This window comes from Ochotona curzoniae, unplaced genomic scaffold (genome assembly GCF_017591425.1).
Source record: "Ochotona curzoniae isolate NIBS_2020 unplaced genomic scaffold, NIBS_Ocur_1.0 contig_1482, whole genome shotgun sequence".
NCBI classification, from domain to species: Eukaryota; Metazoa; Chordata; class Mammalia; order Lagomorpha; family Ochotonidae; genus Ochotona; species Ochotona curzoniae.
Genome location: NW_024465100.1, coordinates 8,314,642 through 8,602,999, shown reverse-complemented (window position 1 = coordinate 8,602,999; position 288,358 = coordinate 8,314,642). Strand labels below are relative to the sequence as shown.

Below are 288,358 nucleotides of genomic sequence, written 5' to 3'. Positions count from 1 at the left end.
GCTGTCAATTCTCTTTGGACTGAAGAGTCTTTTTCTGCACAGTTCAGAGATGCTCATTTCACTGCCCTGAAATTCAGCTCTAATATTTTTCAGTTGCCACAGGTAGCAAATTTGTGGCTGATTATTATGTTACGTGTGCGTGTGTGTGTGGCACTATTTGGAACCAAATGGAATAATTAACTTGCATGCTTATTGACCACTCTCATTTAAAAAAAAATGAGATGGAGCACATTTTTCTGCCAAAAAATGCCTGCAGGCTCCTTATCTCCAGTGTCCATGTGGTTCTGTCATTGTGTGCACAGTCAGGTTGTGTCTGTGTGTCTTAAAGGACAACAGGTTGCTTGGGGCTAGCACCCTTCCTAGCATACCTTGTGACCAAGAAAGTGATCTATTAGGCCTCCGTTATCCTCAGATCAATAGTCCATTCGTTGCCGTCCCTACCATGTCCGTTTGTGCTCCTGTGGCACCCATCAAAAGAACAGAAACACTTGAGACAATTGCCATTTAGTTCGTGACCCAGGTAAATACCTGTGTGTTCTGTGGGGAATGGTATTTCAAAGTGTTGACTGCTGAGCTTTGAGTAAAAGGCGATTATGTTTCCTGAGAATTTTGTGTGATTGCTATATATCCCTTGCCTTCTGAAATGGCTCTTTGTATAACTTAGGGTACAGAATTTCACTTGAAAACTTCTCAAGTATTCCTACATGTGAATGGGCTTCAAAACTACTCATGCAAAATGTGTATTATAAAAAAATTGATTTCAAACACTTTTTACTAAAACTTATTTCCTATTTCTGTTTTTCATGAAATTTTGAAATATCCTTGTAAACATCAAAACCACTGACACAATGAACTGTAGTGAAATCTTAGCACATTTTTGGTAATGTTAATAGTCTTTGATAGTGTATAGTAGATTAGTTGAGACAAGTGGGCTTGAGGAAATCATAAAAGACACATGTCATTTACCAAGTACATTTGCTTCCAAGGATTAAGAGGAGGTCAAGAAAATATAGACCTTATCAGTTTATTTCGGATCAATTGGGATTTGGAACGGTTTTCTAAATGTCACGAACAACTGTTCTTGTGTCCTTCCATCATTCCTATGATAAAACTTGTAGTATCTACTGCCCATTATTTTTCTGCCATTCTCTGTTTAGATTAAGGTAATGTTTATGAATTCAGATTCTTTTACTTTTGTTTTAAACCACAACTTAATAGATACTGGTAAGTTTGAAGAATTCCAAGCCTGAAAACACGTGCTTAAAATTTTAGTAACTTTCTAAAGATGTGTTTATTTCTTATCGGGAAGGTAGGTCTATTGAAAGAAGTAGTGACAGAAAGATCCTCCATCTTGGCTCACTCCATCTTGGCTCACTCCCCAAATGGCCACATGGGCCAAACTGAACCAATCTTCAGCCAGGAACCAGGAGTCTTGAATCTCTTCTGCATCTCCCACATGGATGCACGGTCCCAAAGCTTTGGGCCATTTTTTATTGCTTTCCTGGCCATAAGCAGGTGACTGAATGGGAAATGGACCAGCTAGGACATGAATCCGTGCCCATAAGGGATGCTGGCATTTGCAGTTGGAACATGAGCCAGTAGAGCTCCTGTGCTGGCCTTCATAGTTTTCTTTAAAAGATTTGTTTGTTTATTTGAAGGAGATTTTTCATTGGCTTGTTCACTCCGGCAAGACCTTCATTATGAACTCTCATGTGGGTGATGGGAGCTCAAGTGTGTGTGCCATCCTCAGCTGCTTTTTCCAGGTCATGAGCAAGGAGCTAAGAAAAAAGTGGCACATACTGAACACGAATGAGCCTCTATGTAGAATGGTGGTGTCACAAGTGGTGATTTCACCCACTGTACCACACAGCAAGCCCCCAAACGTCATATTTCTATAATGCAACTAAATTTGCATGAAACTCAAGAAATCAATACACATAGGCAACTTCTACATCTGTGTGGAAAGAAATTATTAGACCATTTAGAGCAGTAACACATCATTTATATTAGAGATTTCTCTGTTGTGCCCTTCCTTGTTATTATCATACGGTCTTTCACGTTGGGGAGAAGTCTGTGGAACTGAATGCTGCCGATTATTCCAGAAGTGAGTCACATTATCACTTAACACTTCTTTGTTAGCAGAAATCACATGATACTTCTTAATTTCATCACTATGAGAAGCATAGAGGAAGACCAGGCATTGTCCATTATTAGTGATGTTGATCATATTCAGTACTGATTTATTGCAGTTCCTGAAAATTCCTTTGAATTATGAGATGTCATACATGATGTGTGTGTGGGTAGCACTTGAGCAAGGAATGTAAGGAATGGTTTTCATGAGAAACAAGAAGCGTTTTCCTGCTAGTCATCGAGGCACCCTTTTGTCTAGGCTTCCTCAGACCTTGCTGTTCATGGATTTGATGGAGCAGGCTTTACCTTGATGAAGGTCACTGTGCAGTCAACCTTTACAGATGGGATTATAGCGAGCTTTTAAGTGGCAGCTGTGGCCAACCTGTGGTTTTGACAAACCCTGCAGAAGAATGGCCTTTGTCCAGGTTTGATGAGAGTTCATTACAGTACGTGTGGCTAACAGTTTCCTGGGTTGGAAAGTGGGTTATATGATTTTCAAAAGAAGGAAATATTAGGATCAGTACCATCTTGTCCTTTTTCTGATAGGATCTGTAAAGAAAAGAGTACACTTTTAATATAAAGTTTCATTAACTTCTTAAATGAGGCAGAAAATTTGGAGCCAACCGGTGTTTTTATTGAAAGTTTTTATCTTTTATTGGGCCTCTGATGGATGCAGAACAGGGACTGTTTTACCAGTAGGTGGAACAGTACCCTAACAGTGTGACAACATTATTCATATTTGTATAGAAGGATGATGGTGAAGGAGCTCACTTGTTTAGCTTCTGTTACAATGAATAATCAGGCTTTCTGGGGTGAGTGGAAGGCAGTGAAAGTGTAACCTGTGACACCATTGTCACAAAATGGGCTAATGCATCTCATTATGTTGGCATCACAAAATGTATCAGCTGGTTTCAAGGCTCAGTTGGCTGTGGCTTCCAGTTTCCTGCTGATGTGTGCCCTTGGAGGCAGCAGGGGATGGCTTGTGTATGTGGGTTTTTACCCTGATTTGAGTACCTGACTTCTAGTTTGGCCTGATCGAGCTCTGGCTGTTGGTTTGGCACGTGGGAAAGTAGACCAGCAAATGGGAGATAACTATTTGTCTTTGGCTCTCTCCCCATCAAATAATAAAACAATTTAAAAAACAATACCATTTCTAATAAAAGATGAATTAGTAATATGTAGCTACCTAGTAGGCCATTCTACCTTTTCTATTTAATTTCCAATTTTGTCTTCATGTTATGAATTAAAATGAAAAGACGAGTGACTACACAGTACAAATATATACCTTGGTGTCTTTAAATTAAAAGTTCAAAAATATTTTATTTGAAAGGTAGAAGAGGAGATAAACAGATATCTCCAGTGGTTCATTCCCCAATGCCAACAAGGGTTGGGACTGCGCCAGGCTGATTCCAGGAGCAAGGAGTTCAGGCGAGATCTCCCTTGAACATTCAGCATTCACTTGCTGACTCCTATGTTGCATATTGGCAGGAGATTAGAAGTCGAGTTAAGACTTGAACCAAGGACTCGCTTAATGGGATGCTGTATCACATGCCTGTCCCAAAAGTGAGTTATTAAATGTTATCACCCACCAAGTCAGGAAATAGAAATTTGCAAACATCCCTAGAAGCTTCTCTGTAAACATCACCTTAATCATCTCTCTCTGAAGAAATAATTGTCAGTAGTTAGTTCCTTCCATTTCATTGTTTTATCATCCAGCTAAGCAACTAGAGGCACTATAATTAAATTTTCCTGTTGATCCTTGATATGTCCTGAAAGTCTCTTTAAGTCAAGAGGTATCCACTACAGTTAATTTTTTTTTGCAATACAGGTTACCTGAATTCTGATTGCATAGCATGCAGCTAGCTCCACAGTATGCCTTTTGTTGATTGTGTCCCCTGTGGTACAGTTCACCATTCTTCTGTCTTTGTATTTTTGGAAAACTGGCAGCTGGCTTGAGAGACTTAATCAGACAGCATTGATGCCCTTGCAGGCTTCTAAGAGAGATGTGCTTTATTATAAGGCTGAACAAAAAGTTTGGTCATCCGTCACTTCTGATAGGAACAGCCAATTCATTATGGATTGCCAAGTGGAAATAACCCAATTATGCCATTGTTTTTTTACTTATTACTTGTAATAATTTTGTGAAGAGATGATTCCTAGTTTATTATTTGGTTACTCGGCTATACAGTTCATGTAGGCAAGGCAATATATGTATTTGAGGACACTGTTACTTATCTAGTTCGCAAGTTTACTGTTGATTGTTGTCTTCAGATGGTAGCCAAGAAATTTCATTCTTGCATTATTATGAATTTCTGAATTTAAATGTACTTGGATGGATGTGATCTTCTATAATGCTTAAATTTTAAAGCTCAATTAAAAAAAATCTCTGACCAGTCAAAACTCTAAATTTACTTCTGAATACTTTGACGTAATTGTAATCATCTTGCTAACTATCGAATGTGTCTGGTGTTCTACACTCATCTGTAGTCTACTCCATCCATTTCTCCAAAACAAAACAAAAAAATCTTGTTTTTTGGAGCCTGGGCATGTTCATGATTAACTGTGTGGTCTTTTATAGCCAAAATAGAGGTACTTTTGTCTCCTGAACGGATGTATTAATTTGTACTGTCAAATTTCATATCGAAATAAAAGCATTTTAAGTGGCCCTGGTATATGTGAGATTTATCAGAAGTTTTAGTGATTTTTTTTTTTGGCATGGAAAATACCATCTTGTAACTATATCAGCCATCATGTTTATGTTGAAAATGTTTCTGATCATAGTATGTCATTGGCTTAATACTATGGCAAACCCATTTTTTTCACAGTTTACGTTTGGCTCTCGTTTGGCTAACGGTGATCAAATCTGCTATAATTTACTGTCTTCAGAGTCCCGTATCCATACAGTTCTGCACTTAATTTTTAGCATGATATTTTAGTCTGATTTCAACTACTTCCTCTTCGTGTGTGTCAGTTGTAAGAACTCCCTCAGAAGTTGTCACATGACTACTTTTATGTAACTGTGTATTGTATATAGCTAAAGATTTCTAAACATATATATTTTTAAAACATAGTAAATATTATACAATCTATCATCATTTTGCTGAAATAATACCACGCAGCTCAGAAGTGACTGAAATGCTTAATTGCACTTTGGGGTACTACTCTTAGAAGAGGCGTTTGAGGATGAATCAGGAAAGTTACAGTCTGTAACATTTGCTTGTGGAGAGACTCTTGGAGGCTGGACCTACTCTGTAGAACTTCCCCCCAACACGAGGCTACTTAAAGAAGTGGATAGGGAAATGGTTTTAAAATATACTTATATTGGTGGAAAAGTTTTTCAGAGACTGGTATAATGTTTTTAAAAGGTGTATTTATTTGAAAGATGACAGAGTTACATGGAAAAAGGAGAAAGAGATCTGCTGGGCTCGTTAGCAGGAATTAGATAGGAAGTAGACCAGCTAGGACTTGAATCAGCATCCTTGCAGGATGTTGGCTTTGCAGGATGCACTTAACCTAGTTTATCACAATCCTGGCACCTGTAGTCTTCCTAATGCACATTACCTATGAGCTGTTTTGACAACCCCTCATGTGACCAGAGAATAAAATGCCCCAGCTTGGCAGCTGCATAGGGGTCAGCGATGGGGGAGAAAGGGAGGCTGCAGTGGATCTGGGGGGCGCAGTGTTTGCTCATGAAAACTTAGGTTGCTTTGTAGTTTGCAGGGCTCTGATGGACTGCAATGCTTGGGCCAACATAGCTGACTCTGACAACTACTCTAACATTTCAGAGGATCAAGTTCTGTTTTCCCCAAATGAATGTCGTTACTCTATTCAGATGCTTTTGTACATGAATGAATGGTTCACTCATTCTCTTCACCCTCTGATCTGCACTTAAAGTCTTGCACAAGCTTTATCACTAATCAGAGTCAGGAGATGAAATTGATTATTGGATCACAGCCACTTACAAATTAGAGCTTATTTAGAATATATTTGAGTATTTTTCCAATGAAGGAGACTCACTAGATTTAACAATAGAGGTAACAACTAACATAGCCAGTCGGTAGAGGTGGGGCACTCAGAGTGCCCACTTCTTTCAGTCTCTTCATCTCTGCAGTGCTCCTAGCTCTGTCCTCCTGTATGTGTCAGCATTATTGCTAAGTTGGATTCAGATGGCATTTGTAATTCCAAGTCTGACAACCAGAGTTTGAACAAATGTCTTTTCTTCGAGGGGGCAGTTGGCCTTAAACTTGGCTGGATCCAGACCAGTTTGGAGTCAGTCTCCCAAACTGCATGGCTGTTACGTACTGAGAGGTTGAGGCTGAGATGGATGCTGGGTAGCAAAGCCACAGTACATAAATTGTGCCCTAAGCCTCATTTGTGTATACATATTCATTTGTTTCAGTGTAGTATGTGAGTAAATAATATTCAGTTATAGTTGGAATAAGAGAAATGTCATTCAAAGCAACACAAAAACCCTCAGATGGGTCACTAAAGTGTTTGAGGTGATTTCTCTGATTGGTATGAACATTTCACTGAGTATTAATTACAGGATAATCTGTTACCCCCACTTTCTACTTCTGCACGAGTTCAGTGAAAATCAACTTAATGATGAAATTAGAGCATTTCCAGTTATCTTCCTGTGGTTTTCTCTTATAAACCCTCTACTCAAGGTCAAATGTCCTGGGCTCTGGAAATGCTTCCACTTTAACCACACACTTTCTGCCTCTTTCCGGATCTCCACATTTTTTTCTGTTGCTTAAAACCTAACTCAGGTGACACCTTTCTACAGGCCCTTGGTGACCACCTTTATCTGAGGGTCTCCCCACTCTCCTGCTTCCGAAGGTCTTGAAGGATTATTTTCTTTTGAGTTGACTAGTCCAATCATTTGTTGCCTTATGAAGATTCCTCCACTTTATGTCTTTTGAGTTGCTAATAACATCTTTTAGTATCGATTATGACCTTCTTGAAGGTAGAGAGCCTTGATATGTTAATGAGCCCCATGAAAATTATCTACTTTTCATGTCAACATCTTGGAAAGGGAAGTATAAAGAGTCTTTCATTCTGGGCATAAAAATAGCTCACACTTATTAAGCATTTGAAATATGCCCAACACAGTAACAGATGCTTGGCAGGCACTATCTCATTTCTTCCTCACATATATGTATTAGTTGAGATAAAAATCTATCTCAAAGGAGTTGAAGCATGAAAGGAGGGAGTGCACTAAGAATGCTAGGAAACAGTCTGAGATACCAGGGTACCAAGGTGTCCATTTTCCATTCTGTTTTCCATCTCTTGCATTCTGTTTCATTGACTATATTATGAGGAAGCATCTTTCACAGTGGGCATCTCTGGTTTTGAATTGTTCTCAATAAAGAGAGAGAGAGATGATTGAAGTATTGATGGGATGGGGAAAAGGAGGGGAGTCTAACCTGGCTTCCCAGAACTGATATTTATTGTTCAGGCCTGAGAAGTCATCCTGTACAATGGGAGGGACATGGGGACAAACCTGACTGAACCATCAAATCTGGAAATCGGGTGATTCGAATTTTCAGTGAGATGCTGAGGAGGCAATGACTGCAAACACTATTTGTAGTATACAGGGAAGACATGGATTTTTGAAAGAGATTGAGTAACATGTCCAAGATTACCTAAAATGGAAGGTTCAACCCACCATCAACGTCAGGGCTGATGCTTTATCAACAAGCTTGCTTTACTGTGGAGCCTTTGCTAAACTGTGTTTTGACTATCCATGCTCAAATTATTCCACTGTATAAACCATACTTCATTGATTTTCAGGTGCTTTCTTCTGATAATCCAGGTCTCCTCTTTGTTTTATAATCTCAAATCCCCCACCCAAATCAGGAATTGGAGCATCATGTAAAATTTCTATGTGTCAGGTGAGCACATGGATGTTTTGTCCATGGCTGTGATTGAGATGCTGTGTTTTCTTACCCTGGTTTTTGCATTTGAATACTTCCATAGCTCCTGTGGCTATAAAAACACCGCACTCTGCAAAACCTTCCCCAGGTTATATGTTAGTATGGGGAAGAAAAGTTCATTGGTCAAGGAAGTCACCCTCCATTGCCTGAGAGGGGTGACTCAGTAGAATGAGGAGACTCGGAGGGGTCTTGTGAACTAGTGTAAGAGTTTTCAGTAGAAGAGCACTCTCCCCACGTGGGGAGAGTAAACCAGGAACCACTGAGCTCTGGATGCTGCTGAGCTTGATTGTTGGAGCTCAGGAGATGAAAGAGCAAGGATTCTCTTATCTGTGGTTTCTTCCAAATATCCAGGGCTGCCCTGCTCTTGCTTGGGCCTGCCAACGTGCCCTGTTCTTCAGGTTCTTCTGGCCTCCTCCGTACTCAGGAGAGACCACCCACTGTCACCTTGCAGCCCCAAGTTTTCCCATTATTCTCTTTCCAGACCCTAATTTCAGGTGTCTGAGATGAGTTTTGTATAATTTTTATTTTTCTGTATTTTAGGTGTTTTGTTTTTAATCTTTATGTTGAGACATAGCCCTGTTTTATAAGTAATACTCCTTCCTGGGCCTTCTGGAATGCATTCCTCATTTTGCATCTTTGTCTGCTAATGACTCCTCCAACTTTGAAGTAGTTAGATCACAGCTTCTTCATTAGTAGGCTTTAATGACTTTGTTTTCTACACAACATCTAACAAAGTTTGTTGCATATATTGCTCAACAATATATTTAATTTCACTTAGAACTCGGATGAGTTGTGACCATTTTGTCTGTGACTCTAATCTTTGAATCAGAAATGTTCTCTTATTTATGAAAGGGAGATCACAATTCTGCCATTACTGTGTACTTTTAGCTTGCGCTGAAGAACCTCAGAATGAAATAGTGATTACAAGTGTAACGTATGTTATTACATGGATCCCACTGTCTTCATCCATTCAGTCTTTGATATATCAGCTGAGGGGTTAATTTGGATTTAGTTTTTGTTTTTGGAATATAGAATTTGGTGGATTTTTTTTCCCTCCAATCAAGGATAATGGCTGTGTGTTTCCAAAAGCATTAAAATACTAAGTGATGTCTTATGCAAACTAGATGTCAGTTAATTTTAATGATCTTGTAGTTTCCATTTGATCCATGGGAGTACCAAGGCTGGTAGTGGGAACAGTAAGTGGCCTGTTAGTGGTGCAAAATGGAGTAATGAATTGTCCTATTAAGAGTTTGTATCCTACATAGAAGAAATTTTCTCTGTTCATCTATTGATTTTTTTTTCCACTGGAAACTTCTAACTTTACTTTTAGTCATGAACATCAACAGAGGAGCATATATGCTTTACTTTTTAATGTGAAAAACCACAAACGCTCTTCTAAATTATCAGGGGGATTTATTTAGTAAGCTAGTGAAAAATGTTACGAACTTGCATCAGCTGTTCTGGTTTCAACTGCCACTTTGGGTCTTTAACTCCCTTTTCCTTTGCCCATCCCTCCTCCAGCAGGCAAAGAAAGCAACAGAAATTGCTTCTGCTTTAGAAATGCCTCTGAGAGAAATGCCCTAAGTGTGCTGGGGATTTGGAATAGAAAGCCAGAAACAGAAAAAGAGAAGGGTACCAGCTCTGTTGACAAGAGTGTTTCAGAGGCACGTGGTAAAAGCACAACTTTGTCCTTGGGAATGCAGATTCTACAAGCTTCCTCTCCTGCACTAAAGTTCAGGAATGTAGGCGTCCTAACCCTGGTTAGGCCAAAGAGTTAGACACAAGCTTGTGTTTTCCACTCCAAAACAGACACTTCTCCTTCGGAGTGTTGACCACCATCATTCCGTCTTTTCTTTTGCTGTGCCACCAATGGGTACAAGGCATCAGATTTCTTTCTTTGTATGTGTTGCTCAGTGATGCTTTATCAGATGGCCAGGACACATGGGGCTAGAACAGCAGAACATCTGAACTGTTGCTTTGGTGCCCAGCACTAGCACGTTCACCCTGTGCTGGCAACAGGTCAAGGAAACCATGTCAGCTTGTGAAGGAGTTATCTGGAGTAAATATAATACATGCTCTTGACAGAGAGGTCAGTGGTTAAAAGCTGAGTTTTCCAACCAGTGGCATTAGGTACTCATTGATGTTTTGGTGATATCTGGGTAGAAGCAATTGAGATATTTAGTCAAAGTAGGATCTATTCTTAAAAAAAAAAAAAACTTATGATAGATTCACAGATCAGTGTGTTTGTGTAATCCCAGATAAGAATAATACTGGGATACATTTCAGAGAAATGAGTGAAAATGAGGAAAAATGTAATGGACTTAAGCCCAAGTAAATGAAACTATTACTTAATTATGGTATCTGACTATGAATATAAATGGAAGATGAGCAAAATTTCCCCCGCACCTTGGGTTTTGATTACAGAAGATTTCCTGACTAAAACAGGAAGTCTGTCACTCAGAGATACATGCTACAAGCTCTATCCTTCACAAAATGAAGGAACAGAGAGTATTTTTGGAATTGAGTGCAATCTCTTGTACACATTCAAGTGTTTTTATATCTAAAGCAAATAAAATCATACAATGTGGATTTATGCCCATATTCTTCAGATGTATTATTCTGGTAGCCTACATAGTGGGGAAATTTCACTGACACTCAGTGGAAATGAACATGTTAACTCTTTAAATTTCATGTTTGTGTTCTCTTCTGGGTTGGCAGCAGCAATCATGTCTGTGATTGAGTGATTGATTTGTTACCCATTATTACAGTTGGCAGGTGGGTAAGCAGAAATCCCAGCATCCTGGTTGAAGTCCAATGTAGATGAGGGATGATATTCCATCTGCCATGTACTTATTTTGCCTTCCTTAAGGAAATGAAACCTAACTGCATTCTAAAGCATACTACTGACACACTTTAATATGAAAAGTTAACATTTTATTTCCTGTGTAACTCAGTGTCAACAGACCTTTCCTTTAGCTTGCTCTGTCACTGGCTGACTTGTGATTTATGAAAGTTAACTTCGTATCTATACATTTATTTTCTGTGAAAGATTAATTCAAACTTGAGCAATAGTTAAGGTGAACACTCATGTAGATCATTGTTTTCTGCTTCCACTCTTAATAGAATATCTATTATTCCTGGTTGACCTCATGATACATAGAATTAATAGGAGGTCTTCAGATTCCTAATCATTTTAATGTGTTAGCAGACATAACTTGCTCCTATCTTCAAAATCAGTCTGTTCTAAACTAGCATTAATCAAATTATTAAAGGCTTGGAGTTTGAAATCAGAAGCAGTATTTTTGTTTTAATCATTACTGTTCATTTTCAACTGACTAATCCTGACTCCTCATATTTTTAGAGAATATATAAGATGTGGTGCATAGTTTTCCGTGTGTGTGTGGGGGGGGTTGGCTGTTAGAGTATATCACTTAACTACATCTGTTCTGATGTTTAACACCTTCATTTGTCAGTGGACTAGGTTTGCAGAAACATTGATTAGGATTTGACCCAACTTCACAGCAGGAAGCAGCAACAAACATTTATGGTGCAATATATCTACCTGACCACTTAAAAGCTGTCCAAGGGCCATGCAAAGGCACAATAAATGAGTGAAAATTGAATTATTCCTTGAAAATTCAGGCTAAAGGAAGCAGAAAATGAATAGTAATGAAGGAAAAACAGAAGAATACATTGCTTTTTAAAGCCTTAACTCAAGAATGCATTACATGTAAATGGTCAAAATACAGCAAGAAGTGTATCTGAAGATGTCAAATTCCTGTCTTTAACAATCTAATGGATGTCATCCTGTCCCTTGACCTGAGATGCTGTAGCCCGAGAAGCCTTTTAGGTGTTCATGGACATCCCAAGGAAGTTGTCACCACTGGCCGATGGACTTGCTATTACATCCCTACTTGGAAATCTGTTTCTGTCTTGTTCATCTACTGCATGTGCATCTGCTCTAATGTCACTTTATCGGGTAGATTATCTCTTGAGCCTGCTATCTGTAGTAGCATCCCTCTCATGGCCTGAATATAGTTCACTTCTCTCAGCAGCAGCAGATTTGGTGCTTTTAAGAATTCCATGTCTTCCATCTGAACCTTAAAAATCCCACCCCACTTTTTCTTTTCTCTAAGTTCTGGATTTGGAGTGTTTTATTTGAAAAAAAAAAAGACTGATTAAATTTTTTCTGCCACCTAATCTACTTCTGTGTAGAATGTTAAGATGTTAAGGGTTCAGAAATAGTGAGTATACTGTATTTTGTCATGCTCAATTATTGCAGCTATTTAAAAAAAACAGTTAAGATTTCTGTGACTCAAAACTCTTTCTTCCTATACCATGCCTCTTCTTGAGAATGACTTAGTGTTAATTCTCTTCTAGGCTTCTTAACCAGTCTGTGGTATGGAAGAGGACCCTTAGAAATTTTGGACAAGCCTCCCTGCATGTGGCAGGTATGTCTTTGGTCTGTCTTCAAGAAAGGTAACTTCCTTTATTCTTCTGTAAGCCAACCAAAATCGTCTTAGAATCCTGCATTTAGTCATCTGAAATGATATCGGAAGTATGGAGGTACTATGGTTGTGCAGAACTAGGTTATTGTGGAGTGACTCATCCATCAGGTTTTCAGCTGCCATGCCTTCGTTAGTCCTATCTTCCCGTTTCTTCTAAGTCTGGTACTTGTGTACCTCTGCTGAGGGAACAGCTTGATTTGTCAGTTTGTCTCCAAGGAATTACCTACTGCCTTCTGCTTTTATTTATTTATTTCATTTATGAGTCTGAGAGAGAGCAAGAGAGCAAGTGAGTGAGAAAATGCAAGTTCTCTCCATCTGCTGACTGGCTCTCCTTAAATGCCTGCAGTGGCTAAGGTTGGAACAGGCCTAAGCTGAAATCTCAAGCTGGGTGTTGTGCAAGGTTGAGGCAATCCAACTATTTAAGCCATCAAATGCTGCCTCTCAACATCTGCATATGCAAGGAGCAAAACAGCAGCCAGAGCAGAGGATTGAACTCAGCCACTCCAATACAGGATGCAGGCATCTGAACCAGCTTTTTAACCCGTTGGCTAGCACCTTGCTGTCCTCCTCTTAGCTTCTTCCAGATAAATATTTGAAGGAAGAGGTGGTTGTGAGGTGTTGTTAAAGCTGTCAGCTCCTGGCATTGCTGCTGGGAAAAAACATGATGTTCATTTGAAGGCTCTTGTGCCATCTGCGTTAGCACTAAGTCCTTCATAATGTCCATCACATTCAACTGGCTGGGTGGGTGTACCACTGAATCATATTAAGGCATAGACTCCAGCCAGGTGAAGAGTCCTTTTACCAGCGCCTTTGTTTCTCCTCCCAACACGGACAGGGTTTTCTCTGTAATAGTGTATGAAAAAGCACATCTCAGGAAATCAACCAAAGCACCATTTAGTTTTTGTCTCCTATTGTTTTTTTTTTTTTTAGTGAATTGGAGAAAGATGGTGGGCATTTTTTCCCCCAGGATGAAATTTCAGTCTTAGGTAGACACTATACTTACAGATTTAATCTTAGAATTCAAAACATATGCCTTCTGGACTCTTCAGAAATGAATGTGCCTAGTATCACACAATAATCATAGCTTCAACATTATTTGACTTAACCTGTTCCCCAGCAAGGGTTATTTTGGAGTTGAAGTGCTGAAGGAAAGAAGTTTGTCATTTTCTTTTTAACTATTGCTTCCTACCACCTTAGTTAGTCATTACCACTGACCCCTTAAAGGGGATAGGAAGGTAAAAGTAGTTCAACTTAGGATGCTTTTTCATTTGAACTGGTGTTATAGCAAGTTATTCTGTTTTCTGGCCCTGGCAGATGGTTAAATGTGACCCTCAGTTGACTTTGTTCACACCTTCGTTAGGTCATGTGGCATCAACTCTTTTGGGTAGATTTCTGCATCCGCCTTGCATTCCTTACTCACGTCCTGATTTATAGTCGTCCATTCCCCTTGGACTCCATTTGTTGTCTCGTAGATACTCCTGGTGGTCTTTCCCTGGAGAGGGGGTAGGTTTTAGGCAGCTGCTGTCCCTGCATCTTGTGAATTTCTGTGGGCAGGAGAGGCTGCAGGTACTTCTGTTCCAGGGCTGCTCCCATCTCAGCTCTTGACTAGTCTGTCCCCAGCATGGCAGTCAGTCTGCAGTTGATTGATTCTCCCAAACCCCAGTAGGTGCATCCATGGCCTGCAAAGTATGTCTGTAAAACTTCGGGGAAAAGTTGCCTTCTCTACTCCATGCTCAAAGAGGTAGGAGGTGGTATAGAGCTGCAGCTCTAGTCAAAAATTTCCTGAAGTTTCTTTTCTCCATTCTTTTCATTCTTTGACTCTTACTGTTGTAGAGCTGCCCAACTAATTCTCCTTGGGTTGACAAATCTAGATTTTCGATCCAATATATCACTTCAAAATTTTGTACTTGCTTAATGATGCTGTTTGAATTCAATTTTGCAATTGAACATCTACCAAGTGCACTCATACTGAACACAGTGGAGCCAGTAAGCGTGTAACTGTCTCACCCATATTGTTCCTGGATCCACTGAGGTCACACCTTGCTTAGCTACCTTCATTTCCGCTCAGAGGGGTCTGTATCTTTTCTTGAGTTCACACATAGAAAGATTTATCTAGCTCTGTTTTATTTTTTCTGCATCAGATTCATTCTAGTTTCCTAGAAGACATTAGGCTGTTGAAATTCTAAGCCCAATAATCAACACCCACCCACCCCCCTGTACTCCATGCTTAGGCCTTGACAGCTGTTCTCTAATGCTGTGTGGGCACAGTACTGCTGTTGGATTGTGAAGAAAGACGCAAACTTCATTCATGAAAATATTTACAAATGAGGTCACATTGTGAGGAACGGAGCTTAAGGTGATGGGAGGTGGCACACCTCAGCCACTGACAATAAGGTTCAAAGGCGTTTCCTCATATTAAGGTCACATGGACACTTAAATGCCAGTGTAGAGAGTCTGCCGTGTCTGTGACTGCAAAGCTTGGACTCTACTTCATCTCAGATAGCCATGGCATGTGGATTTGCACAGCAGGGAGGATGGCTTCCACGTGGGATTCAGCCATCAGATGGCCTCACATCTGCAGAGGGCCTATCCGCCATGTTCTTGAGCTTGGCTATGTGTGATCTCAAGGTATAGATTATGCCAGGATTCCAATAGTTATTCAGCTGCTAAAATTGTGTCAGTTTAAGTTTGGTGTTATTCTTGTGGGCTGTGGTTTGCCTTTTTGTTGCTGTTGACCTATATTTATGTCTAATTATGCTCTCTTCTTGTGTGTGTGTGGTCTCTGTCATCCAGGGCATATTGAAACAGTGTACAATAACACAACATATTTAAATCAAGCAAAACAAGAAGGATAAACTGTTTTCTCTAAAGTTCCTGTAGGCTTTTGCTGGATAATGATAATGATAGCTTAACCAAAAAAGGGTAGAATATTTTGAACTTCAGCGGGGATTATACTTAGTAGAATTATCAGATTGTTACGGATATTTTCCTTTTAAAAACAATTCATTGTGCATCCTAGGTGGGAGATAGGAATTATAGTAGTGATTCAGAAATGCGGCTGTAAGCAGATGAACATAATTTGAGTCTGGTACTATTTGTCATTGGTTTATTGTCAATGGTAAGAAATGTTATTCCTTTCAGTTACAGTGTTAAATATAAACCTGTGGAAATGTCTATTATAAGATTTTTCTTGTCGTAACTGTAATACATGCTCACTTGCTGAGAAATATGTGTCTTCAGAAGTATTTAAGAAAAATGTTTTAATGGAGCTGTACTAAGGATATTTATTTAGACAGCCATATATAGGAATCAAAACATAATTTCAGTAAAATAGCCTGCTGGCCACATAAATAAGTCTGGCACAGGTGTGTAGGCTTTGAGAGAATTGAGTAGCATCATCTAATGAAAATTAGAGTCAGCCTGAAAGAGATAATGCACTATAAAATCTCCCATTAATAGGCAACTAGAGCTACTAAAAAATATTTTAAAATGAGAGTTAAAAAATTGCTATCAGGACCAATAACCAAAAGCAACAGAATGGACCTTTGCCTTTACCATCATGAACTACATAATGTTTGATCCAACAGTGGAGTGCGTGCTTCGCTGTGGACCTATCTCCTGATGACATCATACCATCACAGCAGCCTAGCTCCACATGTTACCTGTGTGTTCCCGGTGATGCTCATGCTAAACACACCAACCGCATTGCTAGTTCTGGAAGAGTGGAGCATGTAACAATTACCTGTAGTGTATCATACTTTGTAATGAAAATAAGCAGCTGTATTACTGGGTTGGGTATTGGGTTATGTGCCTTTCCAACGCTATTTTAGAATGTGCTGCTGCTGCTTACTAAAAATAAAAGTTTTCTGTGAAGCAATGCAGTGTTTTGCCAGCTGTACCCTCGGAAGCCTGTTTACCCTGGGTACACATCCTATCAAGAAACCGCATCTGTTGACTGGCCTATGCCATCCATGCTGTGCTGTTGCTGTGATGGCAGTGCCCCTGAGGACCCATTTCTGAGAATGTGTCCTCAAGCTCCAGTGACCTGTCACCGTGCATCTCCGTCTTGATTTGTTCATTCCACGGAGGGTTACTAAACACGCCATTAGTGCAGGCCCTTGGATATTGAGATGATAGGGGCAAGGCTGCTGTCCTGAAGATTTTATCAGTGGGAACAGTCAGCCAGTGACCCCTTCTAGTGGGGGATAAAGGTGATTCTGGGGGAGATTGACCAAAGAGGTTACCCGGACTTTGTTGTTAGCTCGGGGAGCGCTTGGAGAGGTGAACTGGAAGAGAAACTTGAGAAGGCCAGTAGGCAGGAAAGAGAGAATGTATTTCAGAGGAAAGAATATTTGCTAAAGTGTGGTAGGCTGGAAACTACACAAACTGTAAATAAAGCAGCGAGTGTAGAACAAAAGAGGACGAGATGGGAGAGCTGGGTAGGCATGAGGTCTTGGGTGCATTTGCACCAGTTATCCAGCTGGCAAGAGTGTCAAGTAGTTACAGGATATGTTTAGAATTTGGTGTTAAAAAATTAATCTTCAGCAATAGAATTGAATGGATAGCTTCAAAGTTAACAACAAACGCTAGGACATGGTAAGAAGCCACAGATGCCAGGAAGCTTGTATCAAGTTCAAATAAACGAAGTATATATGGGCCTTTGTATACTAAGAGGGATTCTAAAATACGGTCTCATGGTCATCTGCTTTCATAGGTTTTGCAAACATACAAACAAGTTGGGATTTTTTTTTCCTGTTTCTGTAGCTTTTGTGTACTCATATTGATTTTTTTTTTAAATTTACAATTATACGTTGCTTTTCTGTGCCTCCAAATTGTATGAATTTTCAGCTCATCAAATGTAAATCTAGCCAAAAGGTAATATTGTCATAATCCAGACGAGACTTGACAAGGTGTTAAAACAGGCTAGAAGATGTAGAGAAGAAAGGATTCAAAGAACTCTGTTGGTGTGACAGAACAAACAGTGACAGGATTTCTCACTTCTAGTACCTGGGGAAAGGGAGGCTTGCTAACAGGATTTAAAAAAAAACATAATCACTATTGTGAGTAACATTTTGTTGAACGCATCTGTGTGCTCTTATTCTATGATTTTACCGAAGTGTATTTACTGTGTCAGAGTGAATCAACTGTTAATGTATTTTGTTATCCTTGGCCAAATTGTTTTTTGCAGATAAATTGTGTCATTTAATATCGCTGTGGTTAATGGAGAAGTGTATTTGCTTGTCCATGCTCCCGTTAGGTTGGGCATTAAGATTTCAGTATTTTGCCACTAAATTATTGGATAAAAGTGGTACCTCCTTTTCCCTTTGCTCTGAAGTGTTACAAAAATCACACCTTATCCTGTGCTCTCCAGACATCTATTTCCAGGGGGAGGTTATTTTTGTCGTTTTTCTGGTTGTGATTTAGGAAGCATTAAGAGGTGGTTGTAAATCTTTTGTGTAAGCAGGTATGCATACCTGCATGCTTGCCATAAAAGCTAGAAATGGGTGTGGCTGAAACAACTTTGCAGATTCAATTGTTTTCAACCAGGTGTTAAACGCTAGGTGAGCTGGACTACAAGATAGTGTGGGCCGGGCACAGTAGCCTGGCAGCTGAAGACCTCCCTTCTGTGTGCTGGGATCCCATATGGATGACAGTTTGTGTCCCAGCAGCCCCACTTCCCATCCAGCTCCCTGTTTATTGCCTGGGAAAGCAATCAAGGGCAGCCCAGAGCCCTGGGACCCTGCACCTGCTTGGGAGACCTGGAAGAGGCTCTGGACTCCTGGGTTTGGATTGGTGTAGCTCTGGCCATTGTGGCCACTTGGGGAGTGAATCAGTGGATGGAAGATCATCTGCTCTGTCTCTCCTCTTCTCTGTATATTTGACTTTCCAATAAAAATTTTAAAAATAGCAAATCTTAAAAATAGTGTAGGCTTCCTTGGCAGGGAAGCTGCCACATGAACTCTTAAAGAAAGAAAAATGGTTGGCACAAATGTTTTGGCATAGTTCAGAGTATAGGAACAATTTAGTAGATTTTAAGACAGTAAGTCGACTAATAAAGATGAAGTTTGGGGGTGGTGGTCTTAACTGGAGGTTCAAAGTTAATGTCTCTGTCATCCACTTGTGTTTGTTAAATATTTTTCTTATTTCAGAGAAGGTGAGCTTGATTTGAATGACAGGTCGTGCTATGCTGACCTATGTTTCAGACAGTAATGGTTTTAAAATTAAATATGCTGATGGACTGATCCATGCAGGCTAGCTCCCAACCACTGATTTAGTCTCTAAATCCCTGTTCTAGATTGAACCCAGGAGCTAGGAACCCTGTCCAGATCTTCTACTTTGTGCCATGGCCCCCGTCACCTTAGCCGTCTCCTGCTACCTTCCCAGCAGGCATACCAGTTGAAAATTGGAATTAGTTTCTCTGGGACTTGAACCCAAGCATTCCTGCATGGAGTACTAGCATCATTGTTGCCAGATCTGAAGCGCACCCCTACTCAGTGACATGCTGACATCATTTGCCCATGAAGCCTTGTACAAATGTTTTATTTGGTCTTATGTTTCTGTTCAGTTTTATGCATTACTTGAACCTACTTGGATATTTATCATTTGCAAAAGTATCCAACAAAATATGTGTGCATGTGTAGGGGATCGGTGATTTTATTCTGCATTGCTCATGGAATTTGGGATCTATCCGAATAGTAGCACTATTATATTGAAGTGTTTTGCTTGTTTTGAGAAACCCATCCCAGAAGTGAAACAGAAAGTTGTTTACCAGGTCTAAACCTATGCTGTTGCTAAATGTTTTGGAAACTGATTGATTATTCCCAGTCTCTGTTGATGCAGTTGATTCTGTTCGTTAACTGCTGTTTGTGTTACCCTTTGAGAGTTTGAGCTTTCACTTTCTTTTGCTGTTGCTTGGCTCTTTTCCTGAAAGTGTTAATTCTTCCCTGACTTTACTCACAAATTTGATGCTTTGAAATAGATTGCATGATTCATATTTCATGTGCTACTGGTTTTTATGGCAAGGTCACTCCATTCCTATGGTTTCAAGAAAGGAAAAAAAAGGAAGAAAAACAGAAGTGAAAAATAATGGAAAATTTAAAATAAGTTAGCTAGCTGACTCACTTGAGAGATTGTCTATTTGGCAGTTTACACTGCAGTTGGATTCCTAAATCTAAGATCGATTTTTCTGTTAAATCCTTAATGAATACATTGAGATGCCTATTAAAACGTAAAGTTTTGCTATACTCAAGAATATACCAGATCACGGATAGGATTTCATAAAACTAATGGTTACTTTGAAAGTTTAGTGATACAGTGGGTTAAACCACTTTGTCTTCCTTGTCCCAGGGTGCTGGTTCAAGTCCTGGCTCCTCCACTTCTGATGCAGCTTCTTAATAGAACATCTTGGTAGGCAGTGGATAATGATTTGGATCCTCGGGTTCCTTCCACCCAGGTGGGAGACCTGATTGGGTTTCTGGCACCTGGCTGTTGCAGACCTTGGAGCAGTCTTAGAATGTATGTAAAATCCCTCCTCTATTGAGGAAAGGTAGGAAGAGGCTAACAGGTGTGTACTGGGTACCACCGAGCTATGCTTGGCCACGACTCTAGTTACATAATAGGAATGTGAGTGATGGGCCCACCTTGAAGTCTTGGCCTGTGCTCCCCAGGCCAAGGTGGGTGTCAGGGGGTTCAGGAGGCTTGCGGGCAGGGACTTAGAGGGAGGATGTAGGGGGACTGATTCTAGAAAGGAATGGAAGGAAGGGTAAAGGGGTTCAGAGGAAGGCAAGGGAAGAGACAGCTTCCTGCTCTAGGCTGGATCAATGCAGAGATAGTGCATGAAGCAGAGTGGCAGGGAAGAGATGAGGGTTGAGGGGGAGACAGAGGGCATGAGGGGCGTGCTGCTGCGTCTCAGCTTGGGGATCAGCGAGATGAGGACGTCACCTCAGGGACACCAACAAGCCTTGGGGATGAGAAAGGTATGTGGAAGCTTGGTCTTTTCACAGCCTAACAAAGTGGAACATGACTGTGTCTATGAGTCACCTAGCGTTTTAAGCTTGGAGTCGGAAGCTTCTACCAGGTCTATGACACGTATACAGAGGCCCAAGCACTTGAGCTGTCCTATGCTAGTTTCCCAAGCTGTAATCAAAGAATTGGATTGCAAGTGGGACAGCCAGGACTTGAACCGGCATCCATACAGGATACCTGTGCTGCAGGCAGAGGCTTAGCCTTGTGTGCCATGACTTTGGAGACTCCCCTGCCGCCTCCCCCTGCATCTGCTTCTGAGCCTGACTCATTGGGCTTAGCATCCTCTCTGGTTCCAGATATTTCCTTGGAAGTATCAGGATTTCTTTCCTTTTATGACTTAGGGATATTCCATGTGTGCCTGTGTCACACAGTGTCTTTAGTCCTTAGTTGCTGGACGTCACGGTTGATTCCATTTATTTGCTATTGAGAATGGGGCTGCTGTGAACATGGGAGTGCAGGTATCTGAGTTGCTGACTTCATTTGCTTTGGATATATTCCAAGAAGTGTGATCGTTGTGGTGTGCTGCACGTTGATTTTAGGGTATTTTTTTGAGGATTTTGCTTGCTTTTTTTTTTTTATAATTATTGTGCTTACATGTATTCATCCGGTTGTGTGGTAGCTGCTTACACCTTAGCCAGCATTTAAGTCATTAGACTAGAATGAGATAACTCTTGGGGGTGGCACATATTTTCAGTTTCCTGACTACTAGGGATTCTAAACATTTTTTCATGTGTCTAATGGACATTTTATTTTTTACTGAAAAATATTCACATATTTTGCCATTTCTTAAGTTATTTGTTTTATTGGTTTTTAAAGCTCATTACAAATTCAAAATATCAATCCTTTAACAGAAGCATAGCTTGCACATGTTTTCCAGTTTGTACGTTGTCACTTTGTTGTTTCCTTCGCAGAAATATCTTAATCCCATTTGTGTATTTTTGCCTTTTTAGCTTATTCTTTGGAGATGTGTTGCAATGTTCCCCCCACATTTTTTCCTTAGGGTTTTTTGTTTGTTTTGTTTTGTTTCTTTTGATAGTTTTAGGTCTGAAGTTTAGCTATTTTGAGCTGATTTTTGTGTAGGATGGAAGACTGTAGTCATGTCCCAAACTTGTGCATGTGAAAAATCTCCTTTTCCCAACACCATACATTGAAGAGACTGTCCTTTCTCAAGGGAATGTTTATAGCATGTTTGTCAAAGACTAGTTGGTTATAGATGGGCGGATTAGTTTCTGGGGTATGTTATATTGGTCCATGTGTGTATTTGTATTCCACTATCATGTTGTTTTTGTTACAGTAGCTTGTAGTATATATCTTGGTGTCTGGTATTGTGCTCTGTCTGGCTTTGTTGCTTAAGAGTACTATGGTTATTTTGGGTCTATTGTGTTTTCTATTTTAAATTTAAGGTTTTTTTCCCCTAGTTCTGTGAGGAATGTCCTTACACTTTTACATCACACTTGTAACTTGCTTTGAGTAGGATAGATTTTTGATGATATTTTTTTCAGTCCTCGAACATGGACTTTACGTGTGTGTCCTGCTATTTTTCTAATTAATAGTTTGTAAATTTTTTGTGAAGTTATTTCATACAGTTTGATTAAGTTTGTCCCGGAACTTTGGAAATGTCTGTAGGTCATGTAAATGGGATTACTCTTTTGAATTCTTTTCCAAGCCTGATCACCATTACCATATAAGACTAATGTTGACTTTTGAATAGTGATGTTTATATCCTATAACTTTGCTGAGTTCTCTTACCAGTTTCAGAAGTCTCCTGTTGAAGCATCTTGGTTTCGTTATATTAAAAATTGTGTCATCTGCAGACAGGGCTAAATTGACTTCCTGGCTGGCAATTTATACCTCACTAATTTTTTTCATTGCTTGCTCATCTCAGGCTAAAACTTTCAGAAGTGTATCAGATCAGTTTGTGTGAGTGGGTGCTTTTATCAGGTTCCGGAATTGGCAGGAAATGCTTTCAGCTTTTCCACATTAGATAGTATGTTGGCTGTGGTTTTGTCATATATTGCCTTTATTTGTTAAAGTATACTTTTTCTACAACTAGGTGTGAATAATTATTTTTAACAATGAGTGTGTTGTATTGTATCAAATGCTTTGAATGTTACTGAGATCTTGGTTATATCCTGGTTTGTGATGTGTAGATGTTGAGCCATGCCTGCATTCCTGGGATAAGTTCTACTTGGTCAGGGTAGATGGCCATTTTGATTTGTTGTTAATATTTTTTGAGAATTTCTTACAACTATGCTCATTAGGGATATTGATCTTTAGTTCTCTCTCTTTTTTTTTTTTTTGTACCTTTGTCTGAGTTTGGAGTGATGGTGATATCATCGAATGAACTTGAAAAAGATTTCTCCCTTTCAATTGTTTGAAATAGCTTGAGAAGAATTGGTGTTACTCCTTTCTTAAAAGTACAGTGAAGCTGTTTCATCCTGGACTTTTTTATTGCCAGACTGTGCACTACTGATTTCTTGTTCTGTGGTTATTGATTTCTGGGTTTTCTATGTTATGCCAAAATTTTGGTTAAATCCTGTAAGTTTTGAATTCCATCCATTTCATTCAAATTTTCCCATTTGTCAAGATACAGATACGTGCTGGTAGTATTCTCTGTGTTTCTGTGATAATAGTTGTAATACCTCCTTTTACATCTCTGGTTTATACTTCTCTCTCTACGTTTAGTTCTTCCGCGTGGGTGGCAGGGGTCCAGGCACTTTGGCCATCTTTGTTTGTTTGTTTCTCAGGCACAGTAGCAGGACCCAAGACTTGAACTGGCCCAGACAGGATGCTGACACAACGCCGGCTCCTAGTGTCTATTGATCTTTCTATCTTTGCATAAGTCTGAGTAATTGTTTATCAATTGTCTCTACCTTTAAAAAAAAACTTGATCAGATTTTTGTATTTTAAAATTTCTATTCTCTGTTTTAAATTCTTATATTTTCTTTAATTCTATTAATTTGGTTTGGTTACTGGTTTTCTTTTTTTAGATTGCTGAGACGCATTGTTAGCTTATTCATTTGATATTTTGGTATCAAATGCCTAATCAAAATACTGCTACATTAACTCTAGTCAAGATCATGCTACACGGCTTTTGCTTTATCTGATAAATTTTTGCTATGTTGCATTTTGGTTTTCCTAAGTTTCAAAGAATTTGTTGATTTCCCTTTTGATTTCTTCCATGACCCACTATTCATTCAAGAGCATGTTGTTCAGCCTCCATGTGTTTGTATAATTTCTGGAGTTTCTTATGTTAATTTTCAGCCTCATTCCGTTGTGGTCAGAGAAAAAAAAAACACAAGATATGAGTGCAGTCTTTTTGAATTGGTTGAGACTTGCTTTAATACCTAGTATATGGCCTGTCGTCATGCAATGATGAAAAGAATGTGTTTTCTGCAGCTGTGGGTTGGAATGTTTTTTAGATGGCTATTATGTCCATTTGCCTATAGTATAGATTAGTTCTGCTATTTCTTTTTTTTATCTATTGATGTGTCCATTGATGAAAGTGGTATGGTTAAGTCCCTCAGTTTTATTGTATTTGAGCTTTTTGACTCCATTTAGATCCACTAGTATTTGTTACATTAAACTGAGTGCCCTGACCAGTTGCACTCCCTCTGTCTTGAGATAAAAATTCCATTAATTGATATTTATGCTTATTTTGTGCATGTTATTCACAATGTGCCCCATTTATAATTTTAAAAAGCATGGCCACTCAAACTGAGAAAGATGATAGGATTTTTTGCCAAAGCTGACACTGAGCCACAGAATCATTCTCACTCCTGAGCCCTCTTCCTGCCTCAGTGACCAGAGGGAAGCTCCAAGACATACGTGGCTACTCACCTGTCTTTGTGACCATTTAGGACCAGTTTCCTCCACTTCTACCTCTCTTCTGTTGCGTTCTCTTTAGGGTGGCATTAAGGACTTGGTTATTTTGGAAGGATGTCCACTGAAGAGGAAGTTAAACTGGGAAGGTAGCAGCTAAAATAGGGTTGGATGTGTTTGTTTTTCAAGGCATTTCACTGTACTGTGAAGCTGCTGCTAACAGATCAGTTGGCCAGTTCATGGGAGCATTGTGCCAGGCAGGTGTGGAGCCAAAGGCTGTGTTGTCCTATGAACATGTCCTTCAGCACCAGCACCTCCAGCTAGCAGGTGGAGGGAAACTAGGTTTGATATCTACAGAGCTTGAAGCTGCACTATGCATATCTTTTCCAACTGTTACCCAGATGACATTATCAGCAGAAGAGTAGGGCTGCATCAGTGCCTCGTCAAAACAGTAGTTTTCTCCTGTTAGGAATTTAATGATTAATCCACTTTATACTGTTGCTGGTGCAGTGCGCATGCGTGCACACACACGTTTCTCTTAGAATGTATACTACACAACTAGAATTTTTCAAAATGCTCATACTTTTAGAGCATAAATCTGTAGCAGTAACTTAGTTATATATCATTATGTGTCTGTGTGAAGTTATCATTTTAAAGGAAGAGAGACAAAGTGAAGTAGGAAAAAGAGACAATGCAACTCATCTATGTGCTGATACATTCCCCAAGTGCCCAAAGCAGTCAGGGCTGGACCAGACCAAACCCAGGAACTTAGCATTTAGTCTAGGTACCCCACTTGGCTGGCAGAGATCCAAGTAGCTGAGCCATTACCCGAGGTTTCCAAGGGTCTGACCTGTTACCTGCTGCTCACAGGGTGTACGTTACCAAGGAGCTAAAATTGCTAACAGAAGCTGAGGCCTGAACCAGGCACTACAAAAATAAGACTCAACAACCCAACCATGACGGTAAATTCTTGGCCTGCCAGTTTCCTGAATTGTATTTCTGAACAGTTAAAAACAAATGTGATTGAATATACTAGATTAAATCACTTTTTACTGTGTATAAGAAATGAAGAGACAAAGAGTATGTAACCAACAACAATAGGAGGAGAAGTGTTAGAGACGTGATCAGGGAGCTTACTAATACAAATAGTGCTTACTCTACTGGACTTTGTGATATCTGCAAGATTTCTCAACACTTGAAAACTTGCTGATAAATATTCACTGCCATGTCAAATATGTATTAGAACTTATATTCTCTTTCTCAAATTATACAAACTTTGTGATCCCATAAAGTATGTATCCACAGCATAAACATGCAATAAATGAATTAGACAACGTGAGGGTAAAGGTCACCTTCAGCATGATGCAGGGTGTGTTGTGCACTCATCACTCAAGTTCGTAGTTGTGAGAAGTTTGTCACCATTCCATGATGACCAGTCTCTCCACGGGTATTACATTGTATCTACCCGTCTTAGCAAAGAAGCATTTCAGCATCCTCACTGTCCTGAGGTGATAAAAGGAATCGTGCTATTGGACATTTTCTGATGGGTGGGAAAACCATCAAAAACCTTTTTTTCATTTTGCCAGATATTTTAAAAAGTACTTATTTGAGAGAGGGTGAGCCAGAATTCTATTATCTGCTATTTCACTCTTTGAATAACCAACATAGCCAAGTGTGGGACAGGCCAACGCTGGGAATGAAAAGCTTCTTCCAGCTCTCTACCTGGTGGCAGAAGGCTTAAGAACTAGACTGTCATCAGCTGCATCAGCAGGAAGTTGGATCAGAAGCAGAGTAGTTGGGAATATTTGCTTTATTTACATTAGTCACATTTTCTTTATTGACGAGTAAAGAAGAAAAAGGGAAGAAAGAAAACAGATAAGGAAAAAAAAGGAAAGAAAAAGGTAGAAAGTAAGCAACTGAGAAGACTTTTTTGATCCTATCCGAACATGACATTAGACGGGTTAGGTGCCTCAGATTTTAGTGAGTGTTGGGAATGCAGTCAGTCCAATAAGGTAATACAGTACTGTTATCTGTAGGTATAAGTCATTCTGCATAGTACATTTCAAACAAAAATGCTTGTATGGAAATGCAGCATCTTGTCTGGGTGGGCAAATTTTATGATATCTTTGTAACAATCACCATAAAGATACTTGACTCTGAGCATCTCTGTGCTCCTGTATCTTCGGGTTGTTCCTGAAGACTTGGGTTCCCTCACACACACACACACACACACACACACACACACACACACACACACACACGCTTCTCAAAGCATCTGTTTTGGACCCCTCCCATGGACCTGAGATCACAAAGATATATCCAGGGGTGTCTGGCCCTGCATGGTGCCTGTGACCCTCCTGAGGGTGTTGATAGATGGCTTTCCACAGTGTCAGCTAGAGGAAAGTTGCATGTGGGTGCATGAGCCAGTGGTAGCTTGGACTGTGCTGGCATCCATGGGGTTAACGTGCCTTGCCAGCGTGAACAATGGAAACCGGGCAGCCCTAAATGAAATGAGCTGAATATTTCATTCGGCCACTCAGCTGCCTGCTCCAATTGCCTCCTTTACTAAAATAAGAGCTTAATCTAAAGTGACAACAACATCAGTTTCTGTGTGCTCCAGTCACACTGAACATGACTTCCTTAACATAAACACTATTTACATGGACCGTCTGGATATAGCAGGGAATCAGGAGCGTGCCCAGCTAAGACACAGGGTACAATGAAGGATGTGGAGCAGGCAGCTGAGAATTAACATCAGCAAATGAAAGCCTGACCCTCAGAGGGCATGTCCCTGATACGTTTTAAAATGAGAGAGCATTGCACTAGTAACCTCAGCCTTTGTAAAGACTATGCCATTTAAAATAAAATAGCACCTTTTCAGTTTAGACACTTAACCAAATGCATTATGTCTGACCCATTTTCCAACTTGGGTGACACAAGAGGATGGATCCCTAGCTGCAATTATTAGAATCTTTCAAACAATTGCAACCAATAACCTCCCTCCACAGACTCCTTCTCATAGCAGCATGCAGTTCCTCGAGATAAAGGGGCACTGCATTCTGGGAGGGCAGGCCACGCAGAGTTGTCTGGGAACAGGGAGAGGAGAGCTGCCCCTTGAACTGCTGCCAGCAGCTGTACCCTGGAAACCCTGGGTTGAAAGTGGTTTTCCGCGGCAGAGTTTTGGAGATTGAAAACATGCATGACAAGGCACTGGACCGTCTGGGCCCACAAACCCACCCAGGTTACTTTGCTGAGGCACCATAGAGCAGGTATAGAGACAGTTGTCCATCTTGATGATATGTTACTGATGATTTATTTCAATGAAAATGATAGCATATTAATTATGAAAATGGTAGCAGCACCTCTGGGGATTTTCAGGATCACAGTATGTGGACATGTTTGAGTAGTATTAGCATTATTGCCTGTTGATGGAATTCTGTGATTTTTATTATTATAATTTTTTTTACAGTTTCATTGGTATGAGTTCTTCCCTCCCCCTATTGTTGCCGAGTTAACACAGCAGTATAGTCCCTTAGTAACAGTTACAGGATTAACTTTCTGCTCTTCAAGTGTAGATGATTATATTTTTTAAATGACTTTTACCTTTGAGCATCTCTGGATTGAACCTTTTAGAAGTCATATATTAGGGCCCAGCATGGTAGCCTAGTGGCTAAAGTCCTCACCTTGCATGTGCTGAGACTCCATACGGGTGCCGGTTTGTGTCCTGGCTGCTCCATTTCCGTTCTAGCTCCCTGTTTGTACCCTGAGAAAGCAGTCATGGAAGGCCCTGGGAACCCTGCACCCACTTGGCAGAACTGGAAGAAGCTTCCTGGCTTTGGATTGGCTCAGTTCCAGCCATTGAGGCTACTTGGGGAATGAACCAGCAGATGGAAAATCTTTGTCTCTCCTTCTCCATGAGCTGATTTTCCATTAAAAGTAAATAAATCTTAAAAAAAAAAAGATATACATCAGACACTGATTGTGGCATCTGAGTTGATAAAGTGGTAGTTATTGTGTATATCCTGAGCTATGTTCCCTACCCTTGTCCTCCAGCCTCTTACCCCAATGTATTCCTCTCTGATTTGGCTTAACCTGTCTGGGCTCCATCTCTGGAGCTGAGAGGGAGATGATTCCACTTGGAGAGCATGGCTTTCCAGCACTGGCCGGGAGTGGGTCCTGTTGGAAGGGAGAAGTGGGGAATGGTGGCTGCAGGCTGTCAGCCAGTGGCCTCTTGAGAATATAGCCAAAACACAAATGTCTGTGTGGTTCCCTGTTTCATCCAAGTGGAGGAGAGCTGGTCTCACACTCTTTGCCGCACAGATGGTCAGCCTCCCCAAAGACTTGATGCTTTGTGAAGTTGTGGATTTGTGCACTGCCCAGCCCTCTCTTGGTATCTGTGAAGCCTTGTGTTCACATGCCATGAAAGGGTTCTATCATTTTAAGAGTGTTGGTTTGCTATAGTATTTGGTTTTTTCCTGAGCAAACTATAATGTGTGATAGGGAAAAATGGGAGAATCATCAGTATCTAGCTGGCCTTGGCAGAGGATTCATTAATCAACAGTCATTTATTGAGTCTATGAGATCATCAAACATATGTTAGGGGAGTGAAAAAAAAATGTCTCATGCCTCCTGAAGCCCACCATCTAGTGAAAAGTTTTATCATTATTTGAAAACAAGCAAAAAAGGACAAGTATAGAAAACCAGTGTGGTAATTTAGAACATAAAAATATCAAGATCTTTTTGTTGATACAATGCCCTAAGACTAAGCTTTCTTTTTTTTTAAGATTTATTTTATTTTTATTGGAAAAGTGGATATACAGAGAGGAGAGACAGAGAGGAAGATCTTCTGTCCGATGATTCACTCCCCAAGTGACCACGATGGCCAGTGCTAAGCCGATCCAAAGCCAGGAGCCAGGAGCTTCCTCTGGATTTCTAATGCAGGTGCAGGGTCCCAAAGATTTGGACCACTCTCTACTGCTTTTCCAGGCTACAAGCAGGGAGCTGGATGGGAAGCAGGGCCACCAAGATTAAAAGCAACACCCATATGGGATCCCAGTGCTGGCATGGTGGTATCTTTAGCTACTAGTCTAATGCACCAGACTCGGGACTAAGTTTTAATCTTCATTTTTATTTAAGGAACATGTGATCAAGAGGACACAGGATTAGAAACCCTTACACTCATCACTCACCACTACCTCTTAAGTGCTTTGAAAGGTCACAAGAAAAGGGAATTAACAGATAAATGTATTTTGATGTGAAAAGACTTTTAATCCCAAACATAACCGTTTTATAATACATGTCTCGTATGAACTTTCTGACTACCTCTTACAGTTGTGGTGGGCTTTCAAAAGTGTTAAAGGTGTTTGCATAATCTGGCGGATACACAGTGTATACACACTGATTATAGAACTTGGTGTCTTCACGTGCTTCAGTGACAGTAACCACACTTGCCTGCTGACCCTCTTCAGATAGTAAAGACGGCCATCACCTGCTCTACTAGCAGCCAGGAAGTCATCATGTCTCATCTGGAAACAGCAGTGCTACTAGATGTGGTGAGGAGACTGTACACGGCAGCCTGGGAGGAAACTTCTGTGCTGATGACTGAAATCAGTAGGGTTTGCATAAGCTCTCAGTGCCTGATGCTTCTCAGTCCTGTGTCTTGGCTTCATTCAGTTACTGTAAGGTTCGTGATTGGTTTTTTTCCCCTTGTCAGATGAGGACAAGTTTTCTTCTCTTGAGATGTCCCTGTGGCTTTGGAAGTTTGGAAGCTTGGGGCATCCCTGTGGCTTTGGAAGCTTTCTTCTCTTTGGGATGTCCCTGTGGCTTTTTGGAAGAAAGGCTAGCATGACACAGAGGCAGGGTTTCTGTTACGATTGTTCTAAGTTTCACTTTGGAGAATTTGAGAATTCTGAAGAGAAAAACATCAGAAAGTGGACTTGTGCAATTGACCGAGTCTCTTCTATTCTCTTTCAGTTGCCTTTCCCCTAATTAATTAGCAGTATGGTCAGGTCTTAGTTCTGAAAACTATTGTGTATCCTTAAAGCACTCATAATTTTGTGTTTTTTACCGAAGGCTGAAGAATATTCTACCTGTCTTATATTCATGTAGGTTCTTATTAAGCATTCCCTGTAAAATTAATCCTACAAATCTTTTTCCATTATTTTTATTTTAATTTTTTGGAGAAGGATCTGTTGTGATTGGTTGTACTTTCTTCCCCCTTGTTTGAAGTCAGGGGTCAGCTTCTCTTATGCTAAAATGGATTATAGTTTTGTGTCCTAATTTCTTTAAGGATATAAAGTTTTTTCAATATTATAAGATTTCCACATTGGACGCTTGTTTTCATGAGAAGGAACATGTCTTAAAGCATTTTTTAAAAAAATTATGTATCTTTACAAGTTTTCTGCTTAATCACTTAATGTTTTATGGTAGGTTTCATATAGCACTTCGCTTACATTAATAATCAACTTGATTTATATTATGATTCAAATATCTAGTTGTTTGGGGAGAGGTTGGGTGGGTGGTGGATTCAGTCGAGGTTACCCTAAAGCTGTTTATCTGCTAAGCCCTCAAAAATTGCTAATATTATCTCTGATCTGGTCTGTTTGTAATTGTGTCCCATTGGCAAGACCACAACCCAAAAAGTCAGCATGGTGATTCTGCAGCAGCTGTTGCTGCAGAAGGTAAATGCCGTGCAGATATTGATGAGCTTGCTAATTTGTTTAGTAGACAGAATTCAGCGTGGGGAACAGGGTTTGTCTGCTAGCTGTCATCATCCATCAGCCCCAGGCTGCCCCAGGCAGTGGGTTTGCTTTTTGCCAGCTTCTCATTTTGCTTTATTTCTCCTTAGTCTCAATTTGCTTGATTCATTTATTCTAATTGGGACAGTAGTGGTTGAGATAGAAAAGAATAACATGCGTGCCCCACACTGGGGCTCGAAGGCTGTCCCGTGCTGCTCTGCTTTGATAATAGAGAATTCAGACTGGACTTGTAGGTCTGCTGATTGATACAGTTCTTTTCCCCATATTGCTCCCCTTTTCCCAGATATAGGAAGGAAAAAAGAGAATGTGGAAACAGTGGTCTCACTTACTTTCCTCCAGCCCTTGATCCTTTGCACCCTAATCAACTATGTTGAAATTGTCAAAAATAAAATTTTAAAAAGTTAAAAAAATACCTGTATGGGGGGAACATTAGGGAGATGAATTTGCAGATAAAGGCAGCGTCCTTGAACTCTGATCTTAAGTGTGGTGGGAGGCTGGTTTTCAGTGTGGAAGTGACATTCTCAGATGCACATTGACTTAAGCTGCTATGTACAGAAGGGACTGTGTGGCAAAAAGAGTGGAGGCAGGCAGGTTGGTACAAAGACTTCTGAAGGGTAAGTGGTTTTGTTTACAGTGACTACATTGGAGTCACATGGTATGTAGTTCATTTTATATATATATATACACACACACATATATATGTAGTATATATGTGTATATGTATATTGTGTTGCTGTAGCTGATGGTTAGAATGGGAGAGATGAGGAAAGGAAAACAATCAGGGTTGATTCCAAGGAATTGTGCATTCAAATCTTCAAGACAATATTTTTCCTAATTCATACATACTAGAGAAAGATATGAGGTTGTCTTGGACGATCCATTAATTAAACCTGAAGTAACTGATTGAGGAGAAGTGTTGGAAGACTGAAAGTGTTACCCTACTTTTTAAATCATTAGCATTTTGATGAATTTAATAAAATCTTGGATTGTTTCTTTCTAGACCACTTTTGAACACTTAGGAAAAAAGCTGTACTCATTGGAAGCCCGTATGTGTTCTCAGTTCTAATCACATGATACACCTTTTTAAGAGGGCTAGTCTATTATCCAATTATACTATGGTTTGTAAAAGGTGGTTTTGTGATGTGAAATTATGTTGAATTAGTAAAGGGATCGATTGGTTTGATATCATGTTGACATGGACTGAAAGCTGGAGAAACATACCTAAAGGACGTAGATGAATATACAGCTATCAGCTTAAAGAGATCTGTAGGCATGTATCACCCTTTCTGTTCATTGGGCTATTCTCTTTATTGTTTTTGTTAGAAACGTAGATGAAAGAAAACATGTCAAGAAAACCAATGCTTTGCCCAGATTTGAAAATCAGGTCCTTGGTATTTTAATCTGTTTTCTTTGGTGCTTAGGAAGTTTATTTTCAATATAAGTCAACAATTGAACATAATAGCCAAAATAAGAAGTAGTTGTCATCATTTATATCATTAACAGGAGATTGTGTTCATAATTAGTGAGAGAATCACACAGTGAAATGTGTACTGATCAGCTCACCTTTGTTCTTAGTGGATACAATGATCTGAATGATGTTGACAATTTGATGTCTAAATACAGAGAGATAGAGTACAAATAATCCAGAAACCCTAGTTCATGTGGAGAGGAGTTATTGAGCCTGAACTAAGGGAAATTTGAAAAGGATTCCAAAGCAATTCTTCAAAAATATGAAATGGGATTGGCCTTTCTATCACTTTGGATATGGCAAGAAGCAGGTGATGAATTTCAGTGAAAAGATGAGAATTTAACAAGGGAAATAGTTACAGGGCATGGGGCTCAAAAATCACAGCAAGGTCTCACATGGCATTCACTACGATTGTCATAATGTTAACAGCGATTATATGGAAAAACCGGAACCCTTGTGTATTCACTGGATATGGAGAATGGGCAGTTGTTGGGAAAAACCTTAATGGAAGCTGCTCAGAAGGTTTAGCCTTATTAGTTACCATATAATGAATCAACTGCATTTTCAGGAAAGTACCTAAGACAAAACATACATTCACACAGAGGCATCCACACAATGGTCATAGGATAATTATTCCTAAGAGCCAAAAATGAAAACTTACGTGTTGGGTTATGAGTGGATAAATGAAGTGTATCCATGCAATTGAATATTTGAAAATAAAAGGTAATAATGCTAACTGAAAGGAACCATGCACCTAAGGATACATTGTGTATGGTTCCATTTCTTTGAAATGGACATCTCGACAGCCGAATCTATAGAAGCAGAAAATAGATTAGTGGCTGCCTGAGAATGAGAGGTAGGCAAGAAATGGGAGTGACTGGTAATCAGTGAATGTGGGATTTTCTTGTAGGGTGCTGAAAATGTTCCAGAATTGATTGTGGTAATGGTTCATCAAAACTGTGAGCATATTAAAAGCCATGGAATGGTGTACTTTAAATGGATGCATTGTACATGAATTACATCTTACTGAGGTTGTTGTAAGGAAAATGCCCCAATGAGAATGGGTAAAGTTCTCTGTATTGTGTTAGCAATAGCTGGAAAATTTTACTCTTATGGATCCTGCAGGGGTGAGATTGGGGGGCTATGTGAGGTGCCCCATCTGAAGAGACACCACCAGATTGACAGTTATCTATACAGAAGGTGCTACAGGCGTGCAGATCGTAACATTGCCCTTTCCTACTTGATGACTGCCCACTGACACTTCTCATTTTCAAAGCCCAGATAGAAGCCTGGAGCTTCCTTAGTATGATTTGTAGGCATTAAAATCGTAGGGTACAGTACTGGACAAGGATGGAGCAAATCGAAGTGGAAAGACACTAGTATTGCTTTAGAACTGAGGCCAACAGAGGAAATTGGATATATAACTTCTAAATGAGGTGAATTTTGTGTTTTGAGAAGTAAGATTTGACAGAACCTGAGATTATGTTAGTGAAATTATGTAAAGAATTGCAGTTTTAAGTGAAGGATTGCACTGATGACCACTGAAGGTTTTTCTATCTCTAAACACTGATTTCTTTGCACCAATAGCATTTTCTCATGGCCAACAGTGATCTTGGAAGTTCAAGCCCCGCCCCCAGGCCCCCCATTCCCCTGCTTCCGCCAGTAGGAAATAAAGTAGATGCAGTTTGCTGAGAGTGAGAAAGCAAAGGGAGAACTGAGTCTGTCCTAATTGAGTAGGTAAGTTGGGCTGTGCTGTAGCAAGATACCATCTGGGGAGAGAAGGGCAGAGGAAATTCAGATTGTCATAGAGATGTAGGATTTGGAGAAACACAAGTTGTGCACTTAGTAAAACGATGATATATATTAACTCTAGTTTAAAATGACAGCCAAAAGATGGAATTTTCTGATAATTTTCTAAGAAGATCATCACCAGCCTTCATGACATGGTGAATGTTGTCAGAGCTGTATGTCTCTCTCTTTGTTGTGCTTCACCACAACTCCTGTTGCTGGAGGTTATGCTGATGGGGGATTATGCATCCCCCCAGGGAGCCTGCACCTTACTGTGTACTGAGTGGTGATCTTTCTGAAACTCCTCAGTCCTTTACAGAGACAAGTTCTACAGGGGTGGGTGGAGAGGAGTGCAAAGTTAATCAGGTCCAGGTTAATGTAGAGGCTGCATTCAGGCTGCATTCAAACACCATGTTTTACAGGATAGTTAGGTTGAAGACTTCAGAATTTTTGATGATTTCCATGGTTTTCTAAAATTAGTACTTCTACTTTGTGCCATGTTTTCATCTTACTACATTAAATATATAGCAGTACAATCATTTACATGGTCTTGTGCCAAAATACAGAAATGAAGATGCTCATTTGCAAATGTGGACAATATCCAAAGAAATTGCTAATGGGCCTTGCCAATGTAAATGGATGTAGGATTTGAAAGAAATAGTAGACTGTGGAATAAACTTTTATTTCTGGACATTCAGATATATCTCAAATACTTGGCTGAAGATTTCTTGGCTTTCTAGAAAGTATCTAATTTTCTTCCTTGATTTTTAAAAAGTAAATTTTACTATTAAATATTCTAACCCTACTAGTTTATTAAAGATTTTTACTTCTGCAGGAATGATTTTAATTTTTACTAGCTTGGAGCTCAGATAATAAATAGATCATCAGTTCATTTTATGGATGTCGTTTCCCTGGGTTAGGACATTACACAAATCTGTCGTTCAGCTCTGCCATCCCTCAGTTAAATCACCGGTACACAGGGGTACATATAGCTTTGTCAACTGTTGAAATTCCATATATATTTTTTTAAAGATTTATTTTTTATTATTTTTTCATTGGAAAGGCGGATATACAGAGAGGAGAGACAGAGAGGAAGATCTTCCGTCTGATGATTCACTCCCCAAGTGAGCGCAACGGGCCGATACTATGCCAATCCGAAGCCAGGAGCCTCTTCTGGGTTTCCCATACGGGTGCAGGGTCCCAAAGCTTTCCCGGGTCCTCGACTGCTTTCCCGGGCCACAGGCAGGGAGCTGGAAGGGAAGCGGGGCTGCCGGGATTAGAACCGGCGCCCATATGGGATCCCGGGCGTGCGAGGCGAGGACCTTTAACCACTTGCGCCACGGCGCCGGGCCCGAAATTCCATATATTTATGGTGGTGTTGTATTGTTCGGTAGTGCTTTCTGGTTTTACAGTAAAGGAGAAGAAATTTATTTACCAAATTTCTTCTTCCTGAGACAGCTAGTCTTAGTTTAAGAAATCTTTATAAATGATTGAATTAGTGATTAAATGATTTAATAGTTCAATACAGACAATATAAAATACACAGCCTAGATAATACAATCACAATAGTTAAACAATGGTAAAGCACATGGGAGAAGTATAATGATGTCAATGCTGATTGGTAGTGGTGATAATGATGGTGATGATACGTTTATTGGGCATGAAGTCCTCGATGATTAAATTCTGTGCAATCATCTTAAAGTTAGGTAATTTAGTAGAAAACTTTAGAAGATTGTATGTAAGCATAGCATGAGATCTCAGCAGAGCCTCGGAAGCTAGAGTAAGTTTCCTTGCTGTTCCTAGGAATGTGTGACAAATGTTGCCAGGGGTGGTGCTGTGCCCTCTTCCTTGGGATCAGCTAAGCTCTGCTGTGTGTCAAGTCATACCACCGAAGCGAGGCTCTGACTTCAGTATTCCTTGTGTGCATGAATTCAACTCCCTGAGATTTATCTGGATATGATGAGTTGAATGATAAACAAAAGGCCGTGTAAAGATCTCTGTACATTTTAAAAAACCATCATCAAAGACATTATGCCTCTTTTAAATACATACTAGTTTGACAACAATAACATGTAGTGGTCAGAACCTGGAAATCCGACTTCAGGAATGAGACCCTCAAACTGGTACACTTTGGCTTGAAGCCAGGCTTCCCTGGCTTGAAGGCCGTTCTTTTGCATGGAAGTAAAACCTTTTTGCTAACTATTTGGCTTATGCTCTTTTCATCATTTCCAACATCTCCAGTCTGGCCAGATCACCATCATTTCTCCTTGTGACTGTAGATTCTTAACTGGACTCCTTCCAACTTTGCTCCTTGGATCATTTTACATGTGGCAGCCAGGTGAGCCTTTGCTGTGTAAAGCAGATGAGTCAGATGTCTTCTGTCCTGGGCCTTGCTGTGGCTTCCTACTGCATGGAAAACTCATTGTTACCCTTAAAGGGCAGAGTCAACCCTCACCCCCTCTCCTCTCTTATTTCATCTTCCACTTGCCACCCGACTCTCCTTATACCCTCTGTACCATCCATACTGCCCCTTGCTCCTTCTCTTACATAAAAGGCATCATCTTTCATGGGGCCACCACTGTCCTGCCTGCCTGGTTCCCTGTCTTATGCTCTATGCTTTTCTCTAAAACCACACAACTCCTTTTAACACTTTGTCCAGGTGTCGCCTCAAATGGGACCTTGGCAGTGAGGTCTTCCCCTTGCCTTAAGGGGTGGTGGTTGTAGCACTGCCGATTGTTGCTTTCTTGAGTCACTTGCATCAGTTTCTTGACGGTGTGACTTTGTAGGCACTGGGTGGTGGCTCAAGTGCTTGGGCCCCTGTCACCCATGTGAGAGACCTGAATGGAATTTGATATTCCTTTCGTCCCCCTTGCTCAGCTGTGACTATTGAAAGCTTTTGGGGGAGTAAACTACTGGATCATGGAAACTGCTTCTCCCTCTCTCCTCCTTTCCTTTCCTTTTCCTCATTTCAAGTGGAAATACAAAAATTCATCTGGCCATTCGTTAAACACTTAACATCTTCCGTTGTTTGTGCTATTAATATTTCCCTAACACAGTGTATATTTGTTTATCTTGGGATTTTTTTTCCTCCTGAGCATATTAGCTGCATGAGAACAAAAAGTTCTATGTGGTTTGTTCCTCTGCCCCTAGAGCCCAGGATAAGTCCAGGCAAGTGGAGGCGTTAAAGAAATACTGGTGGACTAAATGAGGAATCGGAGGCAGATCTTGATTGATGTTGTATCTAGAGCCACAGAAAGCATACCCTTAGTGCATTGTTTTCTTCTTGAATTTCATATAGGTAACTTTAGAGTTAGAGTCAAAATTTTTTTTGAGTCGAATTAGTATCTGTTTTTAGTATTCATCCATATTTCCCTGAACTATTTATGTGCTATGCTACAGTTATCATATTAATTAATCACACGTGTTTGGAACTTCAATATCCACTTTCTATTGAATGCCAGGCTATGTTCCCATCCCTGTATGAAACCCTTAAGAGCCATGATCTCGCTTTATGTTAAAAGACACTCTTAATTTAGTTAGCAAGACAGAACACAGCAAATAATCCATGTACAGGGGTGTTTGCAAACAAAAAAGAGGAATATTTAAGAAGGAATTGATAGGCCTGATTAAGATGTTTTTTTCTCCTTTGGGAAAGGCATAACTTTTTCTCGTCCACTTGCCATAAAGGAATATATCTGACTTGATATTTAAAAAATAATTTTTCTTAGGACCTGATTAGTCCCTACCATCACACATTAACAGCTATTGAAGTGAGATGAATATGTGTGCACTGCACTTTCAACCACACAGGCACACTGACACCTTGTTTCTCTGGGCCTCCCTGTGTAACTGTCTATCAAAATTGTGGTGACAATCTGTTACTATTAAAAGCATTTACCTATATTTGCTTCCCTTTTATGCAGCACAGGGTCTTGTGGGTTTGTTAGTTGGTTGCTTCTTTGGAGTTTTGGTTTGTCAAGGAGGAAAGCCACGGGTGGGAATGCACCAGGGTTGGACTGCCCCTTTGCTGTTTACAGATGAATGGGCATTTCTGTTTTCCCCAAGATGCTCTCGCTGAAGGTGCAAGCCCCTTGCATTGTGCTTCACACTTGGGGTGGTTCCTCAAGTGAATGTCACACTGTGGCAAATTCTGTAGACTTCATTTCCGGTTGCATACTGCCCTTGAGATGTCCACCTCACAAAGTTGTATTTCATGTTTTGCTCGAAAAATCAGGTATTCCTCTTCATAAGTTGTTGCATGTAACTGAATCAATGTAGAAATAAAGGCCCAGTTGTACTTTCCACGTTAGTCTTGTCATTTAGATGAAGCAAGACTGATAAACCATGCTATAAGAGATCTAGTATCATCATCATCATCTTAACCTTAGCCATCCAGTTCTTTGTTGTTCCTTGGTTTACTCGCTTATGCACTCGACCTTTCTTTTAAAAATATATCAAAAGTTGGCACAGCTAAAAGTCCTTGTCCTTGAAAAATAAAAAGGAACACAGGCCTCTGGGGGGTGGAGTTTATCTGTGGACTCTATGAGCTTAGATGCACACTAATTTACTAGTGCTGGAACCAAATGGGTTGAAAAATCCTTGTTTTCCCACCAGATGGGTTATTTTAAAATATCACAAAACTTCTGAGGTTATTTACATTACAAATGTGCTTCTTCACACACATCAAGAATTGAGTACCATGTTTTGACAGTAACTCCTTTATGAAATTATATGTTGCGCAAGTAGAGTAAGATTCAAGTCACTCTCAAGGGAGCAGGCTTATGAATCTGGATGAGGTCACACCTCTTTAAAGATGCAGTTTGATAATCCGACATCAAAACAAAGGAATTCTGTTAATCCTCTCACAAAAGTGCAAATTGCTAATCAGATCCCTGGGCTGGCCTGGCAGCTTGGTAAACAATGAGCTTGGCAGAAGAGCCAGTTTGGGCGGATAGATAGCTGAGAAGCTTGGGATACCAACTTTGCCCCTCTGTTAGCCCAGTTGGGCCTGTTGTTTCGAAACAATCACATGTGTCAATGGAGGTGGTTCTTGCAGTCATTGTGTTCCTAGGCTTTTCTCCTTGCATGTTAATGATGATGCAAATCAATCTTTCTGAATTTCATTTTACTTCACTGGTGTATAGGCTACTGGGCCCCCGTACTCTTTTCACTTGGATGCATATGTCTTTTGAATCTTCATTACACATTCCTCTACATACCCAAAGGGTTTACCCTCTTTCCCAGAAATTGTGTGCTATTTCGTAAAAGGACAACTAAGGCCTAACTCAATTGTTTCAAAGAAAAAAAATGATTCTCCCTTGTGGAGAGTGTAATAACTAGGATAATTTTTGGTTTTTATTTTGTTTGGTTTTTGGGTAACAGTAAAACCCAACTTAAGGTAGCATAACAAAGAAATTTGGAATTATTTGGATAAAAGAGTATAAGGAAGCCAAATAAGGGAGAAGGGGGTAGAGGGCAGGTAGATGGGCTCTGTCAGGGCCTGATCCTTTCTCTTGTCACCACGGCATTTTGAATATTAGCTGTTTTCTTGGTTGCCACAAACGAGACTTTCCCCATGTGGGAGAAATTGCCCCCATTGGTGGCAGCCTGGGAGTTTTGTGGCTCATTGCTTTCTTCATTCTGTGTAACTAAAAAATGTCTGGGAAGGATGTTGATTGGCCCAGCCTAGATCACGTGCTTACTCTGGACCAATAAGGTGTAGAGATCACTAGGTATGACTGGTTCCATGTCGCCTGCAGACTTAGTGTGACACGTAACCACTCTAAGCAACTGTGAAGCCTGAAGAAAGCCTGAACTGTTAAGCAAGTATGTTGCTTGTAGAATTCTTTTACACACTCAACCATCCAACACCACCATTCAATTCATATTCCATTTGGCTTTATTGGCGGTTTTTGATGTTTCTCACACATGACCGAGATTTAGGCTGAAAGTGAGGAGTTCAAGTACTTTATTTAAAACAGGGTCTTACTGAGAGTTTGTTACTTAGAATACTTCTAACCAATTCCTGGTCTTCTGTTAGGAGAGCTTTTGTATCCTTTTGGATCATGGTATTTTCAGAGGCAAGGAAAGTTGTGATTTTGATAAGAGAGCCATGTTCCCATAGATGGCAATTCTGTATGGTTTTCTATACTACCATGGGAGCTGAGGTTAGCATACTGGTTTGCTGTCAGTTGAATGATGTGAAACCTGACAGGGCTACATCTATGAGAGGTGAGCTATAGTAAGTTGTAGAGTTTCTGGACAGAGCAGGGCCTGATGGGGACACATTCCCCACAGCCCGAGCGCTCTGAAGAAGAGTGCTGTCTTTTTAAAAGCAACGGGGGGTGAGGATGGAGGGAGTGCTCACAGCGGTAAGTATAACACAGCTGTGCTCTGTTTATGCTTCGGCTACAATAAAAAAGCTATAAAATGTGAGATGTCATAGCTCCACTTTGCTTTATTTATACTATTTCCTCTGAGCTCTGTCACACTGCACATTCATCTGCTAAGTTGCAGCAAGAATGGAGATTAAAATATCACAGCTCAAAATAGGAGTCAAGCGGAAGAAGATTCATCATAGCCCTATTAAAAATATGTAAATATGGGAATGAAGTCATTTTAAAGCTATACAACACTCCTCCATGATGAGTTAAGATCCCTTCAGCGAAGGCTGAGCTATGCCAAGGACAGAGCTGGGGGACTTGTTCTCTCTTACTTACACCCATGTAAATCCTTTTAAGATTAAAGATTGTTTGAATTGTAAATTATGTATATTTTTCTCTAATCTCGTAGTACTTAAAAATGGCAAGATATCTGATGCAAAACAAGAGATTTAGGGAATTAAAGATTATGTATTGTTCACTTGGCTGAGGTTGTACAGTTTGTGAAATCTCCTTTTTTGATGTCAGTCATTAATAAGATCTGTGAAACCTCAAGAAGTATCCACAGATAGGAAAGTTTCAAGAAGGAAAGTGAAACCCAGTTCTGATTTGGCTTTTCAGAACCCATGCATGATGGTCAAGTTGGGACTTCATAACTTCGGTGTCAAACCTGCCTAGTGAAATTATTACTTTCCTCCATTTCTGCCCCAAATTCATTTAACTGTGTGGTCTATGTACTATGTTGAGGATCCTAAGAAGTGGACATTTTAGATGGAAGTCACATTATAAAAGGCTTGTTTATAGTGTTTGTGATAATCTCTTCACCAAGCTTCTGAGTGGCTGTTGAGCTTTTGACCTCCTTGTTTCACAAATGTGCGGTTGCTATTATACCAATAATAAAGACCAACACTCATTAGATGCTTACTGGGAACTAGGACTGGTCCTAAGTGTTTGAGTGTTAAAATACTTTAATTCTCACAATGATATGCAGTAGGTGCTATTATTTCTTGTATTTGACAGATGTGGAAACTGATTTGTAAGATCTCAAAGCTCTGCCAAATGTGAGCATGAATTTAAACCCAGTAGTCCACTGTTATGGCCTGCAGTGAACTGCTGTCTCTGAGAGTAGTGGGACAGTGGTGAAAGGAGAGTTGGGTTCCAGACACAGCCTGGTGTCATTCTCAGGAAATCAAAGTTCCTGCCTTTGAGACAGGAAGGAGGTGTGATTACACTCTTTCCAGTGAACTTGGCTTACATTCTTTCTTCACTGACTTGTAAAAATACACATCTCGATCAATAACGTTTTTCTGGTTTTCAATATAATTTTGAGAAATGGTGATTCTTTAATATATCTAACATATTCAGTCTAAAATTTATTTTCTGTGTAATTTTCACTATGTTTTAAGCTGGATATTTGAATACAATTAGTTAAGGGACCACAACCAGCGAACAAAATTTTTAGCTGTGTGACTTTGACACACTTCTAATCTGTAAAATGGGCTAAAAAATAGCACTTCTACTGTAGAATTATTGTGAGAATTAAACCAGATCAAATACAAAATGCACTTAGCACAATGCCTGCTCATAGCAGCTCCTCTAAATAGTAATGCTGGCTGTTGTAATTACAACTGGTCACTGAAATCTCATTTAGTATCTTTGTCTCTGATCTCTGCTACCAATTTTATTTTGGGCAAATCAACTTAATCTGTTTTGTGCCTGTGCTCAGGAACTTGAAATATTAACCTATTGTGCTTTAGTCAGCTCTTCTTACTATAAAGAGGTACTGGAGGTGGATTAACTTTGTGAAATTTATTTTAGTTCATGGTTCTAGAGGTATGAGGAATGGAGGCCTGCACTCCTGATGGCCTTTTTGCTGGCAGAGTTCACAGGAGATGCACCCAAGATCCTGGGAGTGTGTGTATGTCTTTGATAGTGATACTCATTCATATTCTCTGTCTCTATCTTGTAAAGCTTCAATCGTGGGTTCCGCTGTAACATCCCAATTCAATCTAACCACTCCCCAGAGGCCAAGCCTCTAAAGTCCATAACTGAATTTTTCTCCTCTCTTAGTACCATGAACACAAGACTTCAGGGACAAAACTGATGTGTGCATGTGGGGGATAGAATGGAACTTGGACAGTGTGCTAGACCATCCCATTGAGTTGCATAAAACACCCTGAAGAATCAAGTGACTTGTCCAGGAAGACTCAGCTGAAGCACAGTGATGAAGTGCACAACACTTACTAAAGTTGGCAGTATGCACTGCTTCTGGGTTGGGTTGAAACTGGAAAAGTTCTTGGGGTTTCTGAAAGGAAATAGAACACAAATTTAAGGGTTGAAATAGGCAAATTTCCTGAGTACCTCAGATTTATTGCAGTTAACAGATTTAAGAGTATGGGTCTTCTTGGCCAACTTCACAAAAGGACATTGGGAAATATGCTTCAGGTTGAAAGGGAAGGCCAGTGGTCATGTCTCTGAATGACTCACGGGAAATTGATGCACTTGGTTGCTTTTATATATTGCATAAGAAAATATGGTATTTTCAGTGGTAAAGGGAGAAGAGCAAATGCAAAAATGCACAGTGAGTAAAAATATTTCAGCAAGTGACATAATTGTTAGAGGTGGCAACTGCTTTGATTGTAAAGAAGCTAATAATTCAATATTCATTTGGTCATGGATTAATAATCTATACACATAATCAAAATATCACTTGGTGCTATAGAAATATAGCATCATGATTTGTCAATCAAAAATTTAAAAACATTTGTTGTACTAATACAGTCTGTAGGTCAATCTATTTGCTTGTTGCAGTCTGCGTATGTTGAAGGAAGAGGAAAAATATCTTGAAATTCACCAATTTTATATAAAGTATTAAGTTTTCAGCACCAAAAAATTGCACACTTTAATACAGTTATGTTTAGAGAGAAATCTCAAATTTTCAGTCTAGAAAACTACACAATGACTAATATTTTATTCCCTTTGTATTTTAGGAGTAACTTTGTTTCATATTCTACATAATTAGGGTTATCTACATGTGTGTAAGGAAGTGATAGGAGTGTTCTGTAATAGACAAAGTATTAAATAATCATTATAACATTTTATGTTCATCATTTTTTCTTTGAGACCTTGAGGGGTTTCTGTTAATCAAAGCATAGTCACATAAGAGAACACAATATTGTTCTCACTGTGACTTTGGGTTGGCTTTGATATTTACAAAGCCATATACATCTTACTTTATTTGGAACCACAGTATTGCAGTTCTCAATGCCTGAAGTGTAGAAAGCTGTACTAAATATTATTCTAAGCATTTGGGTGAAAAAAGGGTGTTTGATGAGGCAGAAGAGCTGCCGGAGTCCTGAGGTCCTTGTGAGAATTCTCCAGTGGCTGCTTCCCAGGTTGCCTGCCTGCTGGAGATAGTCTGTCTGCTTTGGGCCTGACCACCAAGCAGCGCATCTAGAAGAGAGGAAGTACCGTCACTGTGGGCCTCTCCCCAGTGTGTTTCATAGACTCTCTTTCCTACCCTCCCAGGCTGGTTCCTACTCCAAGCTCAGAATATTCTTGTATGGCTGTGAATGTAACCTGCACAAGATGAGTGCTCTGCAACTTACAGTGGGTTATGTCCCAATAAGCATACTGTAAATTGGGCATCACAGTTGAAAAGGCATTTAACATACCTAGCTTGCTCAAGTGTCCTAGCTCTCTTAAACATATTCAGAACAATAGCCCATCTAGTTAGCATGATAACTGGGTTAGGAAACACTTTTTCTGCCAACATTCACAGGTCATATGGAAATATTAACTTAAAATATAACCTGGTGTAGATTTATTGAATTTCAAGTCCCACCTTTAGTTGCCTTGACAGGGTCAAGCCAGATGATTTCATGCACCCCAGTGGGCCTGTTGACTGCGTCTTCCCTACCCTTGATTGAATATAAAGTCTATTTTATATTCAAGTGTTGAGAAGACCATGTAGTGTTTTATGTATCAAGCAAAGTGAAGAATCAAGTACTTACATTACTTTGCTTTAGCATCATAAGAGTGGGAAAATGATAACCCCGTGACAAATCGGGGTACATCTGGATGCCTTCCACAGCAGGGATTAAGTCCAGGCATAGTTGTGTGAAGACAAGATATTATCACTTATTGACTATTGGATTTAGTGTTATACATCCTTTATGAATTTTGTCTGTAATCTCATGGACTGCACATACAGTCCCACATAATTTTTTTAAAGATATATTTTTATTGCAAAGTTACATTTTCAGAGAAAAAAGTACAGAGAGAAAGAGATCTATCTGCTGGTTCACTCCTCAAGTGGCCACAATGGCCAGGGCTGAGCCGATTGGAAGCTAAGAGCCATTTGCTTCTTCCTGGTCTCCCATGCAGGTACAGGGTCCCAAGGCTTTGGGCCATCTTCTACTGCTTTCCCATGCCACAAGCAGGGAGCTGGATGTGAAGTGGGGCTGCCAGAAACTAAAGGGCACCCATATGGGATCCCAGTGCATGCACGGTGAAGACTTTAGCCACTAGGCTATCAGCAGTGAGTCATAAATCAGCGTTAATGATGGAGATATCAAAGGTGTTTACTAATCTATTCAATTAGTCTAAAATACTCCAGTCCCACATAATTTTGATACAGTCTGATCACTTATGATCAAGTATAGATTCATGTGGGAACATAAAGAAGGGTACCTAATTTTCTTGGAAGTTAAAAAGCAGGTGCCTCCTAGAGAAATACAAGCCTTGAAAGTGAATCGTGTTCTTCACGCTGAACAAGAAGTTAGTATGTGTGTATGTGTGAGAGAATACATATAAAGAATTACTGACTCATTTGAAAAAGTTACAGTGAGAAGGATAGATTGAGGTCTCTATCATGGTTCATTCTCTAGATGGCCACAACCATGAGAGCTGGGCTAGGCTGAAGCCAAGAAGTTCATCCAGACCTCCCATGTGGGTGGCAGGGGCTCAGGCACAAGCCATCTTGTGCTGCCTTCTCCAGGCTGTTTGCGGGCAGCACAATGGAAAGTGGAGCCGCCGGACTTGAACTGGTTACCCAGTTGGAATGATTGCTTTGCAGATGGGAGCATTACCCACAGTGCCAGCTCCAGCAAATATGTTTTTAAAGGAGTAAAGTTCAGTCAAGAGCCTGGCTTTACATTTTTCATCATTGTTTTCCTATTGGCATATTGCATATACTTAAAAACAGTATGTGGATGACTCGATATTACAGGTTATGGAAATTGGTCATTTTTGAGCAAGAACATAATAAGATTTACTTCTTATAAAAATATGGTAATAGTGTGGTAAATGAATAAAAAGGGAATGAGATAATGAGCAATTGAGGCAACATATTTAAACTCCTGGTAGTTTTTTTCTTTCAATGATTCCTTACCTCACACCAGATATATAAAATCATGTGTTCTCAGAATGTATGGCAGCTGCCTGAGTTTCCTCAAAAAGGAGCAATCAGTTTGACCTTTTTAAGAAATAGGAATAGTTGAAAGCAGTGCATTGTATATTTAATAGTTGCTAAGTCAGTGTTGGCTGGAAGATAGTTTTCCGGATGATCTACTGATAAGGCAGTAAATGCAACTCAGTACTTTGTTCTGTGTATACCTCATTCGAAGTGAATTAACTTTATTAGGCATGATCATCTATGATCCATGTGATTAGTGAAACAGAGCCCAAATGCACTCGGTTTCAGAGCGAAAATGCGATCAATGAAAGACTCACAGAATCCTGGATTCCATTAGAGCAGATAATGACAAACTTAGTGACCAAAAACACTGTCCAGGTTTGTAGTTCTCTAGGTGAGGAGCACAGTATGGCCTCGTCATGGCCAGGCTGGGTTCTCTGCTCAAGATATCACAAGACTGAAACCAAGCAGTGCCCAACTTGAGTTCTCGTCCATAGGCCACTGGTCCCTCTGTGTTTCCCTCTGTCCTCTGTGTGTATGTGTGGAACATCGCCAACTAGAGGGCTCTCCGGAGCCTTTGGCATCGCATACTGTCCATGTGGCCGATTTTTAACTTTCACTTTCTCCTGGGTATTACTGCTGGATTTATACCTTTAATCTCTAATCAGATCTAGCAGCAAAACTTAAACCGAAATGCTCCGAGCTTCTGTCATAAATAATATCATTTTGTCAGTGGCCAAAACCTTCAGTTAAAGATACATATGGGGCATTTTTGATTTCCAAAACAGTACCTCCTATCAGCTAATATTAAATATCCATCTCTCTCTGGAGAAGGAGTATTCTTCACCATTCTGCAGGGTTGGAGGGGAAAAGGCAACGGATACAAACAATAGTTACCACTTGTTAACAATAGACTGTTTTAGGAAGTACTGGGGCATGATCAGAGTAACACTGTTATCTCTATTTTACAGCTGGATTTAGTGAAATAGTTACTTCTTCAAGACCATGATGGGACCAGGGCTTATATCTGTCATCATTTCTTCAAAGGACACAATCTCCAATATTGCAGTTATTGACTCTAGCCAAAAAAAAAATGTAAAATATAATTAAATGTAGGTTGAGAAAGCAGTTATTCCTGGGAACGGAGTTATTGGACTGAGTTGCCATTCAGGTTCTTACAAATGATTGCTGCTATGTCAATGATGTAGGGTACAGAAGAAGCATATGTAGAAAACCTGTTTCATCAAATTCTGCCTTCCTGATGGTTTCTAGGTAATCCTCTATCATTTCATTGAATTCAGGCACATTTATGGGGTGTCTGTTACATTCCAGGTGCTGCACTGTCTGCTGGTGGTCCAAAGATGATGAAAACTTTGATCCTGCCTGCAAGAAGTTAGCAGTCTGCTGGGGTATGTAAAACGCTTCTCTTACTTCTAAGAATATGTCTGTGTTAAGAAGAAAATATCTGAGAAATATTATACGCACAGATTTGGTAGGCTTTTGGTCTTTTTTTTGTTGTGTTTTGGATTGGATGAGCTATAAAATTGCTAAAGAGATTGAGTAACTTGGAGATTGTTATATAATCAGGTCAAATGGTTACACTCTTAGTTGCAAAGTCTTGGTAAAACCTCAAGTAAGATAATAAATTTTTTTTTAAGCTACATAGAAAAAAACAACCTCCAAGACTTGGGTATATTTCCTATATTTGTGAGTATTAGAAGGATAAAGGAGAATTGCAGTGACACTAAAACTCATCACACATCATAACAGTGTGTATTTCTGCTCCATACATGCAACAGTAGTCTGTTTTTGATTGGTTAATTCTGTCATAGTTACTCTCCTTACCCTTCTGCTTCATCAGTTTCTTCATTTGAGTGGGATCTCTATTTGGATAACATAGACCTCCTTTCCTAGGCTAATGTTAATTTTTGGTTTATACACACGTGCACACGAGCACCCACACACACTATATTTGATTCATGATGAAAATTATGGATTGTACTTTGACAGCAAACCATGTAGTATGCAAAGAATAGTCCTGCAGAAGTAAATACAAAAAATGGAGTAATATAAATCAGAAATGTTACATTCCAGTGATGTATTATGTATTTTATAGTTTAAAATAGGGGAATAGAATTACCAACTGAAATGGAAATGTGAGTCAAACTGAGGTCCATTTGTTCAGGATGATGCTGTGTAATGACAGCTTCCCTGGACGTGTTTAATAGGTGTGTTGATAAACTTTGTATATCAAGCATTGTAACTGCTGAGAGTGCAGTTCCAGTCATTTTAACATGTGAACAAAGCAAGAAATGATGTGTCTCCTTTCTTGGCAATATGATTTTAATTTTTAAAAAGCATTTAGTTTCATAAACTGCATTCATCATCTTTGCCTAGACAAATACTGAGGCAATTTTTTGAATGAACTTCCTGGGTCCCTTAAGGAATTATGGATACACTATAAATTTACAAATGAAAGGTCATTCATCAGAGTTATAAATGTGAGTGGTTCCCTTGTTGATTCCCATGTAAACTTACACTGGCTTAATCTCTGCTGTTTTTTTTTTTTTGTGAATAGTTCTACAGAAGAATATAGATATTGTTGTATTTACATAGTGTCATAATATTGGCAAAGTGGTGAGAACAACATGCAATATTTTTTGAGTAGCATGGCGTTTCTTTGAATTACTGCTGGCAGTGAATCATAAATCAGCCTTAATGATGGAGATATCAAAGGTGTTTATTAATCTATTCAATTAATCTGAAATACTCTTGGCATTTATAGAGCCAGTTCAGAGGATGTGGCAGGTATTCTAAACCCCAGTAGTTAACTTTTAGGGGCCCATAATTATGTCGGTTAAGTCAGGATGGAATGGAGAACAGAATACTTGAAAGTAATGTTCCATTCATCTATGATGAAAGTATTTGTTTGCACCTACACATTTTCTTATGTGTCTAAACCAAATTTCAATTTGTTTGATTAATGATACTTCCAGCACAGCTCTTTATGATGCTTCAGTTTAATCCACCTGTGTTTCTTTCCCCTCTTTGGTCTTCCTTCTCTCCTTCTTCCTTTTATCATCTCTCTGCCTCAATTTCTTTCAACTGGAAAATAATCTCATGGTATAACCATTGACTGAGGCGATTGGAGAATTGATAGTATTGCTCTGTACCAAATTAAGAAATGGCACATGGGAATGATTTTGGTGCTATGTGATGACATGAAAGATAGGATGGACAGAAGGCAAGGGTACAGAGAGCAGGGATTGATACAAAACCAGAAAGATCAGAGAAAGGGCCATTTAAACTGAAGACTCGATCAGTAACATGACCGAATGCATACGTGTGCTCACAGTGGAAATTAAGTGGAATGTATAGGCATAGCCTCATTTCACGTTGTAATAATGTAAACAAGACTTGATTTTTATGCCCTGGCTTGCACTAATAAAGCTTCAGTCTTTGCATCTGCTATTAGCAAGATGGAAGCAGTAGCATTGTTTCAAATATAAAATCCTCTCAGACTTCAAATGAAGTCGTTTCTCTAAAGCCTGGTCATCTGTGTTGACTCACTTTCAGTGAATGCCTGGGCCTATATTGGAGCACAAGGATTAACAACTCAATCATGTTTCCCATTGATGAGACATTGGGATTGCATTCTAAGTGGAAGTGTCCATGTGGGGCACTGACAGGGGCTTCATAGGTCTGAGCTACACAGTGAATAGAATGGCTTGCAGTCAGAGAAATCTCAATGAGTACATACAATTCATTCTGTCTACATAAGTGGATTTTGCATCCACAGATTCAGCCAAAAATATTTGAAGGGACAGAATATGGCCAAGGAATACAGATGATGGTTAGGAAGCCCTAGCCTCATGTTGGAGTGCCCGGGTTCAGCACCCAGTTCCAGCTCCTGACTGCAGCTTCCTGCTGCAGCAGACCCCAGGAGGCAGTGGCAGTGGCTGAAGCAGTTGCATCCATGCCACTTAGGTGGCTGACTTAAGAGTCCTTGCTTCCTGCTTTGGTGTTGTCCTACTTGAGCCCTTTCTGATATTTGATAAGTGAACCAATGGATTGGAGTTCTCTTAGTGTCTGTCTCTGCCTTTCAAGCAAATAGATAAATTTTCAAATACTAAGATTTTTTTTAAAAAGCCCACATTGTTCAAAAATAAAATGTGAACTTGCCACCTACTTGAATATGCCAAAGGTACTAGAGTTGAGTGATTTGTAGACACTGAATCACATATTCTGAGCTACCTTGAGTGGAATTAGAGTATGTGGAAGGGTGTGTGTAGGTTCCAACCACCTGCTATGCCATTTCATATGCGTGTAGGCATCTGCCTTTTGGTATCTGTGAAGCGTTCCTAATCTATTCCTTCCCTGATACTAAGGGATGACTACATGCAAGAAGTTGTGCATATAATTCTAGAAGCTGACAGATTTCCCAACATTCCTTGGGTCTGAGTTAAGAAACTCAACATTGATTGACATCGAATCAATGCTCTCAGGAACAAACAAAAGGAACCTCTTACATCCATATCCAACCTTGGTGATATGTTGTTACTGGGATTGTTTCTAGAATAAGGGAAAAAATGTAGTATGTAACTCATAACAAGTGATAATGTCAAGTTAAGAATAAAAACAAGGTAGATGCTCTAGTTTGCTACAATAGAAATAAGTGCTTCATCCAGTGGTTTGTATTTCTTCCTATTCTGTTTAGAAAGAAGAGGCAAAAATCTTTTACTCAAGATTAAAAACATCATACAACCCAAATTAGAATTCAACTGTTACTGCTGTGGTAGCCTGTGTCTAGATGCAGCTTAAAATCCTTGATTTAAGTCTGTTTATTGGGATTAATCAAGTTTATAAAGTAGGGGTTTTTGTTTTGAAAAATTTCTCTTTTATCTGAAAAATAGATTTTTACAGAGAAAGAATGAGAGATGGAAAGGTTTCCATCTGATTGTTATTCCCCAGATGGTTGCAATGGCCAATGCTAAACTGCTCTGAAGCCAGGAGCCAGCACCTTATTTCTGGGTCTCCCGTGGTGGTGCAGAGGCCAAAGGACTTGTGACATTCCCCACTGCTTTCCTAGGTCATAAGCAGGGGGTTGGATTGTAAGTGGAGTAATTGGACATGAAGCAGCACCCATACGGGATGTCAGAGCTAGCAGGGGGAGGATTAACCTGATGAGCCACAACATAGCTGGCTCATGAAGGTAGTTTTTAAATGAAGGTATTTTTTAGATTAAAGGAGCTCAATTTTTTGTTTGTTCCTAGCCATCTTTTATTTTGGAATATGTTGGTGAAATCACTTAATACTTCTAACAGGAAATTAGGAGGAAGGATTAAGTAAGTCATAGGGTACTATGAGAAGTACTTTTCAAAAAAATGTATTAATTTTATTTGTATTGGAAAGTCAGATATACAGAGGGGAGGAGAATCAGGGAGAAAGATCTTCTGTCCACTGGTTCACTCCCCAGGTAGCCGCAATGACTAAAACTGAGGTGACCCGAAGCCAGGAGCCTGGAACCTGTTTTGGTCTCCCATGCGGATGCAGGGTCCAAAGGCTTTGGGCCGTCCTGGTGCATGCAAGGCAAGGTCCTTAGCTGCTAGGCTACCTTGCTAAGCCAGAGGAGTACTTTTTAAAATGCCAACATAGTGATTGTGTTTTGGTTACTGTTGTGTTTTGATTGTGTTTTGGTTACTGTTTGGAAGAAAGTAACTTTCTAACAAGGTATAAACCAGACTAGCTGACCTCAAGATGGGGGCTTACTAAGTCACTTCATGCAAATTCCACAGTTACTGACAAGAGAAATGAGTTAGTTTGGGGTCTCAAGTTGCTCGCCTAAGCACAAGAAATGTTTTTATCTTTAGGTTTATCAACATATCGATGAGACTGGGAAAGCATTTATGTATATCAAATGTTTAAAAAGAATAAGCATGTTAAATCAACTAAGGTGCATGGTGTCTCTTATAAGCAAGATTTCTCTGACTTTAATGCCATTCCTTCTGAATATATGTGTATATATATATGTATGTATATATATATGTATAAACAAAAGTCTTCAGTTTATAACTCAGAGTTGTCGATGCTCCTTCACTTACTGTGTTTAGTGGTGAAGAAGTGTATCATTTTTCTCCTCCCTAGTGAATGCTAGAGCTGTTGGGGATGTGTGAATCATGGTGCATCTGACTTTTCAGTGTAACACTTTGCTAAGAAACAAAGTAAAACTCCTCTCAAACTTTTTCAACAGTTTTTGCTTTCAGCAAAGAAGTTCCTGGCTCTCTGGACATTCTGTGTCTGATTTTTGTTCGGTTTTTTTTTTTTTTCCAAGACTTCAGCCTATCTTTGCGCAGTGTTTGTTATCTGTGACTTAGGAAACAGCAGGCAGGTTATTCATTGGAAACAAGCTTACAAATTGTCTTGCTCTGCGTTCTACCTGATGTTCACATTCTTTATTAATGCTACCTCACACACAGAGGGGCTTGCTTCCATGAGACTGACAGTTTTCAAGAGTGTTTAAAAGAAGAAGTTTACTCTGATACATAATGAAAGTTTTATACTATTCATCCATTTTGGCCAAAACAAATCAATAGATAATTTTAAGACTTGGGTGTTAGGCAGGGAGAAAATGTCACTCCTGCAATTCTTTCTGAAGTCAGAAAATAGAAGACAAAATTCTGTAAGAGAAATCCAAACCACCTTTTTCTACATGACGTCCAACTCAGCTGTGAGTTTCAGATAAGAGTAAATGCTTGTACAGATGTGGATTGTCAAAACATCCCCTACTATTAATTGTAAGAGCTTTATAGGGAGATGGAAAGAACTTAATCCAGGGCCCCACAGCATACATCTCCAAAGACAGCTGCCTTTCTGAATAAGTCAGGAGCTAAGTGTGTGTGTGTGTGTGTGTGTGTGTGTGTGTGTGTGTGACAGAGAGAGTGCACATTTGTAGTTGTTTCTCTTCAGCACTCTTGATAGTTCTGGTCATCATTTGAGATTTCCACTTAACTAGGAGTCAGAGAGGCAAAGTGTGAACGTAACTAATCTCCCTCAGCTTTGTAAAGAGTGCTGGTACATGGAAATACATCAGACAACTGGACAGAGAGGGCCAAAAGCTTTTCTGTTTGTTTGTTTTAACCTCATTCTTTACTGAGAAGGAAATAAAGGAAAGCTTGAGGTTGGCGACGATTTTGGGTTCTTGCCACATTCCTGGCTTGCCTTCTGGACATCTCTCGACTTCAGAGAAGGTTAATATTTTCCAGAGATGTTCCATAGGTATTCTAAATCATACTATGGACACCTGCTCCTATATATGGCTGTGTTGTTCACCTAGGATGAATCTGAGTGGATATTTTTTCCCTGTGTGCTTCCCTTTAAAAACTTCATTAATCTCAGTGTGCAGAATTTAGGGAGAAAGTTGTGTTTTGCCAGTTGACACTGTTTAATGTAAAAGATTTATGAATATTTCTTATGTATACACAATAGGCACTTTATAAATTGGATTGTTCTAGGAGTAACCTGATACATAAATGTTATTGCTATAAATTCTACGGTTGGCCATATATTCTGTATCGTGTAACCAGTTGACTTATAAGTGCTGACTATTCCAACCTGTTCGCTCTCCTCAATATTGTAAATGGTGACTTAGGTAAGCCTGAGATATACACAGAGGCACTCAAACTGCAAAAGAACAGGACACGCTGGCACCTCTCCAGTGTGGGTTCTGGCTGTGTTCCAGGGGTAATGGCAGAAAGAGGAGAAGGTAGAAGGGCAAACCACTTGTAGCCAAAGATGGCTGTGAGTTACTCTTCTTGGTCTGGTCTAGTCAAAATTCACATGGGAAAGGATGGGGAGAGACGCCACTCTGCACAGGAGAGGATCAGTAATAAAACCAGATGACTGAAATACAGTCACTGAGCGTCCCGCACCTGCCTCTACATATGCTGTGTTGTTCACCTAGAGTTAATTGAGGTTAATACATTCCTGTATGTTTTCCTTCAAAAATATCAATCAGTGTGTAAAATGTCTGATGGGAAAATTGTGTTTAAGACTGCATAGTTTAAACAACATTAAATAAAGGTAAAAGTGATAACATTTCTGTAATTATAAATTATTTTAATGTCAATAAGTACCTGATTTATTAAGTGTGAAATAGAAGTAATTTTTTTTTCCTCACATTTTTGTACCCGAAAAACTGCAAGACTGGATTTAAGCAAATCCCTTGATGCTGTTTGCGAATCAATGTATTTTTTTTAATGCTATTATATTACTAGTGCTCATTTTTAACCTTGGTATCTTACCTCACTATGGTTTTCCTTCTGAGAGTCTAAAGAAATTTAAAGCAAAAAAAAAAAAAAACCCTCAGAGTAATGGGTCATTTTCTATTCTGGCCACTGTTAAATACCAGCTCTGTTAAATACTCATCTAAAACATTGAGTTAGAGGGGGAATTACAAACACTAATACTAACATTGCAATTTTCCTTGTAATGAATATGCAACTGCACATCCAAGTTCTTACTAATTTCTTGCTAACTGTGCTGTGAACTCCTTACCTGAGCACACAGTCAGAACTTTACAACTGATTTGAACTGTAGTATATGCCCTAACTTATGGCAAGAAGAATAGGGATGTGATGAATTCTAATGTGTTCAGGATGTCTCTTCGGATTAAGGATTTGCAGTCCATTTTATACAGTAAGTGTTTAAATTCATCCCCTGGCCCTGTACCCTTGTAAGTATCAGCTCCTGTATCATTATCAGTGGACCCAGTTACTCACAAGTTCTATCTGAATCAGCTGCTGTGGTGACTGAAAAATACAAAATCAGTAATTCTAAAACCTAGAGGTTCCTAGCCACCAAAGAAGTGATTCTCAGCAGGAAATCCCCAAGTGAAAAGATTGTGGGACTGAAACCATTTTTTGTGTGTGTATTACATGTATGTGTGTGTGTATGTATGTGAGAGACTTGTAATAACAAGCAGGATTTATTTGGCCCTTGCTTTAAAGGAACTGTCCCAATGGGCTCCTTTGTCACTTCTGTCATTTTCTTTTAATTGTCATGCTTTCTGGAGTGATGGTGGTAGATGCGTGGGGAAGAATATACATATGCATGTGTCTCTCTATTTGTAGGCACTTGAGTCAAAACAACCTATTTGCCTAGCTGACTTAGCTGCATAGTTGATATACCCACCCACTAGCACTCTCCCTAGAGGGAGCGGGGCAGAGAGAGCAAGTGGAAGCAACAATGCCGACAGCAAAGTTTTAAGAAGTTCACTCACATTGTGGAAGGGAGATTTCTCCCTTTTCTTCCCATCTCCGCACCGTCTACAGTAGCTTTGGACCTGTGGATTAGAAGAAAGCTCATTTCTGTATTTTTGCTGCTATGCATTCAGGTAAGCCTGGATTGAAATCTCAGATTACTATAGCAGACCAGACAATGGGAAAACAGGTAGTCATAGAAGGCATTTCAAATCTCAGTTCAGTTATCCTGTGGGATTTTAATTAAGTGCTGGTGACAAAAATGGTTACTCTTACTGGTGGCTACATGCAAAGATTTCTATGCATAGTTTCTTCACCGCACTTGTTTTCCATGAACTTTGTGAAGACCATTTGTACTCATGGATCTCCAAATATTTTGTATGAAATAAATGTAATTCCATTTTTCTGCAAATTTTGCAAAGTACCCTGGTGGCTGTACGTGTACATGTGTAAATACAAATGTACACACTGTTCACTGGATAGTTCTTACAGCACCTATAGTCCTCTTTGTGCCAGGTATTGTTTTTGGACTTTGCATATCACATATAATCCAAGCCTCTTGGGTTCCCCCATGCAGGAGGTATTGTTATATTCATCTTGCAGCTCAGAGAATTAACACAGAGAAATTTAATCAGTGGTTGTGCCACAAAGGTTAGTTTAAGGTGGAGCCAGGGAGAGTGGCTGACCCTTGGGCTAAAACACAAGCTTTATTGGATTGGTTTGTAGCAAATAGTCAATGCTTCATATTTGAAAAGGATTCAGGAGGAGCAGGACTATATCATTTACCGGGAATTAAAATTAGGCTTAATTTCCTTCTGGAACCTGTCCATCTTTCTCTTGGGCTCTATTGTGTCCAAGGGTGAACATATTTGAGACAGCTAGCCAACCTGGAGTAGAACTGTCTACGGTATAGAAGGGAAAGAGGCTGTGTTGGTTAATGTCAGACTCTGATCTGAGTTCTTGCTTTCACCATAACCACAGTAAGCAGGTGAGTTAATGAACCATAGGTGCTTGGTGTATCATCAGCATCTTTCATGTTTGTCATCCTGGGTAGCGACCATCAGGAAGGACACAGTGCCCTCTATGAATATGTATTTAGTACAAGCTATGGCAGTGTATTCTTCAGAAGAGCACTCAATCATTTTGATTTTTTTAAATGCACAAAAAACGATCGGTTAGGGATTTCAAGGCTAAAGTGGATGCCGGTATTAGTGATCTAGTAAATTTGTCTATGAATTCCATGAGTGTAGCCAAGACTGGGCCATGCTGCCCAAGATGCGTAGGTGCAATTTTTAGGAAAGCTTACTTAAGAGCCCTCTTGTGTGATGAACCACTTGTCTCTCAGAATGACTCTAGTCACTAATTTCCAAACTCTGAATATGTAAAATAAAGTACTCACCCAAAAAACCTAGGAGGTGGCTAGTTCAGAACATTTGTTTAAACTAATAATAGCTTTAGCTTTTTCAGTTCCAGCTCCCCTTTTCCTATCAATTTGCCTTGCTAATGAGCCCCTACTGACTCCTGTTCAGTTACCCAGTGGCCACAATCCCTCTTTGGGATTTTTAGTATCATCGGAGCAGGCCATGCCAGTTCACATAAAGAACTTTCCTAATGAGAGTAAATCATAAATCCCATTCAGGCAAAAAGGGCGACTACAACAATGAAATTTAACTCAAACTTGGCAAAATCACATCTCACAGCACAGAATTCCTTAGCATTTTGAAATTTGGTCTTCACCGCTATTTTTCTCTGCCTGAAACATGTGTTCCAGTTCTATTTATGTAAGGGAATAGTGACATCCTGTGTGTAGCTAGACTAATTGCCTCTGTAATTAACCTATTTGAGGAGGAAGTTAGACAGAAATAAAATATCAGTGCTGAAAAAGGCAATTTTGTCTTAAAGCAAACCTCTAACTTTCCCAAAAAGCCTCTGTTAAACAAGAGGTTCTATCACCTTCTCTTCTGATTTTTTTTTTGCATCATTTCTCATTCCTCCTTCTCTATCCCATTCATGTGCCCCCACCCCTTTTTATTATTGTCTAGACAATTCTGCTAGTCCTCTTGGTTTCTTTCCTACAACTCTTTTTTTCTATTGTAAGTTAAAATGTCGTAAGAATGGGCATCGTTTTTAAAACTTGGGCTAGGAAATTATGCAAGTGTGGCAAAAAGAGAAAGCTATTTTGTTTATATATATATTTTTTCCTTCAAGTGTAGAATGTGGCTAGAATTTCCCCTGAACTTGGGCTCTTTGAGGCTAAGGGGGAAAAAGTGTTTTCTTTCCTATTCCTCAAAATTGTGTATTGTGTTGATATGTAAAGCAACGATGAGGGTGTGCAGGAACAGGTTTCTCTTCACTGCTTAAAATTGCCAGCTGCTGCAGGAAGATGTGGCTGCAGTAGAAAAAAATGGCGTAGCCAGGCTGTTTCATATCTCACTCCAGAAATGTGGCAAAGAAGGAGTAAGAGTGGGTTTTTAAATCCCTCTTCTCTTCCTATTTTCCCAAAATACCCCCTTTGTAGCCTTAAAAAAATGTTGGGAAGACACTTGAGAGAGTAGTTGGTGAATATGGAATAAAATTGATAATTGTCAATCTGTATTGTGTCCTGATCTGCACGATTCAGGTCCCAAGGATCCCAGCTTTGCAATTCCTGCTCAATCTCATAATCAAAATGGTATGTTGAATCCAGTAGTTTAAGACTTGTTTTGCCTGAGATCGCCAAAGTCACAATATAAGTGATATACTTTTGAAAGTAAGCAAGTTTGGATCTTGCATTTAAAGTGATCTGAAGCAATACTAGGAAGGAAAAACCTAGGCACTGTATTTGAATGTCACACATGGAATACTTGGAAAAATATAACTGCTTTAGGAATTTGGACTGTAGTAGATTTCAGTTCTTCCACTTTTGGGGTAAACTTTCTAGGCTTCAGTTTCTATATCTGAAGTAAGCATGAAAATCTGTCCTTTAAAAGACAATTGTAAGACTTAAACACATAATACTGTGCATTGTGCCAGTAAATAAATGCTTAACTAAGAATAGCATTTCAGATCATTAAAAAGCAGAATCCTTTAGATTCCGGTTGCGGTGTTTAGTCTCATCTGCTTAAAGTGTCCTTTGAATGAGTTTAATGATTCATTGTTGCCTTTTATTAAAGGATTGATTTATTTATTTGAAAGTCAGAGACAGAGGCAAGGACACAGACAGATGTTCCATCTGCTGATTCATTCCGCAGGGATGGGCCAGACCAGGGCTAGGAGCTTAACCTGGTCTCCCAGTGGGTGTCAGGGGACCTAAACAACTGTGCCATCTTTTCCTCACAGTTTCCAGTGGCCAGCAGGGAGCTGGACCAGAAATGAAGCAACTGGAACCCAAACCAATGCCTTATGATACCAGCTTGATCTACTATGCTGCAATGCTGGCTCTGCTTTCGTTGTTTCAGAATCTTTACTGACTATCCATTTTTGGTAGTAATTTATGTGAACACAAATTGATTTGCCATTTTTGGAAGACAGAGATATTTTTTTTTCTTTTTGACATCTAAGAAAGCATTATTCCTTGGTGGATAATATACATTTATCCTGGATAGAAAGTAACAATGAGGCGAGAGAATCACTGATCAGAATTGTCCTGCTAATCACCTTTGTGATATTTTAGTGATCATTGGGTTACAAAAAGCCTCCTGAATAAATATAGCCATTCGATATATATATAATATAATATATGTTATATTTAATATACATCATATTATATATTATATATATATATAATATATAATAATATAGATAATTTGTGTGTGTGATGGTGGCAATTCAGTATATCCAAAATGACTGAGGGGGACCAGCAATTTTTGCACTGATCTCCCATCTGTTTTATTATTACTGAACTACCTTTGGTGAGGTAGATAACCACATGAATAAGAAACACAAAAGATCATCTTCTGGAGATCACATTCAAGAGCTACTTCTGACGTGAAGAAAATTCACTCATCCATTGAACAAATGTTCAATGGGTGCTTGTTGTGTGTCACACACTGTGTCTGTCTTGAAAATATGGTAACGAACAATGTAGAAAAGGCACAAATTTCAAAGCCTGACAGAGAAGGTACACAGCACACGAGTCATTACAATAAAATGTGTAAGTCTTAAAATAGAGGAAATTTGGTCTTTTAGCCAACTTGAGTTGTGCCTTTTTCAGCTGGGGTGGGAGTAGGAGTATTCGTGCTTTCTTTGTGCTTCCATAGCATTTTCTTGGGCCTTTTATTTGAAAACTTCTACTTTACATTCTCATTCCTTGTGACTGTGCCTTACCCTCCTGATAATAAATTGCTTAGTAGGTAGGCAGGATACACAGGAAATTCCACTTAGCATCTTTCACACTTTAACACCAGTGCCCCGCATCTCATGGGCACCGAGTAGATGCTGCTGAAAGCTGATGACAAGGCTGACGTCCTAAAGCTCGCTTCTGTTGTGTGTAAAATTGTTGAATATTTCGCTTTCAAATGTCTACCTCATGTTATTGATTCATAACTAATTACAAGTTGCTGTTTCACCTTTCCCCCTCTGCTTTGTCAGATGTAATCCACAGCATACTTGTCTAAGAGAAGTCATTACTTATAAGGCAGAATTTGCCATACAAAAGTCTGAATTAAGTTGCCAAGTCCAAGTTCAAGGGAACTTCTGAAATTTCACAGAAAATCATTTTGAAGGATTAATTTGGTGTGAAAAGGTTTTTAAATCCATAGGTTGTTTTTCTGTAATAATCATTTCTGTGGGCTTTTTGAAGACCATGGCAGGAAAGGACTAAGCATGTATTATTTTGTGGTGTGGCACAGTTGGAGAGATTATGATCAACTTTTTTTCCCTCTCACTGCAGCTGTCAAGAAAATCAGTGTTTAGGTTAGTTAACATCTTTATAAAGAAGTCAAAATTCTCTGTGGTTTATGGGAAAGACTTGCTGTTTCGAAGCAGTGCTTTTTTCATTCACTTGCAATTGCTAAAGTCAAAGCATGCAGAAACTCTCAAACGTGCAGAATTGAATTCTGACAGGTTTTTTAAACAGGAAAATAATCGATGTTGACACAGACATCCAAAATTCATTGCTTAAGAAAATTCAGTTTTAAAAACGGGAAAGGACGGACTCCCATGGAAAGGAGCGCCTGCGTGTTGTACGGGTACCAGGGAGGCACAGTGGGCTGGAGAGCGGGCCTGGTGCTGGCTGCGAGCTGGGCTGTAATTTAGTGGGCTGACAGGAGGAGTGAAGTATCTCCTCAATATCTGTGTTTGGCAGAAGAGATGAATGCATACATCAGGAAACAATGTTTAAGTGTTTTATTTCCTTATTTCAGCCTGTCAAACTGTCAGTGTGGTTAATGGCCACCGAGAGAGAGAGAGAGAGAGAGAGAGAGAGAGAGAGAGAGAGAGAGAGAGAGAGGAGGAGGAGGCACAGAGAGGTGCTAAGGAATGTGAAAAGAAAGAAATCAGGAAAGCGTTTGCGTGTTTCAGACAGACAAAAGCTGCACACCATATCCATCTCTCTGCAAAGCCAGGTGTGCGGCTTGCCTGCCTGTGCTTGCTCAGGCCACCTTTTCCTGACTCCAGGTCCTTGATCCTGGCTTCCCCTCACTTGGTTCTCACATTGCTTCCACTGGTGAGCAGCACTGAAGGGGCTCTTTTCTCTTATTTAGGTAATATACCAAGTTTACTACCTTATTTGACTTGTTTAGGAAATCTTAATGCTACCTCATTAATGATGTTCTTTCTTGTACATAAAATATCTCTTTTGTTAATCACTTTGAATGTTTTGCGGTCAACTAAGAATAAACTGGGCTGGACTTGACCATTTACATTTTAAATTTGTTGTGAACACTCAAACTGAAATACCTAAATCAGACCTTTTAATTTTAGGACTACCGAACTTAAAATTTGCGCGTGCACGCGCGCGCACACACACACATACACACAAACATCCAAGCACAGAGATGTGATTTTTTTTTTCTAACAGGGAAATCTTTATATTTGCTCTTTCGTACTAAAGATTTTTGTTCCACAGAAGCAGGAAAGCCTCCTTTTGCTCACCTGTATGTCAATTCAGAATTTAAAAGTCCTTAAATTCTTACTGGTGATTTTATACACAGCACTGCATTTCACTTGGCTTGGCCATGAAAAATTTTAATAAAGAGGTTTCAGTATTTGAGTCATGTAAAATATTGTAAGGAAAGGAGGTATGGGCTGTTCGAGACAGTGAGTACAGCATGTGAGTACATCCAGTGGCCTGGATGAGTGTCCACTAAGATAGCCTGGCCTGGTCACCTGCAGGTGACATAAGTGATCCGACCAGCTAGAGATCTACTATGCTTGCGTTGGAAGCAGAAGTGCTCTTGTTATCAATGCATCCTGGCTGCCTGCCCACTTCACTGATGGCTGAATCTTGAGGGCACTGGGCACCTCTTGGAAACACGGGGTTTTCAACAGTGAGTCATTTGTTCGACCCTTTCTGCCACTGCACTATTGCATCTTTATTTCAGAAGTGGAAGTTCAGAAATTTTAAACCCTATAGTGAATGTGAAAAAACAGATTCATATATATATTTTTTTACATGTCAGCCCTGTGTACCTGGGAGTTCTTGATAAGTGGATTCTAACAACTACAGAGTTGAGATATTAGAAAAATAAGCTTGTGATTGTACTTAATGGGTACAGACTCTGCCCATTGCCAAATATCTGAGACAACATGGTTTAACAAGTATGTCACAGCGTTTAGACGGTGTTCAGTAAACATTAGTTTGTGGGTCCTCAGGAGGTCTATATGTTAGAGCCTTGTCCCCAAGGTGGCACTATTGAGAAGGTGTTGAACCTCCAGGAAGTGGAGCCTAGTGGGAGGTCCTTGAACCATAAGGGACATGATCTTGCAAGGTAGTTCTTTGGGACTCCATGGTATTTCTCAAGAGAAGATCCTTGACAAAAGCCTCAGTTTGGCTCTCTGTCTGCTGTCTGCTTCCTGGCATATCATGTGACCTCTCCTTCACACCTTTTGCCCCATCTGCCACAGAGCCTTCACAAGAGCCTGCATCATTGCCATTTGGATATTCATCCTCCAGAACTGTGGGGCTGAATTCAAGTTTCTTCCTTCTCATCAGTAGTTTGTTTCAAGCATTTCATTATAGCAATAACACAGGTATTCTGAGTAATTCAGAAACAGTTAGTCTATGAAAGATGTGCAGTGTTCCTTGGCAATAATGTGCTATTTCATAGATGGGAATTGAACATCTGTGCATTTTGGTATTCCTGGGGTAGGTGGGGTCCTGTAATCAGCTCTGCCCTACTACCGTGGATACTGAGGATGGAGGAATGAGTTTTAATTTTTTGTATGAGTTAATAAAAATGAGTAAATATAAGTTATGTAATATTCTATGTCCTTCTCAACATTTTGGCCTGTGTGAAAAACTATCATATTTTTAAAGATTCATTTTTTTAAAATTGGAAAATCAGAATTACAGAGGAGGTGAGACAGAGAAAGATCTTCTGTCTTCTGATTCACTCCCCAAGTGGCCACATAGGCCTTAGCTGAGCCAATCTGAAGCCAGGAGCCTGGATCCTCTTCGGGTCTCCCATGCAGATGCAGGGTCCCAAGGCTTTTGGTTGTCCTCTTCTGCTTCCCCAGGCCACAGCAGGGAGCAGAATGGGAAATGGAGCAGGCAGGATACCAATCGGTGCTCATATGGGATCCTAGCTCTGCAAGGTGAGGGCTTTAGCCACTAGACTACCGCACCAGGCCCTGTTGTCATTTTTCTGTGGCAAACCATGATAACCCTTCAGCCTGACCCCATTTTGCATTTGTAGACTCAACAACATCTTGAACTCTCTTTGTACTCTTGTAAGATGAAACAGGAGTGTGAAAGCCCTTGCTGGAGGCCTCTCTCTGTTGGGGTCTGCAGGTCTATGCAACAAGCTCCTCCAAGGTTTCTTCTACAAATTCATTGCTAATTAATTGTTGTTTGAAATGGAGAACATAGATATGTGTCCCATTTATTAGTTTACTCCCCCAAACTGGCAGTAACTAGTCTTGAGCCAGACCCAAACCAAGAGCCACACCTTATTCCAGGCTCTTGACATGGGTGGCAGGGACCCACCTGCACTGGCTCAGGGTACATATTATTGGGAACCTGGAATCAGAATTGGAACCAGGACTCAAACCCAAGCACTTGAATAGGAGATGTTGACATCCCAGGCAGCATGGTAACTATTGTATCAAATATCCATGCCTCGCTTTCCAGGGTTTCTCCATGGGAAAATGAGTTTGTGTTATGTGTACTTCTCTGCACAAGTAAAGGGAATGCTCTACTGAGATTGTACAAGTTTCAGAATTGACCCGATTGTTGCCTTGACCCAACCTGTTGTTATAGGGTGGCACTGATCTGTAGTGGGTAACCGTACGGCCCAGACCCCCTGGGCCCAGATTGTGATTCCATTATTTGTTGAGAAACAGTTTGTATTTCTTTTTTCGCCACACAATCAGTATAAAATCTTTTCCAAGAATTTTCAGTAGTGAGATGAAAATAACTCTTTTTTTTTCCCCCCATTATGGACAGGAAGAATCCACAACATGAATAGTAGGTTAGCAGCATAGTTTGAATTTACAGTGGTGAAATGCCTGGCCACTCACTGCTGTCCTAAGCTAATGAAATCTCATACAGCCAGAGGGAATCGGGAAGGAACTATGTGTCACACTCCTTAGCTTCCCAGACACTTAAACAATTTCATTCGACAAGCAGCTCTTTCACACCAACATCTTTCACAGTGCCTTCAGAATCTTTTTGCAAAGTTGAAAGAGCTGTAATTTTAATGTAACTATTACATTCAAGACATTAATGACCTGGATCACTGAAAATAACCATGGTAACAGGTGAGAAATCAAAGATAGTTAATTTAATTGCCACAGAAAAGAAAATAAGTGCAAATAATCTATAATTCTTCATTTCCAATATGTACATTTTATTTTCTTACTGCATTAATTATCCAATGGTTAGACAGAAATTATCTAGTTGCTGCTCTGTGACTCCCTGTTGTATTCATGTAATGGTTTTCCCTCTAATAACTAATCATTATAATTTTTTACCTCAGCAGTTTAGGCTGCTGTGAACTGGGTAACATGTTCATTCAGTTGACATTAGCAATTTTTAATAACAATAAAACTGATATTCTAAGTACAGTGGAAAGGAATTAAGCCAGTCTTTCAGCCTTGATGCCTAGAGGCCCACTCTAGTTCATTGTCTCTCAAGAAACTGCGAATTATCTGATACTGAGAAAGGTTCCTTTCAATCTCTTAACTCTTTTTGCTAGAAGTTGCTGGAATATTCCATAGAAGCCTGCTTGGAAGTGAGGAGCAATTTGCAGAGTCCCAACCAGGGACATGTTCAGAGCCATTGTAGGGGGAGTTTCAGTATTTTGTGTGTGTCTGCTGTCAGTCAGTTCTTGAGAATGGAATGTACAGGAACAGAAGTACAGGTGATACAGCAGGCAGTTGTAAGTAGTGAGCAAGCTTGTGTAGAATTTTAATGTAGTCCAAACATTATACATCACAGTAGATAAGTAGTATTTAACTTGCCAGACTGGGTGGACTAATCTTGTATGGTGACAATGTAGGGATAATTAGTTATAGAATTGACAGTAATAGCTACCATTTATTGAATAATCTCTCTGTCTCAAGTTCAGTCATTTAATGCTCACACAGACATTACCACCCTGTAAGTGGATTCTTTCATCTTTTTATTTTTCATATAAAGAAAGTAAGATTGAAATAGCAAACTAAAGGTCACATGAGCATGTATATAAGACGACACATCTTAATCATGGCCGGACACTAGTAGGCTCTAAGGTTTCTCTTAAAAAAAAAAAAAGATTGATTGGCTGATGTAATTTGAAAGGAAGAGGAAAAGAGACATCTTCCATCTGCTGTTTCACTCCTCAAGTGGCAGCAGGGGCTAGATCAGGCTGAGGGCAGGAGCCTAGGATGCCAGTTAGATTTTTCATGTGGATGGCAGGAACCCAAGCATTTGAGCCTCTTCTGCTCTCCCAGGCTCATGAGCAGGGAGCTGGATCACAAGTGGAACAGCCATAACTCAAACCGTGGCTCGTGTGGGATGCTGGCTTCGTTGCCGACAGCCTTCTTCTCTGTACCACGTGCTGGCTCCAAGTTTGAAAGTTTCTGTGAAGAAATATGAAAGAGCTTTTTCAACTCCAACACTTTCATAGCCAGTGTTTTGTGATTAGGATGTTAAATTTTCATTCTTTCCTTATTATACTTAAGACACCAAAAACCATTTCAGAAAGAATTTTGAATTCTTTTCTTTGTGGGACAGTTTTGTCTGCAAAACTTAAGTATCGGCAATGATGTGGAGAAATTGGGACCCTGTGTGTTGACTGTGTGTTCGCAGGAGCGTGCAATGGTGTTCTGGTGTAGACAAACTGTAGCAGTCCTTTAAAAAGTCAGACATGGTTTTCCATAAAACCCTGCCATCCCAGCCATGTGTGTAGAAGAATCCAAAACAGGATTGCAAAGGCATATTTGTATGCTCATGTCTATAATAGCATGACAGTAGTCAAAAGGTAGTGGGAACCCATGCGTCTGTCAGCTGGTGGAGAATGGAGAATAACTGAATCGAACAGAGTATTATTGAGCTTTGAAAAGGAAAGTAACACCTGCTGCAACATGAGTGAATCTTGTGAACATTATGCTAAATGAAATAAGCCAGTCACAAAAGTGGAACAGGCAGCCAAGTTCCACTTGTGCAAGGTACCCAAAGTGGTCAAATACCCGAATTAGAAAGAGTGGTTGTTGCCAGGAGCATCTCGGAGGAGTAGAGAAGGAAACTTTACTATGAATGTAGTTTCGTTTTTAAGATGAAAAAGTTTGGGAGATGGTTGCATAATAATCCAAATGCATTATTTTTTGCTTTTAAGAGGGAGATCCATAACCATATGTCTTGATCTCCATTATAGATATATCTATATATCTGGTCCATATAGATCTCCATATATATCTATATAGAGATATATTGGTCTCAATATATAAAGATATCTCTCAGTATAGAGATATCTTTATATATGTATGAAAGTGTATATATACATATAGATATCTCAATATAGATATCTTTATATATGTATATATCTCCATGTGTATATATGTCTATATATATGTAGTTATCCATGTATCTGTACATATGAATGTATATACAGAGAGGGTATGTGAGCACTGTCACCCACTGGCTGACTCCCCAAATGCATGCTGGTGTTGAACAAGACCAAAGCTGGAAGCTGAGAATTCATTGAAGTTCTCCCAAGTGTGAGGTAGAGACTCAACTCCATGAGCCATCACTGCTACCTCCCAGGGGCTGCATAATCAGGAAACAGGAATCCACAGCAGAGTTGGAACTTGAACCCCGCATTCTAATGCAAGACCTGGCCATTTTAACTGCTGGTTTAAACATCTGTCCAGTACTCTGTTTAAAACTAGGAAAATTGTATTCTGTGTATTCTACCATGTGAAAAAAATTTTTGAAAGGAGATATGGAAGGCTACCTACTAAGCAGCAGCTGTAGGGAGAGGAACATATGGTTACAAATGCTGTTGAGCAAGACATGGAGCCAGTTGTTGGAGACACTACGATGTATCCAGGACCTCGGAGCTCTTTGGAGTTCTTGGAGACACAAAAGATAGATCTCTTTAGGCAGAAGAATGCACAAATAGAAATTCAGTATTTGCAAAAGAGCTGAGAATGTCTGCCTGGAATAGAGCTTAGTTGTAGTGGCAGTGGCAGCAGCACAGTATCAGGTGAGGTGTGGTAGGGTGATGTGAGAAGGACCAGTACACAGGTGAGGTTTGAGGACTGCCTTCTCATCATCACATCTTGGCTTTGTCTCTGAGAGGTCTTTGTTTTGTAGGAGATGCAAACAGTTTTGCTTCAGAGCTGGTCGTCAGTACACATACTACCCTCGTGATTCAGGTATCTCTTAGTGTGCAAGGACTCACTTGCCAAAGCTGTATGGGTGGGCAGTTGGCCTAGTGCTCAGGACTCTGTTTATAAGTTACCTGTGTCCTGAGTCATGTCCTAGTTCTCTGCCAGTACACAGACTGAGAAAGAGCAGTGATAGCTCAAATAATTGGATTCTTCCCATCCACATGGGAGAGCTGCGTTGGGTACCCTGTTGATTCTGGTTTTAGCTTCTGGCCAGGGGTTTAGGGAGAACATTGGCTTAAGCAAGCTCTCTTCCTTTCTCTCTTCTGCACCCTCTTTCTCGACCTCTTAGATACAGTAGATGAAATCCTAAAGTTCTTTTAAAAACCAAAAATGATTCCAAAGTAGCATCTTCTGATTTTTCTTTATTAACTATGTTATCTGTAAAATCGCTGTGTCTTCGTAGCTGCCTGCTGGTAAACCAGCTGTCTTAAGCTCTGTATACATTCTATCCTTCCAAGCATCTCTGGAAGTTTTCCGGGGCTAGGTCAGTACATCAATTCTTGCTGTAGTCATTGCTTGGACTCTGGAGAGCCTGGTTTAAGCAATTAGTATTACTAACCTGACTGAACACTGTGGAGCACTGCACTTAGCTGTGTCAATTCATGACAAATAGTTTAATCCTCTAGTCACACCCTGGAGTTGTTAAGGTACAGAACTTAAAAATTTATCAAAGAAGCAGCTGTCATTCTTTGGATATATTTTCCTAAGTAGATTCTTAAGAGCAAAGCTTGGTAAACTTCAAATGTATTTTTGATGTTAAATCTTTTTTACACATTGATTTCCATAAGTGGGAAAAGCATTATTTTAAGTATTGATAACACTGAGTTCCGGAAACTTGTACAGCAGGGTGTCTCACAGTGTCTCTGGGGCATTGGTTCCAGAGTTCCCTGGGAATGCCAAAAGACTCTGGTTGCTCAATTTTCTGTGCTTCAAACAAGGGTATTCTTTCCTATAACATGTGTGTATCTTGTATACAATAAACCATCTCTAGATCTCTTAACAATATGTAGTAAAGTGTAAGTGTTATGAAGATGGTTGTTTGTCATGATTGAGGAATAATTGACAGAGAAGAAGTATATATGTATTCAGTACGGATGCATGTTTTTTTCCTGAATGTATTCAATCTGTGGGTTGTTGAATCTACAGATAAAGAGCTTTGGGATGCAGAGGGCTGACTGTACTTGAAAATTGCCAAGAGTACACTTTACCTATTCTCACTGCAAAAAGTGACAAATAGGTGAGATAATGCATATCGTTAAGTTGATTTAGCCATTTCCCAGGATGCAGATATATCGAAACATAAACACCATAAATACAATTGCTACTTGTCAGTTTTAAAAATGAAAGAAGGCACTCTCGAATAGTAAGTATTAATAACATTAAAAGATAAATATATTTATCAAAATTAATACATTGATGCTGTTCATATACTTCTGCACCATGCTTTCTTCTATTTCATAATTATCTGGAAACTATATCCTACTTTGGAATATTGTTCCCTTCCCCTCAAAGGTTCAGCATGGCAAAGCAGTTCTCAAAGGCTTTTCTGACCACCTTCACCCATGTCTCACATGACATTTGTCTCAGAACATCAGTATCGTGCACACATCCTGGGAAAATTGCTGACCATGCATGAGTGATGCTCATTTGCTCACTTTTTAGTTTTCCATAATGGGATTTCAGTGTGGAGAATGGGAAGTTTGACTTTGAAGGAAAGCAGGAATATAGTCATAATGGAAAGACATGTCACTTGAAACTTAGACATGGGCAAAGTCTAAGTGTGTTTGGACCAGACAATCAAACACTGTGACAAGGTAGTATGAGTGATTTATGGACCTGAGAGAGAAAGACCCCTTTCCGGGCTGCCTTGTTTATACTCAAGTGGAACAGGAGGAATAGACGTGCATGCTTGACGAGTGGTAGAACAAATGTGCAGCTGTTGTGAACAAGGCACCTGTCAGCTCATAGTGCTCATGTGCCATTTGTTCTCCTCCTGGTAATGCTACGAATGCCTTCAGTGAAGTAGGGATAAACCTTAACATTTATCCAAGGATCCCCCAGATTTGTAAATATTTCCAAAAAATGTTAGGGGAGAAATAGTGTTTTTAAATGTTTAGGCCCTAGGTTGAGTGGTTAAGTGCAGTAATCATGTAATAATTCTTTGAGAATTACCAGTGCTAATTTATGACTTTTTCATTTGGAAATTGAATATTTGTGGTCTTGTCAAACCTACTTCTGATCATGAAGCATCTGATCAATAATAAGTAGCTGTTAAAGAATATGAAGACCTTGACCCTGTTCTCAATGAGCTTTTAAGTTTGGAAGACCCGAGTGAAGCATGGAACAGTGGAACAAGACTTTTATTTGGTTGGGAAGGGTTTGGAGAAGGGGGGTAGCTGTGCCACAGAAAATTGGCAGACAGAGGGTCAAGTGCACTGACGTCACGGGAAGCAGCAGGTGATCCTTCAAGTAACCGAGTCCCTGCCTTCCCCACTGTCGGTCTTGGTTGAGTTCTCACATCCTGGCTCTGGCCTGGCTCCGACCTGGCTCTAGCTTAGCTCAACACAAGCCTTGGTTTGGGAGAGTGAACTAGTGGATGGGGGAACTCTCTTAAAAATAAGCTAGAACCTGCTTTTCTATACCTGCATGTCAGCTGGAGTGGTCAAGAAAGCAAAGCCCATGTTTGTTCAGTGAAGGGAATAGAATAATGGGGAACTTGTTCAGATGGAGATGACCAACAACAGGAAGTTACTGATGCAGATGGAAAAATAGAGAGAGGGGTAGCAGGGTAACCCAACCCAGGAAGGTGGTGGGAACTAGAGCCAAAGTAATAGCTGCCCTCAGGGGAAGGTGTGCTGCCGTGGGTGTCATGGGCCCAAGCGGAAGCAGTTAGTGGTGAAGATGCCTCCCATAACAGGGAGATGGCTTCTCTCCTTTAACCCTCAGTGATCCTCTCTGCCCCAGAGTTTCTTTTCTGTAGTTTCATTTACCCATCATCAACCATACTCTGAAGGTGCTGAAGGGAAAATTTCAGAAAGACAATTCAGAAGTTTTCAATAGTTTTATCGTGTAGTGTTGTAATCTTTTTTTTGTTTGTTTTTATTCATTGAGGCTGGTTTCTTATTTACTTAATATATAAATCAAAGCTGATTTATATATTAAATTCAAAGTCGATTTATATATTAAATCAACATGTATAAGAAATAATAAAGCATATTTATAAATCATTACTATTTGTGGTTTCAGGACCCACTGAGAGTCTTAAAATGTGGGCCCAAGGATGAGGAAGTCTGAATATACTTGATTTTGATAGTTTTTCTCGTAAGAAAATTTGATTGGGAGAGGGCATTGTGCCAGGGTGAGTTAGACTGCCATATGAGATGGAGTGGCTGCTTATACCATGCTGCTGACCCACCTCTCTGCCAGTATTCCTGAGAGACTGCCTAGCTGATAGCATAACCTGAAGAAACATTGCCTAGGACACTGTGTGGGATCTCTGTGTCCATGTCAGAGAGCTTGCTTCAAGCCTTGACTGCTGCACTTGCACTCCAGCTTCCTGCAGGATGCACTTCCACTCCAGCTTCCTGCACATGCACATGCTCAGATCCAGCGCCTGATGACTTGAGTACTTGAGTTCCTGCCACCATGGGAAACGTATTTGTAATTCTGGGCTGTTGGCTTCAACTCTCACTTTGTGGGCATTTAGGGCTGGAACCAGTTGGCAGAGGACCTTTATCTATCTTATTTGAAATAACACAAAAATAGATGAACAAATAAAACTTTAAACATTTTCAAAGAGCCAAAAGATAGCTTGCAGGCATATCTCTGAGTAACTTTTTAAAAAGGCTGGTTATAAAAGTAGGGAATCAGTAGTGTTTGTTTTAATAATTTACTCATGCATGTGCTCTAGCTTAATTTATCAGACTGAAGCATGATTACAAGTACTTGCTTATGATCTTTACTAATTACCTGAAATGCAAAGACCTGTGACATTTTCATAAGACTCTGGCTATTGCTTGTGTAGTTGGGCCTAAGAGCCAAAACATGCTGAAGCTTGTGTTTGGTTGCCCAAATGGTTTTTGTTGTTAAAAACACTGAGTACACTAAGCTTATGCATCTAATCAGTGGACCTGTCGACTCCTTCCCCACCCCCAGATTGTCACTGCACTGGGGATGTGCAGGTGGAGAAAAATGAGCTCACAGAAACCCCTTCTGACAATGACACTTCCCTTGCCGTGCTCAGTCTGAGTGTGTGACTCTGTATTAAAAGGTGTGCTCTTGATAGAGTCTTTTTTGAGGTCCTGGATCAAAGGGCTCAGCTTTTCAGTGAGACCTTTAAGCAGCATTAGCCTTTCCCTCAAAAGAAAATGGCTAAAAAGAGTGCTGTACTCAATTGAACTGCACAGAGAATCCATTGGTGAGCAATGAAGCGGAAAGGAGGTGCTGGCTGAACGCTCCATTGTATGGATCAGATGAGCCCATTTAGTCTACTGCTTCGCACCAGATTCAGAAACTGGTTCACCAGCTCTCACTCCTAGATATTTAAATGGCAGTGTTTACCAGACCTAGTGAGAAACCAATAAATGAAAAATTGCAGGTGGATTAGACGTGTCGACCTAGTGCTTATCTGGGATTTTCACTCCCTGGGGAGTGAGTTGGGTGCCAATACTCTGATAGAATGTTGTCATGCTAAGTAGGGCTTAATTTCTTTGGTTGGTTCTAATGGAGGATCTGAGCTGATGTTAAGATACCTATTCTATTAATGCACTATCTTTCAAAGCACATTACTCGGGGATGAAGGCAAAGTAACTGACATGATTGGAAAAATGAACCCATGATGAAGCCGTGTGTGCTGTGTAAGGTTTCGTTGTCCAGAGAAGGAATCGTCTGTACAAGCTGCTTGTGGAAGAGGCCTCTTGGGAATAGCTCTGAGAAGAGATGAGTGGGATGGGACACAGGCCCATGGCACCCAGCAAAACTCTTCTGCCAGGAAACCCCTTCAGCCTATCCCTTAAGAGAGGCGATAGGTGTGGCTTCTGGCCAACAGACACAGGCTACTGGCCACACTGGGGAGCACCTCTCCTTGGGTGAGGCAGCTCCTTTCAGCTGAGGTCATAAGCAGAGAGCTGGATAGGAAGTGAAGCATCCAGGACATGAACAAGTGCCCTTATGGGATGCCAGCATTTATAAGCAAAAGATTAGCATGCTACCCCACTGCACTAAACCCAGATTTTTAACATTTTCAAACATTGTATACATTCATTAAAGATTGCAAATAACTTACAGAACATAATTGAGATATCAAAGGAAACTAGCAATATAGTAAAATATTTATACTAATTATAAAAACTTTAATGTGTGTTCCTTAGATATAGGCTTTAATAAGAGTGTCAGAAATGCAGAGAGCTTCAACCGAATAAGTTTTGTGTTCCTTACTTTGCTATTACAAAAACCGGGAAAAAGATCTTTCATAGCCTTTTAATAAATGATCAAATGCTTTATTTCTTCAGTTTCATATTTAAAAGTAATATGGAGTGACTCTCAGTCTAGTTGGCAACTCATCTTTCTATAGGGAAATTTTTGTTTGGTCACATATGTCAAGGAAGTTCTTACATAATTTCTTAGTATCAAATAATTTTGCATATGCATGTACTTCACAACTTTGTAGCCACAAAGGTGGTTATTTTGGTATTATAAACCCTTGAACTATGGGCTGGGTTTTGTGGTGCAGCGGGAAAAGCTGTTGCTTGAGATGGCCAACTCTCACCTGTCAGTGTGCGCTTCATCCTGTCTGTTTGGCTTCTCAGACCTTGTGTAATAATGTGTTGCCTCAAAAGAGGCATCACAAAAGTCCCATTCTTTTAAACTTCAAAGATTCTTGTGGATGCACATCGCCAGCACATGCAAGGCGAGAGGACTTTAGCCACTAGGCTACCACACTGGGCCCACTGCTCCATGTCTGATGCAGCTCCCTGAGAAGGCCTGGTAAGGCAGCAGAAGGTATTAGTTGGGAGCTGCTTAGAAAGTGGAGCAGCTGGGACAAACTAGTATCCCTATGAATGCAGTGTCACGGGTGACAGTTTGATTTGCTATACCATAGTGCCAGCTCCTCTTTCAAGTTTTCCTGTAACAAAAAATGTTGTGTTCCATCTTGGATGATTACAGCTGTTCTTACAAGTTGTATGTTTCCCTTTATACACCTCAGAGTCTTTATTATTATAATAAAACAGAGGATTTATGGTCATAATAGAGAGGCTTTTACTTAAAAAGTTGATGAGAGAGAGAAAGGGAGAGAGAGAGGGAAAGAGGGAGGGAGAGAGAAGAAAAGGGAGGGAGAGACTGAAGAGAGAGCAGAGAAAAGAGAAGAGACGAGAGAGAGAGAGAGACTTTCTGACCTGCTAGGCACACTCCCCAGAAGCTTGTGGTAGCCAGGACTGAATCGGGACAAAGTAGAAGCCAGAAACTTAATCCAGGTATCCCATGTGGGTGGCAGAGCCAACGACTTGCTGCCTGGGCTGTTGTCAGCTGCTTCCAAGACACATTAGCAGGGACCTCACCAGAGTGGAGGTGGGATGGGGTACCGGGTGCCCTGACATAGATACAGTCTTACCTAGTGAGAAGTGGCATAACTTGCAGCTCTACAAAGCCTGCCCCCTTGCAATTTTGTGAATAAATTACATTTAAATAGTGAAAGAACGTTAACTCAAAAATCAGAGTTGTTTTACAGAGTGAAAACTGCTGTTTATAATCAGCTGGCAAAATTTGAGCTTTGAAAAGAAACAACCGGTGTGTAGTCTGAGCTGGTTGTTTCTGAAGCCTGAGATTGGTTACCAGTTTTCCTACATTGTATGTAAATATATTGAATCAGTTTTAAACAACAGATTATGTTCAGTTATCAGTCATGTTGAAAAATCAAGTAATGCCTCATTGAAAATAGTAGAAGTCCTAGTAATAGTTAACAGACTTGACTATTGATGAAGGAGGTTCATTATATCCTTACGCTTGTTCCCCTGTGGGATGTGATCTGTGCTTAGGGAAAGACAAGCAATGAGGTCATTAATCACTTGTCCTGCAGTGGCCCTGTGATGGAGTGCTCACTCCTTAGGTATGGTAGATGTCTCCTTGCCCACAGCTTACATTTCTGTGGTCGCAGTTGAGATTTTGCCAAGGGACCTGGCCCCTGAGAACAAGCTGCAGAACATCTCATGCGCCACAGAATCCTAGTCGAGTTGGGCTTCTACAAGCTTCAGGTTCACAGGCAGAGGGTTCCCTTAACCCCTTGAGGTAGGGAAGGAAAGTCCTTTCTGTGCATTTCTTCAATGCCAGAATACTGGTTTTAGTTGTACCCAGACACTGTGCTTGGGCCTATGTGTAAAAAATTTCCTGTGCTGGGAGCAGGTGTTTAGCCTGCTGCTCCTTCCCTGCCTGCATCTCAGGGTCTAGGTTTCATTCCTGGCTTCAGCTCCTAGCTCCACCTGGGAAGAGATGGTAACAGTCCCGGTCATTGGGTTGCTGTCTCCCATGTGTTAGATCTGGATTGCTTCCCTGGCTCTTGACTGGGATGTGGCCAAGCCTGAGTTCATGCAGGCATTTCAGGAGTGAATCAGGGGATGGGTGAGCTCCCTTGTGTTCTTGTTAATTTCCTCTCTTTCCTCTCTTCCTCCATTCTGCCCATCCCTATCTTTGCTTCTGATGTGTGTATGCACATATACACATATATATTCATACACACATACACATGCACACATATGTGTATGAGCATGTATATATACATGTATGCATGTAGATGTATACACACATGCATATGTAAAGAAAATCTGCATCATGTTCCTCAGCTTTGGAGTGTGTCTAGTGTCATGCTGAACTTTGATTTTAAGAATTATGCCCATACACTTTTTGACACTAAATTTATGATGTATAGCATGTTACTACCAAGAAAAGTATAATACCATGGATATATTTCCATAGAATCCAGTGACATGAAAAATATACTTTTAGGGGCTGGTGTGGTGGCATGACCAGCTAATCTTCGTTCTGCTAGCATTGGCATCCCATGTGGGAAGAACCTCTCTGCTCTGAATGTAAGACAGCCCTGTTTTATTGATATGAAAGTAAAGGTTCTAAGGTATATGAAAGTTCCTGGCTCCTACCTCTTGCCTTTGTGGCTATTTGAGGAATGAACCAATGAATGGAATGTCTTTGTCTCTCCTCCGCTATGTAAAATTTTGCCTTTTGAATAAAAATAAAAATTTTCAAAAAGAAATGAACAAACAATACTTTAAAAAATAAGACTTTTAAGCAACATAGAAGGACATGCCAGTATAGAGGTTGGACTCTTCAAAAGAGATGTGAGAAACCTTAAGCACTAAATGTTTCAATTTCTGGTAATTGAAAGTAAGATTTATTAGAATATTATTTATTCATTATTTTCAGCATATTTTTGTAGTACTACGCAAACATTTGTACAGTTTGCAGTACACTGTGAAAAGAAAATGACCTTGAAATTATAGTTTGATTTTATAGAACAAGTAAAGGAAGCTTTCAGGACAAATAGTTGTCATAAGGTAATAGATAAAACATTTTTAAATAGTTTCTGCGCTGATGGGAATAACAAAGGTCATTTCCATCTCCTACAGTTCTTGAGATTTTTCTGCTGTTGCTTTACAATTGATTTGATTTGAGCCTTTGCCATATCCTGACAAGGGTTAACTGATTTTCCTTGCTAACCACGTTTTGTGTATATTTGAGTAACAGCTCTACTATGGGGAGATATGTAGAGGTAGCGAAATATCAAACTGAGCTTTTGCTCTCTGTGGATAATAAAAATTACCCACTTTCTCACAGATGTCAGTTCTGGCAGATTTCCATAGAAAATTTGGATTGAATGTCAACTACCCAAATTATTTTAGTGTCTGCTGAAGTGTGTGCTTGGCAGGGATTTCAGTAGGAAAATAGGAAGTGGGTTTGAAAACATTAATAATATCTGAATACAACTCCTTAAGCTGATTGTTCCGTAGATGAACCAAAGCATTCGTTGTCCCTGCACACCAGAGCCCTCCAAAAAGTCCAGGTGGATGTATTGTTAATGTTTCAAATATAGAAGCACTCCGGAGAGCTTGTTGTGGAATCAGGGTTTGTTCTCAGGGTAGATCTCTGCCTTCTGCCTGAGTAGCCTAGGTTGGCTGACAACTAGACATTGTGTGAACGGCGCACATACTGTGCAGGCTGTGATGCCGAGACTTCATTAATTGTGCCTCGTTTTTAGCAAAATATATTGGATCAGCAGTGTTGGGTTTTGGGGGTTGAATTTTGGAGTTCTCGTTCGGACCCTGACACTCGCAAGCCTCTCTTTTGGGCCTCTGGTTTCATCATCTCTGTATCTTGATGTCTTTCAGTATATCTTAATAAGTATATCTTAAGATATACTTTTAGTATATCTTAATGGACTGATGAGAAAGGTGAGGTTACAGGGAGGAAGGAAGACAGAAAAGGGGAGGGAGAGAAACATGAATCTTTGATTCACTGCTTTACTCTCCATATGCTCACAAACCCAGGGCTGAGCCCATGCTGTCAGGAACTTGGGACTTCTCAAATGGGTGGCAGGAATCTAAATACTTAAGCTATCATCTGGTGCCTTCCCAGGTACATGAGAAAAAAGCAAAAGAGCTAGCACTCCATGTCAGGCACTTACTGTGTGGTAGGAAGATTCCAGTGACAATGGAACCTACCCCATCATAACATGCACGTTTATGATCCTTCTTGAGGAGGAAAAAGTGTAAGGGCAACATGATGGCACGGTTCATTGAGTTTCCACAGACATGCCAGCATCCCATCTGAATGCCAATTTGAGTCCTGACTACTCCACTTGCAGTCTGACTTCCTGCTAGTGCACCTGGGAAAATAAAAGCAGATTGTTCAAGTGCTTGTACTGTAATCCACATAGGGGACCTCAAAGATGCTCCTGACTCCTGACTTGGTCCTGGCCCAGCAGCCATCAGAGGAGTGAACTAGTGAGGGGAAGATCTCTCTCTCCCTCTATATGTAACGCTTTCCTTATTTTTAGAAATAAGGAAATACTGTGAAAACTCAGTCCTAAATGTATATAGGTTCATGCCCTTTAGAATAAACAAAGCTCCTTTGCTTAAAGAAGGAAATACAACTGTTACATCAAAAAACAAAATTAGTTTCAACCAGTTACACAATGTTGAGTGATTCACATAGTCATTACATGAATTAAAAAATTATGTGATTTTGTCTGTTGTTACTTATCATAACTACCAATCATTCCTTTTCCCAGTACTGTGCTACTGTAAAATGTATTCATTTGATAAATGTTGAGTGTGACACTGTGCAAAATAGCAGATAGCAAACAGAAAGCGAATGTAAGAAGCCCTCTTCGTGAAATGTGTACTCTAATAGGAGACAATCTGAGTCATTTATGCTAAGTTGGAGTCAGAGGCAGGAAGGCCGATTGGGCGCTCCAGAGACACGTGTGTGTGTGTGTGTGTGTGTGTGTGTGTCCCCATTTGAGGGAGGAGCATTCAGAGAAGAACTCATAACAAAGGCAAAGCCCAGAATAGGAAATGTATTAGACAGTGTGAGGCTTGGTGTATTAGTGCACTGGGCCTTGCAATCATGCCCACATTCAGAGCTGACCAGTGTCACAGTCCAGTTAGGGCTATTAGAAGCAAATAAGCAAGCACACTCAAGGTAAGAGTTGTGAGGATTTGTTAAAGGCACAGGAAGCCCTCAAGGAGGAGCTCTCAGTTCTCGAAGAGCACTTCAAAAAAGATAATTTTATGTTAGTGTAAAACTTTACCAAATAAAAGTTGGTTCTTAGGAAGTTTTAACAAGCAACACCACCTGTAGAGTGGATAGCACTATTACACTTACATTGAACACTCCCTGCTTGAACCCTAAGGACAAGGCTGTGAAGATGGTTTCTCTGCCCAGTTGAGAGGATGGCTCCTCCGTCTCACCCTGGAACTCTGCTTTACTCATGATGGGATTTGTGTTAGTTTTGCACAGTAGAGAGTGTCCTTTTTTGTGTCGAGTCTGAAGCATATGTTCTCCACTGTTGTGGGAAGGCGTGCTTTCCTTCCTCTCTAGGCACAGAACAGCTCCTTGCTGCACTTGTTTATCGGCTAGATATGCTCATAGGTGGCCAGATTTCTTGGTGAGTGGATGTGTTTGGATTTTTGTTGGCAGTTTCATTGTTTTCTAATTCCAGCTTGGTTGTGGATCCTGCCATTGTATTCTTCCTGTTTTTTGGAGAATCTTCCCTCGTTGCTTTCCTTAAGCAACTGAGATGTCTGTGAAATTGCATTTCCGACAAAGATTTGCTAAAAATTTGTTAGGCATTGGAATCTGCCATAAATAAATAAGAATAGATTATACTTACATCTTATAGCTGCGTAGATTGTTGGTAATTTTCAAAATTTTCATTCCAAATAAAAGGCTACTTTGTTGTCCCCATCATCAGCAAACTTGCTGTGTCTTTCAAGGTAAAAACATTCAATAAGTTGGATTTGTGTTAGCCATTGTTTGTACATAATAATTTCTTTTATTTAGTGGCTGAGATGTTTTTCTCTGGCTGAATGTTTTCCCCCAGTGATTTTGTAATCTTTATCAAAGGTTAGTCTCTAAGAATTTGGCTAAGAAAAATGATACTAGCTCTTCTTTGAAATTTTTCTTCTGCTTCTCCTATCTAAAATGTAAGTGAACTTTCCCTCCTCGCATCAACCACTTCCCCTGACCAGTTTAAGAACAGCATGGGAGGCAAATCTGCTTTTTTTTTTACTTCCTAATACTAAGAACCATTTCTGATCATTAGCTTCTTACATACTTTGTACTAGTTCAAGGAGCCATTTGCATTCTTTCCAATATTCTAAGCTGTTACATGCATTCTAAAATTGATCACAATTAGAAACGTTATGTTTCATTTCCTTGAGAATGTTTGAAGTGGGCCTGGTGCAGTAACCTACTGGCTAAAGTCTTTGGCTTGCATGTGCTCAGAATCCCTTATTGGTGCCAGTTCGTATCTTGGCTGCTCCACTTCCCTTCCAGCTCCCTGCTTGTGACCTGGGAAAGCACTGAAGGATGGCCAAAGCCTTGGAACCCTATATGCACAAAGGAGAGCTGGAAGAAACTCCAGCTGTTGTGTTGTGTCCAGTAGGGGAGTGAACCAACGGATGGAAGTTCTTTCTGTCTCTCCTTATCTTTGTAAATTTGACTTTCCAATAAAGATAAATCTTTTTTAAAGTAACATTTAAGGATAACACAGATTTTTAATTGTTGGAAACATTTTTCTTCAAATATCAAATTATGAAACAGCAGCCACTTTTTTTTTTTTTTTGCATTTGGCCTTAAAGAAGTAGCACTGTAAAGCTGCAGAAATGGTTCTAGAGTGTATGTACAAGAAAATTTTAATAATTTCTGCCTGGGATTTAGAACCATATACAGAGAAACATTCACTGATATCATATATACACACACAATTATAAATACCTTGGTATAATATGTTTACCTTCTCATCCTATTCTACCACCCTTCCTTAACTGTTTAGAAGATGCATGCCATAATTTATGAGTGCCTTTTGGAAAAATGCTCTGGAGAAATAAACTCTAGGTAGAGATCTATAATTATAAAGAGGTGTTGACTTACAACAAGGCATCATAATCATTTGCAGGGCTAATAAAAGATTAACAATTTGAGCAATGTAGTTTTTGAGCATGTAAGTGTGATGTGTGGTCTGTGACTCTTCGTTGTTAGTGAATCTTCAAAAGACAATTGCTGCTGGACGAGGCATGACACTTCAAGAGGCACTGATGAAGTCAACCAAACAGAGCGTTGGAAATGTGTAGTTGGTTTCAGTGGAGGAGAGGACTTGGTCTTGAATTTGCTTGAATCTCTGGAGGTGATAATGACTAGAATGCATGGTAGAAATAACTTGTAAATTTTACGACGGAAGTCTCTTTCCATCATTGCTTCTTCCCCTTTTATGCACACCTGAGCCATCCTGTTGTGACAGGGTTTGGCTTCCTCCTCTAGCAAAACTTGACTTAGCATGGCAGAATGGCATTTACAAGGATTTGTTAGTTTGTAACGTGTTCTAAAAAATTCTACTTCTAACTTGGAATCCGGAACATGACACAAAGGAAATGTAAGACAGTTGAGTAAAATCTGAGAAACGTCAGCTCCGTGAATCACCAGTGCAACACTGAGACTTTACACACGAGGAAAGAAAAATCCTCATCAGCCTCGAAGAGCAGTGTGTTAGGAGACAGAAGAAGACATTAGTCAGTTGGAGCGTCACCCCCACCTTCCATATATACCTTGCCCCCCAAATGCTTTTATTTCTCTTGCTTCCTGCCATCATACCTGCTTACATGTCATTCACTGGCAGTAGTTGGCAGCATAGATTTGAGGACCTTCTTAAGTTCTTGCATTTTCTAATTGCCCGTTCCAAATGGGGAGGGAAAAGGGTAATGTTGGCTTAGGCCTCTAAAGTCAAGGAGTGTAAGTATACTAAATCAAGTACTTAAGTATACTTTCCTAATAATGATCCAATGTGGAGAAATGATCATTTATATACCTAACATTGCATTTAATCAGTGTAGCCGAGGTTAACCACCTTGTGTTTTGCATCTTATGAATGGGATTCCTAAAATGCCATAATCAAGCAGGCAGCTAATAAACCACCCTAGAAATTGAATGATGAATTTGATCTCACTGCTGTTTAGTTGACAGATGGGAATCAAACAGACATAAACTCTGTACTTCCAATTTATTGCCGGGAAGGGAGATTGTGTGCCCAAAATGCCATAAGACAGGTTGTTCTTCCAGCATTTATAGTCTGGTGGGAAGGAAAAAAATAAAGCCCCAATAGTGTTTCAAAAGAGACAGTTTTAAGCTATTTTCAACACAGTATATCAGACTTCCAAGGTGGATGAGAGTGAGAGCATCTCAGGGCCAGCTTCTGAACCCTTTGATGCCCATTCACGTGACATTCCCCTCTCATTTCTGTTTTTAATACAAGGTTCAATTAGGTAGCAACCCTTCAGCCACTCTCACAAGTGCTCAGTGAGTGTTCTCCCCACAAAGCACCCCTAAAAACGCTACTAAATGTTAGTTATCTATGTGTGTTGATTGTTCTAACATACAAGCTAGATGATTCACCCCCCCACCCAAATTATTTGTTCAAACACATTGAGTCAATACTGTAAAACTGAATCTCTGGTGTGTTATGAATATGAGATGAGCTTGTGATGTTCATGGACTGAAAATAAAAATGAAAACCAGTGTGAGGTTTATTTTCCACATTCGCTGTTTATATATTTTTTGGACTTTTAGGTGCAAACTTTAAAATTATGCATGTGAAAAAAATTGTGATATTCAGTGTTTGGAAAGATACCAATATTTTATGTGTCTCTTTAGTTGCAATTATTTAATGTTTAATCATCCACTTCCATGCAAATATAATTAGTAAGTACTCTGTCAGTGTGATTACCCACTTGAGAGTTCTGTTCAGATATATATTGAAGAAACAATATCTTGAACACATGAAATTATATTAACTAATGAAGAAATTTATTAGTTCATCTACACTACTACTGACTTTCATTTATAAAAGTTAAATAATGAATTTGTGGGCAAAATTTGAAATTTTGAAATTTCCTTTATTTGAAGGATACAGAGAGATATAGAGATAAACATAGAATGTTCTTGCTCTGGCTCATTCACTTTTGCAGATACCTGCAATCCTTGGGGATGGGCCAAGCCAGTCAGGAGCCTGAAATTCAACCTAGATCTTTGATGTGGGTGAGCAGGGACTGTTATCTGCTGCCTTACAGGAATGTACATTACTAGGAGTTGGGAGCAGAGCTGGGACTCGAACCCATGCACTTAAGTGTGGATTGCAATATCCCAAATAGCATCCTAGCTGTTTCAGCAAATGCCTTTAGGCTCAGCAGCCTATGACACTCTAACTACAGCATTAACCCTAACCTAACCAGCTCACAGGAACAGACTTGCAAATAAGCTCAGGGAAAGAATGTGAATATCAACATTGAGAGATGAAGACGTAAAACTCACATACTATAGGTGACATTCTTAGAAAATTTGGCATCTGGAAAGTGCTGTATAAGGTTGGACCTATAAATTCATGAATCTGTTTAGTTGTACAATGGATGTTCATTAAGCACCCTCAGAGCATACTCTTATTTGTGTAAAAGGAGAATTAGATCAGATGTTATTATTCAGTTTTTTTTTTTAAGCTAAAGCTAAAAACAAAGAAACCAGACTTTGTTCTAAAGAACAGGGAGAGTTTTTCCTAAAGGACAGAAATAATAGAAGAAGTTTGGTGAAGGAGAACAGTTTAGTAGGAAATCATGGAAGTATAAATGGTGAGATGGCATTAACCAGGATTCAGTGAAGCAAAAATAAGACCTGTGCAAAGGAAAAAAAAAGTCAGCAGAGAAAATTCACATTGAAAATACTCTCTTGGGACTACTCAAAGGACACATTTTTGAAAAAAATTATTTTTATTTGGAAGGCAAATTTTCAGAGAGGGGAGATAGAAAGATTTCCCATCTGTTGATGCACTCTACAAATGGCCAAAGTGGCCAATGCCGAGCCATTCTGAAGCCCAGAGCTAGAAGCTGGAAGCTGCTTCTGCATATCCCACATGGGTACAAGAGCACAATGACCTTTGTTAACTTCTGTTTCTTGCCCAGGCCATAAGTAGGGATGCTGGTGCTTGCAGGCGGAGGATTAGACCCTTGAATCACCACCTCCACCCCCCAAAGGGGACATTTTTATAAAGCAGTTTCTAACATGATCATATGATGACTGAAGCAGATTAGATGCCTGCCAATGAAAGTAATGGTTTTTCCTTGATTTTTACATACCTTTGCTGAATAGTTCCTGTGTATTTATGTGCTTCTGTTGGATCAAGTGTGATAGACACTGAGAAGACACAGTGAATACACAAAGCCCATCCTTAAGAAGTTTGGGAGTTTAATAGGGGTCTATGCAATGAGCACAGGAACCATGAAGGCAGTGAAAAGATGAGTATGTACAGCCCATTTGAGATCCTCCATGAGATAGAATAAAGTTTGCAGAAATGGAACCAAACATGGCAGCCATCAGCTAAGGGGTCGTATTTGGTAAGAGTTTGAAGGATGATTTTTTTCCAAAAAGCATGAAACTGTGTGTCACAGCACTAACGTGACAGTGCAGGATGGTAACTGGGGGTTGATATATGGAATCCACTTACTCCCTTTTTGAATACTCTACTGTAGAACTGGAGAAAGAGGAGAGAAAAATGATTTTTACACATACTTAGAAGGCAAAATCAATAGGACAAATAAGGAGCAAAGTTTAAAATGACTCTGAACTTCCTGGCTGGGGCAGTAGAGAATTCATGGCAATCGAGTTACTAGATTTGGAAATAAGCAGTTTATGACTTTATTGATAGAGGAGTGGTTGAGCCATTTCAGGGTAGAGTGGAGGATGCCAGGAAGATCATGAATAATACTGGCTGGAATTGGAGTGTGTGTAGACCAGAGAGTAAGGTCACTCAATCAAAAGGCAGAAGATGAATAAGCCAGGGAAAGGTGAAAGGAAAAGCTGTTCCTGAGGGAATGGGTTAGCAGATGATGGAGGCAAATGGAGGATTTGGTATCTCTGAAGGTTCATGCGTAGTGCCATTCTTAGGGGGTTTGCATTTTTTGTTTGTTTTTAGTAACAGTAAGCTGCATCTTGGTAATGTGTACCATAACAAACTTCTAATTTATATGATGTACCATAGACTGTGAAATCCACAATCGTACAAAACATTTTCAGTATAATGAATTTCATTTTACAGAGCAGGGAACTGAGGCATTGAAATGTGGGTCTGTGGAGAAGGCATGTGGTTTAGCATAATCTACTAGGCTTAGACTGAATTTACAGCAGTTCAATAAGGCAGAGTAACAGAGGTCTAAGTAAGAGAAAAGCTGCTCTGTTTCTTAAGTCATGGGTTTAGTCTGGAACTAACAGGGCACTCTGTGGTTTCAGTGAGATTCCATTTCAGAGCCTAGCTTGAGGACTAAGGTGGCTGTTGGGGATCCAACTGTCTCCAGCAGTGTAGATATCAAGAAAAATGAAGTAGATGAAACAGCTATGTCTCATGTCTTTTAGTTAATACCACAATCCCAGAAATGACATGTACCTCTTTTAGTTACATCTTTAAAACTTGATGGTATGGCTTTATCTACCTCTAAAGATGATTGAAATGTTTGTGTGCTAAACATTTGGAATATGGAGAATAGCAAAATCTGGGGGGAGGGCAACCAATCTAGTTTCTAGATGAAGTGTGTTAACAAAGAGTCAGGAAGTAATGAATTATGACAAAGGAAAGAAGTGAAAATGGGAAGTGGCCAATGGGTAGAAGGAAGGCGGAGGTGGAGAGCTTCAAGGCCTGAGTGATTGGGGCAATGCTGGGGGAGGTATTGTCAGCATTCTTGAATGAAAGAACTTAGCAACTACAGAAATAGCAAAAAAAGGAAAATGTAGCAGAAGAAGTTGCCCTTGGAGTGGAAAAAATGCTTGTCGTGTTTTCGTTGAGATAGGGGTAGATGAAGAGAAGCTGCATAGTTAAGGATTGAGAATGAGAATCGAAGTGACCAGACCAAGGACGTTTTGATGATGATGGTTCAAATTTACATGTTGTGGTGGTGGTCTCAACATTTAGAAAACTATTTATTATATGTGGTATAGAGATTATCTTGTGTCATTTTGAAGAAGCAATGCCGAGTGAGGTTTATGTCTGCAATACGCAAGAGCTACTTTGTTGAAAATTCTGAGACTTCAAAATAAGGTTTCAGGTAACTGAATCTTTTTATCAATTGCAAACCATATTGATGAAATCAGAGTATTATGAGAAAATCTTAATAATATCTTAAAAAGACACTGGGCGTGTTTTCTGAAGGATACCCTGGGTCCTACAGAACGTGTTACTAGCATGTACTAATGTAACAGATGTGAGCTCTTTCTCCAACTTATTGGGAATCGGAATTCCTACAAGGTGCATTGTAGTTCTATCATGTAGAGAACTGACTTCATCCTGGAAGTTCGGACTGTATGATGTTTCTCTTCTTCCTTAGCATTACAAACTGTGAGATGCCGACCCCTGGGGGAGAGGTTACTATGGTTTAGAAAACCAACAGTTGTGGTTTTTTGTTGTTGTTGTTGGCTTTCCATGGTTTTCATTGTGTTGTAGGACCAAATTATCTCACACTACCACCAGCTTCTTGACTTCAGCTTTAAAGGGAATTTTACAAATGAAGACCCTATTTTATTTTGCCTTAGGAATAAAATAAAACCAAAACCATCCTGCCTAATAAGGGCTACTTCTTAAAAACAAGCCAGTGTTGTTAGCTTCAAGAGTTTACCTTCTCTCAAAGTGCCTTTGGAAATGACATGTGGAATTTAAACTTGACTGGCACATCCCTTTTCATTGTTCCCTTGTCCTGTATATGTTAAGAGACCATGAAGTTTCTGTATTTCTACACACTAATTCGTAGTTGTGAATTTTTAGCTTCTTTCCTTACTTAGGGAGTAGAAGAAAGGATTTTGATGAGTGAGTCGAAAGATCACTGGAAATTTTGCCTAATGTTATGGGAAATTGGCAGTGTTTGAAAAAGTGCCCTTGTGGCAGATGATTCAGATAAATTGTACCAATGTCAAGTCGGCTGTGAAATGTCAGAAACAGGCCAATGAGTGTTTGCTTTTTATTAGGTGAGGTTTCTGATGGCTTGCAAATGGCTCTGGACCCTTAGCCAGGAGGTAACACTGAGTGTCAAGACAGACGCTCCCTCTACCTGTTCTCATTCCCCTGCCCCCTGCTTACTCTTGTTCCACAGCAGAAGATGTGACTCAGCATTGAAAAACTCCTATCGAGAGTATTCAGCTTCCTGGTACTTTGTTCACATGTTAAGACTTTGGCGATTTTTTCTTCTCTATTTGCAAACCAAGAGAACAGCACAGGCAGCACAGGTAACTGTTGCCAGTACAGCTACACCTGCAGAGGCTATGGAGTTTGCAAGGTACCTTCCCCATTGTCTGATCACCGGTGGGCCCCTGGTGATGTGAAAGCGAAACCCAGTGCTGAAGGCCTTAGCTTTGAAGGCAGGTTCAAACAGGAAAGACACACGCCTCCGTTTTCTGAAGGCTGAGTTAGTTGAACAGATATTTGGCACTTTCAAGATTTCTGCGAGGCACTTGAAGTTGTAACTTTCATTTGTGCCCAAGGCCTTCAGAATAAAGGGGACTTCATGCTGGAGAGGTCCCACAAGGCTGGTTTTTATCTGAACTGCTTTCCCCTTTAGAGTTGAAACTAGAGGAAATTAAATAAGTTTTTGGAGTGATTTGCTAAATGGTAATTATTTTACAAAAGAAACTTTCTGATTGTATTTTTTTGTTAATTGTGATTCTGGTGATTATGTTGAGGGATAGTGGGGAATTATGCTGGCCATACTTGCACATGTAGTCATTGAAGCTGGTGACATAAGGCACATATTTTTTACCTGAAAATGTGAATTTTGATATTCAAAACAACCTTTTTGAAATGCTAAACTAATCTTTTCTTAAAATATAAGCACATAGAATTGAATGAAAATTCTGGATTTTTTTTTCTTTAGTGAATTAAACTGTTTATTTGCTTTTTCTCATTTTTAAAACTCAACAACTAAGATCTGTTAATTTTCAAAGTTCAGTAGCTGTGCATGAGGAGGAATGTCAACAATATCCCTGGTCTTGTGTACTCATTTTATAGCTGCAATTTGAAAGAGTAGTGTAGAAGATGAGATAAAGATATGAAGAGGAAAGAGAAATGTCCATTTGGGTAAATGGACAATTTACAACATGCAATGTCACGGATATTCTGTTGTGTTAAAGCTTTATGCTAAAGTGTTTCATTAACACAGTAATTAATCCACTAATTAATACATTCATAATGAACAGTTATGGAATATTTTGAACTAGCAAATGTGCGGAACACTAAGGATGCAGGAATGATTCAGCCACAGTTTAGAGCTCCTGGAGGGGGTGCAGTTACCTAGCTTTTCAACACAAACAAATGCCAAGTACCAGTGGCATTCTGGACTCTACTTTGAAGGTGCCATAATAGACAAGGAGATAAATTCCTGGCCTTCAAGGTGGATGGCAGATACTTGGCATAAGAAAGTTGGAAACAATCACTGGGAACACATGAGAGAGTCGGAAAGCCCAGGTGACCAGTGCAGAGTATATAAAAGAGTGAATAATAGGACATGAAATCAAGCAACAATTGATGTGTGGACTATTTAGACAGACACACTGGAAGAACCCTTGCTTTGACCCTAAATGAGATGGGAAAGCTTTGAATGAGTTTTGAGTAGAGAAAATGAAAAAATTGTAGAAGGATCATTCTGGTTGCCTTGTGTAGGTTGTGGTCAAGAAATGGAGACTGGGAGACTGTTGCAGTTGACCAGATGGGGAACTGTGGTAGATCTCATTAGGGTGGTAGAAGTGCAAGTGGTTAGAAATGCACAAAACTGTAAGCCTTTCTGAATGATTTCATCATTAGCATGTTTTGACCTGCTGGATGTGCAACATGAAAGAAAAAGAGGGCTCACAGGTAACTTGAAGATTTTGGCCTGAGGAACTGAAAAACATGCAATGTCATGTACTCTTTAGAGAAAGATGAGTAGATATGAAGATGAAAATAGATCAGTCTTGAACCTAATAAATCTATAAATTCTATTCAGAATGCAAGTTTGAATATCAGAGTATGGGGCTTGCATGTGTACATGTGTGTCTAGGCTAAAATGAGAGAAGAGAAGAGATTAGACTTCTAAATACACGACTAAGTGCTGAAGTGCGAAGACATGCAATGAGCTGTGTGGTTAAGCAGGAAATCTACTGAGTGCATGGCTCATGGATTCATCATCAAGGTCAAGACCCAAGCCAAGTCCTATGAGAAACCAAGGACAGAGCAGCGGTTTCTGTTTCGGAGAAATTGGGCAACTTCAGGGGAGGCGATGTTTGTAGGAGACAAGATGAGCAAAGGTTTGTTATGCTCAGAATCCAGGATCGTCTGAGCATCACATGCCCACACTTCAAGAAGGTAAAATGCCCAGTGGACCCATGACTTTTTAGTGCTCCTACTGTTTGCTTCAGGAATTCTGTGTAGGGTCTGCACCATGTTGTTCTAAGCATGCAGCAGAAGGTTCTTTAAAAAGCAGCGGCATACAACAGGGACAGGCAGAAATAAAGGGAAATGCCAAAGTCAGCTTGAGAGGAGTTGAAATGTTATGCCAAGAGGAGAACCGCTGGAGGTGTAGGAAAGGAAAAGTGGCATCACACGGTGCTGGAATGCAGTGGGCGTGCAAGCTGTGTGACCTTTAAGAATATTACAAGAGTTCTTAAGTTGACAGAAAGACATCTATACATACACATACATATGTGCATGTGTTCATATGAGGATAGTAAAAGAGATTCAGCTTTTCACAATTTGATAATAGTTTTAATGATGGATGCGATAATTGAAACACTGTGTTGGGAAAAAAAAATCAATGGTATAAATGGTTTTTCTGTTTCAACAGATTTGTGTTCAAGTAAAGACCTGTATAAGATAGCTGATGAATATTCACTTACATGAGGTGTTTTCTGAGCAGCTACAATGCACCAGGTGCTTTTGTAGGGGGCCTACCTCTAAAGGTGAGGATGGTAGCACAGCCTTCAGCTTGGCTGGACACACTCTAGGGAAATATGAGCATGAGTAAACAAACGAACAATAAACCGTATAAAGCAGAGCAGGTGAACACATCAGTGGGAGAAGGGCAGGCTGGCTTCTCTTTCAAATAGTGTTTGGGGAAGGTGCTAGGAAACTTGGTTGAGACCTGCAGAGTTCCATGAGGGGCCCTTTCTCTGATGGGAACCAGTTTAGTCTCTGAACTGAAGGTCGTCAAACGTAAAAGAAATCTCAATAACCTTCAGTTTCACCATTTCTACTAGTGTCCTGACTTTAAAATCATCCCAGTTAATTCATATTAAAAAGGATAAAATTGTTCCCTAGTCAGAGTTGGCTGCACTATATGTATGTTGTTGAAGCATGTTTTGTTAGCCAAAACAGGAAATGTATTTGGGTAATGCCATGTTTAATTCTACTCCTAATATATCCCACATGCAAGCTTTGATTCTTTCTTTCCAAAACAAGTTCAACAGACTTGGCACAGGGGAGGTGTTGGTGGGGAATGAAGTAATGGCTCTTCCTTACAAATGACCTGATACTACTGTGAAAAATGACATATTCATAAGGGCATGCTCAAAAAATAGGAGAGCTTCACCTGGGCCAGTTTGAGATTCTTCCCTATGTCTTCTATGTCATTCTTCCACTCAGGTGTGAGGCACCACTATAGGGAGAATTTTACAGCCTGTCTTTGGTTGAGACGAGTTGGAGCATGTCCAGGGAACCATACCGCCGAGGGGACAAGCAGGAGACGGTCCATCACCGTGACCTGGCCCTCTGGTTTACTCGGCTTCCCCAGTGCCCTATGTAAGTGTCTTGTGCTCTGAGCTTCATGTCCGATGAATATTTTATGAAAGCCACAATGGAGTCTGCATTCTTCAATCTGTTTTAAAACATGGAAGTATATATTTTTAAGAGTTAAAAGAGGAGCATGGGAACTGGAGCATGGAACTGGACACAATTGGGCTTTGTGTGGATTGAATTCACCATTGCCAGTGTTAAAACTATTCCTCATTTTCCCAGTGGCTTTCTGCATCTAGTAATTTCTCCCTCCCCATAACTGTCCATCCCTGGTTTCTCCCTCAAAGTGGATTTAGTTTTACACATCTTGAATCTTATCACAAGGCATGTGGAGCAGTGTGGAGTAATGTTATATATGGGTTCATCTGTAATGAGTTCACATGTGTAAAACAAAGGAGAGGTTGAATTGAGGAAGTTGATTTAAATATTTTCAAAATATTTCTTTCACAGTGCTAATACTCTCAAGAAATCTTTTAAATATTTATGATGATGTAAGCTTCTACTGTGAAGTTGATGCTTCTTCTTGGAATGATGACATAGTTGAGGTAGAAACCCACAAATGATAATAAATGACTTTTGTAGCATTCACATCTTACGAAGTGCTTCTATAGACATTTTAAATGAGTGGTCTGTTACCCAAAAATACTGTTATTGATGATTTTTACACTGATGAAATGTAAATTTAGACCAATTGAAATTACCTCTTTTAAATCCTTTAAGGAGAAAGGTAGGGTATAAATTTAGTCAGTTGAAACCGCTGATGAACAATGAAGCCATTTTTAAGCAGTGTAAATGGGCTTTAAATATCGTCCATTGGAAATGATGGGAAATGATCACATGGCCTTTACAAACATCTCACCCTTAAGCTCAATGGTTCAAGTTAACATACAGGACTTGCGTTGTGGCACAACACTGCCTGCAACAGTGTCCCTGGTGTCCTGTTTTCGCACTAGTTCTGGTCCCTTCTGCTTGACTTCCACTCCAACTGCCTGCTAATGCGTCTAGAGAAAGCAACAGCAGATGCTGACCCAGATGCTTGGGACACTACCACCCACCCCCACGGGAGTCCTGGATGGAATTCCAGGCTCTTGGCTTTGGCTTGGCTCAACCCTGACCATTATGGCTATATTTGGGGAGTTAACCAGAAGATGGAATCAATCATTCTTTCTAACTCTGCCTTTCAGATAAATAACAAATTTTTGTCTTCAAAGAGTTAGCTTATAGCATTTGACATAGCTTTTCAAATCTAGCCATCAGGTAGGGGAAATGATGCAGCAGATTATAAATACCTGCTTTGACAAGCATATCAAAAGATTCTATCACTCCTGCTGAGGCAAGCTGATAGGACATGTTCAGAACTTGGGTTTCTCCAAGTCATTTCTTGTAAGGGTAAGCGTCTGGAATAAGTTTCACCTGATTTGTGTTCCTTTTTCTAATAAGTTTCTTTATGACTTAATTTCCACTTTTTCTGTTACTTTGTAAACTGGAATTTTGTGGGTTTTTTGAGCTTTTAGACTATTTTTATACCAGATGAAAGGAAGAGCAGGAAAGTTTCTAAATCTACTGAAGTGAAAAATTATAGGTGGTGGTGTTAAATTTTGACTTAATTTATGACTTTTTCATGACTATCCATAACTGACTTTATAAAAGATTTTGCCCCCTCCCCTCATGCACATGTGTATTTAGAAGCTAGAAGAGAGTATTTTTAATTTTTAAGTTTGTATTTGAAAGAGCTTGAAAGGGATGGACAGAGAGAGAATGAGATCTTGCATCTGCTGATTCACTCCCCAAATGGCAGCAGTGACTGGGAGTGGGTCCGATGGAAGCCATGAGCTTTATAGAGGTCTCCTGTGTTGGGTAGATGGGACCAGGCACTTGGGCCATCTTCCATTGCTTCCATAGGCTCACTGGCAGGGAGCTGAATTGCAAGTGGAGTAGCTGGGACTCAAACCAGCGCCCATATGGGATACCAGCAGCTGCAGACTATTTTAATATGCCGCACCACAGAAGATAGTTATATTTACACCAAGCTAAATATTATATAATGTTTACGTGTTCAGGACACCATATGGAGCATCATACATATGTATACTTCCTGTGTGTATCAAAGTGAGAAGGTCAAGTGTCGACATTTGGCCTCAAATTCAGGTGCCATGTAAGACACTGGTGTCCCATGTCAGATTCTCTGGCCCAGCTTCACTCTTAATTCCAACTTTGTGCCTTGCAGAGCTTGAGGGGCAGAGGTGGTAGATGAAGTAGGTTAACACTGCTGGGCACATGAGAGACCTGGTTTCACGTCCAAGCTCATGCCCTCAGACCTTGGGGCAGCTCTGGCCTCTGTGAACATTTAGGGAGTGAACCAACAGATGCAAGTTGTCTGTATGTCTCCAATAGAAACAAAATTTCAAGGTATTTTTAAAAGGGGAAAAACGTTGACTATCATGTAAATTAAAATGTTAAAACGAATGAATTCTGTTCACTTGTAAAGAAAATTATTTTTCTAAGAAAACATGTATTTTAAATAAGAATTTAACTGGTTTTGAGGAAAATCAGCTTTGAAACCTAATGTGTAATCAAGTGAGGAAAATGGAGAATACTAATAATAACATGTTTTTTCAGCAAACTACATTTCTGTGGAAAGTGTTTGTAATATTTATTAACATACAGAATTAGTCTTAACCTGCTAGAAAGAAGAAAAAATGCAACACCTTTCAAAGATGCAAATTGACAATTAACAAAACAATGGAGTTCTAGGCCTTCCCTTGCCAGAGGTGCAAATTGATAATCAGGCTGTACCGCAAAGCTGCTTGTTTTTATTTAAAAGTTATCTTGAGATGAAGGCTCCCCAAGGAAGAAGAAAATAAGAAAATGACCATTTTTGTTAAGTAGACTTGCAGTCTACCATGATGTCAACATTTTACTTCTCTCTGGTTTATGTTAGAAAAATCCCGGCCCAAAGAGAGGTCAGGAATGTGTGAGCTCTCTTTCTCTGTAGACTCCACAGCATTGCTTTTCCTGTTGATTGTTGATTCGATTCACGGCTGTGGCCTTTACTTTTAAGGTCTTACCTGGTATGGAACCTGGAAACCTACAGAATCTATTAGTACTTAACTGTGTCCTTGAGGACGCACACCGTGCTCTGTGTGAGCTTCTGCTGTGGTGTGTTTGTTTACAGAGAACAGGGCCTGCTTTGGGGGTTCTGGTCTGTGGGAACCCCCTGGCAGTAAACAGGTTGAAAGGAGAAAAAGCAAATTTATACACTGGCAGGTCAGTACTTAGTGAGTCAAGAGGATGCAGCAATTTGTAGACTGTATTTGTGCTTGTAGAGCACAGGGAGCTGGGTCTACACATGTCAAGAGCAGGTAAATGGCTTTTCAGGGAGAAAAATGGGTCTGAAGAAGGCCTGAAAAACGGACTCTAGTAAGGAAGTTCTCCGAGCCCTAAGTATATTATAGTGTCTTCACTCTCTTCCTGCACACTGAGAGTTTAATCTTCTTTGGTCAGGGGGACTTTGGTAGGAGTGTTGAGGGCAACTGTGTTGGTTTGTGGGACTTAAAGACTCTTCTCAGAAAAGCCTGTGTCTCCCTGAAGTATGAGAACAGGGGAGAAAGAGAACAGCTGGAGGGATCTTAGTTCTGAGGCAACATCCTAGCCCTGCCTGGTTGCTTCAGTTCCACATGCTCATGGCGCTGCAGATTAGCACACACTCTGACATTGAAAAGACCTGTCCATTACAGCTCCAGGAGAAATGGAAACCATAGAGGACCTGTTTCTAATTGAGGCAGGTTTGCTGCCCTGTGAGGATAATGACCTCCTTCTACAAAGGAGACAAGAGGTGGGACTCAAACCTCCCTCACCCATGTCTTGTTTTGTAATGAGGGTAGGGAAAGCTGATGCAAAAGGAAGCGGAGTACACCTATTTCATCTTACTTTGGAGGCAAAGAAAAGTTGCTACTCGCTATTGGAGGCTTGCTGCACTGGCCGTGTGCCAGGTAGCAGCATTCTGCTGGAAGGTGGGGTTTTGGTTCTGGCCTTGACTGGGGTCGTCTAAAGCTTCTGATGGGCTTGCTCTGCACTTAGTAACTAAGTGCTTGAGTTAACTGTCCTGTCAATTCAAGGATCAGAAAAGGTATAACCAGACATTGATGGTTGGAAGTTGTCGTTACAACATAAGGCAGGGAAGTAAACACATGACAGGTAAATGGAATAAACCATTAATACTCTACACAAATTGTAGATGATTGCCCAGCATTTTCACCCCTCAAGCAAGCCTTTGTGTTTTTTTCCTCCCACCTGTACTGAGATCTGTGTCCATTAAATGAGAAATCAAAAGTGAGTGACAACTAGTAAGGTTGGATTAAATGTGAGTGATTCTAGAATCATGATTAATGTCAAACTTTCACACATACATATCTCTATTTAAGAATTTGGGATTTCCAAAAGACCTCAGGATGTCCTCTTAGAGGCTTTTCAACTGGTCCATGGTATATTTTCAGGATGGAGCTGGAAGCAAACAAAAATGAAATTCAGATGGAGGAGAAGGAATAAAGTTAAGTAAGGGTTGAAGGAATGTTACCCATTCCTTCACTTCCACTGTTATTACTGTGTATTTCCAAGACATCACCCATGCTCATCTGAATGTGCAAGTGCACCACATACTCCAAAACTACTTCATGTAAATTGTTCGGAACATTTTCTTCTTCTGGACAAACACATGACTGTATTGATACCTGTCTGTGAAGACAAACATAAGTATTTTGTTTCCCTTGTAAGTACATGTAACCATGACTCACTGACCTGGGAACGGGAGGCTCAGCATGAGCTAATTGACATCCACGGCTTCTGCAGGTGGCACTGCTGGATTTTTCTAAGAGGCAGGTGTGATGTCTGTGTCTGCAGAAGCTTCTGAACACGAGTGATCCCCCAGGAGTGCTGTCATCGCAGAATCAAGATGGAAGTGGAACATGATATTGTCTGTTGCTGCCACCCTTTCCCAGTCTTCAGGTCTTGGGACTGTGAGCGTTGGTCTTTGGACAGAGGGAACAGAATACACTTTGTGGAGGTTACTCAGGCTGTCTAGTGTCTCTGACTAGGTTCTCTCCTCAAATGGTTACTGTTCTGACATATGCTTATATGTAGGATGAGGCATGGAAGGATGGCTTCATCTTTGTTCCCGTTCCCACCTGGAGTTTGTCTGCTTGTGACTCTGGCCCTGCTTTCAGAGGCCCCTGCAGTTTTCCGAGGACTTCTCCTGTAGGTCCAGCTCAGCATCCTTCATGCTTGAATGGGTTTTCTTTGTGGTAGTTATCTATGTGCAGCATATGTGTCTTCTCAGTAAGCAGAGCCTGAAAATGACAATTTTCTTATGGTGATGGGGAATTCTAAGAAAATCTTCTTCTGTGATCTGGGCCAGGGCTCTGCTTGCTGCCCTGATGTGGAATGACCTGCCTCTCTAGATGCCAGTTTTTGCATGATCTCGGACCATGCTTCAATGGCAGGATCATAGATTAAGGGTTATTGCCCATTTGTCCTTGTGGAATCACTTTGCTGCTGGCGTTCTGGAATCCCTGCAGTAAGCTTCAACTGCCAAGCAGAATAAGGTCTTGCTTATCTCTATGATCTGAACTGGTGAAGCAGGCATTGCACAATCTGCACTTAGCTCTCCCAGCTCCTCCAAGGTGAACAATCAATGCCAACTTTCTCCACCCTCCCAAACTCCTGCCAGCCCTGAATTCCAGCTTCAGGAGAATTTTTGATGGGTGTGGAAGTTAGGCTGATGGTGCCTTAAGCAGAGCGCGGTACTCAACTTGCACCTGCCGAAACCTGTTTTAAGCAGATCAGATCTACACTTTGTGATTTTTAAATTTCCTTGGGCAAAACCCATGCTTCTCTAAGTAAGACTCCTGTGGAATTTCTGTTTGTCATCTTCTATTTTTAAGAAATTTGGAGTCTGCAATGGAGCTCTTAAAAATGAGTTTCATTGTCTCTTTCCCTTCTGAAATCCTCTTAGGCATCACAACTCTTCAGTCACATTGAATGAGGCTTCCTCCTCCTGCTCAACTAAGCATCCTTTATCTGTTTACAGGATTTAAAACTGAACTCAATTTCATCACAAGTCACTGATATTTCAGAAATGATACAGGAGCCCTCATCTCTGTATACCAAGTGTCCTACAGCATCGTTGTCACTGTCAGAAAACATATTGGGGTCCAGTTCTGAAGAGTGACATCTCTCTTTGCTACACTCATGCATATTCAAGGGCTTTTATAAATCCCCTAAGAGGTTTCCATGCATCCTGTCGATAAACATCAGAACACAATCTCATGTGTCTGAGAAACATCACTTTCTTTATTTTCTGCTATTTAACATAATTATTGACATAATTATCTTATAATAGCCTAATTAGTTATAACAACATAATTATTGACTCTCAGGCCACAATTCTTCCAGACTGGTGGAAAAAAAAATCTAACATCAGTCTATCATTCTGGGTCGTAGGAATTCATCGTCTTCATTTGATCATCAAAATTCTTCCGGCATCTTCTGAGACATTGACTGGGAGGTAGAGTTATTCACTTGCCTTTGTGTTGTGGTTCAAGATTGCCTGGGGAACAAAAGTCAGCAAAAGAGATGTCTGGACTGGGAAGAAAGGAGTAGAATGAACCAGTCTGGTGAGGATTGAATTGGAGAACAAGGTGTTTGTCTCCAACAGTAGATGGAGGAGGGAACATGGCCAAAGAAGGAAGTCTGTAACACATCAGGGCCATGAAATAATCGCTCCTTTCTACCCTCCTGTGATCACATGACTGCTAAATCGGTCATAGTTTGGTGCTCAGTTCCTCTTCTGCCTCACAAATGTACTCCTAGATTGTGTCTTCCTTCACTCAGGAAATGTTGGTATGTCCTCCTTGCTTCAGTTAGTGCAATCTATTTGGGTTGCATTCATGAGCCTGGATGATCAAATGCCCTCTCCCACATCAGTTTCACTCTCGGCTCCTCACACTGACACCGCCTTCAGATTTCTGAGAGGATCTTGTGCTGCCCCGCTTGCATCTCTTCCTCTGTTCGTGCTCTCCCTTTCAGGTGAAATGGGCTTCACTTCAGAATCTTGCCATCCAGAACTTTATCTTTGCTTTTACCTAATTATTTTTATTATTATTTCTCTCCTTGGAGAGAACTTCTGAATGCAGTCTAGTCTTTTTAAAGGCATGTGTTCAATTCTGGCATACAAGTACATCTGATAAATGCCAGAGACACAGATACCTGGTATATTAGGGTTGGGACCAACTGGAGAGTTCCATTATTCAGCTGTTTCAACATTGTGTGATAGTGGAACATGCCATTAATGGTACACCTTACTTTTCAAAACAATTGACAGGATTTTATGAGTTTGAGTTTACTGATTATCACAGGGAGCTTTTAAAATGCTTGTCCTCAGAAACTCTACGTCATGTAAATCCCTTGGATAATTCTCTGTGTGAGTGTCACTTGGACTTACTGTGTGCTTATAACAAACAGGACAGAGCAGAGGAGGTGTCCTTCATCTAATATAGTCTTACTGGGCAGTGCCGGAAACCCAAACCTTTAATACAAGTCTTAAGAGATACATGCTTCAAGTTTCTTAAACGATGGGAATTATGTCTGAAATACCTTTATTAAAGTACTTGTAACCCAATGTAAGCTTTCTTATGTGAAGTACAGTATATTTAAGGGAGAGCTAGGTTTAATATGACCTTTTTGTTTATTTTAGATATTGTACTGTGTAACTGGATTTCTCACCTTCAGTGAATAAGAAGATTCTAGGGGAAGGCTAGGCATTTGGCACAGTTGTTGAGATGCCACTTGGTCTGCCTTCATCACACATTAGAGCACAGGCATTGAGATCCTGGTTCTCCTTACCTCAGTGTTTCGCGAATTTATACACAGGCATGGTGGTCAGTTGGTTTACTGTCACCTGCATAGCAGGCTAGCATCGAGTTCCTGATTCCTGGTTTCAGCCTTGCCCAGACTGTGAGTAGGGGCATTTCGGGACTGAACCAGCGTATAGAAAAATCTCTTTCTCTACCTCTTTTTCTCTCCCTCCTACACTCCCTCCCTCCCATTTACAAATAAAATGAAAATAAATACAAAATAAGATGACTCCTTCAGATACCTCATAAGTTTTACTTGAAATTATCTTGTATAATTATTGCAGTGTTTTATATTTTGGGGCAGAATAAATGATTGTCTTAAGGAACATGAGTTTTAGTGATTTTATTTCTCATGGCATTTCTTAAGGAAACACTTGTGGTTGTGTTTGTTGCTTTTGGAAAATGCCTCTAAAATCTTTTAGGGTAATATTTTTAAAAATTGTGTGTGACTATAAGACTTGCCAGACAATAAAGAGCTTTATCACTTTCTTTCTTTAGAGTGTATTTTCGTCATGCTCATGGTTTCTTGTGGCCTTTCTCTAATCTTCCAGAGACTCCAAATGGCCTTTTCCATTAGCCTTGGCTTTGGCATGTCTGCTTCCTAGTGACTCGGTGTACTATCATAGCTGGTGCCGTTTCTGAGTATGTATTGTTTTTGGAAAATGAGTGTTTTGTTGTTGCTTCCCCATAACTAGCATGAAATCAGCAATTTTATTTTCCCTACTCTGAGGGCTGTTGTGATCAGCTGTCCCTTTGTAATGGCTTTTGATGTGTCCCATTGTGGCTCATTGGACCCTGTCCCTAGTTAATCACTTCCTTTAGGAGACTGATTTTGGACAATAATGATTATAACCTCTTTTCATTTCCAGTGTGAGAATCCTTGGCTGTTCGTTTTTCTTTTTCTTTTTTTTTTTTTTTTTCTGATAGGCTCTCACTTAAACACCCAGCCACATTATATAACTTAGCTGGGTTAACACTGTCTCTTTTCTGATTACCCTCAAAGAATTTTCTTCATTAAACCCATGGCCTGGATATTAAAAGTAAGTCATATATGGTCTATCTCCTGATATGTTATTTATGTTTCCCCTCTGCTTTGTATCAGAACAAGTGAATCTCCTAGAAAACATTGTCTAAATCCAGAGTTAGTCTCTCTAGTACAAGTTAGAGAAGTCCTTGTATGAATCTATCACCTGTGGGCGTTTGCAGGTAGATTTTAGTAGTTAAAGAAATGAGAATAGTTCAATAAATCTGAAATGATGCTCAATTCATGTGAACACACATGCTATTTTTTCATGTTTTTTAAATTAGCAGTACTCTATACAGACTGCATAGGAGTGTGTGTATCTGTCACAGGAATTAAGAAATCACACGTATTTCTCTTTTGCAAAATATTATTTGAAAAGCAGAGTTACAGAGAGGAAAAGAAAGGGAGATCTTACATCCACTGGGTCACTCCCCAAATGGTTGCAATGGCTGAAGTGGGCCAGGCCAAAGCTAGGAGCTGGGACTTTCATCCACATTGTCCCTTTGGGTGTTGGGACCCAATGTCTTGGCTATCTTCCCTTGCTTTTCCAGGTGCATTAGTAGGGAGCGGGGTTGAAACTGGAATAGTAGTTGGCACCCATATAGGATGTCAGAGTTGTAGTTGGCAGCTTAACTTCCACACCACAGCACCAGCCCCAAGAATGCAAACCTAATGCTGTAGGTTTATATCTTTCAGAGATATTTTATGACACCACTGATTCTTCTTGCATGTGGATGGAACCATGCTAAAAATAAAAAGGGAACTTTTTACTCAGATACACTTTAAATTTTCACTTTTTTTGGCTGCAGGAATAAAGATAAACCTAGGAAAAAAATATCTGTTGTGCTAAAATATCTATTATGCTTGAGTGATTGAGTTTATAAATATGTTATGGATGTATATTTCTATATAAGTATGGAAAATCATGTGCATATAATTCAGAGGAAAAATTACTATTGCTTCTTGTGTTACCACAACTAAACCAGTTGGTGTATTTTGCCCGAAGAAAAGCTTTGAGGAAAGCATTTTCCATGTGTTAAAATTAGCTTTAATCAGAGTCGTTTTCTCCCTGTTTATCTGCATGGCTCAGCAACCTCCTTCGGCCAAAGACAGGAAAATGTGTCTTTCTCTGTCCCCTGCGCAGGAATGGTTACCTGTGCTCATTCACCTTGATACAAAAGACTAGAGGAGTGGTCACTTCAAAGGCAGGTGGCTTTGGATCAGAACTGAAGAGGGTTGGGTGCTCGAAGGAGGAACAGAAGAATTCGGATAGTTTATCTTTTTGTTGTAACTATTTTATTAGCTAGCTCTTTGTTCCAGTTGTGCTGGAAACTTCCTGCAGTTCTTTGGCCCTTGCTCTTTGACTCAAATGTGGAAATATGGAATGTGTATAATTCATGATTGTTATTATTATATATCATAAGGCATATCCATCATTGTAATAGATACATCCACGGCTCTCATTAGATACATTCAAAGATGGATGCTTCCCATGAATAATTCAGACCTTGAAGACAAGGCATTTGAGGCAACTTTTTAGGCAGCTGTCAGAGTGTCTCAGTCCAACTTGGAGTAGGTCTGAGAGAATGAAATTGCCTCCTGAAGTGAAATTTTCCTTTCAGGAACTAATATTGACATTAGAGTGTGAGGATCAACAGTTACTTCATGCAGGCAGTTAGGGGCACACTGGAAAGCGGGGCTTGTAGCCTTCTTGGCCGTGCTCCTCCCGTGTGGCAGAAGGTGATGGCAGCTGAGACAACCTCAGGGTTCTGGTAAGAGCCCAGAGGCCCTGCCCTTCATTTTACTCCAAGGATTTCAGAATGGCCGTGGTAAAAAGAAGACATGTTCTGCTGTGCTGGATCTTTAGAACGATGCGAGCCAATAGTCTTGAGAGATGCAGATTGAATTTCTGGGCACACATACACAAAGTATACCCAAAGACCAAATGGGTTAGCCAGAAGTAATCTTAAATGCATTTCTGGTCCCTCATAGCCATCAAATCCTAACACTACATTTGTACAACTTGTGGGGATATGTAGACTATGTGTTGTAACCCCATACCCTGAGACTGGGGGCTACATGAATAGGCAAATCCAGAGGATGCAAAGTATGAAAGTTAAAGATTATAGTTCTGGAAAAACTATTGCTGGATGGCTTCCTGGAAGAAAGAAGTTGTGGGGAGAGTATAACAGAAGGACCAAAACGATTCTTGGTTCACAGACAGAAATGCATAATGTTCTATGATCTTCACGGCAATTTCACTGGTCTATTTCACCGCGTAGTGGGTGTGTTGCTTACTGAATATTGGTCTTGTTGCAAGGATAATGTCCTAGTGGAGTCCAAAATAGCTCACACATCTCTTTTCTGTTTAGTAATAAATTGCCACTAACCATCAGGTAAAAGTTCATTTTGCAAGATTCCAGATGGTGCTGTTAACACCATTTTTAAGGCTTCCTGTAGCTAGCTAACGCATATAGTTAATGCAGCCGTATCTGAATTCCAGCACACTTTAATTCTTGCATGTTGGATTTCCCTTCTATTTTCTTTCCTCAAGTTTTTCCCACTCCAGCATGTTTTCCTATTTGTTTTGAACCCAGAAGTTACCTCTGGCAGAGAATTTTGTTCTCGGGATTCTATCACTCTCCAAAGATAAGAGCATTGTCATTTATAAACAGTGCCTTGAGAATAAGTTTGTGTTGGTTGAGGATAATAGTGTGTTAAGTTTGTTCTCCGATACTCCCTAAATTTCATCATCATATTTGTTTCTTGTGCATTTCTTAAGGAAAAGTTTGAGGTTTCGCTTGTTTCTTTCTGGAAAATGATTCTAGAGAGTCTTATTTTTCTTTGAGAATGTCTTGGGAACATGGAGGATTGTTATGCCCACTGTATTCTTCAGCAGATTAAATACCCCATGGGGAATAGGAAAGGTGGTCATAAAATCAAGGGTAGGCAAAGGAGAGGAGTGTTAGAGGAGGTAAACTTTGGCAACTGAAAATAAGCTTTCGTTTGATGCTACACCTTGGAAGCACAAAGTCGGCATGGTAGGAAATAATGACATCCACTAGGGAAAAATTAGTATTCTTTCTCTGAAATTAATTTATTAAATGAATTCATGTCCATGAGCCAGTGGGGAAGTCGTATCAGAGAATCAAAAGTACTGCTGCATAAGCTGTCTAGTGTTTGTTTACTTTGAAATTATACAAGTATAGGCTCTTCTCTCTGGAGAGTTTGAGATGCTGTGCAGAAAATTTAACATCTTTTAAACAATAGACAGCAAGTTGTAAAATGTGAACCCCTGCCTGGCTAGGTTATCATCTCTAAGGCTTTTTAATATACCCAGATATAAGCACTTGCAGTTAAAGAGAGAAAATACTTAAAATATGAGATTTTCACCTGGCTGGATACCAAATATGAGAGAGTCTTTGTAAACACCTTCATTCTTGCAGACTGTGGTCTATTTTTTCCTACTTGCTCTGACATTTGAAGTTAGGGTTTTAAGAAACACTAGCATGTTTGGTGTAAATTACTAAATACTCTTGTATATTCCAGGGAAATTGAGAGTGAAAGCTACCCAGGGCCGTCCCTGAAATGCGACTTACACCAGGAGCAGTGGGGAGAAAGTCTCAGACCGACTCATCTAACAACAAAGTTGACAGTGCTGCTGTCTGCTTCAGGCAGTTGATCTGAGTTCAAAGGTTTTACCCTGTAAAATGGAGAAAAGACAACTCAGTTGTCCATAACTATAAGTTATTCTCTGAATCTGGTGAACTGCTACATGCTACACACAGAAATTTTCTTGATGAAATAACAGCTCAGTGACCGTTCATTGTCGTTTTTTCTAACAATAAAATTTTGTATTTGGGGCTGCTGTGGTGGCATAGCAAGCTAGTCCTCTGCCCAAGGGACCAGCATTCCATATGGGCTCTGGGTTGAGTCCTGGAATCTTGGCTTCTGATCCAACTCCCTGTTTTGGGCCTAGGTAAGCAGAAGAGGAGGGCTCTGGTCCTTGGACCACTGCACCAGTGAAGGAGATCCAGAAGATACTTGAGCTTCTGACTCTGAATCAGATCAGCTCCAACTGTTGTAGCCAGTTAGGGAACGAACCAGTGGATGGAAGGTCTTTCTCTCTGCCTATGCTGTGGTCTGCCTTTCATATAAAAATAAATCTGTAAGAAAATTTTGTATACTATTACATGTATCATGAATCAGGGATTTACGTATTTACTCCTAACATTTATTTTAAAAATTAAAATTAAGCCCCTAGCATGGTAGCCTAGCTGCTGAAGTCCTCGCCTTGTACACACTGGGATCCCATGTGGGTACCACTTCGTGTCCCAGGAGCCCTGCTTCCCATCCAGCTCCCTGATGCTGGCCTGGGAAAGCAGAAGATGTACAGAAGCCTTGGGACCCTGCACTCCTGAGGGAGACCTGGAAGAGGCTCCTGGCTCCGGATTGGCTCAGCTCCAGCCATTGCGGTCACTTGGGCAGTGAATCAGTGGACAAAGGATCTTCCTTTCTGCCTCATCTCCTCTCTGCAGATCTGCCTTTCCAATAAAAATAAATAAATATTAAAAGATTAAAGTTAAAAAGAGCATAAAATAAAGTGCAAATCTGTTTGCATTTTATTGTAATTTATTGCTCTTTGCTTTTCATTTCTTATGTTTTAAGAGTAAGAACTTTGGGGTTAGAATTATGGTTTCACTTCTACCCATCTGTGTGAACTAGAGCAAGTGAATGAATCCAAGCATCTCTCTCATAGATTTTTTCAAGATACTAGAAATAATATGTTACACATGACAACTGTTCAATTAGAATTGTTAACTAGTGTTGCTATTAATGCTAGTGCAGAATAGTTCAATATAAACTTATCAGATACTTCATCGCTGTGTTACTTCTTTGGAATAAAGTATCTTGAAACTGTTTCCTGGATGTTAAGAACACACATTTCAAAAGGTTAGAAACAGGGATCTGATCATGTTCTGTGATATCTTTCAGAATTCAATAAGTTTATCTTAAAATTACCTCTACTTGAAGGATGAGCATATATGATCATATTTGAAAAGGAAATTATTACTTAGAAAAAAGGGTGTTTATTTTGGTGGGGGGGGGCAGTTCATGACTTCAATAAACACTGTAGGTGTGTTAAACATCTGTAGTGGACAGTCTGTATGAAAGTGATCCTTTGAAACGAGTAGTGAGGCTGAGGCCAGTGGGGCGGCTGCCGGCTAAGACAGTGCTGTGATCCTTCTGGGATAAACTCTCTCCTTCTTGTGAGCAGGTCTTTGGCGGTTACGAGGCAGCAGTAGGTACAGCGTGCCCTGGCACAACCCTTTTCCTTGGGAGAATGTTGTGAGCAGTCACGCTGAGTTCCAGAGCCACAGTGTGTTTCTACCATGCAGTAGTTTCTGAAGTTCCTGACCTGACCGGCAGCTCTGGAAATGCTGCTGGAATACAAAAGGCAGTCTTAAAAGGCAGCAGCCCTCCCTGCTTGAGCCACTGGCCTGCTGCGGGGGCTGTGTTCATTGTTTGAAGCTGTTCTGCATGTTAGCAATATTTATAGGCATGTGTTGGGATTCTACCCAGTTGGGCTAATTGATGGAGCCAGTAGGCCGCTTGTAGTAGTAAATGAAATTCCATTTCTAGATGCCCACGTTGTAGTGTTGGGCTGCTTTGTACCTCATGAGATGTTGATGATGAGAACAGTTTGTTTTCTTGGGCAAAAGAGAAAAGAGCTTTTTGAGTTACTCTGGAAGATGAAGCTTAGCATTGATTATTTGGAATAATAAAACAAAAAACAGTGATCCCAAAACCTGAACTGCTTTCCTTTGTGATATATATCATGTTAAATGAGCCTTGCTGGTAATGAGTATCAGTAACTTTCAAGATTTTAACAGAATTATAGGTTGGATTCACATTTTAATTACAAGGGAGAAACTAAAACAAATGAATAAGGAAGCATTTAATGTATATTTTTGTGTCTCCAAAGTTAAAACTGTAGACCATTGTGTATAGCTGCCTTTATGTCTTTGACTGTTGAACATAAAAAACCACTAATGCAGTTAACTGGCAGTTGGGGTGATGAATGTATTAAGGATTAAGAGAGTATCATGTGTGAGTGTGTCCCTGTGTCTGTGTAGGAATATATGCAGTGGGTGGAAGTTCAGGTAGCAGAAATTACACCATCTAAGAAGAAAATGTGAACCCTTGTCTGACTACCCTTTGCTCTTTTTCAAGAACAGAATGAGTGGTACTTACAGATTGGGCTTCTCAGTGTTGTGAACTTTTGACATCTTAGTTGGGGAGTGGAGTAGCCTACATTGGAGGTACAGAGAGGGATGCTGAGTGGCGTTAGTGCCCTGCCCATAGTCCTTGGTGGCGGAGGAAGTCAGGTTATCACAACTCAAAATGAGAAAGCCACAAATACTGCTTCTGAAATCTCCCAAAGGGGATTTTGTTTTTACTTATTCATAAGTTTTTTTTTAATCAAATTAAAAACCAGATAACGCTTACAACTGAAAACTTTATACAACGTGAAAGGAGAAACAAGGGTGTAAGAAGTTTGATCACTGGTCTTAGGATCTGGTTCATTTAAACTGTGGCTACGTCTTTTCAGAATATGATTGGTAAACAAGAAAGTGACTGCAACAAAAGAAATTAAGTGACAACATGAGTGTGTTTTGTATAGAAGTGTGTGTGTGTGTGTGTATAACTGAATTGCACATTTATACACATGTTTTTTAGAAATTTGAGAATTCCCATCCGCTGGTTCACTCGTCAGATGCCTGTAACAGCTGGGGCTGAGCCTTGGCCAAGATGAGAGCTGGAACTGGGTTGACATTTCCTGTGTGTGTGTGGCAGGGGCTTGGTGATTTGAACCATCGCTGCTGTCCCCAGGGATCTGCAGGTACAGGAAGCTGGAGCCAAGAGCAGGTGCCGGGTCTTTTTAACCCAAGCACTGTGATCCAGGAGTCAGTTATCGTACCACTATACCACATGCTGGGCACTGTATGTTGGATATCTTTTATCTGTTCACATATTGGTGGACATTTGGACGTTTCCAGTTTTAGACTATTCAAAATAAAGCTGTTGTGAGCATCTGTGTGCAAGTGTTTGCATGGACATGTGCTTCATTTCTCTATGGTAAATACCTACGAGGAAATGGTTGAATCATAAGGGAAATGTATGTTTTACTTCTTAAATGCTGCCAAACATTTCCAAGGGAATTGTACTATTTCATATCCCTGCCAGTAGCAGATAAAACTCCTGTTCATCTCCATCCTCATTCTGTGTGTGTATTTAATTTTTGCATCTCTATAGAAATATATACATATGAGAATGCAGAAATGAAAGCACATTTTCCCATAAACACTCAGACGTGAATGTTTACAAACTGCTTTGTTTTGAGTAACCTAAAGCCAGAAACAACTGAATGTTCGCAAGCATACACAGGCTGTGGTATATCCATACCACGGAATGCTACTCGGCCACATAAAGGAATGAACTATGATAATGTACAATTGGATGAATTATTAAAACCAGGATGATTGGAAGAAGCTAGATGATAAAAGATTATGCGCTCTGTGTTTCTGTATGATTGAATTTATAAAATTCTAGGACATGCAAATAGATCTATTCGCACCAGACATGGAGCTGTGAATACTTCTGGAAGGCCTGGCTATTTTTGGAGTTGAAAAGGCCCACAAAGGAGTGTGAAGGAAATTACTGATGTGGTAGATACATTCACTTCCTGGATTTGGTCGGTTTACCTGTTTGTAACTAGGAAGGGTCTTCAGAAATTCATGGAAAACATTTGTTACAAAAAATCAATGCATGGATTTTAACTTTTTGGGGGGTATAAAAGAAAATTCTCTTTTGATTCCACTTTATCATGAACTTCTGAAATAGCCTGATTTCTCTGTATTAGACCTTTGTGGGAGATTTATTCTTGCTAACGTCAAGTCATAGAAACCCCAGGAAGCCTCGTGGTTCTACGTACTGCAGTGCAGTAGTGAAAACCCATAATTCTCTTTTGTGCGTATCAACAAGATACCGTATTTCCACAAGCAGGGAATGCCATAGGAAATGCAGTGTCAGGCCAGCAAGACCAGCAGAAACACATCCTTTGATGTGTCCTTAACTGTGGCCTGCTTTAGTCCTGTCAGGTCTGAGCAAATGTGTCTGCAAGAAGCAAACTTCTCTTTGCAGGGAAGCATGTTTGCCTTCAGTAAGATGTAGCTACTGAGCTACACTAAACCACCCACACCTAATGGTAAAAATGAGCTGTTGTTTCTCTTAGCTTCTTGCTTGGAGCACTAAGTAGTATAGAACAGTTGAACACTGTTGATTCCTGTGGCTTCGGATGCCTCCATGTCACCTCCCAGCTGCTGGAGACAGGGAATGTGTTCCTCAGAACCAGTGAGGCCTTCTGGGTGCGGTTCAGGGGTAATTAGGAGGTAGCTACCTCTGAGCCCCCAAGTGGGAATGAAAAACTAACAAACTTCCTTACTGTTTTTCCATGCATCTTCAAAGAAGTATCCCATTTGGGATTGGAAGGGGTTGGGAGTGCAGGGAAGAGGAGAGGAAAGGAGAAGAGAGGAAGTGGGTTTTTCTTGGTGCTCTTCCCGCGAAAAGCTGTTCTGAATGTTTAGGAAGGAAATCACGTGGGTTCCTCATGGAGCAGCTGTAAATAGAGGCAGAGTGACAGATGTGCTGCAGGTGTGGAGAGGTCCCAGCCCTGGAGGTGTGAGCATAAGTATGTGAGAAGACCAACAGATGGGTACATCTGATCAGATTCTGTGTTTCTGATGCTTTCACAACAACCACAGCTTTTAGATCTTAGGTTTTCAGAGGGATTAACGTCATTTGTCAGAATGGTGTTATAAATGGGACCTTCACGTGTTTTGATTCTCATGTTGTGTATTGTTGTGGCATGGTGATTGATCTCAGTGGACACAACAACAGTTCAAAGAGCTGAACTAGATACCTATACTTGATGTCATTTGAGGAAGAGATGGTTAGGGAATTTAAGTTGATTCTGACAGTAAGTTTTAATGAACGGAATTCAACTTGCAATGCTAATACGGTGGTGGAATCACTGTCCCTGTTTTAAAGTACTAGGATGAATCAATGAAATTGCACAGTCCTGCCAACCTTGAGCTTGGAGTGGAGAAACCCACCTTCTGGATCATTCCTGCTACTCTCTGCTTGATCTGGGACATTTCCTTTTCTACAGGTTTTTATATATATATAAACTAGGCAGAAATAGTTTTTGCTTTGTCCTTGATGTGTTGATATCATTCTCTCTGTGTATGTTCAGATGCATTTGTACATGATGCTAAAGGTTAATGCTTTCAGAGACCAAGATACTGGGAGAGAAAGAGGAAGGAGCTTGTCATCTGCTGGCTGTCTTCTAAATGCCCACAGTGATTGGGACTGGATCGGGCTGAAGCAGGGAACCAGAAACTCCATCCAGGTCCTAGGAATCCAGGAGCAGTTAGGAGGAAGCTGGAGTTAGAAACTGGAGCTAGTTGTCAAACTCGGGCGCTGCCATTCTTGTTTCCATTAAATTCTCCCTGTGACATTGGGGCCAACACAAAGAATCTGGGATTTTCTGTCTTTAAAGGGGATATCCCAGTCATGTCAGATCTCACAGAGCTAGTTCGTTCCCCCCAAACAGGCCATGTTTTACATTAATTGTTTCTGGTTTTGTGTATACTGATCTTAGGTTGATTTATGCCTTTGTCATCTGAATAGGGATTCTTTGAGTCATTAGTATACTTCATGGGTGATTCAGAATATTTAAAAAGTCCCAATCCAAGTTTTACTAATGCAATTACAGATGATTTCTCAGAGTAATTAATCCTCAAGTATTAGTTTCCTTCTTAGTGGAATTCTGGTAGATGTCTAGTTTACTCCTGCCCCAAGTAATCTCTCTCTCAAAGAAAAATTTCTTTTTGAAAGAGAGGGTGACAGGAAGGGAGAGACAAAGAGATTGTCCATCTGCTGGCTTGCTGTGCAAATGCAGACTGCAGCTGGCATCCTGGGACTGCATTTGTGTCTCCCACATGAGTGGCACAGACTCAAGTATTTGAACTGTCATCTAGTGCCCTCCCAGGGTATTAGCAGGAGCCAGATAAAAAACAGAGCAGCTGGGAGTGGAATCATTGCTCCAGGATGGGATTTTGATAACACAGGAAGTGGCTCAAAGCTGCACCATAGACTGGCCCCCAATGGCTCAATTTGGTGAGAGTGAATGCTATTGATAATATTGATGTCACTGGTAATGACCCTGGGTTATCAATGGTGTTGGGGCCATTCTCCATTACTCACTTGTGGCTCTGATGAGAACCAGAGATGACAGCATTTGAAATGCATCAGCTGTTGACATCTTTTTTTTTCTCTCCTTTGTTTTAAAAGCCATTTCCATCTCTCATTAGGATCTCTTGGTCACTCTATCATAGTGCCTTACCCACGGCAAGCCCCTTGCAAAGGTTTGTGAGATACATTCACAGTAGTTGCTTTGTGTAGCCATATGTTACTGCTTAACGTTCCTCCTCTACAGCATGAGGCACTGGAGGGCAGGGACCAAGGCAAATTCATCTGTTTTCCCCAGCAAATATTGTAGTCCCATTTGTGTAATGACAAAAAGTACATGTGGTGTAGAGGTGGTGATATTTTTTGTCTTAAAAAATCCAGAGTCTAGTCAATCAGGAGTGATGTTGCAATTGCTTGCTCTGTTAGCAAATACCCTTCCTTTCCACTTGTAAGTGCTGTCTCCCAGAGTAGTAAGTCTTTATTAGAAACTAAACAAACGTACAATATTGGTAACTTAGAAAACATTATAACTGGATGCAATTCTTTTTTTTTTTATTGGGCATGATTTCCTTGAATTTCTTTCTTCTGTTTTCTGTTGCTATATGCAGACTTTATGTGAATAAGATGAACATTAGCAGATTTATCTACATCTCTTCATTTCTATTCTACAGCAATAGCTCCTTAGAGTAATATCTGAAGTTATAGTAATTTTCCTCATATCAGAGAGTTTCTAACTATGTTAATGGAAGTTAGACTGGTTGCTGAGACATTCGTGAGAACTACCTATCCTGTAACATTTAAACAATTTATTTGATCTCTCTTTAGCTTACCTGCTCATGCCTTAGGAACATTGATGTTGACCTCGCTGGAACTTTATCTAAAATCTTGATAAGTCCTTCAATAAAATCCAACAGAAAATAGCATTTAAATGTCCAAATGATTTGTTAACCCTTGGATACCTTGATGTGTGCTACTCTCATTTTAGCAAAGATATTCTTATGATTCCCCATTCATGTATTATTTCTTTGACAGCCCAATGTCTAATGATGTCATGCTTTAAAAAGGGAATAATAACAGTATAAAAAGTAAATGATATGTGGATATTTCATGAAGTTCATGGAAAATGGAATTGAAAGGCAGGTTTAAGGAGTGAACATTTAGCTCAGAGGATTGGTTCCCCACATCTCAGAGTGCTTAAGTTCAGTGCAGAACTCTTGTTCCAGCTTCCTTCCAGTGCAGACCTTCGAAGGTAAGCTGCAAAGGCTTATGTGATTGGTCACTGTTACCCACATGGGAAAACCTGGCTTGGGATTCCAGCTGTTGGTCTGTCCCTAGTCTAGCTGGAAGCTCTCTGTGTCTGCTTCTCAAAAATAAGTTTATATTTTGGTACAGAAAAAAATTTTCAAATCTCTGTACCGCTAAGTTTTTCACCATGTAGAAGAGGTGAAGTACCTAATTCTAAAGAGGACAGTGGCCTCAAGCTTGGAGCGGTGGCCTAGTGGTTAAAGTCTTTGCTGTGAATATGCCAAGATCCCATATGGGTGCGGTTCTAATCCCAGCAGCCCTCCTTCCCATCCAATTCTCTGCCTGTGGCCTGGGAAAGCAGTTGAGGACAGCCCAAAACCTTGGTACTGTACACCCACATGGGAGACCTGGAAGAAGCTCCTGGCTTTGGATGGGCTCAGCTCCGGCCATTGCGGTCAGCTGGAAGATCTTTCTGTCTCTGCTCTGTATATCTGACTTTGCAATAAAAATAAATAAATATTAAAAAAAGACAACAGTGGCCTCATCTTCAGGAAGCATCCATCAGAAAGACCCGTCAGAATCACTGTGCAGTGAATTGATTGGTTTAATCAAACTCTCAGAGAGCAACTACAACTTTGAGGAGTCTTTGAATTCCCAAGTCATTACTCAGATGCTTCTATGTCTGAGGACTAAATAAGGAAGGAACCGCACAAAAGATATGAGACATTGTTAGGACTCAGTTATCTCGCTACCCTGGGATCAAGACTTTTCTTTGGCTTATATGAGGGGGTCTGTATTGCATGGATTGTAAAAATTTCTTGCACCACAGTTACCCTTTAATTCCAATTTTCCATGTACTTTTTGAAGTGTCCTCATCTTAAGACTGCCAAAGTGCAGAGGTGAGCCAGAGTTAAGAATCCTGGTTTAAACAAAGCACGTAACAAGGTGAGGGCAAAGAATAACAACTTTCTCTGTGAAGTGGTTATTATTCATGTTGATAATGCTTATTGAGTCACCGAACATGTGAAGTGACAACCACGATCAACTTTAGATGTTGGCTGTGCATTGTGAAGTTGGTGAGGTATGCCATACATCATGGAAAAGTCAAAGGTTCCTCTTTTACTCTAAAATTTCCCTTTCCATTTCATATTATTAAAATGTGTGATTCTGATTTCCCCACTTGCATTGCTTCATTTTTAACATTTTTATAAGCAAAGTATTATAACCACCATGACGAATTATTTTATGATCCATTTATCACAGTAATGATGACCTCTGTCAGTTGAAACACTGCTTGACATATCATCCCACACCAAAGATTAAGGCAGAGGGCACCGTGTGGAATTAGTGTGTACCTAAGAGCTGATAGCTTTATGCCAAACCAGTCATTAGCACCCAGAAAGTGTTACACTCTGAAAGCATTATTATGTTTATGTAACAAAAGTCAGAGACAAAAACAGATGGTTTACATAAAAATGCTGCTAATCCGGGGCTTTTCAACCTTATCACTATTTACATTGTGCATTGGATCCTTCTGTGTGGTGGACAGTGGCTCCATGCATTTAGATGCTGGCATCTCCCACGGGATGCCAGCGGCCTGTTGCCCTCCATTCATCATGATAAAAAATGTCTCCCAGTGTTGCCAAGTGGCTTACAGGGAGCAAAAAGTTTGCCCTCAGTTGCTGTACTAACCTAATCTGAAAAGTGGAAACAATATTCTATCAATAAATGAGATGATGAGTACAGAGCATTCCTGGATCATGATGAACATTTCCAGCTCCAGAAAAGACATGGCTGCTTCCAGAATTGGAAGGATTTCAAAGTGACCTCTTTGCCAGTTCTTGAAGTCCTGCCTTTGATCTGTTACAGCACAGTAGCCAGAAAAGAAGACTTGACCCGAATCCTTGCCTTTGTTTTCTACTGCTGGTAGCTTTAGTGTTTTGGGGTCAAGTCATCCATCTCTGGAAATTTTCTTAGCAAGGGAGGAAGCATACCCTATCATATGAAGCATCGATAAATTGCTGAGAATCAAATCATATCGGATGACTTCAGTGAAAATGCCTTGAAAAGCCTGATGACCTCTCTAATAGAATGGGAAAAAATAATTTGGTTGAAGAGTTTGCTGAAGGGGAACCCTGGGGCATTGCAGAGGAGGATTTCAGAAGCACTGTTTGTGAAGATGCCCTTTAGCCCTGCATGGCTGGCTTTGCTGCGTTCTTCCTTGTTGCCATGTGCTGAGTGGCTGTGACAGAAGGCACAGTTGAAGGAGTGGTGGAAAGGCTTAGGTGACAGCAGCAAGGAAGCGGCACTCAGTGTTCAAAAAGCGTAAGTACTTTCTCCAGACTTCCTGTGTTTCTAAGGAGGGTCCATAGATGGAGTAAATGGAGAATCTGAAGAAGAGAAAAAGTATTGCAAATTTATTAGAAATGAGTATCACTGTTCTAAATCATCGTATCTGACTCACTTGATGATGTCCTGTGTGTCTTCTCTGAACTAAAAATACTTTGAGTTTTTCTTGGCTTTCCCTCTAGTCAAATGAACATTCGTTCCCTTGCTAGTGCTATCATCTTCTTAATAATATAAAATTACAGCAAGCTCTTTCCTCGTCTTGAAATTTATTGCTATTCTTCTTTGCCTGAGATGGAATGAAAAAAATACACTGCAGCTTTGAGGGAAGGAATAACTTCCTCTCTGAGTCCCATGGTCCTTGAAAGCGACATGATGCAGTAGCCTGTTGAGTGTGGCGAGGCTGTTCGCAGACCTCACACAGATGGTCCTGCATGCTCTGATCTGCCTTGCCTCGGGATGTTCTGTACTTGATTCTCCAGATGATTTTCCAGAGGCTCAGGGGCTGTTTTCCCAGATCACAAAAAATAGTTGGTAGCACAGCCAGGAAGTGTACCATTCTGTCTGATTCTAGAACTCTTGCTTAAAAACAATAAACCTTTGCTTTTGCTGTCTGAGCCAATTCAATTGCAAGACAACTCATTAACAAATCACTTTTTCGTCATCGTGCTGTAATCTCTTGGCTTGGTGTATTTTGTGCTGCTGTGACAGAATGTCTGAGCCTTGGGGACAACTTTATGATGCAGCAGGGTCAGCTGGCGTTTGCAATGGCAGCATCCCTCATCACAGTGCTAGTTCACATCCCTGATACTCTGCTTCTGATACAGCTTCATGCTACTGTGCATGGGGAGGCGAAGGAAGATGGTCCAGGTGTTTGGGACCCTGCCTTCCAGGAGGAAGATCCTGCTGGAGTTGCTGGTTCATGGATTCAGCCTGATCCAGAACTGACCATTTTGGCCACTTGAGTAATTAGCTGATGAGTGATCCATCTCTCTCTCTCTCTTTGCCTTTCAAGTAACTAAATGAATTTTTAAAAAATGCGCAAGACTGAGTAAATTGTAGGGAACTGAAATGTATTTGTTAGTTCTAGAGGCTGAGAGGCACAAAATAAGGCACCCACCATTTCAGCCTCTGGGTGCTGTACCTGCCAGATAGGGGAAGTGTTGAGCCCCCACCTGGAAGAAGGTGGAAGGGCAGGAGGGCTGCACTATCTGCCAAGTCCTGGCCTGCGTCTGTCCTAAGGCCTGTCTACTCACACCCATGGACTGGGGAAGACATGTCTCACATCTAAATGTTGCTGGATAACACTCAGATCTTGGCATCTTTGTTCCCATAATCCTACCATGAAAAATGAACAACATCGCTCTTCCATCTAAAGCATAATTGGATGTGTCTGGTCTTTGTCTTCCAGGTTGCCTGATTGTACTTATTGACCAACTCCTCATGTTCTTCAGTTTACCTCCTGTAACAGAAATGCCACATCCACTAGGTTCCTGTCTGTTGAATGCCCATGCAGTTCATGATGGAAGTCACTTCTAGAACCAGGGTTTGAAGTGTGTTGTTACCACTGGGTGTTTTGTTTTAGCTTTGAGTACATTCTCTGTTATGAACTGTAGTCTTTTTTTTTTCCTTACAACTCATTCTTTTCTTGTGAGCATTGCTTGTGAAAGTTATAAAGTCCTATGAGCTCTCCTTCCAGGAAGTCTGTCTTCAATCTTTCATATTTAAGTAGGGTAAAGTTACATCATATGGATTTAAGTCCATAATTTGTCCTTATATCTTTTGTATTTTAAAATTTGCTCACTGATCATATTTCTAGTTTGACAAGGCTCTCTTCATCTAGCTATGTGATTACATAATTATTGCAGTGTTTAGAATAAGATAAAATCATAAATATTTTTATCCTTTCCAATTAATTATTAAGCACATGTCTGTTTCAGGAAATTTAATATATATATTTGATTCATCATCCCATAATTTTTCAAAATGTAATTTTCTAAGAGCCAATGAACATCATTCATTTTTATGATATGTGTGTTTATTCACATCAGAGGGTCATTTTGTTAGAAAGACACATGCCTACATGTTACGCTTGTTGTATCAAAGATGCAGACCTGGCTAGCTAGTCTCAGCCACCTACCACAGGGAAATGTGTGGTTCTATTGTGTTGAGTATCTCCAAAATATAGGCTTGGCATATTTCTGTGATGTTAGGCATGGAGGTAGAATTTTTGAGAGCGATAGGTGTTTGTTGGCCCACAGATTGAGTCAGTAGTAGAAAGGGCAGAGAACATTGAGTAGGAACAGACTCACTGTTGCTTTGTTAATATGTTGCACATGCAAACACTGTGGATAGGCCTGGTGCAATAGTCCAGTAGCTAAATATTCACCTTGCACACACCAGGATCCCATATGGGCACCAGTTCATGCCCCAACTGCTGCATTTCCCATCCAGCTCCCTGCTTGTGGCATGGGAAAGCAGTTGAGGATGGCTTAAAGCCTTGGGACCTTGCACCCATGTGGGAGAGCCAGAAGAGGCTCCTGGCTTCTGACTCTGGATGAGCTCAGCTCCAGCCACTTCACTTGGGGAGTGAACCACCAGATGGAAGATGTTTCTCTCATCCTTCTCTCTGTAAAACCCGCTTTTCCGATACAAATAGATCTTTGTTTAAGAAAACTGTGGATGTTGCCTGTGGGGAGCCATATTTAGGGCATAACTGATATCAGAGCCACATCCTGCACTTCATATTGTTGAAAGAGCCTCATGGTTGACCTAGTTCAATGAGGCTATGAAATATGGGATACATAATGGTTCTGCCAACAAGTGATATCACTTGAAACAAATAAACAGCATATGATCAAGGTGTGAGCAGGAAGACTGAAATCACTCTACTTAATGCATATTTATCTTTAAAGTAAACACATGAGAGGGCGGGGAAGCATGGGTGCGAAGAGAGACAAGGAGAGGAGACACAACGAAAGGGAGAGGAGACTATGGAGAGAAGCAGGAGAGATGTCCCGCTTATGACTCATTCCCCATATTTCCACAAAAGCCAGGAACTCACCTTCCATGTGTGGCAGGTGGTCTTAGTTTTTGGAGCTGCCACCTGCTGCCCCCATGGTGAGTTTGCAGAAAGCTAGAATGGAGGCATAGAGAAGCTGAGATTTGAACAAAGTGCTCTCTTAGGGGATGTGTGCATCCCAAGAAGTGACTTCACCTGCAGCAGTGCGATGCCAGGTCCCAATCTCATTGTTTTAAAGATGCATGGAAGGTTGCCCAGAAGTTCCTTCCACCAGGGGAAACTGAGGCTACTAACATGAATGGGCAGAAGCCAAGAACACGTGGTGCAGCCGAGTAGAGACTGCTGCCAGTGACCCTTGACAGTGGAAGGAGGGGGATTTTCAAACAACAGAAGGTTCGTGGTTGTTGAGCTTTGGAGATGGTTGATGACAATTTGCTTTCCTAGTCTATTTCTATGTTTCTGAGTGTTAGTTTTTTCAAGATACACTTTAAAAAAAAAATAAATGGAAGAGGCACAGCCAATCTGCCTTGCCTGCAGACACCCACCTTACTACTTCCTCCCATCTAGCCCCTGACTTTGAAAGCTTTATTGGATCTGTTTCTTGCAGTGCGACTCAACTCGAAGCTGACTGCTAGAGGAGTTTGCCAAACAAAGCAGGGGGTAGGCAAAGAAGGGCTGGCAGACCCTAAGCCCCAGTTATTGAGGCACTAATTCAACAGCCATGCCTCCAAGGCCCTTCTTTCTCGGACTTTATGAGTATCTCCTTTAATTTTGATGCTGTAGGAGTAGGGCTGAGGATGTGCAGTATGATTTTTGACCCCACCTCTGACTATGAAATTCACATTAGGCTTTTGGAGGCTACGACAACCTTGAACACATTTCCTGTGCGCTGCCGTTATTTACAGATTTCATGCAAACACCACTTGGGCTGCAATATTCATGGCTTCAGTTTGAAATCCTTGCATTGTAATGGGAATTGTACCAGGAATGATGATAATGTTGGTGTGTTAGGTAGTAACGATTTGTGACGTACCATTTATGTCATATGAAAAATAATACTCAAATTTATACACCAACCAGCTTACATGCACTACATATTTATTCAAATTAATGTGTGAGATGGCTGTTAGATCTAAATCTGTGTGTGCTGGTCTTAAACCAGGAAGTGAGTTCTGAAGTAATCTCTGAAGAAGGTAGTGTGTTGGTATCAGCCACTAACTGCCCTGTAGGTAAACTGCCCTCTCTCTGATGGACATCATATATTGTTGTGTATGTGTATATTTTCTGAATGCCGGCACATGCCTGGCGAGGACTTTAGCCACTAGGCTACTGCACTGGGCCCAGGCTGGAACTATTTTGGTTCTTGGTCCCTGTATCAAGGTTGTAAGCATCTTTCCTAAACTGTCTCCTGACTCTGAGCAAGACAGATCATGTACTGACTTTAGATTTCCAGGTTTGCCTGTTGGTTTTTAGGCCAATAATATGTATTTATTTTTATAAGTCTGTGGTTAAGGCTTGTTAATTCTTTGTGTAATAGTAAAACCTTTAATTATTTTCAGATCAAAATGGGGATCAGAAAGTGTTTTTCTGGCTTCCAATGATTATTAAGAGCATGGCATGTTCTCTGAGTATGTGCATTCGTAACTAAGGAACACTCATGCCCACATGTAAATTGGTATATGTACATTTTATAGAAGTGAAAGTATTTTAATAACTTGATCAAAGAAATGCACCTAAACCCTAGATTTAAATTTTTTAAATGCAGTTTGACTTATTTATGACTCTGCTAAGCCTCTATGTGTTTAGGAAGACATTGTTCTTTTTTTTTTTTTACAATGATGTCAACATGGAGGGTTTTAAGGAGTTGATGGCCGTTTGAAACGCAGTGATGCTTGCTGGTGCAGACAACAGATGTGGGCAAGGCTGAGATGAATCTCTACCTTAAATGATAACCTCAGCTTCTTTGTGTTTCTGTGCTATGAAGTGGAAGCAGCAAACGCTGAGCCAGGTTAGAGTGAGTTTTGTAAAGATAAAATGAATCTGAGAGCCTGGGGCAGTGCTCAGTAAATAGATGGTGAAATCTGTTTTAATTTTCATTTTTCATGATAAAGTTAAGGGATTTCTCCTTACCCCCTTTCTATTCTCCTCCCTCTTCTCCCTATAGTGACAAAGAAACCTTACACACATTCTAACTTTTGTCGTATGTTAATCATTTGCTTTTGTGTAATTAGGTAACTTGTTTTCCTGTCTCTAGATTTTAATGTCTTCACCACTCTTCATCACTTGCTTGTGAACACTCTGTGTAGCTCTGTGACTACACATTTCTGGAGATACTTTTTTTTTTACTTCTTACTTATATGAGGTGACCTCAGAAAAGTCAAAAAATGGAATTAGGGGCTGGTGTTGGTACCAGCTTAAGCCACTGCCTGGATTACTGGCATTCCATATGGACACCAGGTCAAGCCCCAGCTATTGCACTTCTGATTTAGCTCCCTTATAAATGTGCCTGGGAGACAACAGAGGATGGCTCAAATTCTTGTGTCCTTGCCAGTCATGTAGGAGACCTACAAGAAGCACTTGGCTTCAGCCTGCCCCAACCCTGGCTGTGTGGCCATTTGGACATTGGAGAACATTGTGACCCTAGAAGGTCAGCGAGCACAGGATTACAATTGATTGGATAGTGTTTGTATGATAAGCGGATGGATACCTTTTGTATAACTAATTGTATATGACTTGTAATGAGAGCAGTTGAGTGGAATGAGAACACTTGGTGGAATATACAAAACAAAAGGCGTTCCAAACAAAAGTATAGAAACAGTTGATTGGTTTTGTTGATAAGCCCAGTAGTTCTTCCCTTTTCTATATGATCCTCAGTGTATAAAGTCTGGTGCCACTAATAAACTTTGGCTATTGACCATCATTCAGTAGTCCACGCGTGTTATTGTCAGCTCCGTGTATCAAGTCCATTGCTCTGGGACAGCAGCAAACCAGAACTCTTTCCCTCTCTCTGTAGCTTTATTTCAAACAAAATCTTTAAATCTATGCAGTTTTTCCATAATACATTTTTCTTCTAAGTTCCAAGTTACCTTGTGGTGTGTCGTCCACATTTTTTGCACCCAGATGAGCTTATCTTTTAATTCTGTTTGCATGGATTTTGGGGGAATTTCCTGGTATATTTTCCACTGAACCTTTTTGTGCCTGTTCTTCAGGACCACCTACTTCCTGAGGGTGTCATTCAAAACCATAGCAGGTTGCAGTTCAGTTGAGAGCTGGTTATGTGTCTGGCTTTCCTCCTGATATTAAAATGCCCTTAATCTCTGACATAGACAGTTGGCCATCTATGTGGGGGTCGACCCTGCAGTCCCGTTGGGGGGAGCCCACTTTCTTCCTTGCCGCTGTCCTGAGATCATCTGTGTGTGTATGTGTTTACTCAACATGGTGTATTTTCTACTGTCTCCATCTGGCATCTGCTTCAATGCCATCCTTGTTGGCTGTTCCGTGTCAAGAGTACTTTAGCCTTTTCATTAGGAAAGAGAAAGAAATGCAATCATATAAAAAGGAAAACCGTTGCACCTTCCCCCTTCCACCTTCCTTCTGTCTCCTTGTTGCCCAGCAAGTTTCTTGCCATTTACCTTTGCATTTGCATGGCTTATTGATTGGTGATTTTAAAATTGTTTATTGTGCTCTTTTGTTTCTCTGTTCAAGAGCTAAAACAAAAGCTACCAGGCCCTGTGAGGTACACATTTGCATGCGGTGAGCGTTGCCCGAGGAAAAAGTAATTGCTAATGCATATTTATGTGGCACAAATTTGCCATTTGTTTATGCATAAAATTATCAATAGTGCAGGGCGGCCCAGCCGTAGAAAATGGTGACCTTTTTAGCTTAATAAATAGAAATCAGCTGTTATTGTGAAGAGATCAGCCATTTATTCTGTGTTGAGGGACATTGCCGGGAAAATGCAGATTGGGGCTGGCAATATCATTAAATGGAAGGCCAATGACCCTTTCGGTAGAGTCTATTATACTTTATCTAATAGGGGATAAATGACTCTGGCAAATGGAATAGAGAACAACAGTTTTTTTTTTTTGGTGGTTGTTGTTGTTGTTGTTTTATGGCTATATGAATTTTAAGCCAGTGAAACTAAACAGGAAATCTCAGGCTGACCTGTTGCTAGAATTCTTTCAAAGTATTTGACTTGATGGTGCTTTTCTTTCTTCATTTTTTTTCTTCTTTCCAGCCATTTAATTTAGAAGGAGGGTCCCCAAACCCCCGCCCTCTTCACATCGTGGCAACTTAAATCTTTCTCACTTGCATAGTCACTAAAATGTACTGGGGAAAATGTTGTAGTCAAATGGAAAAAAAAATAATTCTAAAGGCTGGTTTTCTTATTTCTCATCCTCTGACTGTAAGTCAGTGATAAGATTGCAGGAGTAAAGTCCTGCTTTGGTATTTCATGTGTTCTCTGTCTCTCCTCTCTATTGCTACATACTTTTCATTGAAGGTACCCAGGAATGGTAGAGTTGGCTGTGTCTTAAAATAGCGAAGATACAAGAAGATACTCCTGAAAGTTACAATGTATGATGAATTAACATGATTTATTTTTAACTAACCATAATACTTCCCAAGGGACAAGAGTGATTTTTGGAGTAAGCACATTGCTCTTTTGGATAGGGAGAGGTTTTGCACATCTCTGACTTTGTTATACACATGTTTTCTCAATATGCTTGAAAAAAAAGGCCAACAGTGGCTTGCTTTGCTTGTTTCCTTGTTGTCACTGGTAAAGGAAAAGACCTCCATCTCCCCAAACTGCACATCTATCCTGTTTTTGGTGGCTTGATCTCACACAGTGTTGATTTGGCTAAGATCTCTTTGTGTGTTGGTGAGCACTTCTGCCTCTTAGGATTTTGGGATTCAGTCTTACCAGTCATTATAAAACTGCACCACAAAGTGAAGGTTGAAGTTGAGTGTGTGTGTGTTTTTCCCCCAGCGTTGTCATGTAATGTTTTGTACACTGAAAACTTTCCGTAGTGAGAGTGCGTTTAGGAGTGAGAGCCTGAACCAGATCCATCCTCCCAGTAGACGTGTGTCCCTGGCTACCTACCTGCTCCTTCCTGATTGGTGGCTTTCACAGGAGCTCCTGACAGCACGTTGAAAGTTTGCACAGTGGCAATGTGGCTGCACTTCAGTGTGACAGTGTGTTCTGCACTGCAGCATGTCACCAGGGTGAAAGAGTGACCTTTTGTTGGCAGAAGTTGGTCTGCTGTCCCTTCTGAAAGTAGAGGGTGTAAGCAGGATTCAGACACAAGGATACAGGAGTCCACCAAATGAATATATTTTTATGTCATTTATAAGGTATTGATTTTAAGTCCATTAGATTCACAGTCCCTAGTGGCAGAAAAAAACTGATTTAATGCAGAGGTTGGGATTGCAGAAGGAAGAGCAGTGATTAACCCCTTTTTCCTCCACTGTCTGCCTGTGTCATAAAATGTCCTCTAGGACCCTGGGGACAAGGGAAGGGACTTGTCATCTGTCTTCCCTGCAGTTTCCACGGAGCCCGAAAAGAAAATTCAGCTTCGTGACTACCATGCTTTTCTGAATGGGATAGAACACGTCACACAGCGATGAGGGGCATTTTTCAGATAGTTTTAGGAGAAGGTGGCTTATAGGTTGGTGAATTCATTTTACTTTCATGAAGCCCGGAGTCCTCTCAATGTAAGATGTTGTTTGGAAATCACGGGATAAGAATTTCTTCGCCCCATCCCCATCCTGGTGTCGTATCAGTTGTATCATTTCTTAGGCAAGTTTGAAATACTGTGTTTTCTATCCTGTGAATACACAGAAAATTACTGATGGATAGAAGCCTCTTTCACTGCTATGTAATTAAATTGGGGGCAGACCACTCAAAATAATTTCAGTCAATTTCTACATGACGAATGCTATGACCACTTGAGAGGTATTCCCTTTTAGGCTGCTTTTGCAGTTACCTCTTCATTGTGTTATCAGAAAAAACAAAAGCTCTACTGTGGGTAGGGAAGGTTTAAAATTCAAATTATCTTTCTGATCTTGTGCATGGGTATGTTACATTTGACAAATATACCAGTTGGAATATGATTATTCAGCATTTGAACAAACATAAAGATGATGGCATCAACAAGATTTTTTTAGAATTTCATGTTTTAATTTGGTTTTTTCAGGATCTGTAAGCAAAATATAAAAATACAGGCTCCCTCTTGTGGGTAAAATGATCACCTGTGAATTTTTGTGTCAACTAGATACTTGACTGACATTTCTGTTTCATTTTGAAATACTTTCAACTGTGCTAATCTCTTCACAATTAATCACATGTGACATTTCACCGAGCTGATAAAAAGTTAAAGTTATATATTATTTTCATGAAACTGCTGATGAAAGTAGGTAATACCTAATTGTGTACAGCCTGCCATTTTACGCTATCATTCAAATGTCTTACATTCAGAGTTATTGGTGGTAGCTTTTCTCACCTTGGGAGGATTTTCAATAGAATGATTAGTGAGCTAAAATAATGTGGACTCTTTGTCTCCATTGTGAGTTTTCAAATTCTGTACTTACTAACCAAGGTTCTAATACTAGGAAGAAATAGTCTTTCCATAGCAGCAATACTCTGAGAAGAGGTAGTATGGTAGTTTGATTAAAAAGGATTAAAAAGGAAGAGATCCATTCCTAGTTTGCTACGAAAATCCTGCTGATAAGTTAAAAGAATAATGAAGAAGCAGCCATCTTGCATATTATTCTAAAACTTTCTTTTTCAGTACTCTACTCTTACAAGCTTAAGACTTATATCTCTGGCACTTCAAGTATATTTGTGAGATCCCTTATAATCGGTGATAATACTTTGGTATAGTAATCAAAGATAATGTGAACTTGGCTATCTAAGTTGAATAACCAGTGATATGATACAAATGAACACTGAAACATTACTCAGGTCTCTGTAAATTAAACCAATGGAGAGACTTAACAAGAAATGAATTTGTGGCTCTCTTTACAAGTTCTGTCCTTCACTAGTGTGATGGTAGAGGATTTTCATGATTGTTCTGCCTGGGGTATTAGCTAACAAAGCCAGAAGTTGATTTGCTCATGATAGTGGATTTCTGAACGTGAGTGAGGCAGTACAATAGGAAAGCTAACTGGCTGCAAGTGAGGACGAGGGTTGGCTGGACACGTACTGAGTCATTGCTGTGAGTCCTTGGCATCCGTGTCTGAATGGGCTCAATAAAGAAATCCAAGAGGACAGCTTCACCTGTCTTGTAATTCATAGTCAGACACAAAAACTGCTTTTAAGCAGCTTGAGATATTTATATGTAAACTAAGTGAACAACTTCTCGTGTTAACATAGATGTTCATAATAGAATATGTGTATGTCTTTTGATTAATTCTGATAGTTTAATAATAACCAGACAATCCCTCTTCTGCTATAAACTAGATTCTTTTATGTAAATTGACAGGTAAGTTTCACCTTTTTAAAAATAAAACTTACAAATGTCCTAGTTCTGTGTTGCTATACTTACTGAATAAAACAATACATTATGAATTGTTCACTTCTATTTTTTTCCAGGTTCTCTCTTGCTGATGACACGATTCCAGTTTGAGTCTGCATGTAAGATTCCGAAAGCTGAACTGAGTATTTGGGCAGGGTACTCATTAAAAAGAAGGTATGTTCATAAAACTCATTACACATGCCTTTTTGAAAAATTGATTACTGTATTTACTATTTCATAAAAATGGAAATTTATATGCCTTATTTTCAATTTATACACAGAAATATATAAAACAAGCATATAAAAGTATAGTACAGTCTGGCAACTGGCTCTAATTATAATTGTCAGACTCACGGTGAAGGTAGTGTACTTAAACTGGTGGAACATAGTGACATTTCTATTCATTTTCTTACTGAGATACACTTTTCTTGAAGTTTCAAAAATCTTCTTATCTCCACTATAACATGGTATCCCAAAAATGCGTTGCCGTTTTTGTTGTTGCTGTGGAAGAAATACTTTGAGTCACAGTGGGTCACCCATTGTAGAAAAATTTTCATAGGGTATTAAATATTCCAGAGTAGGTTTCTATAGACACATAGAAAATGCACTTTTGCCGAGGCCAAACAAATAATTTGCAATGTCGGTAGAAAAATTTCATGATCATCTGTCCATGTGCATGTTTAGGATATGCTTGTTTGTCTTTTCAAATAAGTTGTACTCTTGGGAATGAGAACTGAAAGTTTGACCATAGACCTAGAGTTGAAAATCCTTTTATAATTTATAATCCCAAATCTCATGGGAGTAAAAAGGAAGAGATTCATTCCTAGTAAGTTTGCTATGAAAATCCTGTTGATAGCTAAAAAAAAAAAAAAAAGTAAAGAAGCGGTCATCTTGCTTATTGTCCCAAAACTTACTTTCTCAGTATTCTGTTACGACTTTGAGACTTATATCTCTGGCACTTTAGGTATATTTATGGGATCCTTTATAATCTATGATAATTGCTACTTTCCTTAAAAGTTGTCAAAATCCTAAATAATGACATAACACTATTTATACATAAAGCTTCATGTTGTCACTGACAAATGAAACAGTATGAATAAGGCATAATAAATAATGGATTTTTATGTTAACATAAGTGGAATGAATCAGAAATGAATTATTACAAAACTGAAACTTCCATACTTCACAAGTAAAGACACCAGTATGAATGAAATTTTAAGGCAGCTGACAAGCTGGACTACTTCTAATAAATAGGACAACATCAAATATGAGGACTATATAAGAATAAACTGATGTCCTGATTTACAAAGTAACAGGATATTAAAGTATATAGTTCTAATAGAAAAGCTAGTAAAAGGAACTGTGAAGTTATGCCTTATACTATTTGCTTAGTAAAAAAGTAATTTGCCATGATAATATTGTGACAGGAACATGGGGATATGGACACTTTGAGTAATGCTGGGAACTGGTTATATTTGTTCAACGTTCCGGGAAGTGTTTTGTACGTTTCTTTAAAAAAAACCTTAAACATGTTCAAAGTATTCTAGGCATCATTTCCACTGTACTAATTTGGAAGCTGTTTGGTTATGAAGAATCTAAAATAGCAGATTCAAAAAAGATACAGTTCAGTACTTTTAAGTGAATCGTACATGTGTAGTTGAGAACTGGTCAAATGTTTATGCAAGGGTCAGTTTCCTAGGACTTGGATCTGCATAGGTGACATTCACCTACCATTGTGGAATATTCAGAATTGGTTTTCTAGCATCGGGAAGGAAACAGTGCAAACAGAAAACATCTCACACACAATTGTTTCACACAAATGTCCACCCCTCATCCCCTTAGATTGTTGGTGAGAAAACCATCATAAGACTATGCCACTCTTCAACAGGAGCTAGCAAATACAGTCACTATTCTGGAAAATAAACTTTGGGGAATTCTTATACTGAAAGAGTAAGAAAATGGATATGATATCCCAATCAGCTGTAACTTACTGTTGGCTGCAAAGTTAACTTGAAGTAGCAAGGCAGACAAACTTCATTTAAGCATTTGAGTATAGTAATGTGATAGGGTAGTATGTAGACCATAAACCAATTTAAAAAAAATTAAGGTTATCCAAAATTATTCATGGAGCAGTGTTAAAAGAACCCAGCCAGAATCTAAATGAAAGATACAGTGTATTTTCTAGTCCATGTGTACATGCATATATAGCTACATACCTATGTATACATTTATGTGCATATGGTGAATACATATGTATATATAAATGCAAAGTATGGTTGGTTTTGAAACATGGACTCATGAGAAGTTTGTTTTCTTTATGGTCTGTAATTTTTTATAGTAAGTTTGATTTTACATTAGAATTTGAGAAATAACTGGATAGGATTTGACCAGATGTATGTAAGTTGCTTAGTACTTCTTTGTGTTAAAACTTTGTTAAGTCTCTTCAAGGGGACACGATAACCCTGCATCTCTCATTCCCATTTATTTGGCCTGAAGTTGGCTAGGAACTAGCCTTCCTTCTTGGAAGTTCCACACAGCCATCCAGAAAGCCTGAGTGTGTTGTGCCTGCCTGCCTATTCTGGATGCTCATAGTTTTAGGTGCTGTGCTGCCTTGGGACCAGAGAATCCTGGGCTGACTTCTGCTACACATGCTTATCTCAAAAGTGAAATTCTAAGCTTTCCTTACTTGTGTATCATGAAAGATTAGTGTCACAGTTACAGATCTGACATGTTCTTCCCTTTTTAACAGCATTATAATACCTTAGAATAGGGGAGTGAGAATGTAACTTTAAGCTACATAGCAAAGTGAAAAAAAAATCAACATTAGGAAACTATCAAATTCTTTGTAGAATTTTTACAGTGAAAGCAATTTCCTTCAAACTTTAACTCTCTTTGTGTTGGTGGTGGGGCGAGGGGCAGGGAGGGTGTGTGTATTAGGAGTAAGGTTTTGGAGACAGACTCCTTAGGTTGGGCTCCTGACTATATGGGACTTGCATGGGTCTACTGTTGGATTTGTCTCCTAACCTGTTTGCCTCAGTTTCCTTCACATGTAAGAGACAAATGACAATAGAAAACAAATACTACATGAACACTGTGACAACTAGTGTTTATCCATCATCTACTGTTTATCCATCATTAAGGAACATATAGCCCAAACCTTTACTGAAGATTTCTTTCTTTATACTGCGATTTTCACTTCAATAGGAAGACAGAATAACTTAAAGTATGAATGCTTCTAGTAACATAATCTCAAAATACTGGAGGGAAGATGGGACAGAACTTCCAAGGAAAATGAAAGTAACAATGATACTGACTTACTTCTCTTAGTCTTGACTACAATAAAATAGATCAGTGACAATTTCTGTGAAGGTTGGATTAAGGAAGTTGATGTCAGGGCCAGTGCTTGGGGTAGTAGTAAAGACTTCCTTTGGAGTGCGTGGGTTTGAATCCTGGGTGTGTTCCTAATTTGAACATTCTGGGAGGCAACAGGTGATGACCTTGAATGTTTAGTCCTCTGTCACTCACTGGGAGACCTTGATTAAGGGCCTATTCTTGGCTTCAACTTGGCCCAGCTCTGGCTTTTGGGGGCATTTGGGGAGTGAACCTTAAATGTGAGATTTTCTTCTCATTTTTCTCTCTTTCTGTGTCTCTTCCTTTGAAATAGGCAAAATGAATACAAACAGTACATTTAATTTCAGGTACATTTGTAGACCCCTGTAACTGCCATAAAGTTCGTATCATTTTTATGCAATATGACTATGTGTAAGAATTGTCTGTATTCTAAGTTAATATGCAAGTTTTAATAGGTTAAACTATTTTGGGGGAATTGAGATTATAATGCAATGAAATTAAGCTACAAATGAAAAACAAAAAATAGAGCTAGAAATAAAATTTCATGGTTGAAAAAGAAATAACACCCATTAGGAATATTTTTAGGCTAATGAGAATTCTACATATAGCAACTGTAAAGTGCCTATAAGAAATACTTGCTGGAAAACCTATATAACATAAGTGTTTTGGAAAACAAAGTATAAAAATTTACAGGCCAGGAATTAATCTCTAAAAACATTATTAAAAGAATATAAAATAGACTCAAACAGAAGGAAAACATTAAGATTAGGAAGAAAATTAATCCAGTTGGGAAGGAGATACAGTAGGAGGAGAAAGATTAGCAGAAATTGATTATTGGAAAAGCTCAGTGAAGTTTTAAAAATCTCTCATGAAATTGAGTAAAAAGGCAGGCAAAATTGGGGCATCACTGGTATCGGGATTGAAAAGACGCCTCAACACAGTAAATGTACAGATATTAAACCACTAGTAAGGAGTACCATGTCTAAGCCCATATGAATAAATGTGAAGAGCTGATGCACAGGAAAATTCCTAGAAAAATGTTTTTTTCCTGGTAAAATGTGCTGGAAAAAACATAGAGAACATGAATATTTATGCAACTGTAAAGGAAATTAACTCCAGTATGCCAGCTCCAGATGACCTCACTGGCCAATTCAAGGAAGAATCAGTCTAACCTCACACAATAAAAAAAGAAAAATAGAAACAGTAACAATTCACGCCTCATGGTGCAATAATGATTTAATCTTGAAACAGAGCTGACAAGAATATGAAAAAGTACATAGATCTACTTCCTTTGCGATAATCAATGAAAAATTTGTGCACCAAATATTAGTGAATGAAATTCTAAAGTTGATAAGCAGAATCATTTTTCCTGATCACTAATTAATTCCTCCTGTAGCTATTCCTAGAGTACTTTGAGAAAAAAAAATGTATTTTTGTAGTAAACCAAAACATAGTATCATTTTAATAAATGCTGAGAAATCAGTGAAATCCATCTATTTCTGGTTTTCAGAAGTTATTAGAAAACTAAAAACAGGGAGAAACTTCTTTTATGTGATAGCAAAAGTAAAATGGTAAAAGCTATTTTCTGTGTTTCATAGCAAGAGAAAGATACAGACTATCACTCTTGAGCTTCTTCCTAGACGTCATAGTCAGTGCTGCAAAGCAATAGAAAGACATGAAGTTATTAGGATTGCAGGAAACAATCAGCTGTCATTAGTAGCAGTTGATTTAACAGGTTAGCAAGGATTAAGGCTTATGACAAAATACACACAAATCCACTGTTTCTGTATATTGATGTCAGTTTTCATTCAGTCTTCACTATTTAGAGATGTGCAATATCTCTGAGGAAAATTGTGACTTTGTTATGTCGTAATTTCAAAGGCTGAAAAGTAGATATACCATGTATTGACTGAAAAATTCAGTGTTGTAAATATCTCCCTTACAGTTTTATTAGTAAGTACAATACCGTTATAATCATCACTCTAAGTACTCGCTTTGTCTTTCTTGTTATTTGGTTAGGGGTATGTGTGTTTATGAAATGTGACAAGCTTATTCTGAAGTGCTTAAGGCAAAGAGAGTTAAGACATTCTTTATCTAAAGAAGTATATGAGATGACAGGCCCTACCTATTGTATAAAAAACTATTAATTCAGAAAGTGTAGTGGTACTGACTACTGATGAGAGAAATAGAGCTCAGATTTTCTTGCAAATAAGGACCTCCTTTTTAAATAATCAGCAGGACCTCAAAGTAATAGAGAAAGAATAAACTTTCTAATACTTAGGCGTTGTGAACATTGATGATTCATGTTAAAAAAAAAAGCAATTTGATCTCTACTTCATAACATACGTAAACATAGATGTTTTACTTTGCCAATAAGAGGCAAAATAATAAATCTCATGTGAGAGATTCTCAGAGTGAGACGAAGACGTGAGACTGGAGAAGGATTACTTGAGCAAAAACTAAACATACCCTAACAGCAGAAGCAAGTGTGCACATATACTGCGTTTCAGACAGCATCGAGAATAGAGTGAAACAATGGGACATGGAGTGGTAGAATAAATTTGTAGAAAGTGTTGACAAAGTTGGTGTCCAGAACTGATTTTTGAAAAGCTACATACCAATTTCAAAACGAACACAATCCAGTAAGGAAAAATGCGCAAAAGAAGAGCTCAAATGGTCAATAATATATATCTTAAACTCCTACATTATTAAAAAAAAGAAAGTGCTTAATCTCAGGTCTGGGAAACACAAATTCAATTTGTGATGAGATCTGACTGCTGATGGTACAGAATGGGGGAACAAGAAATATCTAGCAGTTCACAGTGTTGCCAAGGTAATACAGCCACAGCAGTATTCTCACGATCCTTGTAAACACACATTGGAACAGCCACTCTGGGACACACCACCTTGTGAATTCAAAAGTTACAGCACCTACCCCAGGCATTCTGATGAGCATCCTGGAGAAGTCTGCGTGCTGTGTGTAATCTGGAGACCTAGACAAGAGGGTTCACAACAAAGCTGGATGCCATTCAACTGTCATTCATAAGATGTGATAACTTATGTCATCCAAAACACAGAAACTCACGGAACAGCCCTCCTATGAAATAGGAAGTGATCCAAACGGATGTGTCTTATGTCTAATTAATATTAACTGGAAAAAGAATCAAGACCCATCAGATTATATCCAGCATGATTCTGGGAAAATGAAATTACAGTGTTCAGGAATGCATTGTGCAGAGTGAACGTGTAGAGAAAAGCCGGGAAATGCTACTATGAGAGCTGGCAGTGCCAGTCTCCAGGAATGAGAAAAGAGGTTGCTAGGTGGGCGAGTTTGGGCCAGGAGGCATTTCTGGACCAAGACAGTTAGCACTTACTGTGTGGTGTTCTATGAGCATGTGCCTTTTTTCTCAACTCATTAAAATGTACATGTTCTTCACATATATTTGATAGTGGATAAATGTTAAAAGTAAGTAGTCATGTTAGATTTTATTTTTATCCTGGTAAAAATATTGCTTTTTCTAGAGGCAGAAACAGCTAACAAATTCTGTAAACTGATAACATCCTTCAAAAGTAGATAGAAAAAAATTGAAGATGCTGGTAAAGAGTTTCCCACTTTAGAAATAAAGAATCGGAAGAGGTAGTGAAATTAGCATTTAGTCTTTTCAGTAGCAGTTTTCTAAGTACTTCAAGCATTGCCATTAGATTGAATAAAAGTAAAATGTTTGAAGAACTATCAAATTATGGGTCTTTTATATAAATTTAAATACTGCTGCATGTTAAAGCATCATGGTCAATCAACTGATAGTACTCAGAGCAAACTTAAACATTAGGTTATGTATTGCATTGACCAAAACAAAAAAAAATGAGAAAGATGACTTAGGATACATTCAAGATTTTTATGTAAGTCAACTAAGGATAGTGCTTAGTTACACTGTCAGTGTTGGGTTTTTGTTTTTCCTTATCTCCTCCTGAGTTAACATTCTTTCAAAATGTCACTGCATTTACAGCTATTTGCTTTACCCATTTAGCCTGTTAATAATTTGTGATCCTAAGTGGTGGTTATTTGTACACGCCTTTTGCTCTCCTTTCTCTTTTACTTGCAAATAAGCAAGCTCTTTGCTTCACCTATTTATCAAATCTCATCACTTTTTTCCCCTTCAGTCACCATAATCTAGGAACTAAAATGTTTTATTGCTTGAAAAGGGAAAATAATCCCAATATACTGTAAATTGTCAAGTGAGTTGCGTATAATTAAAGATTATCCAGCAATATACAATTTTTAAGGCATTTATCCCGACAGGGTTCAGTGGCCTTGGAGAACGAGCCACTTTGTTGACAAATCTATCAGCTAAATTGTGCAACATTAATGAGAACTCTGAACAGCACATGCTTACATTTTAATGTGGGTGGCAGTTAAAAAAATACTACCAAAACAAAATATGGAATATGATTGAAATCTATTTTTAAAAGGTCTGCCACCTGTAGATAAAATGTGCATTACTCTGAACACATAATAATTAACAAGATTGAAAGACTTTGGCCAAATCCAATGACCTTCTGAAATCAAAACGTTGGATATGTAAACACAGCACACTCTGTTTCTCTCTCTGTCTCTCTGTCTGTCTGTCTCTCTCTCTCTCTCTCTCTCTCTCTCTCTCACACACACCCCCAAGGGAAAAGGAAGTCCCAGTTTCCAGCTGTATCAATGCAGACTGCTCATGCTACTGCAAAACAGTATTGTTGTTCTACTTTACAACTCCAGTCTCATCTTTCTTTTAGTATGTGGTAGAATTGATGCCTGAAAATTGATTCTTTGAATTCAAATCGTTGTTTTTTAGTAGTTCATTATGTAATTATTTGTCTTTTTGAATGGAATAAAACTTTTTTTCTGTTATATTTCTCATTCTCTTTGAGAACCTACAGGAAAGAACATGTACTATGTTGTGCACTGCTCATGTGTAGGACTCTTTTTGCAATGTACCTTTTTTAAAAAAAAAATTATTTATTTTTATTACAAAGTCAGATATACAGAGAGGAGGAGAGACTGAGAGGAAGCTCTTCCGTCCAATGATTCACTCCCCAAGTGACTGCAATGGCTGGTGCTGCGCTGATCTGAAGCCAGGAGCCACGAACTTTCTCCAGGTCTCCCACGTGGGTGCAGGGTCCCAAGATTTTGGGCCATCCTCAAATGCTTTCCCAGGCCAGAAGCAGGGAGCTGGATGGGAAGTGGAGCTGGTGCCCATATGGGATCTTGGCGTGTTCATGGTAAGGATTTTAGCCGCTAGGCCACTGCACTGGGCCCTGCAATGTACTTTTAGCTGAGACTGAATCAAAAGAGTAGAATGATAAACACCAGTAAAAACACCATGTAAAGCTTGCTAAAAGAATATTTGAAGGTGGTATCACCATACCTTTATGGGTTTTTGCCCCTCGGTGCAAAATTACTTATTTAAATGACAGCTTCTATTTGTGTGTCTTCTTTTCCAACATTCAGGTTGGACTAGGTTAACAAAAATGTATTAAGCTTGTTTCTGGCACTGTAGCCCACTGGCTAACGTCCTCTTCTTGAACATGCTGGGATCCCATATGGGCACTGGTTCTAATCTCGGCAGCCCCACTTCCCATCCAGCTCCCTGCTTGTGGTCTGGGAAAGCAGTCAAGGATGGCCCAAAGCCTTGGGACCCTGCACCTGTGTGGGAGGCTTAGAAGAGGCTCCATGCTCCTGCCTTCAGATTGGCGCAGCACTGGCTGCTGCAGCCACTTGGGAAATGATTCAATGGACACAGGATCTTCCTCTCTTTCTCTATATATCTGACTTTCCAATAAAAATAAATCTTTAAAAAATTTATTGGGCATATTTCAAGGGTACATATACATATATTAATGCATATATTAATTCATTAGGAGAGTGTTCTTAGCACAGTTTGAGTTGTAGAGTTCATGTTGAAATATATACCAAGTAACTGCACACAGAGACACCACATGATTTTGGTCCTGGTACTGGATGCTGCTATGTGCATAGTCAATGCCAGTATAGTTGAAATGAGCTGGAACTGGAGCAGGCTGGGCCAAGCCAGGTTGTAGCATCCTGGTGGTAGATGCTGAGGTGAAGGGAGCAATGACAGTCTGGGCTGCAGCTCCTACCAGCACAGGTTAAGACCCAGAATGGGAAGCTCCCCTGCTGGGCTACTGCTCCTGCTGGTGAGCATAAGAGTTGGGACTTGGGGCAGACCACACTGGGCAGGGCTGCAACAGCCATTAGCCTGCATGTGAGCTGGGTTGGGGGAGAACCAGGCTGTGGTTAAGGGAATATATCTAATGGTGCATGTATGAACCAGAGTCAGTACAGGCTGGTTGGGATTTCCTGCAGCATTAGCTGGCAATTTCTGGGACTAGGGACTGTCAGACTAGACTGTAGAACCGCCTGGAAAGGGCAAGTTCCAATGCTGGGAGGGGGCCCAGCAGGGAAACTGTGGCCACTTCTCTAATGGCTGCTACTCCCACTGATGAGCATGAGAACTATGACTGAGGGGCGCACCTGGCTAGATAGGCAGTGGCACCTACTGGCACGGGTGTGGGATGGATAGTGGGATTGGTTGAGTTGAACTATGCTTTAGTGCCCATCGATACATGCAAGAGCTGAATGGGATGTGGGAAAGACTGGACCAATCTGCTGCACGTATTAGCATGCACAGGAATCAGGGCTGACCTGGTGAGGGGTATTGAGCTTCACTCTGACAAGGCTGTAGTTTCTGCTGGTGTACCAGAGTGTGTGGTGGCCATGGTTGGCCTGGGCTAAAGCATCCATTGTTTGAATATGAGATGGGGCTGGGAACAGAACTAACCAAACACCAGTGTGTGTGTAGGGTGATATGGGTGATGGACTGAACTGGACACCACACTGGCTGGCACACACAGGATTCAGGTTGGGTCACCACTGGTGGGTTTTCTTTGGGGGACTCCCTCAAATAGATTACTGAACTCAGAACTCCACCAATGGTGAAAATCCCAGGATCTGTGGTCTGACTGTGGAGTGCATGTATAAGAGCTAGGTCTGCTCAGTTTGAGGTCCGTGTGGTACACGGCATGCCCACAGGCTCATGGGAAATATGGCAGCCAGTTCACTGAGGTCTGCAGAGGACATCTAGTACCATGGAGTACAGAACCAATTGAACAACTCTCCTGGACAAGTATCTAGGTGAATTGAAACTAAAGTGGACTGTGTCAGCCAGTGGACCCTGGAAGGATTTCCTCAACCTTGGAGCGATGAATCAGTAGCATCTCGGATCTTTCAAAACAACTTAAGCAGTATCCTTGGATTATCCTCCACACTGGGGACCCTGGAATGATGTCAGGTGGTATTACCCCATCCCTGGGTACTGTAATGGCTGGGTTGCTGGGAGTGACCATTTTTCCTTCTCTCCACTTTCCCCAGATACCAGAAGAAAAAAGGAGATTAGTCTACTTTCCCCCATTCCTTGCCCCCCCCACCCTAATTGGTGGTCCACATGGGCAAGCATCCCTCTCAACTATGTAGACATCATCAAAAATAAAATGAATTTATTATTGAAACATATGCACCTTTGGTGCTTTTAAGCATCAAATATATTAGTTCTTACATAGTTTTTCTACTGACAATATTTTCTATTTATACATGCGTTATACCCATATATACTTCTTTGTTGTATTTTTTTAATTGGAACAAACAATAGCATTGTCAGGTGTATGCCACAGTGGTGATGTCGCTACTTTGGAACCTGCATGCCATAGCAGAGCCTGCCTGGAGATCTGGTCGGTCTCATCCTCATCTGGCCTCCCAGTAATGCACAGGCTGGGAGGCTGAAGATAATGGCTTATGACCTTAGGTCTATCCACACAGAGATCTGGGTTGAGGTCCAGGTTCCTGATATTAGGATTTGTTGGTTCTGTCTATTGCAGACATTTGAGAAGAGAACCATTATATGGTGGACCTTTCTTTGCTTCTCTGCCTTTCCAATAGAATAAAAATTAAAATGGAAAAACTACAACAATTTATTTTAAAATTTTTCAGTATATTTGAACTGAAGCAGGAGAATATGCTATAATTTTGCCAACAAGTATGTCCAGGATTTGCTTAAAACTCCCAGGGCCAAGTCCAGTGGCAGTCTGCTTGTGAAGCCAGCCCTTTTTCCAGGGGGCGCCAGCTTTTGCCTTCATTTGAATTCCATTGGGTCCCTCTGCTATGGCGCATCATACTGCAGAACTGTAGCCCATGTGGAAAAATAAGTCTGGATCTTCTCTCAAGCCCAGTAAATGTCGTTTCCTTTATGATAGTCTCCTTCTGTGAGCCATCAAGTTAGATTCTTTTCCTTCTGGAGTTGCTGTGCTCACCTTCTAAAAAATGTAGCAGTTATCTCACTGATATGAACATAACCTACATTCATAAATTCACAGTTGAATGCATTTAAAGTTACTTATCTCTCTCCTTTTTGTGTGTTGACCAAGTACTTCAACTGAAAAAGTAACTATTACGTGAAATGTTGAAAAGATAAAGCAGCTTATGAAACTGAAGCGTATTATTGTTAACAGGAATTCACTTAAATTCAGTGTAAACGTGTATTTTAAGTTCTCTTAAATCATTATTGAACACACCTCAGTGACTTCTTACAACAATTTCTAATTATGATATTTTTCTATTTTTCCTCATCTGTATTGATATAAGCATTTCTAGAAATATTTTAAATAGTAATAAGAATTGTGTTTGGCTAAAAAAATGCTTAAAGGAAAATTTTATGTTATCTAGTTGTAGGATGGACCACCACAGTAATTTAAGATATCTCAGTATGTTTGGTAACTTTGAGAAAGATCAGACCCTAAATAAGCAAATATAAAAATATCTGAGGAATGCTACTGAAATACAGAGAAGTAGAGTATGCTGGATAGATATGAAAGCTAAAAGCCAATATTAACTTTTTGAAAACCTTTGTAATCTTCGTCCTTTCCTCTCTGCCAAGTAAGATTATGATTATTTGAAAGAAATCCCCCGTCAGCATACCCAAACTACCTTAAACATCTGGCCTTAAAGTATCTGTTAGGTAGAAATAATCTTGCAGTTATTTCTGGAGTGAAAAAGTCTTTGGAATCACATCATTTACCTGGAAGTTACTTTCTAATCTGATAACTGTTTAGAATTATGATCTACATGTTCGAGAGGAATTAGGCTGCATCACCACTAGAAGCACAAGTGTGCAGGAATGTGAGGACCAGGGATGAAACCTGATTAAAGATTCTGTTGAGGAAGTTCTAGTTTGAATCACAAGGTCTATAAAAGGAGAAATATTACATAATCATCAGCCCAGGTATTTGAGTTGAAAATACAGGAGATTTGCTCTGTTTTGTTGATTCTGATTGTGTGCTTCAGTTCTTCCTGAATGTGCAGAATGGATGGAAACAATGTTTAACACACCCTGTACTGATTCTTCTTCTTAAGTTAATGTGCTCCAAGTATATTGATGGTAACCTCATTTTAGATATGACCACTACCTCTGTGGCCCGGGGTTTCATCACAAGTTTTGTCAAGAATTTTATGGTAAAGAGAAAGGCAGAGGTAGTAGCAAAATAATATGAAAAGCTTGTGTGATAGAATTAGTGTGTCAAGTGCAATGCTGGTTCTTGAAAGAAAACAGTAAAGTTAAATAGGATTCTTTCCTTCAAAAGATACATGTTTGGGGCTGGAGGTGAAGGGTATGTAAGTCCCTACAGTGAGAGGCACAGTGTGAAGTCTAATGGCTCACTTTGAGTATTTTACATTTTTACTGAGACTGGCAATTGTGTCAAGATGGGGAATGCTGGCAGCTTGTTTTCACCTTCTTGGGTACATATTGGGCCACGGAGAGTGCCTCAATTGTACTGCTGTTGGAGAAATCAATCTCCCATGTCTTATCCCACACTATCTATAAGAAACTCAGGGAAACAAGCAATATTTAGGGCAGATAATTCAAGATAATCAAATTTTGACATGTGCTGTAATGTACCTCTTAACCATGGCAAGACAATGTGAACTTGAGTGTCTGCTCATGACAAGGTAGTGCTTTGGAGACCTGTGTGTGAGTTTGTGTTCTCGTCCCTTCACAGAGGGTGCTGCAAGAAAGTATCAGAAGACTCATTGTCCCAATGAAAATTGTATTGTTAAAATGTTTAGTGGAACCCACAGTGTAGCATATCTTGGGAACCATGAGGAGAAATTTCTAACTCCTCTCACCAGTTTTGATTCTGCTCCTGTGCTGATACGCTGTTTTTATCTAATAATACCTAGGAATTTAACAACTAATCCTTATCTTTTTTTTTCTTTACTGAAATGCTTAGAGTCAAATTTAACAGCTCCATGATAAAAGGATATAAACATTTGTGGAAGAGATTTACTGTTACGTTCTTTCATTTTATTTCTCTTTCTGCTGTCTCAGGTAATTGCTCTTTTCTGCTGTTGGTCATTTATCATACAAAAAGTAAGTTTCATGTGTGAGGATATGGGGAAGGGCAAGGCTGTGGCTTTGAAATGAAAATCCAGAAAGACATCGCTGAACCAGTGGCCTCTGGATTGGTCCTTGACTGCTAGCGGAAAGAAGGGTGCGAAGACCCCATGAACAAAGATAGAAGGAATGGAGGAAAAAAAAACAGTTCAATTTAGCTAAAAAAAAAAAAAAAAGCTGAGTCAGTAGTGACAACATACATCAGTAAATCACAGGTCATTGAATCCGACTTGAGGATCTTGTGCATACAGTTATCTCATTGGAAAATAGTAAGATGCCATTGTTTGTTCTGTCCCATGAGGGATGTGTCAGTAATCATGGTAGTGTCTGCTACAGTGTCCACAGGGATTTTTGTGGTGTGTCTGTTGGGGGGAGTGGATTTTAGAACTCCAAAGATAAAATGTAATGTAAATTCTCCAGTAGAAGTAATGAAAATGTTTTTAATCTTCAGAGTAGGGATGGTAAAATCAAGCAGTATGGATTGAGTGAATGATACTTCGCTGTAGAATTCTTGTTGGCTCATGTCCATGAAAGTTAAAGTTTTATGGCTGACCCTATCAGCTAACTTCTCTAGAAAAATTTCAATCACATCTATTTGGGCACAACAAAGGGTAACTACTGAAAATGTCAAGTGAGTTTTAAAAGCACGTTCTTGCTTTAGATACATGGCAGTGTTTTTTCCTGGAAAATTTAGTAACTCCTCTTGCAGTAATCTTAATGGCAAGGATATAGTGAACATAATTTTTATACCATTAGATATTGACTAAAGTGTACTAGTCAGGAATAGGTTTATTGTAATAGTGATTATAGCTAACAGTTACTGATTGCCCATTAAATGCTAGGCATTTTTTGAGTGCTTTCCATGGGTTAATTCTTTTTGCCATTTTAACAATCCTGCACTAGGATATTGAGTTACAGGAGGGTCAAGCAATTTAACACAGGTCACTAAGTAACCAGATTTTGAATCCCGTACAACTTAGTAACACACTGTACTCCTGAGTCACCAGTGATCCATCATGCTCTTCCTCACTCAGCTCCATGACTTCTCACAGAATCAATGAAAAGCACTCCGTTCACATGTCCTGCCTCTTGTGCCTCGTAGCCTCTCTAATCAATGCAGCAGTTATCCAGTTGCTCTCTACCTCCTATCCCCCATCAAGTCGTCACCTAAACCCCCATTTCTTCAGCCACACACTGTGTCAGCAAGGTTGGCCCTACCAACCTATGCCTCCCATTAGGTTTACTTCTTTATACAACTCTTGGCGCCTGTAATTGTGTTTGGAATGTTTGGGATTTTTTTTTTTATCACTTCTTTTAATCATCATTTCTTTAACTCATCTTTGTCAAATTCAATAACAAATTTCCAGATGATTCTGCTTTGAAGATCACACAAAATGAAGTTACCCTTCCCTTGCTTAAAACTTTACTTTTTTGGGCTTATACAATCTAACATAGGGAAGATAAGACCAGACAGTATTTAGAGCAGTTCAATATTCTATCTGTAGGAATTTTTTTAAATACTCTTATGTATAGGTCGCTACCTGACATGAAAGTTTTTTAAAAATTTTTTTCCATCGTAGATATTCAATAGTCAACAAGCCAGCTTGATTCATTGTTGGATATCTTTACGCTTTTAGAGAAATTCTTTTAAAAAGTCAATATTTTTCTGCTTGTATCTGTCATTGGTCTTAACTGTTTCGTTTAATCTATGTCATTGATTGTGTTTCACTGGTACTTTGTAGTATGTTAATTATATCATTCCCACTCCTGTCTTCAATAAATCGGAAGGCCCCTTTTACTCAGGACTCACACTTTGTCCTTTTCTGTCGTTATCAGTACCTAGCATACTTGTCAACACAGACTATTTGTGCAATAAATAAGGATAAACAAGATACTGAACTATATTAAAATGTCTATTTATATATTGATATTTATGTATGTATGGTTTCTAATTTCAACCTAATAATATATACAATAATAATTGTACCCAAGGAAAGCAGGAGTGCTCTATAACATGGTCAAGACTCATTCTCTCTCTTCTCACACCCAATACGCCAGTGCTAACTTCCTGAGATTTCAGTTTTAAATCATACTTTCTTGACAAAAATTTTGGAAATGATCTGTTTTACTCTGTAAAAACTACCACCAGAAAAGAAATCTAGATGCCCCACCTATTTAATTAGAGTCAAAATTGGATGGTGACATAATTCCTGGAGAGAAGACTAGAAAGTAGTCAGGGTGGGCTTTGGGGTCTGCCTGTCGTCCTGCCCTTGTTCTGCTGTGCCACCTAGCACAACTTTTTCTTGCTCCATTTTCCGTTATCCTAAAATGGAGGTAATAGCACCTATTTCATAGATATTTGAGCAGTGAATGAATTAATGTGTATAAAGTACACAGCACACATCTAGACTTCAGTAAATGTTATTATTGCTTGAAAGCACTCAGCTAGTATCTGAAAGTCTTCTAGTTAAGGTAATGTAGAAAACAGCTCTGATGATTCCTAGTGATGAAATTTAGTTTGTTTTCCACAACTCCACGGACTTGAGTCTTCTTCATGACGAATGCCTGTGGTTTTTCTTTCCAACAAATCAGCTGGATTAAGAAGCTTAACTGTGAGTGGTTTTAACAAATGACAAGTACCTTTTTAATATTAGCATTAACAGTGTTATTAGGAAATGGCTAAATAGACCTCATTCTTGACTGACTTGTAGCTGCTTGAGAACTTAAAGGTACTGATGGATTTAATGCTTTTGATGGATTTTAGTTGGAGAAGCCAGGAATGATAGCAGTAAGAAAACGTAGAATATTTCACACCTTTTGCAGTTCTTTGTATGTCATGCCATCTTGAATGAAAAGAATATAATTCACATTTAGAATTGTTGTTCAAATCTCTATCCATCTAGTGCCCATTTTCCATTTAATTAGCTAAAAATTGGTCAAATTCAGGGAGTCTTCAGAGGCCATGAGCAAAATACTAAATATGTTTGTATTTCTCAATATGGGTTTTTAAAAATAATATATTCAGGACCAGCACTTAAACAATTAAAGCACTTTCTGCTGTCTCTTAACTGAGAAGCTACAAAAAGAGTAAATAAAAACTGGATCATTAACCCTATTTTCTAAGCCATTTTGTAATTTAATGAAAAGATAATCTGAAAAAAAAACCCTTGTGCATATGCATATAACAAAGCATTTCAATTTTGAAATCTATGTATTTTATTCCTAACATACATTTCCTGTGCAGTACCCTTGTCTGTCACATGTATGCAAATATCTGTGACATAGGAAAATAACACTTCAGAACCATTTTTATTCTCCAACAACACAAAGTATAAGAGCTTATATGAGAATAGTTAAAATAATGCAATAATGCTAATTTGGTAATTTTGTTTTTCTTAAGTTCTTTTCCCTGTTTTTTGGACTGATGAATACTTGTTTTCTGTAGGGAAAAATATATAAAATGTGGATATCTGATGATGACTTTATGTACCTGTGGTAGCCTCATCCCTTCTATTCAAGCTTCCAAGGGTTAACAGAAGTGCCCCATTGTACTCTTGATGGTTCTCTCTTCAGAAAGCCCAGTGGGCACTTTCCAGGGATTCTAAACAATGAGCTCAGTGAGGCTGTTCTGTCTAATTACTCAAAGACAGGGATGCTAAAGAGGAATTAATGACAGTTGACAAGTGCAATTAATAATTATAGCGAAGCCGGGAGTCATGTAGCAGGCAGATGACAATATCATGGTAACCGTACGTGGCAGCTTTCATTGGCTGGTGCTGCCTGTGTGTTTAAAGTGAGAGGCTTTGTATACAACAGGCCACACTTCACACTGACAGGGTAAAAACTATAATGCTGCAACTCTAATGGATAGTCCGTTTCCTCTTCTACCTTGCTTGCCTGCCGGTCTGTCTTTTACCACCTCCACCATCCCTCACCCCTAATCTCCTCCTTTCTTTCAGCTGTGCCAATTTGGTGAAAGAAATGTAGTGTAACTTAAAGCAAAACTTAACAGGAAAGCGTTACAGTTAGCTTTCCCTATCAGCTGGTGACAAAGCTACTTAAAATTCCTGTTGGACAACTGGAAGGAGAAGGGGCCAGAAAAAGGCTGCCGCTGAAAGTGGGATTTCCATATCAAAGGGCAAGTCTTTGGCTCTGAATGGTAATTAAAGTACCCCGATTTCATCTCCCCGGTCAAGTCATAAAGGAGGGAAAAATTAGAGGGAAGAATTTTCAGTCCCTTTAGACTGCGGAAAGGGAAGCTGTAAATTAAATAAAGTTGAGCTACAAGATGTCTAATACTTCAATCTTTGCATCTAATAGAATCTATGATAGATCACCAGTGTTTATTCAATTCTCACTTTAATTTTCCCCTGATTATGAAGGATATAATGTCTGCTTACATTTCACAGGGCACACATCTCATACTTCCCAAGTTTGTAAAGGATATCAGTTTTCATTGCACTGCTTTGGAAGCATCGTCATTGGAGAAGGATTTACACACTTAGAGCAAAATGGACCTTTTGCAAGAAATAGTTTAAGTAACCATGAAACACTGCCTTGTTCAATTGTAACTAGGCAAGACTACTTCAGAAAGTTCATGGAGAAATGGAATGAAATGATAGGACACCTTTTCCTAGAGCTTTTCAGATGATACACCTAGATAAAAACGTGGCAAATATTTGACTTCTGTTTGCTGTAATAGGGATTTTCTTTCATTGATTGTGAGAACTTCTGTTACTGTGTTTTCTCTACCAGCTCCATTTTCTAACTCATTGCATTCTGAAATAACTATCTTAAATACAAGTAGGGGAATTAAAAGTAGTTTGAAATTCATCAAGTACAAATTCACTTAAGTTCTGGGAATGAAAGACAGTCTTTTTCTCTTTTTTATTTTTTACTTGATAAGATGTTCAACTTGGACCTACCTCTCCATTCTCTCCCCTCACAATAAGAGGGGAGAAGCCAAACTCTGTTGTGTTTAATTATATTCTACCTATCTAGCTTCTTTACTTCTCATCCATCATTTATAGTTTCTCAGGCATTTTTTATAGGCCACTTACATCTTCTACCTTCAAAGTAGACATAAGATGATTTATATAATCATAGATTATATAGTACACAAAACTTTGCTAAAGTCAAAGCCATGCCAATATTACACTGAATTTCAGCCTATCTTCTCAAATTATGTTGGGTTCAATATTTCTAATAAGTGGGAAACTGCTTTCCTAAAGAGTTGGTCTATGCAGTCTCAGGAGGAAATATTGTCCCCTTAGGAAGTCCTAAAGGCCTGTTCTTTATGAGGCAAGAGAGACAGATGTGAAGTATATCTGCTGTGATAAAGGTAGGGGACACTTAGGGAAAAAGATTCATCAGGGAAAATAATGCTGAAAAGCATGGAGACACACTGATGTAGACTTACATCCATTCTTGATTTAATGAAACATGATAAATAGGTAAGGACAGACAGCAGTCATTTTGCCTTGCTATCTGTTCTTGTTAATTTATTATTGAAGTCTGTGCCATATACATATACCATACCTAAGGACCCAAGTGAGTAGAGCAGGAAAGAACATTCAGAAATAACTAAGGAGTTACAGCACATGGACACTAATCCAAGTTCTTAAATGACAGGAAGGGGGTATCAACTGGAAGCCAGAATGGTGCCAAATGGTACAAAATGCAAATCCTTTTTAGTGCCAGCATGACACCAAAGAAGGAAGTTCCATACTTGATCCTGTGTGATAAGTGGCAGTCAAGATGTAAGCACACTAAAAATATCACATAAAAATTACCTTTAGGTTATGTGTATTAAGTTGTACATGAAAAGAAATTAATTTTGTGTTTAGACAGGGATCCAGATCCTTAATATCATGCATTAAGAGGGAGCTGGAATCAGGAAGCAGAGCGGAATCGTAACATGGAACGCCTAAGTAAATGGGAAGCAAGCTTCCTAACTGGTGATTTATCTGTAAACTTTCACTTGTAAACATGCACTGCATCCCTTGTATGTGGCTCATTCTATCAGAACATAGGAAATCAATTACTGCTTTTAAGGTGTTTATGATGGGAGTTTCTTACTCCTTTTATAAAAGTAACTGGGTCCCTGCTTTCCATCTTGGCTTTAAAGGCAGTGTTAAACAACAGTGACTTGTGGGGACTTTCAGAGATGAGTAAGATTTCTTGGTATCTTTCCTATCATATCTAGTTCTGGGCTTTCTGGGTAAGTCTTCATTTGTGGATTCTGTGTCAATTTTAGTAATCAGTGAAAAAAGAGTTGGATTCTCTTGAAATTATTTGCAATGTTATAGACTAGAGAAGTAGGAAAAAGATGTGCCTATCTTTTTCTGAAAGTCTCCATGAGGTGCTAAACAGGAAGTCTAATGTTACAAAGAAAAAAAGTTTGTAGGTGATCTGCCTAGTGGTGAGACCCTTGCGTCTTGTCTTTGGGCTTTCTCTTTGTTCTGACCAGTTCCCTTTTTCTTCTTTGTCTGGCTTCTCTTATCTCACTGTCTCCCAGTGTATCTCTCTTGTTTCCCAGCTCAAGTGCATCATTTTCTGCCATTGTGCTTAAAAAACTTGGCTGCAGGGGCTCTGAAATGAATAAAAATGCAATCTGCACTGTGCCCATTGTGTGCTCTCATTTGTTTTTGCTGTATCGATTTATCAGCAGAGGGAAATTACTTGCTGGAAGAGAGGATGCCAGTCAGAATGACATTTATTTCATAGTACAAGGAGGCTCTCCAGCGTGTTTCCATGTAACCCAGATATTGGAGCTGTAAAAGGGCTTGTAACAAGGTTTAGTGCTATGATTAGATCGTGTGGAGCACCTTGCTTTCATAACAACAGGCACTCGGCAGGAGTTAGGGCCTCAGGTTATGGTCAACCCTTCCTCTTTTTTTTTTTTTCAGCATAGATTCAGAATTCAGCAATTCTCTGCTACCTGAACAGTGTCTATTCCAAAAACCAAATCTTGCAGTCTTATAAGAATAAAAGAGATATATTTTTAGATGCCTTAAGCTTTCATGACATCAAATTAAATGCAAAAATAGATGAAACATTTGTCTATTAATCCCTTTAACTTTTTATTTGGCTCCTCCCCTGCCCTTTTGGGCAAAATTGTTCCATTTTAATTCACCAAAGCAAATCTTTTCATTCAGTGATTGTAAGTTACTTGTGCTCAAGGCTACCAATTACCTGTGAAACAAAACACATTCTTTATGTAAAAAATGAAGGCAAGTGTGGTAAATTGCAACAGCAACTGGTTTTGGCTTACATGTTAGAGGTAAAATTTCATAGGTGTTTACTGTTATTCTCATATGCCTGGCATTAAGGAAATGAACTTGTTTCTTTACTATTGTAATTTTCCATAGTGTTGATATGGTTGGAGGATTTGTCAGAGCTGTTTGTTTTTTTCTGGCATAGTGGAGGCTGAGTATTTCCAAGGGACTGAGCTGGTTTTATAAAATGATATAGGCTGAGTCCTCTCACATTCCCTTCCTTCCTCACTGTGGAGATTTTTTCATTTGGTCATATCAAAAAAAGGTAAAAAGAAAACAAAGAAAAACAAAACAAAAACCCCCCACTGAAACTGGCATAATTAAAAATGAACAGCAAACATTTGCAAATTTTTTAAAATCTCAACTTTCTGAAAGCAATACCTACGTGAAATGGGGTTGTATGCTGAAGTGTTTTGCGACTGTAATAGAACCTGGTCTCATACTAGTTTCTTTATTTGAATATCTGACCATCTTAATACAGTAAGTGGAGGGATGTCTTAAAGAGGACCAGAAATTTCACTCCTAGTGCATAGAATATGATGCATAGAATGCCAGCTCATCAGGGACAAGGCCATGTGTGGCAGCTCTTTTATTAGATGTAGAGCATGTTTAATTGTTGAAATTCATAGAGGTCATATAACACTGGAACAGGAATCCCAACACTCATCCAACACAAGGGTTATGCTCACACTTGTTTTAGCGGATATTTTCATTACAGTTTTATGTGACATGAGCTCCCTCAGAAATGAAGACTTAAAGACCCAGGGAAAACTGTATTTTCATCCTTTGCTTGGATGGAGATTACGCCACTGCCTCAAAAGCAGACATCCCATGTGAATGCAGGTTTGCGTCCTGGCTACTCCACTCTAGATCCTGCTCCTTTCTGCTAACCCTGGAAAAGCTGGAGAAGTCACAAGTATTTGAGGCTGTGCTATCGGTGAGATAGACCTGAATGAAAGCTCCTGGAAGATGTCCTAGGGGTGGTTATCTTCTGCTGGCTGGTGTTGAATTACCCACTGCGAGTGAATACAGGACACACAGCATGGAACTGCACCCCAAGCACCACAAGTGCCCTCACCCAGTCCTACCATAGCCGGCACACCCCATCCGGATCTGGAAGGTAGAGAAGGCCACCAGCCAGCTGGCAGATCAAGTTCCCGCTGGCAGACCCTGTGCTGTGGAGCCAATCCCTCTACACCACCACGGGGCCCCTGCTCTATCTGCTCCAATAAACGCAGAGGACCACTCCTGTCCCACGCCTCCCGAAGATCAAATCAAAGGTGTTTGATCTCAGCGTAATTAAGGGCCTACAAGGAACCCAGCGAGGCCTGTCTGTTAGCTTATACTTGACCTCTTTGTACAGCATTCGTTTCATTTCTTTTTGGAGTAAAACTCCTCAGAACAAGTTTCTGAAAATGAAGAAAAATAACTGATTTATCATTGATTTTATGGTGAAGATCTAATTTCTATCAACAGATCTTAGGGAAGGGGCTTGTTTTCCCTGAAAGACAGAGCTGGGGAGACTGCTTCACTGGCCTCCCTGTCTAGTTAAAGTAGTTGGCATGGCAAGGACCACACTTTCTGAGCCCAAGAGAAAGGGAGAGTTTTATGCTGTTGTAAGTCTTCGGTGATATTCTGGGATAAAATTGTTCAACCTCAGCGTGTTGTCACAAGCCAGGCAAATGTCACCTTTGATCACTTTCAGATATTTGGAACATTGCACACTTTGAATTTGGGGTGTTCAACCTCTACCATGTTTACAGGAATGATAAAAAAAAAATGTGTTCCTTAATCTAGAAGTAGTACAGTATGTTTAATCAATCTTAGTAGAAGGAAGTATCTGTATTTCTTCCAGTTGACTTTCTTAGCCTGTTGCTATTACCCAAATGATGCACTTTTTAAGTCTCTATGTAGAACAATTCAGTCATTGATGCCAGAATATTAGTCTTGGATGTTATTTCGTACTGTAACATCTGAATGTTAAGTTTAACTACAAAAGACTCTCAGAAATTATAGTACATATGGCCCTGAGTTTGATTTTTCACATTCTTGATGGAAAAGACCTTCAGCATGAGCTGCAGTGCAATGCTCAGGATGTGGAACTGCCTCCATTAAGGGCCTTTAATTAGAGTTGTTGGAAGTGCCCACGGGAAAGATGGGATATCTAAATTAAATGTATTAGCCCTAGGAGTATATCCTTTGAATTAGAGGTCTATTTGGATATCTTCCATGATACTTTTTACTGAAATTACCTTGTACCTTTGAGTGAGTTGACACCTTAAATTACTAAGCATAATATTTTAAAAGCTAGATAAAATTGGAGTTGTGAAAAACCCCAATTGTCCATGTTATTCTTTGTTGAGATTTTTTTTTTTTTTGGATTTCCAAGATGCTTCAGAACTTCAAAGAAAAATGCTGCTGCCTTTGGATTTTTAACAAAATCCTACAATGGCTGAACCTTTCAGCAAATCTGTCAGCTTCTCTGTTCCTAGGACAACTGCAGTGTCATTTTCTACTCCTGCTGGTATTAATGGAATAGCAACCTTTTGACATGTTTAGACTGTGTCTCAAAAGTCTTTCTCTCACTGGGGTAATAAAGGTTAGAATTCACTAGCTGCAAGTGATTTGTGTTCTGGCTAAAATCCCTTCTGTAAGACCTGGTTGGAATAGGTAGACATAAATTCTGCCATGTGTTTGTATGGTAGACAAATAACAGAATGTTCTGCATGAATAGATTATACTGGGGGCACATTTATACCTTCTGAATTTATATTCCCTTTTTAATTGAGACTGAGGAAAACTTAACCATGACAAACTTTCATCTCATTGTAGTTGTAGCAATTCTGTTCTATTGTACTTAATCAGAATGGTTTTGGGAACTAGGTGGTTGAGGTAGATTTCTAAGTCTCATGTCTTTCTGATTTAAGTATTTTTGCCTAACTCTCCTAAATCTGACACACTGAATTTAAAAGCAGTGTGTGGAATGATCAGAGATACACTTACCCAATTGCAGGGTTTTTGTGGGATCTGAATTTTGTAATGCCTATTTCTTCCTTCTGTGAGAAATCAGTCTGAAAGAGGATAAATGCATAAGCACAAAACATAAGTCTCTACAAGGACAAAGGTACGCTGCAAGTGCAGGGGGAATGAATCATCTTTGAATATGGGTGCATTGGCATTATTTTCTACGGGCAATATGGCGAGGTGAAATGCCTTGCCTGCAATCTTGATCTTGATATCAGTGCGGTGGTCTCCAGCTGTAGTGGCTCATTACTGGCTGCTCAGTGGCATGTTGGCCTGGGATCTCACCCTCCTCTTCAGGATGCCACGTGATTGTAAAGCAACGTATGTGAACTTGCCTGGATGACAGCTGTCAACTGTAAATGGCCATATGTAATGATGAGTAAAGTTGTTGTCAACTGTCAATAGGCCATATGTAATGATGAGTACAGTTACAGGCTGTTGTCTGATTAGAGGAAAGATTGGAAGAAAGAAGGGGGAGGGGAGGACACCACCCAAACCTTCCCCTGAAAGATCTGAAGCAGGTATGATATTTTGGAAGAGCAGCTTGTGGTATACATCATAAGATTTGTATTTCTTCTCTGACTCAATTTCTCTCTAAATGAATCAGTGCCACTCATCAATGCTGTCTGTCTGAGGGCTGGAGACTCACCTACCTTCATAATCAAAGGCATGATCCAGTGGTTTCATCGGGGGACATGGAAAAAAAAAAAGAAATGTGGGCACTAGGGCAAATAGAAAGTTTCCTCCTTTAGCCAACACAGGGAATGCCCAACATTTAGCCAGTTAATGTAAATGGACAAGTGTGAACTGGCTGTTTCAAAACAAGTAATTTTGTCAGTCCAAAGAACTGACCAGTGGCCTAGAGGTGATGGACTCAAACAACAATGCTGCCATTTCTCTGGCATATTTTTTGCGGAGGGGCCATGTTTTAACCACTGGTTCCACCCATGGTCGTGATTGTGTGATTTCTTAACCTTCCTCTGGGTGTCACCTTCTTGCAGTCATTTTAACAAGAAGATTTTATCCAGTCTGTCCTTTAAGATGATCACACGTTCACTGAGGAACACGTATCCGTCACAAACAGAAACAATCAAGCCTGGCAAAGGTAGGAAGACGCGCTACTCAGAGAGGAGAGAAAGAAATTAACAAAAAACTGCAGTCCAAAGATGGAGTGAGGATGAGAATGTGGACATAACAGGAAATCTAAAGAGGACATGGAAAAGAAAGGAACTTTCTGTTCCATTTTCCCAAATGCCACAAAGCTCTCGATTCCAATGTTTTTTGCACACTAGCTCCCTGAAACCTGTAGCCTCTTCATTTCACAAATATTAGTTCTCTGAACTCGGTGGTTCAGAGCAGCCACTTTAAGAATTTTATCTCCAAAGGCAAATTGCCAAGTATTATTGTGTAAACTCGATGCTTCGTGTAAATTCTGTACTTCTTCTCTTCTGAGGGAGGATTGACACAATTCCTTCTCAATCATATAGTTTCTGACAAGTTAGTGAAACTTCATCTTGAATAATAAGCTTCAGAAACTCTTCATCGAGACCTGAAACTCTAAGACAACAGTATGAGAAATGGTTTTAGAAAAAAAAAAATGTCTCTAGAGTAAAAAAGGATCCCACAGGACCTCCACGTTGCTGGGAACTTAATGGAGACTCAGGATTCAAGCCAGCCTTGGTTCTATGCAGAATTCCGCCATGTTGTCATGGAAGAGTCCCATGCTTTGCTGACCCAGGCTATTCGTCCTGGTCCTCTATGGCCCTGGGTTCTCTGCTGGCCCTTAACTTTTGCAAACGTCTCTCTCTGATCAACACACCCTTGTGCTAAGTGAACTCTTCAACATAGAACAGACTTCGTTATGAACATACCGTAGTAGTCCAGATATATTCTTCGTTATCCGCTATGCTCCTGTGCTCTGTGCAACCAGACCTGTCTCATCCTGGAGCTGTTCTCTTTTTTGCAGTTTGTTTTGGTGAATGCTTATTTTCCTTGTGAAACTATCAGGTGATGCTGTCCCAGGCCTTTTTTTTTTTTTTTTTTTTTTTTTCACTGCACTTGGTCGCCCTACTTCACAGTACTGTGCAGGACACATAGGATGCACTTGTCAGTTTTCTATAGGAATGAGTATCACTTTTATGACATCTCCAAAAAAAATCATTCTTATCATTGAGAACTTATACTTGTTTTTCTCTTAAGCCAGCTGGCTTTTGTTGGCTATTATATTTTTCATGTGATCTTTATGCAATACTGTATTTATTTCTTCTTTGAAAGTGCTAAATAGAAACCTTGCTTTTTTTTTCTCCTCTTGGTATTTTTGCATGACTATTTTGTTTATCCCATCTCCTTTATCATCTACCTCCTGTCCTTTTGTATTCCTCTATGAGAAGTCCCAAAGCTTTTTGAAAGTGTTTGGAGCATGCATTAATAAATAAATGAAGCCAGTCAGCCCCAGGCAGGGGTTGAACTACTTCATCCTTGGGTAAACATGGCTCAAGAAGAATTTAATGATTCTTCTTAATTTGTGGGAAACATTAAAAATTTTCTTTTGCTTTGCACCTGTACGCTCATTCTCTTCCAAGAATATTTAAGCTTTAAGCACTTTCCAATCATTACTTGACTAGCTGCCAATAAGCCAGTGTTTATAATATGGAGGAACTGAGGCAAAAGAGCCAAAATTTCAGAATTAAAAAAAAAAAGTTGAGAACATGAGAATGTATTTCTGGCTCTTACTCTCTCACAGTTTCACTTCAGGTGGTATGATGCTAGATTGATAATTATTGGTATGGAATTATTATTTTAATCTCCCAAAAAGTTTTTCTGTTGTTTGAAATATTAAGTTTCAGATGATTGATAGGACCATCATGAAATATTTTACTTCAGACACTCTTTGATAAAACATCAGATTTGAGAAAATCAGTAAGAAGGATAATAGGCAGCAAATTAAAATAAACATTTTTCAAATTGTCAATGTAATGGGATGCCTAAGTAGTCATTTTTTTGGTAAGATGGTATTATTAAAGTTTAAGGTTTAACACAATCAAAAGAAACATTTTAAATATGAATTTATCAACAGTGTCCTGTTGAAGGCATAGATTTTGTGGCTAAAGGTTGAAGTCGGTCCAGCTCCATAAGGGACACTGATGCTAGCCGTCGGCACTGGCGTTTAGTAGAGGAGATCATAAAAATAGAAGTGCTTGATAAATACACAGTTCTACATTGGAACCATTCGCTATTTTCTGTAAGTGGAAGCTTTCACATGTAAAATAAATGTTTTCTCCTTTCTCTCACTAATGCATTTTACTTGTTTTTTATTTTTAAATTAAATGTGATTTCTTTGCTTGCAGAGATCACCCCTTTAGCTGCTACTTATTCTGTGCGTGTCTTATTTCTGTCATTTATGTGAATATCTAGCCACATAGTTCTGTTGTTGCTGGTTGGGTTTTCACTTATGTTGCAGTTCAACCACGTTTCACATAAATTAGCTCTAGACATGGGCCACCGAAAGGACACGTGTGTTCATGTCCGTGCTCAAAGTCATTTCCCTACACATTCATGTTGATTAAGATCCAGACCTGGATTTAAAAGACGACAATAAAAACATGATTGAAGAGAGACTATGTTCCCTTCTGCTATGGTACTGCTTACATGACTGCAGTGGCCAGAGCCAGAGCTGGGAGCCTGCGATCCTGTCCGGTTCTCCCACATGGGTGGCAGCACATTAATTGCTTGAACCATCCCTACCACCTCCCAAGGTCTGAGTTAACCAAAAACTGAAGCCTTGTGTGGAAACCAAGTAACCTGCTGTGGGATGTGAGATCTTAGCACTTGGGGAGTTCAGACTTTGCTAGACCTAGCATGTCACCATGATTGCCTACCTATGAAGGACATGTAAGCTGACTTTATAGTTAACTGCTCTAGCTTTATCTCAGGCAGCCCAGGTTGTCCAGAGAAATCATTTTTTGTTTTCTACTTTCTCTATTAATTAATGTATTAATGCATTCACAAATGTTTATTGAAGTGCTGTTTTTTTTTTTTTTTATTTTTTTGGTCCAGGAGCCATGCTATGTTTTTGGGTTGCAGTGGTAATGAGAAAGCAAAAGAAAAGGTCTCCTGAAATATAAATCATTTCCTTAGCCATTGTTACAGCTCACAATCTAATGAAAAGTTGGTATTAAGTAAAAAAAAAAAAAAAAACATAGGAAGCGGTGTAAGATTACAATTACAATAGATGCTTTAGAAGAATAACCAGGTATGAGTCCACTCAAAGGAGAATTTGATCTAATTTAGGACAGCATTCCCTGAGACATGAATCAGATGCACCTAGGTCAATGATATATGGTGGTGTTAATGCTAAGAGCTCACTTTTACTGATCGATCACTTACTATTCCAAGGCACTGACAGATGTCAACTAATCCTTCTCAGTGTGCTGGGAGGAAGGTGCAATAGAGCCCGGTCCCTGTTTACAAAGCAGATGGGTACTGAGAAGCTTCCTGTCTTAGGGATCTGCTCAAGTATCCAGTACCTAATCTTTGTCAGACCTGCAGTGTGGGAAGGAATGTTCTGCACATTTCAGCCAGGCTTTGGCCCTGGGTGATCAGAAGGAAGACAATTACAAGAGGGAGCTGCACTGGAGTCCATGGGTATTTCCCTGTCCATATTCCATGACCTGGTACGTGTCTTAGTCCAGGGCAGGGAAGCCATCTTTATTCAAGGTGTGAGAGATCACTTCTGCAGCTCCCTGGATCTCTCACTGTCAGACCTGTTCTAAATATACTTTGTGGAGAATCACATAATCTCCAGTCTCAAGAAGTTCATGTACTGGAGCTTTCTACTGCCGTTCCACCTCTTATCTCTCACCTCCAACTTGTCCCTTCTTCTCTTAGTATGGAAATGAATGATTTGGTAGAAAACTGACAATCTTTATTCCAGTTTGCCTGCCTTCAGAATTTAAATCTTTCTAACATAACAGGTGGTTATTTTGATTAGTTTGCTGATTGATAAATGAATTCATTTGAACTCAGAAATCATGAAAGCATTATGTAAAAGAGACAGATCATCTCTGGAATCATCATCATTTATCTTTGGCTATAGGTTGTGCACATCTTGAACTGCATTCGTTAATAGACTGCCATGATAGTGGGTATCACAACTCAGAGGGTCATACAAGTGCCTGTATTTCAAAAATAGAGATTAGGTTTAGTTAGGTGGATATTTTAAGTATAATGAGGTAGATGAAACTTGATTAAATTGTTCCTGGGACCTTACTCTAGGGACTGTATTAAGGAGCTTTTTGTATATAGTTATACTGTCATAAAAATAACAGATGTGATTTTAAAAGTACATAATAACCATATGTAGAGTTAATGAATGAAAAATCCTATTGCTCTTTTGATAAGTGGTTATGACTAAATCATTCTGTAATACTGCTATTCAATGAGGCAGCTCAGAATATTCAGAATGACTTTAATTATAACTCAGCAATACATAAAGAGTAATGTTTATATGGATTGGTTATATGAAAAACACCCACCATTTTTTAAAATGAAAAAAAAAGATGTAACAAATACAGAACATGTTAAAAATGCAGTTTATATTTGAAATAACAATTAAGTGTTAATTCTTTTTCTCCGAATCCTGAAGATGATTATTACAGAATGTTTCCCACTTTTAATAATTTACAGTTAAATACAAGACAGAACATAATATTATTACTCAAGGCTGGAGTATTACTTCTTTCCAATATTCAGAAAAGTACATTTTTTTACAGAAAACAAACTCCACTAAATGAAGAAAGTATTAGACTATTCATAAGCTGTAATTAGAGAAAGGTAGCTGTGAAGGCCATTCCTACTGTTTCCAATAAATCTTGGCTTTACCTGTATCATGTATGTGTTGCAATAGTAGGTGAGCTGGAATTCCAGGCTCACAGGGCTATGCATAGCTGTTTTGCAAAGTTGATTGTTTTTTTTTATCATGAAAATAGAACAATATATGTGTATTTTTTTGAAGACTCAGAGGGATTACAGAGCAAAGAGCAGGAGCCTGCATTGCTACTTGCCTGGACATAACCACGCTAACAGTTTTACATTCTTTGCTGTGTAAGATGACACCCCCGCATCCACTTGAAATGTTGTCATATTCTTAAATCTCTATTAATGGGCATGAAATTTGTTTCCCAGTTGGCTGTGGAAAATGATGCTTCGAATGAATGTTTTTATGTATGCACACGTAAGTGGTTATTTATAATAGATACATCACTAGGAATAAAATTGCTGAACTGAAAATTATACACATTTAAAATTCTCACACCTATTCACAAATCACCTTTAGAAACAGTGAGAGCTTGCAGTTTTGCTAACTATATATGAGGCTTTTCCTCCACTGTCCACACTGTGGGTTTGGATCTACTATTAAAATTACTCCACTTGGGTGGCTAAAAAGTGAACTTTCATTGCAGTTTTTATTTGGCATATTTTGATTATTCATGTGTCTGTGTCTAGATTAGGATGTTTTAAGAAGAAGAAACAAGTTCACTGGGAATAAAAATCGGGTTGCTATAGAAAGTTTAAAAATAGGCCTTCCATAGTAATTACTTCTGGTATCCCAATGTTTTCAAAATACTCTCATGTTTTGTAAGAATGTTTTCCATGTCATGACACAAACATAGAAATGCTTGTTTTTAGTGGGGAATGAGCAGAACCGTAGCAAAACCTTCTTTATAATGAAGTTATTTAATTCCTTTCAGGCAAGAAATTAGTTTCATCAAGAAAATTGATTTAATTTAGAAGAGATGCAACATTTATATCCATAACCAGGTTAAACATTTTTCTCCATTCCAATGCCAGAAAATAGCTTCTAACCAGTATATACTTCCAAATGAATTAGTTCAGTTTAAGGTTTTCAAATTTTATTAATACTCCTTCCATCTTTAAGACATTTATTTTTTCTGTACAATTCCTTGAGATTACGCACATAACTTTACATAGTAGATGACAATATTTTTGATGGCCAGCAGGCTAGCTTAAATAATAAGTTGAAGTCTTAACAATAACAAGTCATTTTGGTTTATGGAACTGCATCATGATCATTGATTACAGCAAACCCTTCCTCTCTTCTTGGTTTTACTTGTATATTCGAATAGCTCAATTAATCTAAAATGAAACTATATACAGTAAGGGAACGTATATCATCTTCAATACCTTTTATATCCCATGCATTTTAGTGGTTGATTCATTTTTATGAATCATCCAGTACTTACTGTATTTTAGAAACGTAAGTTGAAGGGGAACCCAGAATATCGATATCCCACAAATGGCAACCTTCGTGTTTGCCAGAGCTACATACTTGTAGATCTTTGTACAGTTTTGAATGGCAGCCTAATGACCTGAATATTCTGTTGAGACTTACAGCAAAGTAAGCATCTCCACATCTGTTTCAGCAGTACCTAAGGCGGGTCATCTGACTGCTGCACTCTAGAAGCAAAGCTTGGGCCTGCTTAGTACATGGTGGATACGGCCACACTGGAAACAGAGGGTGGTTTTTGTTTTACCTCATTCCTGTCTGGTAGCCCTAGCTTGGCTGGAATGAACCCTCAGCCTACATCCTGGCCAGGAAGAGCCAAAGAGATCTGAATTTTTCTGTTGGGTTCTTCTTTTTTTTTTTTTTTTTTTTTTTTTTTTTACTTAGGAAATAGTAGTTTGTTTTAACTTTTGGTTGAAAAAATTTTAAATCATACAGTAGAAACACAAAAGTTTTGCAATCAAATATGGTAAAATGCTTCATATCTTTAAAAGCTAAGTACATCAGAGTATTGGAATTGTGTTAACTATAGATTCATTTTAACTAACAGGAAAATATCTGGTGGTTTTAGATATGTTGATATATTCTGGCATCCCACTTTATTTTTAATTGCAAAATTATACTTTATAAATAAAAGAAATCTTGAGTAAGAACCATAAACTCTATTCAATTTTCAGACATGATTGGGTATTCTCTACTTCTGTAGGTTTTTAAAAACCCAGGGAGGGAGATGCAGAGTGAGTTTAATACTTCCATTACTTTGTAGCATCATCTATAGACCATTGCACTTAAACAAGATTCCTGTCATTGAAAGGAGTTTCAGTAACCTAAGCTCAGTGAGTACTTGAGTTACACATTGTTTTAGAATCATGTCATTAAGGAAAAGCTGTAGAGAAATCAGTTTCTCCCATTGGCATATTATTTTTTGCGGGAAAATAGAATGAACATTATCAAAAGCAACTGCATATCCCTTAGATATTGTCCAATAGTAACACTCACATTGTGGAATCACATTATTTTAGAGTGAAGTCTCCCCCTGTTGCCACCCTGAGTGACAATTTGTCAGTGAAATTCAGCTGCCGTTCATGCGACACGTCGTTAGATATTAGTTTGGGACAAGAATGAAGTTTGGCTCACACTGATTTTATTGAAAAGGGACGTGGGTGACTGACTTACAACTCAAATAGGAATTTTGCTAGTGAAACAGGAATGTGTAAGTTAAAGTTGGAATCCCTAGACATGCTTAAGGATTTCATTTTGTCTGAAATCTTGACTTTTGACTTCAAGATAAAGCATGGCTGAACCACCTCCACTGCATCTTTGTGCAGAAACGTGGTCATTTTCTGGAGAAATGTGGTTTTACAGGCTACGTTATAACCTGACAGTGACCTTGCAGCATCCACACTGAGAAACAGACACTGGCTGGGGACAATGTTACAGAAAACAGAAGAGTGAAATCCTGTCTTGGAGCCCACACTCAGCACCCATGGTGTGCCATGAAGTAAGCCGACTCTTGGACTATCATTCGAATTTTAACTGTGGATATGTGATGGGGCGATGGCTTACAAATGAAATTACAAGACACTTTGAACTTAGTGAGTTTAAGAGACATTTTGAGATTAATACAACAACTACTTGGTAGCTTTTATTTCGGAAAAGGGATCGCCAGGCAGTAAATAGGACCTCAGTGCCTGTCACATTTAAGAATCTCTTTATGTAGCGTCATAACTTTATGTATATAAAAACATACATACATTTTGCTAAAATTATCATAAGATCTTGTATCTGGAGCTGTGTATTCCCTGTGTGAGCATGTAGTTTTATTCCTTAAGCACGAGACAGCAGCTCGAAGCAGAATGGTCAGGTTAAATCTCCTTTTCAAATAAAAATGAAGCAACGGTATGAAAACACACAGCAGAAACAGCTTCAGACCACAGACTGCTTCTCACCTGAGACGGGTCTTCGTGGGAAACTGTTGTCCTGTCCTTAACAACTGCATTGCACTTGCTCTTCAGAGTGTATACTGGTAAATTAGACATTTCCAAAGGCTTGTTCAGTGTGAAGTTTTTCAGGTGATTTCAGTTTAATGCACCCAGATAATTGTAGCTGCAGGGCTCAGTTAGGCTGGAAAGAGCTAATCCTGACAGTGTTACCTGGTCACGTGTTGTGCTGATGGGAGACGCCTCTGCCTCTAATGGCCTCTCCCCCATGCTGCTGCTTCCTAGTTTCAGAAGTCCTATAAAAATGAGGCACACCAGGCCAAGATGAAGTCTGGGGGAGAAAAAAAAATTCAGAATATGCAGTTTGGGGCAATAATGTAAAACCTTAATTCTTTTGCCAAAGATAAAATTGGATACTTCTGTGGCAGGAGGCTCTATTTCACTCCTTATCCTCTCCAAGAAAATTTGTAGTGAGTCTGATCAGCATGTCTTCTTTTCAGCTTCAACTAGCTACTGCCAAAGTATCCATCCCTCAGCATTTATAAATTGTTTGATCAATTACTGCAGTTTTTATCTGATAGCATTCTCCCTTCCAGCATGGTACAGTAATCCATTTTTTATGCCACCCCAAACCTCATTGGAACAGCTAATATTGTAAGCTAATATTGTAAGACAATATTAACTAACACTCAGGTTTGGATTCTGAAGGTTGTTACCCCTTCTTCTTACCCACCCCATATGTGTGATTACTGTTGCAGTCACACATTGACAGTCATCTGTCAACAGATGCTTATAAACAAAAAGCCTGTCCATTCGTTTGTGGATTCCTCATTGCTCTGCTAGCCTTTGTACTTTGGCATATAATGTGGAGAGGCAGTTTATGTGATGAAGTCATTTTGATCCAACATTAAATGTTGAGGATGGTCAGAGGTTAGACTTTAGGGTTCCCTTTAATAGACTAGGTGCAGAATTGGAAATTGCCTTTTGTTGTATTGGGGATTAGGGTTGGGATTTGGATGCTGTAAGGTATAAAGCAACCAAGAGGTCAGAGAAATGAAACGTGGATCTCTGGCAGTGCAGTTCCGGCTGCAGCATAGTTTACTTCCTGGTGATGAGGCTCCTCTGTAAAGTGCACATCCCAGAGCTCGTTGCACAGTCGTGCCTGGCCTGTGGTCTGTGTGATATGTTGAGAACCAGGTTCTGAGGGGAAGCCTTCAAGACACTGGAGTGCCACTCTCAGAAGAGATGTAGCTAGTTCTCATAGGATCCTAGATCGTTCTTGGGAAAGGGTTCATTAAAAAAAAAAAGCCCAAGACTGGCCTCACTCAGCCTCTCTAGCTTCTTGTTTCGAAAGGTGAGCCCTTGCTCCCACATGCCTCCTGCTTTTTCCATCCACCACAAAGTGCCACAGCCAATTGGGAGGGAGAGACATGTGCTCACCAAAGCCTGAAACGTGGTGATTCAACCTTGCGCCTCCAGAATTGTCTTCCACACATAATGTTTTGTAAAGGTGGCTTATCTCTGGTGTTTCATTATAGCAATAAAAGCAGCCTAATGCACCCTGTCCAGATGAACCTTTTTTCTGCCTTCCCCTTCATTCTTGCTTCCTCACTTCTGTTTCTGCTTGCTGCGCTGTGTCTCTCCATGATCCAGCATGGGAGGGCCAGATCTACCATTTAACCCTTACAAGATCCTCATTAGTAATCCTTTCTTCTGTGTATCATAAATTTTCCAGAAATGTACGTATTGCCCTCATGGCCATCTAATTTACATTTGATTGCTAGATTACCTATGCTTAATTCCCCCTTCATTGTCCTCAATGAAGTCTAAAAAAAAATGCTATTTTCCACTTCCCTTAATTCTTAGTACCTTACATTCCAGGGACACTTGTCTCTCCTTGATTGAATTTGCCAATGAAATGCTATAGTGTTGTTCTTTAGTTTTGACATCTGCGAAGTCCACTCTGGGCTGCAAGGGATACTATGGATGCCCAAATGATATTCTTGATGCTGTGTTCTTTTCTCAACCCTGTGCAATATCCTCTGCATACGCAGAACCTGCTGCTGTCCTCAGAAAGCTGTGGGTGTGTTTGGGACAGCAGCTCTCTCCCAATTCCATTGGGCAGAGTGATGAGAGAGCAAAAGGAGGAGGAGAAAAGAGGCAGATGTTATTCTTGCATTTTGAACACATAGGGGTAGCTCATACTCATTCAGAAATACATACCTGCATTGTCTTTCTTATTCAGAATGTGAATTATTTAGCTAGACATAGATTATATATATATATGTTTGTTATATATATATTATATATAATCTGATAAGAATTTGATATGATCTTTTGTACAAACACTTTAAAATTTACTATAAATATATCATTATACTGTTTCATTTATTTGTAAGTTACTGGAAGGCAATGACTTGCTCTTGGTGGTATGGAGACTCCCTTGGAAAATCAAGAAAAGTTAACCCAAAATATCTTTTATTCCATACCTGTGTAAATAAGATATTTCCAGGTGAAATAGGGAATTTAATAACATAGCACATCATAAATGTAAAAAAAATTAAGTTCACTATTGATGTTTGGAAAATATAACCTGATTGTTTCAAATATTACGTTTATCATTTTTTCTTGTCAGATTGCTAATTGACAAAATAATAATACTTAAAGTATTACAGGCTTGGAGTTTTTCAAATGTTAAGCTAGTTTGAAGGAGCAGAAAATGAACTTCTTAATTTCATGTTATTAGTATGGAGTAGTCTAGGTATATGAATTAAGCTTTTTTCCCCCCCACTTCATTGGTATTAACAGAACAAAGTTTGATTTATTAAGGTTCATTTTGTACCATATTATGGTAAACTGGCCAGGTTTTGAAACAAAACTGGCATTTTTGAGGCTCCTAGTGCCCTAAACTTTGGGCAAACAAGTTTTGGAGCAGCACTGAGCAACTGCTGTACCTTGACAGGGTTCACCTAACTTCCCTGATGTGCTGCTATTCTGGTGATTTATCTAATGTTTCCAGTGGCTGCCTGAAATGAAAATGTGACTCATATCCAATAACATGCTAAATTCACTACATACATATTCACAAAGATTATTACTGTAGGGCTCTGAAATCCGATTTCTAAGGGAAATAAACAATTTTTGGCAACTTTGCATTTTCCAGCAGACATTCTCACCTGTGATAATTAAAAGGCAGCCAGGTTTCTCAGTCCTTTGGGACATCCACTGACCTGGTTTTGGGCTTCTGGTAGACTTACGGAGCATTCCAGATCTGCATTAATGTTCTGAGTTGTAGATGCTAACCAATTTCAGAGCATCTGGGGTTGGCCTTTCACTGAACTCCCCAATGTGTTCATTACTTTCACCTGTTTAAATACCCTCATGACATCCTACCTGAATAATTACAGAAATACAGGCTGGAGTCCCTGCGGGTAAAAGCTAAGAATTTTCAAACAAGAAGTAGTGTCTGGTAAATGTCTCTCTCTCTCTCTCTCTCTCTCTCTCTCTCTCTCTCTCTCTCTCTCCAAACTTTCTCAACTCTAGCTTATGTTGCTCTCGCAGTGTCCACTACCACTACTGCCTTTCACATCCTTCTAATGAGAAGATAAGAGAACTGTAACCTGTTTTCTGTCCATACATTAGGTATGGACTTGCTAACAAGGGACCAACTTCAGTGAGACATAATTGAGCTCTTTGTGATCCTTGGCCCAGTTGCTTCCCTGCCAGCCTAAACCTCAGTGGAATTACGCCTTTTCCTGTGGAAATTCTGGATTTAGTTTTCATAGTTTCTGATTCTCAGGTGAAAATTCTATTCCATTAGGTTGATGAAGTGAGCATGAGGTCTGATAGAGTGTATTGGAGTAGACCATCAGGCAGAGCTTCTCGCTGTCAGTTACAGCTAGAGAGATACTGAAGAATGGTGCAGTTCTACCTTCTGAGTTACTGCTTTTCATTTATACTGCTTTATTGGATTGTGCCAAATCATCTACTGTTTTTCTGGTTCCTTGCTCCTGGCTCTGGCCCTTCTGTGACCTCAGCTAGAATGAACATTTGGGGAGTGAACCAGCCCTTAGTTCACAAATTCTGCCTATTGTCTATTGCTGTCTATTCCTTTCTATATCAAGTTGTAAATTAAAAAAAAACTGTTCTAGGTCATAAATTTTAAATGAAATACATGAAAATTAGACATATTGTTTTTTAAAATTCCCTTTATAATGTATACGTGTTTTGCTCTTCATTCAAGACATTGGTAGTAGTCCTCTTGCTATAATTATTCAGTTATTTGACCTTTTTATTTTCACTCATCCTTTTTCAAGATATTAGTCTTGTATGAGGAGAAAACAGATTAAGACAGGATTTGTGCTGCTCTTTTTACATGCTTCTCATTTGTTCGTTGATTGTTGAGTTTTGAATGAACCAGAGACTGCCCTATACATGTTGGAAGTCTGGTATCCCCTAACAGTTAGAATAAATAAGAACCAAAAATGAGCTTAGAAAAATATGAAATTATGTAATTATTCTATGCATGAGATCGGTCAACATTTTACTTGTAAGATAGCTGTAATACCCTCTTTGATAGCCTACATGGCTGCACAACATTTGGAGAAAATGTTTTCTGGGAGCACACCACAATAATCTGGCAAATACCAAGGAAGGATGGGGCTATTTGTAGTTTTCAGGGTTTAGCGCTGGACAAGGAGGGAGAGAAGTAAAATAGACCATGAAAGTAGGATGCGAGTGGTGCAGGTAACGTTGGTTGAGCCTTTTGAGTGCAGTGCATGGTGATTGGGGTTAGGGATAGGGTTGAGTGAGGGCCAGGAGTGGATTCTTTGCACTTACGGATGGATGCCTGGCTCATGTTCTTACTTCAGTAGATTGGAAAAAACTGTTTTCATCCTGTGTCCAGAAACCCACTAGAAATAGAGAAGCAAAATCAGCCATTATTGCAAGCGGAGAAAACACTGGAGTACTGTACATACCTTAGAAATCCTTTAGGAGATATTGAGATATTCCTTACTATAAGATATTTAAAAGATGGCTTATTTTGAACTCTAAGATAGCAGTTAAATATACCATCTCCTAGAACAGACTTTCTGCTCTGGGGATTGGAATTTTCTTGAAAAGATTTTTTTTCTGTATGGTAAATGACAGTAATTGCAGGAATTTGGGTATAAGGAATCTTTCATATTCCTATGACACTGGAAGAATAAGTGATCAAATATTTTGTGAAAGTTTTACCTTGATAAGTATGCAGTGAAATATTTTGTGTCCTCCGGCATGGGCTTTCAAGTTGGTACTAAAATTAACCCACACTTCCTGAGTGCGGGTTATAAAGCAGTAGGCAGAAATGGCAACGCGCAATAGAAAGGATGAGGAAGTTGGCCTCAGCTTCCATGTTTCGGTTTGGACAACCAAACCTGGAAAGGAATCAAGAAGCTGTTAAACAAAGAGCTTTTCCCCAATGATTGCTTGATCGTTTGGAAAGAAAGTTGTGCCTTTCTCTTGTTCTCTTGAGTACATTTTCCTAAATCAAAGTCACAACAGAAGTTCCGATCTTTGATCTGTGCATACCCGAACATATTGGAGAATAATTCTTAGCATCTCAAACTTGCTCTTTCCAGAGATCTATTTAAAAATGTATCTGGTTATTTAATGCCAGATATGCATATAGACCTCCTTGTGCCGGCTACACCATATCCAAGTGGGAACAAGTAGCAAAGTTGACTGTTCCATGTAGTACAGACTTAACTTTGAATGTCTCAAATTTAGGGAGTTCTCAAACCTTACAAGCAAGGTATTCCTTTCAAGAAAACCCAACTGGCTGCTTGTCTGAAGTTAGCTCAGTTTGAAGTTAAAGTTCTGGACTCTGAATTGCCAACTTCGGTTTTTCTGTATACCACATTTTCACACGCACTCTTTGATCCCTCCGTTATGTGACTTGTACCTAGGTTTCCTTAACACAGTTTTAGGCTAGCACATTAGTCTTATCTTATGGCATTCTTTTTGCATATTCATTTTTGCTTTGTCTTCATAATTGCATCCAACTTTTAAATTTTATCATTTTTTACTGTTGATAAAAAAATTTTAGTGTGTTTTATATTCACTTTAATTCATAGCGTTATATTGGCTAGGATATCCTCTAAAACTTTTTTGAATCTTTATTCCATTTTCTTTGAATTCATATTAAACATTCATTTCTTTTGTGCCACTATTCTTCTTTTCTACTGGTTTTCACATTTTTGTCTTTCATAATGAGGCAAGGCATAAGAGGAACAGCTGGTAAATCTATGCTCTGAGAAAAGGTTTATGAATATATTACTGCTCCAGCCTCCTAAATCCTACTGTAAAATTTCAGGTGTCAAAAACTCAACTGACTGTGGAGCCAGGCAGAACTAAGGAGGGTAAAGAGGACTGGGATGAACCCACGTGTGTGTCTGTCACATGGGCAGCTTCCATTGAGTATCCATAGATGGCTGGCATATGGGAGGGATAACATTGACAGATCTTTCAAGTTTAAAATGTCAGAAATATGGCTTAGTATATGGATTCTCTCAATTTCTGAATTCTGAAAATACTTTTTTATGAAAATGTTAATATTATAGAGGCCAAAGAGAAAACCAAGATAGTGATATGTGCCACTCATCCCATTTGAGCGTGTCTCTATGCCTTCAAATGTTTCTGCACAAAAATTGACTTTTCATTTTACTTTCATATGAACCTTTCAAACTCCCTTGTACTTCTCCAAGCGACTATGGTAGTCATTAAGCACAGGTTATATCTCTATCTATGCATAGCAAAATATCTGGATCATAGAATTTTATACTACCTTTAGATCTCTTATTTTAAGATTTGGTTGCTTTATTTTTTTTTGAAAGGCAGAGTGACAGAGATCTCTCATCTGCTGGTTCACTCCTCAAATGACTGCATTGGTCAGGGCAGGGCAAGCTGGAGGCAAGAAGCCTGAAACTCCATCTGGGTCTCTCGTGAGGGTCCTGAGTACTTGGGTCATTTTCTGATACTTTCCTAAACTTGTGAGTAGGGAGCCAGATAGGAAAGAGAGTAGCCAGAGCTTGCATCGATCTACAGGCCTCACAGGTAGCAACAGTGCCCACACAGCCTTGCCAGATTTGAGAGGGCCCCTTCTTCAATAGCTGGTCTTGCACTCATCAGTTAGCTTTGCAAGTTGAGACCTGACTTAGGATTATAGTTACACTGATTGGGATTCTTTTCTGCAGGATTTTTCTTCCCTCTTTTAGGAAAACATTTGTTTGCTGCTATTTGATTACTTGAATTGCAAAGGTTATCAAATATTAGATTTTTTTGTGGGTGTCAGGAAAATTGCTTCTCTGTCTTATTGTCTTTTATTGCTATTTCAATGCCTACAAACTTTTTTTTTAAAATATGAAGGAAATTTCTGGAGTTATCCCCAGGTTATTGTAAAGACTGAGATTTACAAAAGGGAATTTTTGAAAATATTACATAAATAACATGTAGGAAACTGTTGAAGTAGAAAATAGGCAAGACATTTTGGGGGGAAAAATGCAGCCTTGCTTAAAGGGACCATAATTAATAGAAGGAGAAAGATTGTAGAAAAGGTAAAAAAAAAAAAAGATCTAGCATGAATATTATAAAGGGATATTCCCTAGCTTGGTCAGTAAACATGTGTGAAGGTTTGAAGAGAACTACAAAGTCCTATAGGGGTTGGGACAACTTTGTTGAACATTCCCAAGTCGTCTGTGTGTGTGTGTGTGTGTGTGCACGCGCAACACTGTTCATAAAACAGAGAATGGTCACAGTTAAAGTAAATTGGTAGTTATTTGAATACTGCAGCTTAAACACAGCGATGCTGTGGGAGATGAATCCAGGAGCATTGTTACCCCGTGGAAACTGAGACCCCATGTCATGCTTTCTGAGACACACACATAGTTATTGCATGTCAGAAATGCAATGTTGCATCTTTTCATTCCTAGCCTGTGGTGCCATTCTTCTGGTCAGTGTGTAATAACTAGTAACCGGTATAGTCAGATGAAGTGTGAACTTGGAATCTTTACTCTTTCTAGATTTGAGAACACAGACACTACGTTCCATTCACAAGCATTGACAGTGTGCCATTCACTTCATTTTGAATACTGGACAGAAGGTAGAAGCAACTAACGATAAACTGCTAACCTACTTTCCTACTGATTATTTAGAATTTTCAGTTGGTTGAACTATATACATCAACTTTTTGTTTGTAGAGTTGAACTTGTGCTTGAGCTATTTAAAACCTAAACCCTTTACATTAGAAAGGTGAGGAGTCAGAAAATCTGTCACAACCTGATCTGGTGTGATCTGCTAGTTTCACCCATTTGCAGTTTCCACTGATTGTTCTAAACTTGTGACTTCAAACAAGAAAAATGAGTCTTGTTGCTGAGCTTTAAAAAGAAAGTCAGTCAGTGGTTATCAGAGGAGAGTAGATAGGAGGGCAGCTCTGAGGAAAGATTTGTCAACAGGTACAGTGCTGGACTGGAGGGATAGGTTCTGGTGCTTTGTGGTACTGCTAACAAGATTGTATCACTTATTTCATAGTAGCTGAAAGGATCATGAGAACTCTTGGTACCAAGAAATGACACACATTGCAGGCTTCAGATACACTAATCAACAGATTCCACTATCTGATACATCACATTAAATCTCTTACATGAAGAACTGTATGTGAATGAAAACCAAAATTAAATGGAATGATTTGGACTTGCTGGTTTAACTGAAATCTGAAGAATGAGAGCAGAACCATCAGCCCCCTATAAGTAATGACTCTTGCCTTACAGCTGGTCCATTTCAGATCATGACTTGAGTAGGAGACACGGAAGGCCGACACTTGCTCTGTGTGTACCCTATGGGTTCTCTTATTTGTTATCCTAATCTCATGGAAATCTTCTGCTTAAGATATGACAGTATTTTACAAAGATCATGAAAAGAGTGTATTCTAAAAAAACATGCATTGGTTTTAATATTGCGGTATGTAAAATACGTTTTGATTCCGCTTTCCATGAACTTTGAGGAGTACCCTCAGACCTTGAAAAATCTTAGTTTTCATTCTATGGAAACAGTATGTGGGAAATGAAGACTCTTGCAGCAGCCAAACTGACACTCAAATATTCACTTAGTTTGGGGTATGATTTATTATTATCATTTCTTGTGTCAAGAAACAAGGAAGAAGTCAATGTCATGACTGTACTTTTGCTGTTGATGAAGCATTCATATGTACTTACATGGAAGTGTCTGGGAGACCCCTGGAAGAGGCAACGTTTGAACCTTCTGCCTAGGACCTTGTTGCTGGCATTTCTTTCTTTCTTTTTTTTTAAAGATTTATTTTTATTATTTTTTCATTGGAAAGGCGGATATACAGAGAGGAGAGACAGAGAGGAAGATCTTCCGTCCGATGATTCACTCCCCAAGTGAGCGCAACGGGCCGATACTATGCCGATCCGAAGCCAGGAGCCTCTTCCAGGTCTCCCACGCGGGTGCAGGGTCTCAAAGCTTTGGGCCATCCTCGACTGCTTTCCTGGGCCACAGGCAGGGAGCTGGAAGGGAAGTGGGGTTGCCGGGATTAGAACCGGCGCCCATATGGGATCCCGGGCGTGCAAGGCGAGGACCTTAACCACTTGCGCCACCGCGCCGGCCTGTTGCTGGCATTTCTTGTGATGGAGAATGAATCTAGCAGGACAGGTGGCTCCTGGGACAGCACTGATTTGTTTTCCTTTTGTTTTTATCGTCTACCCATTTAAACTCTGCTGCTAAGAGTGCTCCCATTTGTGCTTTCTGCACTCACTCCTTCCTGTTTGACCTTTCCTGCTTTAGGGTCCTCCTGTGCCTCCAGCAGGCTGTGCTTCTCCCAGGAGTAATGCTAGATGTTAATATATGAACGCCGTGCTAGGGGTCCACTGGGCTTGGGTGTGCAATTCCCTGGCAGTCATAAATTAATTAAAAGTAGATGGGAACCACAGGAAAAGAAAGTTCTCCCTTTTTCTTCCCCCTCCCTGCTTTCTCTTTCTACTGGTAAATAGCAAGTGCCTTTGTTCCTGGCTGCACTATTTCATTTCTGCCATCATTGTCCTCATTGTTCTCTGAAACAGGAGGGGTCTGGGCCAGGAGCAGCAAGGTCTCAGCTAATGACGGGAAGTCTTTAAAGTTTGCGCTGCATTTCATCTTCTCTGTGGGAGTTTTAGGACGTATCCCGTGTTTGATCCCCACCGCGCAACTTTGCTTCTAGTTAATTAACAGATCCCCCATTACACACTCTCATCTAGAAGCACATGGGAGGCCTATTGGGAGGTAATTCAAGGCCAATCTGAGTGATAGCAGGAATTAGAGAAATCAGTTGTTTTAGGGCTAATGTTCAGGAAATAAAGATGTCCCATTTTAAGGATCTCACTTGAAAATTTTTAAAAAAATTATTATTTCTTTTTTTCTCTTCAAAATAAGACAGAGTAGCAGTTTCATCCACATAAGCTTAATTATGGCTATTCAAAAATGGTTTGAACTTAGAACTCTTTCTAACTGCCTGAAATAAAAATATTAAAGGAAGAAAAAAAGGCAATATGATGAGATGTAGCAAACTTAACAAGAATTTTTTTCTCCCTTTTATTGCTACTGGTCTCTTGCCTGCCCAGCCTATTAGCCAGGTCACAACTGTCCCCAGCAACTTTTCCAGGGCACACAAGGCAGACAGGCTGACAGAGACATCTCAGTAGTGGCTCATTTTGCAGCCACGACTAAATCATACTTTGTGCGACTCATGATGTTCTTTTTATTCCAAGGCTCTCAAGGTGACTTACTAGTCATCAATAGCAGGTCTCAGTATTAGGACACCATCTCCTTGTAGCCACTTTCCAAATATTGCAACAGGAAAAAGAAAAGGGGAAACTTAACTAGATTTGGGAGTTGACAAGTGCGTGCCAGTCACAGAGCTTTTCATATCTCCATGAGTCTGCCTTGTCACACCACTAGAAAGCAGGAGTGCTTCGTTCGGTTTCCCACTCTCTTACACTTTCCCTATGAGCAATGACCCCCTTTATCTAATGAATTAGGAGCTGCTCTCGCCTTGCAATTCTCAGTTCAACACTTGGCAATGAGAATCAAACCGGGGCTATTTAGTGCAGCAGTAAATGGCCCGCCACATTAGCCCCCTGGCATGCTAAGCTATTAGGTTGTTTTACTGTTGTTAAAGTTACATTTGTTAGGTGGAGTTGCTGCCCTTCCTCACACGGGTAGCGGTGCCTGGTGCTGATGGAGGCAGCACACACACAGAAACGTGTGTGCGAGGCAGGTCCCCGTGCTCAGGTGGCATGGCTGGGCTACAGTAAGAGAGCATTGTCCTGCCTGCGAACACAGTAACACCGGGTGATTGTCGTTTTTGAAAAGAAGGTTAAGGGGCAGGGGCCATCTGGACAAGCATGGCCTTGAAACATTGCTGTGACTAAGCTAATTGTGTGAACAGCTAATTGCCAGGGTGCCATGGAGGAGAGAGGCCAGTGGTGAGAAGCACCAGGTAAGCTGGTGCTGTCCTCTGCCAAGGCCGAGCAGCCAGGGCTATGCAGAGGCCTGGAGCATCCCAAATCTCATGGAAATGAAGAAGAAATGTCCAGAGTGCTCATATGCATGTGTGTGTGTGTGTGTGTGTGTGTGTGTGTGCGCGCGCGCACATGCACACATGAGGGAGGGAGGGAGACGGGAGAAAGAGGGAGAGAGAGATTTGTGCAAAGAAAGGAAAATGCCAGTACTGTAGAGCTGCATGCAGCCAGCTTGTAGGCTTGGCATTTGGTAACTCGGTAGCGGCTGCCAGTGTGTGTGTGGTGGGAGAGGAGGGAATAGACAACAAGAACAACACATAGAGCTTAAAAAAAGATGTAAAATGATTCACTTCATGCCATATGGACAAAAATGTTGTCACAAAAATAAGGCCAAAAAATAGTGCCAGGTTAGACTTTTAGTTCAAAAACATATGTATAATCATCCCCATGAACATGAATTTTAATTAGTATTTTGATAGAGAGAAACCAGATATTTTTTTTAACCTGCTCTGTTCTTGTTTTCTGTTCCTCTCCCAGTTTTAGCCTCCATTAAACATTCATATACTGTATGTTTTGTGTCTGGAAGAGGAAAATGCCTTATCCCTGGATTGGTGGGAATGCAAACATCTTGGTTTGCTGTGGCATACCAAGTGTCTTCCCAGTGGAGCTTGCAGGCAGAAGCCTCTGGGGGGGACGGTGGGGGGAGTGAGTTGCGTGCTGCCTGCGAGCCCCAGCACCCCGGGAGGAAGGAAGGAAGCCACATGCTTTCCTCTTTGTCAGTCTGGGCGGCTGCACCCTTGTGCTTCCCACATCCACCCTTCACACCCTCTGCATCTTGTCTCTCTGGGATGCCTTTTGAACACGAACTGCTTGTCGTGTGTGTCTGTGCGTGTTAGTGCGTGACAGGGTGGTTTGGGGGGAGGGGAAAGAGGTGATTGTGACTACAGGATCGATTTTTATTTTAAGAGGGAACCCATGACTTAGAAATAAATACATGTAGCACAGGCTTGTGTGTCACTGGCCAGTTAGCCTCTACTTACTTGGGAAAAAGGAATGTGAGATGACAGATCTCATCAGAGGAGACTGTGTTGAATCACCTCCCTTCACAAAGCTCTTTCCCACCTTAAATGAGGTGCTTCGATTAATGCCCTGCATGTGATAATTAGATGATGATACAGCAAAATACTTAGATTAGCCGCGATCTTGCTACTTAGGAGGTCATCCACTCCCAAGGGTTTTCCCCCACTGAAGGAATACAGGTCAATCAGACATTTGTATTATGCATGATACAAATGAATAATAATAGTGATGGTAATAATAATAATCTTCTTGGTGCAGAACCATTGACTTTTTGTGTTCTTTGTGAGAATCTCTAGGTTTTCCTTTGAACATACCTGCATTTTAGTCTATTGCAGGGGAAAACGGAAAATCTAAAATGCTGTGAGAAAAACCCAGATTTTACCTCCCTCATAGGGGGTCTCTTAGACTTTTATTTTTCAACAGACACATAACCATCCCTTCTTTCTTCATTCTCTCTTTAAAATGCTTATTTCATCTGTAAAATAAAGCAGTACAGAGAGAAAGCAAAAAACAGAAGTGTTTTTTATCTTCTGGTTCACTCAATGCCTGTGGCATCCTGCATTGGGCAGGAACCTGGAAACTCTGTGTGGGTCTTTGCTGTGAGTGGCAAGGACCTGAGCACGTGAACCATCACCCTTTGCCTCCAAAGGTCGTACAGGCACAGAGCTTGAGTAGGAGCAGAGAAGCACAACTTGAAATGTCCTCTCTGTGCGATGTCGGCCACCCCAGCAGGAATTTGACCCACTGTGCAGCAGTGCCCACCCTTCTCTCTGGAGGAGTTCCTGGGCCCTTCAGTTGGGCAGCTTTGCCTCAGAGGCACTTGATACTGGCGGTTTTTGCCAGCTTGCTGTGCACCACTCCTCTTGTCTCAAAACCATTGATTGTCACTCCTATAAGGGTTACGGATTCAGAAGGTAACATGTTATTACACACAGAGCATGTTTCAGCCACAGACTTGGATCCGTGCCCATCTGTTAACATAGATGATACAGGGAAGATGCTTTGGGCGTTGTTTATAGACTGAGCTGCTTTCAGAAGTGGTGAAGGCAACTGTTCCTCCCTCTTTACCTTCATAACTTTAACTCACATTTATTGGACATTGTCTTTGAAAGGGTCTGTTAGACTTCTGATAGATGAGGATGAGTAGGTTTATGTATTCAATCATTGCTTTCAAATTGCTGACACTGTTTTTAATTTAAGAGGCAGAATAACAGGAGAAAGTAATGCTGAGAGAGATCTTGGATTTCCTGATTTGCTCCTCAGATGGTCATAAAAGCTTGGTCATGGCTAGGCAAAACCCATTTTTCAGGAATTCCATGCAGATCTCCGATGTGGGTGAGAGGGTCTCAAGTGCTTGGCCATCCTCCAGTGTTTCCCAAGGCACATTAGTAGGGATGTAGATTGGTAGCGGGGCAGCCAGATTCACACTGGCACTCTTACGTGAGATACTGGCATTGTGATGGGGACCTACTCTGTGGCCCACAGTGCTGGTCCGCATTTACAGCTCTTACAGTCAGTTCATGTCAATCTAGAGTCTTAGAAACTTTTCATTGAATGAAAAGTGTTGAGCTTGTGTGAAAGTCTTTATGTAGTTGAGGTTTTCCACTGCTCCCCTACTCTCAGGCCACCAGTGTGGAGACAGCTGACACTGCCTGACGTCTGCCACAGAAATTCTCCTTAGCTACGAGTGGTTTTCTGCGCTTCAACAGTGATCCGTACTACTTGTATCACTATTTATGCTTATGCATATTGAAATTAAGTTAAAATCACCCACCATATAGAAAACCTGTTAAATAGATTATGGTACTGTAATGTGCTGTACTGTACAGTATGGATGTACAGTACATTTATCATGCAGTTATAATAATAGTCAAGAATGGCCCTATTGACTAATATGGGAGCTCTTCTAGGATCTACTGATGTGGAAATTAAAAAACAAAATGAAGCAACCACAACTTTGGAAAGTGTACTGAATACCTTTTACACAGGAAGAAGTGATAAATAAGAATAACACATAGATGTGCATATTTTTGCAAAAAAGAAATGCAGTTAGCATAATTTAGAAATACAGAAAGTAACTGCATCTGATTTTGTGAGTGCAAATAAATGAAGATGTATAGATGGAAATAAGTCCAGATCTACCTTTACATAGAGCTATGATTTTTCTTTGGGTGGGGGGGGACTGGTATCTATTGATTAATGTGAAAGACAGAGTTATAGAGGTAGAGAGAGAAAGAGTGAGCTTCCGTTTGCTTGTTTGCTCCCCAGATGGCTGCAACTCCTGGAACTGAGCAAAGCTGGGAGCTTTATCAAGTTCTCCCACTTGGGCACAGGGTTTCAGTCACTTGGGCTGTCCTCCATTGATTTCCCAGGCTCATTAGCAGAGAGCTGCGTGGGAAGTGGAACAACCAGGACATGAACTATGTTGCAGTTTTACTCACTTCGCCGCTAACAACAACCCACATGGCTGCGATGATGAAACCATGCAGATATTACTGTGCCAATAGGAGTGGGCATCTAAAATGTTAGATATTAAAATGGGTGAAAAGAAAGCAAAGAGTAATCATCATGGTGTTTCTTCAGGCCAGTCTTGTACAGAAGAATCAAAAAAGGAGAGGAAAGCTTTAAGAGACTCACACTTCCTAAAGTGTGCGTATTATCCCATTAACATTTATACCTTCAATGTTATTGTTCTACAATTCCTACATCAGGGAACCTGTCTGGTTCTCTGATACTGCCCTCTTTGGCAAATATGGAGAAAAAATATGACTAGCAATCTTTTTTTTTTTTTTTACTTTTTCAAGTATAATTAAACTGACTGATGTGTGCTTTATTTAATTTTTTGTGTAAGAGGATAACTGATTCTATAAAAGTACTTGTCAGTTTCCAAGTCACTGCAATTATTAAAAACAACATATTAAGGGAAATATTATTTGAACCTAAAAGGGTTATAATTTTGATTTGCTTCACCAACTAGTCAATACTGTGCCATTTCCTACTAATATGTAATCAGCTCCATGACAGTGTTGTGTGTCTTGGAGTTAACTACTTGGTGACAATAAAGTAATAATTATTAAATTTGTTTTAAGAAAATGAAATATGGAACCCAGTATTATGGCACAGTGGTTTAAGCTGCACTTCAGAACACCAGTATCCCATGTAAGCACCATTTCAAGTTCTGACTGTTTGACTTCTAATCCAAGTCACTGCTGCAGTGCCTGGAAAAGCAGTGAATGGTGGTCTAATTGCTTGGGTCCCTCCCACCCACACATGAAACCTAGCTGAAGTTCACAGGCTCTTGGCTTTGACCTGTTCCAGCCCAGGACATTGTGGCCATGTGAGGGGAGTGAATCAACTGAGAGAGGATCTCTGTGCCTATAACTCTGCTTTTCAAATAAGTAAAAAATAAATGATTTTTAAAGAAGAAATTGGAACGTGATCATGCAAAGAGAAAGCAATGCTCTGAATTTGTTGCTTTATTCACTGGGTAGGTTTTCCGGGTACTAAAGGTGTTGGCGTTCCCAAGCTTCTCCCAGCCTTCTTCTCTAGAAGACTGGTTTTTCAGTATCTTACAGCACTTTTATACAATAAAGGTGTGATGGTATGTTCGGTGTGTGTCATTTCAAAACTGGCATGTTGGACTTCATTAAGCTAATGGATTAAAAAATAACTAGCAGAAAAGCTGCTTTTGTTGTGGAGTAAGGTGAAGCTATGATGTCTGTTGGCTTTGGGTGCTGCCATTATCTTTCAGCTGTGACAAAGACATGAAGAAAATGTGTGTAGTGGGGGTGGGGAGCAATGTGGCTCCTGTTCTTGCCCTGTATGGGATCAGTGTTCAGTTTCACCAAACCGGATGGGGACCTACTGCGTGTGTAGACCTGGAGCAATTCCTAGAAACCAGTGTCTTTCTCATTATATTCACAAAATTTGAAGGAATTTCACACAGGGCAAGCAGTCTGAGTATTGCACAAACTGAAAAAATAATATGCACAAGATGAGTAAAATAGAAGAATGCTGAATATTACATAAATACTGGGTTTCTAAGAAAAATGTAAGGACTTTCGTAGCTGTAAATCACTAGTCACATTTTTAAATGATTGGTGTATTTACTTTGAAGACAGAGTTGCACAAAGAGGAGAGATGGATCTTTTATCAATTACTTCACCCCCTCTAAATGACCACAGTGGCCAGAGAATGGATACACCGATGCCAACAGCCTGGAATTCCAGCCAGGTCCCGCAAATAAGTGGCAGGGGCCCAGCTACTTGGGCCATCTTTTGCAGCTCTGCACGGCACATTATTGGGTAACTGGGTTTGAAGTGGGGCAACCTGGACTTGAACCAGTGCTGATATAAGATGTCGGCGTCGTAGTCGGTAGATTAACACTCAGTAAGGAAACACTGCACCAGTCATCACATCATTAAATAAAGTTACACCCTTGTACTTATCAGTGTTTTTCCTTGCACAAGAACATGGTTTTAAAAAGAAATGGAATGGAAATAATCAGTGCCTTATATGAAAAGCTATGAAATATAAATGCTTTTCGCCAAAGAAGGCAAGATCTGCAATTTTTAAATGTGGATATATAGAATAAATATGCAACCCTCCTGATAATGTTGGCTGATGAAATACAGTTCACCAACTGTAATTCTGGCAAAGACATACATGGTGCCTGCACGCGCGCGCACACACACACACACACACACACACACACACACACACACACACACTCTCTCACTCTCAGAATACCCTTAATTATTTGCTATCTTATTTACATTTCATTTGCTAGAGCAAATTCTATCATTTGAACTTTTAAAAAATATATTTCACAGTATTACTTAAGGAAAAATAAGGAATAATGTGATTGGCTTTCAAATAGGTTATTAGCATTCAAATACTCTCTAGATAAATTATATTTAAAAAGAAAAAAAAACTCAGCTTCTGAAACATTCTAAATGGAGACTTAGCTCTAAGTAATCAAAATTGCTTTAGTTGTGCAAAGCAGCATTAAAAGCCTTGTCCACTAATTGAGTGAAGCGGCACGGCTAAAGCAGCCTTGTCCCCTCATTAGATGATCTTGCAGGCACTGTTTGTCATCCTGGGTTGCCAAGCGCAGTGCAAGGGTACTGCTGGCTCAAATTAATGGCGATTCGTTATGACACACGATGTCCTTCCAGTGCAACAACAATGGGATGCCAGTGGGGTCTCTCTCCAACGCTGCTGCATCTTGGTCTCTTTCCTTCCCACTTTGGTTCGAGTGAGCACCTTTGCAGAAAACCTTCTTGCTTAAACTGACCGCTGATCAGGGATGCCACCTGACTGAAGAATCGCATCCCGGTTGTCCTTCTGGAATTATGTAACTGGAGTCACTGACAATATGCCACAGCACTCTAGAAAACAGTACCATTTTCCTTGGAAGCAAAGTACTAAGTACATGACTTCTAAATATAGATAGCTCACCTGTATCGCAGAGGACAGGGGAACAGATATTGCTAGGAAATGTTGGGATAGAATCCAAATATTTTGCATGTTTTCTGACTTGATGAATTGAGTGCTTCAACACACTTCAGGAGAAACTTCGTTTATTGCTATTGTAGGTATATGATTTCCCTCATTCCTTCTTTTCTTCCCTCCTCTCCCACCTTACTTTTCCTTCTGCTGCAGTTACAGTTGCAACATTATGCTATTTACTTGTGTCGTGGCATTGTAGATGCAGGCAGTGGTGTCTTGTTGTCACAGTGAGGTCCTCCTTTTGCTAGGGGTTGAGGTCTATGCTGCAGCTCTTCTTTTTTTTCCAACACTCTAGTAGGAGAAACTTCTGTTTGCACGATCAATACTACTGTTCAGAATATTTCTTTATGTGCATATGAAAATTACTTACCTGAAAAGCATAAAGGGAGAGAGAAAGATCTCCCATCCATGGGTTCACTGGAGAGTTGCCCACAGCAGCAGTGGTTGGTAAGGCCCAAGCCAGGAGTCTTGAACTCAGATTGGGTCTCTTCACATGGGTTGCGGGTACCCAGGTGCTTGAGCCATTGCCTGCTGCCTCAGGGTGTGTTCATTCACAGGAAGATGAGTGGGAAGCAGAGTAGCTGGCACTGGAAGCTGGCACTCTGTATGGGGTCTAGGCCTCCCCAGTGGGACTAAGCTGCTATGCCAGACACCTGTTCTTCTTTATTGTTATTATTTTTAGAGGTTTATTTACTTTCATAGGAAAGTCAGATCTACAGAGAGAAGGAAAGACAAAGACCCTCTGTCTTTTGGTTCACTCCCGAAAGTGGCCGCAATGGCTGGAGCTGAATTGATTCAGAACCAGGAGCCTCCTCCAAGTCTCTTATGCAGGTGCAGAGTTCCAAGCTCAGGGCCATCCTTGTCTGCCCTCCCAGGCCACAAGCAGGGAGCTGTATGGGAAGTGGGGGCAGCCAGGACATGAATGAGCCAACTGAACCGGTGCTTATATGGGACCCTGATGCATGCAAGGTGAGGACTTCAGCTCCTAGGCTACTGCTCTGGGCCCTTTGTTTCTGTATTTTTAAGGGTAGTCAGGATGTCACTGCTGGGAGAAATTTCTGATTGTAATTGGGTACTTCATAATAGCAACTCTGAATTATGTTTGTATAAAAATTATTTTGCTGATAAGAATGATTAGTTCTATCTTAACAAAGGATGAGTCCAACTCTGCTCATGAAAGGGTTTTTAAATAACATCTGAACACGACTGTACCTCTGGAGTTACCCATGGACGTGGAAAAGGTCATGTGTATTGACTGGTTGACTTCATGGTGCTGGCACTTGTGATGCTTAGTCAGTGTGAGGTACAGGACGGTTGCATCGCCCACTGCTTTCCCAACTCCGAGCCTAATCTCGCTGTAGGATACCTATTCCATGCTGTAGGAGCCTGGTGGGATTTTAACAACATTAAAAGCCTGCCTAAGCTACACACTCCATTTATTGTTTGAAATTCCCACGATTAGATTCATTCCTTTGGGCTAGATTTTTCTTTAGAAAAAGAAAATATTTAATATAGTCCGGTTGTTGAGGATTAATAGACTACTATTAGTTATCAGTAATCATTTGTATCTCAAATGTTTATGTCCATGAACTTAATAAATCTGTGTGCCCCCAATGCCTCGTGTAAAATCCGGTGGCCGTTGGCTCAATCCTGAATTTTTTTAAAAAAAAATAAATCCTTGAGTAAAATATGAGTGTAACTGATTTTATCTAGGATCTGATGTGTCTTTACCAAATGCCTGCTTTCTTCATTAAATCTGTTCCGATCACTTCCTCCCCACATTCTCACCGATAGGAATTCCCTCCTTCTGTTCCCTCGTTCCAGCCACTGGTGGCACGTCCTTTACACACTGACTTTCATTCACACCTCCATCAAATCCATTGGCAAAAAGAACACATTCAGGATTCATCATGGCTACTCCGCTTCCAGATAACATGTGTCTGCAATGTTACAACATAGATGCTGGCCTGACCTCCCCTGCAGCTGTCCTTAACATAGCTCTGGAAGTGAGTAGAGACATTTGGGGTTGTTAGAAGACTTGAAGGTTACTATGGGCACTTAGGAGGCCCGGCTGAGAGATGCTGAATGATAACTACCATTGCCGGACGTGGTACTGTAGACTTGCTCACCCAAAATGCCAGTTGAAACTCCACTCAGAAATATTGAGTTAATTAAAACCTAAGTCACATAAGTTCCTTTTTCTGCTTAGATTCTTGGAATAGCTTGTAGGTTTTTTTTCTAAGAACAAAAGCACCCTTAATTGGCCGCCAACATCTCACACAGTCTTTGCCTGCCCCTGCTTACTTCTCTGATCTCATTTCCTGCCATTCTCCTACTTACTGTGTAATACAACCTTTCAGCAAATGCAGCCACATCAACTTGTTTCTCTGCCTGAAAAGTTCTTTCTCAAATTGACGTGTCTGACCCTGCGTAGAACTGCAGGCCTTTCTCACCTGTTTCTATCCAGAACTGTTTTAGTTGTCGCCACAGTCATCATAACTACCTAACATACACTATTGCATTGTCTTTTTGAACACATCCAGTTCTAAACTGCTTGAAAAGTGCTCATTTCCTTTAAGATTTTTTTGTTTGTTTGAGAGACAGAGTTACAGAAGGGGAGAGAGAGCCCTGACACTGGATAGTTTACTTCAAAAACGGCCATAATGTATGCAACTGGGCTGGGCCAAATTGGGGAGTCTGGAATTCCATCTGTCCTTCCCACGGAGTGTGCTGCTTTCCTGGGAGCATCAGCAAGGATTAGATCTGAAATGGAGTAGCTGGTACTTGAAACAGTGTTCATATGGGATAGCATTGTATCTGGCAGCAGCTTAGTTTGCTGTGCCACAATACCACCCCTTATTTTTCTATTCTGTCCTCTGCTATTACCACATTGTTAGATCAGGGAGTTAAGCTGCCACAGAGAACCCCAACATTCCATTTTGGGGTGCCCATTGGAGTCAGGGCCGCTCTGCTTTTCATTTAGCTTCCTGCTCATCTACCTATGGGAGATAAATGCCCAGGCACTTGGACCCTGGCCTCTCATGAGGAACACCAGACTGGAATCTTTGGCTCCTGGCTTAGACTGGTTCAAATCTGGATTTTGCAGATATTTGGGGAGCAGATGGAAGATTGAGCTTTGTTTCTCCCTCTTGTTCTGCCTTTCTAACAAGCCTTTAACAATGCTTAGACATCTGGAAACCATTGGTTTTGGTCATCTTGAGGACACAAACTTTTTTTAAAAAAAGGAAGAAATTAATGAACTTCCCTTTATCAAAAATATTCTGTGTTCTCAAATAACAAGGTAGTGGTAAAATACCTATATGCATTTCTATTTGCAGATTCATGGGAGGCTGAAGAAACTGTTTTACAGATTGAGAAACTTTCTAGAGATTAAATAAATTTTCCAAGGAGTAACAGGTTAGAGATCTCCTTACAATGCTGGAGTCTGGCTCTGACAAATAACTGAGTAGAAGTTGTGTTCCTGGTTTTGTTTTACTCTTTTATTCAGTAACACTTTTAACCTTGAAAACTCTAGCTGCTTCTTGTGTAAAGTTAGGGTCCTAGCAGCTAGTACCGTTGAACACCATGCTTTCGTAAGTACTAATAGGTATATATTTAGTAAGCTCATTATCCATTGGAAGTTTTTCTTTTTTATAAGTTATTCTATTTGTAAGTAGAGTTGCACTGTTAAATATATTTTAAGTTAGCCACCTGAACTCTAAAAATGGTTATACTTGTCCATCTCAATGGTATTTGGCCCATGATCATTCTGTGTAAACATGTATGTGAACATCTACATGCCTGCACATACATGCAGATTCTCATGAATGTGTTAGTAATGTGTAAGGTTTTTACAGGGAATTAATTGCTGTGGTTCAAGCGAAATGTATTGTCACATTTCACATGTTATTATATTTTGTAATATAATAACAAAGTTGGTTTTTAAAGATGATTATTTATTCATTAGTCATTACAGTTGGCATTGTGGTACAGAGGATTAAACCACAGCTCACATTTCCAGCCTCCCATCTAGACATCAGTTCAAGTCCTGGCTGCTTCACTGCTGACCCAGCTCTCTGTCAGTGTGCCTGGGAAGGCAGTAGAAGATGGCCCAGGTGCTTGGGCCCCTGAACCCATATGGGAGAGAGAATGAGCTTTGGCCTGGCACATCCTGAACTTTTGAGTCCCTTAGGGGAGTGAACCAGTGGATGGACAATCTTCCCTCCCTTCTTTTTTCCCTCCCTCCCTCCCTTTCTCCTTGTCTTCCTTCTTCCTTCCCTTCCTCTTTCTTTCCTTTTCTATCTGTGACTACCTTTCAGACAAATAAATATTTTTCTAAAAAAATCCTGACATAGTCCTGTGAATCACACACTACTATATGGATATGAAAATGGTTTAGAAAACAAACTATTTTGATGAAATTACCTAAAATTTCTTCAAGTTTTTCTAATGTAAAATCTTTTAAATTGTCTATTTTTTTTTAACCTGAATGGTTTGAGAGTGCTTTAATTTTTCATTTAATGCTCTTTCCTTCTCTTTTTTTCTTGTAGTGTTGCAAGACATAGATAATATCCAGGACATCAGCGTGCAAGTGATTGGACGACTCAGGTCAGGATATTCACATTGTCATTGTACTTGCCATCATTGTTGCACTTCTGTTGCCAGGTGGTTTGTTTGTTCTATGTTTGTACTTGAGGAATATTCTCAGTTTTACAGATCATAACTATCACACTTACACACAAGGCATAGCAGGCACCTAGTTTTCTTTTGGGGTTTGAAAAATCGAAAAGTAATTTAAGCAAACTTTGAAAGTATGAAGTCCATTTTTTAACCCTAGAAGTTAACCAGATACCTTGATTTCTGTTACTCTTTATGTAGTATAAACTGTTCTGAAATGAGGTTCTTCGATGACTTTTCATAATGAAGTCTTTAAACCATAAAAAGTGTTAATAATTATGTGCTTATAGGAAGAGAACACCCAGGTCATGAACGTCAAGTTTCTTCCCCTTTTGCCAAACACTCAGCACACAGTCCAGCAGTGAAAGCTCTTGACACTCTTCAAAGTTCATCTATTTGCTAACACTGAGCTTAACTCTTACATGTTGGCCACCCTGTACAAAGCGAAGGTTAATTGAAACAGACAATGTCGATAAAAGCAGAAAGTTTCAGATAGTCAGAAGGTCTCCCGGGAGCGAGTCATCGTGGAAGGTTTGCTGTTGGTCACCCTCCCCAGGAAGCAGGAGCCGTGCTGGCATCTGTGCTGAGCATTGTTGTGATGTGGCCTATGAGTTGCATTCGACTCTTAGTTCAAGGTCATTTCTCATGTTGATTTATCGTGTCATTGTAAACAGTGATTATGATTCTAGCTACCACGTCGGCTTCACTGTTGAGTGAGGATGTGAGGATCTTCTTTATTTCTCACCCCGTGTTGCCAGGGCCACAGTTCCCTGGTGTTTGTCTCAGCTCCTTTCACGTCTTCATCTCACTTAGAACAACCGCTAGTGGCTTACCTCAGTCAGCATCCCACACAGACCAATGTCTCTACAGACCGGTCAGACTTCTTCAAGTAAAATAATTTACTCAAATGGTAGCAAATGTTAAAATTCTTCTGCCTGGGTGCTTTTAGGAATTTTATCATTATTTTTAGCATGAACATTGTGAATTTTGTATTGGTGTGTATCCTGGGAAAACTGTCTGCCAACACACAGGAAGGATAATTTCAAGTATTGGGCATATGCTAAGATATCTGCTGTTAGATGCATTAAAAGTCCTGCAAAAACAAAGGCAGACAAACAGAAATTCTGCATATGAAATGATATGCCCAAGTAATTCACTCTTTATGTATGTCTTCCATGACTTGGCGAATTGAGAATCATTTGGGGGATTGCTTTCATTAAGAATTTTCTTATAATCCTCCTAAATTTTCAGTTTGCAAATAACACTGAAACTAAATAAATCAAGCCCGAAAGTGGTGGGTATTCTTGGTTTCCAACTATGAGGTAAATGTTGACTTGAAATTGAATACTGTGGCTAATTTGGGTCTTATATATTCTTAGTCAAAATCAAGAAGAAAGAGACAAACAAGAGTCAGACAGTTTCAGTGTAATGCACTTCCTTTTTAGGAGAGGACATAACTGTATTTCTCAAAGCACATCTAATGCTGTTTGTGCACCCGAATGGTTCAAATCTCTTTCACGCATGCTCAGGTCCACTGTCTGAAATCCAAAATAGTGACTTTGTTATTGATTTCTTCCATCATCCTTCACCAATCATTTACACATTACACTTGGGTATTGTCAGTTTGTCTCTTTTTTCCACTTTCTCCTCAGTCCTTTTATCAGGCTAGGTCTTTTTAGATGTCTGGGAAACCCAGAAGGCAATTTTTTTTGAATCGGTGTATCTGGGCTTTAGTTTTGTTCATCTACATGAATGGCTCCCGTACTTGCCTCCCTAATATATATATATATATATATATATATATATATTTTTTTTTTTTTTTGCACCAGTTCTCCTCCCTTCCTTGGGTGGGACTGAGCTGCCTGTCTTTCTAGGCTTGTTCTTAGACTTTCTTGAATGAATTTGGCTGAAAGAATAGTAACCAAATGATCATCATGTGAGATACAAAGTCATAAAAGAATACACAAATGTTGCATGGTACCCTTCTATGAGGTTCATAGAAACAGTGTTACATAGACCAGAGGATATATATCTGAACCCGGCTGTAAAGAATGTGTGGCCTTTACCCAGCCAAGAGGTTTACACTGGGAAGATGAGGAAGCATATGTTTAGGGTTTTGATTTTTTTTAGTGCCTGTTGGGTTGGAGGAAGAGTGGATGTAACAAAAGCTAGACTAAGGGAGGAAGTGTGACTGTACAGGTAAGTGTGTTCCAGATGGCATTCTTCATCTTGTGCTGAGTGATCTGAATTAATTCTACAAAACTTTGAAGCTATTTAAAAAAAATTGTTGTGGGGAATCAGTGACTCATACTCTATCTTGGATTAATTAATATCATGTTAATTTGAGGTTGAGATGTAGCCATGGGAAGGAAAATGAGAGAGCAATATCATCATCGAAGAAGAAGATAAAGTTATCAGGACTGAGGTTGCAACAACTGAGGACAGAGAGAAGCAGCCAATCAAAGAGCTGGATAGGGCTTGGTGACTCCTCCGAGGGACAAGGGATTAATATCTAATTTGGGCGTCTGAAATAAAAGTCATGTAATCTACAGATATGGGACACAAGAACAATGAGTTGCACTTTATTGATCCATTCATTATTTTGGTAAGGGACCATGAACTGTTCTGCTATCCTTTGTATTGGAGGGGACCGTGTTGGTGGATTGCGGAGCTGTTCCATGCCCAGAAAGCTAACAAGAGAAATTGAGTGTGAAAATAAGTGGATGTAAGCTTGTTGGTGAAAGTTGGCTGTTCTCTGACTGAGAAAACACTTCATAATGGATCCGACTGTTGTGTGCTATCTTGGAGATATTTGGGTGGAATCATAGAAATAAAGAAAAAAAACCCCACGAGTTTCTAATTGTAATCCCACTGCTTCATCAACTGTGTGGTCCTGAAGTAACCTTTATTTCTCCATTTATGCTTAATCTCATCTGCATACAGCCTGCTCTTCCCCCAGCCCTCCACACTGAGGGTTCTGCAGACAGCGAACCCTAGCAGGCTTTATTGACATTCTAAGATGTCAGTATTTCTGGCAGGTGGTCCTGTTTTCTGAAGCATTGAGCACCATTTGTGTGCTCATTCAAACCTGTGTGTGTACTGCGTCTTTACCTGTGATGGACAGTGTTTTTCAAAATATAGCTTCACTTTTCCTCCATCACATTTCTTGATCAACATTTTCATATTCAACTTTGCATATTCTTCTGTGAGTCACAGAAAAGGATTGACTTATTTGGACTGATTGTCCATCCACTTCTCAGGTTGTATCTTTTCTTCCTCAACTGGGAGGAGAGATATTAAAGGAAGTGATGGAGTTGTATTTACTTGTATAATTACAAGAAAGGTTCATCATGGTGGTTTCTTTTGGATGCTTACAGAAAAATATTTAACTCACAAATCATTTAGATCACTTTTTAAAATGGTAGTTAAATGCTCTGGTTTTTTAGAGATCTGCCAAACCTCACCGTGGTCGCATGACTCCTGTGAGGCTCCCTGTCCCTGAATGCTGCCTGAGTGGTTGCCTAGAGTGTCCCCAGAAACCGGAGCTGACACAGGTGTTCGGCACAGTTGCTTACTGCTTCCCATCAAGAGGGATGCGGGGTTCTTAGCACTGCTGGGTTGTTAGCACTCAGCATATTTGGCAAGCAGTCAGCCCTGGCTGTGGATTTCCCTGGGGAAAATAAAAGCCACAGGGAAGTCGTCCATGTGACCTTCCGCTGGGTAGTTGGCACACAGTTACACCCCAGGAAAGCTTTTCAGTTGTCATTCGCAGAACGAGCAGCTATCAGGTGCTGTTGGAGGCTCCCTATTCAAGGTGGAAAGTGGAAAAAACGCAAAGGAGCAGAAGCTTACCAAATAATTCCCAGTCGTGAAGCTTAACACCAACTGATCTGCTGATACAAGGGATTGGGGGTGGGGGGGTGGAGAAAGCGGGAAAGTGGTTCCTTTGGTTTTGTAAGCACAATTACAAGCTTTCCTATTTAAGTCTGACCCATCATCTTGAAAGGCTGTCAGTAGTATCATTAGCAAGCAAAGTGTTGATAACATAGTCAAATGCACAGCAGAGTTCTGGCTCTTCAGTGTCTGGACTAACTCCCAATATTAGGAATGGGAGTCAAACTGCCATCACTTTTTCTGAGCTAACAGACGCCCTGCCATTAGCAGTCTGAAGGCAATTTTAATAAAATACATAGCCCTGCTGAGTTGGTCTCCAAAGATAAATAAGCAATGCAGAAAAGAAGCTTTTGTTTAAAGTAATTATTTAAACGATGCATTACAGGTGATTTTCTTTTACCAGTAAGGCAAATGCTATCAGAATTTCAATAATGATTTCTTGGCACTTATCTAACTAATGTGATATTGTTATTTGTAAGAGTAAAAGTGGGGGCTTCAGTTTCACCTGGATAGAAAATGAGGGCACACTGGTTCCAGATAGGATGTGCATACACCTCAAAGTTGCATCTCATTTTTGGGTGCCCTGCGTTGTATTCATAACATTTTTTTGGTGCAAATATCACATGCTGGTGACTGCACTTCCAGACACAGATTAGAACAGTAGGACTAAGATCATGTTTTTTCCTTTTGTGTCAGGATGGAGACTGCATTTCTGTCTTTTGAATACTCTCTTTCCTAGGGTGCTTGTACGTTGTCCCCAGTCACAGGGGTATAACAAATGTGTGCATGTGTCAGAGGAGCCAATGCCTTGTTTGCTGAAAGGTAGAAGCTCTTGACAGAATCTGTTTGGAATCCATTAAAACCACTATCTTCTGGTTCTTTTTTGGTGGTGACATAGTACTTGAGTTCTCTCATAGAACTCGCTCTGGTGTGAAAGTAGTGAGAGGAGAATCTGCCTATGGGAGTGTGATGGAGCATGGGTTGGGTTTTCCTCTGCATTCAATGGGGTTCGATGTGCTTTGAAGTGTGAGAGCTTAGTTCATAGCCCATTCGTGATACAGTTCTTTTTTTCTTCTTAAGGAAAATGAATAATTTGTCCATTATTTTGTGTCCTCAACTCTGAAATGGGAGTGGCAATGAGACCAGCCTCTCAGGTTGGTTATGGGAATAAAATGAGAAGATGCATGGGCGACACTGGGGATGGTGTCAGACACAGAGAAAAGGGTGGAATGAATGATTCTATCTCAGTGAGCTCTTAACAAGAGTTATCAGGAAAAGTTACAGGGTGAAAATATGTGAATTTCTATGGCTCCTAATTCAAAACTCTTATAATCAAAGCCAACTACTTTTATTTCCCAAGAGCTTTTTTTCCTCCCAAGCTCATGATTATTTGGGTTTGTCTTCCTGTAAACCATGTCCCTAATTGTTAGAACCGTGGTTAGGTGGTATTGATTGGCGGACAAGGTGAGCATTAATTAGCCACTCAAATGTGGTTTGGTATCTCTGCTAGAATGATTTGGGACAGACTGAAAAACACAGGCTTTGTTCCCTTATGTTGGCTGATGAGAATGCAAAGGATACAGTCTTTTGGAAAGGAATGTGGTGTTATCAGACAAATTTGTATATACATTTTGCTTTCAAATTTGTATCTAGGAATTTGTTCATAAGACATAACCTCAGCATATGAAAATCATATGCTCAGCTTACTTACTGCAGCATTGTCCATAAGTGTAAAGTCTTAAAAAACTCCCTAAATGCTCACACATGATAGATTAGCTCAATATCCCACCCACAAAAAGTGGAATCCTAGGCAGCTATAAATAGAGATTTCCAGCCAATATCACTATATGAAACAAAAAAAGCTAAGGAAAAAAAAAAAGATGGAGAGTACTGTAAATAACAAAATGAAAATATGCATGCACTTGCTAATATGGATAAAAAACTTGGAATGATAAACCAGAAATTCATAAAATCAATAACTTACTTATACTAGGTCTAGGGAATGGGTGTGGAGAGAATGCCAATGGGGTTAGGAGAGATTCAAACATTTATCTGAATAAACATTTATTTGCTATAGGTCTATGTTAATGTTTCATATATTTAAGAAGTAAGTGAAATGACATATTTGAAATGCATAAATAGTAACAGGTATAGGAAGTTTTAGGGGAAAAAAAGCATGTCGTGAAAAAGATACATATGGATGTCAAACCTTTTTGACACCAAAGTAACATTTTTAAGCTTGGTTTTTCTGAGTTCTTTGAAGAACTCCTCTAACAAGGAAAATGATCTATATTCATAGAAGTTACATATTGTGGAAGATTTAGAGAGAACCCCATTGTATTGGGCAGCATCTGAGATATCATTTGTGTAACATGTATTTATCATAGATACAACCAAGACTTAATGTCCTTATTCTTTGGGCTAAGAGGATCTAGAAGCTGCAACACTCAGCGATGAGCATCTCTAGGAAGCAGGTTGAGTAGGTTACCTCTTTTTGAAAAGAAACCAGGACCACTTACAAAACTGGAAGCTCTAACTCTTGGAGTCAGGAAATACTCAGGTTGAGAAGTTGGAATATCTTATAATACCATAAAGGAAGGAAAGTTCAAGAAATACAGGAAAATACATGTTGAAAGAACACAGAAACCCACTTAAAGAGGCTCCCAATGGCCAAATCTGGGACATTTACATGAGAAAATCAAGGAGAGTGATGTATTACACTCAGTTGAGTCCATTCTGCTAGAAAAGTTACTGAACAAATAAGTGGAGGATCAAGAAACAGTCCTTTTCAGCAGTAAAATGAAAATTAATAAAAGCAGGAACTGTTTTTAGTAAAAGCCACCCTAGTAATTGTTTCAGGCTAGGAAATGAGTATTAAATTTGTAAGTGGAAATATGATGACCAGTAGGGTATTTCCGTATTACCGAAATATGTCTTGTAACTTGTTAAGTCCAAAGGAGAAAGTTGTACTTTCCCAGCAGACACCACCTATGATAAGTGATCAAACCATCATCTTGTGACTCTCATATGATTTGCTGAGAAATGTCATAAAAGCAATTCCTATTATGTTCTTGTCAGCACGCGTGCACACACACACACGGAGATGATTTGAAAAGATCAGACAACTCAGATTGAGCAATATACTACAAAATATTTGGGCAGTAATGTAAAAAAAGTATAAGAGTAATGAAAAATCAGGGAAAGTTTTAGAATTGTAAAAGACTGTGACAAGTAGATATTGGCTGATAGTCCAAGAAAGGGCATTAGTGGGACAGTTGTTGAAGTTTGAGTAAAGGCTCTCAATCAGCTAATAAGGTTGCATCAATTTTGATTTATTGATTTTGATCATTGTACTGAGGAGACTTTGTGAAGGATATGTGGGAACTGCTTTGTATATTTTTTATATATATTTTTTGGTCAGGTCTGAAATTACTTCAGAATAAATATTGCTAAACTGAGAAATTAAAAAATTAAGTATGTGCCCTAAATGAAATGTACATAAATGTGTTCATGCTTCTTTGTTTTCATAAGAGTTACTATGTACAAACAGTGATGCTCAATTAAGAGAAAAGAGCACTTGTAGTGGAGTAATAGGTTTGTAACATAGAGAGTTGGGGCTGAGTCTGTTAGTGGCGTCTGCCACACACTGTGTAAGCCTTAAGGGTAGTTAACCACACTTTTATATGTTACTAGTGTATTTGCCAATAAAATAGGTATAATGATCTTAGCAATATGGTTTTAAATTATTCACATCAATTGAGGAGAACAGAGATGAGTATAGAGCCCCAAAATAATTTTAACAAGTACTTGTGAAGATTAAGATTTAATGTCAAATGAAGGACCAAGTGTATTCTAGGAGATGTACAACTCCAGATTTCTGAAAAGTCTGAAAAGTCTGAAAAGTGCTTCCATAGAGGGAAGGTAGAGCAAGAAAAATATGAATTTGTTATGTGTGTAGCCTTCAATGTTTCAAGAAGAACTAAAAAGAAATAAAGGGCACAGTGCAAGTGCAGCTGATTGATACCCGAGAGCAAAGTCAGCAGCCAGCACATGTGGCCCCAGTGAGGTGGGTTAGTACGTGGTGACAACATCAGAGAGCCAGAGTGAAGGACCACAGTAGCAGACTTCTATGTCCAACTAGGTTGTTTTCACATATGAATGTTGAAAAAAAATACCTAAAGTAGTTGCAAGAGTGAGACAATTACCTGCATTAAAGTAGCTCAAATTCAGCTTCCCAAGTCCATTCAGCTACTAAGTTATTGAGAAGATAGCTCTCTAGACTATGCTGTTTATTTCGTTGGTGAAATTTCTCTTATTATCAGAGTGCTCCCTGAAATTACATGAAACTTTTGTGTGTATAAGACTATGGAGGTATATTTTTGTTTCTGAGAAAAGAGCACAAATGAACTGACTCCATTAGATTTTCAAAGAGGTCTGTGACTTAAAGCAGCATAAAATATAATTTTTTTCTTTCTACACTAGTTTCAAGATATGGAGTGCAAATATTTTTGCCAGACTGAGGAATATAAAACTCTTGTAGTGCATGTTCTCAAGATGTGACAGTATCAATAGCATTTAACAGAGAGATTGTAGGGCTTGCTCAGAATCACTAAGCTTGCGCCAGAAATAAAACCGGAACTGGCACTGCCAGCAGGTAATCTTGTTGACCACATTGGCTGTTGCCTTCTTGCAGGTAGCTCTTGAACAGCCTGGCACTACGCAAGTCCAATTTGCAGGTTGGGTATCACTGGAGGAAGTGAGATCCAAAAGATGCTGGAGCAGCCAGCCAGTTGCAATGCAATGGTGAGACAATGATTAGCATTTTGAGCATAAGGGTGATTTGAATAAAATTCTGTGGATTGCTTGAGAATGCTGGGGGTGGAGTAAGGGGCAAAATGAGAATTTTCATACCAAGATAGACTGAAAACTCTCTTTCAGTTACAGCAGAGAACTGGGGTGAACATTCTGAGTGTGTAGCTCATCCAGCCGTTGAAACAGTCCCAGGGCATTAGCTGCCTGAACCACCATGGGACACTAGAAGTGATCTTTGGTCTAAAGGCTGCATACTCTTTCTGAGGAGTACTTCCAATGATGTCAGATTTGCTACATGGCTTTAAATTTTGCAGAAACATCAAATACCATCCCTATTTATGAACATGGCAGTTGCCTTCATAGAATAAATCATGTCAGGCCCGGCATGGTGACCTAGTTGCTACAGTCCTCACGTTGCACACCCAGGATCCCAAATGGGCGTCGGTTCATATTCTGGCTGCTCCACTTCCTTCCAGCTCCCTTCTTGTGGCCTGGGAAGGCAGTTGAGCACACTCCAAAGCCTAAGGACATTGCACCCATGTGGGAAACATGGAAGAAGCTCCTGGCCCCTGGTTTCAGATTGGCTCAGCTCTAGCCACTATGGCCACTTAGGCAGTGAATCAGCGGATGGAAGATTTTTTGTCTCTCCTCCTCTCTGTGTAACTGCTTTTCTGATATTAAAAAATACATACATAAATCTTTAAAAGAATAAGTAAAATCATACCACACATAAAATAGATTATTGTTATTGTTATTATTGTCATTAGAATCAGATTCCCTTGTCTTAGATAGAGGAGAGTACATTAAAAAGTTCATTGAGAAATGATAAGTATTTTGGCACAAAACAAATGTGAAATCATATATTTTTCCATAGACTTTTTGAAGATCCCCTTTTATGCATTGAGTATTCTCCGCACCACCTTAAATGTATGTTTTAATTCCATTTCCATGAACTTGTTGAAATACCTTTCTATATATTGGCCTTCAAACCGAGGATTTATGAAAACCTTGATATGAGCTTGTAGTTTAAAAAATCATAAGAATTTGAAACTTAATCACATCAGGGATAGATTGGGAGAGCAGTACAGAAGCTGAGATCTGGATGATGCTTATCTAAGTCACTGATTCAGTAGGCGTGAAACTGAAGCACAGAGAGGTTAAATTTTGAATCATTTTACACAGTTAATAAGTGACAGAGCCAGGAAAAGTACCCAGATTTCCTGATTCCTGGCCCTGTTTTCTTTCCATGATGGCATGGTGCCTCCTGACACATATGAGATTGGAGTAAAATTGTATTTGTTGCAATGTGGGAAAAGTGTCTGGGGGTCTTTTGGATGATGCTGTATGGACGGACTGGAGTCATTCTGTCCTTGGGTTTTTGCTTTGCTCAATATCCTAAAAGTATGAAGTGACTAATGTCTTTTACCCATTTCACATTCATGGGCTTCCTTTTTTTTTTTTTTTTTGCTTTTTAGCAATCTGCCTGTAGCTTTGGAAATTAAGTTTTTCTCTTAGTGCAATTGCACATGTACCTTTGAGTTAGCAGCACTTGGGTAACTACCCACTAAGTGACTAATCTAAGAAATCACCTCTCCTGTGAGGTGCATTGGATTGCAAATGCCTTTTGGTTAGTACTGCAGTGGTAGTGTAGGGATTTGCAACTGGCAGGCTGGAATTGAATTGCCATCATTTGGCTTCAGCAAGAATTAGAGTCTTGTCTCCAACATAAGCATGAGCCAAGGTACTGTCTCCTTTTTTCTAATTTTAGTTGGAACCATTGGCACTGATCGTACCTAGACAGACTAGTGTTATTTCTACCCAGCACAATCTGCTGGGATGGGCTGTGGTCCAAGCCATTCAGTTGAACTTCTCCCCCTGATTTACCCTACAGTGATACGATTGGATGTGGAGGGCAAGAGCTTTCACCCTTCATGTTAGAAGTCATTCTTTCAGACATAGAGATTCTAAGTTTAATTGGTTCAATGTATGACTCAGAGAGACTTGACTGTTAGGCCTGAGAATTGCAGTATGCTTTGCTTTATAGGTCAGGGAGTAATTATCTGACATTTTGGTGCTGGTACACGGATGCTGATACACAGAGTTGTTGAAGGATAAGGGAAAAGGTGAGAAGTGATAGCTGCTTTTCAGTCCCTGCCTGTGTTGTTCTGTGGCCTCTAATTTTGGATGTCCGTCCATTCCTGCTAGTCTTGCTTATGACCTGTGTATGGCACTGTGCTGGGCCTCCTGTCTGCAGCACCTTCACCGACTGTCACACCATTGGGGTGTACAGGGGACATCAGTCTTTCAGGCCTTGGTACCATGTGCCACTGCACCCAGTTGCTTATGCAATGAGTGTGGGATGTAATGCTTGTCTTACTGATGCCACATGAGGAGTCCTCTTTCTGTTTAGAGCCCACATGTAAAAGGATTTCTATAATTTCTTGCCTCTCTCCAATCTTTATACACTGGATGTGTCTTCCAGCATTTGAATGCAAGGTCTTCAGATTAGCACTTAAGGTGTCTTTGTTCTTATTAGTTCATAAGTACAAGAAAACTTTTGAAAAAAATTTGTGATTACTTACCTGCAGTGGTTTTGCTGATAAAGCACAGGATTTCCCTCCTCTAGCTCTTTCTGACACAAATGAGAAGAATTGTGGATGAAATGAGAATCTATTCATCAGGTTATTATTTCTTGTGTCACAGCACAGAGATCTCACTGGTAAATAGTAAAAGGCAGACGCTTGTTCTTGTGGAACTCCTAGCAAGATTATGAAGAGTCTGCTAGGTTGTCTGCTGGTTTTTGTTTGTTTAGAAGGCAGAGAAATAGGAAGAGAATAGAAAGAAAGAGGGAAACCACCTATCCTTTCCTTCAAGGCCTGAAGTGCTCACATCAGCCACACCTGGGGCCAGCTGCAGCCAGGAGTCACACAAGTGGCAGCAAGGACATAAGTACTGGGTTCTTTGCAACTACCCTCCAGGGTGCACACTGGCAGGAAGCTGCAACTGGAAGCAGAGCAAGGACTTAACTGCAGGCACTCCGATACAGACGTCGAAGTGGCTGTCCTGAGTGCAGTCCTAACTGCTGGGCCACAGATCCAACCAGAGCTCGTTAACTTGTATTCTACAAAGAAACAGATGTAAGCACAGACACATAAAACACAAATAGAGATCCAGGTAAAAAATTAAAAATGTGCTCTAGTTTTATGAAAAACAGTGCTTGGAACTATCAGATCTAAAGATCCGTTTGAAACTGTCACATCTTGATCCAAGCGGGGCAAAGTGCCATATGTTTAAATGATTACGATTCTTTCCCTGCTGCCATTCTCTCATTTTCTGTGCCCTTTTTGCAGGGTGGCTGTGGTTAAGGGCCTCTACTGCCTATATTCCATACCCTGTTGCACACTTTTGTCTAGTTTTGAACAATGAATGAGCTGTTCTCTTACAGTGCAAAGTAGCCCAATGAGATTAGTAATAATAAATAGCAATTATTAAACACTTAGGTCTTGTTTTATGTGTGCTAGATGGATTATGTTAATTATCAGAGCAGCCCTTTGAGCCGAGTATCACCATTATCTTCATTTTACAGATGAATGAGTTGACCGAAAAAGGAGAGAAAAGTAATCCAACAGCGCATGGTGATAAATGGGACACTGAACTCTTAGTCCCTGTCACTTAGGAAATGTATTTAACTTCAAGTAATAGACCCTGAATGACAATGGTTTCTACACGACGATAGTTGGTCCTTCTTCCATAATTTGAGAGATTTAGATAGTTCAGCCCTGAGGTTGCACCATGCTCTCATGGACCCAGGGTGCCTGCTTTCTCTTCCTCTGAATTCCTTTTTCTAGTAGTCACATGAGGCTGGTGGGGTTCTTTCACTTTGGTAGAGGGAGAAAGGAAGAGAAGCTCAAAAAACAAAGGCGGTCAGTGCCACCCGCTTCTAAGAGTTCCTCATGGATCCCCATGTCCATGAGAAAGGTACTACTTATTAAAAAGAAGTTGTGGAAGGGGTATTGAGTAGCTGGGAACCATTTCTGCTTGAGTTCGCAACCAGTCTGAAACACTGCCTTTTCCAGTGCAAGCATGAGGACATTTGTCAAAATAGTGAACTGCCCCTTCCACCAATTTCATTACACAAGGGCTGGGATGGCTGGCACCAGGACAGATCAAAGCTGGGTCCTAGGAACTCTGTATAGGCCTTTCACGCGTGTAACAGTTACTCACATAAGCTGTCACCTCTTCTAGATTCTGAATTAGCAGGAAGCTGAAAGTAGGAGCTAGAAAGAGAGATGAAATCCAGGTACTGGTAAAGGGTTAATCACTAGGCTGAACAACCACCTCAAGGGAATTAAAAAATAATTTTCTAAAGTAACTACAAATATTCCTTTGGGAGTCCTCTTGCCATTACATAAATTAAAACACACACCCTATTTACTTGTCTGCTTTTTAAAAAGATTATTTCTTTGCAAGGCAGAGTTGTACAGAGAGAGAAGAAAACACATACACATTCACACATTCACACACAGAATATCCTTCATCCACTGGTTGGTACTTCATATAGCAGGTGTCCAAGTGAGCCAGGCTGAGCTAGGAGCTAGGAACTTCGTCCAGTTCTCTTACGATGATGCAGTGTTCCAAGGGCTTGGTCCAGCCCCTGCTGCTTTCCCAGGCACATCAGCATGGAGCTCGATTGGAAGAAGAAGAGCAGGGACTTAAACATGCACCCATATGAGATACTGGCATTGCAGGTCGCAGCCTAACTTATTATGCCACCTGTGCCATTCCTTATTTTCATGTCTCTTGAGTGGAAAGATATCTATCTTGTAACGAATCTTTTTATATAGAATCTTATCAAACAGTTCAGAAATTTCTTGGAAAGTGAATTTAAAAGATAATGTTACATTGCAGAATGATTTGAAATCTGTGTATAGTTTTTCAGTGTACATGTTGCCTATCAAGTGTATGGAAACTCCTTGTGTTTAACATGGGCCTACTTTCAGGATAGTATTACATTCATCTGCAAATGAAGAACTGAGGTTACGTTACCCAACTTCAGAGGCAGTGTCTGTTGATTAAACTGTCTCTCCAAAAATGCTCACTGACAAATAGTAAAGTCTTGAGAATGTTTTCAGTGGATTCGGTCCGTCTCATTTGTACACTTTCATTCTCAATCCTGCTGGAAAAATGCTAATCAGAATATTATCTGCAGGAAGTAGCATGAGAATGATTCCAACTTTTGGATATTAAAATTCCATGAACTTAGTCATTCTTACACATCCTGATGTTTGAATATAAGCATGACATTTAAGCAGTGAGAAAGGATTAGTTGAAAATATAGCAAAATAAGAAGTATGGAGATTATTTACGTGATCATCATTTTTTTAAAACAGAAAATTACCTTTTATTCTTTGTTACCTAATTTCTCCATTTACAAAGTGCTATCATAATCTAGAAGACTTATCCATGGTTTTAATTCATAAACTACAATAGCATGATAAGTCACAATTTCAACTCAATACAGTGTTTTCTCATGCCCAGTTATTATTTTGTCATGTCATGCTCCATGTGATTCATGCAAAATGCTGTTTTGATCCCAAATTGTAAATGTTTAATGTATAAGAAAATGTACTTCTCAACAGACCATGTAATGGTTGGAAGCAGCCAAATAAATGAACAGCTTCAAATCTGGGAAATGTGTATGCATTCAAGTACAGTGTTCACTCGGCAGGATTTGGGGAAGTATTGGGTTGTTAACAGTTCTCTAATATCACTTTATGCTAGGCAGGTGTTTGCAAGCAATGAATCTCAACTGAACTTGAACTATGGTTATGCAACAAGGTGGAGGAATCCACCATGGGGGGAGGGGTATGGGAGGGGTGGGGGGGATCCCCAGCGCCTATAAAACTGTACTACATAATATAATGTAAGCAACAATAAAAAAAAAAAAAACAGTTCTCTAATATCAGTTTGTTTTTTGGGATTTTTTGTTGTTGTTTTTGTTTTTGTTTTGTTGACTGAAGATATCACTTGGTTCTTTTTATACAGTATAACATAGAGACTTCAAATTTAGAGTATTCTGTTTATTCTAGAATTTGGATTAGTCTTATAAGTGGATTGAGGAAATCACGTTATCAACTAAAGAAACAGGCAGTATACACCGCTTAGATTTAAATTTCCTCATTAATGGTTTATCCTAATTAGATACATTTTGATCTTTCTATTTAAAGAAACACTTATTTTTCAAAATTTTTACTTCCTTTATTTGTGAGGCAGAGAAACAGAGAGGGGTGGGGACAGATCGAGAGAGAGTGTTCCCATCTGGTTTACTTCTCAAACGCGCGCAATGGTGCCCGGCCGCCCAGCCATGCTGTGGAGAGCCCCGTCCAGGACTACCATGGGCATGTCAGAGACTGTACCACCTGTGCCGTCACCTGAGACCAGAGCTAGGAACCAATTCCAGGTCCTGAGATGTGAGATGGAGGCAGCTGAATGTCTAGGAAAATCCACCGCCCCCCATTGCCCCATCTATCAGTTTTTAATGTTAAAAAATCCCAATGATTGTTCCATGCACAAAGAAAAAGTAAGGATTAAGAAGATGATTAATTTTAAAAATCATTTGCTCTAATTGTTTTACCATTTCGAGTACGAGCATGGTTTGGTCATAATCAGATGAATAATTTTTCTTGGTTCCTTCTTATTTCATATGATGAGATTATAATATTAAAACATTGCTAAGAATTCTTTTTTTCATCCAGAATGCAAGTAGAATTCTTTTAAATTAGTGATTATAGAGAATTTGGGGGAGGTTTCTGGAATTGTAAATTTGCTTGTTTCAAAAAATATAAAATTTCATGCATTTTTGTTAATGTTCATATATTGTTCTTCTATTTTTATAGAGTTGTTTTCTATGGCACAATAAATATTTGAGGTCATGACTACCTAGTTTGAGTTGTAAGAAAGTAATCTTTAATTTTTGTAATCCTTTAAACCATGGCGGTGTGCCGCTCACTGTAAAGTTTACCATCTGGAGTGCCAATTATCCTTTTTGGTCTGTGAACTCCAGTTTTTGACAAAAGTGACTTCTAAAAGATAATTTTATTGATTAGTTCAAACTCTGGGTTGGGCAAAAGGTTGTAAATTGGAGATCACTCATAGAAATTGAATATAAAGGCAAAATCTCTTCAAGTCTTTTTTTTTTCCCCATTACACTGAATGATTTATGCTGAACTCCTAAAAGCTTTCCAACTTCAGAGAGCTTCAATAAATTTCCAATGGGGTTCTGAATGCCAGTTCTATTTTTGTTGCTTGTGCAGCAGGTGGGAACTCTTTAACAAATACTATGAGGTTTTGTTTATTTCCATTGAAAAACTTATAGACTAATATTTTGAGACTTTGAATATGTTAGCAATGGTTTTCTGGTGGGATGTGATGTACATATACTTAGCTTTAAATATGTATCAATATACTGTTCCCAAATATAAGTCCATACTTTTATATAGTGTATATTAAACCAAATCCATTTTTATGCATATGAATGGACATGCAGATACTATTCTGCATTGAATGTGTGGGTTCCATATTCATTATGTGTTAGCTGGTTGAGTATTTCATCAGATAATAGGTTCTCTAAATACAGAAGCCTTTTTATCCACATTCCATCACCCCCGACAGAGTGTAATACAGTGCCCTTTACACAATGGATGAGAAATTAATGGTTGTAGTGAATGGTGACCCAAAGAACACACATTTAATCAGAGAAAAATGTGGCATTTGATTTTGATACAGGTACATGAGGAAGATGTCACTTAAAGTCCCTTCTATTGTCAATTAAAACTGTTTTATTCTCATCCAGCTACATGGAAGCTAGGCTGTGCCACTTTTATATAGTTTTATTTATAATTGTGAACATGCAGAGCCACATGAGGCCGTCAATCAGGAGAGAGATGAGGGCCCAACAGAATTATTTCTGTAGGTGGCCAATTTTTTTTCAATCAAGGACAGCTGAAAGGTCATGATTAAAACAGTGATTTTCCTGAAATTGTAAGTAACTGTTAGTGATTGTTTTGCACAAAGATGTCAAAACTACTTTTTCCTCTGAAAAAGAAAATTATAAGTTCTTGAAAACGTTGGCAGTTTTCCAAATTTCACTTTCACTACTGTAATGTATTTTAATTACTGCACTTGAATCAGTTTCTTAAAAAATATAAAAGGCAAAAATAAGTTGGTGTGATAGTTAGCATACATAGATTAAACAATGGGCATGTAATGCCTCCCAGATACATGCATGTCCATTTCAGAGATGAGCCAGGGACTGGGGTTTAATGATTTTTAACAGAACAGAGGACATCATATTAAGTACCAGTTCTCTGTAGAGATGAGGAATAATACACTTTGTGTGTCTATTCAAGTATATCAGTGATACTTGAGATATTTAAGTAGTTTGCATCATGCAAATTGGTTTACAGAGGCAGCCAAGAATAGCAAGTGTTGTTGGTCATTTCTGTAGGTGGCCCTTTATTCTGTGAGCGTGGGTAGACTCCAGTCCGTGGCTGGGGAAGGCTTACCGCTGGCTGTCATCATCTTTTAGATGAGACGCAGACATGAGGTCCTGACCGATTGTAGCCATTAAGGATTCCTCAGAACCTTCATAGCAAGAAGTGTTTTAGCCATAGTGTCCTGGTTAGTTTCCAAATGGGGTCATTACATCCCGCCTCCTCAAGTCTTCCTGCAGCTTCTGTTTTGTTTATGTGTGTGTCTGCGGTTTTTATTGTTGTCACTTGGATAGAGAGACTGGTAGGATGTTACTGTGTGTATATATCCCTTTTTGGTTTTCAGGTGTGGTATCCTTTTATCTTCTTTAGGCTAGACTAGAAAAAAAAAAACCTCCAGAGTTTTGTTAAATGTGTGCTAGTTTTGTATGCATTAATCATTTGTGTTTCACACATGTATTCCATGTTTTAGGTGGTGTTTTTCTTTAAAAGATATGGATAAAAGAATGAATAAAAAAAATAATGGCAGAGAAACAGCAGATGAGGCAGCAGACATGGGCTGCTGTAGGGGATTTTGTGTCAACTGCACCTTTTAGGAAGTCACTGGGAAGCAAAGAAATTGCACAGCAGAGAGTCAATTTATGTAGAATTAAGAACTGGGAAAGTTTCATTTCAGCCCAAGAATTGTATGGTTCATTTCCATGCTAAATGTCAATCTTTTTTTCCCCATTGATAAGCACTTTAAATTTGGATTTGTAAAGCAGAAGGATATATCTCCGATTTAAGAGCAATATTTTGATATGTCATAATTTTGATGGCTATGTTTTGAGTTAGATATTTCACTCATGATCTTTTTTTTTTTGTAATCTACCAAAGATTACAACTATCTAATCAACATTTATTGGATGCCAACCATATTAAAAGAACTACATTTGATGTATTGCTCTTGAAGATAGTTCATCTGGTCCAAAATAATATGGTACCAGGTATTTATACTATTATATGCCTACTGAGTTGAAAGTGATTTTTTTTAGTTTTGTTGCCATTTGATTTATTCAACAAGCAGTATGATTTTAAAAGTTCAAAGTAATTTAATCGTAACAGGAGCATAAATTTTATCCATTAATCCTAAAACCTACTGTGCCAACAGCACCCTATGGTAGGAAAAGCATAAGCCCGTGAGTCAGAAGAGCTGTTGTAGGATCCTGGCTCTTCCAGACTCCACCATTTCCAAACGGATGAGTTGTTCAGCTTCCTTGTCTCTGTTTTCTCATTGTGACTAGCAGTGATTTTTAATATGTTTGACTCACCCCACTACTTTACCTTGTAAAGTTCAAATTACAGTAGAGGGTTTTTCATGTTAATAATTTGTGCTCAGAGTGGACGGACACCTACTCCTCAGTTAAGGTTTTTTTTTTAGAGCTGTGCATTTGTCTTGGTTGAAGCCAAACCCACTCTGTGTCCTGTGAGGTGGAGTCTTGATCTTTCCCAGCTCACAACTTCCCAAAACTGCATAGTTCTGCTTTTCTCTAATTTACTTCTTACCATATGTAGGGTATTAAAAAAAACAAAGGAGCATTTATTAAATCTTGTTCCTGCCATCCCCACCTATCTAGACCTAATAGAATCAGGGCCTTTTGTGACTGGGACCATAGAAGGCTGACAAGTGAGTTGGTTGAGAAAATCACCAACCACAAGTAGGGCAGGGGAGGGACCTCATTCATGCAACGCACGAGGGGACTTCATTCTTGTGAGGTGGATGCTGAATATGGAGAATGTTCTAGTAGACAGTGAGTAGAAATGGTCTTCAGTGGCACTCCAGCATATGTTAGCATATGTTAACTTGATACTGATATGCAACCTGAATTTCCAGAGTATTTTTAATTGTTGAAAGTGCTGGGGTGTCCTCAAATCAATGACATCTTGGATGAAATAAATTTACTTGAGAAAATCTACTGCTGCCAGTGACAGTCTCAAAAAAAAGTCTGAGTCCTAGAGAACCAGAAAATGTCACATGACATCTATTATGTCGACCATTCCTGAGGCTTGAAAGTGCCACAGTGATTTGTAAAACCCTGTGAGTGTCTAACTGACCAGTCCTCTAGCTTGCATTGTTCCCCTTCATTAGAAGAGGAGCAATGAGGAAGAACTTTGCAAAAACAAAAGGAAACTCTCATTCATGCTTTCAAGAGTTATTTTGTGTCTTCCTAGTAGGAAAGCATTTATGGTGTCTGATATGTCCTTTCTGTAAAGGGAATTGTGTGACTCAGACTTCTGATGACCCCTGTCTTCTTGGTCCATGTGCACATGTGTGTGTGTGTGTGTCCAGAAGTGCTGTCCTCGAGCCTGGACATGGAAGGCCAGGATCTCTTCCCATTGGTGTGCTTATCCCAGCACAGAACCTCAGAGTATTAAATATGGATTCTCACAATTCTTGATTTTCTGAAACTGAAGCTTAACGTTCTATTTTCACTGCTATTTGGACCAAAAGCCCCTCCATAAATTGTCATTTTTGTCTAAATGAAGTACACATTCCTGACTGTAAATGCAATTGGACATGACTTGAAAATGCAATGTGGGCACTAGGGCCAATATTAGAGTCTATGTTCTATATAAAGGTAGCCATCGTGTGAATGAGGGCTTCAGTATACTACTTTCTGCATAGATTAATTGTATTTTACAGGCTTAAGCAGTTTCCTTTGTGAGGGAATAGGATGTTAGGGGAAGAACTTCTAGAGGGAACTTGACAAGACCCTTAATTTGGTTGGTGAATCTTCTTGGAAACTGCCCACTCATTTCATGCTACATTCATACTTGGGGTATTGTGAAAGTGATATTTGAAATCCTCTTAACAACAGCATATCAAGAAAGGCTGATTCCTAGAGATCACTTGCTCTCTGAATATGAGGAAGATTTGTCATTTAAAAAAATCTACAGTGTTTGGAAAGATGGCCAAGTGATCATTTAATATGGCCTTTTAGGTTTTGGAAATATTAGATAACGAGCAGTTTTATGTGTCTGATGCTCTCATCAGATGTTTCAGTAGTGAGAAGCCAGCCAGTAACAGAGACAGGCAGACCTTGGTTGCTAAGTGTCTGTAACTGCAATAGATTTAATAGTTTTAATAGCTGTCCCAAGGCCCTGATTATTAAATATGTTTCCAATCACTGACAATCAATGAGAGGAACTTTCAGACACACAGAAATGAAAAGTCATTGTAGCAAAAATGATAAGGGGTGCAGTAAAATAATGCATTAGCATGTATTCATTTTGGGATTTCTTTCCTAATAGATGCTTTCTGGTAGAAGATACCTCAAGCATAATCACTGAAGATAATGGGAAAACATTTTGCATTAAATTATTTTTGGAAATCAGTTTCTGTCACCACATGTTTGCTTCATGAGAAGAACATGTATGGGCCATTTGTACCTCTCACCTGCTGCATGTATTTGGCATGTTCCTGGTTGATCTACTCCTTGGCTTTTGTTACTGTAAATCCATTGTGTCCAGAGCAAATGGAATTGGTCTTCCTAAGTCACAGCTCTGATTCTGTTTCTCTCCCGTTCTGAAATGTTAATGGCTGCCTGAATTACTTACAGAATGACATGTAGACTTGTCATCCTAGCACTCAGGAACCTTTGAGCTTTGCCTCCATCCTTGACTCTGCAGTCAGCTAGGTAGCTTATTAGCCATAAGTTGAGCTTTAGAGTTTTCTAATGTGTTTTTCCCTGATTCCCTGATGTTTTTACTTGACTTGCCATTTCCCACTTTTCTATATGCTGAACGTTAGCTATCCTTTAAGGCCCAGTTCAGATGTCCATGTCTTGATAAGTTGTTGACCCATTTTGGAAATAATACCGTCTTTGTTCACTGCTAAGTATTGAAGAAATAATTGTTGGCTGATTAATCTTTGTTTTTCCATACAGTCTGTGTGATAGGTCACTTGCTATTATAGTGAATAAAAGTATGTCAGATAAGCTGTGAATATTGCTAGAGTATTAACACCTGAAAGGATGGGTTATTGGAAGTGCTCTTTGCCACTTCTAGATACTTCAAAACTTTGCTTTTCCTTCTCCATTTTCATGCTACCTGGCGTGTTGGCTTATTCATTTAAATTCTAGCTTAGGAGGTGCACAGGAAGAACTGAGGCATTCAAATCACTTGAAAAGAGGGGAGGCATTTGGTCTTTTTTTCATTCTCAGCGTTTGATCATAACTGTAATTCTCCGTATGCAAGCCAATAAAACTTCCCATCGAGTTGTACTTGTTTCCTTTGAGCTTGAATTTGCAGCCTACCATCGGCAGATTAAAAATCCATTAAAATCTATACAAACACCAAAAGTTACATATTCCTTTTGCTGTAGTAAAGATTTTTCTAAAAGATTTCACATTAAAGCTCTGTCGCTGACTAGTGATATTAATGGGCCATTTAAAGGCAAGCTTGGCTTGTACTTAAGTCATGAAAGGTTGTACAAGGAGTAGCTTCCCACACATTGTAAGGCTGAATTTTGGACAGATCACTGAGACACAGTTGGTTTTTTTTTCCCCCTTCGTGTCAGGAAGACAATACTGGACTCCATTAACAAACAGCAGACAACCTCAAGGATAAGTGGTAATGAGGAGGCTAGTTGGCAAAGAACATGCCAGGAAGGGGTGATAATAGATTCAGAAAAACAGTGTCCAAGTAATTGTCCTGCAGATAGCGAGAAAAATGAAACGGGAGAAGGGGTGAGAGGTCAGGGATAGAGATGTAAATTTAAACTAACATAGAGATAAATGGTAACAAAAAAAACCCCACAATGCCCAATTTTCTAAAAACACTTATAAAGTGGTGATATGAAGAAAATGTATTTCTGTCTGTGCCTTTGCAAATTGATGGTTTTCTTTGATGTGATAGTTCATACTTGGCTATAAATTAAGTTGCTGTCAGCATCTTCCTAGTTTTGCAGATATTTAGGAATTAAGTTTAAATTTGAAAGTAGAATATGTCATGTCTGTAGCCTAGGAAGGCAGCAGGACTTTGCTCAGTTGGGAAACAACTTTTTCTGCTGTTTTCCCAGGCAACCCATAAGCTCACATCATCTGAGCATCCATCGGTGCATTGCACTGAGGAAAACATGCTACTTCTAGGTACTTTTTTGGAATTGTGTGTTAGCCCTACCTGGTACATGACCTCTCCTGAGTTAACCCAAGTGGAAGCTCCAGATGCAGGCTCTTCAAGATGGACCCAGATGTGCTTACATGTGCTTGTTTTCTGTGCGGCATGGTGCGCTTCTGATCATTTTGAGACCAAATTAGAATCATGCCCTATCTTCTGCTTTCCCAGACCATTAGCAGGGACCAGCATGGGAAGTGCAACATCTGGGACTCCAATCAGTACCCTTATGGAATGCTGGTGCTTGGAAGCAGAGGATTGGCCAGTTGAGCCATCACACAGGCCCCAGAGGTTGGTTTTGTCTATCTTCCCCCACTCTGTCTCTGAACTCAATTTACTTAATTGGTTCATTCTAAAAATATAGTTCAATTCTGCCAAAGAAGATAACTAGTGTCAATAGAGTATTTAATAGTTACACATGTTTTATAGGAACTGATTCACATTATATGTTAGAGATGACATTTTTGGCTAAGAGGATATAATTAAGTATTTTTTATTGTGTCTGTTGCGGATTTATTTTTATTTCAAAGGCAGGACTTAGAAGTGAGAAGAAACAGAGAAATGTTCCATCAGCCAGCTCACTCCCCAGATGATCACTATAGCTGGGGCTGGGGCAGACCTGTCAGAAACCAAGAGTTAACATTTGAGTCTGTAACGTGGGGAGCAGGGGACCAAGTACTAGTGCATCTTCTGTTGCCTTTCCCAGAAAGATTGGCAGGGACCTGGATTGAAAGTAGAATAACCGGGACTTCAACCAGAAGCCACATGATGTTGGAGGTGGTGGTTTTACCCCTGTGCCACAATGTCAGCCCCTTGTTTTCTACTTTAGGTTCCATTGCCACTGCTGGAGAATTAAATTTCTCCTCAGACTTTACCTCGGATATTTATTTCCATTTTAGTTCAAATATATGAGGTCTTAAGTTTCAACTTAAGTCTCATTAACTTTCTAATCCTTACAGGAAAAGTTGAAAGACCAATACAGAAACTGAACAATGCATGTGATTGTGACTTGAACAAATCCTTAGATGGCCTTCACTTTTCTACCAATTGGACCTTACCTCTCAGTTCTCATTTAGATCCTTTGCTAGTAATGAGCTGCATTTATGACTCAACTATTTAAGCTATGTTCACTCATCTCGGTCTGTCCCGAGATCTTTACAGAGTGGCTCTCGTGTTATCTTCACCAGTGATGAGTTCTTTGGCCATCAGTGCCTTTTGCTTTGTTTTGACCTGGTTATGAGCTTCCTGATAAATTTGGAAGAGTCCCTCAGATTCATTGCTTGCTCCTGTGTGCCCACCTTTCTTAGGCAAGCTAATTGAGAGCATGACTTAGTGAGGGTCACATTGGCTTTGGAGGATGGCAGTCCTGGGCTGGAGCCAAAATATATCTTGTAAAATTTATTTATCATCACAGTTTGTTCACTCATTGAGCAAGTTATTACTGTCTTTTACATGCCAGACCCCATGTGGAGTTCTCAGATATTAAGACAAATAACATTAATAATGCATAGTATTTAATATGGAATGCTTTGTGCCAGGCTCTATTCCAGGTGCTTTATATGTGTAATATTGTAATCTTGACATGTTCTATTGCTAACTCTCTTTGATGGCCAAGCTAATGCCAGTACTGAGAAGTTAAGCCATTCTGTTGGTCATACAGGTTAGGGGTGGTCCAACACCTTCCAACCTATCAGTCTTCTAAAATCTCGTCTGAATCAGTATGTTTTTTTTTTCCCCTCCTGAATAACAAGAAACAGCAACAAACCAAACCAAATGACTGAAATAAGATGCATTCTCTCCTTTTTAGGAAGTATGAGGGGAGTTGGGGAGACAGACATCAAATAAAGAACAAAGGAGCAAAGGTGAGATGATGGCATCACAGAGAGCCAGGAAGAGGAAGCACAGAGCATTGTGGGGGTTACTTTACCATGAACCAGGAAAGAAAGGGAGGAAAAAAGAAGAATGGCTTAGGTCCTGGGGAGCATGTGTACCAAAACTATGTGTCGAAGCCAGTGCCGTGGCATAATGAGCTAAGCCTCTGCATGCTTTGCTGGTTTTTGTATGGATGCTAGCTGGAGTTCTCGCTGCATCAGCTCCAATCTGGCTCCTGCGTATGGCCTGGAAGGTAGCAGAGAGTGGCTCTAGTCCTTGGTCCTCTGTACTCGTGTGGGAGACCCGTAACCATCTGCTGTTTCTTGGCTTCCTTCAGTTCAGCCCGACTGTGGCCATAGGAGCGGATGAGTGGGTAGAAGATCTCTGTCTCTATTTTCATCTGTGACTCTTTCAAATACATATAAATCATTAAAAAAAAAAATCTGGATGTGGGTCTGGCACAGTAGCCTAGCAGCTAGAGTCCTCGCCTTGCATACACCTCATCCTGTATCGACCCCACTTCCCCTCTAGCTCCCTTCTTGTGGCCTGGGAAGGCAGTTGAGGATGGCCCAAAGCCTTGGAAGTCTGAAATTACATTGGAGAGCCAGAGGAGGCTCCTGGCTCCTGGCTTCAGATAGGCTCAGCTCTGGCTATTGTGGGCACTTGGGGAATGAACCAGTGGATGGAAGATCTTCCTCTCTCTCTCTTTCCTCCTCTCTGTATATCTGCCTTTCCAATAAAAGTAAATGAATCTTTAAAAAAAAAAACTGGGTGCTTGGAGGGCATGTGGGATGTGGAAGGGCTTAAATATCAGCAGCATGATTCTGCGGTAAGGAAGTTGAACTTACAGCTAGGTGGAACCCAGAATATGACAGGCAAAGATAAATAGCATGTAAGAGCAGTGAAATGGGGCTTTCACAGGTGTTTTTCTAGTTACATGTTCTTATGTCATTTGAAAGAGACAGCAACAGAGATCTTCATCCCAAATCATCCACCAAACATCTGCAAAAGCCAGAGCTGGGCCAGGCGGAACCCAGGAATCTGGAACTCAGTGCTGGTCTCCCACGTGTGAGTGGCAAGGGCCAAGGAACTGAGCCATCATTTGCTGCTTCCCTAGGTGCGCTTTAACTGAATGCTGGCTTGGGAGGGGAGGAGCCAGGACTCAAACCAGGCTCTCTGATATCAGGCACACAGCAACTTAACTGCACGGCCAAACAGCTGCCCTCTGTTTGGATTTTGTAAAGATCTCCGGCTGCACCATAGAGAAGAGTTTGTCGTAAGGACAGATTCTGTGTGTTTTGTGTCATGTGGATATTTAAAGAAAAGCTGACCTGAAGCTATTGGTGGCCGCTAGAAACTAGGAAACCCGGGAGATCAGAGGATATTGGTGGAGTTTAGTTAATCAGTGTCAAAGCACAAAATTAATAGGTTGCAGTGTTCTACAACACAGTAGGGCGATTGTAGTTCAGAAATGATACATACTGAGAGAAGAATTGGAAAAGAGCTTAGCGTCTCCAAACATCAAGGAAAGATAAAAAAAAGTGCGGATGCACAACGCTTCGTCTCAGTGTGCGCGCTCTAAACGTGTTGTGATGTTAGGCCAGACCCGACATGTGCAAGTGTACAAGTACTAGCTGCCAGTGAAGAAGTGGTCAGTGGATGTGTGGGTGGCACGAGGTGGGACACTGCACTGTATTGGAAAGTGCCCAGCACAGTGGCAGGGTAGTAGCAAGCACCTAATAAATGCAGATGCCCTGCTTCTTTCATTATTGCATTCACCAGATACATTATCCTGCTCTTCAGAAAGTGGCAAGACAATGTTTGCTGATGGAATGATTTAATACATCATTGTAAGTCTTTTTTTGTAAGATTGCCACAAAGCAGAAACTGCATATTTCACCAAGCAGTTCATAAGCAATATGTGAAAACGTGTTTTCTCATCTTGGGTCCAAAATCTAACTTTCTATGATTGTGTTGAATTTCGCCTTCTCGACCTGTGCAAAATAAGGATGAATAGTCTTCTTTGGTAGTTCTTCAAATAGTCCAGGACAGTTACTTGAAATAAATTTCTTAAAGATTTATTTATTTAAAAGATGTGGAACTACAGAGAGACAGGAAAAGCCAGAAACCTTCCATCTGTTGATTCACTTCCCAAATTGTCTACCATCATCAGGACTGCAGCAGGCCTGAGCCACGCCTCTGGGACTTCATGTGAATCTCCTGCATGGGTGGCGGGACTCCTAGTCCTTGAACCATCTTCTACTGCTTTCCAGGAGCTTGATCAGGAAGCTGAATCAGAGAGGGAACACTGAACCTTTGCTCAAGTGGGACACCAGCCATCATAGGCTATTAGAGTGCTGGTCCCTGTCTGAAACCCATCTGCTCTTGCTCCTTCAGCCATGTGACGTATTGCTGAACTCATTGTGGAAGACCCATGCTCACTTGAGCTGCGGTGCCCTGAATCAGTGGGTCTATCTTCTACTCAGTACAGAAATGGGGAGGCTGTTGGCATCTTTATTTGGAATCCCTCCCCAAAGTGAACTCATCTCAGCCTTGTTTGGAAGTAGTGAAATATGTTTGCTCCTGTTAAATTCCATCCCTGCAAACCTTGTCTGCATTGCTTGGAACAATTTTCTCTTTTATCCCATTAGGTACTGTAGATTGTTTTAACTTATCTGGACAGCTTAGATTTATCAATATTGTTCAAATGTAACTGTTTCTTAAAATTGAACATTGCTTCCATCATCTACTAGAATTGATATTACTTAGATATTTTAATTTCATTTGCATTTATGAAAACCTTTATGAAAGCCTTGCATTGTTAATGGTATTACTTAAGGTAGACTTAGACTGATAGCTTTTGGGACCGGTGTTATAGCACATTAAACCACTGCTTGTCATACTGACATCCCATATCAGAGTGCTGTTTTGGTCCCAAGCAGTCATCGTCTTCTTTTTTTTTTTTTTAAGATATTTTTAAGATATTTCCCTTTAAGATTTATTTATTTTATTGCAAAATCAGATATACAGAGAGGAGGAGAGACAGAGAGGAAGATCTTTCCCAGGCCACAAGCAGGAGCTGGATAGGAAGTGGGGCTGCCAGGATTAGAACTGGAGCCCCATGTGGGATCCCGGTGCATTCAAGGTGAGGACTTAGGCTCTAGGCCACAGCGCCAGCCCCTCAAGCAGTCTTCTTTTGCCTGAGAAGGCAGCTAAAGATGGCCCATGTGCTTGGGCTCTTGCCACAGTTTCTAGAGAACTGCTTGGTGTTCTGACTCCTGCATTCCACCTGGTCCTGACCTGACTATTGGGGCTATTTAGGATGGGGATCCAGCAGTTGGAAAATCTTGTTCTCATTACATCTCTCCCTCTCTGTCACCATAACTTTTCAAGTAAATAAATAAATGTTAGGGGAGAAGAAAAACTCTTAACCAAAAATAGATAAATAAATAAAAATCAACAGTTCTTACTCTTTCCAGTTGCTATTAACATTGCCAGGTATCTTTGCATTAACTGTAAGTGTACCTAACAACTTTATCTTTAGTTTTTCATCCTATTTGCATTTTCACTTAGTTTAAAACATTTTTTTAAACATTTAAACAATTTAAGAGGCAGAGAGAAAGCACAGGTAAGCTGGGAAAGAGAGATGATGCATTGTTAGCTCACTCAGCAGGTGGAACGAGTCAGGCTGGACCAAGGGACAGGAGCTCAGTCTAGGTCTCCACCTGGGGAGCATGAACGCAGCTACTGAGCTGTCCGCTAACTCCTTCCAAAGTGCACGCTAGCAGGACTCTGAAATGGAGAGCACAGCCAGGACTCAATAATCCCACACACTTCGCATTCCAACCAGTGGCTTCATCACTAGTCCAGATGTTCAACGCTTTTATCTCCTCTTATAGGATCTGACAAAAATCAGAATCAAATCTAAGGCTTTTCCTGATTACTTTGAAGTCTTTTTTTTTATACAGAGGAGCTACAAATCATATTAGATGACTTACTAATTAAAAATAGCAGGAAAAAAATAGATACCTATAGTGTTTCCTCTGCGCCAAGCACTTTATGGAATATTTACATAAATTAATCAGTTAATCCTCAGATAAAACCATTGAGTAGAAACCAGCAGTATCTACATGCTGCCAATTGGAAAGGTGCAAAAGTTACACTCAGTTGACATTTTGGTTTGATTAGAAAGTGGTAAACTTAAGCAAGATCTCTACAATTTGACCCCAGGTTCTGTGTTCAAACTGTATAGACTCGGATTTCAGATCTTTGTATGTGCTGCAGAAAAGCTAAAGCAAAACAGAAACAGTGGCATTTTCTGCAACAAACACTAGGAAAACTGTTTAAAAACTTCAATTTCTTTATTGATATTCCCTAAATTTAGGCTTTTCTAGAATGCTGTTTTGAATATCAAATAATTATGTCACATATTCAGAATGCCTTATTGGTCGGATATCTGTTCTCTGTTGAGAACGTTGTTAGCAGAGCTGAAGAACTCCGGATTCAAATGGAGTCTGTGTCAGCACAGTTTAGTTTGGTTCACTATGACTCATTGGTGACACAGTAGCAAGTAAACAATAAGCCTAACTTTGGAAAAAGAAAGGGAAATCTTTGCAGTCATTCATGGAACCAGAAAACACTTGCGTGCTGACTGCGGAGTCCTCATACAGGCCCTTTATTTTCCATATAATATACATATATAAATATGTGTACCTCTCTCTATATATATATTTAAAATGTGACATCAGCTGTTTGTAAAATCGAAAGAGGATGGGACTTCAAAGGATTTTGCTAACAGTAGCATAGTTTTATTGGCATTTAAAAAATAACTAGCCTAAATATGGCCCCAAATGAATATATGATATTCTAAAAAATACAAACTGACACCAAATGCTTATATAATTGTTTTTTATTTTAGTACTAAAATTTGATTCTTATTTTCTTTGTGGACAAATATAATATTAATGTGATTAAAATGTTAATCCTGGCCAATGGGGGAAGTTTTTCAGTAAAAAGAGACTATCTGGAAACTCAAGTTGATTTTCCTAATAATCTGCATAATTTAGGAACTTTCCAATTAATTAGAGTAATGTCAGGAATTTAACATTAAGGTGGACCAGAGAGAAAGCTTTGCTTTCACTGGAAGTATTGATTAGGTGAAAAGGGAAAATCTCTCTAACATTTTTTTTTCTTTTTGGCTCCATCAACAACAACAAAATCCTAATTTGGATAACTAATATGCTTAAGTATTCTCTGAAAAGAGCCAGAATATATTAGAGTTGTTTGGTTGCTCCCACAAATCATTTTGGTTTATAGCTTTGATCTTGAAATATGTGCACCGATGTCTGATTTATGTGGTTGGTCCATTTTGTAGATACTTAAGTGTTCTTGCTTAATGTTATTAAATAAGCCCAAAGCTGCAAATGGGCCTCTTTGACTCAGGGCGTTTGAAGAAAGACATTTCCTTTGAAATTATATACCTTGTCGTTTTTGTTACATCAGTATGATCTTTTGGGGGGAAGTATTTATTCACTGTCATCTTCACTTGCCATTTTCTGAGATCCTTTCTTTCTTAATTTATAATTTTAAAAATTTGGGTATGACACAGTATTGGAAGGTTATTGAATTGCAAAACCTGTTGTATTTTAAATTAAATACACATAGACAGAACTTCTTAGAAAACATACCTGGTATCACAAAAGGAGAGGATAATTTGGTGCATATTGTGCATATTGTTGTTTCAGGCACTCTTCTAGATTTTTCCCACTACATTATATCATTCAATTTCACAACTGTATGAGGAAGTTCATAATACTATCATGTATATGTGTATATATATGTGTATAAGTGTGTATATATATACATATATGTAAAATTATTTGAGAGTGAGGGACAGAGAGAGAGAGAGAAAGCTCCCATATGTTGATAAACTCCCAAATGCCTGCATTAGCCAGGATTGAACCAGGATCATCCTGGGCACCAAGAACAGAACCCAGCCATCCTGTGTGGGTAGCAGGGATCCAGGTAATTGAGCCACCTCTTGATACCTGCCAGAGCTGGCATTGGTATTTAGTTGGAATTGGCAGCAGAGCAGGAACTCAAGCCTATTGACTCCAAGCTAAGTTGTGAGCACCCCGCACACATCTTAACTGTTAAGGCAAATGCCTACCCTGAGACACAGTGAGTTTAAAGAATTTGCTCATAAGCATTAATTAGAGATGCATCCATTGGAACTATGTATATATATGAAAAGAAAATCCATGATTTTTTTCTGTGTGATAATAATGTATGTTTTACTGTCTAGTCACTAATTCAGATGCATTGATATTGAATGCTGTTCTAAGCAATAGTAGTGATTAGCAGAACATGGAAACACAGGGTGTCGTGACCAAACATACACAGATAGAGAGGAGAGTGGACCGTTGGCAAGTGGATCCTACAGAAATGCATTTCAGTGGCATCTTAGCTGAGTAGAGATTCAGGTCAAGTAAGCAATATTTAAGGTGAGGATCAAGCAAATTTTTTTACAGTAGCAAAGCAACCTGCTAGATTGTTAGGTGTAAAAGCAGGAGACATAGGTAGACCACTTGTGCTGAGAGCCATGCAGAGTGTTAGATATGTCTATAGTCACTAGAGTCCAATGAAGATGGGATACTCATGGCACCAGGAACAGGAGACCTGACTCAGAAGATTCGACTCCCCGCCATTGGAACCACATTCGCTCTAAGCTGGGAGTGAACTGAGCCCAAGAGCAGTTGCCCTAGTAACTTCAACTTCCTTAGCTTTTCCCTGTTTTTATTTTTGTCATAAAAAGTAGTTGAAATGATCATTAGAAAATGTTGTGACATTGAGGTATAATGTACAATCATGAAATGTTAAGTGTATATTTTTAATGACATAAATGTTTTGATCTGTGATTTCAGCAGTTTTTTAACTTCTCCACAGCTCAAGTTTATATTCCCTAATATCTGAATGGGGTAAAAGGAGAAGACACTTAAAGGAATCCTGCTTGGGATAATGGATTAAAGTGGTATAGTTATGGCAGTTATAAAGACTTCAGTGCACATCCCGTAATAGTTAAGGAACTGTAAGCTGCCACAGTGTGCCATTACTACAGCTCCTTTGCCTCGAGATGAAGAAGTCTACTTGCGGTAGCTCTTCCAGGAGTAGTTGGGGCCCAGGGGTTAATTATGTTAACTGAATGTCCAAGATGCACATACATACAAAGTATCTCTTAGAAGCTTTTAAAAAATACGAATCTGACAAAATATTGTGCTTAAATTCATCGGCATTTTTTTTTGTATTGGTTTTTAATTCCATTTTCTTTGAACCTTTTGAAGTATCTTTGCATTTAAATGGAGTTAGTTGTTTATCATGATAGCTCAGTGGAAAGATTGCGTTGAGCCACTTCTTAATATTTTTCTGTGGATTATTTGATGATCACGGAAAGAAAATGGTGGTAGGTTGATGTCATAGGATGGGAAAGCCTGATAGGAGGCCTTCTCTACCAATGGAGGTAACTCATTAGCTCATTAAATAGACCTGAAAACTCCACTCTCTTCAACCCTAACATAGCAGTGTACAGTTGCATGAAAGTGTTAATAATAATATGATTTTTCCTTTTGGGTGTTTTGGTTTTAGTTCTCTAGGTTACATTGCATTGTATAAAGATGGTTTCACAATGTTAAATGTGCATTTAGATCACAGTTTCTACACCTTAAAATGGCTATATTTTGGATTTCTTCAGAGCATTTGAGATACATAATTAGATTTAGAAACACCTTGGTCTCACTCTGTATACTAACAGATCATTTCTTGTCTTTTTTTTTCCTGTATGAGATGAAATCTTATTTCAATTTTGCTTACACATAGAAAATCCCACTTATTTTACCTTGATTTTTATTAAGTTCCTTCTTGGATCATTATGAATTCTGAGATTGTCATCAGTTTGTGCCAGTTGTCCTGTCTGGAGCCTGTCAGAGATGGGGATCTGAGGAAAATGAGGACATTGTCCTGGCTGCAGCTACTTGAATGGAGTAGCTGAATGATCATGAGAAATTCCTCCATGCTCTTACTTCCTTGTGTTATAAAATAGGAATCACTGATTTAACTCTGCTTATAAGCAGTCACATTGTACAATGACTGGTACATAGCAGCTTAGTAATTTATTTTTAATTTTCTTGAAAAATAAAAAAAGCATTGCTTGTTCATTTGTTTTTAAATCCCGGATTTTTTTTTTTTTTACAAGAGTTATTAGCAAAAGACCAAGTCTGGTCTACACATTTTTAAAAATTGCTTTAAAGTAACTGCCAACTTGAAGCAAACCTGTATTTCTTACTGATCATGGTGAAGAGTGTTTTCTGGAACATAGCATCCTTGCTGCTGTACCCTTGGGCAGGAGCTGAGTATTGGTGACCACTTTGGACAGATGTTTGCCAACCATCTCATGGCAGTTATTCACAGTACTTTGGAGGTCACTCCATCCATGACTGAGTCATTGTTACTTGCTTCCTAACAACTCCACTTCTCAGGACATCCTGACCACAGGGGGACAAGGGAATCAAGGCAGTCAATCTCGGAAAACCTCAAGTTCTTTCTTACTTTGATACTGTAAGGTAATCGTTCTTTCAGAATTGAAAAATTGACTGGGCAATCTGACAATAAATCTGAATATTTGAGATGGAATCTTGGATATAGAAACTCCTACTGTGGTTCTAAACCACGTGGGGAGTCGATTAAGGCAGATTGCTGTGGACTTTGTAAGTATTATATATTTTACTGTCCTTGTCTTGGAATGCTCTAGGGTGTGGTAGCAACTCCAAACTATTTGTAAAATTGAAGTGGTAATTTCATCCTTGGAACTAATGGTGAAGCTTTTTTGGATTGGTTTTAATGTGATGTTCTGGCCAGGATCCCATGGGGACATACAAATTAAAACACAGTCCTGGGTCAATTATAGCTGTGTATCTTTCAGATGAGAATGGCACAAGGACTGCTTTGACGAGAGCCTAGTGACCCTGCTGAGTGTTATTAATTTTATTGTCTCAAGAGAGTAATTGAAAATAGGACATACTGTTTCACACACCTGCTAAGGTTGTTCACCATGATGTACAAATAATACCTGAATTGTGCCACCCCAGCCCCAACAAAATAGATGTCAAGGAGAGAATTAAACAAAAGCATGCCGTTCATATGGAAATAACCCATAAGTATAAAAAATCTTAGCATGGCTCTAAGTTCAAAATGTGGAGCATGTAAAGAATTTCCAGAGCTAAAACTTTGAGACCTAGATTATTCTGACACTCATGTCCCTTTTAGTGCTGTATTTAAGCTGTAACCATCAGATATCAGTGATCTGGACAAAATACTATGTTTGCATTATGGACGGTCTCTCATATTTTTCTCAGACATAAAAGTGCAGTGGAAAACAAGGGTCCTTGGAATTAGATTGCTCAAATCTCAGGGCTCTAATATTTATTAGCTAGATGTGGATCTTAGGTGAATTACTTCACATTTGGATTACCCTCCCTTTCTACAGCTTGTAAAAATGGAGGTGGTAATAACACCTTCCTAAGAGTGTTAGTGAGAAGAATAAATGAGATGAGGGCAATAAACTCTTAGCTCCTGAAAAAACCCAATGAGCACTGATTGTTACTGCTCTTTACCTTGGTCTGAGATGCACTTCTGTACTAACCAGGTTTGAATAAGAAACGTTCTGTGATTACTGTGTTCAGTCACCAAATTTGAGGCAAAATGATGAGGGAAAAGCTTGCTTGGCTGCCCTGAATGTGGTGCGAAGCACTGTAAGTTACTATAGCCAAGGACAACAGTCTGGTCTGTTGGTAAACAAATAGCAGAAATTAGCTATTTGTCACTAGAAGCTGCAAATGCAAGTCCCACAGAATAGACGCCATTTGAAGTGTAGGGAAGGATGGAGAGTCAAAAATACAGAGAACCGAGGCTGGGTTCAAGCTTCCTGTGGTCTTGTGCTTGGCTGTACCATCTCTGCCCCGGTGTGGTGCGTATGACACCAGGGACCAACAACAGACTTCACGTGGCAGTGGCGATCTTAGATTTAGCAGCAGTGACAGTTAGGATTTAAATGCAAACCATTTTGGCCTTGAAGCTGTGGGCCCTGCCATTACTGGCAGCACCCTTCAAGGTGGGCTCATGAAACACCACAGAGTGTGGAGCACTGGTGTCTGGCTGAAGATTAAGACAGAGACCGTATGTTCACATATTATTTTGCATGATTGGTGCTGTCCACAGTAAATTGACTCACATTTTTTCCATATGTCAATTTTTGCTAGTTTGAGCAATCTGATTGGAATCTTTTTAGTGGAACCTAGCATGTCTTGTGTTTAGGAGAGCAACTTTGTTAATTTCATATCAGAGGAGTGAAGTGGCACGACCTGCGACATCAGGGAAGCCTTTTCTAGTGAAAACCTTGGCTTTATTTAAGTGTAGTAAGTAGATTATGTCAATGTCGCATTCATCATTTTCTTGCTCTTCTCCTAAGATTGATTTTGCTTTTATTGAAAAAGCAGATTTAGAGAAGAGACACAGAGAAAGATCTTCCATCCACTGGTTCACTCCCCAAGTGGCTCCAGCAGCCAAAACTGAGCCGATCCAAAGGCAGAAGCCAGGAGCTTCTTTTGGGTTCCCAATATGGGTACAGGGTCTCAATGTTTTAGGCCATTGTATGCTGCTTTTTCAGGCCACAAGCAGGGAGTTAAATGGGAAGTAGACCAGCCAGGACACAATTGGCACCTGTATGGGATCCCAGCGTGTGCAAAGTGAGGATTTAGCCATTGAGCCATTGCACCAGGCCCTTCTTTCTCTTTTTCAGATAGATAGGTAGGCAGGAAGATATCTTCTAGTCCATACTAAGGTCTTAAATAACTTGTGCTTTACATATTGTCTGCCTGCATTTTGTGCTGTCACCTAGTGTCCATGAAGGGTATGTGAGTAGAGTGAATGTGAGGAAAATATACATACATATATACATGTAGTATCTATGACTTGTGTATATAGACATGCATGTACATGTAAGCACATGGAAGCTAACTTGTATCACATGAATGTGATCTATTTATTCACATATATTCACATATGCTATGTATAGCATGTGATGTATAGGTGGCTTCATGAACTGTTAGTTGGCCTTTATGTTCTGCAAGTGTGAAGGTTCATATAGTCAATAGCACTTTTGCATGCAATGTGTGTGCATCAGACTTCTCGAGTAGGATACTGGCAGTGTCTACTTCTGTGGAGTCGGCTTCCATGCAAGAGCAAAGCCTGCTCCCAGAGAAACACTGTCAGCAGGGAGATCCATTGTGCATGTATGGTCTGTCCTAGCCTTGTTTCGGTTTGCATGGCTTTTTCCTCTTGTGAGGCAAGGAGGGAGTTCTATTCATCTTATGTTCTTTTCTAATAAACTATTTGAAAGGCACAAGAGACATTGTATTTTTTGGTTTATTCCCAAATGTCCACAATAGCCAGACCTGATCAGGCTGAAGCTGTGAGCTAGGGACTCAAGCCAGGCCTCCCACATGGGTGGCTGTGGCCCAACTGTTGGAACCATTGCTTAACAGGAGACTGGATGCAGGAGTGGAGCCAAGACTTGAATGCAAACATTCTGATATGGGACACGGGTGTCCCACGTTGTGTCTCAGTTGCTCTGTCAAGCACCTGCTTGACTGATATCCAAATGGTGTTGCATTTAGATGCCATGTAATGTGGCTTAAGTACTGCATGCAAAACTTCTGGAAAATTATTTGTGTTGCATGAACCATGTTAATGAAGGGACACTGAAAATTCAAAAACATGATATGGAGAGGAGCAGATATTTAATTATAGTAAACTGTCACATGAAGCATGCTGTTTGTAACCCTCGTTTTGGGACAGCTGTGGAATACATCTGGGGGGTTTTCTGGGGGTTGTTGTTGAGGATTGTTTTCTTCTCAGAAGGCAGTGCATTAGCCTTGCTTAAGCCCTCCCAGAGGCGAGCCTTGTCAAACAGGCCTGGCCTTCCCATGCTTGCACTCTATTGCTCTATCATCATTTGAAGGGATGATTGGGTGATCAAGCTGTGCACTGAGCAGTCTCTTCTCAGGAGGCAGGAAATTTATCCATTTCCTCTTTGTTTTTGTTTTATGTGTGCTTGTGTGTGTGTGTTTTCCATTCCTTGCCCACACATACCTGGCACAGTGATTGGTATGGCCTCTGTGGGTGAACCCCAGATGCCTTCTAGCCCCCCAGGAAAGCAGAAGCAGCTGTTACTAACCCTCTTAGCGTGGGTCTCAGAAAGGTTGTGCATCTCATGTGTATGTAAGATATATTTCCAAACTCAGCTCTCTAGGCCCCATTTCCCATGATTTGGATTCAGTCCACCTCAGGGCGTCTTCCCAGAAGTCTGCCTTTTTGCCTACTTCCTACTACAGCATTGGTTTTTTATATGTGTGGTTTATGCAGTTGTTGGAAACCATGTACATAAAAGGGATATCTTCTTACTCTTGACTGTCAAGAAACATCAAAATCCACAGTGCATGCACACAAAAATATGCCCAAGCAGCATATCTAGATATGCTGTTTTGCTGGCTTTGATTTGGGGTCTGAGCACCTGTACTAAGAATCTTAAAAATATCCTCTTTCACTTAGTAACTCCACAGGTGATTTTTAAATTTTTTAATATTGCACAGCCAAGATTGATAACTACCGACTTAGCTAACCTTCACCTCACCATGTTGTTATTCAAATACACCTCAGTGATTACCAGGCAGAGCTGGGAAAAGGCTGCATTCCTTGCAAATAGCTAATCCCAGCAGAAAAGGCCAGATTATCAACTGCCCCTCATTTATGCATTGATTAGGTCTCAGAATATGACAAGCTCAACTTAATTGTTAGAGAAACAGTAAATGAGCCCAGTAGATAGTTGGAAAATAGAGACCTCTTAGTTTATTTCTTACATGTCACATCAATCTGTCCAGTTAAGTGATTAAAGGGAAGACTCTACAATGCGATGGGATGCCGGCCCTGATTTGTTCAGGGTCATGAGCAATGGCTTGAAACCATCTTGTTTGCAGATACTCCTTTCATGTTATTAGGCTGTCAGTTGACAGACTTTGCAAGATTTATGGCTCAAAACTGAAGCCTACACATGTGTGCCAGGGAGGGCCAGTGGGACGCATGAGGGCCGTCGAGATGGTCCTGGAGTCTCACTGTGGAGACTGCAAACTAGTTTTTTGGGATCTCTCGCTCACTTGTCATTTTTGTTTGTTTGTTTTTGCCCATTTTGTCCCAATAAACCTTGCATTTGTTTCTGAAATTTCTAGAATTGGAAATAAAAAGGAAAAAAAAAAGAGGCTTCAAATAGAAACATCTGTTTGTTTTACCAAGTTTCGTGAAGAAATTCCTAGTGGGCTTTTCAGAAAGTCCTACTGAGAGTTTTGTAATAAAGACTCCTGTCCCCAGGAATTGAAGATGGCTCTCATCTTTCTTGAGAAACTTTCTGAGCCTAAAAAGCTTTATTTCCTTGGACTTGTTTGCTGTGTTCTATCTTATAGAGATTCCTAATATTTACCTTAGATCATGCACTCTCATCCTAGATCTATCTTCTCTCAGATGTTTCTCTCAGTCCTGACACAAGGGAACCCCCTACTCGCTTCCTGTGAAATATACCTCTTATTGCTGCCTTCCCTTCTTCAACTCTTCAGGTTCCACTCTTTTTTTTTTAAATGTTCATTTACCTTTCTTTGAAAGGCAGATTTGTAGAGAAAAGGAGACATAGAGAGATTTTCCATCCACTGGTTCATTCCCCAGATGGTTGACACAGCCAGAGCTGAACTAATCCAAAGCTAGGAACTTCATCGAGGTCTCCCATGTGGGTACCATGTCCCAGGGCATTGGACCATCTGCTACTGCTTTCCAAGGCCAGGGTGTGAGCTGGTGTCTACATGGGATGCTGGTGCTGGTGTTGGAGTTAAAGGCTTAGCCTACTATGCTATTCCTCCAAAGGATACTTCTTAAAACAAGATCTTACTCTTCTCTTTGGAATCTTACTAGGACTCTCAAGAAATTTAATGCTGCACAAAAGGTATATTGAGGGCCTGCTGTTTTATTCTACCTCTAATTGCCAAGCCTGCTAAGAGCTTAGAAACACAGACAGACACACACATACACACACATTCCTCAGCATTATACATCATTCCTTAAAGGTCTGTGTTCTCATGTTCTCTCTGATTTGTTATACACATTCCCTTCCAATGACTTAAATTTCTCTTTCTCTGAAGCAGACCTCACAAACGTTGTTCCTCACTTTAAATCTCAGCTTAAATGCCACTTACTCTATAAAAGTGGAAACATTCTCTCTATCCTAAGGTGCTAGGAGTTCCATACTATATTAGTAACATCCAGTGTCATGCGTTGAGCAAATTATCCTCTAAAACTATTGGATGATTCACTAAAAGAACAACAAAAGACAGTACTAGATATTTTCCCAGAAATATATTTTTAGGAGCCGAGGGAGAGAGTTGTAGTAAAATGTGAGTGGAGTGAATTACGTTTCAGTTTTGTCCTCTTTCTTGGGTACCCTTAGTTTGAAACAAAACTTAGCAAGGACCCTGTGTTCTGGAATGCCACTAGACCAAGCAGAGCTGGAAATAGCACGTCAAGAGATAGCTATTTGCCAAGCTGTGTTTCTTGGCTGTGGCATTTTGGGGGAGGGGCAGTAGTTCTCAGATTCCACATGAATTCCTAATGCTGTTGTAGATGAACTTGGTGTTTGTGCAGTGACTTGGCAAAGTCTTCTCACGAGTGGCGGCACAATATGCTCTGTCCTCAGAGTCCTCAACATTTCTTTGGCTAATAGACCGACTACACAACGGAAAGCCAAGTGCCATGATTTTTGATAATTGACAAGAGTATGTGATGCCATATGCATTCATAATGCACTTGATCATTCATTTATGTATTTTAAAATGCTGTGAAGATACTCGCTTTAGGTGCAGACTACTGTAGCTTTTTAGTAGTTTTCAACTTTTCTAAATCCAAATGTACACTGGTATTATGATAGATGCAGTTTGTCCCTGGTTGGGAATAGGCCAGTGAATGCCTGCAGGATCAAGGACCTCAGGACACCTTTTAAGTAGGAAACTAAAAATGAGGTTTTCAGCATCTAGAGAGTTAGTGATTGGTACCCATTCTCCTGGCCTCTTGCGACCTGTGAGTGTTTCGGAAGAGCACACAGATGTTACGTCTGCCTAGCTTTTATGATGTTGACCCGTTGTCTTTACCTTTGCCTTGACCACTGTCAAAGTAACACCTGCCACTGTGAGATCCACCCCACCCGCCACCCTCCAGAGAAGCCCTTGCCTTAGGACAGGGCTTCCCCCAAAGGACCTTGCCGAGATCCACCTTGTGTTCTTGCTGTTTCTCATGAATTTTGTGCAATAGCCCTTTTATTTCCTTGCGGTGGTTTCCTTTCCTCAGGATTTTGCTACAATGTCCTGAGAGAGATTGTGAGGTCAGGAAACAGTCTGAAGACACACATCATGCAGGACTTAAAAGGAGCCACTCTTCTCTGAAAAATGTATTGCTTTTGACTTAGCTTATGAGTCCTCTGCTGCCATTTTCCTCCCAGGATGCTTTTTGTGATTCAGGCAACTATCCACATAGAAAGTTTGTTCTGCCAACCCCCTGAAAAGCCGAATTTGGATGCAGTGGTCAGCCTTGGCATGGGGTGAGGAAGGCAGAGGCTGGCACACACAGCTGAGATCTATAGTGAGACTGACATCAAGGAAAGACTACACAACACCCCTCAACCAGTACCACCAGTGCCCCCAAGAATTACAGTTTACCCAGGGCAGCAGTTTGAAAGCATTATTTTTGAAACTTTGATCTAAGTTTTTCTAATTCTACTTTTAATATTGAGCATCTGTTTTCTAACCTTTCCTCATTGGACTAGTGGCTGATGCACAACAGGGATCAGAGGAATATATGTGGAATGAGTATATACTTACAGCACCACCAAAGACATCATGGGGCAACATGCTACTGTGTGTAAGAACAGTGAAGAGAAGAGAATTTGTTAACAGAACTCTTGCATATAACGGTCATTGTGGTAGTAGTAGCTGTGGAAAAAAATGAAGAATTACTTGGGAGTGGGAATTTCCTGTAACACATATCTTGGCTTTTTGAAGACGTAACCTCAATTTTTCATGTCCTACAGAAATTCTGATAATGCTTATTGAATTTTTCCCCCAGAGACCTTAAAAATGTCTTAGTAAATTTTAGGGGTATGCATTTTTTAGTAGAGGATTTAGATGCTTCAATCTTAACTTTTCCAGTGTGTAGTAAAGGTGTGTGGCCTTTCTATCATAATAAAAATGCTTTTTGTTTACTTAAGAGGGAGCATTTCATTCTGAAAGATCCTTGGTCCTGATGTGGATGTTCCTATTCACAGTAAGAATCATGTCACTATTCTCGAAAGTGTAGTTTTCCTTTTTGAAATGAGTATAATTATTCTCTTTGGGAAAACTTACATTATATTCAAAGGCTGCACATACCCGGTCTTCTTTTTATTTCCATATCTTTTCAGGACGTAGTAATAATGTTATTTGCTGTAATTCATGACTGTAACAGCATGCTAGGCTCTGCATACCAGGGAGAGAGCATTTGCATCCATAGACATGAATACATATACAACAACGAATCTTCAACACCTATGAGCACATGCCCGCCTGCCCATCCTGTCACGGACACATGAGGTTTTCCTCCCACCCTGGGAGTTTGATTTACACAATGATGGAACGTCTTTTATACTTACTAATTCTATTCTCTATTATATTCCAAAAGGCATCATATTATCTGCCTTGTCCAATTTGCTTCTGTGTCTCATTACGGTGGCCTGCTGTGAAGTTAATTTTTCTTGCTTGCTTTATTGATATTTTGGGAGAGTAACATTTTTTTTCCAAGCCGTTCCTGCTTTAGTATAGGGTTGTGGTAGCTGTCAAAAGAAGGCTTTAAAACCATCCTCTAAAATAAATCAAAAATAAAAGCAGCTTATTTTAGTATCTCTATTGAAATATAAATTACAGGTCATCGATCTTTTCCCCACTTCCTTGCAATTACTTTTATTGAGGATTTTTTTTTCTAAACTAAGACAATGCAATGTATTTTAAGAAGCAGATAAACAAACATCAAGGATAAGAATAGAACCAAATGGATTTGTAAATGGTTATAACACATTTAATAGAAGAAAAGCACAATAAAATCTGGCTTCGTTGTTATTTACTACAATAGAAAATGAAGTGGAGCAGTGATTAGGTTAACACAGTTGTGAATCAATCTCAGATCTGACCAGGGAGGGACAATTTAATTCTTTGTTTAGACTCAATTTTGTTTGTCAGCTCAAATAGTTTGTTCTTTTCAAGTTATATATGTATATATGAGTGTGTTGATATATATATAATATATACATTTACATTATGCTTATATCATATAAATATACATATACAGGTGATGCCAAATAGGGAATTCATCTCCTCTGTGATGGTGGCCGCTGTCTTTGCCTGTGGGAGGAAGGTGACAGGGCCACTATGTGAAGGGGCCAGCAAATGCCTGGTTTGTACCCTGACTGAGCTATCTTGCTTTGTCTCTGTCAGCCTCAGTTTGCCTTACTGTACTTAAAAATACCCGGGATCTCTTCAGTGGTTAAGAGATTTTATTTCTAAGTGTTGAACACTTAGAACCTAGTGTTTGGTCCATGGGAGACGCTATGATAACAGTTGTTAAAGAAAACAAGGGTCTGGATTGTGGGAGTCAATTAGAAACATGATGTACAGGTTAGAAAAAGTCAGTTGAAGGACTTACTAAAACAGACAAGATATATACATTCTACTGGTCCCCTGAGGTTTTTTTTGTACCTGGAGATGCAAAGTTGTGGGTTTTTGTTTTGTTTTGTTTTGCTTTGTTGTTTGTTTTTTGGGAGGGGAGTAGAGGGAGTACAAGGGAAATACTCTGTATTCCAACAGTGTGGCAGGCGGGTAGAAAGTGGACGGACAAGCTTCCGTAGCCTTATCAAGGCCACGTCCAGAAGGGCCAGCAAACACCACAGGCTGCTTCTGTCGGTGTAATCAATGCAACAGGGAATGCTGAGCGAGGCTTATCTCTTCTCTCTTATTCCACAGGCCACTAGTTCTAAAATTTGTGGATAGGTGTGTTTGGATAAGGTTGCTAAGTAAAATAATTTTCCCACATGCTGGGGTAAACAAGCTTAAATAATAACCCTGAATGCTTTCTTTCAATAGATTTGATATGCAGTATGATAATGCAAGAGGGGCACATATTATGCATCGCATCTTGAATGTATTTCTTCAGAATTTCTCCTTTTTGCTACTTGTTTTAAAATCATTCAACTGTTATTTCCTAGTGATAACACATCACTTGGGAAATTATCAATAAAAAAATTTGATCCTTCTCATTGGACAAAGAAGAACTAAATAAAATAGAATTAGCAAGAAAGAATTGTAAGAATTACTGTTGTCAAATGGACAGTGCTTGTCAACTTAAGTATATTTTCCTCCGTACCATTTTCTTCAGAAGCATGCTTTATTCTTTTCTACTTATTCACTAAACTTTCACCTCATTCCTCATCTTTTGGAATCTTAAGGCTGGGCACATTTAAGTTGAAAGTGAATTTTAACTCAGTAAACACTTTGCTCAAAGAGGCGAGTTAAAGGACATTTGTTGCAGCAGGGTTTTTTTTTTAGGAGAAAAATTAGCAGGTGATATCCAGTGTTTACCAAATGAGAAATAAGACAATGGAATCCATTCCACCAGCTCATACCTTTGTTATAATGAGTGGGCTAGCTTTGTGAGTGATCATGTGCATAGATATATAATTTTAGATATATATCTAAAATATATATAATATACATAGTCTTAGATATATAATTATTATATAATATATGAAATCATGTGATAATTATGTGTATATAATATATATAATCTTAGATATATAATTTGAAGTAAAAGTAAATGGAACAAAAGTAAAAGAAGTGAAAACACAATGGCTCGTTAAAAAAAAATCATTGACAAATAGTGAATAGATACAACAGTTACAATAGGTTATGGTAGAATGAATTGTTTATCAACATTTGGATATCCATAGCATAAGGTGTAGAAAGCTAAAGGGACCCAGTTGTTTTCACGGTTCCCTCTTACTATGTCCTGTTTTGCTGTTCTCCCTGTGTTGTGAACATCTCACTCACATTCAAAATGTCATGTATGTACTATCGACTAGCCATGTGTTGATATTTCTCCCTCCTAGCTTTCTGTTCCACAGTAGCCGTGCTCTGTATCCATTGCATGGCAGGACAGCTTCCCTTGGTCATAGGTCACTCACAAGAGATGGGGCCAGGACAGTCGGTGCACACTGGGCTACTTCTCCTGTGTCTCATATCTTACTTCAAGTGACACTTGTACCCACACCTGCTCGTCCTCCTGCCTCCCTCAGCCTCCCTTAGCATCATGCAGTCAGAGCCTTTCTGTCTCCTGCATTTCTCTTTAGCCCACCCTGATTTTGTTTCTGCTCTCTCTACCCCAGTTCATTCACACTAACGAATCATTCCTTCTTCCACTCTATTTTGTCTCACAAATGGTCAACTCTCCCCAAACTCCACTTTGGATTATTTCTCTGATTTCTGTTAAAACCTTTGATGGCTTCACTTCACTTTTAAATTAAGTCTGAACTTTTGGTATAGTATCAAAAATTTCCATTGGTTAAATCAGTGACTTTGAGCCAGTAACCATTATCTTCAATATCCTTCCTAGTATGTTACTCTGTTTCTTTTCTCTCTTGGCTTTCCCAGGCTCTGGAATGTCCATCCCTGTATGTTCCTCCATATTTATTTTTAGAAATGATGAAATAATTATTTTATATTTCTCAAATAAGAAACCATACTCAAAAAGTGTCATGCATTTTTATTTATAGCTATTTTGATCCATAAGAAAAAGAGCAGTGGACATGAGTCTGTTGAATATGTAAAAACCATAATAGAATCCATTGAATTGGGAAATCTAAATAATCCAGAAGAAGATATGGGAATGTAATTTCAGTAAACAAGAATTTTATGGTACATTTTTGAGATTCAAATAAATTATCTGTCTTTTGTAAATTTCTTGAGGACAACCACTATGTGTTTTCATAAATCCCATGGTACCTAGTTCCCTGTTTCTTGTATCCTGGGCACTCAACACAGATTTTAAGTATTGGAAAAAGATGTTGATTAGGTCATGGGAACATGTGATATAACACTTAACAGAAGGTATTATTTTATTTCAAAGAATAAATGTGGATGTGTTGTTCCTAAAAATGTCGTTGAATGCGTTTTGAGTGGCAATGTTTGTGTACTCACTATACACAAATAGTGTAAGTAAAAGATATTAGCAAGACAGCTAGAAATATAATTCTCTGTAGTAAAAGAAACTGCCTCTTGAAAATCCACTAATCCTGCCTATATTCAGGAGTTTTTAAAATATAATTTCCAAAAACATTTTCTGATATATCAAATAATTAAAATGAACAGCTCTCGATGCCTTTCAGTTTGGCACAAAACTGTAGTGCCATAGGTTAGTAGTTACTTCTTTAAGGCAGTTGAAGATGACCTATTTTTGTTGGTAAAATTTCCTACTACTTTAAATCGGAAAAATAGAAGAATGAAGCAGTAATATTCGGAGGTAGGAAGTATTCAGGCAACAGAAGTGGGAATTTATTTTTAAATGTTCTTTTTACATTTCCTTGATTTTCCCTTTCTTGTCCTAAAAGATTATTGACACATTGGTAGTAGTGACCTGCTCATTCACACACTGATGGTTGTTGGACATGACTTCCAGTGTGTTTCTCTCTGTGGAGACTTGGACTCATGAGCAATTGGGATGAGTGAACTTCATTTAGAACGTTTCTCTTTAGCAGAGTTTTATAGAACAGCATTCGACAGACATTCATGTTACATTTCTCCATGGTAATTAAGTTGATCATTTTGTTTTCAGACATGAATATTATACGCCAGGGAGTGAAAAATTAGGTTAAAACATATGTGAATATTGGAGCTTTTATAATCAAAAAACAAAGCATACACTAATGTTATTTTTCACAGTAACTTCAGGAAGAAAGCATGAAATTTCTCCACTCTGCAGAATGTGTATTTGAACAATCAAGTACAGTTGCTACCAATATGGCTATTGCTTCAACTCATAACAACTATTGTGTCCCGTGTCACAGAACACAGTGTTACTGTGTGTCAGGGGACTCATTGAAGAAAATGGAGTGAAAGGTACAAGTCATGAAATATTTTCTCTCGAGATCAGTGTCTGACCATAGATAGGGAAGGGTTGGTTGTCCCATGGGTAAACCTGTATGCTGCTTTTTTTGTAATAAACCACTCAAATAACCTATAATGTATACTATACCATTTAATTTCTGCTATGATATGTTTCTATGAAAATAATCATACCAGAATGAATAATTGGAATATTGTCTACCATATTTGTTATCTCAAAAGTTACAGAATCAAAGCATGTTGCTGATTTTTTGTGCTGGGAGATACGGAGTTGGGGGTTGACGGGGATAGAGAGAGAGATTGATTTTTTTTAAAAAACAAGAACACTACAAAAGAAAGGGGCATATTCCTGACCAAGGGGTTCAAGAGAAGTTAATTGCTTCCATGTTTCCATTGGCTGCCAGTGACTTTTCAAAAGACATTCATCATCATTTTGAAGATCCACGTGGCTTTTGTGGTCTTCAGAGTCATTTAGACAGATGGCATCCTTGTATTCTAGGAGCCTATAACCCATATAAAGTAAGACTGGTCTGAATCCGCAAGGCAGGGATTGTAGAATAAAGTTCAAAATAAATATCTGCCTTCCCCTTCCTACCCCGCCCCCCCCCCAAAAAAAAAGGAATGAAAATTTAGGAGACAGGTCAGATGGCAGTGTGAGAAGTAGACAGACAAAAAAGTAAATGGCTGAGGTTAGATCTTTATTGCGGCATCCACAGACAGGTCTGGCACCAAGATCATTGTCCTATGGCTACCTCTCAGGACCTGGGCAGAAACCTACTGTTTCTTAAGATAAATGCAGATGTGTCTGCAAAGGGGCGTTTTGGAATAACAGACATTGTTAACGCATGGAGATTAGTTGGAGATTTTTTTTCTTTTGTTATCATTTGCCTTGGGTCACATCTGAGAGCTTTGTTGTGCCATTAACTGGATGAAGCCATGATTTGAGTTTATTTCTTCATGTTTAAAAGCTTTCCAGGGCTACCCTTTGGTTTGCACTTAGGTGGAATTAAAAATCTGTTAGGTATTGCCTTTAGACCAGCTGAAATAGCTCCTCCAGCTCACATCCTCAGGGCCTCATTAGGAGAGTCTCACAGCAGGCCTGACACTGCTTAATATTTACAGAGCTCATTTACCTACATTGGAAACAACCCCAAAAAGGAAAAAACCAGACAAATCCTACTGAAGTGAAGAAGGCTGAGGGCATCGGTGCCCATCATCTGGGTCACCCTTCTCTGTTGGAAGTGGATGACCCACTAGGCAGTGACCCCTTACGTCTTTGAAGCTGAAAGACAAAGTCTGTGGAAAATGGATCTTTGACTAGCTTTAGCGTTGAAGGTTCCGCAGGATAAAATAGGTGACCCATAATGTTAGGAGGAGAGGAGAGTAGGGGAAGGCTTCCCTTCCAAAGCAAGTTATGCTTTTCACATAAACTTAGTTAGCCAGTGATTTTGTTTTCCAAGAGGAGAAAAGATAATATTCAGACTTGGTATGGCTTCTTCCTGAAAAGAATTCTAAGGTATGGCTTCTCCCTGTTCAAAAATGTGGATTATGGTGATTTTTTGGTTTCTCTGAGAGAACGGGTCAGTGCTGTTCCCATTACTGTAACTGCTGGCTGTGGAAACTCCTCAGTGACTCTGCCATGTGCATAGCATTTAGATTAGGGTATCCACATGAGAGAGATCTCATGGATAAATAAGATCTCAACAACTGAATATTGACTTCTCAGCCATTTCCTCTCATGTATCCGGAAGTCTTGAAGTTGGTTCAGTTACAATGATTTGGGCCTAAAGTGTGCTTCAGTCTAACACATCAGCATGTTATTCTGGTAATATCCTCAGTGTTTGAGTATCATTGGGCTGGCTAGAGTACCTGGTGTGTTTGCGAAAGTGGTTCTAGTCCATTGTTCTTTTCTGTAATAGCACACTGGAGAAAACAGGCCAAAAACTCTTGAGCACCATAGAGTTTTCATGCACTTAATCACACACAAAAAAAGGAGTTTCCAACTCCAGATTCAGGATTTTTAATGTCTTTTCCACTGATCTTTTTTCTTCCATTTCCTGCTCCTTTTCTTGAAGTAATCAAGTGTCTTCAGCATTGCCCAGTGGTTTCCTTTCCAGTGATTGCTCCCACCTCCATGTGAAGCACAAATGTTCCCGAGAACCATATTCAACAGTATTTAAGTTGTCTGGAGTCATATTATTTGTCTTCAGATGAGAAAAGTTCTGAAATTTGAAGTTGTTAGGAAACTGTGTGTACGTAGTTGGGGTCTCTTGTAATACTAGATGGATCTGGTTGGCATTCTGAATAGGCAAGTATACATATCCCTTTAGCCTGAACTTTCAGTGAGAACCTCCGTATTAAAATTTAAATCTCTGCTGCTCTGCAGGATGAAAATTCTGCATTTGAGAAAATGTTACCAGACACTACTCCTCTTTTCATGTTGACATCCTTTACTTTTATTGGATATAGCCAGTCACATGAAACACTCACCACTTGACCTGTTCTAATAGTGTCTTAAATTGGTTTCACTCCTACAATTCCTACTTAGTCAAATTTTTTTGCAATTTTTCCTTTGGAATATGTCACATCTTCACTGTCTGGAATTTTAAATTTTGATATCTTCATTAAGAGTAAACACACTGTCCTTGGATCTCACTCTCTTGGCATAATACATAAAATAATACTTGGTTAGTTTTAAATCTTTGGATGTAAGCAGGGTGTCTGTGTGTATGTATGTGTAGTATGGTGAGACATAAGTAGGGGATTGTCCTTTCAAAAATGATGTTTACAGTGTTCTTTTGAAGTCTGCAACATCTGCACTATCTAGAAGTTTTAAACCATTCTTTTCACTAATGTTGACTTTGACCAAGTTAGTTTTGCCTGTAAAATACGCACAAGAACACACTTCAGTACCTAAGTGCCTGCATCCCTCACCCAGAAGTCTCATCATTTTCATCCTCCTTTCTTTGCAGTTGTGTTTTCAGTTCAAGCTGGCCTCCTCTTTACTTTGTGATATTTTTATTGTAAAGATACATCTGTTCACTTGAAATACAGAACTCCAGAGAAAGAAGGAGAGACAGGAAGTGGCAGGTCTAGCATGCACTACTCAGGTGGTCATCACAGCCAAGTTTGAGGCAAGGCCAAGAACAGAAGCCATCAGTTTCATCCTGGTGCTTCACATGTTTGTTGTTTTTTTTTTTTTTTTAAGATGCCCAAGTCTTTTGCCTTCCCTGAGCTGGTTAGAAGCATTGTAGCTGGGATTCCAATAGGCACTCCAGTATGGGATGGCAGCTTACCTGCACAACAATACTCACCAATTACCTTGTAGATTTAGCTGATGAACCTGATATTGCTTCATCCCATTTCCTCACCTGCATCAATCTTGCATGCTACCCATTAGAATGATCTTACTAATAGTATAGAATTGATCCTAGCACTTGATTGCTGATAAACCGTTTAACAGTATAAAGTTACTTGAAGAATGCATTGCACACACTATCACAGAGCTCAGAAAGCATCTCACCCCATTACACTGTCCTGGTCTACTTTTCATCCCTCTCATTTAACCACGTGCATTGTGCTCAGAGATCAAGAAGTAGCAAGACTAATGATGTTTGTCTTTTATTGATAATTTTCCTGCTATCAATGCTGTGATCATTCTTGAAGAATATTATAAATATTGTAAGAGTTAATGTCTAGACGCATTCAAGTAATTTCTTAATGTTTTCATTTTGCATCATCAGAGTTGGTCAACCTCATCCTAGAGCAAATTACATTAGACATTTTTATCATTTAGTGGTCTTCGTGTTGGGGAAAATAATGGCATGTACAGCTGAAGGCCAGAAACTTAATTTTTGTCTCTTGACTGAGGGAGCAGCGTGTGGGGCAATAATGAGTAGATTTCACTCTTATTTTTCTGGATGTAATTGTCATTTGTGTCAAAACTGATCATTGATGACTAAAGGATAGTGAGCTTTGCCTAGAGCTGTATCCTCGCTTAAAATGTTTTCCTTTACTGTCCATTGTAGAAAATATTCAGCAGAATATACTTTTATTCCAACTATAATATTCTGAATGATGTTATTCCCATAAGGAATGCAGATCTTTGCAGTCTGGCAGCATCATGTTTCTGCATAATTATTCACCTTGTCAATTACTCATATGTGAGTGTTGAATGAGTGGAGTGTTAGGTCCAATGATATTGATCCCAGGATGTTTGCTGGAACCAGTTCTTTAAAATAAGCTGATAATATAAGTTAGTTTTTATCATCTTCTGTTTTGAAAGATGAGGGTTAGGGAATAATACATGGTTAAAGGTTCAGTTAGAGATGCTGAGTGGTTAAAACATTTCCATGCCTTCCTGATGAATTGTGAGTTCATCGGGGGAAGTTTATTGAGTTTTAAAACCAAGTGACATGTTACTCTAGTTGTTGGCAGTAACAGTGAAAACACAAGAATCTCAGAGTCACAAAAATCTTTGAATATTTTCTCTGGGTTTGTTAACAAAATAAGATGGTTTTTAAATTATAATTCAAATAATTTTAGCAATTTCTTATTTAGAAACAGAATTTAGAGTGTAATATTTACGAATTCCAAGGACACAAATGGGAAACAAGGCTCATGCTTTACTTGCTTAATGATTTCAGATTTAGTTTGATAAGCTGTAATAGCTTACAAAACATTTGATGAATAATAAATAATTGGTTAAATGTATAATTTATGAGTGAATGGATAAAGAGTAAGTGAATGAAATAAAGACTTGTCAGGAAGTTAAGGACTTAGATGAATAAATAAATAAAAATCCCCAGGTATATTATCTAGCTATGAAATGCTTCATATAAAAAATATGTCATCTTACTATAAATGCATACCATTTCTCAAAAGTTTTAAAAATTTTACTTTGGCTTAAAGTAATTTTTAAAATATTAGGTTTGATATCTAAAGATTCTAAAAACTTTAAAAGGAAGTGTTTTTAATAATTCATTATTAGAAAGAAATCTGAAAGCATTAGCCAGATTATTTCCAAGGTTTCTTACCCTCTCCTATAGACAAAATGGGCTCAGAGTAACTACTGAGTCCCTAAGAGCACAAGTTCCTTAATAGTTTCATTTGTTGAGATGCGTCCCAGTGACTGTGTTGTGGTTTCTGAATGATGGTTCCAAAAAATAGTTTGAAAAGTAGTTTTACTGGAATAACTGTTTTCAAGGAGATTACTTTGTAGGGGCAAAAACCATTTAGGAAGTATGTTGTAGACCAGTTTCAATAAATTATTATCCATATGACACAGCTATATTTAACACTGCAATAACTAATATGATCTGACCCACCAAAAAAAATAAAATTATGTATTACTCAATTTCCATGAAATCAGTGTCTTCCAGATATGTATTATTGGGTGTAATTGTGAATTATTCTTGCAACCTCTTGAGCAGCAGTCATTCATTCTGGTTTATGCTATAAAAGACCCACTCACTCAAAATGCAATTCTGAAATTTGAAAACATAGTGTTAATGGTTTGCCAGTGCCAAGAAGATCAAGGATTTTTGTTTCATTAAATAAACATTTTTATTACGTTAGCTATTGTGGTGTAAAGCAATGAAATGATGTGCTGCCTTTTCTCCCCTCATCCACTTTTATGGGACTGTTAACATGACCTACTTGCTAATTAATTTAGTAAAATCATTTGAAAGGTTTTGGTTTTCTAAATGGGTTCCATGTTTCTTTTGAAAAAGCTGACCTTGGTAGAAACTGCATTTACTTTAATAAGTAGTGTACCTCTAACCTGAGTCTTGGAAACTCTCCTTTTAAAGGAATAAAAGTAAAATGAAGAAGACACTGTGAATTAGTAAGCATTAAGATGCACCACACATACTCTTATTTAGAACATTTGGGATTATCGTATAGAAGACAGCAGTACGAACGTATACAGGACAAACTGTGATGGCTGCAGAAGCCCGTGATTGTTGCCAGGATAGTGTTCTCTCCATTGTACCGTTCTGGGCTTATGTATGATTTGCATAGCAGTGAATTTTGGTGCTTCAAGTAACACGACAGATAGGTTCAAGTTGAATGAGTTGGCTGACTAATTTATTTGCACAATGTAAAGGCAGTTCTTTTTAGGCACCTGTAGGAATAGGTTTTCTAATAGGAATTCATTTGCAAGCCAGTTGTTGAAGCACGGGGTGCATTTGCCAATTGGATAGCTGGGACGAACCGAATCTGTCATGCACCCAACCATTTCCCATCCAGGTATCTGTTTAAAATATATAGTTTTATTGCCCCATTGTACCAATCAGCACTTAGAGAGTAAGTGAACATGTGTTTACTGAGCTAAACCTGTCAAAAGGTGAAAAGCAGCTGTGACTACAATGTTGTACTTTCTGTATATTCATTTAATTATTTTAATTAATGTTTAATTTCTATAGTTTTTGTATTAACTGTAGTTCACCTGTTTTGAAATATGTAGTATTTTCTTGTATTAAAATCACTGTGAAGTTGAACAATAATTCAATTAAGAATTCATGTTTGGGATTTTTATTTATTTAATCAAAAATTATACTTTTTAAGACTTGTAAAATTGCTTAGCTATGTATAGATGTGCCAGGATCGCATAGGAATGTAATGAAACAAGAATGGAGATCAAAGAGATAAAGTTGAAATTAAAGTCCACTATATTAAAGATGGATATTGAACACTATATATACAGAAAATTGAGTAAGTGTAGGGAAGTTAAAATGTTACGCTGATCCAAGGATAGTATTGAATGTTAAACAGAAATAAGTTGCAATTATCACAAACAAGCATAAAACAGAACAAACAGAACAGGTTTAATGATTTGAAACACGATGTAGATCATGCATATTATTTTCATAGCATGCATACCTCTCATTCCATCAGTTAAAATGATTTTAGCACATGAATTTGATTAATTTTATAAAGAACATTTCCTCACAGGCTTCACCTTCTTGGTTATTTCTTGGATGGATTTAAATTCTACGCGAGAATCTTCTTGTTCTCTTGTTAAGAATACTTTAACCCTTCTTTGATAAAGTCAGTCATTGAATTCACCAGTTGTATCTGAGAAAATTGAGTTTGTAATTGTTCTTCCAATAGCATATGTTAATGGATGGATTGATTGAACACTACTGTATTATGTGTAAGGTTCTGCCAGAATTAACACTGTGTGGCTGATTTCATACACACAGCTGGTGTACATCAGGATCAATGAGTTCAGACTTAGTGTTGGTGTGGAATGAATCGGAGGGTAGAAGAGGCAAAGGATGGAAATTGACGATAGGAAGTCCTGGTGGTTGATCTGTTTAGACAGAGAAGACTGGAAGTCCAGCACATGATCTCAGGGAGAAGTCCTGTCCTAGTCTCAAGGGGAGCTGTGGAACAGGAATCACACCACAGGACTGCTTTCATTGAAGGCGTGTGAGCAGGGCCTGCACACTGACTCAGCAGGTCCTCACTGGCTGTGAGTCTTCATGCATTATGTCAGAATCGTGGCTAAGAAACACTTAGATGAGAGTTTGCAATGACTGAAGCCCAAGAAACAGGGCTGGGCATTTGGAACCATGGAAGAATGTGTCTGAGCTAAGTACCAGCAGCATCCATAAACAGGATTTCAGACCACAGGTCTGCTTATCTCTGCTGCATTGTTGCTTTCTCTTTCTCTCAATGTATTTATTTATTTATTTGAAAGAAGTATGGACAGATGGGAAGAGACAAAGATCTTCCATCAGCTGATTTGTTCCCCGGATGGCTACAATGGCCTGGGCTGGACCAGGCTAGAGCCAGGAGCTTGTTCCATGTCTCCCATTTGGGAAACAGAGGCCTTGGCACTGGAGCCATCTGATGCTTTCACAGGTACATTAGCAGGAAGCTGGATCAGAAGAACTTATCTAATATATTGTTCCTTGATTCAGGAGTGTAAGACAGGGTTTACTTACAATTACCACCTCAGTTCTTAAATTTTTTCTTATTTTTGAATTAAAAATTGATAATTCATCACCAATTACAGCCATTATATTAACATAATGTAATTATGTTACTTCCTGATAATTCTGAGACATCAGGGCAAAAGTAAGAATAAAAACAAAAATACATATTTACCACATTACATTTTTTCTGTTGAGCTCTTTTACCTGTTTTTGTTGTATGCATACCCTTAATATGCAAAATTTTTCAATTAAAATGAAATCAATAGCCTTTTCTGCTGTCAGAAAAACTTCACAAATCCTTTCTTAATGTCTCCCAAGTATTCCATTGAATGGTTTACTAGACGAACAGTTCACACACTTTTTTAAATCTTTTTTAGAGAGACATGAACCTGGTTTTTAAGTGATTGAACCTTCCATACAGCAATGACAAAAGTTCATTAATTCTGTATAGTCTGCTATTTTTTAGTGAGGTTTTTCATTACCCTCCTTTCTCTGTTTCTTCCTTTTTTAAAAAACAATGATAGTATCTATGAAGTGTGTTCTGAACAGGGTTAGAGGTCCTTGTACCTCTGGACACCTTGTATTGTCCATCAGCCTGGATTGGAATAGACCTAACTGGCTTACAAATAAGAGGCTTCCACAGGTCTGAACACTAAGGAGAAGCACATCTACTCATTTTGTAATTGGGAGGAACCTTGAGGATTGGTGTTGAGTTCTGGTGGAGGTTACATCTGCTCTCTGGATTCTTCATAAATGTTGCGTGTACAGGGAAGCCTATGCACTTATGTGGGGACCAGATGCCCTTCAGGTATGTGTTGCCATTGATTGGCCTCTTAGGCTCCAAGACTGTTTGTTCCTTTCCAAACTCCCAGCTTGTTTCTTATGATGGCAGCCACAACCATGAAGGGAACTCAGGAGTTCTGAACATAAAACAGGCGTTACCTGAGAGAATGTGGGTGTATGAGTGTTTGACCTATAAAAGTCACAAGATCTCTTAGAATTTCACAGATGAGCACCATCTCTTTGAAATGAACTTGGTGAACTTGGGTGGTGATCAGTCCAGCATCGGTTTGTATATCGGGACTCTTATGTGTGGTTCAAATCTTAGAATCATGTTTATTTCAGTGTAAGGTTATGCCTTGCCATTGTTGCAGTGAAACGTGTGACAACAGCATGCAAGAAGGATCAGAGAAGAAGATAGTGCTTACCTGTGTTTGTGTGCAGATAGGAGCAGTGGTGGGATGGGTCAAGGCTAGGATAAGTTTGCTTATTCCAATATACTGAGATTTTCTAGAAAACTGTTTTAGAAAGCACATATTACTTTGAAACAGCAGTAGGCAGAATAATACCAAATTGTGATACAGTCATCAAGAAAACCATGTTTGTAATAAGGTTAATTAAATTTGCCGCAATCTTGAGACAAGCATCCTGTAAGTGTGCCAGTAAATCTGGTCTTGCTTTATCAAACTGAAGGGCAGCCCCTCCTCCTCCCAGGATGAGCAGCTCATTGCCAAAGGACACATGCAGGCGGGCAACAATAACTAATACGTTATGAGAGCTTAGACAAGTTTAAATAGGATTCGTCTCGGCATTGAAGGGCAAATTGGAAGAAATTTCTTTGTCTGCTTGTGATGCCGGTATATTGAAAGCACAATGGGAGGTTTGGTGGAAGCAACAAAGGTTGCAGTGATGGCCTGCTGTTTGGAGCAAGCATCATGGCTCCAGCAATGGTCTGGACATCTGCTAACAACAGCCATTTCTTGTCAGGTTCTGCCCCACACAGGGCCGGAGAATGCTGTGCTGTTTAACTCATCAGAATCTTTGAGCTGTAGCATGCTCTACATCAAGAATGTTTATGTAATAAAACAGAGCTAATTAAACATTTCAAAGGGAAACATTATTTTAACACTAATTAGATATGATTACAGTTCTTTTTTTTTTTTCTGTGCCAGTGCTGAACTGCAATAAAGCACTCATTTTGCTTCCTTTGCTCCATGTTGTAAGAAACTCTTAGTAAATAAGGCACCTACTTTGGGATACTTACACCTGGATGTGTTCATCCATTTCCACAGGCTTTAAACACGAGAATGCAGTTTTCTGGCAGTGGATACCACAGCTCATGCTGGAGGACAAGGTTGTTCGCTTAGATTCTGGGGTAGCCTTTTATGGGGAGACACTTTAAAGATGTCCTCTCAGGTCTACGAAAGCAAACAGCATCCCCTATTTTCTGCCCAGCTCACAGGTGGACAACTCTGTGCCATTGGGCTAAGGAGGTCAGGAGACAGGGAAGGTTAGGCAAGCTGTACAGATGACTCACAGACCATGCCTTCTGGGGACAGCCCTTTCAGAGCTGTGGCAAGTACTTAGGATCAAATTCATTAGAATGCACCTGATGAAAACTTTTAGATTGTGCACGAAGCCATGCTAGATTTGGTAATGAACAGACACAAGAACTCTTTAACCAATGACATTTGTTTGGCTGTAACATACTTAAAAGTAATCAATGAAGAAAAAACATGTTTGAACTCTCAACAAGAAAGTAGTCTTACTCCAAACTTATGTCAATTTCCATTTTTATTTATACACATAGTATATAAATTAAAGTGTAAGGAAATTCGCAGAGATTCCGGATGAGGCTTCTAGAACAAGAACCTGTATTTATAGAAAATAAAACAATTGAAAGGCTTTCAGTGATAAAGGTTTTAAATGCTTGAATTTCCTTAAAAAATTTTCAGAGAAACAAGACTTTTAAAAATTTTCTTCAAAGCTATTTGTGATTAAGTATAAAGCATAGAGGAATATGCAGCAAACAGTGTTATGGTAGGATGAATGAATGTATTTAATTTTATGTGTTCTTGTGAAGCAATAAGCTTTTTTTTGTAAACTTTTTGCCTCATACTTTATGAAATCTTACTGAAAGAGAGAAATCCTCCACACACTGGCTCTCTGCAGTGCTAATTAAAAAGAACTTCAATGGGAAGTTTCTTTCTTCCACTTCCAACCCGAGCTTGAGGGCACAGCAGTAGCTGCAAAGTATATTGTGTTCATTTTGCTGTTGGAGTAGTTCAGGAAGAAGGACTGGCACCCTAAACATTGAACAGCTAATATGATGCCCTCAGGATATTGCTGTCACATCTAGATTTTTTCAAGACAAAACAAAGCAACAAATCATCATCATCGCCCTTGCTTCCATCATCATTACATAAAATTTCAATAAATATGGAAAAGAACTTTCCTCAATTGTAATTGAAATTATGGCTGTGAGGTTACCAGTGCACCCAAATAAATAATAGATAATACATTAATTTATTATGGGTTATGTTGAAGTTTTATAAAATTCCAACAACTGTATGGGATTTTTTTTTCCATGAGAGAAATATCTATGATATGCACCACCCTAGATACTTCTAATATTTTGGGAAAGGATACTAAAGGAGGATAATGAAAATATTTAGTAAATCAAATGGTTCCTCTCCCACCTCCAATGTGGTATGTTTCCCAACTATCTCATTACTATTAATATTCTTGTTTCCCTCCTGGCCCTGTTCTCCTTTGACATTTACACTGAATGCTTCAATGGATCTTAGCATTTTTGCTCTGTGGATGATATTCACTGCTATGCTTGCTGTCCAGTTGACACCGCTTCTCTACAGATGCTCAACACCTCATTCAAGACTTAGCTTTACATGTATTTGTCCTTTATAAGTCTACATTCAGGTCATTCCTAAGGCATGTTCCTGAAACAAAGCCAATACCTTTATTAATCATTTGCTCAAACAAATTCCTTTGCAGGGGCATCTTTTTTTTCACCAACTCTGAAAGAACTGTGTTCTATTATTATTATTATTATTATTATTATTATTATTATTTTACTTTTTAAATTATTTTTGATTGTGTTTACATAGGTAAACACAAGGTAGGAAGGGGTGAGGGTCAGGGGAAAGTGAGTGAGACCATTGTTTCCAAAATTTCTTTTTCCTTCTCCTGTATCTGTGGGAAGGGGGGGGACAAGTAAAGAAGCTATCCCCTCATTAGTACCCAGAGTCAATCCAGGGTCCCCCATGTAGAGCATGCTCTGAGGGATCTACTTTAGTGGTTTCAATACTTCTGAAATGCTGTTGATCTTGACAACTCAGCAATAAGGAAATCTTGCACTCGTCAGGTGGTTTGGCAGTGTAGCTTGACAGGGTTTGCCCCCATTCCCAGCACTTGCCAGCTGATGCTGCAGCAAAGTTCTACTAGCCTGTGTTTACTCTCGTTCACACATGCACCAGTGGATACAGTTGGTTAACCCATCCTGACTCTTAACACCACAACCCCCTTACCCCCAGTTAACATGCAGGCCACCAGGTGTTGTAGTCCTGCCCAGCCTGGTCTGCCCCAGTCCCAATTCCCATGCTTGACAGTTGGAGCAACTGCACCAGCCTGTCTCCCCGTCCAGACCTGACCCACTTATATGCCAGTGGGTAGAGTAAACTGGTCTAGTCTGGACTGCTGTTTGCTTAGGTTCTTGTGTTCACCTGCAGGGAATGTTTCTTGATGTAAGAGTTACCCATGCTCCCCTATTAGGTTTCCTCTCAATTGCGGATCTCATATATACTGGTGGGTCCTCAGCTCAGGCTGACTTAGTCCACCTCCTGTCTCGGCGGGAACGGTGTCTTGAACCAACTGGCCAACACTCATTCTGGTTCTTGCCGTTGGGTGCTACAGCCCAGCCACACCTGGTCCATGCCCTGTCACAGCTCTTACATGATTCAGTGGGAGCCAAGACCTAGCCCAGCCTGTCCTATACTCACTGGCTCTCAAAGCACCAGAAGGTGTTGGATCTAGCCCAGTCTGGTGGCTCACTGAAGTAGTTGGGTTCCTGTCACCTTGTTGGAGCGTTTGGCTCCTAGCTTCAGTTTCTGCCTAACCCAGTTGCAGCCAGCTTGAGCCACTGAGACAGTTGTATCTTAAATGCATGTCCGTTTTCAATGACTATTTTAAAATTGAGAGACAAATACAAAAATTCAAATATTGATTTTGCACTTACTGTCACGCAAGCATCTTAGGTATGGAGAATACAGTAGTAGAGAAATCCAACAAAATTTAGCTTACAAGAAGCATACATGAAGACAAATAATATACACAATGCATACTAAATGTATCACAACTGTATTGAGAAGTATAATATGCAGAAATAATGTATGCAACTTTATAAGTATTGACATGTATTTGGCTCCTGACACCAGAATAATCAAAATAGGGAGCATATCCATTATCTCTAGAAGTTTCTCATACCAATATTTGTTTTTTATTATTATATAGAAATTAATATATAGAATTTTATGAAAATGTGACCATACAAATTTTATCTTCTTTTTAGCAAGGATTTGAGTTTTTCACTCAACATAATTATTTAAAATAACCAATGATATTGAGCATGTCAGTGGAAAAGTCCCTACTTAAGCTGAATACAATTGGATGTGTATATTCATTTGTTTGCAAATACTTGGAGTGTTCCAATTTAGCTAGTAACAATGAGGCAGCAATGAATATTTGTGTGTGCATTTTTATGGCCATGGTCTCTAGCATACCTTGAAGAAATATGACTGGAATATAGGGTAGACAAAATGACAAGATTTTAAGAAACTACCAGTGTTTGTTCATCAGCAGTATGCAATAGTTTTAGGTCATTTACATCCTGGGCACCATTTGCTATGGTGGGTCCTTTTAATTATTGTTCTAATGGACATATTTTATGTTTCTCTGTGGTTTTAATTTGTTTACTCAATAATAGATGCTGAGAATTTTGTACTTATTTTCTACCACCATGTCATCTTCATTGAAGCATGTATACAAATCTCTTGCCCTTTCATAAATTTGTTACTTTTAAATATTGATTCTTGAGAGTATTTGTCACATTTTAGATACAAACTAAATATCTATATGTGATTTGCCGATATTTCCTGTAGCCATGTCCAAACTGCTCAAACAAAGAAGAAAGTTGTGGTGTTTTGTTACACAGAAGGGTTCTCTAACAATAATGTATGTATATATTTTTCAGAACAAAACCAACAGAAAGGATTTCAAGCGTTTTTGCCATGATGCAATAATAAATGTTTGAGGAGACAGACACATTTATCCTGACTTGAAAATTTTTCTCTCTCAATCTCAGTTCCTTCTAAAAAGCTTTATGGAACTGGGGTCATGTTGGAATGGCTGCTTGTAATCTACTGAATGATATGGAGTGATATGACATGTTAACACTTTGTCCCTTTATCTGGCACATTGCAAATATTCTAGATAGAATATTGGGCCTCGGAAACGTGTTTTGCTGCATCTGTTGCTATGATCACTTGTTTATTTTTAAATAGTTTGACCATTTTTTCAAACATTAAAACAACATGCTTTTTCTGAAACAATATAATGGAATCAATTTTTAAAAAATCTTTTTCTTAACTTGTGCCCTGAGAAAGCAACGGGGGATGGTCTAGGACCTTGGGACCCTGAGTCTGTGTGGGAGATCCAGCTGAAGGTCCTGGTTCCTGGCTTTGGATAGGCTCACCTCCAGCCATTGCAACTCCTTGGGGAGCAGATGGAAGATCTTTCTGTATCTCCTTTTCTCTATAAATCTTTCCAATAAAAATGAATGAATCTTTAAAGAAAAAATTTTTACATAGTATGAGTGATATTGGTCTGGTTAGTCTCAAGCCTCATTAAGATGACCTGAGAAGTATTCCTTTCATTTCAGCTTTGTAGAAGAAAGTGTGGAAATTGTTACTTCTGGGCCAGGCATGGTAGTCTAGCATCCTTTGAATGTATCAGGATGTCATATGGGCATGGGTTCATATCCTGGCTGCTCTACTTCCCATCCAAGTCCCTGCTTGTCACCTGGAAAGCAATAGAGGACAGCCCAAGGGGTTGCTACCCTGAATCTATGTGGGAGACCCAGAAGAAACTTCTGGTTCCTGGCTTCAGATTGGCTCAGTTTCCAGCTATTGCAACCATGTGGGGAGTCTTACATTATTGGTAGGATTTACAAGTGAAACAATGTGGGCTTACATGTTTCCTTTTTAACTACAATCTCATTTTAACAACAGGCATAAAGCTGTTCATGCTGTATTAGTTGTTGAGAATTGGAGATTTGTATCTTTTTGTGCTCATCTCTCCTTGGTTTAAGTTGTCAAGTTTATGGAGTTAATCACATTATTACCTAATTATCATTTTAAATCTGCAGAATTTCTGATGATTGTACTTCTTTCATTTCTCATCTATGTCATGCTTATAGTCTGTCTTCCTCTCACTCTCCTCTGACCAAACTGACCAGTTGTTTATCAATGTTATTGATCGTGTCAAAGGACTGGATTTTCTTTCCTAAGAGTTTCTCTATTGATTTTTTGTTTTTCACTTCATTGAGTCTATTTACTTCATTGTTCATTCTTATTATGACCTCACATTTGTGTGTGTGTGTGTATAAGTTCTTATGGCGTAAACATTTTATTGCTGTGCTGTGTAACAGCATTCCTATACATGCAGAGATATGCATTAGGAGCTTTGCATTTCTTTTATAAGAATCTCACAAATTTTGATATTCTGTGTTTGAATTTTCATTCAGTTATAAATACTTTTTAAGTTGCCTTTTGAGTTTGAGTCTCAGTTACTTTATTAAAGAGGTTCTTATTTTCAGTGTATTTGGGGCTGTTCTGTATGCCATGCAGTCAATGATATCTAATGCTGTTGTATTGCAGGAACTTTATGGGCACTTGAATCATTTTAAATTCATTAAGGCTTGTCTTATGGATTATGGACCCTCTTTAAATACCTCATGCAAATCTGGGAAGAAGATAGAGGTGCAGTTGGGTGGATTTGCTTCCGAGTATTTTAGTTGCTGGCAAGGAGCTTTGGGACAGTTAGTTTGAAGTGCTTGTAGTTGAGGGGTCATGAGGTATTCACTTGCATAATCTGCATTTCAATGTTTTATTCTTTGCAAACAGCACAATTCAAATTTTGTCACTTAACTCAGACAGTAGTTCACACATCCACTAAGTCTCTCATCATTCCCTTATTCAATGGTCCCATGAAACTCTCTCAGGTGGGAGAGCATGTCCTGAGCCCTTCAGGCTCACTTACCTTAGGGTTCCTGGAAAGAGTATGAGAGAAGGCCAGAGAAGAGGCAGTCATCTCTCAGACAAGGGTGGCGATAGAGTAGTGCTGAACTCAGGCCTGAGACAGAGCTGCTTATGAGCAATTTGCTTGCTCAGCTGAACCCCTTCTTACAGCCACCGGGACTCCATCTCTTCTTCGGCTTCTCTTGCGTCTCACCCTTACAGATTAGTTGGGGGCAGGAAGAGAGGATGAACATTATCTTGTTTCCCACACCTTACAAACTCATCCTAGTTCACAGACAAGTTCTGACATTTTGTTCTGCTCGTCACACCCAGCACCCTCATGGCTTCCCCCTGCCTGTGGAAACCTTGGCTAGTCTCAAGGGTTACAATGATGATGCATGACTTCATATTGCAGATCTGCTATAGCTGAAACACCTGTGTTGAGTTCTGGATCAATTTTTAAGTGATTAATTTTTCCTCCAATTGTCAGTCAGTCTGCTTCTCATGGGTTACCAGACTTTGTAAAGTTTATCTTATCCGATGCTCCAATTTTGATACTTCTATAAATATTCTTGAGATGCGTGCTGGGACTCAGTCCACAAAAGAAAGCCTTTGGCTCTTGATTTTATTATTTGTTACTTAGGACCAAAGCAGCATTTATTCTGGGGCTAATGATTTGCTGCAATGTAACCATAACACTGCTGAGTGCTCTGACACGGCTCCCTGAATTGTTTGTTTTTCTATTGTGGCTGCTGGAAATGGGTTTTATTTGCTGCCTGCCACCTCAGGTTCTATTTGGTGATTCTTCTCTCGGCCATGGGCAGTCTCCTTACAGGCAGTAATCAGAATTCTGCTGTGTGCTTAAGGTGCCTTGCACTGGTGGCCCCAGCCCTCTGCCAAGTGTCCTCCTCTCATCATTTGTCCTGAGAGCCCCTGCTGCCCTTTGCTGGAGCTTGTTGTTGGCTTCTGTGTGCTCTGCCCATCCCTCCTCCTGAATTCCCAGCCACAAAGTGGAAAGTGTCTCAGACAGTAACCCCGGGATGGGGGGCGGGGGGGAATCCTTGAGGTCATCTGACTTGTCCCCCTGGTTCTGAGGAGTCGCTGCCCTCCATGATGTCTAGTATGTTCCAAAGCATTGTTTTTAAAAGTTCTTTCAAGTGGACCTATTTTGTCCATATTCATGTGCTTCAAACAGGACAATGCATTAAGTGCCTGTTACTCCTGCTAATTCAAAAGAAACAGTGAAGAACAAGGTAAAATAGCCAAGTGGATGGAAAAAGTGAGGATGAGAATCAGAATTTATTGAGATTTGCCAAAGATAAAAGGATCTTTCTCAAACATCCACCCCACCGTTATAAAGAAAAAAAGGAATAAAAAGGATAGGTTGCCAATTTGCCATTATAGTACTGGCCACAAAAATGTTTTTCAGTATATTCTAGAACACACTTACCATTACCCAGACTTTACTCATCATTAGAGACACAACACTTAGTTATTGAAACCAAACTGAGGTCTCCATTCCATGTCCCTTGGAGGAGTCAGTGCTTCACAGATCTTCCAGCTAAGCTGAATCCCAAGAGATGGGCTGCTGGGTGGTCGATGGGATTTTTTTTCTGAATCTGGAAAAAAAAGGTTGTATTTGTTCATGAAAGTAGTTCCTGGTCCAAAAAGGAAAAGGTAGGAAAAGGAGACGTTTTCAATTTCAGAATTTTGTGTGAATGTAGAGAGAACTCCTGCCAACTTTCACGGATCCTCTTTAATTCACAAAACCCACGACTCTTAAATACAAATATGATTCAACTGTCATGAATTCAGCAACTGGATGCTGACACTGTCCTTTCCCATCCCCCTCAAATTATACCGACTAGTCTTTAATCATATTGCAAACCCTGGTAACCTCAAATTTCACTGTCACCTGTTTATGTTGTTGCTAGAAATCTGGGCATATGGCACATTGATACAGTCATATAAATAATCAACAATCAAACAGAGTAGTTTATAGGATTTGAGAGAGAAATATTCTGTTGTTCCAGCTGGGATTCTGAGTGGCAAGAGAATGTTTTCTCCTTTGACCTGGGCAGAGGACTTCTAGAGGATCATGGCAACAGTTTATAAGAGCCCCAGTGGGGAAAAGTCAGGTTTAGAGTCTAGGATTCTGCTGGTCTTCCTGTGCTTCGTGCTTGCGTTCTTTTTCTGAACTCCTGGAGCTTACTCTCAGGAAACTCCATCTCCCGTTACCCAAGTAAGGTGCCACCGCCATTTCCCCCTTCACATATCTTGCTGGCAGTTTTTTTTTTTCCTTCATGCAAGAACACTTTATTACATTATGGATATTTATATGTTTTACCTGGTAAACCATTTTAATAGCAGCCTTGATTGAGTCATGGAAGAAGAAATGTACACACAGAGTTTAAAAAACCACTCCTTTCATATGTTGTTTTTTTCAGCTGTTGAAGAAAGGATTGCAGAAAGGCTTAGAGACATTTCATGAAGTTTTGAGAAGGTAAGTGTGTGGTTTTTTTCCAGAATGTTCTGATGGTTTTATATTCTTCCTCATATCACCTTGGAATACCTAGCGCATATGCTTTCACATTTTTTTCTGAAGATTTTAAGAATTACGTATTTTTTAAGAAATCATCATTATTTATGTGTGTGACCTGAAGGAAATATTGGTGTGTGCTAGTTGAATTGTATGGCTATTTGTTTCAGTTTTTCCATACTATGAATTGAAAATCCGGGGCTGACTTCGTTGGTGCCCATTTACCTTCAGTTTTCAAGAAGAACTTTTTACTTCCATGTATGGAAGCTTTGGAGAAGTGTCACAGTTCTAACAGTTATTCTGAAAATTTTTTTAAGTTGCTAGACTTAACCTTTTGTCTCAGAAAAGTCTTAAATCATGGATTTATGTGGTAAACTGAGTAAGAATCAAATTCCCCAGGATTTGAAAGTGAGCTATAAAACAAATCTTTCCATGGCATGAACTTCTCAGTTAAGACACGTCACATGGATATAAATTATCTGACTATAGTCCTTACCCAGAGAGTGCATCCACATGCTCCTTTTTTCCTTCAGTGGATTTTAGAAATGTACACCTGTAATTTCATATCATTTGTTGAAATCACATTCCTCTTAAGTATTTGTATGGGAGAATATTTGACCCACTCGTATAGATCCTTCACAACAACAAAAAGATTTTTCTGTGAATATGACCCCCTCCCTAATGCCCTGGTAATGTGCCTGTCCCTTCCCTAACCCCATAGCTTCCCATGGGGTTATTAAAAATCTGTGTTTTAAAATCAGAAATGCCAGCTAGCAAGTGTGGAGCTGTACCATGAGGCCATCCATGACTGTTTCCTTCAGCACTGTGAAAAGCATAGTGTAGTTTTTATGTACCATGTTTTGTTTTTACAGCTAGAGTAGCTCTACTTAGAGAAGTTAAGAAGTAAGTTGTTACTCAGAAAACAGTCCCTGATAAACAGGATCTACCTGCATCTCCCAGTCGTAGTTGGAAGGCTGGAGCGCTTTCTGTTTAACGTAGAGTTTAATGATGTGGCTTCATTGGATTCATTGGAATAGCCTCATGTGCTGCAGGCTGAGGCTGGGAGGTAACACATGGGGTGCTCTTAGCTTTTGGGCCAGGAGCACCTACACTAACCTGGGTGGACCCAACCCTACTTCTGAACACCCCAAGCAGTTCCCTGCAGGTTGGATTCCATGGGCTAAAAGGAGTCACCCACTGAGCTGAATGTGAAATATAGGTTTCAAATACAGGTTCGCAGAGAGCAAACATCCTCTAAAAGGTTGACAGTTGCAGTATGTGTGTGTGTGTTTGTCTTTAAAAAGGAAATGGTTAGAAACAACAAGATTGCAATGGCCTGCCTTTTTTTTTTTGAAAAATCAACAAACAAAATACTATTTTGTGGTCTAACCACAGAAACAGGTCCCAAATACATTAAAATATTTTATCCCATTATTTGTTTTGACCAATTGACCACAATATTAAAAATTCAATCATGGAGCAGCTGACAAGTGCAGTTGCCTAATTTTATTTAAGAGTTTTTTTCCCTTTTTCCATTTTTCCATCCTGTTAACGCTGCTGCCTGTGCCCAGACAGTAATGGGCTTCTTGTATGCCCACGACTGTTATGATCATGTAAATTTATTGGTGCTTAGAAGAAGCGAGCTATTAAAACATTACAACAGCCATTACAGCCGGGCTCGTGTTGGCTTTCGCTCCCAATGAACATATGCTTCCGAGTGAATGCCTAAACTCTTATTTATGGATTTAATTTAATATGCGGAAAGAATTCAAAATTAAATTTTGTGTCTGCCTCCAGAGAGTGTCAGTGTATAATAACATGGTAATTTTTACACATCTTTATGAGAAATGGGAAAATTAATTCTTTCTGACAAGTTGTAATTATTCGACTTGGAACAGTTGCAGCTGAGCAGTTTGCATGCCTGTTGTCTGGTGTTTCGCAGTGTAAGGGGAAAACTCAGGGATGGAGATATATTGTGCATCTGAGAGTTCCTAATAGCTTCTGACATTTTAGCCTTGCATATTATCAGGGTGCTCTTTAAGGAGTCGAGGTATCATCTATTATGTTGCCTAGGACATACACAGTTGGAATTGCTGGAGCATCCTATAGCGCTTTTTAAAATGGAGGGAGATCTCTGGGATCACCGTGTACATGTCCATAGTTGAAAACTGATGTGACAAATTTTAATGTCTCTCAAGTATACCTATTATCATCCACTGTTTCACCTGCATATACTGAAAACAGAAGATCATTTTGTAGAAGTGGAGTTGTAGACCTATGTGTTTAAGTCTAAATGTGCTTAAAATGAAACTGTGCGTTTTCTTACCTGCCTGACAAGCATTTCTCACTTCCAGTCCCTCCCCCACACCAGTGTTTCTGAACAAAATGCCCACTCTGCTGCTCTTTGGGTTTCATGTTTAAGTGTTCCCGAGGAAGTCGCATTAACTTAATGCACGACTAAACCAAAACACCACTGGCTATGTTAGCGAAGCCAATATGGAACATGTTGTATGTGAAGTGATGGTACGCTGATTGACAGGCCAGCCTGTGGGGGGATCGTGTCATCACTGTGTGTAGGATGCATGTAGTACTTGCAAAACAAATGCAAGCCAGCGTGTAAGGATGTGTTAGCAGCTTCCTTTTGTGCTTTCATACCTGCACTGGCGAGCTCTGCGATGCACAGATGATCATCCAGAGGGTGGGCCTCAGTTTACCGAGTGCAGACACTGGAACTTACCAGCATGTTTTGGCATATTCAGGTTTTGTTTTAAAATTCCAGTTAAGAATCAAGTCTGAAGCAGAGTGGTTCCGGAAATGATATGCTGTGTTCATTACACTCGTTAACATCAGAGTGCCGCCAGTTTTCTCACTGGGCAGTTGTGTTCTACCCCATGCTTGGGCCTCTGGTTTTGTTAGGTTCAGGTTCTTTATTTTAATCTTGAACTTCCTCTCAGTGGGCTACTCTAAGAAGAGCAGCTCTGAAGTCCTTCATTTGACCGATTTTTCTAGGTCAACTTTTGCAGGTGAGTTCGATATTCTCCCTCCTTATTACATCAAGAAATAAAATATTTGTGTCCTGGAGACCCAAAGTATGGTAGTTTCTCAAGGGTAATATTATCCAGTCCTAGGAAAGATGAAAACTTGGAATAGTTTCACAAACTCAGTGTAGGGAGTTGATCTTGGACCTTCCTTATTGAACCATGTGTGACACAATCTTAAGAGAAATTGCTCAGCTTACATCAGTTATTTTGCTTTATTAGGTCGTGTATGTCATCTGTCGTTGTCAATAATGCCAGCATTTATTCTGGTGTAAGTTTAATTAACAGGCAGTATTTCAATAAGAAACTGACTGTAAAACTGGATGCTATCTTGGTAATGCAAATAGCATTCTTTATTGTGGAGATCTGTTGGGTTGGGCATTTAGCTTAATATTCAGATGCCCCCGTGCTGCATCAGAGAACATGGCCTTTGGTTATGGACTGTGGCTCCTATGGCTAGTTTTCTGCAAATGCAGACTTTGGGTGGGTGGGGTTAGGGTCACAGTTAACGCCAGCTGTATGGGAGATCTGGATTGTGTTTCTGGATTGTGGCTGCAGCCATAATTCAGCCTTGCCTATTACAGGCATTTGAGGTGGGGATTGAACTACTGAGTGAAAACGCTCTGTGTCTCTTTCTTTCTCTGCCTCTGAAATCAATGAAACATAAAAAAATCTGAAGACCTGCTCTTCTGAAGTTAAGATACTTGAAAGTCGCAGATCTAGAGCAGACATGTGGCACAGTAGTTAAGAGGAGACCACTTAGGACACGTGCATCCCATATCAGCTCCTCCTCTTCTGATCAAACTTCCTGCTGCGTTTACCCTGGGAGACAGTAGATTGGTGCTTAAATACCTGGGTTCCTGCTACCCATGTTGGAGACCTGGGCTGAATTCTTCTCGTCTAGCTTCAGCCTGCCCAGCGCTCGCTGTTCTAAAAAAATTGAGAGTGATCTGCCAGTGTTGACCCCTGCTATGTAATGATGATGATTCAAGTGATTGGGTTCCTGCCACCCGTGCGGAAGGCCTAGATTGAGTTCTTGGATCTGGCTCTTGGCTCTTGTGGACATTTCTAGGTACTGATGAACCAGAAGATGGGAGATGTTTTTGTTTGTTTTCTTGCCCACACAGATTCTTTATCTGTCCTTCTCTGCCTCTCAAATACATAATTATTAAAAAGTCTAACAAATGTAATGCAAACAGACATAAAACTTGGAAAGCAGAAGCAAAGACCCTTTCCAAGATGGGAGTTTGATGTAAAAGCAGCACTGACTTGGAATATGGACAGGTTTTCTTAGGTATGCTTGGAGAGGACCACAGAGAGGACCACAGAGAAGCCCTGAGGGGTCACAAGTCTTTCCACTCACCCCATAGGCACAAAGTGTAACTCCCATTTAGTTTACACCTGCACTTGGCCCAAGTCCTACATACCAAACCTTAGCATCAGTCATCATTAGAGTACCTCTGTGTGGCAGACTCTCTAAGGGTGTTGCAAAAAGTTTATGCAAATGTAGCTGGCCTTGGATACAGCAGTTCGAACACTGCCTGCCACACCAGCATCCCCCATGGGCATCGGCTTGTGTCTTGGCTGATGCACCTGATCCAACTCCCTGATAATGAGCTGGTAGAAACAGCAGAAGATGACCTAGGTGCTTGGGCCCTTACCACCTATGTAGGAGATCTGGAAGAAACTCCAGATTTTACTGACTTTTCCCAGCTGGTTTGGGAGTCAACCAATAGAGAGATGTCTTTCTCTGTCTCTGCCTGTCTGTGTGTAATCCTGACTTTCAGATAAAGAAATAAGAAAATCTTTTATAAAAATTTGTGAATGGAATTAATGAATTAACAAGTATTTTGGTGCAAAAAAAATTCAAAATCCATAGGTAGTGTTTACATAATACACATTTCCATGAACTTTTTGAAGACTTTGTGTGCAAGAATTTCAAATTTTTTGAAATCCCAAATTATTTTTAATTTCTCTACAGGTTTTTTTTTGTTTGTTTTTGGATTATGCTTGTGTTATAGCTTTCTTTGTGCAGAGAAATCCCTTTAGTTTCAGTGAAATGAAATAATTGCCAAGTTCACTCAGCAATGATAGTACTTAACCCCAGCACTCTGAGCAGACCATCATTTCCTTTCCTGGGAGGTATTCTGTCTCTGAGATGCTTCGGGGTGCTGGTGTATGGGCCTCCATCACCACCTGTCTAGACTCCCTGTTTCCCTGCATCCTTGAGGTTTCAGAAGTCCTCTGGATCCTGTCCCTCGGTGTGGCCCCACTCTCATAGTTTCTGGTGCTTTGGGTATTCTTCCTTTCCCCCTTGCACTGTTCCATGGGAATCCATAGCTGAATCCCATTGGCACTATGTGGAATCCCTGTGTGTCTTCCCAGTCTCTTCATCCTTAAAAGAATGCTTTGCCATTCTCCAGGAAAGCTCTGAGTGAGCCACTACCTTCCTGGAACACCTCTGTGGTTCCATATCATCTCCCAGATCCAGTCATTTCAGTTTCAGATGTCAGGCTGACTTCTGAGTTTGCTCATGGACGTATTTTGCACTGTCATTCCCCGAGCACTGGTCAGTTTTCCGTCCTGTTGACTCCTCCTCTAAAGCCACCTGCCTTATGTGTCTTGCAACCCTCATTCTTTTTAGGTCCTCTCCTATGAAGCTTCTCTTGTATGCATTAACGCATCTCATCCTGTATACGTTCTCTGTGTGCTACCAGCATCTAGAGTGCTGTGTTTAGACCTATACTTGCTGCATTTATGAAATGCATGGTTTATTTATATCCTGTATCTGTCTATTTTATGTCTCTAAGATAGCAGGCCCCTGGGAAAGCAAGGGATGCTACTGCTTCTGGTTGTCCAGCACATTCCACATGGTAGATAATTAATAATTATTTACTGAATGTTTAAAAATCCTCATCACCTGAAGATGGCCAGGAACAAGGCTTCCATCTGACCAAATCATATTTATTGATTTAGCAAGGGACCCTGGAATTCCCTTGACAAGAGTTAGGAGAGAGCACATTGTGTGCAGTTGGCTTCCTGCTGGATTCCTACTTCTGATTCAGAGGAAGGCCTGGTGATGGAGGGACATGCTCCAAATTGGATCATTGGAGCAGCTAAGGAATGGATGCCGTCAGAGCGAAGGCCAGGGTAACCTAGCAGCACATGCCGAATCCTGGGGAGAAATGGAAATAGCAAAGCAGGTCTGGGGTGATGTTGGTGACAGAGTCCTGATGGCATTTTGCAACTGCTGTATGGCCTTTAAAACGCTTTTTTATATCTTTTTTTTTTTTTTGCTTTTTTTGCTTTTTTTGCTTTGCTCTGCTTCTGGCTTTTCCTGGCTTTTCTCCCCATCTGACTCAAGGAAAGGCTGTTTTCTCTTTCATTCTGAGATGATTTTCACTATTTTAGTCTAAGAGACATTTTAAGTTTTACAAATAAATGAGCGAGTTTAGAAAGCACAGAAGAGAAGATAGACTCCTCCCCATCCCTCCCCGGGCCCGGCTAGATGATAACTTAAGCACTTCAACCATGACACTAACAATTTTTAGTAGAATGCGGTTCAGAAAGTTTGTGGATATGTTTAGGCATTTTTTTCAAGGTTTATTTACTTTTGTTGTACACAGAGGAGGAGAGAAAGATCTTTTGTCCGTTGATTCACTCCCCAAGCAACCTCAATGGCTAGAGCTGAGCTGATCTGAAGCCAGGAGCCAGGAGCTTCTTCCAGGTCTCCCACATGGGTGCAGGGTCCCAAGGCTTTGGGCTGTCCTTGACTGCTTTCCCAGGCCACAAGCATGGAGCTGAATGGAAAGTGGGGCTGCCAGGATTAGAACCATTGCCCATATGGGACCCCAGTACAAGCAGAATCAAGGGCTTTAGCCATTAGGCTACAATGCTGGACCCAGTGGTTATACATTTAAAACAAAAAAGTCTTACCAAGATACTTTTAAAATTGCGTTTCCACAAACATTTTTGTACTCACTGCTTAAAAGTGATTCTCCATCTATGTATAAGTCTTCAGTAAATTTTCTCCACTTCCTTTTTTTTTTTCCTTTTCCTTTGTCTGGTTTGCCTTTCCTTGTGCCACCAGATAATTCTATGTTGTAATCAATTCTTTCAACTCTATCTCATAGTTCAATCTTAATATAGACAGAGAACTGTGGAGAAGTGCTAAGAACATTTTCACAATTTCTTCACTTCTTGTCCACCTCCCTCGCTCTCAAATGCCATTGGCTTAATGGATCAGAAATGTGTTTTATATGCTGTGTGTGGCATATATAAACCTGTGTTATATATTCTCTGTCTCTCTCTCTCTCTCTCTCTCTCTCTCTCTCTCACACACACACACACACACACACACACACAGGAAGTGTGATAATGTTTCATTAAATGTTTCCCTACAACAGAAGTAAGTGTAATGAAGATAGGAAATTGGTCAACAATTTTCTTCTGAACCTGCCATCTTTGTTAAAACACTTCAAGGTGTCTCTTGGGTTTTTTCATATCTTCACAGTGCTCCCCATTGTAGACTTTTTCACAGCAGTGGTTTCCCCCACGTACCAGATTCCATCCATTGCAGTAGATCTGGTCCTCATTCCTTTGGAATTAAGCCAGTAATGCAGCTCCTGAACATTTATTACACTTTCTTCCAATGGATACCCAGCTGAATTCGTATATTGTTTGGCTCAATTCAAACATTGATGTGTCTTCTCCTGCATTTATCAAGCTGTCTACAACCAGAATGTACAGAAGCAACATTAAAAAAATGAGCTCACCATTTTGGAATTCTCAAGGAGAGGTGTTCCATTAGCAAACCACTCAATAAAATAAGGTAATTTGTCCTACAGGAGAAGGCTCCCATTCTGAAATGTTCTGAGTTGTTCAGCTCTGGTCACACAACACACAGAGAGCATGTCAATATTTGTGGTGTGCGCTGTATATCAGAATGTGATTATAATCATTATATCCCTATTTGCATTTCTCTGGCTCTCTGTTTTCCTTTTAATTGGGTTATAAAACAATTAGTTAACACCGTGTCTTTTTAGAGCTCCCCCAAAGGGGCAAGAGCTGTTGCTTCTCTCGGAGGCCCATGGCAGGAGCGGACCTTTGGGGAATGTTATTGCCTTTTCAGCTGGGTGAAGGTCACAGGCGAACAGTTTTTGTTCCTGGGCTGTTGCGTTCTGTGGTGACCCTTCCTGCATTGTTTGGCTTCCCTGCACACACATCTCCCACCCCCCATCCTCTCTTTCTTTGTGCTTTGAAGAGCTGCACACCAGGTGTTCTTGTTCTGAATTACACATGAAAGAATCTAATCCCTGGACTAATTAACTAGTAAACTGTCCCTGCCTCCCCTGGGTTTAATTGATGCTACTGTTCAAAGGGGAAGCCAGTTCTTCACCCCCTCTGATTTCACACCCTGCGCCTCTGTTCTTTATCTTGCTTGGATGTTGAAGAAGCTCCAAATTCTTTGGGCTAGGAGGGAAGGCACCAGGCCCCATAGCCCAGTCCATTCAGTGGCTGTCCTGGACAAGAGAGAGCCACTGCACATTTTGACGCATGCGTTTTTTTAAAGCTGTTGCTGTATCTTCTTTCTCCATGGACCCAGGCGTCCTGGTAGTTAAGACCCAGCATCTCTTCTACTGTCTTGAGCATTTTCCAGTTGATCTTCCTCTTTGGGAAACCAGAGAAGAAAGCCATCAGACCAATCAGTGTCTTGTGGTTTGCTTCTTTCTTAGGTTTTATTGCAACTGGAAACAGTAAATAGATAGGCCAGTTGATAGAATTCAGTTATTGAAATGTTGGTCTCTTGTTGCAGCAGATTTCCTTTGCCCTGTCAGTCTTTCTGTGTAGGACAATGCAGTCAGTGGGTGCCTGTGTCATCAGCCATCCCTTCTGCCTTGTCCTCTTCTTAGGGTAGATACTCTTTTTTTTTGAGAAGTTGGTGATTGAGAAGCAGGCCTTTGACAAAACTATGGAGATCCTGCTTGGGAGGCCCACGTTCCAGGTCAGACACCTGGGTTCCCCTTGGCTCCAACATCTGCCAGTGCATGCTGTAGGGGTCATCAGCGAATGACCCCTGGTCCTTTCCATCTAGAGGAGACCTGGATGGGGCTCGAGGCCCCTGGCTGCACCTGCTCCACCTCTGGGTGTTGTGGGAATTTAGGAACCAGTAAGTGGGAAGAATGCAATCAGTAAATAAATCTCCTTTCTTTGTGTCTCAAAAAAATATTAGTTTTTTTTTTCCAAATGATTTTATCTGAGGATTAGAAATTTTGTTTACAAATGCTACAACTTTTCTGTATTATGTGACCATGAATATATTAATGTTGCTTTGCTTGTTTCATTTAAAAGCGACTGGTGCTAACTTCCAGAGTAGGATGTGAGAAGTCAAAGCAATAACAAGAAAACATACATGTCATTGTTTTTCTAATGTTGAAACTAAGAAATAAGTGTTTCTGTGGCTGAAAGATTTACCTACTGATTGCACAGTTAATACATGTAAGTTAAGTTTGGAAAAATGTAATGTTAAACTTGCTTGCATCCTGAACTGCTTGGTACATGAATACCTCCCTAAGATTTTCGGATTTCTGTACCCAGAGCATTGCAGTCTGTCTGGTGCCCGTGTGTTCTGTGTGTGTGTGTGTGTTTCTTGAATGTCATGGACCTCAACTTTTTTTCTTTTTTAATCTTTTTATTTAGTATAGAGTATTGCAGAGAACCCAGAATGGAAGCTTGTTTTGTTTGTTGAGCAATCAAATAATTTATGAGAGAATAACAAGGGTATGGTCATTTTCCTTTTTTTAAAAAAAGATTTATTTTTATTGGACAGACAGATATACAGAGATGAGAAGAGACAGAGAGGAAGATCTTCTGTCCACTGATTGACTTCCCCAGGTGGCCATAATGGCTGAGCTGCGCTAATCTGAAGCCGGAGGCCAAGAGCCTCTTCCGGGTCTCCCATACTGGTACAGGGTCCCGAGGTTATGGGCTGTCTTTGACTGCTTTTCCAGGCCACAAGCAGAAAGCTGGATGAGAAGCAGGGCTGCTGAGATTAGAACCGGCGACCATATGGATCCTGGCATGTTCAAAGCAAAGACTTTAACCGTTAGGCTACTGCACCAAGCCTCAAGGATGTGGTCATTTTCACTGAGCTAACTGACCACCTGTAAGGTAGCAGGATTATGAAAGGAAAAAAAATAGAGAACTTACTGTGTACAAAATGTTGGAGTAACAGAATTGTAGCTAGTGGTCTGGGGAAACCTGAAAACACCTGCTTTAAACCTAGGCAGTTTTGTTCTTCTCTCTTCTCCTACATATGGCAATCACATGAATTTATACCATGAGCCATTCCTCCCATAATTCATAATTCTGAAAGTACAAATACTGGCAGCTGTAAAGCTAAAAATCCATCTACCTGATGTGCTCTTCTGTTGCACATTTTTATCTTCTGTGTATTCTTACAGTTAGACGTTCAGATGAAGTTAATACTGTGAGTTTAAAATTGTTGGTTTGGTAATGCTTTTCAATATAAAGTGGATTGTTTTTATTTTATAAAGAACAATTGGGAGTATACATTAATTCAATGACTAGTAATTGAGCTTTTACTAGTATAATATAGTATAATAGCTGTAGTTCTAGCTGTTGGGTTTTGACAAGTGTATTAGATATATCTTGCCTTCTAGTCTAATGTCGGATAATTTCACAAAAGTAATTGGCAATGTTGTGCTAAAAGTTCTGTGATAAAGGCATTTACAAATATACTATAGATGTATCCAGAGTGGCTAATAACTCTGAGGACATTGATTAAAGCTTCATGTGAGTGGTCACTGGAGTTGTATCTTAAAGGGTAATTTTTCAAAAGCTATTACAAAATTTCTCATTTAAGTAAGTCACTGGCATGTTCCATGAAAATCAGGTGGCAGGAGACATCTGAGAAGTGGGAAGCAACTTGAAATTTGTAGATATATTAGACATGAATCATGTGAGTCACCTGAAAGGAGACTCCTGAGAGGGAGTGTAGAGCCAGCATTTGGGGTAGAAGTGAAGATTCAATGCATATTTTTTATCATCTCTGAGAAATAGGTGCTAGCTGAAGAAAGCTGGGAATTAAGCAATTTGCTCTTAAATTTTCATGTGAGGGGTAGAGAGAAAATGCAGGGCTAGAGACAGAGAAGGTGAGAAAAGTCTTCTGCCTCAACGTCTTCCTGCCTTTTTCCCCAATACCAGAAGGAGCCAATAGAAGGTGAGCTGGAAACTGTAGGGGACTAGGGCTGAATTACTAAGATAACTGCATCTGCCTCGTTTTAACTCTGTAAAATACAGGGTATATTGTTCTGTGTATCTCTTGTTTGTGTCCCATGTTTTTCATTATTCTAGGGAAGCGTACATGGGTCTTTGTTTTGCTTTTTCTTCACTATTGAACATTTTTTGACTAAACGTCATTGATTGAAATGGAATATTCACATATGAATGTTAAAAATTCAAAATTTCAAGTGGTAGCCCAGGTCGGAGCAGGGCTGTCTTACATGCGATACTTGTACAACGACATTGCGATCATCTGCCCTCAGTTGTATTCATGTTAAGTAGATTGTCCTTGGTCTTTCTTGTTGTCTTCAGATGTTTCATTCCCACTGGAGCTACATGGACTTTCAGAGACAAATTATTCACCCTTCATGCCTAGCTTTCGTCATCATAATATAATCATGGTTTTGAAGAATCTGAATATGTGTGTGTGTGTATACTTTAAAATGTGCTGTTCCCTTTATGTAAGTTAGAAGCTCCCCTCCGCCCCCACAAATTCAATTTAGAGTGGCCTAAACTAGCTGGATTTTAGAACGACTCTTTCCTTGTTAACCTCTGGTTGACTCTTTTGTATCATTTAGGCGCCACTTGAGCTTAGCTTTGGCCACACTGATACCTTCATCAGGAAGGAAGAACCACCCATCAGGCACAGTTCACTATGATCCGTGGAAGGCCCAAGGCCCATCCCGAGTTTATGCCCTTCCATCCCTGTGCAGTTTGTTCCAAGCCAGGAATGTTACATACAAAGTCAGTTATGGGGCATGCGTACAAACTGAAAATATGGGAAGGGCGTGCTATCCCTGCCCCCAACAGAGTGTTTTTGTCAGAGGAAGAATGAGAGCATTCTGGACCAAGAAATGATAGCTAACCCAATGCATAACATCCCTTTCCAAAAAAAAAATTAGTAAAACCCATGAATTATGACAAAAATAATATCCCTATTGTACTGAACTTGTTTCTTTTTAGCAGAAATAAACTTAAACTCATACATTTTTCGCTTATGAGTATTAAGGGTTTATTCAATTGAAAAGGTGTTTAACATTCCTACAATCTTTATTGTAGATATATTTTCAATATTCTTTCTAAATCATTCTTTGATTTAAATTAATATCCAACTGATTATACCGATTCGAATCTCAATGTGAAGTCATGACTGAATGTTTGTGTAGATTAGTAGTAGTCAGATGCTCTTGTAAACATTTGTGATGCCATTTATGTCTATTGGCAAACCCATCATCTCTACTTGAAAGTGCAGTCTTAACCAAAAAAAAGCTTCTCCATTTCTTTTCTCTGTTGCCACCTTTCTAGTCCACTGCCATTTTCTTTTAAACATGCACTTGAAAGATGGAATAGGAGAGAGGTGGGAGGAGACACTTCTGGTTCATGCCTCAAAGGCGCAGAAAACCCTTAGCTAAGCCAGACCAAAAACAGGTGCAGAGAACTCCAACTGGTCTCCAATGTTGGTGGCAGGAATACATCACTAGAGCCATGATGCATGATCTGCTTTCCTCCTAGCAGGAAATGGATCAGAAGTGTAGAATAGTCAGGTTTTTTTTTAAAAAAAGATTTATTTATTTGTATTGGAAAAGCAGATACGAAGAGAAGAGAAAGAGAGGAAGATCATCTTCCATCCATTGATTCACTCTCCAAGCGACCTTGACGGCTGGAGCTGAGCCAGTCCAAAGCCGGGAGCCAGGAGCTTCTTCTGGTCCTCCCATTTGGGTGCAGGGTCCCAAGGCTTTGGGCCATCCTCGACTGCTTTCCCAGGCCATAAGCATGGAGCTGGATGGACAGCGAGGCTGCCAGGATTAGAACCAATGCCCAGATGGAATCCCCGTGCATTCAAGGCTAGGACTTTAGCCATTAGGCTACCGCGCTGGGCCACAGTAGTTAGTTTTTGAACTTCTAGCTCCTATATGGGATGCAGAAGTCCTGAGATGGGGCTAGCCCTTCTGCATCACCCCACCCAATCAGGCACATTTGCTTTCCTTTGTACTCTTAGAACAGTTTCCCAACTTTGCAGTTTTCTTACCTTCTCAACCTAACCCCACAACTCTAGTCTCTGAACAGCAACTGCAAGAACCCTCTGGAAAATGCAGATGATAGTGTATCACATGAGTGACCTGTTGTGTTTTTTTTTTAATTCTTTAAACATATTTTTATTTTGAATTTTGAATTGTGTGGTACAATTTTGTATAGGCTGGAATTCCCCCGAAACTCCCACCCCCCATCACATTTTTCCCATTTTGTTACAATAGTGTAGTCCTTCATAAGGATATATAATTCTATCAGTCTCTTAAGTATATCCCGACATTGTTGGTACAGACAATATCAGACAGCCCAGCATCCCATGGTCTACACATGTCCAACAGCTTCATTGGGAATCCATTTTTCGTCTGGATGCAGGGATTCATATTCCATTATACCCCCATGTCTGTACATGATAGACCACAGTAATCCATCACTACACATTACCATAAGTGAGAAGCCATGAAACAAGATCAACAACTGGTATGAGTTAGAACAGCCACAACAACAACAACATCAACAAAAAATTATAGCACCAGATTAACCTGTTTTAAAGCTTTCTTTAGCTTCTCATTTTATCTGGACTTAAACCCCAACTACTTTGTTTTGCTGGGGTAGATTTAATGTGGATGGCTTTGGCTTACCTCTCTGCAAGTCCCAACTTCAGCTGGCATTATTGTCTATTGTTTGTGAAGTTGAGATCACAGGCCCAGCACAGTAGCCAAGTGGCTTAAGTCCTCTCCTTCAACACACCAGGATCCCATATGGGCACCGGTTCTAATCTCAGCAGTCCCGCTTCCCATCCAGCTCCATGCATGTGGCCTGGGAAAGCAATCGAGGACAGCCCAAAGCCTTGGGACCGTGCACCTGCGTGGGAAATCCAAAAGAAACTCCTGGATTCTGGTTCCTGGCTTCGGATTGGCTCACCTCTGGCTATTGTGACCACTTGAGAGTGAATCTTTGGATGGAAGGTTTTCCTCTCTTTCTCTCCTCCTGTCTGTATATCTGACTTTCTAATAAAAATAAACAAATCTTTTAAAATAAATAAATACAAAAATAAAGTTGAGATCACACTTCCAGTCAGTTGGGGGAACAGGTCTGTGGCTGTCTCTTTCTCAAGATCTTCACATGGACCTTTTTAGCTGCTCGGACAGCAGCCTACCTTGTGTGGCTTCTTAGCCTAGGCCTCTGTGAACCTGCATTCAGTTCCCAGCTGCTGGCCCCCAGATGGGCTTTATGCTAACACAGATCCTGGGACGCAGTGTTAATGGCCCAAGGGATGGACTTCCTGCCAGTTGTGCAGGAGACCTGGATCAAGCTCCCCTTGCCAGCATCAGTCCTGGCTGGGGATCTGTGGTACATACTGACCCAGTAGATAGGTGACCCCTCTCTTTCTCTTCTCTTCTCTTCTCTTCTCTTATCTCTCTCTATCTTTCCATATCTCCAGGTCTGTCTCTCTAATTAATTGGTTAACTGGTTAAAAACTATTTCTTGTGACAATAATGGAAATGACAGCAAGAACAATGGCAGTAGGAAAGTTTATTGAGGCACAACCAGGAAGAAAATTACTCCAGAGAGTTACAGCTGAAGCTGAGTATTCACAAAATAAAAACAGCAACAAACCAAAAAGAGCAGTTTGATTTAAAGCATAAAAAATATCTACAAACGGACATCATTGAGGGCCAGCGCTGAGACACCACAAGTTAGCTTGCCACTTGCAACACTGGCAACCCTGGTTGGCACTGGCTCGATCCCAGCTGCTCCAGTTCTGATCTGTCCGTCTGCTAATGCCCCTTGGAAAGCAGTGGACAGTGGCACCTGTTCTTTGGCTCCTGCTACCTGCCTGGAAGACCCAGAAGAAGCTCCTGGGTTCTGGCCTCAGCCCAGCTGCTATGGTCATTTCAGTAGTGAACTAGCAGATGGAAGAGCTCTGTGTAGCTCATCTTTGGAAAGAAATACATCTTTATATATATATATATATATCATATATATATGATATAACCATATATATATATATATATAACCATATCATATATATATGATATGGTTAATTTGTCCATGAAGATTAAACCTTCATGACTTAATCGCTTCATAAAGATGAAGCATAATGGTTTGAATTTGCAGCACACGAACTGCAGGATCTGTATTTCTCTTTAACTTTCAAGACAAATAAATCATTTAGACGCAGAAGAAGCTCCTGGCAACTGGCTTCAGATCAGTTTAGCTTCAGCTAAGCTGGAGAGTGAACCAGCAGGTGGAAGACCTTTCTGTTTCTCCTCTCTGTAAGACTGCCTTTCAAATAAACATAAATAAATTCTGAAAAAGATGATTGATACTTCTTAGTTGAGATGCTGAACGAAGGAAGGAGAAAGTACCTTCATTAAAAACTGGTTGTTATTTCAATCTCTATCGACTTGTTATCTTAGAGAAAATCTTTGTGCTCTGAGTTTTCTTTGTGTTGCTGTTTGGAAACCAATGGTCTAGGAGAGCTGGGAAAAGGCACAAAGTGGTGCCATGTAGCGCCTGGCAAGCATGACTTCAGAGCACACTTGATTTGTGTTGCCTCCAATGTCATGAGAACTCGGCAGCTATCTATACAGTGACTCAAGAGCTGTTTCGTGTCTCGTTCTCTTCCTGAGGAGATAGAAAAAAAAAAAAGCAGAGACGAAAAGCAAGTTGGAAGTGGGGTATTGGGATTTAGGAAAAGAAATGATGGCAAGGAACTAAGAAATAAGCCTACAAATGCTGTTTCCAAAGAGTTTCTGTGTCTTGTCTTCAAGTTCTGCATATCCTTGGTGAAGTTGCTTTGACTTTGCTCCTGTAGGGTTGTATAAAAATCCGTAAATATAATAGGGAACTGTATTTGCTCAAAATATGGGGTTTTATGTGCTTTTTGACCCAAGATTAAAAGTCAATCTAATTTTAATGTAATTCATCATGTTGTCTTTTAGAAAGATTAGCTATATTTATAATCATCAAAAATGTCTCACATCTTAAGTTTCACAGAGATTCCCTTTGTACTTGCAGCTTGAGGAAAACTATGATATCATTCCTTTATTCCAAATGGAATTTGAAGGAAACAAAACCCTGTTTTACACATGAGTGTGTCTGAATGTGTCAGATACTCCCGTCCTGTATTGGGGGTTATTCTTCATTCCTCATATGCTGAATGACTAAATTATAATAAAGGCTGAATAACCCCTTTTAGACTTAGAAAGGATAGTAGCTATCATTGAGAAATATTTTATTCCAATTAGTCCATTAGTCTCCAATGGAGACCAGTGGCGAATGTAGCTTCCAGGACCCTAATTATTCTTCTTTTTTGAATGTAAGACTCTTGACCAAATTTGTATCCCGCAGCAGTCCAGAAGACATATCTAAAGTCCTTTTTCTTTATTTTCTTCGTTTTGGTCCTCTTCCACAATGATTTATGCAAGAACATTTACATAACGGAGGGCGATTTTAATGTGAGCTATGTTCAATGAGGCCTGCACTTTCAGATTGTTCTTTTGTTGCAGGAATTAGAGAAATGTCCCAGGAGTTTGACTTTTCACCCTGCTCTGTAAACTAATCAGGGATGGTTTTGTCAGGAAAAGCTACACTCCCGGTGTTCCCTGGCTGTAGTCGGAAGAGACTAGCTTTCAGCATTGTGTGATTTGGGTTTCCAAGTAATTTATGTGCAGGAGGTACGAAACAAAATCTTTCCGCCTTAATTCGAAATCTGCCTTGGCCAATCAGAATGATTCGCTGCCAAGCAAACACATAAAGAAAGATTCTTAGGTGGGAGGAGTTGTACAAGTATGCAGTAAGTCAAGACACCAGAGGGCATCAAGGGACGATAGGATTTATTTTTAAATTAAGAATCACATACCGCATTTAACATGAATGTGTTACCATCCTAGATTTCATTCCATAAGGAATCTCTGCATAAGTGTTTTTTTTTTTTTTAATTTGATTGCGTTTTTAAACTTAAAGTAACTACTTAGTGTTTTACCACAAGAGAAATGGTTCTATGCTATCAGGCAAGAATGAGACTTTTGAACTTGCCCTACACTTCTGGAAGAATTGCACTGACTGGCATGCGATCACTTACATACTAGATGAAGTTCTTTCCAGGAGGAGGGAATTTTAGAAGGGACATCTTCATATCAGCAGTAACATAAAGTTGGTTTTGGTTTAGTTATAATTGAAACTGCTTTGTTATATAATATGTCTGATGGGTTTTATACCAAAAAGATTTATAGTAGATTCAGATTACATCTTTCAATTGGGACCAAAAACATTTTAAACAGTGTATATCTTACAGTAATTTTTATTTGCTATAGGTTACTAAAGTATATGTAATTAATTTATAGTTTTCTTAGGTGAATTTTCTAGTTATTTAAATTTCAACCACATGATGAAAAATGGAGTTTTAAGTAAGCTATAGTGACAAGACAGTGTTTGAGGAAGACACAAAAGGGGGTCACATTTCTTGGAGAACTTTTCTGTAAGGAACTAAGAGAAGAACTTTCCTCTTGCTCATTAATGTGTGTCTTTATATATATATTCAGTGGAACTTAGGGAAGTTAAAAATAAAATTATTTTCTCATTATCACTGTCTTTGAGATATAATTACACCATTTTTCATAATATTCTGATATTGTAACATCTCTATGTCTTACTATTGGTGAATATGCTTTTTAAAATGGAAGTACTCCTCCCCAGTAAGGAAACAAAACCAGCATTCATTGGGTAGTTACTGGAAAGGAGAAGTCAGTACTACAGAATCTACCCTGAATGCGACACACTTCATAGAGCGGGTCTCCATTCACAGGGTTGAGGAGAGAGTTGGTGCGGTCTGTGGGGGACCTGGCCATGACTGCTTTGCTCTCTTCAGTAATGATTTGAACTAAAACTTGCTGGTCAAATCTGTTTTGGCTTTTGTGGGTGAGCTTTATGTTTAACCTTGACCTTGGCTGACATTGAACTTGCCTCTAATGGCTTTGCATCAGCCCAAGAGCAGCTTTTTCAGCTCCCAAAGTAAACATCACATTATTGCAAGTTAACATCACATTGTTTCCTTCAAACACTTTTCCAGGAGTTGTTCTGTGCTGCTGACCTCTAGTTCACTGACAGGAATTGCTTTTAAGAAACTTGCTTTTTTGTGTGTTTTTCTGGAAAGAAATGGAAACAGAACAAGGGTATAATAGTTCACCTCCCTGAGCTATTTCAGGGACTATTAAGGTTGGTGGTATAAATTCAAAATCCTGAAGAACTACTTCCATTTTATTAAATATCTTATTCTCTTATTTGACTCTGGTGTATTTATGGAACATAGGATGCCTTTAAAGATTCTGCTCTTGTAGTTCCCTTTTGTCTTGACAAAATGTCAAAAGGAATGCAATGTTTTAGTGAGAGACCACTATGCTCAGAGTGCTGATTCTCTGTAATATGTGATGGCAGTTTGTCTTGAATCATCACCTTCCCTTTCTTCATGATCCAGACTTTGATCTTGTACAGATTCTTAGGGTGGCTGCTGAGGAGCCGAGACTCTTGCCACTCTTCAAAGTGGAAGGAGGAACTTTATCCTGGGGAACTCAGGGAGACTCAAAGCCCTCCCTCCACCATCCCCAGCTGCTGTCCAGACCCCTGCTCAAGTTACGCGGTGTCCTGGCATCAGTATGTTAGTTGTTACTAAACCTTGATATCATATTTGGTCATGCTTTCTTAGTCCTTGCAAGATTATTATGAAGAGTTGGTACCAGAAGTTGAAGATAACACAGCTAATGAATAGGATTGAGGATAATAGTTGGATCTTCCAGAATCTGCTTGTCAGTGGATGCTGCTTTTGTCCTAAACCTGTTCGTTGCAGGCAACAGTGGACTGTTAAATGCGAGAACCCAGAAAGCACCTGGCTCAGCTAATGGAGGCTGGTTGTTTTCTCGTATCTTAGCTTCATTGTTTACCGGAAGTCTAGCTATGTAACGGTGTGATATTTTAAGCGTTCACCCAAAGAAGCCAAGAATGCTGGATACTTGAGGCTCCATGAATCCTAACTTGGAGTCAGATTGTGTGCTTGTTTTATCCATTTGAATCCTCTACCACGGGACAGGTAACACGCACATCACTTTTTCATTACTGGCAATGAAGTAGATTATCTTTCATCATGAGTTCACAAATAGGTTAGCATACACAATATTGCCTAGCACATCAAAGGAATTGCTATATTAATTTATAACGATATGCTTTTCCTTCCCAGTAAATTTCTTAGGAAGATTTTTGTTTATTTTGAAATGCAGTGTGGTGGACAGAAAAAGAGACAAAGATCTTTAATGTGCTGTTTCATTGCCTTAATGGCTTCAAAAGCTAGGCTGCGTCAGGCGGAAGCCAGGAGTTCCATGTGGGTCTCCCACCTGGCAGCAGGGACTCAAGGACTGGTGCTGTCATCTGCTGCTTCCCAGGCACGGCGGCAGTGAATGAGACCGACCCAGCAGCAAGGATGGAGAGCAGCACTCCAGTATGATGTGTGTGCATCTCGAGTGTCACTTTCACCTGTTACAACTCAGCGCTTTTTACTGGATAAAATCCTTTTTATGGAGAGTTTGGTAATCCTGAAAGAATAGTTTGAAAGTCTGCCTTGGGAGATAGTGGCGTTTTGCTCTCTTAATTTTTGTTACAGGTGATTTTTAAAATGCTGACTGATGTGAAGTGGCCAACATCTATTAAATACCCAGTGAGATTTACTGACTTGAAAGTGATAGGCTTTCTAAACAGAAATGATCAGGAAGGAGATTGATCTGAGTATTAGGAAACTCTTTAGCCATGTGTGCTGAAGCTGAACATACGAATGTGTATCTACGACTCTGATTTTCCCTGTAAGTTTACATCCAAGAGAAATACTTAATTCTGCATACCTAAGTATGTATAGTAGAATAATTAGAATATCCCTGCTTGTATTAGTCTGCAAAGAAGCAGCTACCTAAGTGCCCAGTAAATATAAAACCTAAGTGAACTGTGGAAAATGATCGAGCAATAGAAGCATGTGATGTACAACTGAGTACAATTATAGGTGATTTTAACAAAACTTGTGCTGAATGCACAAACCAAAGGTAAATCATCCTTGGTTTGCGTTGCTGAAGTTTTAACAGGAAATGAGTATTAGGAGAGAAAGACTATAGTCACATGTTTTTATAATAGTGTATTGTTAAAATTCTGCAGTTTGTTGTTAGCTATTATTGATTTCCTCCTGAGTAGGCTTTGGATGAGCTCAGCTCCAGCCAGTGCAGCTACTTGGGGAGTGAATCACTGGATAGAAGATCTTTCTGTCTTTCCTCTGTGTAAATCAGACTTTCATAAAACAAATAACATAAATCTTAAAAAAAAAAAAAGCCCTCAGTGATAATACATCATTTGAACATTTCCTAGCTGAGACCCTGGCTTGCCAGCACTTCCCTGAGCCTGTCCCAATGTTCAGTCTACAGAGAACATTCACATGAAAGAGTTAAGAGGAACACATTTTGTATAACTTAAAGTCATTCTGCTATCATCTGCTACATGTACGTTTACAAGAACCCTGTGCTGGTGTTGGTGTGTTTTTTGTTTTGTTACTCTTGACAAGATAAGTTCTTTAAAAAAAGGTTAATTTATTTTTACTGGAAAGGCAGATATAAAGAGAGAAGGAGAGACAGAAAGATCGCAGATGAGCGGATCCAAAGTCAGGAGCCAGGAGCCAGGAGCCAGGAACCTCAAACCTCTTCCAGGTCTCCCATGCAGGTGCAGAGTCCCAAGGCTGTGGGCCGTCCTTGACTGCTTTCCCAGGCCACAGGCAGAGAACTAGACAGAAAGTGGAGCAGCTGGGACGTGAATGGGTGCTCATTTGGGATCCTCGCACACGCAAGGCAGACTTTAGCCACTAGGTTACCGTGCTGGGCCAAGGGTAGATGTTTTGATAAAAGAATAATGTAGGTCAAATTAAGTTCTGTTTTCCTTGAGGCTTTTTCAGATTTTACTAAGACTGGGATTTCTGCTTTCATCATGAAGGAATTTTCTTGTCCACAGTTGAATTAATTATAACAAGTGATGAATAAGATTTTCACTAAAGTGTTTATAAAAAAGATGTGTGATCATGTCAAGCAATTTGACACTGTTTATATCAAGACCTTTGATGATTAATGACTTTGATATTTTTCGTCTACTACTGGAACATTCAGAACTGTATGTGTCAGTTGTGTCTAGATAAGTAAGAGCCCATACATTTTACACTTTAATGTTTAAATTTATTATTAGTTGACAAATAATTGTCTATTTTATAATCAGCTGGCACAACGCGATGTGTTGATCTATGAATATGACATAGAGAAACACCATCAAGCTACTTCACAGGTTTATCACCTTACCAACTTACCTTTTCTGTTGGTAAGGATTTTGGAAAAAAAAGACTTTTAGTTTTTGAAATGGACCAATATATTATTACTAAATGTGGAGACCCTACAGTCCTTGAGATGACTAACTTCATTGTTCCAATCTAAGCAAGACTTTATCCTTTGAGCAACAATTCTTGTTATCCAAGTAGCATTGTCTCACTACACCTACTGTAATACCTGCAGCATTTCTCAATGGCAAACACTTATATTTTTTGAAAAAAAATTTTTGTGTGTGCATCTATAGATCTGGAATTCTTGATGGGGGAATACATGCGTGGCTTTTAGGAAGTTTTTGTGCTTCAGCAGAGAAAGTCAGTTATTTCTTAGTTCTTTCTTTGTCTCTTTGTTTGCTTCTTAACCACACTGGGTTTTTTTGTCTTTTTTTTTTTTTTTTGAGCTGTTGAGCGTTTTAAGTGGTTTTGTATTAGCCTTTCATTTCATATAAGGCCTTCAAATAACCCTTCCTTCCCTACTTGTGTTTCAATCCTCAGATGATAGCATCAGGTTTGAACACTCGAATTCAGCATCTTATTTGCTATACAGTTACATCAAATATTGTACAGGTGCATCTACATAGATGCAGATCTCACCAAGACATCTTGGCTCAGTTTACTTAATGCTTCAGGACCACAGGGAGGAGCCACAAGTTGGCATATTGAGTGGTAACTTGATGATTTATATCCATACATCTGAAGTTCTAGTGTTAGGTGCCCTTTTAGTCTTAATATGTTGTGTTGTTGGGAGTATTTATTTCTGTGTTCCATCTTTTATCTTTATAATAGTTTATATTAATGAGTGAAGAACTACTGTTTTACTCTCATGGGTTCCTAAGCAAAAAAGCCATACCTGAGTGAGTGCTTACTAAGCATTTGTTATTCGTGCCTCCTGGACGTGTTTGGGGCTGTGCTCTGCCATTCATCCCGTTTAGACTCCCTGTAAGAGACAGTAAATAAATACAATAAATTACTTTTAAAAGCAAAGCTTTGTAAATATAGTTGTAAAAGTTAAACATACATGTGGCATTTCAAAAACCAAACAATGCGTAGCAGTAGTATCTTACCACATACATAAAGCCTATGACATTTCTCAAAGGCCAGCATTTTTATTTCTCAAAATATTTGTTTTACCATTATAGCTACAAATCTGGAGTTCTTGATGGGAATATTTGCATAGTATTCAGGAAGTATATGTGCTTAAATAGGACAAACATGATTTCTATCTTTGTTTTTGTTCATCTCTAAATTGAAACCTAGGCTGCAGTCCACAGTGGTTATCAGTGTGAGACTTTATCAGTGTTAGAATTCAGAAATATTTTCCTACCACATAAAAATTTGTGCTGGAACATTATTTATTCTGAACTCCTCTTCCAAATTAAATCTTATTTAAAAAATGAATAATGATGGCTGGTCATTGCTATATAAGATGTTTGTTTTGTATATTTGTATATCTTTCTGTGTATTTTGTGTCATCCATTTAAAAGTTCTCTGAAAATTGTTCCTTGGGTTTCCTCAGGCTTCTAGTAGAGATCATGTCAAATGTACATTAAAAATCTCTACTGTAAACACTATGAAAATACCACAGTTGTTTGATTTGTGGAGTTTGGCTTTTGAGGCATCCTGCACTTCAGCAAAGTAAGACTGTGCTCACCGGAAGCATTCTGTCGCTCCTCTTGTTAACATCCGTTGGTACTTAATGTGCTTCTCTGTTGGCTATTTTTTAAAATTTAGGGTTTCATTCATATCCTTAGTTAATACTGCTATTTGTGTGTTTATGTTATATTTAAATTTATTTGCAAAGAAGGTAGAGAGAGGGAAGAAAATAGAGAGGGAGGAAAAAACTCTAACGGGATTCCCTCTTGAATCCCTCTAATGCCTTGAGCATTTCTAGACTGCAGCTGAGAGCCAGGCACTCAATCCAGGTTCCTGATATTAGATAGCAGGGACTCCAGTACTCCAGCTATGCATGCTGCCTATCAGGGTGTATGTTGGTAGAAATCTGGATTTGGAAGCAAAGTTGGAACATGGGATTTCCAAGTGAAAGCTTTAAACCTGCACCAAATGTCTACTCGTTGAGGTTACATTTTCCTTCAGGAAGAAATTAATATCGCCATCCTTTTTTTTTTTCTGGCTTTTATTTCCACCCTGCTTCTCAATTTATACCATTTATGTTTTTTGTGATAGCGATGTCAAGCACAGTGGTATTTGTTTCCTGTTTGAGAAACACAGTGAGATTCTGGAAGCATAATTAAATCTCCAGACTCTGATTCTTTATGTTGATTGTAAAAATTTAAGATCAGTAGACAGTATTTGTTTTTTGATAGTAGCAGTTTGCCTTGTGTGTGTAATATGTAAATCATGGTTAGTTCTTTGGCAATTGTTTTACGATACTTGCCTTTTTTGTAATTTTAGCTTCAGTTAGTTCTCTGGCATGTCACTTCTAGTAAATGCCTTTTCCCCTTCAACTGTTCCTTCCACTCTCCAGAAGGCTCTCATTTCTAAATTCTGCTTATCATTGTTTTTAGACACATTGAAAAGCTTATCAGGATGCATTTTCAAGTCAAGTTCAGAGAAATTTTCCAGAGAAGCAAAGTGTTCTCAGACGTGACATGTCAAAAATTATAGTGCTCAAATACTACTTGTTGCAAGTTAATGGAAAACAAAAGTCCAAACTGATAGCCAGTCTAGTTTTACAGTTTCAAAAAAATATATTCACTAGTTTTTGTAACTGATACTAGGTTTTGCAATTAGATGCCTAATTGCTATTTTTATGTCAAGAATAAAAAAATCTTTCAAATATTATTGATTTCTTTTCACTTTGGTCATCCTGTTTCTACTTCATTCTCTAGTTGACTTATTTTTTAATATTTGTTTATGTTTATTGGAAAGGCAGATTTACAGAGAGAGGGAGAGGCTGAGACAAAGATCTTCCACCTGTGACAGCGCTCAGAGGCTAAAAGTCTTCTCCTTGCATGCGCTGGGATCCGATATGGGCACTGGTTATAATCCTGGCGGCCCCACTTCCCATCCAGTTCCCTGCTTGTGGCCTGAGAAAGCAGTTGAGGACGGCCCAAAGCTTTGGGAGCCTGAACTTGCTTGGGAGACCTGGAAGAGGCTCCAGGTTCCTGGCTTCAAATTGGCACAGCTCTGGCCATTGCAGCCGCTTGGGGAGTGAATCTTTGATGGAAGATCTTCCTCAGTGTCTCTCCTCCTCTCTGTGTGTCAAACTCTGCAATAAAAGTAAATAAATCTTAAAAAAAAAAAATCTTCTATCCACTGGATCACAGCCAAATAGCCACAACAGCTGGAGCTGAGCCAGTCCGAAGCCAGGAGCTTTTTCTGCTTCCCCAGGCCGCAGGTAGGGAGCTGAGAGGGAAATACTGCTGTGCTAAACGCTGGGCCTTGTATTTTACTTTGTTCTGGATTTTACAAAGTGTTGTTCACCATCTCAAAATTATTGACCGCTTAAGTTACCAAATTAAAATTCAGTTGTACGAACCTGTGCATTTAGCTGTGAATCTGTTGTGGTTTTACATATATTTACATATTTTTGACATGTTCATTTTTCTTCCAGGGTGGGCATAGTTTTCGTTTATAAGGTCACATTGTTAATTCACATTTATAAATTCACATTGTTTTATTATAAATCATTCCTTCTTATTTTCTCCGTTATGCTAAACCAAGACCATTATATGAATTTTGTAGAAATCTGGACCTGAGTAACTTACTTAGGACTTTGACTTCAGAAATGTCCTGGAACAATGTAGAAATCTCTATTTTAAAATGAGTCTTTTCATCTGAGAAGGTTAGAACCAGTGATCTACATCATAAGTTTGAAATTTCATACATTTCAGTCTTGATAAGAAACTTGAAAATAATTGCTAAAATCCTTCTCTAAAATTGCATTGAGAAACTACAAAAGCATCACTAACTTTTATTTAGGATATTTACATTTTTCTAACTTTAAACAATTATGCATTCTTGCTACTTTCTGCCTCATTAAGGCTTTCTAAAAGGAAATGTAATGACTGGGAGTTCCTTTATTAAAAATAGCAAAGACAGTCTTTTTCTTTTTTTTTTTTTAGGGTTTATACATTTGAAAGGCAAAATGATCGAGATACAGATAGTGTTTCTGCTGTTGCTTTGCTTTCTAAATGAGCACAACAGCCAGGGCTACTCCAGGACAAGGTCAGAAACCCAGAACTCCCCCTGGGCCTTCATGTGGGTGCAGGGATGAGGACCTGGGCCATTTCCACTGCTTACCAAGGCACATTGGCAGGGAGCTGGAAATGAAGAGGAGCAGCCAGGACTTGAACTTGGATAGGAAGTGACTTCACACTTTAAGCTCTAGTGCAAGCACCTAGACCATTTGGTCTTGTATTTTTGAGATTAACCAATCTTTTTGTTTTCAATGGACATTGAAAAATGATTGTGAGGATGACGACAACTTCAGTTTAAACAGCTTGAAATGTTTGCAGCTTCTTGTTGTTGTTTTTGTTGTATGTAATAAACATAGCTTTAATGTTTTTAATAGATGCCTAGCGGGTCTCTGTTCCTTATTTGCTTCTTTGTGGTGATGATTGAAGAAACATAGTTGCTTTATACAGAGAAAGGAAAGTGCTACTGCTACTTTCTCATCATTCTTGGTGATGACTAGGCTCCATGCAAAAGCTGAACTACACAGAGGTGTTCGTAGTAAGAAGGAATGTAGAGAGCCCAGAGCGGTGGCCTAGTGGATAAAGTGCTGTGATCCCATATGGGCACCAATTCTAATCCTGGCAGCCCTGCTCCCATTCTGCCCCCTGCTTGTGGCTTGGGAGAGCAGTCAAGGATGGCCCAAAACCTTGGGACCCTGCACCCACATGGGAGACCTGGAAGAGGCTCTGGGCTCCTGGATTCAGATTGGCACAACACCAGCCATTGCAGTCACTTGGGGAGTGAATCAGCTGACGGAAGATTTTCCTTTCTGTCTCTCCTCCTCTCTGTATATCTGCCTTTCCAAAAAAAAAAAAAAAAAAGAAAGAAAAACACCAAAGGAATGTAGAGAGAATGGAAAATATCTATAGCTGATTATACCCAAGAAATTAAAGCTCAAGAAAAAATAATTTGTGAGTAATAAATGAAATTATTTGTTAATAAAAAGGGGAGCATTTTTGAGGATCTCAGGAGTAATCACATATTTGAAGAATTACCATGAAGAATTGTAACATATAGTGAAGGTACTTTTGTTGGCTTTGAAAATTCAGTGAGACAAGATTTTCCCTAAACCAAATGAGATTTATATGTATGAAATGTCATGATTTTAATAATCAGACATGAGAAATCTGTCAATTGTTGAAGTTTACAACTTTAATGTGCCTGATAAGCATCAATTTAGAGTTAGATTAGATACAGGACACATTTGTTTTGCAACGACCATACACATTTATTTAGGTATTGAACTACCAGGCATATTAATAGAGTGAACTGGTTTTAATATGAAGGTGTGACTTTGGTTTTGTAATGGTGTTAGGCTTGGCGAGGACAAGGTCAGACTGTGTGGAGTCAAGCACCGCATCACACTTAGGCCTCATTGTACAGCACAATTACAGATCATGATAGCCAATGTAATGTGTAAAATATTCCACAAAGTCCTTTCCAGATTTCCTTTGATGGATTGAGTTTAGCAATGTGATAATCTTAATGTTGTGTTCCCAACAAAGGGCTGGAGGATGGGGAGTGGGCTGCGCTGACTCTAGGTCCTCTCCCTCAGGGGACATGCTGCAGTATCGTAAGACATTTTTGTTGTTTTTGCATGAGTAGAAGCCAAGAGTGATGCCGTATTTCATACAGTACACGTTGTTTCTGACAGTAAAGATTGTTTGACCCTAACTGTGGGTTCCAGATCAAGATAGCTTGACTTCTCAAATTTGAGAAACAGACCTTCAGGATTCTTGGAATCCTCTCTGAATCAGGAAGGTAACGTACCTCAGTGAGTCTCCCCAACACATTGCTCAGGGAGCTCTTTAAAACAGCAGCAGCGTTCTGCTCCATCTGGATGATCCTGGGATCGGTGGTCTTTTCTCGAATCTGTCGCTTCTTCTATCAGTAGGCTTCATGTGGGACTTAGGTTGAGTGCTCAAAAGTGAATAATATAAGGGATGGTGTTAGGCTGGATTCCCTTTGGCCCTGAAGGAGCTCTCTGATTGTTCTTTGTGGGTTTTGTAGTGTTTTATTGCGTGGTAAGGGCTCTTGAGTCTTCATGCAAATCAAGGAGAGGATTGACATGAACATTTTAATGCTTTTCTGGCACTGACTGAGGATGTAGAGGATAATTGGTTTACAGAATCTTAAAAAAATCTTAAATGATCTATAATCCGCATCTATTGGTGGACTATTCCAAGAGGGTGGAGAGTTTCAGCAGGTGACTTTGGTGAGTTTGTTTTTACCAATGAGAATATTATGACTATGCATTGAGTATATCTGCTATAATTTATGTTGACAATTATTATTTCAACTGTGTACGAGCAGAAAAAATGTTCCAAAGAAATGAACATAAAGTTAGATCTTGGCTATATGGTTTTCAAATTCCTGATGATGTGTCTTTCGAGAACTCTCTTGCCCTTTCTCTCGTGGGAAGCAGAACCTGGGCTCCAGACTTCTATTCCAAAAGTGTGGCTTTTTAAAACTGCAACTTTTTAGGTGTATGAAAGTGTTTTCACCATGACAGTATTTAAAAAAATAGTTTCTACTGAAATGAATTGTTGTACTTGTTATTTAAAGCTAATTTTCTTTGTGCTATTAAGTGAGGAAAACACCTGTGCTGAGCTCCATCTATTTTTACTGTGTAATGATCCCCCTAGTGGCTGTGAGGAGAGCTTAGCTTTCAGATTTGCATAAAGAAGCAGGTGCTTATGGGTGAGACTTTGCTACTTGTTTCTCACCATCAGATGCGTTTTACAAGCTTAAGACTGTCTTTGCTATTTTTGTAAAGGAACTCCTACTGATTACACTTCCTTTTTAGGAAGTCTTAATGAGGCAGAAAGTGGCAAGAATGCATAATTTTTCAAAGTTAGAAAAATATAAATATTCTAAACAAAAGTTAGTGATGCTTTTGTTTTTCAAAACATTTACAGGAAAAAAAAGATTATACCAGTTATTTTATATTCTCTTGTTTTAAATTGGGTCTTTAAAAATAGTCACAGTGCACCCTACCTCAAGTTAGTTTTTTAAGAAGTGAAGGAAGTTGATGATATGAAAATTAATAATTCATGGTGAAAAATGTTGTTTATCTACATGCCCTTAAAGTAAGCTGTTAAAAGCAAGTATTTGTAGAGCTATGTAAATAAATGTTTGAAATACCCATTTCATTTCTATAAGATCAGCCTGTAACTTTCAAATATGAGGTCTTCAAGCAGTCCCTGGAAAATATGTGTTAAGAAAAATCACTGTGTAACTATCAAGCTATCAATCTTTTGGGCACATAAATACACATCTAATTTCTAATTCCGTTTTTCCACAGACTTTTTAGAACACTCTCATATTCTCTTCTGAAGATAAAGGGGCTGGAGATATATACCCTGAAGGTGCAGAATAGTTAAGATGTTGCCAATTACAAAGCACTAATAACCACCTTCTAGTAAGAATATTGTTAATGATGATGATTTAATGAACTCAGTGGAACATTCTGTTGCCAAAGTGAACAGTGTTGTTACTTTCACTTCACTGTACAATACTTTGCTGGTTCATGGAACTGCTGCAGTCCAGAGAAAGGCTTCATTTAAGTAAGAAATACCCCATTTCTTCATAAAAGGTTTTAAACAATACTGGAACATGGTGCTGATTTAAATAGCATGCATTTTGCAGCTGTAGTATTTCAGCATCATGTTTAGTCATTATTTTCTGATATTATAAAAGATTGAGTAAAATACCAAGAATTGCATTTGCACCTGGTGAAAACAGGATTGCTTACTTTGCTAACAGGCATAACTAGTGTGGTTTATAACTTTGGACTGTTTGTTTATTTTGGAAGGAATCCTATATAGAACAAATAACTAAGGAACAATTTGTGGACAGAAATCACCCCTACAATTTGTGTGCTGTAGCATAATCAATAGCATATGGCACCATTCAGGTAATATGGTAATGAGAAGTTCTATAAGTTTTGCTTGATTTATTGGAAAGAAAACTACTTTTTTATATCATTAACATTCCACAATGACAGTAATATGATGCATGAATTGGAAGAGGAGATAGGAAGTGAGACGAAAAAACGGCATAGAAAATCTATAATTAACAATATATACACAAACAGTAATTAGTGTAAGTGAAATATATATCTGCAGAATAAAAATGGAACAATTTGAACAACGAAAGTCATAGACAATGAGGGTGGATGTAGCTCAGATCATTAGAGATGATGAAAGGCGAGAGATAATGTGTCATACAACTTGCAGAGAGAAACAATGGAAATTGTTCAAAAGCTCTTTTCAATGCCTGCTCATCACACAGATATCTTATTCTAGCCTGCCTCTTCATTTGCATGTTTTCTTTAATATTTCCAGCTATCGCAGCTCCTGAGGAAAGTAAACCCTCGATGTGAATCTAAAAGTTTACTTGGAGCTCTGCCATCTCCGTTTTTTCAGGAAGCTTTATGCAGCCTGTAGATTTACGTAAACGTTCAGTTAGCTCTGCTTTGAGTGATCTGCTGGTCAGAACTGCCTGATATTTAAATGTTACCATAGTGATGAGTAGTGGACACTGTCATCTTTCTCCTTTTAATTAAGGAACAGATGCAGGTAAAGCTGATCTTTGAGTGACCCTCTTTAAGCTGGCATCAACACACTGATTGTTTTCAATTCGTTTCTCTCCCCTGCAATCTTAGCTCGGTCCTTTCTTCATATCAAGGTTTTCATCCTCTTAGGTTAAAGATGCAGGAACTCCTTTTAAGCCCTTCCTCTGGGAGCTTTATCTTACAAGGACTAAGATGCACTTCAGCTAAACACCAATGAAACACTAATGCATTTCCCCCCCAAGAAACCCTGGCTTTCTCCACTTTAAAACTCAGTATTCTGACACCATGTTAAAAGTGTAGCCTACAAAGACTACACGTTTCCACTTACAGATCTTTGAAGAAGACAAAATGATCTTCTGCATTTCATGTATTTAACACCAGGAATGTTTGTGAGTTCTGCATAAAGCTATTGGTTCAGTATTTCTGGCTCAGTCTGTAATATCCTCAAATACATTAATAACACAAGAAATATTTGTTAGCTATTGTGTGTATGGTATTCTGTAAGTTCATATCTCCCACATGCTCACATTTGGGTTCTTCATGGGGGCAGAATGGGATGAGTATTTTGACCAAGACCTAACATGCCCTGGGTGAAAGAAGGGGAATTTGATTAGAGAGGTTGCAGAAAGACCTCAGTCAGGATGCAGTGGTCAGGCTGGTAGGCACAATGGCTGAAGAATAGCCATGTCAAGGTACTTCCCAAAGTTTGTGGAAAGTAGACTGTAAGATAAATTCATTTTGGTGAAGGAAATTTTTGAAATCTCCTCCCCTTGTACACATTTTCATTAACATTGTTGAAGATCTCTCGCGTAGGATAAAACCTTTAACTACGTCTTTATCCATTGTACTAACCAAGGTTCTTGTTGATACAATCTTAGCAGGTGTGTTTCACACAAATCACGTCCATTTTTACATGAGCTTGTTCCTCTAGACCTTTAGCACACTTCTGAAAATTTCCCCAATAGAGTAATGAATGATCTGCAAGGATTAATAATCCCATTTGTTTATGGCTTTCATACAACAAATTCAGTAGAGTACTTTAATGTTTAAATTATGTTTATTAAAAGTTAGTTTATATATTATTAAGCACATCAGTTTAACTCAACAGTTCAGGGAGTATGGAGCAGATTTTTTACTCCCCCCACTTGAGCTCACCCTTTTGCGGTCAGCGACACCTTTCTCTGCTCATCTCACCTCACCATTCACCTGTTTTCCCTCTTTTTCATGTAGGATAATGATTTTTGAAATGTTTCACATTGTATATACCAGTAGTTAATTCTTTTTTGAGTTAAACGTAACTGTATTTTTGTCACATTTTGTTTACACGCTCACTTTGTTCACTGCTCATAAACACTGACATTGTTTTGTTTTTGATGATTCTAAGCTGAAGTATTATGGACAAACGTTTGCAAGGCTGGAGATCGATCTCATTTCTCTTGGATCATTATGGAGGAATGGAATGCTAACTCATATTGAAACTGCCCAAATAATTGGCAAAGTAGATGGATGCTGATTCTGCATTTCCATTGGTCGTGTGGGAGTGGTCCAGTGGCTCCACATCTTCACACTCAGTGTTTCAGAAATAGTAGATTCTCTTTGTTTTTCCACTTACATTCCCTAATGACTAGTCTCTCTGGCATACTAACTGTCCCTTCATATTTCTATATTGTTGAGTCTGTTCACATAATTCTGCCCATTGTTTTTTTGGTGCTTAAGTTTGTTGGGCTGTAATTGTTTTGGGTGGTGTTACTTATTTATGTGAGAGGGAAAGAGAGTCAGCACACTGCAGTATCCAAGTGCATGTCCCACATATCTATGGGGTACATTGAAGGCAGAAACTAGGAATTTAGTCCGAGTATTTCATGAGGAGTCAGAAGCCCAGTTACTTGAAATATCACCACTGTCTCCCATGGTGCACATTAGTCCCAAACTGTGCTCAATACTTGAGCCAAATGATTGCACCAGTCACACCTATATGGAATGCAGGTACTTCCTAATACACCAAGTCCTTTTCTTCTAGATACAAACATCTTTGTCAACTACACGTATTGCAGATATATTCTCCCTTTTTTTTTGCTTTTCACTTTGTTTTCTAGTGTTGCTTTTTGAACTGCAGATAATCATAGTTTTGTTTTTGAAAAATAATTTGCGCTTTTTATGTCTTATCTGGGAAATCTTTGCCTATCTGCAGGGTAGAAGTTTGCCACTGGGTTTCTTTAAATACTTCTTAAGAACAAGAATTACGTAGCATTATAGTAGATTCATCTCATTTCTAACTGAGGGAAGATATTCCCAAATGTCAGGGGAAAAGTGAAATCTATTTGCAAGTATGAAACATTGTGAAAGTGTGTTTGGGTTTAACTTTTGAATTTCTATTATGATTCTAAAATTTCTTTCAAAACTTTAATCTCTGACCAAGCATTCACATAAGATAAAATGGAGGCCTGAGATGCACTGATGAGCCACGGACTGTATCACTGACTCCATGTGAAGGATGATTAATGGCCTCCTTTCATTCTCTGCTGAGTAATACGCCATTTTCCTTCCCCACCCACCCCCTCGTAGTGTTCATCTTATGTGGAGACTGTTGGCCTGTCCCAAAGAGATGACCTGAATAATTTACAATAATATTTCAGACCGGGTGTAACTTTAGGATGCTTGAATGAGACACAGTCTGCGTCTTTATTCCTTGATCTCAAGGCCTTGATTAGTCTGGGTGTCTTGGATCACAGCACTTGAACACAAAGAATTGTATTGGATGTGATATTGTCATCAGGATAGGCTGATGTTCTGATTTAATTTTAGCTCATGTGTATAGAATCCTCTTTTTTGGACACATTTCTGAGAGTACTTGGCTCTGACTCCAGTACACAGCTCTTCTTTAGCTTGCCTTGATGGAATGGAGAGACGAATGGTAAAATAGGATGACATAATTAATTATCTGCAGTGAAATTGTATCTGAAGTGATGAAAATGGTGTCAGTAAATGCAATTTATAGGTCCCAGATACCATGCATTATTTACATTTAAAAAATTGAATTTTGTTTGAATGGAAAATTTTCAGAGGTTACTTATATCTCGAGTGTCAGGTTTATATGATCTATGTGTGCATTTGCCTTTCTGGAAGTTATTTCTAGATTATAAAGGAATCCTCTCTAGTGAACAGATAACTTCTTAGCCTTTGGATCAATAAAATCTGTCTATGATAGTTCTTACTACTTAAAATAAATAGCCAGTTGAACCTTGGAGCTGTCATCTCAGTATGCGGTTTATGAAATAACTTGATCGTGATGATTTTTTCTGATTTCTGTATTTCTCAGAAGTTTTTCTATTCCACTATTAACATGCGTTCAGTGTAGTCATTCCATACATTTCCTGTGTATTCACAAGATACCTACCGATAACATATACAAAATTATATCTGCTGTTCATATCAGGACATTTGTGAATTCAAACAAATCTAAAACTTTATATACTCTTTGGCTTTGTTCTGCAGGAACAGTAATTGTAATGTCATTTTTTCCAGCTTTAAGCCTGCAAGGTTTTCCTTGACCCTTTGGTTTTGTCAGAAGGTGGAAAGGAAAACAGAGGCTTTGGTTTAAGGATAGAGATGGTGTCCATGAGCCCCCACTAAATACCTGTGTGTTCTACACCCTGCCTGCACAGTTTACTCTGTATTTCTGAAATCCCGTTCAAGCCACCAATCAATATGACTTTGATGCAAAGATCAGTTTGTTTATAATGGCATTTTTCTAAAATGTTCTATGAACAGTTTCTTCATAACTTAGACAGTTTTATAATGCTTTCACACGTTATTTTTTACGGCTCAAGTGAGAATTAAGATGATGTTGCTGAAGGGAAAAGGCAGTATTGAAGATATTTGAGTTCTAAAAGTTGAGAAGACCCAATATATTTGTAAATTGAAAAGCAAGAATTTTCGCCTTTTCTCAGATTATGGCAACAAATTACTCATAATGCTTCTTAATTTATTCCTTGTATAGCTTACAACAGTTAGAGCTCTACTTAGTTTGTTTTGCAGTTTGAACTTTGCAATAACAGCATGTATTAGGGCTTATTCGAGAAGCTTCTCAATGAGTTCAGCTGAAGACGATCCCCATCTGTCACATCTTCACATTCCTGGGTTAAGCCTGGCCTGTTAGTCAGGGACTTCATTTTACCTCCTCCAAACTGCTAAGGCAACCTTGTCATTGTAATTTTCATGCCTTTTCTTTTTCTTTGTTCTATATGTCAGTGAAATCTTATCTCCACAGTCTTCTGTCATAGGTTAATAGCTTGGAACAAAGTTCAATTAGAGTCTAACATAATAAAACAAAATGCTCAGATGAAAAAAAAAATAGTAGCCACTTTCCTGCACTTTATTGAAGAACCATTGCTGAATCTTGCCCATCAGTGAAGTTGAATTAGTGGCGGTGATGGGAAATTGTCAAATATACACCCCCCTCAATATGGGAGAGTTTAATGCACCTGTCCTGAAAACATGTGCCAGTCATATAATCGTGCTCTGGGGAGTTCTTTGTATAGATTTTTTTTTCTCTTTAAAGTATGTTAATAAGCCATATTGTTGAATCTTAGGACTCCTAGATAATATCTGGTCATTTATCAACTGAATACTATCTTCAGAATGTTCTTAAGCTTTTTAAGAAGTATTGGTTCATTTCCATATATTGCATTTATTCAATTAAAAGCACCTTTGCTGTTAGGATAAAGCCAGAGGTCATCTGCCTTCTTCCTGTTCATGCTGCTTCCTGCTCAAGGTCATTGGAAACGCATGATAGACAAATTTTGCAAAGAAACAAATGTGTTTAGTGGAATTTTATTAGCTGAATTATTGGGAAAAAATTTCTTGACACCACTGAATGCCACCAATAATCCCATTGCTACCACTTCCTCCTGCTCCTCTACTCAATGAGCTGTTAAAAGACACAATTTGTTGTACTATGTAGCTAACAAGAAATAAATAACATGCAGCAGGTGCTACACAGGAAGGCACTAAGTGTTATTGTACTAACTGTGCCCATCTAATTCTAGCCAAAACAGCAATTCTATATTCAGTAAGGGAAAGAACAGAGGATTTAGTGAAGATCTGGGTCCTGGTTGTTTGAAATGTCAGGGTTGCGCTTAGAAAATGGAAGCTTGGTTACAGGAAATCGTCTGCTGTGGAGCTGTAACATTCCCCTCCTGAAAATGTCTCACAGCAGAGGGTAACTGTATGCAGATGAGTTCAATAGTGAGAAGTTTGGGTCTTTCTGCACCTTTCTTCAAAGAACTGTGTAAATTTTGAACATGCATCTGTTCTCATCCTGTTTCTTTTAGATTAGTGTTAGAGGCTAAGGTCTGCACTGTGGTGCAGTGGGTTAAATGGCAGCTTTTGACACTGACATCTCCATCAGAATACTGGATGTGAGCCCTGGTACACGGCTGGTGATGCAGCTCCCTGCTAATGCACCAGGAAAAGAGGAAGTTCTGGCTCAAACTCTTAAGCCCCGACCACCGGGAAGGGAGAGCAGCATGGCGCTCCTGGCTCCTGACTGCAGCCTAGTCCAGCCCTGTTGCAATTATTATTTGAGGAATGAACAAGTGGATGGAGAAATGTCTGTCTCTCTGCCTTCCAAGTAATAAATAAATAATCCTTTAAAGGTACTAGAAGTTACTTGCATCCCTGGAGCAAATTTATGAGCTTATTTTAATGAAAAGTGACAGACACAGGACAGCGCTAGAGAACAAAGCTGGAATTGTCCTTTTGCCTTTGCTGTTCTTCAGAGGAAACATTAGGTATTTTGATCATTTATTTACTAAGTCGTTGATTGAGCACATACTCAATATATGTATGTCAGGAACTGCGGTCACCGTAAACCTGTCAGATGACCAATTCTTAGGGCAACTCTTGTCTCTTAGGAGAAGGAAACATGTGTTAAGTTATAAAGAATCAGTATAGGCTGAAAAACAGCTTTAGTTGTGAAGGAGAAAAGGCGAGTGCAGATATTTAGCTTCAGCTTCTAAAGATTGGCCTTCGAAGAGCAGAAGTGGGTCTGTCCTCGAAACGACAGAGCTGGATTTTCCTGGGTAATGAAGAATACAAGTGAGGCCTTTCGGAGGTGAGCAAGTAAAGTGTCGCTGAATTCAAGGCAAATGGAGGAGCTTGTTGCGGCTGCAGTATAGCTAGGAGTTTAGTGAGGAGCAGAGTTAGATGCTGAAACTGGAGATGCAGGTTAAGAGTCAGGTCAAGGGAGGATCTCTCAAAATAGGAAGGCTCATCAGAATGTTCGTGGACAATCAGAATTGAAAGATGTGGAGTTTTTTGGCACAGAAGTTTGGAAATCCTCGTGCAGTTTTCCAGGCTAGGAGTTTCCCAGGAACTTTCAAATGTCCTCTGCTATTCATTCTGAGTGCAGGTGGCATTATTGAAGGATTTTATGGAGGTGAGTGACTTCAGCCTATCGATCTCTTGAAGATCAGCACTGAGTCTGGAGTAGGGGTTGGCGGGGGTCACGAGTAGAATTGCAGGAAACTGTTGCAATGCAAAGGATAATTTTTAAACTTGGGTGTTGATTGAAGAGGTGAAGAGGTATATAGGGATTATGCATATCATGGAGGTGAACTTGACATGACTTACTAATGAGCAAGATCAGCAGTCAGGGAAAGACAAATCAATAGAAACTCAGTATTTTGGGGTTGCACTCTGGATAGCTGTAGAGGACATTTAGTGAGAAGGGAAAAGTGTGAAACATCCGGATTTGAGGAAATGAAGAATTCTGGGTGCTCTATTTCGTTTATCTAAAACAGTACGTTTCAGTGGGTCATGGCAGAGAAAAGTCCAGAGGTCAGAGCAAAGCTCTGGGTTAGTGGTATAACTGTGATCATCAGGAACACATCGAAATGTCAGAAACTAACCCAAATGATTATCCCAAGACAGAGTTGATGGGGAAACATGCACAGAAGCTAGATAGAGGCCCAGAATTTTAGAGCAGTGGAGCGAAAGAGAAGGCAGCAGGCACCAAAACCTGAGGGGTTATGGGAGGAGAGGTGATAAAAGGAAGAAGTCAACTCTATTGATACTACTAAGCTGTGGACAGAAAACACAGTGTGGTCATTACGTGTTTGTTTTATCAGTCCTGATGGTAGTGCTCCCATATGTTTGGTCACTCTGTCTTTCCCAGGAGTTGGACATTCAGTGTAGGCGGCATGGGTTTAAGTACTAGATCCATCGCCACTGCTGCCTCTCATGTACGTGAGCAGAAAGCTGAAGTTAGAAGAGTTGAGCTTCCAGCCCAGGCACTCCAGTGTGGGATATGCATGTACTAACTGCAGGCTTAACTGTTTCTCCAGACACTTGCCCCATAATGTGATTGCTTATAACTTTGAAAATTTCCCTTTTACTTGTAATGATAGGGAGTGGTGGCACATTTTGCTACATGGATTTCAGAATGAATTGGGGGATTTCAGAAGAGGAGAAAGTGCATTTGGGGGGATATTACTCAAGCTGTGAGTAGGGTGGACTTGGAAGGAGTAGTGGTGGGAGGGATATATTCTGAGGAAATTTTAGTTTAAGATAGGGAATAATGGAACATATTTGGTAGTCTGAAAACTATAGACCAATAAAAGAAAGCTTGAAGATACAGGGAAAAGGAGGGGAAAAAAGGAAGTAAAAAAGTTCTTCAAGAGAAGAGTTTGTTTGGTAAGATACTGAAAATTTGCAGAACAATATTTGTGCTGTTGTGTTCCACATCACTTAGCATTATTTGGTTATCATCACAGAATAACAGGGTTGGAATGTACCAGGAGAGTTCATCACATGTTTCTTTTTACAGCTGACTGGGCAAAGGTGCAGGAGCGAGATGATTGACAACTCATTAATGAACCAAGGAATGTCCAATTAGCACTATTTGTTGATGAGAGTCTAGGGAAGAAAAGGCATTTTCCTATTCACTTACTTATGTTTCAAAGATTAACTACTTATTATTTGAAAGACAGAGTTACAGAGAGAAAGACATTGAGCGAGACAGACCTTTGGTCTGCTGGTTCATTCCCCAAATGGCCACAGTGTTTGGAGCTGAGCTGATCTGAAGCTAGGAGCTTCTTCCAGTCTTCCACGTGGATGCAGGAGTCCAAGGATTTGGACCATTCTCTGCTGCTTTCCCGGGCCATAAATAGGGAGATGGATCGAAAATGCAACAGCCAGGACAAACCAGTATTGATATGGAATGATAGCAATGCAGGCAAAAGCTCAGCTTATGATGACATGGTTCTACTTTTCCCTATTTAAAGGTTATAGCTGATTCCATAGCCAGCGTGAAGAATCCTAATACCTGTTCAGCATCCAATAGGAAAGCAGCTTGGATTAAAATGTACTATTGTGCTGTCCAGATTCCCTCTCCAGGACTAAAGCAGTCATCTGCCCAGCTTTAGAAGTCTTAGCAACCAGTAGCTTCTCAGCTGAGTCATTTTCTGGGACTTGTCTCATTGAAAGAGAACCAGTTTGCCTCTCGGAACACTCTCTTCCATGGACACACTCTCTTCCATGGACACCTTGTATCCAGTGTTTGGTTCATAGTAATGTGGAATATCCAGCTTTGCTACCTGAATGCACAAGGACCAAAGACTGCTAAAGCTCCTCCTGCCACAGAGCACTCTGCCAGGTTGCAGCTTCCTTCCAGCCTTCTCCTTTCTCTTCACCTGAGGATGCTTGATACCCAGGGACCATCTCATCATCTCCTTGCATACAAATCTTTCTCATAGGTGTATTCCTCAGAGGCCTTCACCTGTAAGATGCATAGTGAATATCAGCAACAGTTGGAAGTCTGGTACAACTTGAAGCTGATCAAATTAAGCTGGGGTATTTTAAAGTCACAACTCAGAAGAGGGCATTTGGCGTATTGAGTAGGACATCCCAATTCAATTTTCAGATTAAATGGGTACATGTCCTGTCTCCAAATTCGTGCTAATGTACGCCCTGGGAGGCAACAATTATTGATTCAAATGACTGGTTCCCTGCCACCCAGTAGGAGACCTGGATTGAGTTCCTAGCCATGGCACCGACATAAAGTATTTGAAGAATGCACTCCTGAACAGGAACTGTGTTGCTCAGCAACTCTGTGCCTTTCAGAACCCACAGCTGGTAGGTGAATTATTATAAAGAAGAAAATGATTGAAGTCAGGCTGCACATCAGGATTATAACTATGGAGAATTGCCTCCATTTGGGAGAAGACCCTAGTTAGAGGTTGGGTGTTCACAGAATATCAGGTTTAGGGGCTAATAGATAATTTAACAGAGAAAAATTTGAGAATTCATCCGAGCCTCAGGTAAAACAGTGTAAGCTCAGTAATAATCACAGTACTAACAAATAGCCTTTTTGCTAAGTGTGCGGCATGTGGAAACCCAGGAAACAAGAAATTTGTACTTGAGTGGAGGGCGCATAAAATTCTCGGGGCTAACTCGCATTTGAACATATGGACACATGGCTAATTCCAGACCTCTCCTTCTGGTTTGAGAAGAAAAAAATCTGAAAAACTAAGAGAGAGGATAAGCAGGCAGAACTCCACCAAACTTTGGATGGTCTTAGACAGCAAGAGAAAAGCAACTCTGTGATAGAGATAAGATATTAACAGAAAAGGAAAGAAAAAAAACTATTCGAATTCTATTTTAATTGTTAAAGTCCGCAATTGCCAGATTTACCTCTTTATCCTGCTTTTTTGGGACCATGTTTTCCCTAAAATAAATTCATTTTTCTCTCTTCCTATTTTCTCTTCCTATTTCTTACTTAGGCCTGAAAATGATAAAGAGGATTTGTAATTTACAGTATTTATGTTCCAGAAACTCAGCAATAATTCTTGGAATGTGGAGGTATACTAGGAAAAAAACTGTACATGGATTTCAAAAATGAGTTTTACCAAGATAAAAAAAAAATTAGACACAATTTTCAGGAAGTACAAGTCTCCATGTATATGATTGCCTCAGGGAAAGAAAAGAAAGGTGGAGAAGGGGGATAGATCTGGGGATGACTTTTGGTGTAAAATATTATAGTTTACTATGAATCTAAAAAATGTAGATAGCAAGGAATTAGCTGTATGTCCATCATGTAGATCAAAATGTGGAAAACCTGAGAATCCAAAAGCAGTTAAATTCATACATAAATGCATTATATGTGACAATAATGACATTAAAACTTGTTAGGAAAAGTTTGGGCTGTTCATTTCATAGTGCTAGGACAATTGGTTATCCATATGGAAAAAGGTAAAATTAGATCCTGGTGACAGAATAAATTCCAGGTGGCTCAAAAACCTTCCAGTGAAAAGCAAAACTTGAAAAACTGTACTGTCAAAAAATAACAGTATTTTTATGACCTTGGGTTGAAGAAGGATGTTTTGTAGAGGAAGTTTGGGATCATTGCAATTATATTTTGTATACATCAAAAAGTACCACTAGAGAAACATAACAACAAGCCGCTGATGAAAGGTATATATTAAAAATGTCACCAAAGGATAAGTTTTGAGAACCTTAAAAATTTTGCATTAGATAAAAGACAACAGTAGGGAAAAAAGAATAAGCAGGTATTTTTTCAGGGAAACATAAATGTCCAGTGAAATGATAAACAACGTCACCGTTCATGACATACATTTAACTAAAATAAAATACAACTTCAAATCCATTAGACGTTCAGAAGCGAGTGTCTCCGAGTACCCTTGTGGGTGAGGAAGACATGCGGTGAGAATTTGCCTGTGTCTTTAGAAGAAGTATAAATGGAAAGCACCACATGCGAGAACATTTGGCAATATATAGAAGCAATGGTACTCATACTGTAGGATCAGTGATTCAGTTAGCCTGGAACAAGAGCAACCTTTGGGGCTGACATTAAATCACCGACTGCAATGCCAACATCCCATATGGGTATTGGTTCAAGTCCCAGCCACTGTATTTCCAATCCATTTCCATGACAGTGCTTTTTGGAGAGCATTAGAAGCTGGCCCAAATCTTCTGTTCTGGGTGGAATTCAGGCTCTGATGCAGTTTGAGTAGAGAAGGAATCAAATGAATGATGGTCTTTCTCACTCGGTCTCCATCTCACACTCATTCTCACTTTCCCTTCCAAATGAATAAATAAATAAATTAATGTATGCATTTAAATCTATTCACATCTTAGACAACTGGGGAAAAATTAGCAACTGAAACATTTTCAGCAGGCAAAAAAATTGTGATGTTTATTCATGGAACAGTTTAATGAGCTATGATGAAAAACATCAATTTAGATAAATCTAAAAATACCATATTCATTCGTTACACTGTATTTTGGGGCAGAATAGAGAAGGTATGCTTTGAAAGTTTTGATCATAGCTCATTTAAAGCAATGACATTTCAACTTGGGTATTCATAAACAGATACTGATGAGTACTCTGGAATGCTGTGTATCAGCTGATATTCTTAATGACCAATAAGCCACCCCAGAAATCAGTGAATTATAACAGCCACCATTTTTAGTTAGCTTATGATTTTTCAGGCCACCTAATATGGCTTGAAATACTACTACCATGGGGTCTGGCGCCTTGTGGTCCTATATCTTCTAATGTATTTGAGTGGATTTTCCATATGGCAATCTGGGTTATGAGGGCTCATGAGAGCATGAACTCTGAAGCACCGTATTTTCAGACCTTTGCTGATAGTCAGCAATCCAAAAGAAAGTCATGTTCCGAGGCAGATTCAGGGGTGAAGCAATGGACGCCACCTTCTCATGCTCTAAAGTCACCTGGCAAAGGGCAGCAGTGGCCATTTTCACCATCTATATCAGGTGTCTGGTACAAATATCTGTAGTTGGTATATAGAATGTTCAAGTCAGTTACTTAGGTGAAGCTCCAGAACTCACAGCTGGCTCATCATGTAGCTTTAAATAGAAAGATTCCACGCATGTTTTTGTACTGTATAGCAAGTTTCTTCCCGTACGAGAGTCTGCAGGCTTCCTGGGTGTGAGCTTTTGTTCTGAGACTGGATTAGCTGTTGAATCAGCTCCCTTCAGGAGCTTTACTGTAGTTTGGCCTGTAGGAGACATTTTAGCCTAACCCTGCGTAAAAAGCATGGGAGACACTGAATCAGAAATCAAACATATTCTCCTGGAGCTTCAGAACTTCTCTGAGGAATAGAAGTGGAATGATGGGCTTCCCTTTACTTCGGTTCCAACATTCTAGTGGACTTCACTAGCAAATACCTAAGCCATACTTTGTAGTAATCAGCAACAATGGGTTCTACATATGTTAGTGATGATGGGAGAGGGTTGGAAAGGAGTGGAATAGAATGAGATCAGGGAAAATCTTCAATGATTTCATCCACTTAGTAGTGGGAGGTGTGGGTAGTCAACATTTTCTGAGTTTCCAATAGCTTATAATCAGCATAGATGATGATAAAAATCGGGAAAAAGACTTTTCCCAAGAACCAAGATTGAAATCCATGTCAGAGATTGTAAATTATTCATGCCATTAACTCAGACATATTTTACCTCTCAACAAATGTCACTCTTGGAATGTTCCTTGAACACATCTGAAGATTACAGGCGAGTTCAGTTTGGCTCAGTATGAGAAGGAACTTCTCATAGCACACAGGCAGAGGCTAAACAAGTAATGACTCTGAAGGAGAAAATATTTCACTGCATAGGTCTGTGAAGGTAGATTTTTTCTTGGGGGATATTGCGTTAATGGATGAGAAGAATTTCAGTAGATGAAAAAGGAAAGAATAGGTGGAAACGAAGGACACTACAGTAGAAGTAGCTAGACAACCCAGCAGTGGCCACCAGGATTTTCAGATAGCAAAACTTGAATGACTGGATTTTCCTAAGGAAAGTGTTACACATTTGCAGTCTTAGCATGGGCTTCCTACATCCTTCTGATCCCTGCCTTTGGCCTCTAGTTCATCAGATTATTATTGACATGCTTTATGAAAAACCTGTTACAAAACAGTACCCTCTGCTCACTCACTTTGCATTGTTTTTATTTTCTGCATTTAAAACTTACCACATTTCTTATTCTGCCATCAGCTTTAGCCAGAAATACACCAGTAGTGTATAATGACTGCCATTCTGTTAGGGCATAGAGTTGTGTTTCATTCAGGCTTACTGTGTTCTTTTCAGCATGTGTCCGCTGAAAGGCAAGCCTGGTGATAATTAAAAACACTCATACCTGGTGACTGTTAACTCTGAGAAGTCAAGTCTTTCTGGGATACTGGGATTTCTGGTGTGGCCAAGTTACAAAGCAAGATGTAATTTTCTTCGAATGGGCAAACCTAGAAACAAAGTTGAGAATATATTTTAGGCTTTGTTCTTCCGAAGTTGCTGTGGTTGAGCACCCAAAGCTGAGCAACGGAACCCTTGCTCAACGCGCTGTTTGGCAGGGTCTGTTTTTCTATGAAGTGTGGACACTCGTCTGTGCCCCAGGAGGCTTGAGACACAGAAAGCTGCTTCGCTGACTGAGTCCCAGCTTTCCTCACTCCTCCCAAAGCTGAGGCAGGCAGCTCTAGTTCAGATGCTTCTGTGTGTTGCAGTCTATTCCTCTCTAAATACCCCCTCGCTCTCTCGATTGATTGGCTTTCAGATTTCCTGCTCACTGCATATCGCCAGTTTCCCCAATGTGCTTATTGCTCTGTCTTACCTTGAGTGTATCATGGTAAAATGAAGTTGATAATTAGAAAAATGGCCTGCATTATTGTTATTCTTGCACCCTATGTTTAGTCTATATTTTAATTTGGATATCTGAATATATTTCAATTGAATGTGTCTAATTGTTGGCTTTGTGTGTGTGTGTGTGTGTGTGTGTGTGTGGAACGAACATGAGTTGCTTTTAAATTTTCACCATTTTTTTTTTACCAAGGGAGTTTTAGGTAATTTTGCTGTCTCACCTACTGCTGTTGTGGACTTCTACTTCAGCCAGTGGTCTTTGACCAAAGAATATGAAAGAGTGCTTCATAATTCTAGGGTTGTTCCTGGGAGTCACCTACAAAATATGAGTGTGAGAGTCA

General features: G+C 39.5%; 1 long non-coding RNA gene and 1 other non-coding gene across 2 annotated transcripts; one reads left to right on the top strand and one right to left on the bottom strand.

The window, feature by feature from the left end:
* Positions 1-120,157: 120,157 nt before the first annotated feature.
* Positions 120,158-120,293, bottom strand: LOC121148423. Its single transcript, XR_005882555.1, has one exon. It is a non-coding gene; the product is annotated as a small nucleolar RNA SNORA29 (small nucleolar RNA).
* Positions 120,294-123,528: 3,235 nt separating this feature from the next.
* LOC121148382 lies at positions 123,529-243,789 on the top strand. Its single transcript, XR_005882552.1, has 3 exons — positions 123,529-123,622; positions 179,545-179,602; positions 243,714-243,789. It is a non-coding gene; the product is annotated as an uncharacterized LOC121148382 (long non-coding RNA).
* The last annotated feature ends 44,569 nt before the right edge of the window (positions 243,790-288,358 follow it).